The 263,967-nt window shown below is 56.3% G+C and overlaps 87 protein-coding genes across 87 annotated transcripts in view; 46 read left to right on the top strand and 41 right to left on the bottom strand.

The window, feature by feature from the left end:
- Window positions 1-373, top strand: part of LTHEOB_10793 (rRNA maturation protein) — a gene marked incomplete at both ends in the record, with an annotated part of 2,646 nt that extends 2,273 nt beyond the window's left edge. Inside the window, one exon of the mRNA XM_035507477.1 lies at window positions 1-373. This exon is cut by the window's left edge and continues 1,895 nt beyond it. Coding sequence (XP_035367148.1) covers window positions 1-373 — 373 coding nt within the window.
- Window positions 374-1,010: 637 nt separating this feature from the next.
- On the bottom strand, window positions 1,011-1,414 carry LTHEOB_10792 (uncharacterized protein; the record flags this gene model as incomplete). Its single annotated transcript, XM_035507476.1, has 3 exons — window positions 1,011-1,104; window positions 1,199-1,269; window positions 1,343-1,414. 3 exons carry the CDS (start codon window positions 1,412-1,414, stop codon window positions 1,011-1,013), a joined length of 237 nt encoding a protein of 78 aa, XP_035367147.1.
- A 452-nt stretch (window positions 1,415-1,866) lies between these two features.
- Window positions 1,867-3,014, bottom strand: LTHEOB_10791 (Nopp 140 functions as a transcriptional activator; the record flags this gene model as incomplete). The annotated part of the gene is made up of 3 exons (XM_035507475.1): window positions 1,867-1,907; window positions 2,122-2,554; window positions 2,685-3,014. 3 exons carry the CDS (start codon window positions 3,012-3,014, stop codon window positions 1,867-1,869), a joined length of 804 nt encoding a protein of 267 aa, XP_035367146.1.
- A 997-nt stretch (window positions 3,015-4,011) lies between these two features.
- LTHEOB_10790 (Phd finger and bah domain protein) lies at window positions 4,012-8,762 on the bottom strand (the record flags this gene model as incomplete). The annotated part of the gene is made up of 5 exons (XM_035507474.1): window positions 4,012-4,234; window positions 4,308-5,428; window positions 5,484-7,338; window positions 7,395-7,881; window positions 8,015-8,762. The coding sequence occupies 5 exons, from the start codon at window positions 8,760-8,762 to the stop codon at window positions 4,012-4,014; spliced, it is 4,434 nt and encodes a 1,477-aa protein (XP_035367145.1).
- A 2,605-nt stretch (window positions 8,763-11,367) lies between these two features.
- LTHEOB_10789 (Alpha beta hydrolase fold protein) lies at window positions 11,368-12,472 on the top strand (the record flags this gene model as incomplete). The annotated part of the gene is made up of 4 exons (XM_035507472.1): window positions 11,368-11,642; window positions 11,694-11,899; window positions 11,955-12,024; window positions 12,073-12,472. The coding sequence occupies 4 exons, from the start codon at window positions 11,368-11,370 to the stop codon at window positions 12,470-12,472; spliced, it is 951 nt and encodes a 316-aa protein (XP_035367144.1).
- A 413-nt stretch (window positions 12,473-12,885) lies between these two features.
- Window positions 12,886-15,030, top strand: LTHEOB_10788 (IQ motif EF-hand binding site; the record flags this gene model as incomplete). Its single annotated transcript, XM_035507471.1, has 5 exons — window positions 12,886-13,269; window positions 13,419-13,431; window positions 13,492-13,770; window positions 13,828-14,375; window positions 14,431-15,030. The coding sequence occupies 5 exons, from the start codon at window positions 12,886-12,888 to the stop codon at window positions 15,028-15,030; spliced, it is 1,824 nt and encodes a 607-aa protein (XP_035367143.1).
- Window positions 15,031-16,813: 1,783 nt separating this feature from the next.
- Window positions 16,814-21,833, top strand: LTHEOB_10787 (Lea domain protein; the record flags this gene model as incomplete). The annotated part of the gene is made up of 2 exons (XM_035507470.1): window positions 16,814-21,187; window positions 21,246-21,833. 2 exons carry the CDS (start codon window positions 16,814-16,816, stop codon window positions 21,831-21,833), a joined length of 4,962 nt encoding a protein of 1,653 aa, XP_035367142.1.
- Window positions 21,834-22,512: 679 nt separating this feature from the next.
- LTHEOB_10786 (Aldehyde dehydrogenase) lies at window positions 22,513-24,335 on the bottom strand (the record flags this gene model as incomplete). The annotated part of the gene is made up of 6 exons (XM_035507469.1): window positions 22,513-22,525; window positions 22,579-22,774; window positions 22,840-23,636; window positions 23,694-24,029; window positions 24,093-24,220; window positions 24,279-24,335. The coding sequence occupies 6 exons, from the start codon at window positions 24,333-24,335 to the stop codon at window positions 22,513-22,515; spliced, it is 1,527 nt and encodes a 508-aa protein (XP_035367141.1).
- Window positions 24,336-24,988: 653 nt separating this feature from the next.
- LTHEOB_10785 (Serine/threonine protein kinase) lies at window positions 24,989-27,458 on the bottom strand (the record flags this gene model as incomplete). The annotated part of the gene is made up of 3 exons (XM_035507468.1): window positions 24,989-25,154; window positions 25,203-25,629; window positions 25,682-27,458. 3 exons carry the CDS (start codon window positions 27,456-27,458, stop codon window positions 24,989-24,991), a joined length of 2,370 nt encoding a protein of 789 aa, XP_035367140.1.
- A 359-nt stretch (window positions 27,459-27,817) lies between these two features.
- On the bottom strand, window positions 27,818-28,375 carry LTHEOB_10784 (Aldehyde dehydrogenase; the record flags this gene model as incomplete). Its single annotated transcript, XM_035507467.1, has 1 exon — window positions 27,818-28,375. One exon carries the CDS (start codon window positions 28,373-28,375, stop codon window positions 27,818-27,820), a length of 558 nt encoding a protein of 185 aa, XP_035367139.1.
- Window positions 28,376-28,928: 553 nt separating this feature from the next.
- LTHEOB_10783 (Haloacid dehalogenase) lies at window positions 28,929-29,609 on the bottom strand (the record flags this gene model as incomplete). Its single annotated transcript, XM_035507466.1, has 1 exon — window positions 28,929-29,609. The coding sequence occupies one exon, from the start codon at window positions 29,607-29,609 to the stop codon at window positions 28,929-28,931; it is 681 nt and encodes a 226-aa protein (XP_035367138.1).
- An 885-nt stretch (window positions 29,610-30,494) lies between these two features.
- On the bottom strand, window positions 30,495-35,495 carry LTHEOB_10782 (Metallo-dependent phosphatase; the record flags this gene model as incomplete). The annotated part of the gene is made up of 4 exons (XM_035507465.1): window positions 30,495-31,561; window positions 31,913-32,492; window positions 32,543-32,788; window positions 32,838-35,495. The coding sequence occupies 4 exons, from the start codon at window positions 35,493-35,495 to the stop codon at window positions 30,495-30,497; spliced, it is 4,551 nt and encodes a 1,516-aa protein (XP_035367137.1).
- A 976-nt stretch (window positions 35,496-36,471) lies between these two features.
- LTHEOB_10781 (Pheromone processing endoprotease kex2) lies at window positions 36,472-38,979 on the top strand (the record flags this gene model as incomplete). The annotated part of the gene is made up of 1 exon (XM_035507464.1): window positions 36,472-38,979. The coding sequence occupies one exon, from the start codon at window positions 36,472-36,474 to the stop codon at window positions 38,977-38,979; it is 2,508 nt and encodes an 835-aa protein (XP_035367136.1).
- Window positions 38,980-41,290: 2,311 nt separating this feature from the next.
- LTHEOB_10780 (Ethyl tert-butyl ether degradation protein) lies at window positions 41,291-41,954 on the top strand (the record flags this gene model as incomplete). Its single annotated transcript, XM_035507463.1, has 2 exons — window positions 41,291-41,869; window positions 41,928-41,954. The coding sequence occupies 2 exons, from the start codon at window positions 41,291-41,293 to the stop codon at window positions 41,952-41,954; spliced, it is 606 nt and encodes a 201-aa protein (XP_035367135.1).
- Window positions 41,955-42,117: 163 nt separating this feature from the next.
- On the bottom strand, window positions 42,118-42,776 carry LTHEOB_10779 (Crotonase core; the record flags this gene model as incomplete). The annotated part of the gene is made up of 3 exons (XM_035507461.1): window positions 42,118-42,198; window positions 42,259-42,476; window positions 42,533-42,776. 3 exons carry the CDS (start codon window positions 42,774-42,776, stop codon window positions 42,118-42,120), a joined length of 543 nt encoding a protein of 180 aa, XP_035367134.1.
- A 1,491-nt stretch (window positions 42,777-44,267) lies between these two features.
- Window positions 44,268-45,994, top strand: LTHEOB_10778 (Aromatic amino acid aminotransferase 1; the record flags this gene model as incomplete). Its single annotated transcript, XM_035507460.1, has 3 exons — window positions 44,268-44,475; window positions 44,531-45,672; window positions 45,740-45,994. 3 exons carry the CDS (start codon window positions 44,268-44,270, stop codon window positions 45,992-45,994), a joined length of 1,605 nt encoding a protein of 534 aa, XP_035367133.1.
- A 263-nt stretch (window positions 45,995-46,257) lies between these two features.
- On the bottom strand, window positions 46,258-46,924 carry LTHEOB_10777 (Dad family protein; the record flags this gene model as incomplete). The annotated part of the gene is made up of 3 exons (XM_035507459.1): window positions 46,258-46,324; window positions 46,376-46,497; window positions 46,598-46,924. The coding sequence occupies 3 exons, from the start codon at window positions 46,922-46,924 to the stop codon at window positions 46,258-46,260; spliced, it is 516 nt and encodes a 171-aa protein (XP_035367132.1).
- A 410-nt stretch (window positions 46,925-47,334) lies between these two features.
- LTHEOB_10776 (uncharacterized protein) lies at window positions 47,335-47,783 on the top strand (the record flags this gene model as incomplete). The annotated part of the gene is made up of 3 exons (XM_035507458.1): window positions 47,335-47,337; window positions 47,398-47,514; window positions 47,586-47,783. The coding sequence occupies 3 exons, from the start codon at window positions 47,335-47,337 to the stop codon at window positions 47,781-47,783; spliced, it is 318 nt and encodes a 105-aa protein (XP_035367131.1).
- Window positions 47,784-52,005: 4,222 nt separating this feature from the next.
- On the bottom strand, window positions 52,006-53,114 carry LTHEOB_10775 (Mitotic check point protein; the record flags this gene model as incomplete). The annotated part of the gene is made up of 3 exons (XM_035507457.1): window positions 52,006-52,129; window positions 52,189-52,943; window positions 52,995-53,114. 3 exons carry the CDS (start codon window positions 53,112-53,114, stop codon window positions 52,006-52,008), a joined length of 999 nt encoding a protein of 332 aa, XP_035367130.1.
- A 1,579-nt stretch (window positions 53,115-54,693) lies between these two features.
- Window positions 54,694-57,361, top strand: LTHEOB_10774 (Sulfate permease; the record flags this gene model as incomplete). Its single annotated transcript, XM_035507456.1, has 4 exons — window positions 54,694-54,967; window positions 55,018-55,163; window positions 55,218-55,764; window positions 55,815-57,361. 4 exons carry the CDS (start codon window positions 54,694-54,696, stop codon window positions 57,359-57,361), a joined length of 2,514 nt encoding a protein of 837 aa, XP_035367129.1.
- Window positions 57,362-58,249: 888 nt separating this feature from the next.
- LTHEOB_10773 (Endoplasmic reticulum-Golgi intermediate compartment protein 3) lies at window positions 58,250-59,856 on the top strand (the record flags this gene model as incomplete). The annotated part of the gene is made up of 4 exons (XM_035507455.1): window positions 58,250-58,442; window positions 58,585-58,765; window positions 58,831-59,617; window positions 59,689-59,856. 4 exons carry the CDS (start codon window positions 58,250-58,252, stop codon window positions 59,854-59,856), a joined length of 1,329 nt encoding a protein of 442 aa, XP_035367128.1.
- A 2,417-nt stretch (window positions 59,857-62,273) lies between these two features.
- Window positions 62,274-64,697, bottom strand: LTHEOB_10772 (Nitrogen regulatory protein; the record flags this gene model as incomplete). The annotated part of the gene is made up of 3 exons (XM_035507454.1): window positions 62,274-63,022; window positions 63,081-64,264; window positions 64,354-64,697. The coding sequence occupies 3 exons, from the start codon at window positions 64,695-64,697 to the stop codon at window positions 62,274-62,276; spliced, it is 2,277 nt and encodes a 758-aa protein (XP_035367127.1).
- Window positions 64,698-68,808: 4,111 nt separating this feature from the next.
- On the top strand, window positions 68,809-71,691 carry LTHEOB_10771 (Periplasmic beta-glucosidase precursor; the record flags this gene model as incomplete). The annotated part of the gene is made up of 5 exons (XM_035507453.1): window positions 68,809-69,033; window positions 69,092-69,217; window positions 69,264-69,742; window positions 69,801-71,591; window positions 71,643-71,691. The coding sequence occupies 5 exons, from the start codon at window positions 68,809-68,811 to the stop codon at window positions 71,689-71,691; spliced, it is 2,670 nt and encodes an 889-aa protein (XP_035367126.1).
- Window positions 71,692-73,140: 1,449 nt separating this feature from the next.
- On the top strand, window positions 73,141-78,106 carry LTHEOB_10770 (Transcriptional repressor Sin3p; the record flags this gene model as incomplete). The annotated part of the gene is made up of 6 exons (XM_035507452.1): window positions 73,141-73,665; window positions 73,735-73,835; window positions 73,898-74,591; window positions 74,643-75,116; window positions 75,361-77,457; window positions 77,513-78,106. The coding sequence occupies 6 exons, from the start codon at window positions 73,141-73,143 to the stop codon at window positions 78,104-78,106; spliced, it is 4,485 nt and encodes a 1,494-aa protein (XP_035367125.1).
- Window positions 78,107-79,021: 915 nt separating this feature from the next.
- On the top strand, window positions 79,022-81,026 carry LTHEOB_10769 (DNA mismatch repair protein; the record flags this gene model as incomplete). The annotated part of the gene is made up of 2 exons (XM_035507450.1): window positions 79,022-80,620; window positions 80,913-81,026. The coding sequence occupies 2 exons, from the start codon at window positions 79,022-79,024 to the stop codon at window positions 81,024-81,026; spliced, it is 1,713 nt and encodes a 570-aa protein (XP_035367124.1).
- A 2,302-nt stretch (window positions 81,027-83,328) lies between these two features.
- On the bottom strand, window positions 83,329-83,772 carry LTHEOB_10768 (Beta/gamma crystallin; the record flags this gene model as incomplete). The annotated part of the gene is made up of 1 exon (XM_035507449.1): window positions 83,329-83,772. One exon carries the CDS (start codon window positions 83,770-83,772, stop codon window positions 83,329-83,331), a length of 444 nt encoding a protein of 147 aa, XP_035367123.1.
- Window positions 83,773-88,282: 4,510 nt separating this feature from the next.
- Window positions 88,283-88,924, bottom strand: LTHEOB_10767 (Cytoplasmic protein required for cell protein; the record flags this gene model as incomplete). Its single annotated transcript, XM_035507448.1, has 2 exons — window positions 88,283-88,650; window positions 88,699-88,924. 2 exons carry the CDS (start codon window positions 88,922-88,924, stop codon window positions 88,283-88,285), a joined length of 594 nt encoding a protein of 197 aa, XP_035367122.1.
- Window positions 88,925-91,801: 2,877 nt separating this feature from the next.
- Window positions 91,802-95,120, top strand: LTHEOB_10766 (Lipase regulator 1 protein; the record flags this gene model as incomplete). The annotated part of the gene is made up of 10 exons (XM_035507447.1): window positions 91,802-91,856; window positions 91,924-91,968; window positions 92,034-92,621; window positions 92,673-93,005; window positions 93,062-93,343; window positions 93,394-93,947; window positions 93,999-94,465; window positions 94,521-94,540; window positions 94,601-94,851; window positions 94,923-95,120. The coding sequence occupies 10 exons, from the start codon at window positions 91,802-91,804 to the stop codon at window positions 95,118-95,120; spliced, it is 2,793 nt and encodes a 930-aa protein (XP_035367121.1).
- A 1,828-nt stretch (window positions 95,121-96,948) lies between these two features.
- Window positions 96,949-98,163, top strand: LTHEOB_10765 (RNA-3phosphate cyclase; the record flags this gene model as incomplete). Its single annotated transcript, XM_035507446.1, has 1 exon — window positions 96,949-98,163. One exon carries the CDS (start codon window positions 96,949-96,951, stop codon window positions 98,161-98,163), a length of 1,215 nt encoding a protein of 404 aa, XP_035367120.1.
- A 1,078-nt stretch (window positions 98,164-99,241) lies between these two features.
- Window positions 99,242-101,266, top strand: LTHEOB_10764 (uncharacterized protein; the record flags this gene model as incomplete). The annotated part of the gene is made up of 3 exons (XM_035507445.1): window positions 99,242-99,440; window positions 99,498-99,656; window positions 99,792-101,266. The coding sequence occupies 3 exons, from the start codon at window positions 99,242-99,244 to the stop codon at window positions 101,264-101,266; spliced, it is 1,833 nt and encodes a 610-aa protein (XP_035367119.1).
- Window positions 101,267-102,105: 839 nt separating this feature from the next.
- Window positions 102,106-103,506, bottom strand: LTHEOB_10763 (uncharacterized protein; the record flags this gene model as incomplete). Its single annotated transcript, XM_035507444.1, has 2 exons — window positions 102,106-103,310; window positions 103,398-103,506. 2 exons carry the CDS (start codon window positions 103,504-103,506, stop codon window positions 102,106-102,108), a joined length of 1,314 nt encoding a protein of 437 aa, XP_035367118.1.
- Window positions 103,507-103,856: 350 nt separating this feature from the next.
- LTHEOB_10762 (Small nuclear ribonucleoprotein g) lies at window positions 103,857-104,402 on the top strand (the record flags this gene model as incomplete). Its single annotated transcript, XM_035507443.1, has 5 exons — window positions 103,857-103,886; window positions 103,966-104,037; window positions 104,102-104,176; window positions 104,237-104,269; window positions 104,361-104,402. 5 exons carry the CDS (start codon window positions 103,857-103,859, stop codon window positions 104,400-104,402), a joined length of 252 nt encoding a protein of 83 aa, XP_035367117.1.
- A 391-nt stretch (window positions 104,403-104,793) lies between these two features.
- LTHEOB_10761 (Aminoglycoside phosphotransferase) lies at window positions 104,794-106,136 on the bottom strand (the record flags this gene model as incomplete). The annotated part of the gene is made up of 3 exons (XM_035507442.1): window positions 104,794-105,511; window positions 105,639-105,940; window positions 106,038-106,136. The coding sequence occupies 3 exons, from the start codon at window positions 106,134-106,136 to the stop codon at window positions 104,794-104,796; spliced, it is 1,119 nt and encodes a 372-aa protein (XP_035367116.1).
- A 997-nt stretch (window positions 106,137-107,133) lies between these two features.
- On the bottom strand, window positions 107,134-108,324 carry LTHEOB_10760 (Chromatin spt2; the record flags this gene model as incomplete). Its single annotated transcript, XM_035507441.1, has 2 exons — window positions 107,134-108,267; window positions 108,319-108,324. 2 exons carry the CDS (start codon window positions 108,322-108,324, stop codon window positions 107,134-107,136), a joined length of 1,140 nt encoding a protein of 379 aa, XP_035367115.1.
- Window positions 108,325-108,919: 595 nt separating this feature from the next.
- Window positions 108,920-109,319, top strand: LTHEOB_10759 (60s acidic ribosomal protein p2; the record flags this gene model as incomplete). Its single annotated transcript, XM_035507439.1, has 2 exons — window positions 108,920-109,078; window positions 109,143-109,319. The coding sequence occupies 2 exons, from the start codon at window positions 108,920-108,922 to the stop codon at window positions 109,317-109,319; spliced, it is 336 nt and encodes a 111-aa protein (XP_035367114.1).
- Window positions 109,320-109,821: 502 nt separating this feature from the next.
- Window positions 109,822-110,609, top strand: LTHEOB_10758 (40s ribosomal protein s15; the record flags this gene model as incomplete). Its single annotated transcript, XM_035507438.1, has 5 exons — window positions 109,822-109,839; window positions 109,896-109,914; window positions 110,069-110,126; window positions 110,186-110,482; window positions 110,540-110,609. The coding sequence occupies 5 exons, from the start codon at window positions 109,822-109,824 to the stop codon at window positions 110,607-110,609; spliced, it is 462 nt and encodes a 153-aa protein (XP_035367113.1).
- Window positions 110,610-111,868: 1,259 nt separating this feature from the next.
- On the top strand, window positions 111,869-113,190 carry LTHEOB_10757 (uncharacterized protein; the record flags this gene model as incomplete). Its single annotated transcript, XM_035507437.1, has 2 exons — window positions 111,869-112,094; window positions 112,145-113,190. 2 exons carry the CDS (start codon window positions 111,869-111,871, stop codon window positions 113,188-113,190), a joined length of 1,272 nt encoding a protein of 423 aa, XP_035367112.1.
- Window positions 113,191-113,842: 652 nt separating this feature from the next.
- Window positions 113,843-115,208, top strand: LTHEOB_10756 (Cystathionine gamma-lyase; the record flags this gene model as incomplete). Its single annotated transcript, XM_035507436.1, has 3 exons — window positions 113,843-113,968; window positions 114,019-114,104; window positions 114,164-115,208. 3 exons carry the CDS (start codon window positions 113,843-113,845, stop codon window positions 115,206-115,208), a joined length of 1,257 nt encoding a protein of 418 aa, XP_035367111.1.
- A 1,766-nt stretch (window positions 115,209-116,974) lies between these two features.
- On the top strand, window positions 116,975-120,569 carry LTHEOB_10755 (uncharacterized protein; the record flags this gene model as incomplete). Its single annotated transcript, XM_035507435.1, has 5 exons — window positions 116,975-117,105; window positions 117,163-117,306; window positions 117,430-117,749; window positions 117,801-117,893; window positions 117,943-120,569. 5 exons carry the CDS (start codon window positions 116,975-116,977, stop codon window positions 120,567-120,569), a joined length of 3,315 nt encoding a protein of 1,104 aa, XP_035367110.1.
- Window positions 120,570-122,160: 1,591 nt separating this feature from the next.
- LTHEOB_10754 (Peptidase m35 deuterolysin) lies at window positions 122,161-123,466 on the top strand (the record flags this gene model as incomplete). Its single annotated transcript, XM_035507434.1, has 4 exons — window positions 122,161-122,362; window positions 122,432-122,870; window positions 122,923-123,329; window positions 123,381-123,466. 4 exons carry the CDS (start codon window positions 122,161-122,163, stop codon window positions 123,464-123,466), a joined length of 1,134 nt encoding a protein of 377 aa, XP_035367109.1.
- A 428-nt stretch (window positions 123,467-123,894) lies between these two features.
- On the bottom strand, window positions 123,895-124,704 carry LTHEOB_10753 (Nadh-ubiquinone oxidoreductase kda subunit; the record flags this gene model as incomplete). Its single annotated transcript, XM_035507433.1, has 3 exons — window positions 123,895-124,102; window positions 124,168-124,418; window positions 124,558-124,704. The coding sequence occupies 3 exons, from the start codon at window positions 124,702-124,704 to the stop codon at window positions 123,895-123,897; spliced, it is 606 nt and encodes a 201-aa protein (XP_035367108.1).
- A 498-nt stretch (window positions 124,705-125,202) lies between these two features.
- Window positions 125,203-127,701, bottom strand: LTHEOB_10752 (Cyclin-dependent kinase 12; the record flags this gene model as incomplete). The annotated part of the gene is made up of 1 exon (XM_035507432.1): window positions 125,203-127,701. The coding sequence occupies one exon, from the start codon at window positions 127,699-127,701 to the stop codon at window positions 125,203-125,205; it is 2,499 nt and encodes an 832-aa protein (XP_035367107.1).
- Window positions 127,702-129,200: 1,499 nt separating this feature from the next.
- LTHEOB_10751 (MFS multidrug transporter) lies at window positions 129,201-130,673 on the top strand (the record flags this gene model as incomplete). Its single annotated transcript, XM_035507431.1, has 1 exon — window positions 129,201-130,673. One exon carries the CDS (start codon window positions 129,201-129,203, stop codon window positions 130,671-130,673), a length of 1,473 nt encoding a protein of 490 aa, XP_035367106.1.
- Window positions 130,674-131,345: 672 nt separating this feature from the next.
- LTHEOB_10750 (Alpha beta hydrolase fold protein) lies at window positions 131,346-132,515 on the bottom strand (the record flags this gene model as incomplete). Its single annotated transcript, XM_035507430.1, has 2 exons — window positions 131,346-131,896; window positions 132,134-132,515. The coding sequence occupies 2 exons, from the start codon at window positions 132,513-132,515 to the stop codon at window positions 131,346-131,348; spliced, it is 933 nt and encodes a 310-aa protein (XP_035367105.1).
- Window positions 132,516-134,741: 2,226 nt separating this feature from the next.
- On the bottom strand, window positions 134,742-137,017 carry LTHEOB_10749 (HSP20-like chaperone protein; the record flags this gene model as incomplete). The annotated part of the gene is made up of 4 exons (XM_035507428.1): window positions 134,742-134,870; window positions 134,932-135,427; window positions 135,476-135,846; window positions 135,896-137,017. The coding sequence occupies 4 exons, from the start codon at window positions 137,015-137,017 to the stop codon at window positions 134,742-134,744; spliced, it is 2,118 nt and encodes a 705-aa protein (XP_035367104.1).
- A 637-nt stretch (window positions 137,018-137,654) lies between these two features.
- LTHEOB_10748 (Acetamidase) lies at window positions 137,655-140,071 on the bottom strand (the record flags this gene model as incomplete). Its single annotated transcript, XM_035507427.1, has 8 exons — window positions 137,655-138,188; window positions 138,243-138,602; window positions 138,655-138,849; window positions 139,121-139,289; window positions 139,337-139,432; window positions 139,480-139,491; window positions 139,720-139,838; window positions 139,970-140,071. The coding sequence occupies 8 exons, from the start codon at window positions 140,069-140,071 to the stop codon at window positions 137,655-137,657; spliced, it is 1,587 nt and encodes a 528-aa protein (XP_035367103.1).
- Window positions 140,072-140,575: 504 nt separating this feature from the next.
- On the top strand, window positions 140,576-142,800 carry LTHEOB_10747 (FAD binding domain containing protein; the record flags this gene model as incomplete). Its single annotated transcript, XM_035507426.1, has 6 exons — window positions 140,576-140,733; window positions 140,783-140,957; window positions 141,006-141,600; window positions 141,651-141,733; window positions 141,789-141,826; window positions 141,891-142,800. 6 exons carry the CDS (start codon window positions 140,576-140,578, stop codon window positions 142,798-142,800), a joined length of 1,959 nt encoding a protein of 652 aa, XP_035367102.1.
- A 3,256-nt stretch (window positions 142,801-146,056) lies between these two features.
- On the top strand, window positions 146,057-147,454 carry LTHEOB_10746 (F-box domain cyclin-containing protein; the record flags this gene model as incomplete). Its single annotated transcript, XM_035507425.1, has 1 exon — window positions 146,057-147,454. One exon carries the CDS (start codon window positions 146,057-146,059, stop codon window positions 147,452-147,454), a length of 1,398 nt encoding a protein of 465 aa, XP_035367101.1.
- Window positions 147,455-147,817: 363 nt separating this feature from the next.
- Window positions 147,818-149,594, bottom strand: LTHEOB_10745 (Hexose transporter protein; the record flags this gene model as incomplete). The annotated part of the gene is made up of 4 exons (XM_035507424.1): window positions 147,818-148,341; window positions 148,397-148,767; window positions 148,828-149,343; window positions 149,392-149,594. The coding sequence occupies 4 exons, from the start codon at window positions 149,592-149,594 to the stop codon at window positions 147,818-147,820; spliced, it is 1,614 nt and encodes a 537-aa protein (XP_035367100.1).
- Window positions 149,595-150,295: 701 nt separating this feature from the next.
- On the top strand, window positions 150,296-151,599 carry LTHEOB_10744 (Isopenicillin N synthase; the record flags this gene model as incomplete). Its single annotated transcript, XM_035507423.1, has 5 exons — window positions 150,296-150,533; window positions 150,584-150,701; window positions 150,751-151,120; window positions 151,177-151,213; window positions 151,271-151,599. The coding sequence occupies 5 exons, from the start codon at window positions 150,296-150,298 to the stop codon at window positions 151,597-151,599; spliced, it is 1,092 nt and encodes a 363-aa protein (XP_035367099.1).
- A 1,363-nt stretch (window positions 151,600-152,962) lies between these two features.
- On the bottom strand, window positions 152,963-156,520 carry LTHEOB_10743 (uncharacterized protein; the record flags this gene model as incomplete). The annotated part of the gene is made up of 6 exons (XM_035507422.1): window positions 152,963-154,244; window positions 154,292-154,572; window positions 154,627-155,273; window positions 155,346-155,462; window positions 155,605-156,117; window positions 156,289-156,520. 6 exons carry the CDS (start codon window positions 156,518-156,520, stop codon window positions 152,963-152,965), a joined length of 3,072 nt encoding a protein of 1,023 aa, XP_035367098.1.
- Window positions 156,521-158,491: 1,971 nt separating this feature from the next.
- LTHEOB_10742 (Xanthine dehydrogenase) lies at window positions 158,492-163,074 on the bottom strand (the record flags this gene model as incomplete). Its single annotated transcript, XM_035507421.1, has 2 exons — window positions 158,492-159,075; window positions 159,177-163,074. 2 exons carry the CDS (start codon window positions 163,072-163,074, stop codon window positions 158,492-158,494), a joined length of 4,482 nt encoding a protein of 1,493 aa, XP_035367097.1.
- A 603-nt stretch (window positions 163,075-163,677) lies between these two features.
- On the top strand, window positions 163,678-164,982 carry LTHEOB_10741 (NADH:flavin oxidoreductase NADH oxidase; the record flags this gene model as incomplete). Its single annotated transcript, XM_035507420.1, has 2 exons — window positions 163,678-163,920; window positions 163,981-164,982. The coding sequence occupies 2 exons, from the start codon at window positions 163,678-163,680 to the stop codon at window positions 164,980-164,982; spliced, it is 1,245 nt and encodes a 414-aa protein (XP_035367096.1).
- Window positions 164,983-165,600: 618 nt separating this feature from the next.
- Window positions 165,601-166,716, top strand: LTHEOB_10740 (Arp2 3 complex subunit protein; the record flags this gene model as incomplete). The annotated part of the gene is made up of 4 exons (XM_035507419.1): window positions 165,601-165,706; window positions 165,764-166,344; window positions 166,400-166,503; window positions 166,557-166,716. 4 exons carry the CDS (start codon window positions 165,601-165,603, stop codon window positions 166,714-166,716), a joined length of 951 nt encoding a protein of 316 aa, XP_035367095.1.
- A 627-nt stretch (window positions 166,717-167,343) lies between these two features.
- On the top strand, window positions 167,344-168,870 carry LTHEOB_10739 (FAD binding domain containing protein; the record flags this gene model as incomplete). Its single annotated transcript, XM_035507417.1, has 3 exons — window positions 167,344-167,406; window positions 167,475-168,117; window positions 168,176-168,870. The coding sequence occupies 3 exons, from the start codon at window positions 167,344-167,346 to the stop codon at window positions 168,868-168,870; spliced, it is 1,401 nt and encodes a 466-aa protein (XP_035367094.1).
- Window positions 168,871-170,802: 1,932 nt separating this feature from the next.
- LTHEOB_10738 (Beta-lactamase) lies at window positions 170,803-172,707 on the bottom strand (the record flags this gene model as incomplete). The annotated part of the gene is made up of 3 exons (XM_035507416.1): window positions 170,803-171,881; window positions 171,928-172,080; window positions 172,131-172,707. The coding sequence occupies 3 exons, from the start codon at window positions 172,705-172,707 to the stop codon at window positions 170,803-170,805; spliced, it is 1,809 nt and encodes a 602-aa protein (XP_035367093.1).
- A 1,178-nt stretch (window positions 172,708-173,885) lies between these two features.
- On the top strand, window positions 173,886-175,532 carry LTHEOB_10737 (uncharacterized protein; the record flags this gene model as incomplete). The annotated part of the gene is made up of 3 exons (XM_035507415.1): window positions 173,886-174,479; window positions 174,536-175,256; window positions 175,402-175,532. 3 exons carry the CDS (start codon window positions 173,886-173,888, stop codon window positions 175,530-175,532), a joined length of 1,446 nt encoding a protein of 481 aa, XP_035367092.1.
- A 67-nt stretch (window positions 175,533-175,599) lies between these two features.
- On the bottom strand, window positions 175,600-177,873 carry LTHEOB_10736 (uncharacterized protein; the record flags this gene model as incomplete). Its single annotated transcript, XM_035507414.1, has 6 exons — window positions 175,600-176,262; window positions 176,315-176,673; window positions 176,752-176,833; window positions 176,892-177,543; window positions 177,592-177,720; window positions 177,770-177,873. 6 exons carry the CDS (start codon window positions 177,871-177,873, stop codon window positions 175,600-175,602), a joined length of 1,989 nt encoding a protein of 662 aa, XP_035367091.1.
- A 416-nt stretch (window positions 177,874-178,289) lies between these two features.
- Window positions 178,290-179,147, bottom strand: LTHEOB_10735 (uncharacterized protein; the record flags this gene model as incomplete). The annotated part of the gene is made up of 1 exon (XM_035507413.1): window positions 178,290-179,147. The coding sequence occupies one exon, from the start codon at window positions 179,145-179,147 to the stop codon at window positions 178,290-178,292; it is 858 nt and encodes a 285-aa protein (XP_035367090.1).
- A 1,530-nt stretch (window positions 179,148-180,677) lies between these two features.
- Window positions 180,678-181,789, top strand: LTHEOB_10734 (Zinc-type alcohol dehydrogenase-like protein; the record flags this gene model as incomplete). The annotated part of the gene is made up of 2 exons (XM_035507412.1): window positions 180,678-181,194; window positions 181,260-181,789. 2 exons carry the CDS (start codon window positions 180,678-180,680, stop codon window positions 181,787-181,789), a joined length of 1,047 nt encoding a protein of 348 aa, XP_035367089.1.
- A 109-nt stretch (window positions 181,790-181,898) lies between these two features.
- Window positions 181,899-183,131, bottom strand: LTHEOB_10733 (Methyltransferase nsun3; the record flags this gene model as incomplete). Its single annotated transcript, XM_035507411.1, has 1 exon — window positions 181,899-183,131. One exon carries the CDS (start codon window positions 183,129-183,131, stop codon window positions 181,899-181,901), a length of 1,233 nt encoding a protein of 410 aa, XP_035367088.1.
- Window positions 183,132-183,594: 463 nt separating this feature from the next.
- Window positions 183,595-184,487, top strand: LTHEOB_10732 (Nuclease domain protein; the record flags this gene model as incomplete). The annotated part of the gene is made up of 2 exons (XM_035507410.1): window positions 183,595-183,890; window positions 183,944-184,487. 2 exons carry the CDS (start codon window positions 183,595-183,597, stop codon window positions 184,485-184,487), a joined length of 840 nt encoding a protein of 279 aa, XP_035367087.1.
- A 1,047-nt stretch (window positions 184,488-185,534) lies between these two features.
- On the top strand, window positions 185,535-189,515 carry LTHEOB_10731 (Carbamoyl-phosphate large subunit protein; the record flags this gene model as incomplete). Its single annotated transcript, XM_035507409.1, has 4 exons — window positions 185,535-185,871; window positions 185,925-187,606; window positions 187,963-189,342; window positions 189,408-189,515. 4 exons carry the CDS (start codon window positions 185,535-185,537, stop codon window positions 189,513-189,515), a joined length of 3,507 nt encoding a protein of 1,168 aa, XP_035367086.1.
- A 1,844-nt stretch (window positions 189,516-191,359) lies between these two features.
- Window positions 191,360-191,788, top strand: LTHEOB_10730 (Chitin deacetylase; the record flags this gene model as incomplete). Its single annotated transcript, XM_035507408.1, has 2 exons — window positions 191,360-191,529; window positions 191,602-191,788. The coding sequence occupies 2 exons, from the start codon at window positions 191,360-191,362 to the stop codon at window positions 191,786-191,788; spliced, it is 357 nt and encodes a 118-aa protein (XP_035367085.1).
- A 422-nt stretch (window positions 191,789-192,210) lies between these two features.
- Window positions 192,211-193,495, bottom strand: LTHEOB_10729 (Arp2 3 complex subunit protein; the record flags this gene model as incomplete). Its single annotated transcript, XM_035507406.1, has 6 exons — window positions 192,211-192,290; window positions 192,344-192,493; window positions 192,545-192,680; window positions 192,748-193,034; window positions 193,100-193,341; window positions 193,434-193,495. 6 exons carry the CDS (start codon window positions 193,493-193,495, stop codon window positions 192,211-192,213), a joined length of 957 nt encoding a protein of 318 aa, XP_035367084.1.
- A 203-nt stretch (window positions 193,496-193,698) lies between these two features.
- Window positions 193,699-196,646, top strand: LTHEOB_10728 (WD repeat containing protein; the record flags this gene model as incomplete). Its single annotated transcript, XM_035507405.1, has 2 exons — window positions 193,699-193,715; window positions 193,772-196,646. 2 exons carry the CDS (start codon window positions 193,699-193,701, stop codon window positions 196,644-196,646), a joined length of 2,892 nt encoding a protein of 963 aa, XP_035367083.1.
- A 1,279-nt stretch (window positions 196,647-197,925) lies between these two features.
- LTHEOB_10727 (Transcription elongation factor s-ii) lies at window positions 197,926-198,895 on the bottom strand (the record flags this gene model as incomplete). Its single annotated transcript, XM_035507404.1, has 2 exons — window positions 197,926-198,353; window positions 198,415-198,895. 2 exons carry the CDS (start codon window positions 198,893-198,895, stop codon window positions 197,926-197,928), a joined length of 909 nt encoding a protein of 302 aa, XP_035367082.1.
- Window positions 198,896-199,223: 328 nt separating this feature from the next.
- On the top strand, window positions 199,224-199,961 carry LTHEOB_10726 (4-domain-containing protein; the record flags this gene model as incomplete). The annotated part of the gene is made up of 3 exons (XM_035507403.1): window positions 199,224-199,361; window positions 199,420-199,632; window positions 199,758-199,961. 3 exons carry the CDS (start codon window positions 199,224-199,226, stop codon window positions 199,959-199,961), a joined length of 555 nt encoding a protein of 184 aa, XP_035367081.1.
- Window positions 199,962-206,311: 6,350 nt separating this feature from the next.
- On the bottom strand, window positions 206,312-207,501 carry LTHEOB_10725 (C2H2 conidiation transcription factor; the record flags this gene model as incomplete). The annotated part of the gene is made up of 2 exons (XM_035507402.1): window positions 206,312-206,427; window positions 206,487-207,501. 2 exons carry the CDS (start codon window positions 207,499-207,501, stop codon window positions 206,312-206,314), a joined length of 1,131 nt encoding a protein of 376 aa, XP_035367080.1.
- A 7,979-nt stretch (window positions 207,502-215,480) lies between these two features.
- On the bottom strand, window positions 215,481-220,103 carry LTHEOB_10724 (PAS domain-containing protein; the record flags this gene model as incomplete). Its single annotated transcript, XM_035507401.1, has 11 exons — window positions 215,481-215,549; window positions 215,735-216,545; window positions 216,596-216,659; window positions 216,720-216,966; window positions 217,013-217,710; window positions 217,763-218,309; window positions 218,363-218,485; window positions 218,531-218,980; window positions 219,078-219,188; window positions 219,278-219,583; window positions 219,639-220,103. The coding sequence occupies 11 exons, from the start codon at window positions 220,101-220,103 to the stop codon at window positions 215,481-215,483; spliced, it is 3,891 nt and encodes a 1,296-aa protein (XP_035367079.1).
- A 965-nt stretch (window positions 220,104-221,068) lies between these two features.
- LTHEOB_10723 (Protein transport protein) lies at window positions 221,069-221,640 on the top strand (the record flags this gene model as incomplete). The annotated part of the gene is made up of 4 exons (XM_035507400.1): window positions 221,069-221,102; window positions 221,154-221,213; window positions 221,319-221,426; window positions 221,585-221,640. The coding sequence occupies 4 exons, from the start codon at window positions 221,069-221,071 to the stop codon at window positions 221,638-221,640; spliced, it is 258 nt and encodes an 85-aa protein (XP_035367078.1).
- Window positions 221,641-224,052: 2,412 nt separating this feature from the next.
- LTHEOB_10722 (Peptidase C19 ubiquitin carboxyl-terminal hydrolase 2) lies at window positions 224,053-226,803 on the bottom strand (the record flags this gene model as incomplete). The annotated part of the gene is made up of 7 exons (XM_035507399.1): window positions 224,053-224,831; window positions 224,883-224,940; window positions 225,028-225,653; window positions 225,708-226,435; window positions 226,498-226,511; window positions 226,570-226,713; window positions 226,768-226,803. The coding sequence occupies 7 exons, from the start codon at window positions 226,801-226,803 to the stop codon at window positions 224,053-224,055; spliced, it is 2,385 nt and encodes a 794-aa protein (XP_035367077.1).
- Window positions 226,804-228,016: 1,213 nt separating this feature from the next.
- Window positions 228,017-231,470, bottom strand: LTHEOB_10721 (High mobility group HMG1/HMG2; the record flags this gene model as incomplete). Its single annotated transcript, XM_035507398.1, has 3 exons — window positions 228,017-229,120; window positions 229,179-229,508; window positions 229,827-231,470. 3 exons carry the CDS (start codon window positions 231,468-231,470, stop codon window positions 228,017-228,019), a joined length of 3,078 nt encoding a protein of 1,025 aa, XP_035367076.1.
- Window positions 231,471-232,963: 1,493 nt separating this feature from the next.
- Window positions 232,964-234,554, top strand: LTHEOB_10720 (Dynactin subunit 2 protein; the record flags this gene model as incomplete). Its single annotated transcript, XM_035507397.1, has 3 exons — window positions 232,964-233,002; window positions 233,064-233,123; window positions 233,184-234,554. 3 exons carry the CDS (start codon window positions 232,964-232,966, stop codon window positions 234,552-234,554), a joined length of 1,470 nt encoding a protein of 489 aa, XP_035367075.1.
- Window positions 234,555-234,985: 431 nt separating this feature from the next.
- On the bottom strand, window positions 234,986-236,582 carry LTHEOB_10719 (uncharacterized protein; the record flags this gene model as incomplete). The annotated part of the gene is made up of 3 exons (XM_035507395.1): window positions 234,986-235,195; window positions 235,257-236,230; window positions 236,282-236,582. The coding sequence occupies 3 exons, from the start codon at window positions 236,580-236,582 to the stop codon at window positions 234,986-234,988; spliced, it is 1,485 nt and encodes a 494-aa protein (XP_035367074.1).
- Window positions 236,583-236,767: 185 nt separating this feature from the next.
- LTHEOB_10718 (Cysteine synthase 2) lies at window positions 236,768-238,186 on the top strand (the record flags this gene model as incomplete). Its single annotated transcript, XM_035507394.1, has 3 exons — window positions 236,768-237,914; window positions 237,965-238,034; window positions 238,087-238,186. The coding sequence occupies 3 exons, from the start codon at window positions 236,768-236,770 to the stop codon at window positions 238,184-238,186; spliced, it is 1,317 nt and encodes a 438-aa protein (XP_035367073.1).
- Window positions 238,187-239,686: 1,500 nt separating this feature from the next.
- Window positions 239,687-241,007, bottom strand: LTHEOB_10717 (Pal1 cell morphology; the record flags this gene model as incomplete). The annotated part of the gene is made up of 3 exons (XM_035507393.1): window positions 239,687-240,010; window positions 240,061-240,921; window positions 240,978-241,007. The coding sequence occupies 3 exons, from the start codon at window positions 241,005-241,007 to the stop codon at window positions 239,687-239,689; spliced, it is 1,215 nt and encodes a 404-aa protein (XP_035367072.1).
- Window positions 241,008-241,309: 302 nt separating this feature from the next.
- LTHEOB_10716 (U6 snrna phosphodiesterase) lies at window positions 241,310-242,463 on the top strand (the record flags this gene model as incomplete). Its single annotated transcript, XM_035507392.1, has 2 exons — window positions 241,310-241,562; window positions 241,688-242,463. The coding sequence occupies 2 exons, from the start codon at window positions 241,310-241,312 to the stop codon at window positions 242,461-242,463; spliced, it is 1,029 nt and encodes a 342-aa protein (XP_035367071.1).
- A 1,013-nt stretch (window positions 242,464-243,476) lies between these two features.
- LTHEOB_10715 (3-oxo-5-alpha-steroid 4-dehydrogenase) lies at window positions 243,477-244,552 on the bottom strand (the record flags this gene model as incomplete). The annotated part of the gene is made up of 2 exons (XM_035507391.1): window positions 243,477-244,158; window positions 244,203-244,552. The coding sequence occupies 2 exons, from the start codon at window positions 244,550-244,552 to the stop codon at window positions 243,477-243,479; spliced, it is 1,032 nt and encodes a 343-aa protein (XP_035367070.1).
- A 606-nt stretch (window positions 244,553-245,158) lies between these two features.
- LTHEOB_10714 (uncharacterized protein) lies at window positions 245,159-246,225 on the top strand (the record flags this gene model as incomplete). Its single annotated transcript, XM_035507390.1, has 4 exons — window positions 245,159-245,212; window positions 245,268-245,365; window positions 245,420-245,597; window positions 245,653-246,225. 4 exons carry the CDS (start codon window positions 245,159-245,161, stop codon window positions 246,223-246,225), a joined length of 903 nt encoding a protein of 300 aa, XP_035367069.1.
- Window positions 246,226-247,136: 911 nt separating this feature from the next.
- Window positions 247,137-247,994, bottom strand: LTHEOB_10713 (uncharacterized protein; the record flags this gene model as incomplete). The annotated part of the gene is made up of 1 exon (XM_035507389.1): window positions 247,137-247,994. One exon carries the CDS (start codon window positions 247,992-247,994, stop codon window positions 247,137-247,139), a length of 858 nt encoding a protein of 285 aa, XP_035367068.1.
- Window positions 247,995-248,440: 446 nt separating this feature from the next.
- Window positions 248,441-250,178, bottom strand: LTHEOB_10712 (LETM1-like protein; the record flags this gene model as incomplete). The annotated part of the gene is made up of 3 exons (XM_035507388.1): window positions 248,441-249,208; window positions 249,262-249,540; window positions 249,594-250,178. The coding sequence occupies 3 exons, from the start codon at window positions 250,176-250,178 to the stop codon at window positions 248,441-248,443; spliced, it is 1,632 nt and encodes a 543-aa protein (XP_035367067.1).
- A 992-nt stretch (window positions 250,179-251,170) lies between these two features.
- LTHEOB_10711 (adenylate kinase) lies at window positions 251,171-252,029 on the top strand (the record flags this gene model as incomplete). The annotated part of the gene is made up of 2 exons (XM_035507387.1): window positions 251,171-251,333; window positions 251,392-252,029. 2 exons carry the CDS (start codon window positions 251,171-251,173, stop codon window positions 252,027-252,029), a joined length of 801 nt encoding a protein of 266 aa, XP_035367066.1.
- A 540-nt stretch (window positions 252,030-252,569) lies between these two features.
- Window positions 252,570-253,925, top strand: LTHEOB_10710 (Lipid binding protein; the record flags this gene model as incomplete). Its single annotated transcript, XM_035507386.1, has 2 exons — window positions 252,570-252,668; window positions 252,762-253,925. 2 exons carry the CDS (start codon window positions 252,570-252,572, stop codon window positions 253,923-253,925), a joined length of 1,263 nt encoding a protein of 420 aa, XP_035367065.1.
- A 440-nt stretch (window positions 253,926-254,365) lies between these two features.
- Window positions 254,366-257,739, top strand: LTHEOB_10709 (Alpha-mannosidase; the record flags this gene model as incomplete). Its single annotated transcript, XM_035507384.1, has 5 exons — window positions 254,366-254,523; window positions 254,577-255,279; window positions 255,421-255,575; window positions 255,678-256,347; window positions 256,396-257,739. The coding sequence occupies 5 exons, from the start codon at window positions 254,366-254,368 to the stop codon at window positions 257,737-257,739; spliced, it is 3,030 nt and encodes a 1,009-aa protein (XP_035367064.1).
- A 397-nt stretch (window positions 257,740-258,136) lies between these two features.
- LTHEOB_10708 (Nucleolar protein 12 protein) lies at window positions 258,137-259,923 on the bottom strand (the record flags this gene model as incomplete). Its single annotated transcript, XM_035507383.1, has 3 exons — window positions 258,137-258,604; window positions 258,651-259,748; window positions 259,804-259,923. The coding sequence occupies 3 exons, from the start codon at window positions 259,921-259,923 to the stop codon at window positions 258,137-258,139; spliced, it is 1,686 nt and encodes a 561-aa protein (XP_035367063.1).
- Window positions 259,924-260,363: 440 nt separating this feature from the next.
- LTHEOB_10707 (Sds3-like protein) lies at window positions 260,364-262,999 on the top strand (the record flags this gene model as incomplete). The annotated part of the gene is made up of 5 exons (XM_035507382.1): window positions 260,364-260,439; window positions 260,631-261,662; window positions 261,710-261,779; window positions 261,833-262,319; window positions 262,379-262,999. 5 exons carry the CDS (start codon window positions 260,364-260,366, stop codon window positions 262,997-262,999), a joined length of 2,286 nt encoding a protein of 761 aa, XP_035367062.1.
- Between the last annotated feature and the right edge of the window lie 968 nt (window positions 263,000-263,967).

Raw genomic sequence — 263,967 nt, 5'->3', positions numbered from 1 at the left:
CATCCTGCTGTCGAATGCGCGGCAGCGGCGGCGCCCGCAGGAGCTGCACCACTGGCGGCCGCTGCCAATCAAGACGAGTATCCCCAAGTTCGAGGAGGGTTTCAATCCGGACAAGCACTACGATCCGGATCAGGAGCGGCGCGAGGCAGCCAAGCTCAAGGCGGAGTACCGGCGCGAGAAGAAGGGAGCGATGCGCGAGTTGCGCAAGGACGCGAGCTTCATCGCACGCGAGAAGCTGCGCGAGAAGAAGGAGCGCGACGCCGCGTACGAGGCCAAGTACAAGCGCCTTGTGGCGGAGATCCAGGGCGAAGAGGGAAGGGAAAAGAACGCGTACGAGAGGGAGAAGAAGGCAAGGAAGGAGAGGAGGAGGTAGATGATGGGAACTTCACCTGGCGGTTTAGGGCCACTGGACCGGCGTTGCGGAAGGTATTGAAGATCAAAAGGAAAATTTCCAATGGTATTTTTGAAGAGCATAATGCTCTTGCTTTGCTTCTTGAACTGACGAGTCTTTTATGTATCCACGGCTGCCGTTTTGCACCATGTTTTCCCATAACGTGGTGTGAACGCATTATAATCTTGGATTCGGCGGCTTTTGTTGAACACGGTACCGATCAGAACACTGCCGTCCTGCACCCCGCTACATTTTCACCGTTCCATGCATTTGTGGCGTGAGGTGGTGCTCGCGTAAGGAATATATGTACAAGGGCTGCGAGATAGCGGGGTTGTGAAAGGCAAAAATACGGCAAATAACAGCGGCAGTTACAAGGATGGCTTAGTCAATTGAAAGTTCATGGGTAGCCAACCTCAGGTGGGAGCGTGGCTTCGGGATCATTGGTTGTTCCCCAAGGTTGAAAGTCGCCATCATGTTCACGTTGCGGAGACGGAACAGCAGTAACCACAATCCAGAGTTTCTCTACCTAATCGTATCCTCTTGAACTCGTATCACTTCAGCTCGCCGAGTAACAGCACTTGGCCAAGTTGACGGTTTTCACCTCCAGCTGGGCACTTGCTTACTTGCCGCCGCTAGGGGTGTAGGAAGAGTAACCCTTGCCGTTGTTGTAGTAGGTAGAGCCGTCGGAGTTGGAGTAGTAGTAGGATCCGTTGCTAGAAAGGAAACCACAATATCAGCTCAAGGTCAACAGGAAGGAAACAATTGCATTGTTCGTTGCCCAGGTATCCGCGCTGAAGTGTGACTTACGCGTTGGAGTAGTGGTACGAATTCTGGTTTGAAGCGGAGGAGCCGTAGTCGCGAGCGCAGTAATGGTTGCCCTGCAAGCACCGCGAAGTTAGCCAGACCTGCGGGGGTTGGATTTATTGCAGTGGTAGGATATGATTATCTCACCTGGCTGTTGGTGCCGCTGCTCTTGTAAGAGTAGCCGGAGCCGGAGCCGGAGTTGCTGTTGGAGGAAGGCATTTTGGGTTTTGGTGGTTGGGTGTAGTCAAGCCTTGGATTGCAACTGGAACGCGCAGAAGTTGATGTCGAAGAGGAAGAGGTGGTGCAGGAAGCTCTTTATATCTGGCGCGGAGGGGGACCCGATGAACTAGGTAAGAGCGACCACGCGTGAGCTTCCTCACAATGGTCAAGTGGGCCCTGGCTCACAAGGGCCGCCCCGTCCCAATGACTCGCGAAAAAATAGGCGTGGCTGGAACTTGCATGATTTGGAGCGTAAATCTCGATTGAGGATAATTGCGTATTTAGGAAAACGTGGGTCCAGCTCTGATGTAGCGATTCTATTAACATCGTGCATTTGTACCCATTGGACGCTTTTGGTAGTTCAATGCGTTTGAGGAAGACTGGAAGCCCCAAGCACGACGGAGCGGAAGCGCGACATGACTAGCACTACGCAAAATGGCTGGGTAACAAAGCTAGCGCAGAGCCTGGATGTCGTAGTATGTATGAGACGGCCCTGGGGTGATGTTTTCGGAATTTGGTATCTAAATGCCTGTGCCAGCACCGCATCGCTTCCATGGCCATGGAAAGCTCGGGTCCCACCTACAGATAGCTTCCTCCCGAAAACTTGCTTCCAAAATCTCCCGCTTTCCTGATCATTTCCTTCCTCTTCGTTCCATCAATTCTCATCCCGCTTGCCATGTCTTTTTGATAATCGAATGCTCTCTTACTTGGGTCATCATCCTCTTTCTCACCAACCTTCTCCCTATGCTTCTCATACAGGCTCTCCCCCTTCCGCTTTTCCTCGTGCCGTTTCAGCCGCTTCGCCGTCTCCTCATCTGTCTTTCTCCTCGCATCCCTATCATTCCCAGAACCATTCGCGTTGCCTTTGCCCATAACTTCATTCTCCAGCCTTTTCCTCTTCTGCTCTGGTGTCTCCGTCCAAGCACCTAAGTCTCCACCACCGCCATGATTCGGTGCCCTCGCACCTTTGCCCGTCTGGAACCCACGTGCGCGCAATTTCGTCGGGTCCATGCGCGCGGCAAGGTCGTCCTGCTTGGGCGGCACCATCATCCATTCGTCTCTCTGTGCCTTCTTCCCTTCCTGCTCAGGCTGTGGCCTTACAGCGCTCCACCCGTCGTCGTCATTCTTTGCTGAACTGACCTACTCTCAGTCAGAAAATTTGCTCAGAAATAAAATTAAAAAAAGCCAACTTCTCTTCCGCTCGTCTAACTCAGCAGCGTTTACGGGGCTTGCTCGAGAAATGCGGAACCAGACCATTACTAATACTCACCTTCGCAACATCTGCGGCCGTTGGCAATGCAGGCCCAAAATCATCATCATCGCTGCTACTGTCCTCATCGCTCTCCCCATATCCGCCATCATTGTTGCTACCACCCGGCGCGGATGCGGGCATCTCATCTAGCGGTGCCGGAGGCGGCGCAGGGCCGACGACGCGTCGTCGCTTTTCCGCAGCAGTGCTGTCAGGCGACAAAGTGGGACGGGGGCCGTCTTGTTGGTGCGGTCCTGGAGACGAGGAAGCAGAGGAGGAACGGTCGTCATCGTCGTCGTCGCGCTTGCGTTTCGCGAGGTGAGGTGGTAGTGACGGTCCGATGGACGGCATCGTGGAGACGAGAGAGTTTGTTGTACAGTTTGCGCGTGCGTGCGTGCTGGAGGGGGATCTTCGCGTGGACGGTGGTGTCGCGGTAGGTGTGGAGCTCGGTCGCGGAGCATGCGGGCGCTGACGTCCCGTCGATCCTTACGCAAAGTCGGCATTGCGAAACACCGACTACACCTCATTCTTCTCTTCTCTTAGATGCGCGACCGAGCGTTCATTCTACTGTTTGACTATGGTACAGGGTCTCTTCTTCTCATTCTGCTGCCCGCGAATCCAAACAATAATAAAAAGCAGAATGCGAAACAGAGAAACCGGCCGCGCTTAATGCTCTTCGAATTCCACTATTCGGTTGGTATCATGCCTTTCACAAAACTCCTCTCTCCAGTCCCAGGTTCTTCCCGCCGAATGAGCAAAAAACGAAATGAAACCTTTGCTTTATCATCATATCGACTAACCCTCCCAGTTGGTGCTACTCAAGATCCTCCAACCTTTTCGTTCATAGCATGATTCATCAAACCATCCTCCACTAGCAGTCGCGCGTTCCTACCACGAGCTGAACGAGCAAGAAATTTTTAATGCAACAAGTTACGAAGATTGGGGCTTGCACTAGCCCCACTCGCCCCGTTTGCCTGCGACGGCGGTGGCGGCGGCGGTGGAGGCGGCGGAGCCTGTGCCTGTGGTGGCAGAGTGGTTTCCCGAGGCGTTTCGGGCCTGGTGTGGAGCGGACCAGGGCTGTTGTGCGACGGGCCGTACAGAGCGAATGGACTCTCTGTCTGTCTGGGCGGCGGGATGTGACCAGGCGCCGGGGAGCCATACGGCGCTGTGTGAGGAGAGTGGATCCCATTGGGTATTCCTGAAAGCATCGGAGAATTCGTATGATGTAGCGGCGCGGGAGCTGTCGGAGGTGGGTAAGGAGAGCGTATTGCACCAGGCTGCCCCGGGGGGAGCACTGCCGCAGGCGCCGTGTAAGGCGGGTACCCGTTGGTCGGAGGATGATGCGGCGTCACTGCAGGGTGGTACGGATGATGGATTGGCGGACCGTGAGGAGGCGCACCAGGCTGTGGTGAATGAGCCACTCCGTTGCTGATTGGTGGGGGTGGTGGCGGGTGCGCTCCCCATGCAGGAAGAGGTGCGCTTGCATGCGGAGGAGGGCCCGCAATAGGCGGCCAGTGATGCATCGGCGGGGCTGGTGCTGGTGCGTATTGTCGAGGCGGAGATCTGACAGGCTGTGGTGGAGGTGTGGGAGATTTTTTGGCTGGCTTGAGAAGCTCCGGCTTGTTTTTCCTCCGCCAATGGCACTTGTTGCAGAGGTAAGTGCCTGCGCGAGGAATTGGGATGCCATCGGACGTCGTGACTTTCCCATTGGACAACGTCTCCTTGGCAAAGCCGGGCTGCTCAGGATGGATGATACCATTCGGAAACCTAGGCCCCTCGGATTGCGGAGCACCAACAGGTGTGCCCTCGATAGTATTGATTGGTTGATCCGGATTTGACCCAGGAACGACAGCTGTATCCTGCGAGTCCTCGGCCTTCCACCATTTAGGGGACACCTCGATGTCGCAGATCTCGCACTTACGTTCCTCTTTAACATCAGCAAACGAACCATTCGGCATCTCATCAGGTTCTTCTGTTTTTGGTAGACCGGCCGAGGAGTTCCTTGCTGATCTCGTGCCACCTTGCACCGTCGAGGTTCGACGGTTGATTGGCGTAGCCGCCGCTGGAGGCGCAATGCTTTTGGTGAACTGGTCCAGGAGATTGGCTTTCCGAGCGGTACCCGTCAATGTCTGATCGGCTTGCTTGTAATTCTGCACATAGAGTTGCAGTGCCGTCATCCCGTGTTCATCAACTGGTTCGTTGAGAGGATGTACTATGGTTTTGGGAGTGTGGTCCTTGCACCAGATTGCGGCGGCTAATGACCCGGTCTCTTGGCCAAGCGTGAAGGTCGGAACGGCGTCTCGTCGGGAACTCTTGACTGGCGTGACATCGAATCCGAAAATGTACCCTGCTGAATGAGCGCATCCTACATGGAAGGACGCATGGCATTGGTGGCAAGCCACACAAGCGCCCTTCGCGGTCTTGCATATCTTGCAGACCTGATCGTATTTTATCGTTGGGGTGCCTACGCCTTCCACCAGCTCATAGATCTTAGGGTTGGTGAATTTCAGTTCCGGCGTCCAGACCGCGCAGTGCAGATGCACCCAGTTGTTCTCTGCAGTCTTTTTCAGTGGTTCACGAGGAAGTTCCGGTCTTCCCTTGTCTCGCTGATGTTGCTGATACTCCTTTAGCTTTTGCATACGCAATTCCTTCTCAAGTCGCTCCTTCTCCCGCTCCTTGTCAGTCTTTTTCTTGTGGGAAACCTTCGGAGGCTCGATCAGTTCCTGTTCAGTCTCCTTAACAGGACAGAGGACGCATTCGTATGTCTGAGAACGAGTAGGTTAGTGCACCAGTCAATCGCAGGTTGGCTGAGCAACTTACGTAAGATACTGTCTCTTTCTTGTCATTCTTGCACTGATCGCAAACCCACTTTCCGGACCGCGACTCGGTCACCCCGTAACATTGACGATGGACAGTTAGCCTGCATTCCCTACACACAAGGCGTTGATCGCCCAAAGGCTCCATCTGCAGGCAGACGGCACAAGGGAGCTCCCGCATCTTTGGCATAACGGGCTGCGGCGGAGGGGTGGGAGGCTTCGGTGGAACCGCTGTAGTCTTCTTTTTGGTCGGAGGCTCCGCTGACGTATGTTGGCTGGAGTCCTTGTCAGCAGCACCCTTCTGCTTTTTCCGAGGAGGTTCTGTTATGGCATGGGCTTGAGGGTCGGCCGGCTCGATGCTCGGAATTGGCTCCGGAGGCGCATTTTGGGCGGCATTTAATTCGTCCATGAGCTCCTGATCGATCAACTTCCTCCATTTCTTTCCGCCTGCTGCAGACATCTTCTTGATGAGCTCCTCGGCGTCCTCATACTTGATAGCATATTTCCTCCAGAGGCGGGCGCATCGCTGGCAAAGGGCAGGGATTAGGTGCGATCCCTTATCTTTGCTGCGGCCATCGGCTGGGACAGTCTGCCCTGGCGCAACCCCGGGAGCTCTACGCCACTGTCGTGACATCTTCGTGGTGCAGAACTTGCACACAAAGATTTTCTTGCGAGCCTCGGCTTTTTCGACATCAAAGGCAGAGTCATCCACATCATCCGCAATGTCGTCGACAAGTTTCGACGTGGAGTCGGCGACCTTCTGATTCTTGCCCTTGCGACCATCGTAGTTCCCCCAAATTTCTTTTCCTTTAGGAGTCTTCTTCCACAAGTAATAGTAGCGGACGACATCGGCGTGGGACATGGTCCTGACGTGGAGGCGAACGTTACGGAGCTCGGAGCCATATTTTGCCACTGCTTCTTCGAAGCGCTTCTTCTCCTCCTTGTTCGGTTCGGGTTCCCTCAAGTCCTTTCGTCTGTTTATTTTTTTCAGTTGTTCGAGGGCGGCATCTGAGTTGTAATTGTTGGCGTAGAACAACTCAATGGCTTTGGTGAGAAAATTAGTGTTGTATTCTTGAACGCCGACGATCTTAGCAGCTTCCGTCCTGGCTTTCAACATGTAATCATCGATGAGTTTCTCGCGGTCAACGGGCGCATCGTCTTCGCCGCGCACGGACTCCGAAGGCATCTTGAAGAGTGTCTTGGCCGTGCACCTCGGGTCGTCGTTCGGAAAATCTTCGCCGCGCCGGACGTAACCCACTGGCTCATCTTGGACCCACTTCGGTCTCTTTGCCTTCTCCGCCCTATCTGCTTCTAGGTCCTCCTTTGAAAGTTTGGGGTCCTTCTTGTGAGCTGGACCCTTGTTGTAACGTTTTCTGATTTCTGCCGGCTTGACGAGTTCGACTGGCCTGCCATGCCACACATTGACGTTCGCTTGGTGCCTGGGGCCAAGACGGGAGCTTGCGCGGGGGTAAATGGCGCGGTCATCGTATTGCAGCGCGTCCTCCACGCGGCAATGGATTCCAAGATACCGCATGGGCCACATTTTTGCCAACGCGATCTCGGCTTGGGTTGCTGGATGGTCATCAACCGGGGCGTCAGACCCATTGGGGCTCGGGGCGGTTGTATTGATCAGCGCGCCAGGATCTTCTTCTTCCTCGTCGACCATTTCCTCTTCCTCTTGCGAAGCTGCCGCTTCACCAATGATCGGCGTTCGCCGCGCTTCCAATTTCCGTTCCTGCGCTCTGCCGCAAGGACCACAAGCCCAGGCAAAACCCCTCGATGGCTTCTTCAAAAGTGGTGGCCGAACGCAGTTCATGTGGTAAGTATTGTGGCAAACGGCGCATTCAACGGAATCGTTGCTGGGACTCGTTAGCAAACTCGGGCACGCTTTGCTTTTAAGATTGCCGAAACCTACTTTGCGCAATATTGCGAGCAGCGTTTGCAGGTCTTCACCGCGCTAGTCAACTCTTTGACACGACTCGTCTCTACAACGACAAACTTCCATCTCTCGTCTAATGCCCTCTTGACCTTCTCGGGAACATTGATGACCTGTGATACGGGAATAACCTCGTACCATCTGTGGATGAATCGATCGAAGACTTGATTGTACCAGAATGAATCCTTGGACCTCCGGAACTCGTCGAGATCGGAGATTTCGCTACGATGCCGAATGGTGCACTTGCCGCGGAGAGACGTGAGGGGGCAGATGTCTGAATGCATTGTCCCATAAACCAGACGGGTGTCGTTGTTATAGCGCAGCACATCGCGGGGCCGATAGAACCAGTTCACGCGTAAAGAATCGACAGGAGACGCGGGATTCTCGCTGTCCACATGAAGAAATTCCATGATCCGGCATAGGTAGTACGGCTCCCCAGGGGGCTCGCAAACGAGGTAGGCATGGTCTACCCGAGGAAAAAGAAAATCAAAATCAGCAAGTCCAAACCTTGAAAAGAAACCACATTTGCACCACCGAGAAGGACGGACTTTGCTCGGACAACAGGAGCTCAGTAGAGAGGATGGAGAGGAAGGGCTTACCATCAACTGCAAGTGCAGTGCCATCATCAGCTTCCAGCTTCCCACGTTTTAACCTTGAGCCGGATTTCTCGAAGGTCATCATGTTGGTCTCGCGGATCAGGTTGGACGCGATCGCGGTTTCTTTTCGCCTCGACGCAGCGGAAGTGGGAGCGGCCGAGGAAGCGGTATTAGCGGATGCGGCCGCATGCGCACCACCCGCCTTTCTTTTCTTGCCTTGAGTAGCAGTCCCGGCGTTTGCGTTTGGGTTCGCGGAAAAGGTCAGAGTCCCGGGGATTGAGGGGTCCTTGCTTGCAGCGGTTGCGGCAGGCGTCCCATTCGTCGTCGAAGCCGACTTCTTGGCGTTCGGTGCAGGGGATTGACCAGCATCCGTTCCGGCGGCCGGGCTGCGAGTGGTGCGCTCGGAGGAGGTTCCATTGCTGCCATTTGCAGCAGGTATTTCAAAATCCATCTCTATGTCCTCCGCGTAGTTGGGCCTCGCAGCACTCGGCCGGTTGCGCGAGCGAGTACCGTAGCCGCCCGCATTGGTTGGAGTCTCGTCCTTGACTGCCGTCTGCGCGGGTGCTGGCGCGGAGGCGGCTGAGGGCTGCGACTGCGCGGGTGGCAAGGCGCCGGACGGCGAAGCTGCTGGGGGAGTCGGCTGCGCGTCTCGCTCCGCAGCGTGCAGCGAATTGGCGGATTGCGGAGTGCTCTGATGCGCGGGCTCGGAGCTCTGGGCGACGCCATTACTGGTGGGCGTTACGTCCTGCATGGCGTCTATGGGCTGCGCGGGAGGACGCGCTGCCTCGTCGCTTGTCGCGCCTGGGTTTGGGGAGTTCACCGCGCCCACATCGACGACCATCGAGTGACACGTCGAGGATCACGGCGCGGCGACCGGGAATGCTGTGTCCACGACTGCGTGAGGGCCGGTGGGGAGGCGTTGGGGCGAATAATGGCCGATGGCGCGATATCAGGGCTGCATAGGTCTGGAGGCGGCTCACCACGAAGAAGGACACCGGTCTGCCGCCGCAAAACGCAAATACGGCAGCGGAAGGCGCGTGCAGTGGGTGGGCGCGGGCAAGAGCTGAGGCAGTGGTAGGAATTCCGCGCCGAGACAGGCTGTGCTGGGGTCAGGGAGGTATGGGCTGTCAAGCTTGCATATGGGGATGTGGGAGAGGGCGGAGTTGGTGAGTTCGAAGAGAGAGATGGCGGCCGGCAGTGGATGCACTTGAGAGGTATGACGGCCGGGGCCTTGCGCGCTGCCTCGCGCTAGGCTCTCAGGGCATGCCTAAGCTTCCTCGCTTGGGTCAACACCATCAAATCGACCCCGGGCCCTGTGGTTCCCGCAGCACCGCAACCTTACGCCGACCTCACCCCTCCGCCGCGGCCAGCACCGCCCGACCGCACCGCCCCAGGCGCGGACGCACTCTACGCTGAAGCTGGCTGCCGAGGGCCACGCCGCCGTGGGCAGTCAGGAGGATGTGGAGGGATGGGCTCGACCAATGAGACGGCAGCCATCCCCCTAGAGGCAGGGCGCGGCGACAGCAGGACGCCCAGTAGCGCCGACGACGCCAGATCTACGCTGCGTCGCCCCGTCTGCATCGATGGAGCCGGCTTTGTCTTCTTGCCCCCAGTCCGCGGGGCAGGCTCGCCCACCGCATTCCTCGCGCAGCCAGCTGCCAGGACGGTGCCTTTTGCCTCGCCGGGCATGCACCGCCCGGTACTGAAGAGCAGCGGCGTGGCTAGGAGCGTCAGCCGTGCCGGCCTGCCACGTATTCATCTGACCTTCGAGCAACCCTGCGGTCCAGCAACCCAGGCCGAGGCCGGGACCGGACCGGACCCTCGTGCTGGGGTGGGCGTCTGATGCGGACCTGATCCCGGGCGCTGGAAGAGTTTGCTTTCAACGTTGCCGACTCTGCAGAGGGCGACTGGTGAGAGCTTTCGTCGTCCGTTAGCGTGCCGCATGCGGCCTAGCGCAACCTGATCCCCGACCCTCTGCGCCGATGAAGAGCACATCCACCCATCCCGGATAAGCTCCTGCACCCACCACCTCCACCGCTGCTCGCCCGCTGCTCGCTGACTGCGCCGAGCGGAATTCCACTGGAGCGGCAGCAGTGGACTGTCTGATGGATTTTTGCGAGAAGGCTGTCTCGCGCTCATAAAGTCGCGCCGCGCTTCGCTTGTGTCATCTCGGCCGTGCCCCTTCGCTGGTACCAGGTCCCCATCGCATCCAATGACCCCCCGCCCGCGCCGAGACGGAAGCTCCCTAGCCAGGCATGCAAGTGTGGGTGCGGCCACTGCGCGCTTGAACTTCTATCAAGGAGCACCGCAGCATGTACGCAGTAAGTACTTGTGCCGCCAGCACACGGCGCATGGCCCTGCTGGATTGAAGACCTGGGACCAGCGCTTCGTGTCCAATCGGCTCTGGTGGCGGATGAGACGCGACAGTTTCACCCAGCATTTGCACACGGAGGAACTCAACGTGGAGATGCCCACCTGACAAAATGTGGTTGCGGTTTTATCTCTGCTGCAAAACGGCTCCTTTGGGGGCGATGCGTTTACATGTATGTACACGTGCATGGCCTTACTGTGCTGGCAGCGGCGTGGGCGTCTGCGAGGTAGGGGGCCCGATCGCCGAATTGGAGAAATCTTGTCGAGAAAGGGAAGAGCCAATCAAAGGCGCGCTGGACGACCTGACGTCTCGGTCTCCTGCTGCGACGAGAAATCGTACTCCGGCATTGTCTCACCCGCACCAGCGGAGCTTATCAGACTCACCCGAGGGACCATTTCAAGCAAGTCGGTGCTCTGCTCTGATAGACCCTGCAACAAAAATATATTCCTGCCATTGCATCGGCGGCTGAACGCCCCCCCAATTGAGCCGCTCGTGGTGTGCCTAGCGCTTGAACCAACGACTAGTGGAAATTGCAACCCTGGCCTGCACAAGAATGTTCACAGGGGGGTTTTGAGAAAAGCCTTGCGGATGAAAATCTCAGCTCTTCGAGTTTGGGCATCGCTTTTGGCGCTAATGGTCGGTTGCTTGTGTCGTGGCGCACGCTCTGGAACGAGACCCGGCCAACGCGACCGAACACGCCACGGCCCAGTCCAATCACCACCACACTCTCAAGCCCCGCTGTTGTTGCTTCCTGGGGCCGCCCCGGGGTTGTTACTTCAGTCATCAATCTTCTGCTTATCCTAGCAATTATTCAACACCCACATGGAGATCGAGGATAGTTCTAAGCAATTGATGTAAGCATGCTGCAAGTGGGCAGCGCAGATTCAAAAGCAGGAGCAGAGCAGCTTGCTTCTGAAGGCAGACATTTTCCGGAGACAACGGTTTTGTGTTTGGAACGAATGCATCGCATCTAACTCGAAACATCATGGCTCCATATCTTGACCCAGTCAATCAAGCGTTCGTCGATGCTGGTGCCAAGGCGGGGGCGCCCCCGCTTCAAGAGCTCCAATACGACGAGGCGAGAGCAGTACTCGAAGGATTGCAGCAACATGATCCGTCTCGAGACGTGCTCCGCGAGGAACTTGATGTGCCGGCTGGAGCCGGCGGGACTGTGAAGACTGTTCTCTTCAAGCCTGCGAATGCTGACGCAGCGGTTCCGCTTGCTTTCTATTTCCACGGCGGCGGATGGATCCTCGGCAGGTAGGCTTCCAAGCAGCGCTGCGCCCGTCTGCAGCAGCTAACCGAGAACAGCCCAGGTACTCACGACAGCCTGGTGAGCGACTTGGTCCGCGAGGCCGGGTGCGCTGTTGCTTTTCCATACTACACCCCGGCGCCCGAGGCTCAATACCCGCAGCAGTTCGATGAGGCTTATGCCGTAGTCGAATACTATGTCAAAAATGGTACCAAGCATGGCCTGAAAACTGACAAGATTGCCTTCGCTGGTGATAGCGCAGGGGGTTCGTAGAGCGAGATAACCCTTACGTTGATCACGCGAGCTCACAGCTGGAACAGGGCACATGGCCGTAGCTATGTCTACACTGTCGGCTCAACGGAATCTGCCTGCAACTGTCAGCTATCAGGTGTAAGTGCAATGTTGGAGTCCTTAGGATATTCCTGATGATGAGTATAGCCTTTTCTATCCTGTCGCGAATGTACTCAAAGAAAGCGACACATACGACACGTTCCATGACGGCCCGTATCTCAGCGCGCCTCTCCTGCGATGGATGAAGGACGCGTTCATACCCAAGAACGACGACAGGTTGAGCATTCTAGCATCTCCTGTTCTAATGGACAAGGAGCAAGCCGCCGCTCAGCCACCTACACTCATCATCACTGCGGCCGTCGACCCGCTGCTCAGAGAGGGCAAGGAGTTCGGGCATCTGCTCCAACAGGCTGGCGTAGACGTGGCGATTTTCGAGGCGGATGGCCAGGTCCATGATTTTGCGATGTTGGAGCCGGTCAGGAAGAGCGCAACGGCTGTTGCAAGTGTGGAGTTGGCGGCTTTGCGGATCAAGAAGGCGCTTTCATAGGGAAATTTCCTGCAGCGCTCAGTTGCGACCACGCGTCCGCCAAGCGAAATCCAAACACGCTATACTTGCCCAGAACTGCCTGATATGTCAAGCGGCTGCCGACTGCCGGCGCGCGCAGCTCCTGTGTGCTGGTTAAGCAGGTGTCGTGCACGATTGCGGCGCCGCCGTGTACGCAATCCTTCGCTGTTTCAGGCAAGCTGATTGCCCCTGCCCTCTGCCAAATCGCACCGTTGTGCAGCGAGCCAGGGCCGTGCAAGCCGACTTCCGGGCCACACGTGACCAACACGGTGCCTGGACAGGGCGTCAGCCGGGGCAGGCAGTGATCGCTTGTCGTCGAACCTGTTGTTGGGCACTACGCCGTTGGTTGTGACGGCTCTTCTGCCACTTTCTTATTGTCCGCGCTCGACCCGATCATGCCGCCGCTGGGCGACGCCTCAGGGCCTACCAGCCACGACGAAGAGAGGGCGGCATCAGGCGACGCAAGGCTGACAGCCCCAGACCCTGGAGCTGCCAAGCAAACGTGGGGCGATGACCGCATCGCCGCGCGCCAGTCCGCAGCGCATTCTTCGGCCGCTGGTCGCGGCGCCGCGCTCCAAGTCCCCTCCAAGGACGAGCTGGAAGCCATTGCTCGTCGTCAGGATGCGAAGCGCGAGGCCGTGCAGGCAGCAAAGTCGCAGGGCCAACGCGACGAAGAGGAGGCCGCCGCCGCCGCTCTGATCCAGCGCAACTACAGAGGTTACAAGCAGCGCCGCGAGCTCGCCGGCATGGGACTGGATGCGTCGACTCGCTGGGTTGAGGTATGTGAAACACTGTCGCTGAAGATCGCACCACTGCCCTCCTCTTCCACCTCTGCGCTAGCCATCTCGCCCCTCGCGCTCCGTCCTCTGCAGTGCGACCGTTTGAAGCAAACGTCGATCAGCTAACGGCGATCTGCGTTGCTCCACAGGCTTTTAAAGAGGGTCAGTAGTATCCAACACTACAACGTCTTTTCGCACGCTTCTGATGCTGAACTTGTGTAGCGCGATGGAGAAATGCAACACGACCCATCTCTCGCAATGAACGACTCTCGAGCGATCGGGACAAGCTTAGCCCTGCTGCGAGGTCTCGCGCCGCGTCGGACGCTGCGAAAGAGAACTGGCGTCGCATTGGCGAAGTAGCACGCCGTGCTGGTGGAGACGATTCGGATCATGGAGACTCGGACACGGACGAGGAGCAACTGTCCCCGGAGGAGCGTGAGCGCCGGCGTGCACGAAAGGCCGAGGCAAAGCGTGAGCGGGAAAGGACAGCGAAGGTGATGGGTAGGTCTGATGGCGGTACTGAAGGGTTTGCTGGCACGAGCTGACGTGCCTCTGAAGATCTGCAGTACTGGCTTGAAATGGTCGACCAGAAACACCGATACGGCTCCAACCTCCGCGCTTACCATACCGAATGGAAGAGATCTGGCACACATGAGAACTTCTTCTACTGGCTGGATTACGGACAAGGAAAACACTTCGAAGTACCAACATGCTCGAGAGAGCGATTGGAGAGGGAACAGGTGCGATACTTGAATAGGGAAGAAAGGCAGAATTATTTGGTAAAGATTGATAAAGAGGGGAGGCTATGCTGGGCAAAGAATGGTGAACGAATCACCACATCAACGCAGTTCAAGGACAGTGTCAACGGGATCGTACCCAACGACGACGGCACCCCAGCATACAACAGGAGCAGTGCATCCTCCAACAGCAGTTCATCGAGTGCAAGCTCAGTACTCTCATCGGGCTCAGTGGATCCAGAAGCAGAGCACTATGTGAACCATGATCTGGAGCAAGCAAAGGGAATGAAGAAGATCAAGCACGTGTCTGCGGCAGCAGTCCTCAACCATCTTCTGCGTAGGAGCGTTAAGCCCAACAGCTGGATTTTTGTCAGTCGAACTTCAGCCGTCATCACGTTCGATCGCTGACCCCGACTATTCACAGGTTGCCGACACTTCCTTCCGCCTTTACGTTGGCATCAAGCAGTCTGGAGCATTTCAACACAGCTCGTTTCTCCACGGCGCTCGTATTTCAGCTGCCGGCCTCATCAAAATCAAGGATGGGCAGCTACGTCGCCTCTCACCTCTTTCCGGTCACTATCGACCGCCCACTTCCAACTTCCGCGCCTTCGTCCACTCATTGCGGGATGCTGGGGTCGACATGAGCCGCGTATCCATATCCCGCAGTTACGCCATATTGGTCGGGCTCGAGGCGTACGTCAAGACGCGCCGGAAACTCAAGCACGGCGCTGAGCACGCAAGTAACGGGAAAGAGAGGGTACTCCATCCCGAGGAATTGGCTAAGCGGAAGGAGCAGGAGAAGGATAAGAGCAAGAGCGCGGAGAGAGAGCGGCAGATCTTGGCGGAAGCATCGGCCAAGGAGGAGGAGCGGAAGAGGAGTAATAGCCTACGGTTGAGGATTCTGAGGAAACTGGGGGTTGGAGGCGCGGCCAGTGCGCCCAAACGCGAGAGGGCAAAGAAGAGCCGAGGCGAGGCGAGCTCCAGGGACGTGGAAAGCGGTATCCCACCCGACGGAACGAGATAGCCGGGCGATGGGCGGCTATGATCTAATACTCGGCGTCGTCCGGACTCTGGTGATTTTTTTTCTTGTTCTTAGATATCCGGCTGCGTGAGCGTGGGGAAGGGCAGGGTAATGTTTCCACTTTTTAATCGTAATGCTACACGTGAGGTGGCTGGGATCCGCCGCTGTCACAACGCTGCATTTCACTGCTATACCTGTCTCCAATGGAGCGCTCAATGCAGGCCAAACTTGACCTACAATACCAAAGCCCGGATCTGTGCATGGCGAGGTCTCGAGGGCTTTATTGACGGGATGATTCGGATGCTTTCCTCTTTCATGTCCCGGTGAGGTGGCCACTGGTTAGGCTCAGACATTCCGATGCGGTGTATGTGCCGGATTGCCAGACTGCAGGTAGCTCGTCGAATGATACATGTCGTATGGGGCGGACCGCTGAGACACGGCAGCAGTGACCTAATCGCCTCGATACCCTTGAAAAATTGATGAGAGGGTCGTGTAGCACCGGCGGCGAATCGGCAGGGCTGGCACTGACGGAGAGTTTTTTTTTTATTTTTTTTGTTGTGCAGCTGCGGCGGCGAGATGCATGCGGGCGGGTCGCACTCGCGACGGAGGACGTTGGCGAAATCGCGGGCGCTAGCTAGATGTTGGAAATGATGGTGATGAGCTAGTTCGGCGGGTGCGAATCTGTGCCCAGTACGGATGGCGTCATAGAACCGGGGTCCGGGGACGTTTGCGGGATCGCCAATCCTCCTCGCCTTCAACGACAATCTCAACCCCCAAATCCGCCGTGCGCTGCACCAATTCGCAAAAGCACAGGCAGCTCGTCCAAAAGTGTTCACAGGGTCTACACGCCGTGAGCGGCTCGCACAGGCACCAGCGTTGATCGCCCGCCCGCACTGCGCGACCACTGGCGCGTCACGTCCGCCGCCATCCTGTTTGCTGCAGCTGCCGGGATTCACTTCCAGCACGACGCGCCACAATATGTCATCCGCACCGCCTTCCAAGATTTTTGGCCAGACCTCCGCCCAGTCGAGCAGCCCGGTGCCGTCTCCTACCGATCCGCCCCCCTGCTCCGCCGTTAAGACCTTCCCGCGCCCCGCTGCCCAGTGGCTACTCGCATGCTGATCTGCCAAATGAGGCCCACGATGGCTATCACTCCGGACCCCGTTCCACAGTCCGGCTGACGCTTGCGTCTCATCTAAGGCCTGAGATTTCGCTTCGAGAAGCCCGCCCGTCGCGATCGCCACCATGTCGCGCGGCATCGACCGTCGTAGCTGCATGCTCAGAAGCCAATCGTCGATGCCCATCCGCCCCATGTCACCTCTCCAGCCACAGGTGTCTTGGAGTCTGAGTCCATTGGACCCGGCTTCCTTACTGAAGCCGCAGAACTCTGACGCAATGCTGGAGACTGCGTTCCCCTCGCATCTCTCTGCGTAACGTGACGAAGCCACTGGCCGCTAGGAAAACAAGTTTCCCGCAGCAGTGCGCCCGCCAGACTTGAGGCGCGAGCTCCCCATCTAGGTAATGAGCTCCCTTCAAGAGCTACTCATCTCGACGTCATCACACATTCGTCCGCACTGGAGTGGCTCGAGACTCACCCATTTAACAATTCCAAGCCCGCTTCTGAGTACCCTTCTCTCTTCAATCCTCCCACACACTCGCACTATACCCCTGCGCATGCAGTTTTATGCCCCCAAGGTCTCCCCCGAATTATCAGTACTATTCCTTTCCTCCCACACCTACTAGAGTATCACCCACAAGTACCCGATCCCGAAATTCCCCCAACAGAATGCCTTCCCCCGCTGCCGGAAAGGGCGTTGATGCCCCTCGCACTCCCACCAAGCTCGGCCGCAAGCCTGCACCCCCCAAGCTTGGCGAGCAGGCGACAGAAAAGGCAACTGAGGCCACTTCTCAGAAGCTCCAGACGGAAAACCCGGACCTCCCACCCAGGCCGTCAGAGAGCGACATTTCGGAGAAGGTTGAAGGTGTAAAGAAGACTGCAGAAGATGCGCCGCAGCAGGCGAGCGGCGCCACAAGCGAGGTCGGCGAACAGGAACCGACTGGAAAGGTCTCCGAGGCTACGGGCGATCTGAAAGAGCAGGTACCCAAGCCTGTTGGCGACGATGATGATGACGACACTGCCCGCAGTGACGACGACAATGCCACTGAGAAGGCCGGCGACCTCGGCGAGGAGGCTGAAGACACCGCCGAGGACACGGCGGAATCGGCGCAGGAATCTACCGCCGACCTACAGGAGGGCGCCGAGCAGGTCCCTAAGAAGACTGGAAGCAATGTGCTCAGCGGCGCGAGGAACCTTGCCGGCCGTGCTTCCAGCCTTGCTAGCAAGTCATCCCAGGACCCGAGCAAGGCTGCTGGCGCCGTAAAGGACACCGCCGAAGACACTGTCGGTGATGTCCAGGACACGGCTAGCGGCGCTGCTGAAGATGTAGAGGAAACTGCACAGGGCGGTCCCGTTCAGCAGTCTCAGGAGACCGCCGAAGGTCTCGGCAAGGAGGCTGAAGGTTTTGTTGGTGGCGCCAAAGACACCGTCGAGGATACCGCTGGTCAAGTCAAGGACACCGCTGAGGACACTGTTGGCGACCTCAAGGACACTATTGAAGACGTCACCGGCCAGGAAATCCCCGATGTCGGCGATCTTTCAGTCCTGAAGGGCTTGGAAGTCCAGCCGGACGGTGGCATTGTCGACAGCGAAGGCAACCAGATCGGCAGGCTCGTCGAAGGTGATGCCGAAGACCTTGAAGGCTATGCCATCGGCGATAATGGCGAGATCCTCGATGATGACGGCGATTTAGTCGGCCGCTGCGAACTTCTGCCCGAGAAGATCGACGCTCAGAAGCGCAAGGCTCAGGAGGCCGCTGAAGGCGTCACTGGCAACCTACCCGACATTTCGATCCTCAAGGGTCTTACGGTTAACCAGGTTGGTGAGATCCTCAACGACGACGGTGACACTGTCGGCCAGATTGTCGAGGGCGATATTTCCCAGCTCAAGGGCCGTCAGGTCAACGAGAAGGGTGAGATCCTTGACGACGCCGGCAACGTCATTGGCCGCGCCAGGGTCCACCCTGATGCTGCCGGCCTCTACGACCAGGTCGGTGAAGCAGTTGGCGGAGTTGAAGATGTTGAAGGCGTTGAAGGCGTTGAAGGCGTTGGAGGCGTTGAGGGTGTCTCTGGTGCTGCTGATGAAGCCACCAGCAAGGTTGAGCAGCTTGGCAGCAAGGCTAGCGAGGCTGGCAAGGCCGTTTCCGCCGCTGCTAGCAAGGCCGACGGGGCTGGTTCAGCCATCGGGGGTGCCAAGTCTCATATCGAAAGCGAGGTTCCCGATCTCCCTGGCGTGGAGGCCCTCGAGGGCCGTCCGATTAACTCTGAAGGAGAAGTCGTCGATTCAGAGGGCAACGTCCTTGGCCAGGTCGCCGAAGGCGTCGATGTCAACAAGGTTAAGGGCCTCTCGGTCAATGAGAAGGGTGAGGTCGTCGATGAAGACGGAAACGTTCTCGGCACAGTCGAGCTTGCTGAGGGTGCTGCTGAGCACCTTCAGGAGCGGCTTCGTCCGCTTGCCCTCGACATCAGAATCTTGGAAGGCCTAAAGGTCAACAAGAAGGGCAAGGTCCTCAATGAGGAGGGTGATGAGATCGGTGAGCTCACCGAGGGCGACGTCAAGAAGGCCGCCGGTAAGACAATCAACGACAAGGGAGAGGTCCTCGATAAGGACGGCAAGGTCATCGGTAAGGTCGAGATTATCCCTGGCGACGCTGCAGAGGAGGCGACCAAGGAGCTGCGCGACCGCCTCGCTGATCTTGAGGGCCCGAAGGAGTACATTCCTGGTCTCGACATCTTGGACGGCTTGAAGGTCAACAAGAAGGGCCAAGTGCTCAACGAGGACGGCGACCCGGTTGGCGAGCTTGTTCAGGGCGAGCTCTCTGACTGCGCTGGCAAGAAGCTGAACGACAAGGGTGAGGTTCTCGACAAGGACGGCAACATCATCGGTCGCGTTCGTGTCCTGCCTCAACAGGTTGAGGAGGGCGAGGAGATCCCCGAGGGCGCTGAAATCGTGGGCGAAGATGTTCAAGAGGAGGCACCTGAGGGCACCGAAACTATTGTCGACGAAGTCGCCGAGGAGGACAATCTACCTCCTCTCTCTGTCCTCGATGGCCTCACTGTCAACAAGGCTGGTAAGATCATCAACTCCGACGGCGTCGTCGTCGGTGAACTGGTCGAGGGCGACGCGAAGAAGCTCTCCAAGCTTGGTGCCACTGCCGACTCTCAGGGTCAATTCTGGGACAACAAGGGCAACGTCATCGGCCGCGCCACGACCGTCCCTGTCGAGGAAGATCAAGAGGGCACTTTCGCTGGCCTCGAGGGCCTCATCGTTGTCAAGGATGGCAAGGTCGAGGATGAGAACGGCAATGTCGTCGGTGTCGTCGTTGAAGGCGACGCGAAGAAGCTGGTCGGCCGTGCTGTTGATGAAGATGGAGACATCATTGATAAGAGGGGCTCCGTGATTGGTCACGCTGAGCGTTATGAAGAGCCTGAGGAGCCCGAGGCTGAACCTATTGACCTCTCGGTCCTCATTGGCAAGACCCTCAACAAGCAGGGCAATGTCATTGGCGATGAGGGTGTTCCGATTGCTCGTCTTGTCGAAGGAAATGTGAAGGAGCTCGCAGGCAGGAAGATTGGTGAGGAGGGCCAGATCTGGAATGATGCAGGCAAGGTCATCGGCCGCGTTGAGCTCATTCCTGAGCACGAACGCGAGTCCAGGCCTGAAGGACCTTTCGCCGGCCTCGAGGACCTCCGTGTAGTCGCCGATGGTAACGTGGCTGACGAAGACGGTAACATCGTCGGCCGCATCGTCGACGGCAACCCCAAGCGTCTGATCGGTCTATCTGTCGATGAGGATGGAGATATTATCGACAAGTACGGCAACGTGAAGGGCCATGCCGAGCCCCTCGAGGAGGAGCCCGAGGAGGAGCCTGCCGACTTGTCCATCCTGGACAACAAGGTCCTGAACAAGCAGGGCTTCGTTGTCGATGAGAGCGGTATCCCTCTTGGTAAGCTTGTTGAGGGCAACATCTCTGAGCTTGCTGGCCGTCGCTGCGACGAGAACGGTCTGATCCACGGCGACACTGGCAAGGTCGTTGGCCGCTGCGAGCTCATTCCCGAGAACGAGCGCGTCGCCAAGCCCGAGGGACCTTTCGCTGGCCTCGAGGGTCTGCGCGTGGTTGCCGGCGGGAAGATCGAGGACGCCGATGGCAACGTCGTTGGCGAGCTCGTTGACGGTGACCCCAAGCGCCTGGTCGGCCTCTCGGTCGACGAGGATGGCGACATCATCGACAAATTCGGAAACGTCAAGGGCCACGCCGAGCCATGGCAAGAGGAGGAGGAGCAACCCGAGGATCTCTCTGCTCTTGCGAACTGCACTGTCAACAAGGCTGGCAATGTTGTCGACTCTGCTGGCGCCATTGTTGGCCGCGTTGCTGAGGGAGACCCCAAGCAAATGGTTGGTCGCAAGGTTGACGGCCAGGGCCAGATCTGGGACAATGCCGGCAACGTCATCGGACGCGCTGAGCTCGTGAAGGGCGTCGACACTACCGCCGAGGGACCATTCGCTGGCTTCGACAACATTACAGTTGCCAAGGAAGGTTACGTTGTGACGCCTGATGGCAGCATCGTTGGCCGCGTCGTTGAGGGGGATGTCCAGAAGCTCTTGGGCCACAAGGTCGACGAGGAGGGTGAGATCGTCGACAAGAATGGTAACCTGATTGGTAAGGCCGAACGTTGGGAGCCTGAAGAGAAGGAGCGCCGCATCAACCCCATGTCTGGCCGCCGTGTCAACAAGGAGGGTGAGGTCCGCGATGAGGATGGTAACGTTATGGGCCGCCTCACCGCTGGCGACCTTGGCCACTGCGTTGGTCTCGAGGTTGATGACAACGGATATGTCGTCGACAACGACGGCAACAAGGTCGGTGAGGTTACACTCTTGGAGAACATTGTAGAAGAGGAGGAGGAGGAGGAAGAAGGACCCACTGAGGAGGAGCTCGAGGAGATGCGCAAGCGCAAGGAGGATGCTGAGCTCGCGGACAAGATGGCAAACATCTGCCAGCAAACGCTCGAGCGCGTCCAGCCCGTGTGCAAGCAGATCACCGAGGTAAGTCATTCAAAACGCATATCCTCTCCGACACGCCGGATACTAATCATGCCAATAGTACATCGAAGCTGCCGACCGTACGCCACGCGAGGAGCTCGACGAAGAGGAGCTTGTCAACAACGTCAAGCCACTCATCGAGGAGGGTGGTCGCATCCTACAGGAGTGCAACGGCTCGCTGCGTGGTCTGGATCCCGATGGCCGTATCGCGGCGCAGGCCAAGGGTCGCGCTGGCACGCGCGAGGCAACTCCCGAGGAGTACCGCCTGGCGGACTGCCTGAAGGAGCTCACGACGACAGTCGTGACGACGATCGACAACGCGAAGAAGAAGATCGCCGACATGCCGCACGCCAAGAAGAAGCTCAACCCCCTGTGGGCGCTGCTCACCGAGCCGCTCTTCCAGATCATCGCCGCTGTCGGCCTGCTGCTGTCCGGCGTGCTTGGTCTCGTCGGTCGTCTGCTGAACGGCTTGGGTCTCGGCGGTCTCGTCAATGGTCTGCTCGGTGGCTTGGGCATCGACAAGCTCCTCAAGGGCCTCGGCCTCGGAAGCATCACCGAAGCTCTCGGCGGCAAGAAGGACAAGAAGAAGGCCGATGGCGCCAAGGGTCTGCCGCTCGTCGGCGGTCTGTTCGGTGGCGGCAGCAAGTAAATGTTGCTCGCTACAAAAGCGGGAAAATGGGTGACGATGTAATTGATTATGAGGAAGGAGAAAACTGCATGCCAGTCACTCTTCGGGGCCCGCCCCGGTGGCTGATGGAGAAAAGGATTGAAAGTTCTGTGGCTTCTGTGGGAGGAAGTTGCGGACTCCATCCTCTCGGCTCTTTCCGCCATTGGGAGCGATGCCTCTGTGTGTGCTGGGAAACTGTATTCTGACCTTGGGCATGACTTTTTGGAAAAGTTCACATGAGTTCATGAGTCCATGATTAGCATTCCTTTACGATTTTTCTTTTTTGTTTGGTTTCGATCAGCGTTTCTCTTTTCGCCCTTGTTTTTGAGAAGCATCTGATGTATTCCATCTTCTTTGATCTTCACTTTGATAGGTGGCGAGAGTTGTTTTACGTTTGTAAGGATGTGTGATAGTATAGCATAGTTTAGGATATGAGATATCTTATACATTTAAAATTGACTTGCTGCTTGTAGATAGTAAGACCTGATCGAGTTTAGACATGTAGGTCATCAAAAGTAATTGTTCACATACAGAGCAGGCTTCTCAGGGGTATCAGCATTCATTTCCTTCCATACGTACGTTCCATTAGATACGTATTGGGAATTCAAGTACTCGCAGTAGAAACTGTCACACCTCCTTTTTCCACTTTTTCCAACGTTCTTTAGACGCCCATGCTGTTGCTCACCGTCAGTAAAACAGTCTTTTCTTCGCTGAAATGACAACTTACTTGATGTGAATAGTCTTCATTTCCAAGTAGGCCAGTATACCCTGTTTTCCCAATTCTCTGCCGGATCCGCTCTGCTTAATGCCGCCGAAGGGAGTCATGTTGTTCGGCATGAAGGCTGTGTTGACGCCAACGGTGCCAGCTTCGATCAAACCAGATACGCGCAGGGCGCGAGAGATGGAGTTGGTGTATAGCGTCGCTGTTCAGCCTCAGGTCAGTATAATATATAAATAGAAAATAAGAGGGGGTGGGGTTAGAACACACCGGACAGGCCGTATGAAGTGTCGTTGGCCAAGGCGATGGCCTCCTCCTCGGTCTTGAAGGTCCTCACGGTGCTCACGGGGCCGAAGACCTCCTGCTTGTAGATCTCACTGTCGGGCTTGGGGTTCACGAAGATGGTGGGCTCGACGAACAGGCCCTTGTCGCCGACGCGGCCGCCTCCGGTCAGCAGCTTCCCGTTGTCGGCGTCGGCGGCGGCGGCCTTGGCGCGCTCGATGAAGCCCATGACGCGGTCGAACTGGGCGCGGTCGGCCATGGGGCCCAGGAACTGCAGCGGGTGGGCGCCCTCGAGCGTGGGGTCGCGCATGGCCTTGGCCGTGTGCTCGAAGACGGCCTTGAGGCGCTCGACGAAGGCGTCGGCGATCTCCTCCTGCACCAGGGTGCGGCTGGCGGCGACGCAGACCTGGCCGCTGTTGAGCAGGAAGTTGATGGAGCACTGCTGGACGGCGTTGTCCAGGTCGGCGTCGGCGAAGACGAGGGCCGGGCTCTTGCCGCCCAGCTCGAGCGTGACGCGCTTCATGTTGGAGCGGATGGCCGCCTCCTGGATCTTGCGGCCCGTGGCGACGGAGCCCGTGAAGCTGATTTTGGCGATGGCCGGGTGCGACGCCAGCAGCGCTCCCGTGCTGCCGCCGCCCGAGACCAGCTGCACCACGCCCGGCGGGAAGCCTGCTTCCTTGATCAGCGCACCGAGGGCGAGCACGCCGAGGGGCGCCTTCTCCGAGGGCTTGTAGATGACCGTGTTGCCAGCCGCAAGGGCGGGGGCGACTTTCCAGGCGAAGGTGCTGTTGTGAGGTCAGTTCTTCTGCATCTTTCCATTCTCTCTCATCTTCATAACTTACGTCTGCGCCGCATTCCACGCGCCTACACCCGCACACACGCCCAGGGGTTCATATTTCACAATCTTGTACGTGCCCGGCCCGCCATCGCCGTTCTCATCCTGCTCAGCAGGGAACGTCTCGCCCGCAATCTTATCGGCCCAGCCTGCGTAGTACCTGAACGTGTCGGCGGTCCACTGTGCCATCATCCCGGCCACCAGCGGCGGCTGGCCCATCGCCAGCGTCTCCAGTCTGCCCAGCTCCGCCGCATTCGCCTCTATCAAGTCCGCCAGCTTGTGCATCGCCGCCGCGCGTCGCTTGGCGGGGAAGCTGCTTCGCCAAGGACTGCCAGGTTTGAACCTATTTTCCCCTTTTGGTTAACGGCGGGGAAGTGTATGTAGGGTTGAGAAGAAGAAAACTCACGCTGCTTGGGCCCCGGCAACAGCGGCATCGATATCTGCGGGACCGGCCGCCTGGATAGCCGGGTGAAGGAGGGACTCGTCGGCCGGGTTGTAGAGAGGGAATGATTCCCCAGACTGGGCATCGACGTACTGGCCGAAATTGTTAGCAACCTTTTTCTTTTTTGAAAGACAGTCAGGGTTGCAATACTTCATTGTTAATGAAGAGCTGCGTCTTGAACGAGGATGAAGCTCCGTCAGTGGCCATTGTGATGGATAGCAGTTGCACAGTTGAGGAATTACTCAGGATTGGAGCTACAAAGAAGCGTCAGTGAGGGCAGAAATAGATATAGAGAGGAGACCCCGCTGCGGGGCATACAGGTGTATCCCTGGCTGTGTGAGCACTAAGCGCTTGTGGCAGGTGATCGTCTTGCAACACAGCGCCATGCCGTTATTATTGGTTTCTTCATGGTGCTGTAAGCAAGTAGCGCGGAGGAAACGGCGTTAGGGCAGCCTGCATTAGTGCATTTTCCCCTTCTGGAATTTTTTTCGGCAACTAGTCGCAGGATTTGTTATCGCTAAGAAAAAGTGGAGACAAGAGAGGGTCTTACTGGCTGCTGCCTGGTGACAGAAGACATGCAATTCGTGCAGCTGCTGGGTTGGTGATGCGGGGCATCGTCCAGGGGGTGCAAGCGCGAAGCCGGCTTTGATAGCCGCTTGCCGTTAGCCCTGACTAATCCCTCATCAGCTGGGCTTATGTTCACGTAACGGAGTGTATTTATGGAGAGATCATTGGGGAGTAGCAAGCAACCGCTCCAGAAACGATGGCGTCGAATGCACATTTGGTTAGATTTGTCGATCAAAAGTCTTAGCCCATGATGTTGAAATGGTGAAGATTCGATGAGATGCCCTTTACGCATGCTAATATCGGCACCAACCCATGTATCCGTCTTGTCCTATTTCGAATTGGTCGTGTATTGTTTCCTCTGCACCCCTTGAACCTTGTAAGCCCTGAATAAGCTTCTCCATATTCTCAATGAGAAACTCGATAACTGCATGGCTCAATCGGCTCTCCTTGTGGTTGCTTCTGTGGTTTGGAAGCGATAAGATCCATGGCTGAAATGTAGCAACAAACCCAACTTTGGGAAGGCTGTAGAGGCCGTTCCTCTTGGACGCCAAAGCTGCCAACTGCAAGACGCTGAGTAGGACCATCTTGCTCCAAGAAGGCAATTCCATGATCAGTGTGGCGTAGATATCCACTACCGAAGTTGCATCCGAACCGCTCAACGTCGACACTGCGAATGGGAATTTCGACGGTTGTCTATCGCGAAGAGGACCGCGAAACGCCTCATAAAAATCCGAAGGAATGATAGGTTCAGGCAGTTGCTCCATGTATAGGAGAAGGAGACCGCCAAACCAGTACGAGGTGCCACCTCCATGTGTCCTGTATTGCTTCCCGTACCCTTTGGCGTCATCGAACGTCTTCTGGAGGGTTTCAAGGTATGATGGCTTATCAGCTTCCAAGACCGGCCGCTCGTAGATGATTTTCTCCCATATCACATCTAACCATTCACTGTTAGCTACTTTTACTTTTGTTTGGCAGTGTTCGCGTACCATTCTCCTGCAACCGTTCAACGCATTTTGCTACGATTATAGGAACGCGTCCATGAAGGTAAGCTTTACCGAAACCATCGTAGAGGGCAATCTCGCTGTAGGCGTATGCTATGCTTTCCCGTACCGAAACGCCAAAAACACACGGAGGCTTGTCATCTGATACTCTGCTAGTCAAAGACTTGGCGGGCACTGTTGGTGACAGACTTGATTGGATTGCTGCAGCAGATGCAGCTCGTCTTTCCGGTGCCTGAGGGCGTGATGCCGCACTGAAATCCTCGGCGCGGGCGGGTGCATTCAAGTCTTCCGCACTTGCGCTTACGGCCGTTGTATCATTCGACGAAAAGCTGGCGAGCCGAAGGCCATCACGGGGATATGCTTTTCTATCGCTGAGTCTCTCTTCTTCGTCTGTAGGCGACTCTGCTATGGAAAAGACTGGAACAGAATCTGGCTGGGCATTGAGGCATGAATGTTCTGAAGGGTCCTCCTCGCAGAGGCTATCATGCGAGTCCGATGCGTATTCGTTCAGACAACAAAGACCACAATACTTCGTGGCGAACTCGTCTTCAGTGCGCGGAGTGGTCAGGAAGGAGAATATCTCGGAAGCTGTTGGTCTCGAAGTGCGTTCAAATGCCAACATTCTGCTTGTGATATCAACAGCTTTGTTGTCCATGGCCGAGCGCGAGATTTCGCGTATGAAAAGTGTGATTGCCTCTGGATTCCTGTGGAACGATGACTCTTCGGTACCATTCTCTTGGAAGAAAGCTTTCATCGATGGGATGTTGATACCGTTCAGTACAGAGACCATCTCCAGGAACACACAGCCCAAAGACCAGACATCAGAGGATGAGTTGCGGGAACTACCATCGGCCACTTCTGGGGCACAGTATTTATGCGTTTTGACGGTCAAACCGGAGGTGATGCTGTCGATGTCGCCGGAGTAGTTTTTAGACAAGCCGAAATCAGTGAAAAGGATATTCCCATTTTCTATCAGGATATTTTGTGGCTTGATGTCCCTGTGCCGTATTGAACAGCTGTGCAAGTATTCCAGTGCGGACGCAAGGCATCCCAGAAAACTCCTCAGCGCTTCTGATTCAGCGTGTTTGAGTCCAGCTCGACAGCTTTTGTCGAGAAGCTGAGCAAGGTTCATTTCGGCCACGGGAGACATGACAAGAGCCAGGTAATCGGGGTCTGTATAACTGCCCACGAACTCAACCATGTGCCGATGCCGCAAAGACTTGATGATTTCCATTTCAGAAATGAACTGCTTCAAGCCCTCCCTTGCGTCATTTCCGAAGGCGATGCGGCGACGAATCCGCTTGAGTGCATAATCCTTGAAGCCAATGTTGCTTCGAATCTGATGCACTTGACTGTATGCGCCAGAGCCGAGCTTTCCAAGGATTTTGAATGGAACCGGTTCCCCTTTGGCAAAATGACCATGTCGACCATTCTCCTTCTCCAGGTTCACCGATTTGGTAAGTACTGCAGGTTGTGCTTCTACAAAGGCGTTGCGGGTTGATGACGGAAGACTTGGCGGTAGAGATCTCGCTTGCACTGGAAAACAGAAATCTGTGAAGCCGAAATGGAGGAGGTCGTTCATCAAGTCAAGCCGCCCAATGATCCTTAGAACGATGTATGTTCTGGGCACCTTGCTCCAGCTTTCTTCTTCACCTTCCTCCAAGATGCTCGCGATCTGCTGAATTTCAAGGTCGGTGTATTTTCGCGGCAAGGCTGAGCTGGCCTCCGATGGCCGGAAGTAGAGCTCCAGACGACTGCCCATGATTTAAGCAATCCAGACGCTGCGAAGACGGCCAGCGTGAATAGTCTTTTTTTTTTTTTTTTGGAGAATTTGTCTGGGTTCAAGGCTGGAGAAAGAGAGAAGTGCGGTTGCGTCAGCCGTTTGAGCGCGTCGAAAGCGGGGTTTCAGCTGACTTGCGTCTCAGTGCAAGGCTGAGAAAGTACTGTGCCAAACACCAGGAAACAGCAAGGAGCAGCAACCCAAAATAGAATCAATTATGGAAAGATACATGTGCTCCGAACGCCGATAGCTGTTGCGGAAGGAAAGAAACGTCGCATGGATTAAATGCGTGTGTCATATGATGCATGCCAAGTCCAAGTTGAACAATATCCCAACCATGTTCAAAGCAACCCCATCATCGCACCCGCACCCACTCCGATCAGGCCGGCCCACCCCAATGCCGCCGTCGCCGCCGGCACCGCAGCGGCCGTACTGCTCGCCGCAGCCGACTCGGTCTGACTAGCGCTGGAGTCGGTGACAGCAGCCCTCTCCGTCGTCGTCAGCGCACGGGAAGTTGACGTCTGCATGGTCATGTGCGAGGTGGTGCCGTTGCGACTGGCAGACTCGGTCACAGTCGTCGCCGACGCTGTCTTGCCCGTGCCGGTCAGGATGACGATGCCGTCGGACGAGGCGGCGGCGGTGGGAATGAGAGTGACGCGGGTCGTGTGGCCGTTGACGACGGTGGTTAGGACGGTGGTGTCGTCGACGGGCGCGAGATCGGTCGCGGATGCGGTCGAGTGACCAGTCAAGGTCACGACATTGGGCGGAACAGCCGAGATGGAGCCACGAGCCGAGGAGGTAGTGGAGTCGTCACGGCGGTGGAGCAAATTATTGTTGTGGAGGTTGCGGGCGAACGAAACAGAGGCCAAAAGGGACAGAAGGCCCAAGCGAAGGTGCATGTTTTTTGTGGAGATTCGAGTTTGACGTTTTGGGTGGAAAGAAACAACGGACGCGACTTGGGGTGGGTATCTTTTTATTGCGGAAGGCGAGTGGCGAGGAACAAAAAACGAGCGACGATGCTGAAATGGGAGTGCGGCTGAGCGGCGTGGTGTTGAAGCGACGGCTGTGCGTTGCCGCTAAGAGAGCGCAAGGGGCGCAGCAGTGACGTATGCGTCGCGACGCGCAATGTAAAACACGCTGATCACGAGGAAAGAGGCAGAACGTTTCGCGTCGTCGCAGGCCGGCGGCTGTGGCTTTAATAAGCGTACCGTCGTTTTGCGCGGGGCGGACCCTGAATCTCGCTAACATGATGCTGCCTAATTTGGGACCAATGCCTCAGATTGATGGTGTTTGATCGCCTCAAACCGCTCGCCCGACCGTCCGCTTCCCGTCCATGACGTGACGTCCATCGTGATTTCGCCCTCATCACCACAAGCGGGACCTAGAGGAGATCTGCGTAGCGCCACTTTATTGGACCAGCTCCTACATCATTTCTATACACACTGTCTCCCGTCACAACCCAAGCATCCCCGCAAGCTGCTTGATATCGTCCACCTCGTAGTAATTATACTCCGGCGTCGACGGCTCGTGCCCTCTCTTCACAAACACCTTATGTTTGATCCCCATGCTCTCCGCCGTCATCAAGTCATACCGCAGGCTGCTCGACACGTGCAGCACGTCTTCCGGCTCGCACCCCAGCTCCCTAAACATGTATTCGAATCCCTGCATGCGTGGCTTGTAGCTCTGCGCCTGCTGCGCCGTGAACACCTTGTGAAACGGCGCCCCGAGCTTCTCCACGTTCCGCATGATCTGGTCGTCGGCCGCATTCGACAGGATCACCAGCTTGTACTTCTTCGCAAGCCGAGCCAACCCCTCGGGAACGTCCGGATGCGGGCCCCAGCTCGGAATTGCGTCGTAGAAGCGCTCCACCTCCTCGGCGTCGTATTTGACCTGCGTGCGCGCGCACGTGCGCGAGAGCGCGTTGACGATGACTTCGCGGTAGGGCTTGTAAGGTCCCAGCACTTCGTCGACGCGGTAGCCTGAGAAGAGCGAGACGAAGCGCTCCAGCTCCTCGCCTGAGAGCCGGTCCGAGTAGACTTCGCGCGCCATGCGTGACATGTTGAAGTCGATGAGTGTGCCGTAGCAGTCGAAGGTGATGTATTTGGGCTCGAAGTCGATGGTTTTGGCTGCCATGGTTCCCTTCTCTTTCTCTCTGGCGACGATTCAATTGAGGTAGCTTGCAACTCAGAATGCGATTTGGAGGTTGCTCAGTAAAAGAATCTGCTGGCTTCTGTGGTGGCAGTACTGGTTTTCCAAAGAGAGAGGAGAGTAGATGACGAACAATTGTAGGATGGCGACTCTCTTATATACCGCAAAGGAAGATGTGCACTTTGGTAATTCCTCGTAAGTCGCATCATTGTTGAAGATTTCTGGTGCATGCAGCGCGGTGTCCTGCGATCGGGTCGTTGGGTTCCTCGCCGTTCTCCGACACTCCCGGTCTCCGATAAGCAGCTGTGTGGAGTAAGAACTTACAAGGCACCAAGTCAAGAATAGAAGGATAGAGTCAAGAAGGAAGAGGCAACTTCAAGCCAAAATAACCCTGTTGTCGCTGCTATTGCCTCATTACCCTGCAATTAATAGCATTGAAGCCGAAAAGGAAAAAAAAAGTGTCGCGTCAACGCTCATTCTTCTTTTTGCTCAGCCACACCATGAAAATGCTTATGCCATGAAGAATAGTGCTGCGACTGAGAAGATTCCAAAGAATACTGATAACAGTGCTTAAGAAATTATCAATCAAACCATTCAAGCCCTGCATCATCATTACCGCGCGACCCTGCCCAACCCATTTTCCCACCAGTCGTCGTAACGGTCATCAGTCATGAATCCTTCATGCATAACATTAAAGCGGGAAAGAGTACGCAGTGCGCAGGTACACGCATTAGACTCATCACGCGAGGGGAGAGAAGAAAGCCAGAGGAAGTAAAAGAAGCAAAGGACGGGGAATCCAAGCAGCAAAAGGAAACACGACAGAAAAAGAAATAAAAAGGACGCAAAAGCCACGACCAACTCACCAAACCATTACCGCCAAACCATCCACTTCTTCTTCTTCTTCCCCGTCGCCGCGCCCTTTCCAGCCCCTTGGCCTTTGTCACCGTAACTTCTAAAACTACCCAACGAATCGTCCTCATCGCTCAGCTCATCGTCATCGTAGTACCTACTATCCCTCCTCACGCTTCCACGTCTACCACCGCCATCACGAGCACCGCTCATCTCCCTCGGAACGCTGGGCGGCGTGTGCATCTCTTGTGCAGCATACCGCCGATCTCCCGTTGCTGCGTCGACGGCGGTAGGAGGCAGCGGACCCTGCGGCTGGGGCGGCAGCGGCCGCCTGTTGCTAGCTATGGGCTCGCTACCGTACTGGACGACCGCGGGCGGTTGACGCTGCTGCTGACGCATGGAATTGGTGCGAGGTGGGCTATCGTACATGACGGGCGCGATGGTGCGTGGTTGCACTGGGTAATCCGCTTGTGGGTGAGTCGTCGTCGGCGTTGATGGCGCATACCGTCCACCACCCCGTGCTGGGTATTGGCTGCCGTCGGCGCCGTAGTTGTAGCCGTTACCGCCGCGAGCTGCGCGACCGTCTCGAGGAAGAGGATGTCCGCCTTCGCCGCCGCCACCGTTATAGCCTCCAACTTGGCTAAGCTCTTCGATCGCCGCTTCTTCGCTCGCTGTCGGCGACGGGCTGCGGCTATCGTAGTATTCGTCGTCCTCGAAGTCCTTCTTCTTCTTTCTGCGAATGCTGAAGAGATTCTTGAGGCCGCTGCCGCTGGGTCTTTTCTCGCTGATGACGTTCTCATCTGGTGGGCCGTCGTAGAAGAGTGCGGGCACAAGGAGGCGGTAAGGCGTAGTGATGCCAGCAGGGTCTTTCTGGCTGACCTCGAGGTTCAGGACGACATCTAGGCCACATTCAAGATTTATGGCACTTAGGTCTGGATTATCTGGATCGTCGTCATCAAAGGCTCCGCCTTTGCGAGCAGCCTTGATGCTAAGACCGGTTGGGCGACGGTGGAAGGGATTCGGGCGCGGAGGGTCAGCGATCGATGCCTGGCGTTGACCGTAAGACTCAGTGGAACGGTTGAATGTGCCTATGGTTGCGGCATGTTGCGGGGTGTGATATCCACTTGGGGTTTGTGAGTCTGAACTCTGGCGTCGTTGCCCGAACTCATCAGAGTTGGAAGCACGGTGTCCACCGTGAGAGTCTCGGTTGTAGAAAGAAACAGGCGGCCCTTTATCACGCTTTGAGAGTCGCCTGACCAGATTACCAGGCTTAAAGTCGCTACGAGTAAGGGATAGCGTGCGGGTCAGCTTAGGAGGCTGCATGCCCGGAGATGGTGTCCTTGTTGGAGGTGTGGGTGGAGGCGTGGTGCCAGGCTGATACTCGCGAATAGAGCACCAATTTCGACGAGGCAACAGATGATGGTTGTTACGTGGCTTACCGTCCACATCATGGGTGAACATAGGAATCATGTCCTCATCTGTATCTGCATCGAGATGATGAACTTTGTTGCGCTTGTTGAGGATGTCGCCCATCAGCTCTGGCGGAGGCGTGTTGACAATGGCTGAGGAGATGACGTTTGGCATATACCGATGGTCACGATCCTTTGGAATTCCTAGCTTCTTGTTGCTGTAGAACTGCCCAACTGCAGCCAGATGGACATCTCCACCAAGAATGGTAATGCGGACTGATTTATCAGCTGCAAGCTCTTGCAACTCTTGGATGAACCAGTTTCGCTCTGCCTTGTGGTGCTTCGCTGTCCAATGGTCGTCCAAGTCATCCAGGATTTCGACGCCTCCGTCGAACTTGTTGACGAAATTGCCAAGCATGCCGGTCCTTCCGAGGGCCTTGACAGGATCCATGATGCGCGAGGTGAGGACATTCTCCAGAAAGTTCAGCCTGGGATAGGCGATTGGCACTCCGAGCAGAACTATCAAGTGCTTTGTGTCGCCCTCGATGATCTCCTTGCGGCACCGGTCAAAGATACGGTAGTATGTCTCCGCGCTAAGGATCTCGTCCCTCTGCAAGTTTCGTCAGCAAGATATTCTTCGGGCTGATTGACTCCACTCACCATTCTCTCCGTCCGGCAATCTAATCCGACAAAGGCGACGTTCTTCCCGAGGAACATGAAGACGCTGCGGCTGAGTTGATCGATGTAGGGGCCAGGCGCAGCTCCCAGAAGCCAGGATGGCTCATCGATTTCGGTCTCATCAGGCAGGCTCTGGTGTTGGAAGAGCATGTAATATTTGAACGCCACAGCACCCAGGCCACAGAAGACGGCGTTCCTCATGAAGTGATGAGGATAAGAGCCATATCCCTGCAGAACATTAGCGAACGGAATGAGCGTGGACATAAACTTGTCTTACATCAATAATGTCATGATCATCCCACATGTTGATCATTGGAATCTGGGAGTTTGCCATGCCGAAGAAGCCCTGAGAAAACCACATCGCATATCGATTGAGGTAAAATTCTTCGAGCTCATTCTGCATGTCATCGGTGAACTCGGCCGAGTGCTTGTGCATTGCATTCTTTGTGCCCAACCAATCCCGAAAGTAGTTGGTCTGCCTCGTAGCAGCATCATTGTAAATCTGATCCCCACCGCCGATCATAACGTGGAAAGGGCGAGTTTGGTGATTGTTCAAGACGTCTCTCCAGAGAGGATCGGGGCCGCAGAACTCGTGTGGATTCACACTCAAGCTGAAACCGTTGCAGCTGTGGAACATGATGTTCATGGTTTCTCCTCGCGCAGGGACCCAGAAGCCAATGGCCGGCCCTTTGTTGATTCGGTAGGCTACACGAGCTTGGTCCTTGCCGAGTTCAATCTCCAGGTTGAAGCGCCAAAACGTGACACCCCGTTCAGCGTATAGTCGTACACCTTTGACCTCTCGGTACTTGTTACATTTCTCCCCGTCCTTCTTTTTGATGCGGGAGGTATGATTGGTTGCACTCTTGGATTCCTCATACAGCCCACTGTCGTCCTCTCGTCTAGAAAGATCGGCTTCTTCGTCCAGATCCTCTACCGGTTTGACGTATAAAGTCTTTCCTGTCCGAGACATTTTTATCTCGCCAGCGAGGGGATCCACGTATTCGGATGCGAGTTTCTGACCGGTCGATTCGTCAAGCTGTGCCGGCGGAGGCGGTAAAAGATCCTTCGGCTGGAGAAAGAGTCTCAACGTGGGGCGTCTTTCATAAGATGAATGCTGGTCGATGGTCACAATCATGACGCTTCCCCTCCATACCCACTTGTCGCTACGACCCATGCGGGGTTCGCGCCTCATTCCACAGTAGCGTAGTAGGGGACCGCACTTGATGTATAACGGAGGAGTGAAGTGAGTTTGACCGGCCGGTTCCTCATAGGCTCCATCAACTTGTGCCATACCAGGTCCGCTACTTCTACGGTGCTGAGAGTTACGTTTCTCCCACCATGGCATTTTTGAGTCAGCTTCTGTCTCTACACTGTCAATGTCCAAGTCTTCGGCTGTCAAGCTTGCAGCTTCAGCTGTCTTCCATTCATCCAAAGGCTGAGATGAGGTGTAGCGGCGCTCCTCGTGGTGATGACGATGGAACATGTTTGGTAAATGATGGGTATGACTCTGCTGAGCCACGGACGGAAGGTGAGCATCCTCTCTCTCGAACGCGATCTGGTCGTGTGCACGTTGTGCATTTACAGTCTGCGGGGGCACCTGGTACTTTGGTCCAGGACCAGGGTTGCGCACTGCTTCTGCCGGTAAGGGATCCGGAGGCTGATAACGCGTAGCAGCCCGGGTGCCCTGTGCATGCCCAGTCCGGCTGCTTTGAGGTTGCTTGTGCAAGTCCGGCATGACGGCTGCATCTCGGTTGCTTGTTTGTTGATACACCTCGGGCTGAGCACGTTTCTGAAGCTTCCTACTGTTGCTCCGGCCAACAGCTGGTTGGTCTTGACCTTGGTATCCACGATTGCCAGCTGCTGCGACGCCAATTCCAGCTCCTGCGGCAGCTCCTATAGCTCCTGCGGACATGGGAGCACCATTGCCCCGAGAGTGAGAGTCCTGACGCGCATGCGTCGTCTCCACCTTCACATTGCGGTCACGGTAGCTGGTCGAGCGAGTAACGTCCGGATCTACCTGAGACGTCCGCTTGGTCTGAGGATCGATGGGACCATCATATTGCGGAACACGGGCCCTGCGTTGAGAACCCTGCTCTTGCCGAGGGGCTTGCTGCCATGGTTGAGTGAACTCAACGTTGGCCTTTTCAGGCTGCCGGGAATCCACAAGACCACCGGTTGGCAAAGAAAAATTGCGCCTTCCACTGGCTGTTCTCTGGGGGCCCGGCTGCGCTGGGCCTGAGGCATGACGAGGTTGAGCAACTGCTGCAGGGGCATTCTGCTCGGGACCATGCCTGCTACCCCTCCTCTCCTGAGCAGCCGCCTCAGCTTCCAGGATTCTAGCGCGGCGTTCCTCCTTGCTAATGTCGTCCAGAGCGCCCTCCAGCTTCTGCAGCGGAGAACGATGTGACACGGACCCAGTCCTGCTCCGTTGTGCACCCGCAGTGCCAGATGAGCTCCTCCTTCGTTCAGAGTAGTCTGTAGTAGGAGAAATTGGAGTAGATGCTGCTGGGGTTGTGGGGGACGGCTGGTATTCCGTCGAATTAGGTGGCATCTGGAAAGGTTGCGGCTGCGCATTGGGCTGGGCGCTCCTCCTCACGGCAGCAGGTGCGGGCTCATAGCGTTTGTGACTTCGTGATCGTGCGGGAGCAGCGTAACTTCCCATGTACGGCTCTTTGTACGCGACGGGAGGGCCGCGGGACGCATCTTGAAGCGGCAGTGGTGGTTGGCCATTCCCCGCTGGCGGGTTTGACTGGCTCCTCCTGCGGCGCTGCGAGTTGGAGCCATTTTGTGGCTGGGCAGGGTAGTCTCTTGCGTATTCGATCTCCTCGGGATACGGCTCTGGGGGATGATTCGCAAGAGCGTAGCCGGGCTGGGGCTGCTTAGGATGGCGACGGTAGGAAGCAGTCTGCTGAGGGTTGTAGCTTGCAGGGGGCATTTGAGAGGACGGAGGGTGGCCGCTGTTGCGCCTGGACCGCGGATCCATTTCCTGCAACAAATATCAGTCGCAGGGCGGCGTCAGTTTGCGACCAGGGTTACGCACAGAGGCGCGGCAGGTTCAGGACCAAGGCGCGGGCGAAAAGACGTGCTGGCAGTGCTATCGAGAAGACATGGGCGCGTCGCGCAAAGCTGGAAAGTCAATGGGCGGACGGCGACAGCTGCAGACACAGAGCCAATGGGAGGTTGGGCGGCGACGGGTCTGGGGCAGCGGGGGCGCAGGCGTCTTGTACACTGCCAGCTGCGCGGCGCTGGGAATATGAATGCGGGTATCACAGGAAGAGCGGCGCCAGCGCAGACGAGGTTGAGCAGGAAAACGCACAATGATGTGGCTGGGAGAGCAGCCACTTGTTAGTGCTGCTGACTGACGCCTGCACACCACCACCACCCCAGGCGCACCCGCGCGCGCGGGAAGAGCGAGATGTGCGGCGGGCAGGTCCAACTAGCCACGCGGATCGCGGATCCCGCCGCCGGGCTCTGCGCGCGGTCCGTGCGCGGAGACTGTTGCCCTGGGCTGCCTGAAGGCGCCGACTGCCTAAGGCGGTAAGGCCGGCTGGGCGCAGCGCAAGCGGCTTTGATCTCCCTCGAGTCTGACCTTCTCCCTGGCGTCGTAATGCGCCGCCGCTCCAGGCCTCCGCAACCACCTGTCTTCTCGTCCGCCCGTCAACCTACCCGCCGACACATGTCCTGAGCGCGCGACCTCGCTCTCTCCCTCAGCCAGTCTGCGGCTTCAACCCACCGCCTGGCCCCCAACCACCCATTCGCCCTTCCGCCTGCGCCGTTAGGACACCTTGTTGCTTTGTACGCCTCTACCATCCTACGCCACACTCCAGCTAACCACCCCAGAATCTCCTTTCTGCGCTACATTCACTAGTCCTCCGCCCGCTTATACGTAATCCTCGCTCCCACCAGTCGCTATGCGCCGTTCCCTTCTCTGTTCGCTGCTGGCCGCCGCCTCTGCGCTCGCCGCTCAGGACCTCCGCTCGCGGAGCTATGATACCCACGACTTTTACGCCTTGCAATTAGACGCTTCCTCTTCTCCCTCCGAGGTAGCTGCGCTCCTCGGTCTCGAATATGACGGCCCGCTTGGTGAGCTGGACGACCACCACCTCTTCCGCGCTACCAAGCACGAAGACGACGTCGTTGCCGATGCAGTTAAGGAATTGAAGCGCCGTAAACGGAGGAGAGATATCCAATACGACCCCACGCCCCTAGATGGCATCCGCTTCCACCAGAAGCAGGTTGCGAGGAAACGGCTGATGAAGCGGGGCCCGGTTTCGCTCGATGTCGCAGCTAGAGCACGGGTGGCCCACCCTGAAGAGGAAGCTAGCTCTGAAGATGAAGTCGCTATTGCTGCTCGGAAGACCGTAATGGACAGTCTAGGGATCCAGGACCCCATCTTCACCGAACAGTGGCACTTATTCAATACTCTGGAGGTCGGCAACGACCTCAATGTCTCTGGACTTTGGCAAGAGGGTATCACCGGAAAGGGCTCGACTGTATGCATTGTCGATGACGGCCTTGATATGGACAGCGAGGACCTCAAGGACAACTATTTCCGCGATGGCTCATACGACTACAACGACCATGTCAAAGATCCCAAGCCAAGACTTTCCGACGACAGACACGGCACCAGGTGCGCCGGTGAAGTTGCGGCAGCTAAGAACAACGTGTGCGGAGTTGGTGTTGCCTGGAACTCGAGGATCTCCGGAGTGCGCATTCTCTCTGGGGGCATTACCGACGCCGACGAGGCGCTCGCCATGAACTACGCTTACCAGGATAACCAAATCTACTCATGCTCCTGGGGCCCTCCTGATGATGGAAAGTCGATGGATGCGCCGGGAATATTGATCCAAAAGGCCATGGTCAAAGGTGTTCAAAAGGGTCGAGGCGGCAAAGGTTCCATCTACGTTTTCGCTGCTGGAAACGGTGCTGCCAGTGATGACAACTGCAACTTCGACGGCTACACGAACAGCATCTACAGCGTCACGGTTGGTGCTATCGACAAGCTGAATGGCCATCCTTACTATTCGGAGAAGTGCTCTGCGCAGCTTGTTGTGACATACAGCAGCGGCATGAGTGATTCCATCCACACTACCGATGTGGGAACCGACACATGCAGCAAGACTCACGGAGGCACTTCGGCTGCTGGTCCCCTTGTTGCTGGCATCTACGCGCTGGCACTTGAAGCTCGACCCGAGTTGACCTGGCGCGACATTCAGTGGATCACTGTCAATACGGCCGTAAAGTTTGAGTCACAAAGCGACTGGCAGGAAACGCCTTATGGCAAGGAATTCAGTCACCAATTTGGCTTCGGCAAAGTCGATGCCTATACTCTCGTTCAGGCGGCTAAGACGTGGGATCTGGTCAAGCCACAGGCATGGTTTTTCTCTCCATGGATGCATGTGAAGCACGATATTCCCCAAGGCGAGAAGGGACTTGCCAGCACCTTCGAGGTTACCGAAGAAATGCTGAAGAAGGCCAACCTGGAGAGGCTTGAGCACATCACCGTCACAATGAATGTCGAACACACGAGACGCGGAGATCTCAGCGTCGAGCTTCGCAGCCCAAGCGGCGTCGTCAGCCATCTTTCGACTGCTCGCCGTCATGATAGCTTCATGGGAGGCTACGATGATTGGACCTTTATGTCTGTTGCGCACTGGGGTGAAAAGGGTGTCGGTAACTGGACCGTGGTCGTCAAGGATACCAATGTGAACGATCATAGTGGTACTTTTACCGACTGGAAGCTCCGGCTTTGGGGCGAGAGCATCGACGGCAGCAAACAAGGTCTCTTGCCCATGCCCGAGGAGAACGACGACGACGACCACGATGTCATCGTCACCGATCCGCATACCACCGAGATCACTGTTCCCCCAACGGCTGTTCCTACCGCCACTCCAAGCGATCTCCCCGACCGCCCGACCAAGCCCAAACCCACTTCAACCGACGCCGAAGTCACTCCGTCCAAGCCGGCCGCCACCGGAGACGTTCCCACGGCCACCGCCTCGGCGACTCCTGGCGACAACTTCCTCCCCTCGCCCTTCCCGACTTTTGGTGTCAGCAAGCACACCCAAGTCTGGATCTACGGCTCTCTCGGCCTCATTGCCGTCTTCTGCTGCAGCCTTAGCGCCTATCTCTGGTGGGCACGCCGCAAGCGTCTCCAGAACAACCCGCGCAGCGAGTACGAGTTCGAGCTTGTCGACGGCGCTGAGGATGACGATGGAGCTGCTGGCGCTCTTAATGGCCGCAAGGGTAAGAGGCGTGCGGGAGAGCTCTACGACGCGTTCGCGGGCGAAAGTGACGATGACTTGTTCAGCGAGAGCGAGGATGGGTACAGAGACCATCCCGACGATGATGAAGTGTATGATGAGAAGACAGGACTTACGTCCGGCGGAAGTGGAAGCGGCTCGAACGACGGACGGTAAAAGAAAAGCAATGGCGTTTACGCTGCTGTGTATGGGAGTAAGACATTTTTTGCGGCTACTTATGGGGTTTGAGGAGCTAAAGGGTGAGATGGCACCCCTTCATGTTTCCTTCGAGGTCCATGTCCTGGGTTTCGTGTAGATCCGTTCATGTGTGTCTTTTGAGCATTATTTGTATGCTATTTGGGTTTCTTTTTTCTTTTCTTCATAGCATCACTGGGTGGCGTACCATCCTGTTTCTCGTATCGTCCCAGCTAAGGGAGAGATAACCGGAACATACTTGCTTTTTTAGACGGAATTGGGATGGCGGAGCTTACTCTGTCTGACCATGAAAAGGGAATCGAAATCGAACATCGATCTGAGACTGAAGCCTATGTTTCGATTGGTTGCTGATCACCATGCCTATTCTACAGCCACGACCTCACCTCACAGGGAGGTCATGATTTGATTCTGACCTAGTAGAACTTGATTATGCGAACGTTTACACGGGATGAAATAAATCTACTACACGAACAGGATCAGATTCCCTAGCATGTACGTCGAACTAAATTCTCTCGAGCCTCGGTTACATTACAATCCTACATTCTTTTACCCCACCGTCATGCTCCTTATTCAAAGAATCCAAGGAATGACCTCCCGCAAGCAAAAAGGAACCAATCAATCTCACCAAAGCCCCACCATCACCGAACTCGGGCCGACGCACAACACGTCTCCAATTTCCTTTGTCCCACCACCAGCACAACTCAACAAGCCAACCCACGGCAAAACAAAAAGAAATCTTCGGACTCTTACGCGACACCTGTGAGATTCGAACTCACGCTCCCGAAGGAACTGGCTATACAGCTAGAGGCTTGATTTGTCTTTAGAACTCAGGGGTATGAAGCCTGAGGCTGCCGACGCCAATAGCAGGCCAGCGCGTTAACCACTCCGCCAAAGTGCCTTGACTCGAATCAAGGGGAGTCTTGTTGAATTATGTAAGCCCGAAAGAATTTGATGTTTATATTTTCATTTCAATCCAATGCGAAGTGAGGTGGACGGGCGGCGTTTAAAGATAGGTGGCGCGTTGCCACTGGGAAGGCATTCTTTCGTATATTGTAAGCGGATGGTGACATTTAGTACCGCCTTCCTTCGTCTAAGGCCGGACAGTATGGAATTTCGGGATCCATGTGTTCATCTGACTGCTGGCGAGAACTCTCTTGCACATGCACGACGATTTGGTTGGGAACTGATTGTGTTGAAGTACGAAGAGCCGCAGTATTAACTCAGAATAGAAGACATGTTTGTGCTTAGTCCCGCCTCTGAGTGTAGATAATCTCTGCTACTCGCGTACCCTTTGAGGGTCCATCTATTATTGTTTCAAACAGATTGTGAATTTTGAGGAGTCATAACATCACAAACACGAGTGTCTCGGTGGAGCTCTCTGTTTCAAAAGGGATGAGAATTTTCTTTCAGCTTTAATCAAGCTTGCGTGATAAGTCCAGAAGCGGTGGGCGTCGCAAAGGAAGTCTCAGAGGAAGCAACGTGTCAGCTCGGTTGTTCTTCATTTCGCCAGGATTTCCTGCTTCGTTTACTTCGAAACTACTCTGGTGGCATCTGGAATTCTACACGACGAGATAGGGCTCGAACTCTCCAGAACAGAAAAAGTGAGCTCATGTTTCTTAGACAGAGCGTGCCGGATTGCGTCAGCCGGGCCCGGAACAAGTATGCCTTTCATATACCAATCAATATTAGTGTGTACGTCTCGAGAGATATAGGGCTTCTCGACATTAAATGCGCTAGCCGTTTATAATTAGATTGAATTTCTAGACGATCCTCCTTTACATATGCTGGTGAGAATACGGGGTAGCTGACTCGCGAGACTTATGGCTACTACAACCAGCGCCCAACATAGAATTGGGAGATTGTTCTGGTTCATGATGTAGCCTGTGGCTTCGGGAAATTTGTATTTCTGATGACCCGATAGCTTTACTCTGTCCCATCTAGATCAGGAGTATCACCGTCGTGCAGGTGTTGTTGAACGTTTTGGATCCCCTTGTGGTGAACAACCACGATATTGTGCGACGTGCAACACATCAAGCAGTAACAAAGCACAAATCTCGGAGCAGCTTCCATCCCTGCACTAGGTTATTAAAATTAAAATGAAGGTAAGCCAGTTCCTTGTCCATACATTAACAGCAGTGGGGGCTAAAAGAACCTTGCCCGATTACATCACCCTTTTTCGGGCGGTTTGCGCCATCATGCTCAGCCGAAGCAACCTTGTTCGTTCCTTTCCAAACCCTCATTTTCCACGCTTGCTTAATCGAAAGTTGCGACTATGGCAAACCTCGTCGTTTTCTTGCTGATGGCTCTCAGCAGCTTCAGCAAAACAATCGCCTCCCCATCACCGGCGGAATACCCTCCCACGTGTGCCCAAATCTCGCCCGGCCCTATTCCGCTCCAGCAAATCCCTTCTTACTTCCCACCCCGGAAATTCATCGACATCGCTGCCACGGAAGCAATCAAGCGGAGCCTCGCCATCTACGCGCTCGCCGTCGACGGCAGAGACTGGGACGCACTCGACAACATCTTCGCGGCGGACGCAGTCGCGAACTACTCTGCGCCCCTTGGAATCCTGTCAGGACTCTCGACAATCAAGTCCACGCTATCCACCAGTCTCGTGCAATTTACCGGGACGCAGCACGCCCTCGGCACGCAGATTGTTGACGTTTGCGCCGCTGGCGCGGCAGTCTCACTCACGTACTACACTGCTACGCACTTTTTGAGCCCATCTCAGAATTCTACGACACTTGTGGATGACGGCCAAGTTGTATATGCTTATGGGCAGTATCAAGATACGTGGAAAAAGCAGGGAGATGGCTCATGGAAGATTGTGTATAGAAACTTGGTGTACATGGTGAGTGATCTCAAAGATTCCCAGCGAGCGCAGCCGAAAGTTACTGATGAAGACACAGGGCCCATTAGTCTCCGATGTATCTTAAAATGTTTGGATAGAAGTCTCGTATATAAGACTGTGTACAGTCGAGATACGCATTTGGTTTATTTGTGTTCTACCAACAAATCTAAATAATGCCATTACAGCCGTCTCTCCCGCATCTGCTTGAGAAAGATGGGGTCAAAGCGCATTTTCTCAGTTTCAGTGATTCAAAAAATCACAGGAAAGCCCATGAGGACCGCCACCATTCCGATCCCGGCAGTTGCAAGGGGGGCAGCCGCACCGGTGAACTGTGCATATCAGTATCTATTGCCATGCTCTGTCACTGTATCAAGACCTCTTACACGTACCTCAGAACTTGTCGCGCTCGATGTGCTCGAGATCGTTGAGCTCCGAGAAGTTGTAGTGCCCACAGCAGCAGTCGAGCTCGCACTGTTGCCAGAGAGTGTTCCGTCGACAGTACTCGACGCAGCTCCGGTCGCGGTTGCAGTCTCGCTGCCGGTGGCTGTGGTGACACCGGTCCAAGCCGTGGTGGTGAACGAGCAAGAATTGAGGAGACTCTTGACATCTATTCGGGCGCCAATCAGCAGGTGTAGATGAAAATGGGAGTTTCAAAGGGCTCACCGTTGTTGGAATCCCAGAAAGTAGCCACGCAGGCTTCGCAGCTGGGGATCCAATTCGGCGATTGCGGCTTGTCACAAACGCAGTTCAGGTACTCATCATTGGTGTTATGCGCGCAGCCCTGAGACAAGTTGATCGTGTAGGCGCAGGCTGGGCGGCAGATATTGGGAATGTCAGTCCACTCTACCGTCTGCGCCAGTGTGACGCCAGCGAGGATAGTGAACATAGACAGAATGGAGGCCTGCATGGTGATTCGGATGAAGGATGCAATGAAGGTGCAAAGCGTAGAAGGTGCACTTGAAACGAAGTCTGGCTGTTTGCTCTGAGGTGTCTGAAGATCGAGAGTGAATTGGTTGCTGCTGCTCTGGCCCGGACTACCACAATGCTTTTATAACCATTTCTCGAGGAAACTGTCTTCTGAGCTGCAGGTACTCTCCCCGACTCGCAGCCATGTACGTTCAAGCTGGGCTGAGACATCCTTGAGGCGCAGACGTTCCTATCAGTCCACCGCTGGCCTACGATGCGGTCCTTACTCTGCCCATCATGACTTGTTGTTCGTTGAAGCTTGGTATTTGCATCGGGATGTGGGGGAGTTTTGGGTTTGATGGTGACATGTAGTCTGGGCTCAGCCTTGCAGTGGCTGTGCATGAGCCATCGAGAGGGCCGGGAGACAGCTTCACGAGTCACCATGTCGGTATCGGATGCAGCAGGAAAACATGGCTAACAGTCGTCGGCCGGGCCGAATCACTAAAGGACTCGGTAACAAAAACCGAACGCTCATTCAGAGTAAGCGTGATACAAGCCAAAAGAATAGTCGTACTTCATGCTCTAAGGAATCCTATACTTAAAAAAAATTACCCAGCGAAGGGGCCACATAGCAGCAAAGTAGGGGTTTTAGGTCTCGAATCGAGCGGTATCTATATGCCCTGGTATGGTGGGAATAGTGTGACCAAGCTGAAAAGTCGAACGGATAACTTCAAGCACTACAGCTTGAGTAGAATCCCTATGGTCAAGTAGCCCCCACCTACGAGGAAGCGGGAAGTTTGGATCAAGCCGAAAGGCTAGCGTGGATTTTATCTGCAGTGGGCTGGTGGTCGTCATCGGCAAGCCGCCGTTCGCGATTTCTAAGCCATTGACGAATGAGAAGCGAGCGAGGGAGTTGCTTGTACGAGAGAAGAACTGGTGCGGGGCGTGTCCGAGCAAAGTCCGGCATAGGAGTCGTTTTCGAAGCATCGCCAGCATCTACCAAAGCAGCGGCCGGCGGATGCGGGGAAGCGGGGGGTAAGATCCAAGGCTGCGGCTCTCTTTGTTGGAGTCGTACATTGTCAGCTGGTTGGCGGCAAACGTCAGAGCCCCGCAGGACGAGGGAACGGCTTTGCACCCCTGCATTCTTGGTCGGCACGCCATGCCGCAATAGGAAAAACCGATGTCGGAGATCGGACAAAAGCCCTGGCTATCCGCCGATAAGCGCATATCTCCTCCACCGCCTGCCAAACCAGAAGCACCGACATGCGCGTGCGCGCGCCCTTCGACAAGCTGGCAAACACGGCTTCAATTGACTTTCTCTTACCAAATCTTTACCAAACTAGCAGACCCCATCTTCCATTCACTACCTCCACCCCCTCACCCTGAGCTCCCACACTTGCATTCCTACACAACAAACACTAAGAAAAAAAGTTCAGAGAGCTCCAAAGGCAGCTCATTCCCCGATATAAAACCTCACCGCTAGCATACGCTCATGTCTCCTCCGGCTGCCATCGACGAAGTCCCCTCCGCCGCACCTGCCACCAACGGCGGCGTGACCGATGGCCCCATGAAGCTCGAGGACATCTACTCCAGGCGCAAGAAGACGGACAAGTCGCAATGGGGCACCGCCGCCCCCTCCCGCAGCGAGAACTTCAAGGTCTACACGCACAGCCACAAGCCCAAGGCCAAGAGGTGGGATGGTAAGTCATTGTGCGAGAACTGACAAAGAGGGATACTGACCGAGACGCTTGCCAGGTAAATTCAGCACCGAGTCCCTTTCCCGTGTCTCGGCCCGCCTCAAGGGCGCCGCCGTCTACCTGGGTCGCCCAGGCATGATCTCGCTGGGCGGTGGCCTGCCCTCGTCCGAGTACTTCCCCTTCGACGACCTCAGCTTCAAGACGCCGGGTTCGGGCCACTTCGACGACGCCGACAGCAGCGCCTGGGACACTGTGACGTCGGGCAAGAATGACATGGCCGCGGGCAAGTCCAACTACGACATCGCCACCGCCTTCAACTACCACCAGGGCTCTGGCTCGGCCCAGCTGCTGCGCTGGATCACCGAGCACACCGAGATCGTTCACAACCCGCCCTACGCCGACTGGGCCGTCACCCAGACCGTTGGCAGCACCTCTGCCCTCGACATGTCGCTGCGCATGCTGACTCGCCCCGGCGACTACGTTGTCTCGGACGAGTACGCCTTCAGCAGCGCCATGGACACGGCCGCTCCGCTTGGCGTCAAGTTCGCCGGCGTCAAGATGGACGCTGAGGGTATGCTGGCTGCCGACCTCGACCAGGTCCTGTCCAACTGGGACCCCGCCACCCGCAACGGCGCCCGTAAGCCGCACGTCCTCTACCTCGTGCCCACCGGCCAGAACCCGACAGGCGCCACGCAGAGCGCCCAGCGCCGCCGCGAGGTCTACCAGGTCGCGCAGAAGCACGACCTCCTGATCCTCGAGGACGAGCCATACTACTTCCTGCAGATGGACCCGTACGTCTCCGGTGGCGACAAGCCTGAGCCGCCCAAGTCGCACGAGGAGTTCCTGGCTGCCGTTGTGCCTTCGCTGCTGAGCATGGATACGGACGGACGTGTCATCCGCATGGACTCCTTCTCCAAGGTCGTCGCACCGGGCAGCCGTGTCGGCTGGATCACCGCGTCGGAGCAGATCGTCGAACGGTACTCCAGGCATGCCGATGTGTCGACTCAAGGTCCTAGCGGCATGAGTCAGTTGATGCTGTTCAAGCTGCTGGAGGAGCACTGGGGTCACCCTGGCTACATCGATTGGCTGATCCACATCCGCAAGGAGTACACGGAGCGCCGCAACATAATCGTCGGGGCCTGCGAGAAGCACCTCCCTAGAGAAATCGTCAGCTGGAACCCGCCCATGGCCGGCATGTTCGTAAGTTTAACCCTCTCCTTGAAAGTGGCTTGGAATTTGGATGGCTGATACGAAGTTATTTGTGTAGCACTGGATGGAAGTCGACTGGCGTAAGCACCCGCACGCCTCGACGAAGAGCATCACTGAGCTCGAAGAGGAGATTTTCCTCAGTGCCGTCGACAAGGGCGCGCTCGTCATCCGTGGTAGCTGGTTCTACGCGGAGCCCGACGCCGCGCACGACAAGATGTTCTTCCGCGCCTCCTTCGCCGCCGCGCCGGCCGATAAGATCCAGGAGGCCATTCGCCGCTTCGGCGAGGCGCTCAGGGAGAGCTTCCAGCTGTAGAGAAGCAATGGGAGTGTTTTTCAAACTTGTAAGTTGAGGGGTTCGGTGTCCCCGGCCGATCAGAGCACGAAATTACGGGCCATGTTGCAATGATATTGGAATATTTCAAATTTGCGATGGCGTTGGTCTTTCAACATTTGCATATAGACCGGCGATATCCATAGGTCAAAATACAGAATTGTTTATTCTGAGATTTATACATTCGAACTGAGTACTTTTCGTGTTTTCGCTGGTGGCGTGAAAATGAGCATTGAGGGGGATATCTAGTTGATGAAGTTGACGCAGAAGAAATGCAGGATGAAGCTTCCGAAGACGTAGTCCGCAAATGCACTGTGTCCGAGTCAGCTCAATGTTTGGAGGGGCACGTAGTTGGCCACGTACCGCTCGTGAGAAAGGCTGCCAAAGTCGTTCTTGTTCTCCGGGTTGGTCTGGATGCGCAAGCTCGCCGTGAGAACAAACTGGCCGACGGTGGCGCTGAAGCCGGAAAGGAAGGCGTTGAAGGGCTGTGGGATAGCAACGGTCAGCTCCCGTCTCAACACAAGCTACTCCACTCCCAGCCTGGCTTTCACCGCCGAATGAAAAGAAGAGCAGGGTAAGACTGACAAAGTTACCGCCGATGACACAGTAGAGGAATTGCAGGGCGCCGACGGCGACGAGGAAGACCATAAAGACGTCGAGCAGCTTGGTGCGCTGGTCCGTCTTGTTGACGTAGTTCCTCCACACGCTGTTGACAATGGCCTGGGCATCGTTCGAGTTGACCTTTGACGACGAGCCGCTGCCGACGGCGCCGGACACGCTGGTCGCAGTGCTCGACTTGGTCGTGTGCGAGGCGGCGCTGGGGACAGAAGCGGCCGGGTCGGCGGCGGACGCGGGGGCGGCGGCGGGCGAAGTGGCGTTGTTGCCGCCTTGGTTGCGCTGGCGGGGAGGCATTGTGGATGGTGCTTGTTGCCGAGGCGGAGGGATTGGGCCGGATGAGAGAGTGTGGTGGTGGTTGTGCGCCGTCCGAATGAGGCCAGATGGATGTTCTGTCCACCATGCAACTTGCGGGAGCTCGGGCCACACCCACCCAAGGGACGCGCAACTGAGAGAGCTCGATGCTTACGTACGCCAATTGCTCCTGCCTTAGCTCCGACGCGCCGACACGAAAAGGAAAGTGCTCGGAGAAGCGCGTCATCGAGTCGCTCCGGACGGATCTTCACTGGCCTCCGTCCGAGGAGCTCTCTGTTCGCGAAGCTTACATACAAGCCCAGACGCTTCCGTAGCTTTCCCCGCGTTCCTGTCTTCCTCTTCCATTCACTCCGTGCACCCGCTCCACGACCAATTGACCAGTTCCAATCACGATGGTACTGTCGCGCACTCAGCCCTCGCATGCAGCCCACCACACAGCTGACCACCGGGAATAGGGCCTCGACACCGTCGCATTTATCCTCGGCGCCCTGACTGCCGGCGGCGGCATCACCGGCTACATCCGCACCAGCTCCGTCCCCTCCATCGCTGCAGGCGTCACCGTCGGCACACTCGTAAGCGATCCCAATCCAGAAACACCCTCGTTCTGCCCTTCGAGAGACTCACAAATGCGTCTTGTCCCTAGTACGGCCTCGGCGGCTACCGCATCTCGCAACGTCAGCCCTACGGCGTCGAGCTGGCGCTGCTGGCCAGCATCGTGCTGGCGGGTTCGTCTATTCCCCGTGCCATCAAGACGGGCAAGCCCCTGCCCATCGGCTTGAGCCTGCTCGCGACCTATGGCTTGTTGAACTTTGGCATGGCGTTCAAGAACAAGACGGCGTGAATGATCATGGATCTGGAGCGAACGGGGTGATAGCGCGGACATTGCAAGCCAGTAAATGAAACGGGATGCAGAATGCGCGAGAGGAAAGCACATGGTGCGGAGCCAGAGTGTGGAGCATATTTTCTTTTGAAAAAAAAAAAGATAAACGAGAAGCCTTTGGTTGTCCCAGCGGGGAAGAAATGAATGCTGGAGAGGCTATAAGACTCCTGACTGAATTAAACAAGCCAGGAGGGATGATTTCTTTCAACAGAAGATGCGGTGATGGTGGTATCTGATCCAATATATCCCCTTAAGCACCCCATGAGTTCGTTCAGCTACCATTTTATGTGCACCTGACAGCATGATAAAAGATAGTTTTGGTGCTTTACAATATTTTCCAGTCGACATTTTAAGATAAGCGCGCAGAAAGCCTTCCCCCCTTGACAACTTAATCCATCACAGTGCTTTTCTGGAAAAGTGCCGTATAAGTCCACTCTGCCCGGGGCCGTTGCCAACACACTCGAAACTATCGTAAGTTAGTTTACAAGCATACTCACCGTCCTTTACCTTTCATTACTAAAACAATATCGCATATGCCTCAGTTAAATGGCGACTGAGAAAAATCGGTGTTGCTAATTTGCGTTGGTGCCACGCCGCTGATGGAATGTAGTGTCCAAGAGAGATCATTCAACACTTTTATAGAGCGTCTAGACATATATTAGAGACTAGTGTACCTATAAGGTAAGGCTGAGTTAATAATACTCATTTTATTATGCGTAATTACTGTGTGAAGCTCTTCGTAACTCGATATATTTGGCGTAAGACGTTCTTCCATTGGTCTGAAGAATGTAACCAATAATGATTCAAGAGAAATGCAGTACGTAATCTTCACGTACTAAGTAGTGTCTTAATATCTTACGACAATTGTGAGTCCTGGACTTTGAGAACGATGCGGTAGCGGAGAGAGAAAAGGCCAAGTCAGTCAAGTGTTCAAAGGGCCCTGCTGATCGCTGCTCGGAACTTGATTCTGCTATGAAATCTTGATCATTGCTCAGTGGCGATTTCTTGAGATCCAGACCAAGAGTATAACGTAATTTTTGAACGTGCAGTGGGCAGTCTATTCGATGCGGCCGCATCTATGATCTGAGCAAAATCCCGCCTTGCATCACCAGCACATGAGCTAAATGGGACGCCTCGCCTGCTCTAGACCCCACGCCTCAAAGCTACTGGTACTGTAGCGCCCGCAATCGAGATCAGTCTCATCAGCTGCACCAGACACGGACCGGCTCCTTTCTTCCCCTCCTTCCCACGCAACCACAGATCATTGGTCCAAAGAAGTTGCCACAGCGTGCTTGGGCGCCATCACTCTCAGCAATCAGCGCCACCTAGGCACGATCTTTGCGAAGAATATCTCTTTGTTCATCGAATGCGGCTAAGCTTTCCAAGCCACCAAAAATCGGTATCCCGTGCTGGGGCAATTGACTTGGCATGGCTACACGCTACAAGTGCCCTACACCTGCAAGGATGCCCAGACCATGGAAGAGGCCGCTAACGCTCAACTAGTAAGCTTCGCGATGCTTGTTACCCTTTAGACTCCTTGTCACGACTATCCTAAGTGGCATGTTAGTAGCAGAGTGATTAAAGGAAGGCAAATGGGACGGGTCCACTCAAGCTGAACAGTGCAAACGAAAGGTAGCAATACGGTGACGGATATCTGAGGGAAAAGCCACAAGCGAGAGAGGAATATTGGGGAGACGCGCAGCTGGCGCGAGTCCAGAGCGGACTATTGATCGAGAGGAGGGTGTGGCGGGCGATGGCTTGGTGCTGTCGTGATAACGCTATCTAGCTCTGGACTCTTCTCGCTTTCTCTTGATTTCATTGCCCTTCTAGGCTTGTTTTCCGCTGCCCTAAGATGTCTCTAGAGGTTAAGTGCGGAGGCGTAGCACAAACGGTGCCGGCCGAAGCCATGGGCGGAAATGGGGGCGGAACATTCCATCCTACAGCTCCGCCGTGGCGAGCTACCGCATCAGGTGAGAGCGGAGGCGCCGAGCGGCGTCTTGCGTGCTCGGTGGCTTCAAGCTTGAGAGTAGACGACCACTTGGCAGACCAGGGGAGGGCTGTGAACAGCCGCCTCGTGATTCTCAACCTCGTCCAAACCACTCAAGCTCATCCGTAACACACTACCGCTGCTCAATAATTGCTCTTTCCTCATCCCCAGCATCTGTTGCGGGAGGATTCATCTCGCACAAGATGAATGGTTGAGGTATGTCACCATTCGAGGCGCAGATGTCGACATCAGCGCCCCTCGCGTCGCCGTAACGAAATTTTTCCGTGTCTACGAATGAAATCCTTTGGGCTGTGGTATTGTTGCTTGGACCGGTATTTGGTGTTTGTTCGTTCCATAATGATGGGAATACGAGTGTTATCAGTGCCCCGCATGAGACCGACCATATCATCGGGTCCGGCATTTCATGCTCAAGGGTTTCCACGAAACCGGGTCTGTGGACTGGGGGCAGCATATCGCATGGTCGGATCGCGCATGTCTCCGCTAGCGAGAAAAGACAGATGCAGCCAACTGTCTTGTATGAAGTATTTCTCCTCGTTGGTGAATCCATTTGCGAGTGCTGCTACGAGTGCGTTGATCACTACATTTTACCAGGGAAAAAGCAGAGAGAGAAAAGCCTACATGTGTCCGCTTGAGCATATGTACGCTAGGTTTTCCCTGAAGATGCATGCTCCTCGGAGCCTTTCCCCCATCCATCACTTGCGGCGTTGAGGAATGACATGGCTTCTGCAGAGAAATGATCATTACTTCTATGATCAAGATAACGAGCACCCTCGACAAGGTGCAAGACCATGGAATACTGCGCTATTTATTTCTTGATATGTTGCAATATATGGATTATCTTATCCAGCGATCTTCATCCAGTCATGCGCTCGAACTAAAGCTGCTCACTATGCTTCCATTTAGGATAAGGCGCTGGAAAGTATCAAGTGCGTACAGTGATACGGAAAGGTCTAAATAGAGCTGTCTTGTTGCCCTGAGAGATGACGTTTTAGCTCTATCCTGCTTGAACAGGCAGGAAAAAAAAAAAGGTGCTAGATGTCTTACCCCATCCGTACGTCATCAACATAAATGGGGATCGGTCCAGTGTCGGCAGAAATTGACTGTGGGTGTGTAAGCCCTTCCTTACACTGACGTCTGTTGTGTATACCCTCACTAATGCAATGTTGCACGAACCAATTCCTCCACACCACAATACCACTGATCGCATCTACCGCTTTGGCTTCCCGACGGAACCGTCACACCGTACTCACACGAGCCGTCCCGCGGCACTTCGCGCGCCGGGTCGTCCGTCTCCAGCCAAGCCCACGCCATTACATAACTCGGCGAGCAGTTTCCCTTCCCAGCGCATAACACGCGAAGGAAAAAAGATACAAGCTCCGTCAGAATCCGAAAGCGGGCCTCACACTCGGCCAGAAGGGAACCATTATCCGGATGATGTTGCCGTGAAGTGGAGTTAGAGCAGAAGAAAAAAAAATTGAAGCTTCTTCTGTGAACGACACAGGCCTAAGAGGTCATTCGAGCAACGCCGCATGAACGCGCATGACTGTTTCATTTGGGTTGGCCAAATAGCACGGATTGACCGGTCATCTAGCTCGCGATGAATGCTTCACAAACTCGCAGTCACCTTTTGCGGTTTCGGTGATCTCGAGTTGCCGGTACCGGTGCGCTGGTCCTGTGCACGCGCGCGTTACGAGAGATAGGCGATAGTGGGGCGCCTTGCATGGTCGACGACGGAGGCGCACATCACATGGAATGTGCATGAGAACGTATGTACGACTTGGTTACCAACGTTTGAAGATCAACTGTGGGTAGCATCAACATCCTAAACTCTTGCTGAAATAGGGATAAGCTTGAGATATTGATGTGAGATCAACAGAACACAGCTTCTAGGAGTATCCAAAACCCCATTCCATAGAAATACAAATGTCGTGACAGCCAAAACATGACTAACCGTGAGAACCGTCGGACCCAGAAATCGGTATCGAGGTCATCTACTTACCGCTTCATTTCTCCGAGACCGTGCTCTCTTTGTGAAAAAAAAAAAATCCATAACGCCAGAATGCATACTACAATGTTGCCCGTTTTCAGGTACAGCAGCGACGAAGCCTAACGCCAACCCACACTTCCTGATATTCGTGTCCCGTTATACATAATCGTTACTTGGTTTCGTGTAATTCATTTCGCGTGATCAATCATTTGTTGGTAGATATCCTCTGGGATGCGCTGTGCGTTGGCAACGACAAGGCCAATGATCGACTTGGCTTGCAGAGGAGGAAGAGAGCGTAGGATCTGATTCGGGCTGTCGAGAGCGTCAGCCGGAGCGATTGGACATGGGATCTCCACATATGACACACATACCTTGGGCTAGCCAGAATCTGGTCGCGAATCAAGACGAGTTGAGCAACGATGCACAGAATGTTCAAGTGGGGGCCGTAAGCGAAAAGAAAGTCCCATAGCAGCAAGACCTCAGGCAAAGGCGGCGTGCAGGCACACATGGTCAGGACGGAAGCGAAGGCATAAATCTCAGCCTTCAAGCCTTTCGACGCAAGATGTGCGAAAAGCTTGGGGTCGACAATCTCCAGCACGGTATCCACCAAAGCTAGGCCTTTATGCACACCCTCCATGGATCCGCGGACGTATCCGGGGCACTCGTTGGTGATGAACTTGTCGAAGGCGACAAAAGCCTCGGCCTCGCTGCGCGCAACGTAGAGGAATGGGGCGGCCAGGACGTTCATGCCTTGGACGTAGCCGACCTGCTCGGCGTGGTCGCCGTGCTGGGACTGCGAGCCCTCGGTGATGGTGGTGCCGGTCAGAGAGCTCCGAGTGAGGTCCGGGCTGCCAAAGTCAGATAGGGTAGGCGGCGACTGCCAGCCGTTCACACGGGCCTCATGCGCATCATGCAGCTTCCAAGCAACGGCATTCAGGACGCGGGTCAAGCTGTTCTCGGTGACGCGCCGGCGGAAGAGCGGGTCCGTGGCAAGAGTGCGGAAGGTGTCGTTGCGGATCTTGGTGTACGCCGGGGAGGCTCCTTGGCGCACGAGATCCAGATAGACGTCGGTGCGGATAGGCGCAGCGTTCAGGAAGGTCAGCCAGATGTATATGCGCAGCTCGGACTGGAGGTGTCAGCAGGCGACCGAGAGCGGCAGCGGGGCGGAGGGCGGTACCATGCCATCGCTGTTCGCTGGAATGCCGGTCATCAGAATGTGGTGGCGCAGATCGTCCAGGCCCGCAGCGAGATCGCCTCCCGGCGGGCCCTTGAGGAGGAACAGGTCGAGGTTGGTCATGGCTGCAGCTAGGGGATGCAGGGCGGCGGTGAGGAGGCGAATGGGCGTCGTAAGTCAGTCGTCGTCGCCGCTGTTGTTGCAAATTGCGATGGCTGGCGCCGTTGTCTGAGCGGCGGAGGCTGGCTTGGCGGCCGTTTGTTCCAGCAGCAGGAACACCAGCACGGGGATCGTCCGAAACGCGGCGGCGGGTGCGGGCAAAGCGCGACACGAGGATGATGTGCGGAGGAGTGTTTTCGCAACCACAGCAACTGCGCCGCTCCGGACGGGGGGCCCGACAATGCCGCTCCTTTGTTTGTCTGCGACACGCGTGGTGTCCTCTGCGCGCGGCAACCCTGCTGCCGCGTCGCTGCTGGCAGTCCCCAATTTGACCAGCTCCACAGAAAGGCGGGTGCTTTGGGTAGGTCTCCTGTCGATGGAGCGATCCCCGGCCAGCTCTTGGCCAACTGGGTCCCGCCGCGCGTAAAAGCGAGTTAGCGAGGGCGCGACGCCTCAGGCCAACGTCATCGACGCGCGACGGCCGAGCGCGGCGGGCGGCGGCGGTGCCAAGACAGCGCGGGCGGAACACGCCTGGGGGATGGCGGCAGCGGGCAGCGGGCAGCGGACGGCGGGCAGCGCAGCAGGCCAGACGGAGCTGGCTGCGCGGCAGGGCCACGGCAGCAGCAGACGTCAGCCTGCACGCTATTTGAATTTGCCGGCGCCGCGCCTGCGCTGGGACGCTAGGGCCCGCACTTTCGCAGGCGGCGCAAAACGACATCGGCATCCTCGAGCACGCAAGACACGCGGCCCGCGATTGGCCACACGCCCCAAAACTTGTCCACCACCGTCTCCGCCGCCATGCTCCCTAAGGCGACCACACGTCAGATTCCGCGCTCTCGTCCATGCACAGATCGAGGCTCCGGGGGCAACGACCGTGTCTGTTGCGGTTTGCCCCGGGGCCTCCGCCAGACTAATTTCCAACTTTAACTTAACTCCGATGTCGTGATGTTCCTTTTGAGCATGTGCTCTGCCTTTTACTCGCGTCCTCTCTGTGCTCCTGCCCTCCCGTCCACGCTCCTATCGCCTTTGCTCCAGGGTTCCGCCTGACTGGGTCAGCCCGACGCCTGCTCACCCTCTTGCCTATCACGGGATCCGCCCACGTTCTGGTGGCTGCCCGTCCGCTATCACGCAATTCTCAGCTCGTTGACGCACTCGCCCGACCAAGGCATCGGACTCGCCTCTGCTTTCGTCTAGATTGGCCTCTCCAAGCAACCGCCGCGCCTCAGCGCCCAGGCTCCAAGCCATCCACCGACTGGCGGCGTTCTAGCACCCGCTCCTCTGGGATTCCCCAAGTCAGTCCGTCGGCGAGGGCGTGCTCCGAGGAGATTTTTGCTCGCCGGGCTCCAAAAGCAATAAATTTTGGCCGTTGGCGAGACGCCTGCAGCTGCGCTCAGAGTCACTATAAACTGCCCGCCCGAGCCGCCGGTCCATCCGCTCGTGCTCTTCAGGGACTCTGCAGCCCCATCCTTGATCCCGGCCCGCGACCGGTCTTGTGTTTCCTTCCCAGAACTCTTGTTCACGGCCCAAGCTTTCCAAGCCAACCATGGCTTCTTCGAAGGTCACCACTGGCGTGGCCAAGGTCCTGGGCATCAAGCTCGATGAGCGGGAACACGCAGACAAGCTCACTCGCGGCGAGTCCGTGTTTTCCGTCTCTAGCGCTGACACGTATGTTGAGGAGGAGCCCACTGTGGCCGAATGGTTCAGAGACATCACTCCCTCGGGCGCTGATCTCTGGAACTATGTCAAGAGCCTCTTCCCCTTCCTGCATTGGATCGGAAACTACAATCTACAATGGCTTTACGGCGACCTGGTTGCCGGTAAGTACCTTGCATTGGCATCCTTGGCCTGCAGTCGCTGATCATTCCAGGTATCACTGTCGGCGCTGTCGTCGTCCCTCAGGGAATGGCCTACGCCAAGCTGGCCCAGCTGCCGGTTGAGTACGGCCTTTACTCCTCCTTCATGGGTGTTTTGATCTACTGGTTCTTCGCTACCTCCAAGGATATCACTATCGGAGTAAGTTCTGAACTTCAAAGAGCTGGCTCAAGAAACAGACTAATTGGTTCTTAGCCTGTCGCTGTCATGTCTACCGTCACTGGAAACGTCGTCCTCAGGGCTATTGAAAAATACCCACAGTACGAGGGCCATCAGGTTGCGTCTGCTCTCGCCATCATCTGTGGTGCCATTGTGTGTTTCTTGGGCCTCATCCGCCTTGGATGGCTCGTGGACTTTATCTCTCTCACGGCCATCTCTGCTTTCATGACCGGCTCCGCCCTCAATATCGCAGCTGGTCAGGTTCCCGGAATGATGGGCATCAGCGGCTTCTCGACTCGCGAGTCCACGTACAAGGTCATCATCAACACCCTGAAGCACCTTGGCCGCACCAACCTCGACGCGACCGTGGGCCTCACGGCATTGGTCATGCTGTATCTGATCAGGGGCGTGTGCACATATGCTGCGAAGAAATACCCGTCCAAGGCCAAGCTCTTTTTCTTCCTATCAACTCTTCGCACCGTCTTTGTAATCCTCCTGTACACCCTTATTGGTTTCCTGGTCAACCGCAACCACCGTGGAGTGAATGAGCGCAAGTTCAAACTTCTTGGCAGTGTTCCTAGAGGTAAGAAGCTAGCCTTACACCATCCGCTTCTAGATGCTTACAATGAGCAGGTTTTCAGCATGCTGCTGTCCCCGTTGTCAACAAAGACATCATCTCCTCGTTTGCCACCGACTTGCCTGCGTCCGTTATCGTCCTTCTCATCGAGCACATCTCTATCTCGAAGTCCTTCGGTCGCGTGAACAACTATACGATTGATCCCTCTCAGGAGATGGTCGCAATTGGCGTTAGCAACCTTCTCGGACCGTTCCTTGGTGGATACCCCGCAACCGGATCTTTCTCGAGAACTGCCATCAAGTCGAAGGCTGGCGTTAGGACTCCTTTCGCTGGTGTTATCACTGCCCTTGTCGTTCTTCTCGCGATTTATGCCTTGCCTGCAGTATTCTTCTACATTCCCAACGCCACTCTGTCGGGTGTTATCATCCACGCTGTGCTTGATCTTATCACCCCGCCGAACACGGTTTACCGCTTCTGGAGGATTTCTCCGCTCGAGGTTCCTATTTTCTTCGCTGGTGTTCTTGTGACGGTTTTCAGCACGATCGAGAACGGCATTTACACGACCATCTGCATTTCGGCAGCCCTTCTCCTTTTCCGCCTGTTCAAGGCGCGCGGTCGCTTCCTTGGCAAGGTCAAGGTCCGCTCTGTCGAGGGTGAGCATCTGTTGGGTGATGAGCCAAAGACGAAGAGCATCGACGACGCTCTGAAGCCGCGGACCAGCAGCAGAGACAACGAGGACTCGACCAGGGAGGTTTTCTTGCCCATCGACCATCATGACGGAACCAACCCTGATGTGAGCCTCCAAACACCGGCACCGGGCATCTTCATTTATAGGTTCTCTGAGGGATATAACTATCCCAATGCCAACCACTACCTCGACTACATGGTTGCAACTATCTTCAAGCAGACTCGGCGCACCAACCCACACGCCTATGGCAAGCTGGGTGACCGCCCGTGGAACGACCCTGGCCCACGCCGCGGCAAGGCGCTTGAGGTTGATGACCACAAGCCCACGTTGAAGGCTATCATTCTGGATTTCTCGTCGGTCAACAATGTCGATATCACGTCGGTGCAACACTTGATCGATGTGCGCAACCAGCTCGACCGCTACGCATCGCCCGAGACAGTCGAATGGCACTTTGCTTGCATCAACAACCGGTGGACCAAGCGCGCGCTCGCAGCTGCCGGGTTTGGTTACCCCACTCCTGATCTCCAGACGGGCGAGTCTTACGCTCGCTGGAAGCCCATCTTCTCGGTGGCGGAACTTGGTGGTGCCGACAGCGCAGCCAATGCGGCGGCGGCGGAAGAGGACGCTGAGTACAGGTCAACTCGTCATGCCGATGAAGAGAACGAGATTCAAAACGAGCGCGGCAGCTCGTCGGAGGAAGCGCGGGACAGCATCAACAAGACTGCCAGCCGGGTCCAATACAACGAGAAATCGAAACAAGTGCTGGTGCACGGCGTCAACAGGCCGCTTTTCCACGTCGATCTGACCAGCGCTCTGATCTCGGCGGTGCAGAACGTGGAGCGCCGGAGAATCTACAGCCAAAAGGGCTACGGTGCAACCGAGGGAAGCGATATTTCCAACGCCAAGGATGCTTGAGGGGTGGCGTGCAAGTTTTAATTCTTACTTTTGCATTCTATGTTTATACGACGTTTTATTCCCTGGAGGCTAGACTCAATTGGTGGGGCCAAGTCCTCGGCGAGGCGTTTCTTTGGCATGATGCGCAGATTTGGATAGAGTCCTAAAGGTTGAGAGACAAAAAAGGAGGTGCGAGCATACGATACCACGGTCGGAGAGAATTCATATGGATGTTTTTTTCGTGAAACATGGAGTCAGTGACGAAGCGTGACACTAAAATAGCAGCAGGCCGCGAATCACAGGCGCATGAAACGCAAGGTCGGCAGCGATCAAACGCGGCTGGGTCGGGACTAGCGTCAGGGCGCGCGGGCGCGAGAAGGGTCCAGTTCGGCGGGCGGAGACGCGGTGCGACTCGGTCGGTTGCGGCTGATTGCAGCAGCTCGTACGCAAGCTCCAGGTGGCCTTTACAATTTATCGCCGCTCAATTGCCGCGCAACGCTCTTGCTCCCCTCCTCCACCCTGTTGTGCATTGCTCTGGCGCTGCTTTTGCGCGCTTCTTCTTCGTTCCCCTCCCTCTTCACTTCCTGTTCGTGGCAGCGCAAGACGAGCCCCGGGGAAAGGCGCACTAGATCCCGCGCATATCACTCCGCCGACCACCACCATCCTCACTCCCACCCGCGCTAGACGACCGACTGGCCACCTGCTCGTCCTGTCTCCCTCCTTTGACACCCCTTCCACTTTCGCATACCTGCGACCGACCGGCCGAACCACCGCCAAACATCGCGCTCCCTACTCTGCCGCCGCACCTCCAGCCTTACTCTCCACACCAAGACCGTGCACCTTCTGCTTCGTAGAGACATCCAATCGTACTATTAACTAAGCGGAGAACCCGGCACCCCACCCGCAACAATGCCGGCCAAATCGCGCTTCATGCGGCTGGACGCCTTCACCAAAACCGTCGAGGATGCGCGCGTGCGCACAAGCACGGGCGGCATCGTCACCATCACTAGTATACTCATGATTCTGTGGCTGATCTGGGGCGAGTGGGCGGATTACCGGCGGGTCGTGGTCAAGCCGGAGCTGATTGTGGACAAGAGTCGAGGTGGGTGAATTACGCGCTTCTTTTTGCCCTGGGGCCTACCGATCTTTGGAGCAGGAAGACAGAAGAGCTGCGGTCGGAAAAGAGGCCTGCCGCAAGCCCCTACAGAGCGTGTTTTGCTAACTTGATCCCTTGCGCGTGCCAGGCGAGAAGATGGAGATTCATATGAACATCTCTTTTCCTCGGATACCCTGCGAGCTGCTCACGCTCGACGTAATGGACGTGTCTGGCGAGATCCAGACGGGTGTCATGCACGGCGTCAACAAGGTTCGCTTGACGCCTGAGACCGAGGGGAGCCGACCCATTGAAATCAGCGCATTGGATCTGTGAGTAATGCCCGGTTTCCCAGCGTAGCATACAAGATGGATTTGGTTGACATGGAAAATGACAGGCACGCCGATGAGGCTTCGCACATGGACCCCGACTACTGCGGTGAATGTTATGGTGCCCCTGCCCCCACAACGGCCAAGAAGCCCGGCTGCTGCAACACTTGCGATGAAGTCCGCGACGCCTACGCTGGCATTTCTTGGTCGTTCACTCGCGGCGACGGCGTGGAACAGTGTGAACGTGAACACTATGGCGAGAAGCTCGACGCCCAGAGGCGTGAGGGGTGCCGCATTGAAGGTGGAATCCGTGTGAACAAGGTCATTGGAAACTTCCACTTCGCGCCTGGCAAGTCCTTCAGCAACGGCAACATGCACGTTCACGATCTGGAGAACTACTTCAAGGATCAAGCCTCGCACTCCTTCTCGCACAGGATCCATAGCCTGCGCTTTGGCCCTCAGCTGCCCGACGACGTCATTGCTAAGCTCGAGGCATCCGGCCTGAGCGCCAGCAGCCTGTGGACCAACCACCACATTAACCCGCTTGACGATACGGCGCAGCACACTGATGAGAAGGCCTTCAACTACATGTATTTCGTCAAGGTCGTCAGCACCGCCTACCTGCCCCTCGGCTGGGAGAACAAGGGAACCTCTGCGCTTTCCGGCCTCATGCCTGACGCTGATGGCATCCCGCTTGGCTCTTATGGTATGGGCGCCGATGCGGGCAGCATCGAGACCCACCAGTACAGTGTAACCAGCCATAAGCGCAGCCTGGCGGGCGGCAACGACGAGAAGGAAGGCCACAAGGAGCGTCTGCATGCCCGTGGCGGCATTCCCGGTGTCTTCTTCTCTTATGTAAGTCCCCTGCTCTCTTTGTGAGCAAATTCGGAAGCAATAGCAGCTGCTAATGTGCTTGTTACGCACAGGACATCTCCCCCATGAAGGTCATCAACCGCGAATCTCGCTCCAAATCACTCTCCGGCTTCCTTGTTGGCGTGTGCGCAGTCATCGGTGGAACTCTCACCGTTGCCGCCGCCGTTGACCGCGCGCTCTACGAAGGCTCTGCCAAGCTGAAGAAACTGCACCAGGGTTAAGCTCCGTGGCCGACCCAGGACCAGAGAGAAGTGTAGAAAAAGTTCCCAGAGATGTTGGTCACTAGTTGTGTGCTTGTATTCCATGTTCAGGCGTTTCTATCGGGTTCATTCGAGCGGCGTTGAATGCTTTGCTTGCGGATTTTTTTTTCCCCTTTTTATCCACTAGTAAGGAGTCGATGAGAAGCTGTTGACTTATGTTGACGGCGAATCGTTGAGTAGTTGAAGGCGACAGCAAAGATGGTTGCGCCTAAGTTGTAGATATGCGCGACGAATGTCGGATTGTGTGGGGGATCAGAAGACTTGGTGAGTCCGTAGGAGAAAGATAAAAGAATAAAAACTCCATTTCGACATTTGCTCCGAGTCTCAGTCCTCTGGTGGATTGCTATTACTGTACCATCCAAACTGGTGTTGAGTTTCTATCCGATTTTCCAGAGCACCATGATGGCCTGTCCCTCTCAAATCACCTTACATTCCGCTTGTCTTCCTGATTCTCCCAAGCCTTTCATCAAATAGTTTCGTCCACTATTCCAACGCGTCATCACCCGTCTTTTCGCGCGAAGAGTGCGACGGAGGACAAGGGTAGCTGCTCTTCTTGTCACCGGCAAATAACCCTATCGTTACTACCCACTGCAACACATGGATTCATCCTTCCATTCAGCCTAACCGCCGTATATGATCAATGACGTGTGCACATGCACCCCCTCACGTAAAGAAAGCCATCTACCTTTCCTAATAGCGCAGCACTCTTTTGCTGAATCCCTCTTTCCTCTCCTCTTCGTTCTGCATGTTTCGTCAGGGATTTCCCTTCCAACCGGTTAAGTTTCCCTCTACATTTCCGAGTGACCCTCTTTCTTTTCTACTCACCACTCTAACCATTGGAGACATAGAAAATGCAGATCTGGTAGGTCAAGAAGAATGCTCGCTGTTACACGGGACAGCAGAGCCACTCAAATCACCACCATTTCTGGGCAAAAGCAGCAACCGCAGCAGAACGAATGGGAGAATAACGAAAGCAAAGCATCTTGATCCATGCTCTCCTTGCTATTGGTCGCACCCCGCTGCTTCCTCGCCCCGATCGCAATCAATTAGGCAGTTGGTATGCAGGTCGCTTCTCCCCAAACCTTCCTGATGCAGCAAAGCAAGAAGGGAAGAGTCTCACTAGTGACTAACCCAAACGCCCCGGATAGGGCAAAAGGAAATCGGAAGGACACGAGCTCTTGTCTGTGGCGCCAACGCGTGGCCAGCATCGCCGGGGCTTCCTCCGCCGTGCGTGCTCTGTCCGTTGCATGGCGTCTCGTGGGATACCTGCTGCTGTCCGGTACAGCACAGTAGCAACCCCTTGACGAGCCAAGGAGCACGTCTATAAGGCCAAACGCCCGCTCGTCCGTCACGCGCTCTCGCCATCCTCATCGCCGTTGTTCATTTTCCGCCCTTGCATCATCACGGTACTTACAGCGGTTTCGCACTATGCAGGTGTCGTCACATTCGCGTCAAATAACAGACTTGCCCGCACGAACGCTCTTTCATTCGCAACCACTCAGCACGATTACGTTGACGTAAGTAGAAGAAACCCACACTTTCCTACCGGGTTGCAGCGGGGGAAAGCGGGTGAACCCGCCTTGTGAAGGGGCCAGGTGACGTGATTTCAGCTCTGCTTGCCCCATTTTGCAACATTAAGTCGTGCTTGCTCGTTATTCCATTTGCTTTTCTCTGCTACCAGCCCTGAACTACTGGCACTGCGAACATCCACCTCCTCCAAGCTTGTTGAAATATTCTGCTTTCCCATTTCTACTACTACTACTTGCTGCTGCTGCTGCTACCACTACCAAAGAAGTTGCTACTGACGCTTGCTGCAGCCAACGACTGACTACGTCCAAACCTCGGACATCTTTGTCTCGTCGGACTTTGGCACCGATGACCGGAGCGACAACCCACCTGCAGGCGCCGTCATTCTCTTCTTTCTTACCCCTCTGGAGGGCAGGCTCCCCCGACTGAGGGGATATAAACAAGCCAACCCGGACACCAGCGCGGCACTGGTGGCCCGTTGCCGCCATACGACAGCGAAGCAGAACCCTTTGTCTGCTTTCCTCAACCAACGACAGGAAACAAACAGAAAAAGACCAAACAACCCAAATTGTCGATAGCAGCCCGTAGGCCGATCCATGCGCGGAACAATAAGCCCAAGAAAGACGAAGAACCAAGAGCAAAAACACATACCATCCCAAACATGTTACCTCATTAACCCAAGAGCCAATCATGAACGCGTTTCTAAAATCAGGCCGAAACAGTAGCTTCCCTCGCTAATCAAACTCAAGATGAGGCTGAAGTGCAACCAAAAAAAAAAAAGCATATACCCACCTGGAATACAAACCATCTAAGAGACAAAAGACTGACTGCGGTGAGGAGCAGATTCGTCATCATGCCGCACTAACCGGTGTCTTCAGGCCGCCCTTATCACTCCCCTCGCTCATGCGTTCATCGAAGTCACCATCGCCGATGCTGCCCTCGTACTCCTCGCCCATGTCGTCACCAGGGCCGTAGCCCTCAAACGAGACGGACGGCTCCGAACCATAGTGCTGACCACTGCCGCTATGGAGGAACTGCACAGAGAGGCCTTGCCGCAGAGCGCTGCCACCAGGTTTCATTGATGGAACGCCGCTATCGCTAACAACAAGTTGCTGCGGCTGTTGCTGTTGGGCCAATGATTGCTGCTGCTGTTGTTGCTGCTGCTGGGCGGCAATGGTTTCGGCAAGCGGCGGCTTCTCCTTCATGCCGCGTAACATCTCACGGCTGGCGTCGAGCATCTGCACAGCGTACTCCAACCAACGCGCACGCGTTGCACTGACGCTCAGCGTCCATCGGTACTCCCGCAAGCGCGTCTTGTAGAACTCGGCTTCCTCCCTGCCCGGCGCGGTGGCCCACAACAGGCTGCCAAACGTGCCGATCAGAGTGAAGTTGATCTTGGACGCAAAGTACCAGAAAGATTGGAGGTGAGCAGGCGTCAAACGGTTCACAAAGTCCATGGCGCTGATCAGGCGCGTCTTGGCTGCCGACCGGCAGATGAAGAGGAGGTATGGGTCTGATGTTTCTGGGTCGAGAGACTGTACGATCCGCCGGTGAAGCGTGATCTCAGTGGCAAAATAGGCCAGATGCAGGGCACCGGTGGCTGCAAGAACCTGGATCAATAGGGGCGACGTATTGAAAGGAAGGGAGGGTGGGCTTACCGGTGTTGGACGAGCGGCCGGAATTGTGACTGTCGATGCGCGTGCTTGCCGGCAGTCTTGCAAACCATTCTTTGAGCTTGATCTGCACCGGCTTGGCCCGATCGAGGATTAGCCGCGTCGAGTTCTTCCCGGCATTCTGGAAGTCTTGGATCGCAGTCTGGGTGTAGAATGTGTCCATGACTTCCGCCATGATGGCTGTCAGCGTAATCATTTGCGCAAAGACGTATGCGCCTCGCTCTTCATCGGCAGCCTCCTCCTCGCTACCTGCTCGGAGAACCTCGCCCGTCTGAGCGCCGTCCTCGTAGAAGTCCTCGTCACTAATCGGTTTCACCGCCCAGTCGGCATTGTAAATGTGCGATGGCCGGCCATGGATCAACGAGCTCCATTTATCCTGCATGTACAAGGCCCAGGCAATCCGCTTGCGCAGTCCCTTCTCCCACAATGGAATCGACCAGTTGGAGCAGTCGAGGTGCAGGCCAAGCTCTTGTGCAATGGCAACGAGCTGAGTCGTCAAACTCCAAGAGTCGGAGTCCGGTCTCTGCAGCAGCAGGAGGCCGGCCTGGATCGTCGAGAGCTTGGGCCGTTCCATGGCCTTAGGTAGCCAGTGGGAAGCAATTGCCTCCAGCTTGCTGACATCGGGCTTGGGCAGTGATGCCAATCTGGGCTCATACGACCACCATTGCAGGGCCAGCATGTAGATGCCCGCTAGGAGGGGTGGAGATATCTGGCGATCGGCATCGCGATGCCGTTGCATGAACAACGTTTTCTGTATGATGGGAAAGTTAGGGTGCACGGAACGGAAGTACACATCAATGAGCTGGGAGCCATGTGGTGCTACCACAGCCTCGACGGCATTGAGCGCCTCAATTTCGCTGTCAAAGTCTTGGGTGTTCTCGTCCGGCAGCATGATGAAATGTTCATTGTCATGGACCTTCCGCAGCACGCCCAGGTCGAAGGTGCTCTCGTTGCGCGTATCGAACTGGGTCAAGCCGATCAGGAGTGGGTCGAAGGGTGTGGTGGGCCCGATGTAGCGGCTGTGCTGGCGACGCTGCAGCCCGAGCGTCTCTTGGAGGGCCTGTCCGGTGGTATCGGCGAGATGGGGTGCTCGGCGGGAGAACTTGGTGGTGGGGGAGGGCTGTTGGAGCGGAACGGTGGTGCTCTGCGGCTGCTCACGCTCGACTGATCTGGACCACGGGTGTCAGCAGCGTGCTGCAGGACTAGGGCGGCGAGGCAGGGCTAGCGAGTGTCAGGATCACGGCGGTACGACACCTACCTCTTCTTGGCGCTTTCCTCCTTCTGGCCGTCGACGTTGATCTTCCTTTTCCGCGGCAGCGGGCTCTGCACGAAGGTGCACTCCTGCTTGTGGAACTCGCACAGGACGCACAGCAGCGCGCCTTCGTGGATGACGCAACGGCTCTTGCGGCGGCGGCAGGCGTCGCAGGGCCTCTCGCGGCGGGAGCGCTGGGCAGGCGTGAGCTGACCGGGCTGGGCGTTCGGCTTGTGAGAGAAGAGGTTCTCCTTGCCCGGCATGGGCTTGGCTGACTTGGGGCGGGCGGCAGCGAGAGGGACGAGGTCCGAACGAGGCATGATGGGCTGGGGAGCTATGGCGGTCGTCATATCGTGCGGCCAGTATCGGAGATAGCCCAGGGCAGCGTGGAGCCTGCGGGTATGCCGGTTAGTGCCCGCCGGTCGTCAGGGCGGCGGCGGCAGCGCACCAGTGAGAAGGGCCGCGGTGCGATTGCTGGAGGCCGTGTCTGATAACGGGCGATATGGGAGCGGCTCGGCAGCTGGGGAACGGCGGGCTTATCGCGCAGGCGTCTCAAGGGCCGTGAGAAAGGAAGATGAGGAAGTGGATGGTGCGTTCGGTCATTTGCCTGAGGCGCGCTTTCTGCTCGCGGCTGGGCAGCGGCTCTGCTGGGCGTGGTGACGAACGGCGGGCGGTGGAGCGCGGGCGCAGGTGTTGCTTATAGATAAAGTAGTGTCGATGGATAGAGGTAATGGGCGCGCAGTGTCAGCGATGCGGTCTGCGCCTGTGTCACCGAGGGCGTCCGCTTGGCGTGGGCTTGGTCATAGTTAGGGCAGTTTACGTACTGGATATTCGCTTGCTGCCCCAAACGAGCAGTCGCTGAAGCATTAACGAAGGCTTAATTCGATGAAACCTCGCGCCGCGCTGGGGTAGATCTGCTTTCTCTTATCAGTGCCCTCTGACTGGCCGACTTCGCCCGACTGCCAGCCCGTCCATCCCTGCGCCGCGTTTCCGTTACCACTCTTTTTACTCAACCACCAAGTTGACGTAAAGAAGATATCTCCGCAGAGGCGCGGCACAGCAGCACAGCGCCCGGCCTGCTGTCGCGTGCGCCCGCAGATGCCAGGCCTCTCCGCATTCTGCACCGGCCGGACCCTGGCGGGCCTGACGACAGAGGGTGCCCAAGTTGGGCCCCCGGCGCAGTCAATCTCACTCGCGATCTGCCTTACTCGCGACCCGAAGTCGCTCCGCACACGTGCCCGCCTGCCTCACGACGGACGCAGGCACTCTATCGCGGTGACGTCGCGGCGCCGGTCGCGGTCATGCTCTTGGGCGGGCTCTTGTTGGTCGCGCGCGCCCAGCCGGCCGCAACACCGAGCGCGAGCCAAACAGCGCCCGCCGTGCATCCTCCCACTCACACCATCCAGCCGCCATTATCTAATCGCAAACGCGGATCCGTCGCACCGCGTCCGCCGCGTCGTTGCACCGCGTCTTGGTGCAGCTGCGCCCCTGCGCCCTGCCCGCCCTCCGCGCATTCCATAAAGGCGGTCGCCCATCTTTCCAGAATTCCCGCCTCGTCAGACGACCTCGTTCTGATCGGCCTGTAGACGAGCCGATTCGCGCCTCCGGGTGAGAGATTTTCCTGATTGCCCAGATGCAACTCGTCTCCGCATTCGCTCCCCGCTTCGTCCAAATTTCTCGCATCATCGCATGTGTCCACGGAATGGATATCTCTTCTCCATGCACTCCCGACGCGGAAATGAAGGCGGTGGCGGGTGCGAGGGCGAATCAGGGTCCCGGGGCAATTAGGCCAGCCCTTTTCGCCTGTTCAGGTTAATTGGAGCTCGAAAGAACCACGGAATCCTCACTTTCTTACGTACAGTGAATCCCGACCCCCAGCGTGCTCTCAGGAGGACATGCGCAGCAGCGCCACGTCGAACGCGCCCGGACCACCCGTCCGTTGCAAAGTCTCCCGCGCCCTGCGACAGGAGCGCGAAAGCGGCCAAGAAACAATCTCCTGCCCAGGAGCGAGGCTAATTTCAGTGTTTACGTATCCAAAACGAGTGGTGACACCCCGTGTCGAGGATTGCTTGCGTCGAGTTATGCGCATCTTTCTCGGCATGCGGATAGCTACTTTTGGGACCGCGACCACTCTTGCTTTCGCCACCAACCCAACTCCCAAGACCACCTAACAGCTCGCATGACGCACATGCGGGCCTCGGCTGCTGCACACGCGTTTCCCTCCACGGGCCTGCCACAGGTCTACAGTCCAACGTCCCGCCGTGGTGCGAGCTCAGGCGTCTTGTTGCGGTGTGAGTCCATGGATTTCGCCTTACGAATGCCGACATCGGAAACCCTCCATCTCGTCTTTGACACGTCAACTTGATCCGGCTCACAAACGCCGCATTGCATTTCTTGGACGCGCTGGAGGTCGTCGAACATGATATGCACGTGAAATACCAGCCGCTTTGATTACCATTTGCAATCCTACGATTGGCGCTCGAGCCTCCACGGCCACGATAAGCTCAAAGCCCAAGACTTTGTTTCAACCACGTCAACCTACCAACGGCGACAAAGCGGCCTTTTTGTGGGATTTACCATCCATGCGCAGTCGACGTTGCCTGTAAAGTCCGAACAGCCACCGACGAGAAAAATGCCAAAGTTCATCCCCAGCAAGCCCGGAACTGCCGTTGCAACTTTAACATGTAAAGTTTCGTATTCTTCTATTGCCTGTCCCAGGAAGTCGGGTTTGTTCTGACTCTGCTCCGCACATTCCGAACGAACGTGGCGACTACGCTGTGGTCTTGCTGGCTCACATGGCGAGGAATAGTAGTGCACACAAGTGTGTTGATCGTCCGGTTGAAGGCCCGAAAACAGACCACACTTAATCTGACTCAGACGTTGGATGCCAGCCTGCGAATGCTGCTTGCCGTAACTCATATGTATCCAACATCTAGCACCACCCCATGTGGAATGGACATGCTGCTCACCGTCGCCTCTTCATGCAAACTGCTAAGCTGTAACGAGCTAGTTGCTGGTGCACTCGGCCTCTTTTTTCTGCAGGATCATGTCAGATGAGGTCTTGCACTACTGCCTGCGCTCAGAACAAGATGAATGCAGCTCTGGAGGGTCGTCGTATTCTTTTCAAGACATCTTGGTTTCCACGCAAAGACATTATTAAATACGTATCCGCGAAAACGTCCTGATTCGCCAGTGTCACGGCTCGCACGCTCTACAATCGTATATGCTTGCTGTAAGGCTGACGAGCTAGATCTTCATTCTATGCTGCAAGAGTGTAGTAGGTAACGTCAGCCCCGATCATTCACCAAAGAGATGCGTGCTTTTCTTACTTTAGGCTTTCCCCCGCGAACTGTAAGTGGACTGACTGAACTATGCATTGCCTGCGTGGCGGGAAAAAGGTCTGTGTTCGCCTCAAGCAGAATATGGAAAGAGGATATGCGCCTCCATCCCATGTGCCGCTGTTCCCGAATGGTCAGCTTTACCGAACCGGTAGCAGGAACCTCTAATGACAGATTCTGGCGAATTGACGTTCTGGAGCGCCAAATGTCACGTGTTTCAGCACCGCGACGAGCACCTTTCACAGTGCTATCATTCACGGGACTCGGGATGGACCAATGTATGCTTTCTGATGTCTGAGTTGCGAACCCACTGGCTCAGACGTTGGCGTGTGGCACAGGGAAGGAGCAGGCGACGGTCGTGCTTCACGTGGCGCCGGCTCTGAGGGCCGTCGAGCCAGCCTCATCTCCACGCGCACGACTCGACCGCTCGCTTCGTTCCACCAACAATTCGCTCCCTGGCACGCGGCTCCGTGAGCCTGCACAACGGCCATGCCTCATTGGCACTCTTAGCTCACTCGGGCCCGGACCACAGCCCTCCGCAGCAGTTGGCATCGGTCCGCTATCGCCGCGTTGTCTGAAGAAGCTTACGTGCAAATACCTTCTTACCACTCGATGCATTGAAATTCTGCGGCCACGTCTCGGCTAGCATACGGGAAAACCGCCATTAAGGAGTCTCCAGGTTAGCGGTGCAGCCGCAGTTACCAGCTTCTTTATTTGCCATCGAGCTTCATTTCGTGCGACTTCGCCCTCCGGTTTTGCATCTCGACCACTATATTAAGAAATCAAAGCTGCCTAAAGCCGCTTCTTTGAGGCAAAAGACCGGCTAATCGCCGGCCATGCTGCTCACCACGCCATAGTGCTCATCAATGAGATGCAGATACTTGGTCCAGGTACAATGCACGTCTTAACGCCTTTCGGCTTATGCTGTTTCGAGCAATTCCCGTGTGGTCCGCGCCTGGCCGCCTTCTGCATGCCATGGAATACTTAAAGAACACGACGGGCGTGACCGACGTTTCGAAAGCCACCCCGTGTCCTGCCCTCACGCTCTTTTCCCCAGCGCCCCTGCGTTTCCCCGTCGCATCCCTTGTTTTTGCCTTGTTGTGGTCTCGCCGCTTGTCACGCCATGGCCGATACCGTGGTCTTACCGCGTGCTGCGGAGCCAGCACTTGGCAGTGGCTCACCTGCGCTGAGGCTGGCGCCACAGGATTCCGCCGACATTACGTCTTCCCTTTCGCACAGCTCAGCCGAGCGTGGTTCGAGGTTTCCTGAACAGGCCTCGAGCCTTGGAGTCGATCAGCCAGATAGAGTGGCCCGAGAATTGGCGGCAAAGCTTCCGCTCAAAGAGCAGGTGAGTACACCTGCCCTGAAATGCTACATTAGTAGAACGCTAACCTCTGCACTTGTAGGTTTCCCTCTTGGCAGGGTCTGACTTTTGGCGCACTGTTGCTCTGCCTCACCGAGGAATTCCTTCAATCAAGACCACCGATGGACCCAACGGCGCTAGGGGACAGTGGTTCAAAAATGGCACTCCGGTTGGTGCATTTCTCTATTTTTGAGTCGACAGCTAACGAGCAGCAGGCTGCTCTGTTCCCTTGTGGCATTTCTCTTGCAGCTACCTGGAACACGGGTCTGCTGGAAGAGGTGGGCAAGCACCTCGGTGACGAGACCAAAGCCCGAGGCGCTGATGTCCTGCTAGCTCCCACAGTGTGCTTGCACAGATCGCCACTCGGAGGCCGTAACTTCGAATCGTTCTCCGAAGACCCTTTCCTGACAGGAAAGCTTGCCGCCGCCTACATCCGCGGTTTGCAAAGCAAGAAGGTCGCGGCAACCATTAAGCATTTCGTCGGCAATGAACAGGAGACCCTGCGCATGACGATTGATTCGATCATCGCTGAGAGGCCCCTGAGAGAACTTTATCTGAAGCCTTTCGAGATTGCCATCCGAGAGGCGTCGCCGTGGGCTTTGATGAGCTCGTACAATCTTGTCAACGGAGTGCATGCGGACATGTATCCACATACTCTGAAGAAAATCCTTCGCGATGAATGGAAATACGATGGGTGAGTAGGAAGCTACCTGGTGTAACGCGAAAATTGGGTCAGAGGCTGACTCCTATAGCATGGTCATGTCTGATTGGACGGGTACAAACTCGGTCGCGGAAGCCATCTCGGCGGGCTGTGCCCTGGAGATGCCAGGCCCAACCAAGTGGCGTGGCGAGAAAGCGGTGCGCGCGGTTGAGAAGGGAGAACTTGCCGCCGAAGATGTTGAGCGTGCTGCTGGGGACGTGCTCTACCTTATCCAGAGAACGAAAGGGCTCAACAATGACGCGCCAGAACCAGAAGAACGAGCGAACGACAATGCCGCCATCCGTCAGGTCATACGTCAGGCCGGGGCCGAGGGGTTGACGCTGCTGAAGAACGAGCGGAACACTCTGCCCATCAGATCTGCGAAAAAGATCGCAGTTATTGGACCAAATGCGAAGCGTGCCATTGCCGGAGGCGGCGGCAGTGCAAGCCTCAACCCTTACTACACGACAACGCCATTCGATGGACTTGCCGCTCATTTTGACGGAGAGCTAACTTATTCCCGCGGCTGTGACACGGCGAAATGGCTCCCGCTTGCCTCCCCATTCTGCACTACAGAGGATGGGAAGCAAGGAGTAACACTCGAGTACTATTACCATGATCGATTCGAGGGAGTTCCCGCGTCGGTGCAGCACAAGGCCAATACTGATCTTTTCCTGTGGGACTCTGCACCAAAGGCTGTTCTACCGGCATACTCATTCAAGGTCAAGACAACTCTGACGCCCAAGACATCGGGGAGCCACACTTTCAGTTTCTCCAGTGTTGGACCTGGTCGGCTCTTCTTGAATGGAGAGTTGTTCATCGACAACTGGGACTGGATAGAGGAGGGCGAAGCCATGTTCGAGGCGTCCGAGGATGTCCTGAAGTCTGTGTACTTGGAAGCAGACAAACCTGTCCAAATCCTTGTTGAGAGCAATAACGAAGTACGCCCGGCATCGAAGATTATCCCCGGTAAGCCAACACACGCCTATGGTGGTTGCCGCATTGGATACGAAGAGGAATCGGGGATCGATCTTCTTCAAGAAGCGGCAAATGCAGCAAAAGAAGCCGATGCTGCGGTTGTGTTCGTCGGCCTGGATGCAGAATGGGAGTCGGAAGGCTACGACCGTCAAACGATGGATCTGCCCAAGCACGGAAGCCAGGACCGTCTTGTTGAAGCGATACTCGCAGCAAACCCAAGTACGGTCGTGGTCAACCAGTCGGGCACGCCGGTCACCATGCCGTGGGCAGACAGAGCACCCGCGATTCTTCAGGCGTGGTACCAGGGACAGGAAGCCGGTAATGCCCTTGCAGACGTCCTCCTGGGTCGCGTGAGTCCTGGAGGCAAGCTCCCCACGACCTTCCCCAGAAGACTGTCGGACAACCCAGCATACCACAATTGGCCTGGCGAGAATGCCAAGGTTGTGTATGGTGAGGGTATCTTCATCGGATACCGGCACTACGAGCGGTGCGGGATTGAGCCGTTGTTCCCTTTCGGTCACGGATTGTCGTACACGACTTTCTCGTATGGCAATGCCACCATCAGCGACCGAACGCTTGAACAAGACGGATCCGTGAAGGTCACCATACCTGTGACGAACACTGGCAACTTTGCCGCGGCCGAGATTGTGCAGGGCTACATAAAGGACGTGAAGTCAAAACTGCCGCGCCCGGAGAAGGAGCTGCAGGCGTTCGGAAAGGCGTTCCTGCAGCCCGGCGAGACGAAGAACGTGGAGCTGGTGTTCGACAAGTACTCGGTTGGGTATTATGACACGTCATTGGAATCGTACATTGCCGAGGAAGGTCGCTTCGAGGTTCTCATCGGTTCCTCATCCGCAGACATTCGGTAAGAAGAACCACGAGTTCGCACAACAGCCAAACGCTAACCGGCTAATAGGTGTTCAACGTCATTCGATGTGCTTGAATCATTTACTTGGGTATTCTAAAGGAAAGAGGAAAGACACGATGTTCCGCAGTCGGTAGATCTTGAACTTTGGATGCCCGAAACCTAAGGCGAGAATGGGCACCGGCCGGAGCGCGACCGGTGTTTGAGTAGTCCCTGCACCCCGCTGGGTTTTTATTTTTATTTTCCCCCTCTTTCTGTAGAAACGGCCGTGTCAAATGTTCGTGCGAATCCGAAGTGCAAATTTTTCCTCGTTTGGTCGCCTGGCTACGGGCTTTTAGATAGGTCCAACTGGCCGCATGATGTCCGGCGCATGCGTCATAAGCTGCAGTGCGAGAGAGTTCAGCAGTCAGGGCACCTGTCTGCACGCGCCTCGCTTAAAGGCGGGTGTGCCCTTTCTGTGCAAGCGTGCGAAGGGGGAAAACGTAGGGCCGGCCGCCATCGGAGTTTCCTCGCCCGGCCGCGCGCTACTGAACCGGGGGAGGATGCGCGACTCTTTCGACAAGCTTGTCCATCACTCCAGTCCACCACAGTCCGCCCTCAGTAGTCAGAGCGCTGCCTTCTCGCGCATGTCTGCCGCGCGCCAGTGACCATTTTCTGGCAGTCTACTTTTCCGCTCCATCCCTCTCCTGCAGCAGCTCTGAGCGATTAGGTCGCCTGCCGCCAGCTGTTGTGCACAACATCTGGCTTGCCGAGCTCTGAGCCGCAACCTTCGCTATCGCCGCCCCGCAGCGCTCATCGAGCCCCAGATCAGGGAGCACATGTCCTTCGCGAGCTGATCCTCGGGGGATCCGTCGCATCGAGTCCCATTCTGCCGTCCGCATAGCCCGCTCGTCCGCGATCCAGGCCACGCCCGCCGCTGCGAGCTGTCGCCATGAATCCAGCAAATCGTGAGGGCTGGCCTCCGTCGCAAGGCCCGCAGGGCGGAGCTGCTTCGCAAAATAATGATCAGGCACAGGCGCAAGCCTCTCGCCCGATAGCTGGCTTTGGGTAAGTCTGTCTTGGGACCTGGCGCGCCCGCTGCGATCTAGCGGCGCGTGCTGTGGAGGCGTCTTCGCGGGGTCCAAGTTTCGCCCGGGCCTCCATGAAACTGCCGGATTGACGTGTTTGCTGGACGTGCGCGTGCTGATTCGTGTATGTATAGATCGAGTGCTGCTGGCTCCCAACAGCCCCCGCCCCAGCCGTCGGCCCAGGGTAATGGTCCTGTCCTTCCTCCACCAAGCGGTATGTGGGCTGTACACACAGAGGCAGACAAAATGCACAAGCGCATGAGCTGATTCGGATACCTGCAGCGCCGTTCTTCTCCCCGAATCAACCCTCTGGCCACAATTTGCCCGGGATTGCGGGGCTAAATCAATCTTCACAGGCCTCAGCTGCGCAGACCTCACAGAGAGGCGCCTCTTCAGGCCAAGAACCCACCGCTGGTCCTCAGGCGCATCAGACCGCAGCACATGGTGGCCCGGGGTATTCCCTGCCAGGGATCAACCAAGCAATGCAGTCGCAGCAGCTAGGACAAACACAACAAGGAAATAATGATCGTGATAGAGAAATGAGGGACGACAGGCATGCAGAAGATCTTGCTATGCAGGCCGAACAACGGGAGCGCGAGATGAGAGAACGGCAGCAGATTGAGCAGGCCCCGCATGAGAACCACGCCGGTGCAATACATCTGCACCAACCCGTGGCCGTTGGCCCACAGTCTCGCGTTATACATGGCCCGAACGGCATTTTGGGTAACTCCACGCAAATGGGTCCAAGTTCCATGTCGCAGCCGCCTGCCAGCATATTCACGTCTGGGCCAGGCCAGCAGCAGAGCGAGGGTGCCCGTTTGCAACAGCATCCTGCACAGGCCCCGCAGCAGCAGCAGCAGCAGCAGCAGCAACAACAACAACAGCCGCCGCCGCAACAGCAGCAGCAACAGCAACAGCAGCAGCAAGGTCTTATGGTCCCATTTGGGGGACCTCAGGGCATGCAGCAATCTTTGGCCATGGGCCAAGGACAGCAGCCTATACTTAACGTAAGCGACTATCCGTTCGAAAACGCGACAACCATGAGGCAAACGCCGGGTGTTAACGTTGACCTCTAGGATGCACTAAGTTACCTGGATCAGGTAAAAGTGCAGTTCCACGAACATCCCGATGTCTATAATAAATTCCTCGACATTATGAAAGATTTCAAGAGCGGAGCGTAAGTTGCTTCCTAGCTACGTCCAGTTAAAGTAGCAAAGTTTGCTCTAACCCCGATCCTAGTATTGATACCCCAGGAGTCATCGATCGAGTGTCATCGCTCTTCGCAGGGCATCCCAACCTCATCCAGGGGTTTAACACTTTCCTTCCACCCGGATACAAAATTGAGTGTGGAACCGGTGGAGATCCAAATGCGATTAGGGTCACGACACCGATGGGCACGACTGTGCAGTCTATGCCGGTGCCCCGTCCTTTGTCGAACCCCCGCAGTGTGCCTGTCAATGGCGATGGACCAGGCGCTTCTGAGAGACAGTTCTACGAAGCTGCTTCCCGCGGCCCCGGAGCTAATTGGCCACAACAGCAACAGCAGCAGCAACAACCGGGCGCTGGTCCTGAGGCTTCCTATAGCCCAAGTCGCCCGGTTGTCCAGCCGCATTTTGCGCCTCAGCCAGGCAACCAAGCGCCGATCTCTCCCGAAGCTCATGCTAGAGAGCAGCAAATGACAGCCGCCGCGCTCGCACATCAGCAAGAACAGAGGGGTGTGTCCCAACTCAGCAATGCCGTTTCAGCCGCCACTGGTGGTTTGTTGAACAGGCCTGATCTGATTTCTCCTCCAGGTGGAGCTCCGAACCAAATGCCCGCGCAAAGCATGAATGGTGTTAGCCACTTGGCCCAGCAAGGCGGCGCACAGGCCGGACTGGATAAGAGAGGCCCCGTGGAGTTTAACCACGCCATCAGCTACGTCAATAAGATCAAGGTAGGACCGTTTGTGGCAGTCAATCTAGGCACTCGCTAAATACTCCGGCAGAACCGCTTCGCGACCCAGCCCGACATCTACAAGCAGTTCCTAGAAATCTTGCAGACGTATCAGCGTGAGTCCAAGCCGATCCAGGATGTTTACGCACAGGTGACGCAGCTTTTCAACTCCGCACCCGATTTGCTCGAGGATTTCAAACAATTCCTTCCTGAATCTGCAGCTCAGCACAGGGCCGCCCAGGCCAGGCAGGCTGCTGAAGAACAGTACATGTTCAGCAACGTGCGCGGTGAGCCTGCGGGCACTCCCCAGATGCATCACACACCGAGGGCCGAGCAGGGCTCTGGTCGTCTTCCTCCGGTTGGAAACTTTGCGCCAACGCCTAGTGCTAGCCGTGACAACAAGAGAAAACGTGGTGAAAGACAGGGCACAGTCGCCAGCTCGACCGCGATGCCTACATCGATACCGGCCGAGGTGTCCGGAGCGGGCCAGAGGACTGGGTTTGCCCAGACTGGAAACATCGCGAAGGTGAGTGACAGCTCTTTCGACTCAACAAGCCATATCACGTGTCAACAAGTCACCCTCCTCTACCCACTTCCACATTTGCGTCTCAATTGCCGCTTATCTTGCTGCTTTCACACCTGACCTTAAGTTCTTTCCTTCGCCACTCCACATTGCCAGCCATGCCAACCGTACCACTGCATCCAATCGCGCTCCAATGATGAGCTACCTTCTCATTGCGAAACCTCGTCAGCTAACGAAAACCTTTCAGCGCGCGAAACAACAGCACGGTGCGAAATCATCTGCGATGCCCGACGCTACTCCGGTCTCACCCACACTTACTCCCGCCATTCCCGAGCCCATGGCGCCGACGACTTCGCTCTCAGCTAGCGCCGAGGAGTTGGCGTGGTTTGACCGCGTCAAAAAATACATTGGCAACAAGAACACTATGAACGAGTTCCTCAAACTTTGTAACTTGTTCTCAATGGACTTGATTGACAAGTCCCTACTTCTCCACCGCGTTCACCAATTCATTGGCGGCAATCCAGAGCTTATGGGCTGGTTCAGGAAATTCCTTGGGTACGACGGCAAGGATGAGGCCCTCGAGAACCAGCCTAAGCCGCCCAGTGGCCGTGTCGCTCTTTCCAACTGTCGCGGTCTTGGCCCCAGCTATCGTCAGCTGCCCCGCGCCGAGAAGATGCGCCGCTGCAGTGGTCGTGACGAGCTTTGCCACTCGGTTCTAAACGACGAGTGGGCCTCTCACCCGACATGGGCGTCCGAGGATAGCGGTTTCGTCGCCCACCGCAAAAACCAGTACGAGGAGGGCCTGCACCGCATCGAGGAGGAGCGCCACGACTACGACCACACGATCGAAGCCTGCATTCGCACCATTCAGCAACTTGAGCCCATCGCCCAGCAGCTCCTCAACGCTACTGCCGAGGAGAGGGTGCAGTTCACCCTCCCCAGCAACCTGGGCGGTCAGAGTGAAACGATCTACAAACGGGTCATCTACAAGATCTACAACCGTGAGCGCGGAAACCAGGTTATCGAGCAACTTTTCCAAACTCCCTACACGGTCATCCCGGTGCTGCTGAATCGGATGAAACAGAAGCTGGAGGAGTGGAAGGCAGCCCAGCGCGAGTGGGAAAAGGTCTGGCGCGAACAAACCCAGAGGATTTTCTGGAAGTCTCTCGACCACCAGAGCGCGAGCGCCAAGGCCGCAGACAAACGTCAGTTCCAGGCCAAGACACTGCAGAACGAAATCCAGGTCAAGTACGAGGAGCAGAAGCGTCAGCGAGACATGCAAGGTATCACTGTGCCCAAGCACCAGTTCGAGTACAGCTTCACCGATACCGAGGTCCTCTTGGATGCCTCTAAGCTTCTACTGCTGCATGCGGAGCACGGCAACTCTACAGACTCGCACAGGCTTTATGGATTCATCAAGGAATTCGTCCCGCTCTTCTTTGGCCTCAGTGCGTCGAAGTTTGAACGCGAGATCGGTTCGCCTCAGGCTGAGTCTACTGATGACGAGATGGGTGGCATGGATGACGGCTCTCGTAAGTCGCTCAAAGTCAACGGCAAGAAGGATGACCTTCGCCGCGGTGTTCTCGACCCCAGTCGCAGCGGAAGAGCGTCGCGTAAGGATGCGGACGAGAGCAATGCGTCGGGTAGCCGTGGAAGCACGCCCGAGGCGGGATCGGCGGCTGACGACGAAATGGCTGAGGAGGGAGACGTTACCACGTCGGTACCGAAGGACACTGCTTCGGACAGATGGCTCGAGCATCCTGCCGGCGGCAACAACCTTGACATCCAGGACATCGCGCCCGATGGTCCTTACAAGCGGGACATTTACAACATGTACTGCAACCTCCCGATCTACTGTTTCTTCCGCATGTTCGTCATCCTCTACGAGCGTCTCTCGCATCTCAAGCAGAACGAAGAGCATGTCCATCAGCTGGTTGCGCGGGCCCAGCACGCCAAGCCCGCTCTCGACCTCAATCTTATCGACAAGCGCCCCGAGGACTTTTTCCGCGACACGTCGCCAAAGGCAAATTACTACGAGCAGGTGCTCGAAATGTTCATGGACCAGATTCGGGGTGAGATTGAAATGCCGCAGATCGAGGAGACGCTCAGGCGCTACTACCTGCAGAGCGGCTGGCAGCTGTACTCTTTTGACAAGCTGCTGAGCTCGCTTGTTAGGTTTGCCTTCGCTCTTCTTAGCAGCGATGCTAAGGACAAGACGTGGGACATCTACCAGCTCTTCCGTAAGGATCGCCAGCAAGAGGAGACGACTCATGATGCAGAGCTCAACTACCGGAGGACGGTCGAGAAGTACTCCAAGGATGGCGACGTTTACAAGATCTCCTATGTAAGTTTTCTTGCCCGTGTGAACACGAGCTCAACCGGCCACTGACACATAGCAGGATCAGTCGCGTTCCATAACCCGCGTAATGATCTTCAAGAGGGAGGAGCCCACCTTCGACACCAGGCAGACCAGCCAGGAGCAGAACTGGCGCGCGTACCTTTCTTCGTTTACGCGCATCAGCACCACCGAAGGGGTGCCTGCCGAAAAGGTCAAGATACCTTTTCTGAAGCGTGACGCGCCCGCAGACGACGATGAGCAAGCCGAGACGTCGCAAGATGTCAAGAGCGAGGAGTCATTGACCATCCGCATTGCGCTCGAGAAGTTCACCATGGTATTCGAGCCTAACACCAGCGAGTACCTTCTCAAGAGCGACAGAGTGCGCAACGGTGGCAAGGACGGCATCGCCGAAGCGGAGCAGGAGCGCGAGAACCGTGCCAGCTTGGCCAAGGAGAAGGTCGTCATGAACAATGCGTGGATGAAGGATCTCAGCAAAGACGTTGTCGATGGCCGCAAGCAAAAATTCAGCCGCATGGTTGCCGAAGGTGCTAACGCGCGGGCACCTAGTGCCGCAGCTACTACGGCTTCGGCACCGAAGGAAGAGCAGGCGGTTGCGGCAAGCGGTGAGCAGGATACCGAAATGGAAGGTGCATGATGGGATATGTGGGGGTAATGGTCAATTTGGGCTTTGTTGGAGTGGAGTATAGTTACATGACCTGCATGCATGCATGGGAATTCGAATCATGAATAGGTTGCGGCTGGATGATGGATGGAACAAAGGGCGTGGTGGGCGTTAACGAGCGATCGAACTAACACACATGGCGCGATTGATGCCCCGGAACGACAACCGTTATTATTATTTCCTTCAGAGCTTCTCCTGTATCTCCGAGCTTTCAGGGCGGAATGGAAGGGATGGGGAACTTCTTTCTTTGTTTCTCCTGTATTATCTTTGGTCTATTTATTCTGCCTCATTTTGATGTTTAGGATTGTGGTTCCTGAACTGTCTATGATTCTGTTCTTCCTTGCTCAGTTGCTCCACTGATGATCGCCCGGTTTGGCTCCACGGTACCAGGCGAGGTGGCTTGGTATCTGAAGAATATATCGAGCCCGTTGGTGAAGATAGCAAAGCAATTTGATAAGGCTGCGCTGCATGGTTTAATTTCCGTATACCACAAATATTGTGGTAATAATCAAGTTGCAATTGCGAAATTGTTGAGAGTGCATGAGATAAAAGAATAATCTGGAAGTGCATGATGCTCCATGTCTTTATGTGTCTGGGCATGGCCGAAGTGAAGTGACCCGCCGCGCTTTCCTTTTTCCCTTGCCCATTACGTCATGCGTCGGTGTAGAAGCCTCACTTGCGCAGACGCGACAAAAATTTACAGTCGTGCATTCTTCTCCCTCACCTTGTGAGTGAGAGCCCGGTTTCAAATTTCTTTGAATGAGCGCGCTTTTTGCCCCCTTTCTCGTGGGTAGAGTGGCATTCTATACTACGCTCACTACAACCTCACATCCACCATACCACGCAAAATGAAGAGACATTGAGAGAAGAATTTGTTATTTATTCGAAATGTCTCTCAACTTTTCCATCAACGAAAGTGTTCTCCCCACGCCGTCATCATCCTCACCATCACCGCTCACTGACGCCACGACGTCGTCATCTTCTTCCTCGTGCATCCGATCGCTCGCACCGCAGACTGTCCGCGCTCTCAGCTCCTCGCTCACCATCGTCGATCCCGTCGCAGCAGTCAAGGAGCTCGTCGACAACGCGCTCGACGCGGGCGCTACCTCCATCGCCGTCGAAGTCTCGGCCAACGGCGCGCTCGACCACGTCACCGTCCGCGACAACGGCCGCTCCGTGCCGCCAACTGGCGACGACAGACAGCTGCTGGGCCGCCGCCACTGCACAAGCAAGCTGCGGGAGTATGGGGAGTTGCTGAGGGATGTCGGCGGTAGGAGCCTGGGGTTTAGGGGCGAGGCGTTGGCGAGCCTGGCTGAGGTGTGTCAAAGGGTGGAAGTTACGGTGAAGTGTGAAGGGGAGACGATGGGGGAGGTGTTGAGACTGGGGAGGGAGGGGCCAGAGGGTGTCGTGGAAGTAAGAAAGATTGGGTGTCCCGTTGGGACGACTGTTAGGGCGGAAGGGTTCTTCGATAGGTGGCCAGTCAGGAAGCAGGCGGCACTCAGGGAGGCGCAGAAGGGTAGCGGTGTGACCAAGAAAATAAGGGGCGTGTTACAAGCCTACGCGCTTGCGAGACCGGGGTGTAGGTTATCGTTGAAGGTGGTGAAGGAGACTACAAAGAAGGGAAAAGAAGAGAGGTGGACGTACGCACCGAAGCCAGGGCTGGGGCGGAATGACGGGGAGGAGAGTATTATGGACGCGGTATGGAAGATCATTGGGAAAGATGCGGCTGCGCAGTGCAATTACGTTGCTCGGAACATCAAAGGGTACGGCTTTGGCGCTGTCCTACCCAAAGTGGACGCGGAGAGCAAGAATATTTCCGGACTCGGCCAGTTCCTATCCGTCGATGCAAGACCCGTTTCGACAGCCCGTGGAACCCTCAAGTTGCTCTCAAAGGCCTTTAGAGATAAGCTAAAGAAGGCCAATCCCACCCTAGAGGATGTCAAGGAGCCTTTTCTGAGGATGGATATTGCATGCCCACCTGGTAGCTACGATCCAAACGTGGAGCCGTCGAAGAGCGATCTCCTATTCGATGATCCGGCCTCTTTGATTGCTGCTGTCAACGAACTTCTCGATGCTTTCTACTCCTCAACCAGCGCAGAAGGGAAGCCATCGGAGGAAACACCTGAGACACATAAATCAGAAACATCAGCACAAGCAAAGGTGAAGAAACCGGAGGATGCAATTACAACACCAGCTTCAGAGGTTCAGACTAGTGAATACGATACAGCGGTTGATGATGACCTCTTTGATCAATTGGTCGATATGCCGACCTCGGACATCGCTCACACTCCAGCTTCCCCGAACCTTCCTACCAGTCCTCCTCACAACCGTGCAGAGATGAGCAACTTTGAAGAACCGCAACGAAAACGACAGCGCACATGGAAATATAACATGTACGACTTCGATAACGATGATCTCATCATGGCGGACGCCGAGACACAGGAAGGTCCAGACGTGGATCTTACAAGCGAGGACACTGAAGAGGGCGTGAGCAGTGTCACTTTGTCAAACCCCTGGACAATGGCAAAGATGAATGCTAGAATCCGAAATCCGGGTATGGCAAACCATCCACACATAGCTCATACGCGGAAGCAAAGCCCGGAGCCTCAGCTTGGGCCATCGACAAGCACACCTACCGTACCGCGTGTCCAACTTGATAGAACACATCTTCCAACGCCACAAGCTTCATCTCCGGCTCACTGTCAAAATTCTGTTATTGTGCGGAGCGGCGGTCCTGGTGGACTGAATTTGACACGAAGCCAAGCTACTCCAAGCGCAGGCCGCTCCGTTTCCAAACCAAACAACAGTCATCTTCTATCTCCACACAGCTCCTTTCCACAAGTCGACGCTGAAGGCTTCGTTCCTGTATCTCCCCAGCCAACAGGTGGTGTAACTGGTAATCTGGCTAACACAGCTGCTTCGAATAAACCGCGTCGAGGAGCTCCTCGTAAGCAACAGTCTGGCCATGGAGGAATCAACAAGCCGTTCAAATCTCCAATCAATGCCGAGAGGGATAGCTGGTTCTCGAACTTGCCGTCAAAATACCCCAAAAGATCAACGGTATTCCTAAGGAATAAGAAGACGCCTACAACTAGCGGAGATGATGCGGCCAATGACTTTATGATGAGCGGTGCGGCAGACAGCTGTGGATTGTCCGATGGTCGCGATCGTGACATTCGGCATTGGACGGCATCAGGTACGAGACGAGAACGCATATCACCGTCTGATAATGAAGTAGGCGCCCTTGGCAGTGGTCTACCTGTCGGACACAACACTGAAGCCTCTGAAGAGGTTCGTCAAGTCGTCCGTCATAGGTCCCCAGCAAGCTTGGATGGAGTGGGCATGCGCAACTTTGAGCTCAGCGCAGCACCTATGTCGTCCCAACCTTCCTTAATGGGTGCCACAGCAGGTACACTTACACTTCAGAACCGACCGGCAGCCATTTCCCAGCAAAACGAAGCAGAAGAGCTGCCACAACAGGAAACAGCAGAAACTGTGATCGTCGGGCAGCCACTCCGACGCAGCTTGCGTCGCCGTCCAGCAGCGAAGTCAACTTCTACTACAGGACGGGCTCTTAATGTGGTTTCAGAACACACGCAACAGCCTCGTACTCAGCCTGAACAATCTGGGCAGCAGCAGCACACCCGTACCACTGGACTGGTTTCTCTGCGCCGACACTCCACTCGTCAGCAAGCTCGCCGTCGCACTACGTCCAACCTTCCACTTGAGAGCGTACCTGACGGCGCTCGGATGCAGAACATTTCGCTCGTCGTCTCCACCGCCGCAAGCATAGCGAAGGATGACAACGGCGGCGAAGTATCCGCGGTGCATCTAATCAAAAGGATCACCACAGCCTGTATGCTGCTCAGCCTAAAGGATGAAGCCATTTCATGGGGCGCAAGCGGAGAAATGCGCTCTCTGTTTGCTGTGTCCGGAGAAGAAGTGTCCTCTCCAACCGTTGTACAGAGCTGGGCTGATCGACTTGGGAGCTTACTCATGCAAGTCAAGCTTGTAGACGCGGAAGAAGATACGAGAGTGCGGGGGGATCTAAGCTTTGTGCTAATGCAAGCGGTGGAGAGACATAAGCATGAAGTTTTGGCGAAGATCGCATGAACGATTACTTGAGGTGTTCGCAATCGCATCTCATGTTGGTCTTTTTTTTTTCCTGTGGGAGAATTGCGGTCTATATTTCCCTGATGTTTTGCTGTTGCATGTAGATTGCTTTTGTAACATCTCGGCGCTACGGGGAGATGGCCAGGTATTTAAAACAGAGGGCCGGCTTTAGCGGTGTGGCGAATTTATGGCTGGATACTTATCGGAAGGCAAATTGTAAGGAGATGGCTTAGTTCTCAGTCTTAGCTATTCTATGGCTGCTTTGTTAGCTACCTAAAAGTTTATGAAGTTTAAAAGGCTACATATTATACGCTTTACAGAGCTTACGCAAGTCATACCGCAAAGTTGCCACCATAATCACCTCCTAGGCGAATAGAAGACAGTGTCAATTGAGGTGAATACAAAACTTGGACAGTAAAGAAAATAATGAGAAGGTCAAGATGGAAACCCAATGAAAAAGAAGAAACATTACCCTTGAAAGAGATGCTGCCCGTTAAACGCCCGAGGAATTTCTGCTAAATATCATCTGCCTCTGGAGTAGATAGATGCATGAGGCTTAAACTCGAGCAGTTTGAGAGCGCACTGTGAGTGGCATTATTGTTGCCCGTCTCTTGATTTTACATACCGGCATAGACGACTGCGATGACAGACCGGTAGTTGCAGGGAGACAAATGATGATATGTGAACGGAGCCACCTACAAACCTCTTATTAGCAAGTAAGGAGGTAAATTATGCTAAAGAGGTCCACTGAAAAGACCGCTTCATTCGTCAGTACCAGCGCTCCTGAAGTTCTGCGGCACGGAACGCGAAATTGGAACACACGTGTGAGAAAATAATTAAAGAGATTGAATAAAACCACCACCCATGATAAGAAAAAAGGCTGGTCCCCCTTCCCACGCGAAAACAAAAAAGAATAGGTGGAAAAATGTATGTGCCAGAGCCCTCCAACGCTCTAGCTTCTATTTTCCTTGCTCCTCGAAGAAAGTGATTTCGCTGTTGTGCCCCATTTCATTCTTAATGCCGAAGAGTAAGAAAAGAAGGGAAAACAAGGAAAAGGCCTTTCTCTCCTCCTGTTTCTTCTCTTAATATGCCTGGCTGAAGCAATCCATGCTGCTCATCTTGTCATTCCAGTTGATGGTCTTGAGGTCGGCGATGCTCCAGTTGGGGCCGACGGCCATGGCTCCACCGCGGCAGTCGCGATTGACGTGCATGCGGCAGTAGGTGTTGGGGTTGGGGTAGATGGAGGAGACACGGTCATTCCACCAGCGGTCCAAGTTGTAGCAGAGCGCGTGCCGGAAGCTCTGCTTGGCGCACTTGCCCTTGCCGTTGGCGTGCTCGCAGAACTTGACTACGTTGTAGGCCCAGTCGCGCTTGGTCAGGCCGTCGGTGGTGGCGTTGACGGTAGGTGTGAAGTTGAGGTCGAGGCTGGTTTCGATATCCGTGGCGTAGGCGCCGGGAGTCATGGTTGCTGGCAGGGCCATGCTGGTGGAGGCGAGGAAGAGAGTTGTGAGGGTTGCGAAGTGCATCTTTGCCGTTGTTTTTTCTTTGGTCGCTTTTTGCGTTTTTGGTCTGTTGGCTCGTCGATTCTAGGGAGTGGATGTGGTAAGTTTGGTTGATGTCTTGATTGAAAGGATTGCTTATGCGATCTGTGCAAAGGGAAGAAGCATCAAGAAAAGACAGCTCCAGTTATATACTTGCGTTAATCATGGCTTCTTGTCTCTATAGGCATGAAAGACGAAGCGCCTATTGATAGACTCCATTGTGCCTTTATTGAGGGCATCACCTATTGAGACCCATATTGGGATGCTTGGCGCCGGTGGCGCAGAGGCGAGGACGAGGTACAAGCAACTGCTTAAGTCAACCTGTACTCGTGGCTCCTTTGAGGAACCAGAAACCCGGATTATTTTGGCCTGGGCTAGGTTTTCCAATACTGCGGTCTGCGCTAGTATCCCTATTCACCTGCAGTTCTACGAAGTCGCAACGCTAGAGAAGAGGGATTAGAAGTAGCAGTACCAAAATTCGAGAAATAAAGGTTAAATATCGTCATTATACTACTCGATTACAACTACTCTATCTGATCACACTCCTGTGGAGAATTTTATTCGTGCAACAGCAGCTAGACACAACCTTTTCCACCAAAATGCTGTCCGTAACCAAGTTCTGGCCCAGACACTCCTTTTGTCTGTCGCCACCCTCGGTTTTCATTATGCCGAAGTCCTGGGTTTCTCGTCACACTGCAGTTTTAGTCACCAAAACCGTGGATGTGGTTTCAGGATGATATACGCGATTCTCACCAAGAACCTGCGGTGTGTTGAGAAATAGAAATGCATAACTGGCGCTTGGCATACGCATTCTGAGCGGTGTAAGGTACCAAAGCACGTTCACACACCCGGCGTTTCGGCGCCATGTAGATCTACTGCAGGCGGAAGCGGGGCACGGGGAGTGACATGATGCTCGCAGTATTTTGCGACGCATATTTTGAAAGTATAGAGCAGTACAATGAGTCGTATAGCATTCAAGCTTGATTTGACCGAAGTGGATGTCACTTCGCAAACCTATGCGGACGGAGAATTTACCCCACAGATTCACCGATTTCTCCAGCATGTGGGTACTTCAGGGTCTTGTTCTCCGCTACCTCGGACGAGCGGGAGCGGGGAAAAAGGTATAGTGTGTCTCGCATACAAGGGCCCATGCCAAGGACAAAAGAGCTACTCAGCGGCTAGAGCCTACCTCTAGATCTGGAAGTTCCTGAGAGCGCAAGTGTAGTGTTGCTGTGGGATCTGGCTAAATCCATTCCAGCCCACCGGACGTGCAAGAAGGAGCGGCCTGAGGTTCGCTAAAAGAAGGGACCGGCAAGGGTCAAATGGCATGTCGGGTCAGCATCACACCCTATTTTGCCGCCTCCTCTTTACGGAAACAGGTGTATATTGGAAGGCCCGCAGGGCTGACGCGGCGTGGCGTACTGCACCAAGACTACCATGAAGATTAGCGGCAGATAATCACCGGGCGCCATGACGGCAGAGGCGCAGTACATGACGGAACGATTGGTGCAATTGTGGGATGTAGGAGGGTGGGAGATGAGCAGACCTAGGGACGGCAAATGTGACAGTAATCATCTAGGCGGTTACAATAGGCGACGCATGAGCACCGAGGAATATCGTAACTGGCGCGGGATAGAGCGGGTCGAACCGAGCAGTAGGCTAGCCCCATTTGATACTATATGTCGAAAGTACTTGAAGCAGTTGCGTAAGATGTGTTATCAGAGAGAACGAATGGCCGTTTGAAAGATCAAATGGAAGGATCTCCATCCTTGGCCATCACTCGGGCACCGCTACACGCACCAAGAGGATTCAATGCTCGTCTTGGGGTCAACACCTCAGCCTCACCAGGCGTTCCGTGCTGATGGCCGGAGTGGTGTGCAGCGTGCGGCTGAAGTGTGGAGACTGAACCACCAAGGAAACAAGACCGTCACATGCTGACGGACGCCTTGCTTGTATGCCTGCCTGCTTGCACGTGTACTCGTCATGGCACCAAACTCAACAAGGCAGCCGGCTTGCTCGCGTGTTCGCCATATCGGAGATGCCGATTAGCTTTCTGCTCCAACTGTGGGGTTAAGTCAGGTTAACCGTTGGTGGGCAGGTTCCGCCGTGCCCTCCCGGCGCCAGTCCCGTCCTGCCCTGTCCTGATTTACGGCCGATTGCCCCAGCCTCCCGCGCGCGGGCGCGTCCGGGAGTGCACTGTGCGTGAGGTGAGCGTTTTCCGGAAATAATAAGCGGGTGATACCTCCGTGGATGGTGAAGGCAGGGCTGTTGTGCATATTGTCCAGATTGCGGATTGGGTTGCTGCACTTTCCCAGTAGCGCCTGTGCCAGCGAGCATCCAATCCCATCCCATCACGCAGACGTGCATTACATATTAACCTGCGGGTGACGCCCTCTAGGGCACGGAAGTTCGAGGCGAGCATAGAGAGCTCGCGTGGCAAGCGTAGAGAGGCGAGACTACTCTTGCGGCTCTTCGTACATTGCCGTGGCGTCAAGCAAAGCCCTTTGCTCCGGCGTGTGGCTGGAGGAAGGAAATTGCCGCTTCATGCAGGTTGCCTTTTGCCTTTGGCAAGCCTCGTCCTTCGGTGCGTACCGGTAAGCGAGTCCGTGACGTACGACCCCGGAATTTGGGGGTGGTTGTCGCACCTGTCGCGCCGGCTTGATTGCCACGGGTATGAATGCCCGTGCAGACGGGGCCACAACGTCCGGAATTGGTGCGCGGAGCAGGAACCGGCAGAGCCCGAGCCCGCCCTCGAGTGCCATACCCACTCGCCTGCAGTGGCTTCGCCCCTTTGTTACAACCGCAGAGCGAGACACGAGCGGTCTTCGGGCCGCAGCCAATACAATCCGTGCCGGTGGAGCAGCGTTGAGAAATGGGACGGGGAAGATCAAAGGGACGCCGATCAGATGATGTTCCGATTGCCCGTTCATCCTGCCGGTGCCGGGTAGGGCGGCTTTCGGAATTATCATCGGATAGGTAGCACCTGAGTTCAAAGCGCGCCGTGTTACTATTAGGGGATGCGCAGTCGGCCGACACACGACCAACATTCGTTCCTGCATGTACTGCGACTCTCTCCAGTAACGCTTCGGCTCTCGTTGCTCGTGATTGGCAGGGCTGCCTCCTGTCAACGTCCAGAGCGGCTACTTCCTTTGACATTTGCCGTCGCGGCCTTTTCGGGAAAGTCGGAAAAGCACGTCTTGGGGGCCAGACGCACCAGACGAAAAAATGCCGCGAATATCGTGATAGACGGCAGCTTTTTCTCACACCGCTCTGGCTCACACTTCTTGGTTTTCAGTATTGGATAGATGAGCGGCCATGCTTAGCGGTATGTCCCTATTGGCGTTCAGAACGACGGAGCGCGCTCCAGGTTCGCGGTCAGGCCAAAGGGCAGTTCTAGAGCAGGAACTAGACATGGTGTCGGACTGCGCCGCTGCGGGACGTTTGCGCATCGCCTCTCTTTTTGGCAAGGCGCCACAGGCTGCCATCTCAGTGCGTGCGTGGGGACGTGGGCGAAGGAGCAGCTTTACGTTGCATCGAGACCGCAGATCCTGCGTGCCTGTTTCAATGCTCTTACGGAAAGATAATAAGCGATCGTCCACTACCTCCTGGCCGGCTCGTCGCCCCCCCGCTATCGACAGCCGGGCTCCTCCGGGCTTCCGATTCTGCTGGATCTGCGCGCTTCTCGAGTGTATAGCAGCACGGTGGCCGAAGACAAACCCCTGGCGCCAGACTGGGGCGAGTGGCCAGACCCAACAGCGCGCCAACGGGCCCACCAGCAACCCTGCAGCTCTCATCGGTGGGGTGCTTGTGACCAGTTGGAGAAGCCCGTTGGCGGCAGGGTGTGGCGGTGGAGGAGTTGTGGACTGTGGGCTATGAGCAGCCGCGTGAGACCGGTTCTTGCCGCGGGCTGTTTGGTGATTCATGAGGGTGAATGAAGCGAGCGTGAAACAAGTCATGTTGGCAGGTTCCGGCGATTCGACGGTGAGCAGGGAGCGGGAGCGGCGCAGGTGGAGCTTGGGACCCGGGGGCAGCCTCTCGTGGGGATCGGTCAATGCGCAGGAGGGGTGCTTCTCGTGGAAGCCCGCACTGTCGCAGAGCCCTCTGCCCGGGTATCATTCTCCGGGCCACGGGCTCAGCTTTGGCCCCCGAACCCTAATTACTTGCAGATGATCTGCTCGCCATGGGTGTTTTCCCAAGACGGGCGTTCCTACCATCACGAGAGGATTAGCTCACGGTTTCTAACGAAATGCCTACGGCGCAGCGCCGAAGGCAACGCACTGCATAGTCGGAGATATGGCATGGATGGCCGTTTCGAAAAAAAAAAATCTGGAAGGGGCCCAACGCCATCCGATGGTAGACCTGACTTTTCGAGCGGAGCCTATAAAAGGCTATAGCAGCTGTTGCTATTTTCGTAGCGCAACACCGGCACGCCGTTTTTTTTTATGTCCCAATGCTGTCGTTATCATTCATGCCGAGCGTACATCACACTTGTTCGTTACTCGCACGTCGAGAGCATCTTGCGGATCACGCCCATGAGCGTCCCATTTTCCAGCGCAGCCGCCACCCGCTCCTTGTCGCCTAATTGCTTGTTCACAGCTTCATCCGTGCTATGGGTACCCTTCTTGATGCGGACATCGACGCGGAATCGCGGCGGCAGCGCTTGCTCCAGGCGCACGCGCACGCCCAAGCCGATGACAGTTGCCAGCGAGCAGTGCGTGATTGTGGGTGTGATCTCGACGAGCACTGTGCTGATCGGCGAGCGTGGCGACGACGGGGGTAGGATGCGGATGTCAGGCAGGTTTACGACGGCGAGCGAGCCCAGCGAAAGTGGGTGCTCGGGGTCGGAAATGGACGAGATCAGGTCTGCGTTGCGGTCAGCAAGCGGGGCGCAAGGCGAGCAATCGGGCTCACCATAGATTTCCTGCTCGTCAATGTCCTCGACCGACCCGTCGTCCGAGTCGTCCGAGGACTGCGGCGCGTCGAACGGGTCGTTTAAGTAGCTATACGGCGGGATGAGGTCGTCGAACAGGCCGACGCCAGCGCCCTCGCGCTTCTTCACCGACGACTCGCGGCGGCGCGAGGGCAGGTCGGAGGGGTTGAGGATAGTGGGGTTGGCGTTGTCCTTGTCGGGATCCATGTCGTCTGGCGTCTGACGCGGCGGGCGGGATGTGGACGATGCGGCGCCGGGTGTGGGGAGGCGTTACGATCGCAGAGGGAGCAGCAATTGCAGGATCCCGCAGCCGCGATGGCTTGTGTTCGCCGCATGCGTCACGGGCGGATCGGAGCCGGAATATCTGCCGCCGCCATCTTCGCCTGTGCCCGCGCTGTGCAGCTGCACTCTGCACCGCGTCTCGAGTCGGCGGCCCACTCGCAGCAGATCGCACATCGCAGCAGAGGCTCGCAGCAGAAATCCCCGAGGCCTCAGCAGCGCGCGGCTGGTTCCGCTGCTGCGCTTTCCCGGCCCCGGCTCCCGCGCTGGATCTGCCCGCTTGGCGTGCCCCTCGCCGCCGCCCTCACCACTCACGTCACCCGCGCAGCCGGCGGCCCCCCTTTGCAATCTCTGTCATGCATAGCGCGTGGTCAGAAGACGTTTGTTCGCATCAGCCCATGCGCGGACTAGTGCTTTGCCGCAGCGAGGGTTACTTCGTGGCTCCCCATATCGCCTGCCAGGCCCGCATGCAGCCTAGTGCCTGATGCGGGACGTTGGAGCGCACCAGCAGCCGGGCATCGCACTCCACGAGCTGTCAAGCAGCGGCGCCACTGCAGCGCCGTTGCTTGGGAAGTGATTGACTGCTGCAGGTGGAGCCAATACCGCGCCGCGCCAAGCCTGTCGCGCAGCGCTCTGGGCGCTGGCTACTGGCCGGGCGCGCCTCTGCCAAATTGCTGTCATGCTTTGGCTGCCCGCTGCTGGCGCCCCCGCAAAACAACGTGCCTCCCACGCGCTACCCAGCCCGGCGTGTTGCAGGCGGTAAGCGAGCAGCGCGCGAGTCGGGCAAGATCGTCGATGGGGGAGGATCCCCTGCCGGCCAGGCACGCGGCCTCCGCCGAGCCTGGCTGACCCGGGGTGTTGGGATGCATCTCTTGTTCTTCGAGCAGGCCCCGGGCTCATGGCGCCTTCACATGCGAATGGAAACACCATCAGGAGAAGACGGGCGAGGGCGCACCGGGAGCAGCCGATGCCTTTCGCGCCGCGCGCTGTCAGGCGTTGGGCTGCTGCAACTCGCGCGCGCGCCGCTTGCTCACTGCCGGGTCGCGCCTCGAGCGACGGCGCCGTGGATCTCGGGCCGGCAGTCTTCCAGAATGTCCACCAAAGCTTCTGGTGCCAGTTTCAGGCGTGTTTTGCGGTGACGCGCGCCTGCCAGCCAGCTGTCCCGCTGACGGCGTGAGAAGTCGTCGCAGCCGCCCGAGCCTGTGACGGCTTTTCCGACGGCGCGCACGCCAGTTACACGCCCGCATTGTCGGTCCCGCCAGGGTCGTGGCCGGGCTTGAGCAAACAATCATCTCAGCGAGATAGTGGCCTGCATGGTGCGGTTGCATGTCGCAGGATCCCACCGCCCAGGGTGCGGCCAATGCTGACGCTTTCCAAGCTCCCGGGAACCAGCCTGTTCAGGCAGTTTTATTGGCGTTCCTGCATCCGTGGCGCTGAAGGGCGATGATAGACGAGCCCGCGCTTCCATCCAGGCCCGCACATGCTGCGGTCAGCAGAGAGACGAAGCTATGAAACGGACGCCTCTGCACGCGCTGCTCTGCTGTTGCAAACCCGCGCAGGCGCGTACGGTACAACCCAAGGCAGAGACAGGGCTGAGCGGGCAGGGAGCGATGTCAGAGCTGTGTTCCAGCCGCAGCGGCGAGGATCTTGAGACGCGTGAGACAACGTGGGAGGCAGATCTTACAGCGCGTGCGTTAAACAGCACGGATAGACTGAGATTTTTTATTGACGTCGTAAGCTCTTTCGCTAGGGCTGGCCCTCGTGCAGTCCGCTCATCTCCCTCAGAACAGCACCCCTCGAGGCTGTCGAGGATTCGGCACCGGCGGTGGGGCCTCCTCGGCAAATCGAATGGCGGGCGTGGGTGGTGCTGGGCAGGCTAAAGCCTGACAGCCTGAGCGTGCCCCTGCAGCGCCGCGGTTGGGCGTCGCCGGCGGCCAGCAGCGCCCCTTCCCCCGCGCGAGGGGCAGCGCGGAGGCGCCCGCGCGCGCCCAGCAAGATTGTGTGAGAGACAGAGAGAGGGAGAGCTTGCGCAGAGAAACAGGGCGCCGGGCCCGCGGCTCGATGCTGCGGCGGTGGCAGGCGCGTGCGATGCCGGTGCGCCCGTGGCAGTACCAGCCCAGCAAGCATCCTTGTCCCGCTCGCGAGAAGCGTTGCGCATCCCTCGCGCCAGCTTGGCTGCCCGCGCGCCCGCTTGCCTGACTCTTGCGGCTTTCCAGCGCACCCTGGCACGGCTGTGTGGTGTCTGGCGGGTGCGGAGCTAGCTGGGCTATCTTACGTGCTCCTGGCCTGGCTTCCACGGTCCCAAGCGTCGACCGCCAGACCGTTCGTCAATCCCCACTCAGGAGTCTCTACGCCACTGTTACTTGTACGCGAGAGCACCTGCCCTGCGGACAGTCTCAACGTCCCTCCCAGACCGCGGCTCCACTCCTCATCTCAATGCGCCAGCACCGCGCCCGTTCTCGGCAATCGGAGTGCGCACCCGCTGCCGCCTACTTAGGACGTCCAACCACACCCAACCCGCGCGCAGCTCGCAGCAAACGTAGCTGACCGAGTGGCGGCTGATCTGATCCAACACCTACCTCGTCCGAACTCCCACTTGCTGACGCCCCCCACCCGCTGCCGATTGGCGCCCCGGCCTCGCATCGCCTGCTCCTCCCCGCTACAGCAATCCATCGCAAACTCACCGCGTCCCGTCCCGCGCCGCCAATAAGCTCCAGCGCGCGACGAGCTTCTTCCAACCTCCTCCGCCGCTGAGACATGGCGAGCGAGTCCACCGGACGGCCTCTCCTCCCCCAGACCGCACAAATGCAGAACTTTCCTTTTGCGCCGCAGACGCTGGCGCCGCGGGAGAACCAGAGAAGTATGCCGCACCGCATGCGCCGTGACGTGCGCCTGCTTTGCGACTGCGAGCTGACCCGCTCCGCCAGACTATGTTTTCGTCGACGAGCACAACCGCCACAAGCGCCTCAAAGGTAGAGACCCGCGCGCCGTCGCTCTGCCTGCATCCCGGACAGGGAAGCTAACTTTGCCGAATCAGTGATGCGCGCCTGCGAGGGATGCCGCCGCCGCAAGATCAAATGTGATGCCGCGACCACGAACGCTTGGCCCTGCGCTGCGTGCATCCGCCTGAAGCTTAACTGTGTCCCGCCGACTGTCAGTTACGAAAACAAGGACTCCTTTCCCACCGGCTCCCACACTTTCGAGATCGGCGACCGAAGCCACGACTATGACCCCTCGCAAAGTGTTACACATGTCCCCGCGCCGGGCGATTTTCAAAGACACCATTCAATTCAACATCCCCTAGGAACCGAGGTTGGCCCTCTCATGGGACACCCTCTGCAAGCAACGTATGCAGATGCGGCTCGCTTGTATCAAACTGCGCCCTACGGTGGAATGCCTCCAGCACCGCCTCAGAGCCAGGAAAGCGTTCACTATGGCAACATGCCACCAGCTCCTCTTTCCAATTCGGATCAGTTGAAGTACCACCCTCAACAAGTGTATCAACCGCAACCTGCGCCTGCAATGAGCTCTTCAAATGAAGGCGAGCCCATGTGGAGAAACAATCTCGATACATCTCAGCTTACCGAGGCTCTGGGCGAACTTAAAATTGACCACACAGCAATTGGTAAGCCAGACTCATCCAAACAATTAGACCTTGGCATACTAACTGCTCTAGCGCCGTACATCGCAAATCAGAAAAGATCTTTGGCAAATGCTCCACCAGTTGAAGAATATGAGATCCAGCTTCCTGATGACCACGCTCCGGACATGACGATTCGCATCCCCCCGGACATGATGCCGTCAGACCAACAGGCGCTCAACTACTTCGAGTACTTCTTCACCAACATCCACCCCTATGTCCCGGTCATCAACAAGTCGTACTTCAACCAGCAGTGGCATACCAATCGTTCATCCATTTCTCCCCTCATCCTGGAGGCTATCTTTGCATGCTCATCCCTGATGCTGGACGATCCCTCTCAAGGAAACAAGTGGTTGGCACTGCTTGCAAGTGCGTATGCCCCAACACGTTACATTTCAGTCACTGTGATTCTGACGTTGATTTAGAGCACGAGGAAAGCTTCAAGGACGTCCCTCGCCTCAGCACGATTCAAGCTTTGATTCTTGCTCTGAAGGCACGTGAAGCCGTACCCAAACGTGGTTATTTCTACAGGTCCTGGATGACAGTGGTGAACTGTGTTGCCATGGCTAAAGACCTTGATTTGGACACCCATTTTGAGCTGCACCAGATGGGCAAGCCCTGCGGCTCATCAGCACATGACTGTGTGACAAAGACAAGAGTCTGGCACATGCTGTTCCAGCTTGAGGTCATGGTCGGAGGCCCTCAAGGTATGCCGAAATGAACCCTTGCCTAGGTTTTGATATTGATTTTTGCCTAGGGCGTTCGGATTTTGGTGTCAAGGAAGATACTGTTGACTTTGACATTCCCCGGCCAATGTCAGGCCAGGAAGAGGCGGAGAATTCGATTTCCCGTCAGTTCACTTACATGTTGCGCATCGTAAGGAACATCCAACAAACGACAATCCTCCACAGGACCCTTCGCAAGAAGACGAAGAACTGGGCGGTCGAACCTTCGTTTGTCCAGATGAATGATGCTTATGCAGCATGGACCCGGGAGCTTCCCCGCGATCTGCAGATTGACTATCCTACAGACGGCACCCCGCCGTGGATCCCATCGCACTATGTTGCGAACCTGCACTGCTACCACTATCTCGGCATCATCATGCACCACAGACCGCAGTTGCACTTCCACTACGAGTCTTTTGACCCGATGTGGAAGCAACACATGCTGCTCTGCTATTCTGCCGCGAAGAACATGTGTAGGCTGCAGGAGGCTATCATCCGGGACTACTCTTTGCCCGGCCTTCTTTGCATGCAACGCGGAATCAGTTTCACCATCTACTCTGTCCTGACGTGCACTATGCTTCACCTGGTAAGGCAGCCTCTCAACTTGTCATAGATTTTGTTTCTAACTGTCAAAAAGGTTGCCATCACTTCCCCGGATCCGGAGCTTAACGGGGATGCCAGGGACTTCTTTGTGCGCCACATGAGGATCCTGGAGCAATGCATTCCAAACTGGCCCATGCCGGAGATGCAAGCACAAGTCAACAACCTGAGGGAGGCCTTTTCCGCGGATACCAGCAAGCCGTTTGAACTAAAGCCTTCCTTCCCCTTTGGCAGCCCTGCGATCCACAACAACCCCAGCCCCATCAGCGATGGCGGGTACCGTCATCGTGGCTCGGCGCAGGACCCTTCTTTGGAGCAACCAGGTCAAGTCAACTATACCCAGCATCCTATCACGCCGCCGATCTCCGCGAGCGACACGGACCCCAAGGCTGACTCTCCCGTAGTTCAGTCACTGGTTATGATGGCTGCGGGTCAGAGGCAACCCCAACAGTCCACCATGCAAAATCAAGAACCAGTGCAATGGAACCCAAATAGAATCTTTGAGTAAGTGGCTGCAACTTTGGTATTGGTGCAATAATATTGACTAGATGGTGCACAGCCAATGGAATGCAGCTTTCGGTACGCCCCCTCCAAGTACTACGTCTCAGTCCTCCCCTCCTCTAAGACCGCCCCCGCCAGGCACCTACGAGCTCCGGACGCCACAACAGGAGACCCAGCCTTCGGGATATTACCAGTCATCAAGCGTTTCGCCGCATACGCAACAAATCCCCAATGTGCCGGCGCAGCTCCCTCCACCAGTCTCGTACGCCACCCCTGCTCAGCCATACGTCACACCGAGCATGTGGCAGGATGTTGTTGCAAGCTCGTTTAGTGAAGGATCGCTGAAGCGGCGATGGGACTACGGGGGCCAAGGAATGATTGAAGGGCAAGTCCACAAGAGATCGAGATGAACAGTCTGCTGGACTGCTTCACCGCTTCGGCCGGTCCTCTGTGCCCCCAGGATCCCTTCCAGCTGCAGGATTGGTCACCCCACTTCGGACTGAACTTCGGCGTCACGCTGTCTACCAATGCACTTGCTAGTCTGTGCTGCCACTGCGGTTGGGAACTGTTTGCCGCACGGAGGCTCGAGACGGGCTACAAGGTCGCCGCAATCAGGCACCCTCCAAGCTGTATCTTCCAGAGTCAAATTCAGACTTAAAGTAAATGCCTTTGCGGTGTCTTATCAAACACCTGGGGAAGAGCGATTACACGGGCACCTCACGATCAAACGCCTGCAGCCTGGATGAAACGGATGAGATTGGGGATGTGAGCAGCTGGAGATTACGGATCGCGGTCACCGGACATGCACGGGTACGATCTGTGGTGCGCGACCTGCAAGCACACAGGCGCTAGCAGGTGTGGAGGGACAGCGCGGAAAGGTGTTGACGAACTGGATCCAGCCATGGGTTGTGGTTTCACAGCATGCGCGCTATTGGATCATTTGTCACAATGGTGCCGCCGCGGGACGACGTGACGTCGAGGCACGTGTCATTTGTATTGCTTTGGTTTTTTGGGGTCCGTTTCTCGCATTTCGGAGGCTTTAACACGGAAGGGCGGCGGTTTGAAAATGAGTAGCGGAAGTGGCTTTCCTTTCAGTTTCGGGTCGACACGCGTCATTTGTTTCAGTGGCGCATTAAAAAATGGGTTTGACAAAGGGCTGGATTGGGCCGGCTGCATTTGCATTCGTCCTGCATCTGCATCATCTTGCATGGTTTTGCATTTCGCGCGCGTTTCTTTGAAGTTTACTGCATCCTGGCCACGTGTAGGTCACGGCAAAGACCCTGCCGCCAACAGGCATGTCGCATGCAATGCTGTGGCAATGTTGCGTAGGGTCGCATGGCTAAGAGGAGAGGTTTTTCTTGGTTGCCTATTATACCCCTTCGAGCAATAGAGTCGAGTGCACTTGTCGGGAGCTTCCCGTTACCGTGCCGGCGAGGTCCGTATCCTGTGACACTCTGCCTTGGTCTGATTGGGGGCTGCCATGTTCCTGAGCATAACGTCATAGGCGTGGGAGGCTCGATATTGGGATCTTCCCATCCGCGCCTCCTGGACACTAAGATTCCAGCTACGGGTAGTCGAGACTTGGTGTCGGGCAGCTATACAGAGCGAAGGGCAACGAGTTCCTGGGGGTGGTCGGGAGCTTTGACGGCGCTGTTCGTTTGCTTGCGTAAAGCGCATTATTTTTTTTTTTAGGCAGGCCGGGGAATCGCCAGACGCCAAGGCGCTTGAAGCGCAGGGGCCTTCTTTTTACGACTCGAGGGGCGACGCATTGACTAATGCTTAGAAATGCCTATTTAATGTTTAGTATACATATAATCTGCCTGCCCATTGCGATTTCCCAACGCTATTGCTCCTTCTCGCGAAAGCAGAGTGAATAGAGTTTGTGAAGGGGCGGGCTTGCGCCACTCTTCGCCAGTAGTTGCTCTTTAGCTTGCACGTATCGGGTGGGCGATAGTGGGTAAGGGCTGGGTAAGAGGTTTACGTTTCGCGTGCCTGGCGGCCGGTTTGAGGCGGGTGGGATTACAATCGCATATGCTTCAGATGGCGTTTAGCTCTGGGGCTGATCGCTCTGCTCGCTGGACCGACCGCCATTGCCGGTGAAGCTTAACCGCGCTCCCTGCACATTGGCTGAGGACCGACACTCAATTGCCAAATGAAGGACCATCTCGCGAGCCGCGTGCCCGCCGTAACGTCTGTTACAGTATATGCTCTGGCGTAGGCGTCTGTCGCCTCAATATTGTTGTCTATCACTTGTCGTCGAGGCCGGCGTGGGTAATGGCGGCAGCTCCCGTCTGACAATCGCTGGCCCGAGGTTCAACCCTGACCTGCAGCCTACCCGGCGACAAAGCAGGGTCCTGCCTGCCGACCCGATGTGGCAGGCGGTCGGCCGCCCTCCGCCCGGCAGAAAAAGTTAAGCTGTGTGAACATTTTGAACAGCTGCGCAACAGCACACCCACCCTCTTCCGCTCCCTTCCCCGCGCTGCGCCATGGCCGAAGCCACAAACGCACCGAGGCTCACCTTCACCGGCCACCGTTACCTCGTCCAGCGCCTCATCCTCGCCACCCTCACTGGCCGCCCCGTGCGCATTTCGCAGATCCGCAGCAAGGACGTCAACCCAGGCCTGCGCCCGCACGAGGTCTCGTTCATCCGGCTGCTCGATGCCGTCACCAATGGCTCGACGATCGAGTTCTCGTACACGGGCACGACGCTGGTCTACCGGCCGGGCCTGATCGCCGGCAGCGCCCCGGGCTACGGCGCCAATATCCACGGTGTGCTCAAGCACGAGGTTCCTCGGGAGTGTGTGCGGGGCATCAGCTACTTCCTGATCCCACTGTGCATGCTGGCGCCGTTCGCCAAGAATAAGGTCAACGTCATGTTTACAGGACCGGGGGTTATCACGAGCGCGACGCCCGCGACGGGGGACGTGTCGGTCGACACGGTGCGAACGGCGGTGCTGCCGTTGTACGCGCAGTTCGGCATCCAGGCTGATATCGAGCTGCGAGTGCTGCGCCGGTCAAATCCGGGCCCCGGGGGTCGCGGCGGTGGCGGCGAGGTCCAGCTGGTGTTCGGCCACCAGGTGCGCCTGCCGAAGACGGTGCACCTGCTCAACCCCGGCCGCGTCAAGAAGATACGCGGCGTAGCATACACGACGGGCACGTCGGGCGCGAACAACGCGCGCATGATTGAGAAGGCGCGTGGCGTGCTCAACCCATTCGTGGCCGATACGTATATTTTCTCAGATGTCTCAAGCGCGCCGCTGGTGCCCTGGCCGACCAAGGAAAACCCGGATAACAAGAGGAAGATTGGCGTTGGATTCGGTATCAGTCTGGTGGCGGAGAGCTCGACGGGGATGCTGTACTCGGCGGACGTGGCTTCACCGCCGCAGGGAGGCGTGCCGGCAGAAGACATCGGCGCGCAGTGCGCCTACCAGCTGCTCGAGGCTATCGAGAGGGGCGGTTGTGTCTCGACCATCGCGGCGCCGACGATGCTAACCCTGATGGCTATGGGTTCAGAGGATGTGGGGCGCCTGCAGATGGGAAGAGATGTCGTTGGAAGCGAGGACGTCATTCAGCTCAGTAGAGATCTGCGAGCATTCGGTGCTAGTGGATGGGGACTGAGGGACGCAGGAAACGAGGAGGGAGATATTGTGGTCAGCATCGTGGGTAGAGGAGTGGGCAATGTTGGAAGAAAGATTGCCTAATTCTTTGTTTGTATGCGTGGATTGCATGGGATAATGGCGTTTTTGGGCAGCTGGCGAGTAGAATGTTTGGAGTTTGAGGGTTAAAAAAAGGGAAGCCGAACTGCGGCTGGAAAGGGAAATGCATATACCCATGTTCTGGAATCATATGTGTGTCAATTCGTGATGAGAAAGGGCGGCAGCGCTAGAGGAGTGAATGGACTTCGCCATGTAAAAATCTCAGCTTTCTGTGAGAAGCAAATACTAAACACTCGTATCACATACAAAGTGCCCAAACCCAACCCGCCCGGACCAAATACAACTCTTGAACAGTGCAAGATTTCCGTGTTTGAAACAATTTTTTCCACCTTCATAAGTAACCTAGAAGTCTACCTACTACAGTAGAAGTGTGAATAAGCTGAGATTTAATTCTTGTTGAAGTTTGATGGCGTGTCGAATAGCGTCAAAAAGTTGCATTGGTCCGGGTGGGTTAGGTTTGGATCTTTTGTACCTAATATGGGTCGGGTTTGGGTCTTTTGTACATGATATAGGTCGGATTTGGGGTTTGCCCCGCAATTGATGCAGCAAAGTGATTATGCTCAGGAATCGGCGTGCCTTAACACGATCCGCAGTCATGGGACAGCGCGTGTCGCGTCAGCCTCCGCTTGGCGCGCGCGCGCGTCGGGTACGTGCTTACCCGAAACACCAGGACTTGAGACTCGACACCTGCATTTGCCAAGAGAGTTGTCCTCACCATCACCATCTGGACAGCCATTTTGCATAACCGTCGAAGCAGGATCGCTGGATCGACAATCGCGCTCGACTTGGATCTATTTGACAGCCCGGCCTCCAATATGCTCCCGTGAGGGTACCACCTGATCAACCGCGGTTTTGATTCGAATTTGACCCACCTTGGCGACCTTCTCCCGCATGCTCGCAACGGCTTGGAGGCTCTCCCTTTTGTCTTGCGCCGCTGCCCACGATGCCTCCACTCAGTCGTAACGCCGGGCATCTGCTGAGCAAGGTCGGTGGGCGGCCTTTTTCAGCCAACCAGAGCGCAGCTACAAAGTTAGCGGCACCTTCCTCACCGTCTTCGGTGCCCATGGCTGCGCCGCTACGGGAGGAAACGGGCATTTGTGCCGAGCCGGAAAGCCCCAGCGCTAGTGAGAAAGGCTCCGACGACGGCAGGTCCTCATCCGTGTCCCCTCCAATATCACCGTTCCAGTTGCCGAAGGGCAAAAAAGGGCTCAAAGCTCAGCGCTTCCCCGGCGGCCGAGGAGAAATGGCGACTTCCGCCATTGGTAAGAGAGCGCGAGGAGGCGACACTGTAGCACCAGCCGCTAGCACACAAGATTCAGGAGTCGGCTTAGTTAAAACTGAGGACATGGACATGTTCAATGATATGGGCGCACCACGGCAAAAGAGGCAGAAAATAACTTACGGGGCTTCGAGGAGGACCGCAGAGACTGTTGGTGGTGGTGAGAGTGGTAAGGCGAAGAAGACGGTGGGGTATGGAGGTAAATCTGGAGCTAAGAGCGCACACTCGACGCCGGCGAAGAACATTCACGCGCTTGGGAAGAATTCAGCAGCCAGTACAGGGCGCGCGGCAGCGAAGACGGACAAAAAAGGTACGCCATTTCCCAACGTTTCAGATCGCACCACGACTTCGTCCTCCGAGCGGCTTCCTGGGGAGGGTGCTGGTGGTGAGAACGAGGAGCGAAGGGCTGGAAAAAGGTTAAAGACGCTTGAGCCAATCGCAATGTCTCCGACGTCGCCACGGCTGCAATCGAAGGCAACGTACGTGGAAACTACCGAGACAAGATCTCCAAGGGGAAATCCCAAAGTCAAGTTTCGAGGTGGAATTGAGCCTGCGGTAGCAAAGGGAAAGGAGAACAGTGTGATACTCAAGACGTTACTCCCTATCCACCCTCCTCCACAGCCTAGGACCCTGCCGAAGGTCATGAAGTTGGCTCCATTACAAGCCCCACACTCGCCGAAAGTCTGCACACGAGGGAGTTCGTTATCAACAGAGTCTCAGTATTGCGAAGTAATTGATCTGACAACCTCTTCCAAAGCCATTACATTGAGCAACAGTAAATCAGATACGCTCAGTCAGGATGGGCCAGATACGCCTACAAAAAGAAGAACCCTCAAAGCTCTTCCATCCATCGACAGCGGCATCTCCGCGACTCTGGATTCTAAGGCCACTGTCCCTCAAAGATCGTCAAGACGCAACAAAAGTCAAGCCGAGCGCGCAGAAAATGTTAAAGAGGGGGATGGTGTCCGCAACGGAAACATCAAAGTCAGCAGCCCACTCGGCTTTGATGACCTCGATGATGATGATGATGATGACGACGACGATAACGATGGGTGCAATCCAAAAGGAAATTATGAGACCCCGGCGAAGTGCCCCATCTGCCAGGCGCCGGTGGACAGGATCTTACTCGAAGAATGGCAGGGCAGCGGATCGTACATGCGCATCCGTAAGCAGATGGCCTTCTGCGAGGCACACCGGCGCGCCACCGCATGCGAGGAGTACGCTGCGCGAGAATACCCGGAGATCGACTTCGATGCGCTGGTGGGTGTACCATTATCTTCGCCTAATGAAAACAGTAACGGCAACGGGAGTGGCAGTGGCGGACGCATTGAGCGCTTCCGGGACGAGTTAGTTGCGATCGTGCGCAAGGAGCGGCCGTCGGCGTTCAGGGACGTGGCAGATGCCGCAGCGGCGAAGGGAGAGGGCAGGAACCTGAAGACGACATCGGAAAATGACAAGGCGTTGGCCGGCATGAGCGTGGGCTACTACGGCCCGCGGGGCAGGCGCCTGATGGAAGAGTGGGTCACCAACGAGCTAGCGGGCGAGATCAGGCTGCAGGCGGGTCGGGACCGCCTCATCGGATTCAAGACGGTCAGCGGGTTCATCCAGGAAGTACTCGTACCTGAGTTGGCGATGCGGTTGGTGGCAGAAGATTTGGATGTTGGAGAGGCAAGGGCAAGAGAGGTGTTGAGGGAAAGTGGAGAGATTGGAGAGTTGGTTAATGGGGTGGACGAGGGAGAATATGAGGGGGAGAAAGGGGCTGATGAGGCAAGTGGGTGCATGAAGGATGAGGATGGCGGAGATTACTGATGTTCAAGTGCCTTTGGCTTCCCGAGCATTTCATCGCTTAGACGGCCCCTTGAGGGCCATTCTGAGCTATATCATTGTCTGGATGACCGAACTTCCAGCGTTTTGGTGGCTGCGTGGGAGCCGGAATGTGCATTTGCAGGCGCTGTGCACTAGAGGAGTTTCTGTAGTAGCTGCGGCAAACAATAAAAAGGATTGATCAATGACAGACACAACTGGATACCATATGAAACTAAGCTAGGGCTACGGAGACGCAGTGACACGACAGGGGTTTGCGTCAAACAAGGCATAGACCATGTTCGGTCTGGCTAGGGAGGAAAGGGAGCTCGATGAGCAGCTTCCATCATTTCGTAAACATGAAGACCCGGCATCTATCGAAGAGCCGTCCACTCGTGCATATGCCATACCCTACATTTCTCTATGCGAAGTAATAGTAACAAGCTGCACCTGTCATCATTGCGGTACTTATTGGTTTGATTGTGCCTCGTAGGTCCTAGGTTTGCACAACTGTGCTTGTTTCGAGCATCCTATCCCAGTGGTATAGAAGGGCACTATGCAAATCCTACTTTTCAATAAACATAGATCAAGGAAGCCATGAAATTCTAGAACCTGCTGTCGCGAAGATTCTGTCGAGATCCCACACAATGAAGATAGATGTGGAGCTTTTGTTCAAATGCCAGGGCGCACATAGCGAAGGCCCATCTCTGATGCCATCATCCGACATTGACTTAGCTTTTTAGCTATGTGGTCTCGTGGGCCTTAAACTCAAAACACTTTGGTTGTTTGGTCGCCTGATGAATTGGTTTTGGCATGATAGTTCTCGGCATGCACTCTCCACTGTCTCACGCAGCATCCTCGTCACTTCCAACAGGAGCCGGTGTACCTCCAAGACTATCCAAGCCCCTCTCACTTGCCGCCGCGCTATCAACTCCGTTCACTGGCGTTGCCGCTCCACCAGCTCCGCCAGCTTCGATTCTCAGCTTCTCGTATTTCTCTCCCGCAATCTTCAGCTGGCTTTGTATCCAGGACTCCTGAGAGGCAATGTCCGCTTTTTCTCTCGCCAGTTCCCCCATCCTCCTAACCTTTGCCGCTTTGAGCTCCTCCTGTTCCTTCAACGAGGCCCGTAGACGCGCTAGTACCCCTCCCAGCTCCGGTATCGATGAAATCTTTGGTGGTGTCCGAGGGCGCTGCGGATCGTCTGCGTTCTTGTCTCGTGATCCGTACGTGCCAGCCTTCGTTTGCGCAGCTTCATAGACAGCATTGCGCTCAGCCTCCGAATCGTCGGACCCGTCGTCTCCAGAACCACCACCCTCAGCATCTGCAATCATGCTAGCCATCTCTTCACGGCGCTTACGTGCGGCCTCTCGTTCTGCCTTGCGGCCAAGCGAAATGCGACCATCTTCCACAAAGTCGTCGAAGCCTTCTGCCACATCCTCATCCTCGTGCACCAAACGGCCTTCAGGGTATTTCTCCTTGAAAGAGGTCCGGATAGCAACGTCACGCGGCCGATCAAGGTCATCGCTGTCGTACGCATTGTCGTCATCATATACGGTCCTGTCTCTATCGTCGTCGCCATCCAGCGACATATACCCCTGCTCCTGAGCTAACCGTCGTCTGCGTTCTTTCTTCTCCTGGATTTCCGCGTCAGTAGGGATGGCGGAGGATGACTTCAAGCTCGTCAGCGGCCCGAACTTGGCAGCAACGTCCACCTCCTTCCCCTCTGGTTCATCCTCCTCATCCGCGCTGGGCTTTGGCGTGGACGGCTGCGAGTCGCGCAGCTCCGCTAGCGCTTCCTTGGTGTAGGAAGGTCGTTCATCTGCGACCTCTCTCCGTGCAGGCAATTGGCCTGACGACAACGAGGCGCGGAAACCTTTGCGCTCGGCGTTCTTCTCCGCCGCTATTCTGCTAAGATTGGACTTCTTGGGCGTGAAGACGGCACCGCTGTCGTCATCACCTTCGGTACCACTTTCACCAGGGCCGAACGATAGGCGGAGAGAGGACCGTTTCTTGGTCTTCGAGGTAGTTGGTCGCTTTACTATGGGTTCTGCTATGTTTGGATTAGCTATCTGTCAGGTGCACGCGCGTCAGAACAGGAGGCCTTTGACGTGGTAGGAGGCAAGATGGATATACTGACCTGGTGTTTGGGGGCCTGCATCGGTGCCAGAGCTGGTGGCGCCAGCGTCCTCGTCCTCGTCCTGGCCGATCTTGCGCGGGACGCGCCGCCCGCCGAAGGATTTCCTCATAGTTCTTCTCCTTGTGTTTTTTTTGTTATTATACGTCCGTGGTCGCCAAGGTATGTCGGATCTGCTTCATGAATTTGCTTGGGCGCGGGGCCGGATGCGGTGCACAAATGATGTAGTGGTGTTGAAAAAGCGGCGGCCTGCAGCTCCAGAGAGGCAGCGTCGCGGCGGCGGGCGGTGAGCGAGCGGGCCGGCAGAATTGAGTCTTGGCGCGCGTCGGCGCGAACTTGAGCTCACTGCCGTCGCATTTCCAGCACCACCTGCCCTCCGACAACAACGCGCTCGCCATCTTCGTTCACAGCTCCCGAAGCCACACAGACCACGACTACCAATTTTACGCGCAATCATCCAAAATGCCGCAGGCTCAGCCGGAACTGAAGAAGGTACCCTTTCTACCACCTTCATGATAGCTCCGACCCCGGGAAGATTAGTTGCATCCGCTGACAGAACGTCCTTCTCCAGTATTTGGACAAGCGTCTCTTTGTGCAGCTTAACGGCTCTCGCAAGGTCATCGGCGTTCTCCGTGGTTACGATGTATGTTAGCTTCTTCGACTGAGCCCTGCCTCGTGCGCAACTCTAGGCTGACGCCCATGCTTAGGTCTTCTTGAACATTGTGCTCGACGAGGCTGTCGAGGAGAAGGCTGGTGGCGAGAAGGTCCGCATTGGCATGTGTGTAAGTGGTTCGGCCAACCCAAAGCCGCTATGGGCAAGAAAGCTGATCAAAGTCTTGCAGGTCATTCGCGGTAACTCAGTCGTCATGCTCGAGGTACGACTTTCCGTCCCACGCGAGATCTCCCTTCGATTGCGCTTCAACCCCCGCGTGCCGGCAGAGCAAATACTGACGTGTAAATTCACAGGCCCTCGAGCGCATTGGCGGCGATGAGCGCCCTGGCAGGTAAATTGGTGCAGACCTGGGGCATGGTCGACAGCACTTCCTTTCTCGTTTCACGGATACCACTTGGTCAATCAATGATGCACGGAGCTACTGGAGTCGGGGACGGCCTTAGCTAGTGTACACAAATCGGCAGGAGGACGGCATCCACGGTATGCTCCATCCAGAAAGATTTCTTAATGAGGAAACACTTCCGTTGACAAGTCCAAGTGCTTCTCTTTTCTCGAAGGCGTTAATCGGACAACATGGGGCAAATGGATAGCAAATGCTGCTCAGAGTTCAGCAGCTGGCCTTCAAAAAAGCAAACGGAATCTTGACTACAATCGAGTTCACAGTTGGTTTTCATCGTGCATTGAAGTTTCGAAAATTTCTCCTATGAGCCTCACGGCAGTACATTCCTATAACTTCGATTTACCTTTTCCTTGCCCGATTTCCTGTACCAAACGCCAAGCCAACTCGCCCATCGGCTTCATGCCATCTCCATAATCCTTTGCTTTTAGCGAACTCGCCTGGCGTCTTGCATATCTGGCTGCAATACCTTGCAGAATCACAGCACCGCGATACAGATTGAACGCTTCTCCCCACAAAATATCGGGTGCCGGATTCCACCCCGCCGTCTCGGCATACAGGCGCACGAGCTCGTCGTGGGCGGGAAGGCCGGGCGTGGCGCCAGGCTGAAAGGACTGAGTACCCTTACCGCCAGCGCCAATGCTGACGCCACTGGCGGCGGTGACGTAAGGGCTGAGGAGGTTAGCTAGGTCAGAGAGCGGGTGGCCGATGGTGGACATTTCCCAGTCGAGGATTCCGATGACGCGCGGCTCGGTCTTGTGGAAGACGACGTTGTCAATCTTGTAGTCGCCGTGGACGAAGCTGCTGCGGTCGCGCGGCTGGCTGGCCGGGTTGCTGAAGAAGGCGACCATGTCGTCGTAGTGCGGGATCTTGCCGACGGGCACCCCGCTATCGACGTCCTTGGTTTGCGCTTGCGCTTCGGAGATGGTGGCGAAGGTTGCAAGCTGCCGGTTGAAGAAGCCTGTGGGTTTGCCGAAATTGGACATGGAGATGGACGCGGGCGAGACGCGGTGGAATTTGGCCAGCGTGCGGATGGCGTCGTGCCACCTGTGCGAGCGAGCGTAGTGGTTAGCTGTCTGCTCCATGACGGTCTCAAAGATAGGGGGTTCTGCCAGATAAAAGAGCTCCCTATCTTTGTTTTCCCCGTTTATGACGGAGAACAGGCAAAACGTACATTTCGGTCCTATCCTCGACGCTCACGCCGGGCAGGCTGGGGTCCTCGAAGATGCGGCCGTCGAGGAACTCCATGATGTAGAAGGCGGTGCCGATGATGCCGTCATCCTCGCACAGGCAGTAGGCCCGCGGCACAGGCACGTCGGTATGGCGCGACAGCGCGGCAAGGATGCGATACTCGCGGTCGACCTTGTGCGCCGTCTTGGACAGCAACTGGCCCGGCGGCTTCTTGCGCAGCACGAACCGCGCGCCCGTTGGCACCGAGGTAAGCAAGTAGGTCGGGTTGGACTGGCCGTAGCCAAACTGTGAAAGCAGCGCTTAGCATCGGTGATGTTTCTGGAAGGTAGCATCGTCAAGGGGCATGTGTTGTTGAGAGGGCCGGGGTGGGAGACTGCAGTACCTGTTTGACGTCAATCGGAGTCTTGATCTCCGGCACGTTTGCATCAATGTACCTCGACAACGAGGCGACGTCGATGGGCTGGCGAACCTCGCCCGCCATTATTTCTTCGCTGTGTTTTCAGGAGTGTGAAGGTCTCTGCGTTTTTCAGCCCCCGGATGTGCACACCGACTTCATATTCTGGGGGGAGAGCCCGTGATATAGAATAGCCGCGGAAGCTCTCTAGCAGCGAGGGTGGAGCGGAGTCGGGCGGGAGCTTGGATCGCCTCTGATCTTGCCGAGGCATGCTTTGCGGGGGGGCTTCCTCGGAGGCATTGCCCTGGCTACTCCGCAACGCAGCCCTACCGAGCAAGGGGGGCCGACAACGTCAAGCGACATTAGATGCTGGCGTTCTGCATGTCGCGTTGATCAACAGCAAGCCACACCGGCGCCTTGCTTCAGGGTATCGCATCAAAGTTTGCCAGGAGCTGCTGGTAGGCTCCGAACATGCACCTCGTTCGTCGATAGACATGGGACACCTCAGTCTCAACCATCTAAATTTCGTGCATAGGTGTATGCTGACGTTGAATTCAGACCATCGTGGCTGGGGAATGCGATCAGGTCAATCAAGAAACTCCCTACACTCTACCTCGCATGTAGAAGTCAGTGCATGCAGCCCAGCGACAAATCATGGCCAGTTCTGAAGCAGAAGATTAGAAATACGCTAATTGGCTGGATAGTAAGAGTACATTACCAAAAAGAGAAGCCAAAATCTTAGGAAATGTGGAGAACACAATGAATTTCACTAGTAGATAAACATGTCGAAACGGTGTATAGTAGAGGCGCACGATGCGCAATTAGTCTTGTATCAATTACCGTAAGACAGTGGCTGAAGCTATCTTCTACAAGTGCTAAGGATGATGGAGAATGTACGGGCCCCTCTGAAACCCGGAAGCCTTTCGTGAATCGTGCCGCGACAAGTGATGACGAACGCCACGCTATAACCAGCAATAATCTACCCAATGCCCGATGCAATGCTCAAAACCGGAAGAAAAAGCCGAGGCGGACTCCATGTCCACCTACCGGCTGGAGTCGAAGTAGAATAAGCCTTTGTTGCAGCCTAGTAAGCCCTTTTCTTCTTCGCTTGGGAATTCATCCTCTCCAGCATCCTCTTGCGCTCGAGCTTTCTGCGCTTGAGCTCCTCTTCCTCGCGCAACGCCTCTTCGTCCTCCTTTCGGGCAACACGTAAGCTCATCTGCTCCTCGCGGTCTACATCGAAGATGCCTGCTTCCATGTCTGAAGAGCCCTCAGAGTCGTAGTCCTCTTCATCGTCCTCGTCCTCACCGTAGTATCGGTAGCGCTTCTCCGCAGGCCGGGGACCAAGGGAACCACTTCTGCTCCTGTCGCCCCTGTCGAGTCCAGGCTTGCGTGCTGCTGCTGCGCTGGCACCTCTGTTCATGGTTCCCTGGTAGGCCGGTTCCTTTGGAGCTGAACGCATGGTGCCTTGGTAGCCGAGGTCCGGCGCCTTCTTCTTTTCCTTTGCAGGCTCGCCGGCCTTTGCATCAACGCTCTTAGCAGCCCCTTTCAGCCCCTGCTTGAGTGCAAGCTTGGGGTCCTTCGCCGCGGCGGCTGCCTGCTTGTTTTTCTCTTCAAGTGCAAGTCTCTCCTTCTTGGTCAACTTCTCAACCGGCTTGTGCTTGATTGCACCGACCGGGGGCTGTGCCTGTTGTGCCGCCTTTGCTCTTGCCAAGATCTCTTGATATGATCCCTTCTTCGGTGCCGGCCCCGGTGGGGCTTGTACTGCTGCGACTGCAGGCGATGGTTTGACGACGGGCTTCGCGGCAGGCTTTGCGGTGGTGGTCGAGGAGCCCGACTTTGCGACCGACGCATACGTGGTGGGCTTGCGAGCGATACTAGCGGAGCCGGATGGTTGAGCGGTGCCGCGATAGGGCATCGAGCTCGACGTTGCCGGAGTGGCGGGCTTTACGACTGGAGAGGCGGTGCCAGTGCGGGACACAGGATTCGAACGGGACGGGTCTGTATCCCTACGCGCGGCCTTTGCAGGTATGGACGCTGGCTCGCCTTCTGCCTTGCGCTTGGGCACCGTTGTTGATGACACGCCGTTGCTCGAGCCACCGACACGTGGAGTTTGCGTCGGTTTTGCGGCGGGGGCTTGCGAGGGGGCGGCTCGTCCAGACTGCGACTGCGACTGGCTTGCGCCGCCACCGATGGAGGAGAGAACGCTGTTGAGGAACTGCGGGCCAAGTGAGCAGCGGTGGCGATACACGGGAGCGGACTGGCTTACGCTCATTGTGGAAAAGGCCCAGCCGTTTGTTCAGAAGATCACCGATAGTTGCTAGTATGGCCGGCGCTCATGCTGCGGGCATGAGAAGGATGGGGAGCGCGCGGGCGGGCGGATATCGGCGGGAGGGGGAAACGGCCAGCGGTCGGAAGTGGAGGGAGGGAGGAGGAAGACGGAGAGAGTGAGGACGGCAAAGCGCAGGACATGACGCTCTTTAAGGCGCGGGCATCGGCGCCGGAATATCCAAGCGCACCTGCACCCGCCTGAGCCCCAGCGCACGCTGCCGCTACCCGGCGACGGCGCGTTTGCCTGGAACCCACCGCCGCGCTAGCAATCGCATCGGGACTAGTGCCTCGCACACCGAGCATCGCTATTCTGACACTCAGCGCGGCCGCACTCTGCTTCTTCTCCTACACCCAACGACAACCTCCAAGGACTCGACGTTTCAGTCTCCGCCAGCGCGGCTAAACCGATTGATTCGCTTGTTCTTCCACAAACTCCTCCACAAGTACGTTCTTTCCTGCGCTGCAGAGCCGTCGTCTGCGCGCTGCACTTTTCGCTCATTCGCTTTGGCGATCACTGACATTCTGCAGCAACCACAAAAATGAAGCACCTCGCTGCCTACCTCCTCCTCGGCCTCGGTGGCAACACCAGCCCCTCCGCTGCCGACGTCAAGGCCGTCCTCGAGTCTGTCGGTGTTGAGGCTGACTCCGACCGCCTCGACAAGCTCATTGCCGAGCTTGAGGGCAAGGACATCCAGGAGGTACGGCTGCCCACAGGCTCCTCACGGGGTTTTCTCGAAGAACAATTGCTGACTCCATTAACAGCTGATTGCCAGCGGTGCCGAGAAGCTTGCTTCCGTCCCCTCTGCCGGCGCTGGTGGTGCCGCTGCCGGTGGTGCCGCTGCCGGTGGCGCCGCCGCCGCCGCCGAGGAGAAGGCCGAGGAGAAGGAGGAGGAGAAGGAGGAGTCCGACGAGGATATGGGCTTCGGTCTTTTCGACTAAGTGCATCACGGTCAAGACAAGGTCATTTCTGCGCAGGATGGGTTATGATTGCTCAGGATCCGGCAACGAAGGGCTCACGTGTATGGCTTGGGAATTTGGAGGGATTCGTGCTGGCTAAAAATGGGCGTCTACCGGACGAGGAGCATGTGCAGCGAAAATGCTGTGTGATATCCAAAAAATACAAAAGGCCGTGTAACCTCCAATTGTTATTCTAATTTGCACGTGAAATGTCCACATCGGCATGTCGAGGCCGCATGAATCAGTCCCAGCCTTGTGAATCTATCCATGCTAAATATGACGAGTCTCTGCGCTGCTACGAGCGCATGCCCTATCGATAGCAGTGAAAACGCTCGGGGAGCTGTTCGGGGCCGGTCTTGGCGCTCGCTTAGGCGCTCCCACCAGAATTTGGGCGAACTTGGCCGCCGTCGACACCACTTCAACCGCGACAACACCTTTTGCGACCCCTTCGAAGTCCTCAACCCGCACTTCGACAACCGCAAAAATGGCTGACCAGGAATACGTGAGTGCCCTGCTGCCGCCGATATCCCTTTGAGTGCCTCGCTGACCTGTCAACAGAACGCTGAGGAGGCTGCCGGTACGACCTGAAAACCCTTCGCACACTCGCCCAACCGCCCGCAACCCATCGCGATCGCTGCACTGGCATGCACACCTGCTCAGTCCATCGAAACCCGATTGGGTCTTACCCACGCTGGAACGGGGACTTTGGCTGACAATACGGTGATGTGCAGAGCTCAAGAGAAAGAGAGCCTTCCGCAAGTTTTCCTACCGTGGTATCGACCTTGACCAGTATGTACACAACGGTGGCGGTGGAGAGTGGGGGTGAGCTGTGCTAATACCGATTCTAGGCTCCTCGACCTCTCGTCCGAGCAGCTCCGTGATGTCGTCCACGCCCGTGCCCGTCGCAGGTTCAACCGCGGTCTCAAGCGCAAGCCCATGGGCCTGATCAAGAAACTCCGCAAGGCCAAGCAGGAGGCCAAGCCCAACGAGAAGCCCGACCTCGTCAAGACCCACCTCCGTGACATGATTGTCGTCCCCGAGATGATCGGCAGCGTCATCGGCATCTACTCCGGCAAGGAGTTCAACCAGGTCGAGATCAAGCCTGAGATGGTTGGCCACTACCTGGCTGAGTTCTCCATCTCCTAGTACGTTGCACCGGATTTTCCTGCCGCAGTCAAACGCGATTCTAACATCTGCCACAGCAAGCCCGTCAAGCACGGTAGGCCCGGTATTGGTGCCACCCACTCCTCGCGTTTCATTCCCCTCAAGTAAATGCTTGTTCTGGGTTCGGGTTGCATGGTCTGGGGCATATGGAAACTACGGATTTCATGAAGGATACATGAGCCAATCAAAAGTTTCCTTGATCGGATCTGGCTATGATGTGATAACCTGGTGCTGCCAGCCACCACCAAAAAAGAGTTCTTCAAATTAACATTGGCGCTCTTGAGACCTCTTGCTGTGAACATATTATCCTATGGCTCCATGAAAACATCTGTCGAAGTCCTGGTGAACTGAGAAATTCAAACGACAAATTTTCTGATATTTTCGTCCTTTGGTCGACAGCTACCAAATGATCATTTTCTTTTCAAACTGCCTATCCAGCAATATTTCTCGATGCTCATCCCAACCCAACGGCTTCCATATCCACTCCCGGTGGCTGTGGGCCACGAGATGAAGCAACCTAAGCGCCTTGTTTTACGCACTAGTATTACAGCAAACGCAGCTCTGGAATCCAACCCCTGCCAGAAGCAATATCGCTCAATTTAGAGACGGACGACTATGTGCGTGCTGGCCACGCCCTCATTCTCGCATGGATGCAGTGGTATTGACTCTAAAAATAGACCTTACCGCCCTACTCATCAGTCTTGATCATTTGACTTGATTGGTGGGGCGGGCCGAGAAACGTGTTTCGAGGCTGAGCACATGGCTACGACTAAGCTTTCAAAGAGCCCAGTGGCAGGCACTCGGGCCGCAGTTAGTCATGAAGGGAACACCTTTGTCGTACATGCTGCTATGTGTTGCGACAAGAGAGGATCAACAATAATACGCTTTCTTCTTTGTCCAATCAAAACATCACCGCTGCTCGTGCATGACAGCTGCAGCGGAATGGAGTAGATCGGAGGGACTGGCAGAAAGCATTCTCCCATAGATGTGCTTGTGTGTACGGGGCCAAAAGTACACAACCTCAATTCTCGTGGGTAGGTTGGGAGCAATCTCCCGTGCGGGAATCTGATCCTAATCATGCACGCCACAAAACAAACAGCGCCACTTCGGCCCCCAAGAATACCACCAGCTTACCCTAACACAGCAAGACACGGACCTTTAAGTGCTTATGGTGGCTTTTCCTTCCGACCCATGTGGCATGCGGCACTGACAGAGTTTGAGGGCTGGCCGTTGGTGCATCCTCGTTGCAGCAAGGATACTGGAGCATAAGATGCAAACGGTCCCCATCATGTCGTGTTTATTCTTCGCCTGACTGAACGAGTATCTTGACTGCACTTCAGTTTCAAAGCTCCTTTTTGAGTCTCAAAATGGCGTGGACCCCAGGTACGCCTTACACCGTGGTCACGTCGAGCGAGGGCGGCCATCTCTCGCCGAAGCCTCTTGTCAGACACCGGCGGAATTGGTGCTTCGCGTTCTCGAAGCATGTCTTCATCCTCGCTGGGGCATTATTCGCGTGCCTTGCTCCTACGGTCGGCTTCCTAGTGGCTTTGAAGCATTTCAGCAACCGTGTCGACGTTGAGAATGAAATAGACCGTGAGTACACACAAAGGGTTTGCAAAAGTGTAGGCTCTGACATTACCTAGCCAACAAAGCAATCTGTCGGCCAACTCGGGAGGTTCCTGCGGATATCAACAAGTTTTCCTCCGTCACTTTCTCCACCGGCACTCTTAGCTGGGCAGAAGCGAAGGCGGTCGAAGTGCTTTGGAACTTTATCATCGGCAAGAGCATCCAAGCCACCCTCGTGCTGAGCTCCTATTGGGTCTTCATGGGTGCTCTCCTGCGCAACGCCGAACGGACACCGATACCCTATAACGTCTACTCATCGCTGGCTTTCCAGCACGGATCGCCCACGTCGTTGTGGCACATACTCAAGAACTTCGGGAAACTGCGAGGTGCCAGGCTGAAGGCCACACTTCTGTGGCTGGTCTTCTCCATCGTGTTCATCCTGGCGTCTCCGGGCATTCTGGACCTCATGGCGGGATACATCTCGAAGAAGCAGGCCCTCGTCAAGCTGCCCAGTGGTGTCCTCGTGCGCTGGAGCAACGCAACGTACGTCACGAACGGCCAGACATTTCACGTCTCGGACCCGTGGTTCTACAAGAACATCCCGGATGCAGATGGCACGTTCCACCTCTTCGACAGCACGTACAAGGCCAGCGACCTATTCACACCCGGCGGACCCAATCCAGTCCCACACTTCGGCACCGCGAAGCAGCAGCAAGCAGGAGGGCCGTTCGAGTGCGTGCCTACCTACGACAACACGTACGAGTGGGGGCTGGCTCCGGGGATCCTGCTCATCTGGATCCCGCTCATGCTGATCTGGACGGCGGGCATGTACCTGGTGTGGTTCGACACGCATCGCAACAGCAAGCTGTGGCGGCGCGGGCGAAGGCTCGGCATGTGGCGAGCGGTGCTGGATCTGGCAGAGGCGATTCGCGAGGACCTGGGCCCTGATCTTGCGGGCTATTCGAACGAGGAGTTGGACAAAGCCATCGACGAGAAGGGGTCGAGCTGGATGTACTATGCATCGGGGCCGGCGACTGGGCGGCCCGTCAGCCACATTGGGCTGACGTCCAGAGCAGGCGGGAAGCTCGCCATGAGCGACGACGCCGGACAGCTGTATGGGTAGAGGACAGGTGGTCCATGGGCGGCGGTCGCCGTCTGGCGAGCCTTGTAGGGAATAGGAAGGTGTTGGCAGTCGACACGGGCGGGCAAGCCGTTACCTAATCCAAGAGAATTTTCGCGGCAACATCGGCGACAAACTTTTCTCGCGTCTCACGAGAGGCGGGGCAGCTGAGAAATTCGGTGTGAGGTTGAGGGTGCGGTGACTCGGCGGGCCGCTTATTGACGGCTGAGAGGCGTTCAGGAGGGAGGAGAAGTGCTTGCGCAGGAACGCGTGCATGGGCGATGATGCAATGCAGCAGTCGCGTCCAACAATCTGGGGAAGCGCGCCGCGCCTTCCGAAGCGATAGCTGCTGACAGACGCAGCGCCGACGCCGTTCGACGCACTTCCCGTGAATTATTAACACGCTGCTCTCGGCCGCCGGCTCCAAGCGCAGCACGAGACCCTGCGAGCTGCCACCTACTTTTAGGGCGATTGCGCCATCTCCACCAAGCAGCCGTGCGCCATCTCAGTCCATTCCATTGTCTGACTCTGACATAACTAAACTGCTCGAGCGCCGCGCCCTTAAAAGACGACTGCAGCGCCCGCCCCAGCCGTTCCTTCGCTCTTTGCTGTCCTGTTGAAAGGTCCCATTCCGCGCTTGCACCAGACCGCCGTCATGACGCACACCGAGCACCCTATCGATACGCCGCCCCGCGCGCCCTCTCCCGTGCACCAGTTCGGCACCTTGGCCGTTCACGCAGGCTCTCCTCACGACCCCGTCACCGGCGCTGTTATTGCTCCTGTAAGCAGTCCCAGCCCCAAGCCCCGCGCAGCCCCGCTCACAGCGCTTAGATTTCCCTCTCCACTACCTTCGCCCAGACGTCTGTCGGCAAGCCCGTTGGCGAGTATGAGTATACCAGGAGCTCCAACCCGAACAGGTATGCTTCTGCTCCGCTCGCGCCCCGTGTACGCGTTGTGCTGACGGCGACCGCCACAGGGACAACTTCGAGAAGGCCATCGCCGCCCTTGAGCACGCCCGCTACGCTCTTGCATTCTCCTCAGGCTCAACCACCACCGCTATCATCCTGCAGTCCCTTGCCGCCGGCTCGCATGTCGTCTCTGTGTCTGACGTCTATGGCGGAACTCATCGCTACTTCACCAAGGTCGCCGCCGCGCACGGCGTCCACGTCACATTCTCTCCCTCGATTGAGCTGGATATCGAAGATCTGATCCGCCCCAACGAGACAAAACTGATCTGGATTGAGTCGCCCAGCAACCCCACGCTGAGCCTGGTCGATATCCGTGCTGTTGCTACCGTTGCGCACAGGCACGGGATCATGGTTGTTGTGGACAACACCTTCCTCTCTCCCTACGTCCAGAACCCCTTGGACCACGGCGCCGATATCGTTGTGCACAGTGTGACCAAGTACATCAACGGCCATTCTGACGTGCTGATGGGCGCCTGCGCTTTCAACTCGGACACGTTGTACGAGCGTCTTTCTTTCCTGCAAAATGCCATCGGCGGTGTCCCCAGTGCCTTCGACTGCTGGCTTGCCCACCGTGGTCTTAAGACGCTGCACCTGCGTGCCAGGGAGGCCACAACCAACGCGACCCAGATCGCCAATGCTCTCCTTACCTCACCGCATGTCATCGCTGTCAACTACCCCGGCCTCCCTTCGCACCCCCAGCACCACATCACTGCTAAGCAGCACCGTAACGGCATGGGCGGAGGCATGCTTTCTTTCCGCATCCAGGGAGGCAAGGAGGCTGCTGAGCGCTTCTGTCAGGCCACCAAGATCTTCACGCTTGCCGAATCTCTGGGAGGTGTCGAGTCGTTGGTTGAAGTCCCCGGGAGCATGACGCACGCAGGTATCCCCAAGGAGCAACGTGAAGCCGCCGGCGTCTTTGACAATCTTGTCAGAGTCAGCTGCGGTATTGAGGATGGAGAGGACCTCAAGAGAGATGTGCTGCAGGCGCTGGAGAAGGCTGCTGTTGGCGGAAAACTGAATAAAGGCAACGGCGTCTCCAACGGTTCTGCTTGAAGCGTCTGTATTAACGACCTAAATGACACCGGAACCTTTCAGCTACTAATAGAGTTCATCCTACTTTCACAGGGCCGTTCGGAGTTTTGGGCAGGTATATATTGGCCAGATTTCACGTCATCTTTCGGAAAAGGCGAGACCAGTCTTGATAGAGCAGATGGTTATTGATAGATGAAATGATCAACTACTTTGCCATTTAAGATATTTTTCATGAGACAGTCTATTCCCATCGCTTCTACTTCTCTCACATACGCAATGGAGGCCTTCAAGAAAGGTGGATCTCGTTGCGAAAGTATATCTTACAGGGGAAGCAACGAACATTATCGTGCTAACTTTTTGGCGCAGGTAATATAAATGCAGCAGAATCTATGCAATATCTCAGCCTCTCCAAGTCTTACATAGTGGTGGTTTGTCTCAGACGCAGAAATGTACGCTAACCAAGCCTCTTGCTGGGCGCTCGCAGGGAGACGAGGTCTACATTCCATGCCTCGTTACGCCGCCCAACCTCATTTTCCCATTCGTGAAACAATACTTACGAACAAGGGCTTAAAAGCGCTTACGCATCGCAAGGATGGCTTCTTTCTGCTCTTTTTATCTAATTTTTCCAGGCTTAACGCTGACACGTCTCTACGCGTAGTGTTCCTCTATTGTCTGCTTCGGCCGCCATTACCTACGTTCCTCCCAAGCCCTCTCTAATCTATTCTTCTGTCTAACCTGTAAAGTCCGTCTCATCGCGTCCACAGCACAGAACAGGGACAGCCTGATACATTAAACAATCAACTCGGTTTGCACAGGATATAGAAAGAGAAGGCAGACGGAATCCAAAGAAGGAAGAAAGAAAAGGATAAGTTCTGATGGATCGTGGATTTCCCCACGATGACCACGAATTTAATGCGGAGAATGAAGAGGGCGAGAATGACGACACTTTCCTTCTGCTCTTCCGTTTCGGTACCGAGTGGACGGACTGGGGAACCCTGCAGCACGAGGCTGCTCTCGGCTGTACAGTAGGGTGGCAAGAATGGCTCGTGGCATTTTCAGCGACGTGGGAGTCGCCGTTTTTGGTCTTCGATTGTGGGAGGGCGGGCGAGTTCGTAGGGGGCGTGCTTGGGGTGGAGGAGCTGTGGGATGGGCTGGGGGGATGGGATGGTGATGGGGAAATGGGTAGCTTTGGTTGTTGGCTGGAAAGTGACGTGGGAGAGAGACCAGGGTGGGATGGCAGTGTGGATGAGAATCCCAATTACAGTACTTCAAGTGGGATATGGGAGGTGACACACGCATCAAAGAAGAGTGAGTCTTCGCTGGGCTGTCATACTCAAAGGATCACAGGCTCCTGTCCGGAACACGACAAAAGCAGTATCTCGACCGCCTGGGGTCAGAGCTGCTATTCTTCCAAAGGCAGAGTCAGATGTCTTTGGACAATGGTCTGCATGGCATTCATTGTCTTTTGGGCATGGATAGTCGAAGGGACGTAAATGAGATTCAACTGCCCAAATAAGTAACGGCAAGACCCTTCAGGTGCTCCTTCCTTGAAGAGCAGTCGCATCATCTGGCCAGCGTCAACTCCGCCGACACACGCTCCGCCAGCCACCGCTCTCACATGGTTACTGGAACATCTTATGCTCAACTCATCTTCTTAGGTCCAGTCATTTCGCATTTATTATCCTACAAGCGTCGTGCACCTCGCCTTCGGCGCCTGCCCACACTCTACAATAGCAACTCTGCGCGCAGCCTAAGAACCACTCTCTTTCAAGCGTTTGCTGTTGGCTATGCCACGCAAGAAAGGCAAAGGCAAATCCAAGGCCTCCGCCTCGAAGAAGCACGAGGCGACAGAAGGCAACGATTCGGCCGCTCAAACCCCAGAGCATACGACACCTGGACCTTCTACCGGCGGTTTACCGTAAGTAACATGTCAAGTCCTCCCCGCAAAACATACAGAGCTGACACGTTGGTCAAGGGCGCCGTCCCCGAAGCCTGGGCCGCACGCAGGAGATGACTCTAGTCATGCAGCCCCAGAGAACGACGCCAGTAGCGACAGGAGCACCATCACCGCGGACGATAGCACCGTCTTCGTGGACGAACAAGGAAACGAGATCAAGCGGTATGTCACCGTCACAGACGATATAGATGGACAGTTGCTGGCAATTGTGCTGCCAAACAACGAGCTTCGCATAGTTATTGATGTCGATGACGAGCATCCGGGCGATACGATTTTTCGAACTAGAAAGGCAGAAGCATACGAGGACATCACGGTGGATGAGCAGCCTCCTTTCAGAATGGGCATCGTGGGCCGAGGCCCTGATGAATACGCTCATGCAGAGGATTATGCAATTGGGGTGTTACAATGTTTTGCCGATGCCCCCAACCCCCCAAAGACCCGCAACACGTCCGGCGCAAATGCCGCCCAATGGGACCAGCACATTACGCACCTTACCGCGGCCATCACTGTAATTAACGCTGAAGACTCCGAAACGGGCCACGTCTTCAGCCGCGGCTTGGCTGGACCCAATGTGGATGAGATCATAGAGAAGATACTCGCCAAGTGTAAGAGCCTTGAAACACAGCTAATTGCTACTCTTGCTAACATGCGGCCAGCAAAAATCTGGCGCCCGGACACCGTGATATACAACTCAGCTCTGAATGAAGGCGCAGATAATGTGAGCATCGAGAGACTGGTTGCCGCCATCGGTATAGTCACTGGCCTTGGTCGGCCATAGTACATGCTGACAGTTAGTAGACAAGTTCATTTCCAACACTGTTTCGGAGCCTGTTGATTTCGATAATCATATCCTTGACGACTCCGAGGCAGCATTTGCCGATATAGCAACCATGGAGTTTTGCGAGTGCTGCCCCAAGTCTTCTCGCTCCCAAGAAAATAATGACAAAGGCGCCTCCGACCACGAGACAGCTGTCGCTGTTCCCATCACATCCACAAAGGTCTCAGAAGTTGAGATCCCTCACCAGAGTCATCACTGGGTCAAGTGGGTTCAATCGTACAGGACCCCCCGTGAGCCTCCTTTTAAAGTCCAAGGTATCAGCGAGATGAGTTTCGCTGAGGAAGGTGAGAACCCAAATGCCCTAGAAGATGAAGTACAGGAGGAAAATAAGGAGGCGGTGAAGAAAAAGAAGAAGAAGAAGTCTAAGAAAAAGAAGAAAGCGGTCGAGAAAGGAACGGAAGGCTCTATTCCTCCTCCTCCCGAGCCTTCCAGGGAAGAGTCCGAGAAGGTGTCAGAAGATCACACTCCTCCTACGATTGAACCACCGCTAGAAGAGTCCGATAAAGGGGCGGAAATTCTCACTCCTCCTACGACCGAGCCACCGCTGAAAGAGTCCGAGAAGGTGTCAGAAGATCACTCTCCTCCTGCAACTGAGCCACCGCTAGAAGAGTTTGAGAAGGTGACGGAAATTTTCACTCCTCCTGCAACCGAGCTACCAGCAGAACAGTCCGAGAAGGGGACAAAAGCTTCCACTCCTCCTCCGACTGAGCCTCCGACAGACGTTTTTGAGAAGCAAGACGGAGGCTCGGACTCGTTGCAACCACCGGAAGAGCAGATCACCGATTTCAAGGTGCCAGCCGGATCTAATGACGCAGCAAATACGGACGATCAGCCCCAATGGTTGGCCCAGAACAAAAAGCGAGGTAAAAGGAACAAGCGCGGTGGCAAATATCCAACTCCTACTGGGAATTCTTCGCCGCAGTGGCGTGGAGGTTCTCGCAAGCGTTTTCGCGGTAAAAAGTCGAAGCTAGCCCAGGAAGTGGAGCAACTCAAACAGAGCAATGGGGAGGGCACAGTCAGTCCTCCGGCACCCATTGAGCCACCCGGAAGTGGAGAAAGTACACTTCCTCCTTCATTGGGAGTACAATATGACACAATCTGGCCTTCATTGGAGTCGAGTTCTACATTTGCCTCTTCCCAAAGCAAGCCTACAAGCCTCCCGGACAGCGGATTCGCGAGCGACAATGCAAAGTTGGAGAAGGCGGCACACCAGAAGGAGCCTGAAAAAACCATACCCGAACCATCAGGGGCCGACAAGAAACTCGATGTTGAACACCAGGATGCCAATACTACGGTGATTGACAGCGGCAGCCTCGAGAATCAGGATACTAAAAATATCAATGGAGCAGATGGAATTTCTGTTCAAGAAGAGGAGAACACCTCTAAAGAGAAAGTTAGCCTAAGGGTCATGAAAGCACGGGACGTTCGCAGCATATCCGGCTACAATCCCAAGGCTGGAGGCTTGAGAAGGGTCTACTACTTCTCGAAGGATGCAAGGGACCTTTCGAAAGAGAAGCCACCAGCTATGACGGAGCCTGCACGCAAGTGCAAGATTAATTTCTTGGCCACCGACGATACAGATTCTAGTCTCTGCGCATATAACCCAAGCACGGTACCACTTGCTATCACCATATATACCCCTGTGGACATTCCCCCGGTCCCTCCGACTGGTGGCTCGGACGAAGCGCAAGCGAGCTTAAACAGAGACATTTCCGGAAAGCTTCAGCCGTGGATGACAGAACATGAAAGTCTGAAGGTCCGAGTTAAGCACTTGGAAACAATGACCTCCAATCTCATGAATAACAATACGACGTTGAGTTACAACACTAGTACGTTACCGCAAAAGCTTCAGGCCACCGATGCTTCTTTCACGCCCTCGTACACGGCTACCAGCGCTCCTTTACCCGCGAACACGGCTCCCGACACTTCTTTTATACCTCAATACACGGCTCCCAATACGCCTTCCATGCCCCAGTACACGGCTACTGGGGCTCCTTTGCCCGCGGACGCAGCTTCCAATGTTCCTTTCATGAATCAGTACACAGATCCCAATGCTTCTTCCATGAACCAGTACCCAGCTGCCGGCGCTCCTTTCATGAACCAGTACCCCGCTACCGGCGCTCCTTTCATGAGCCAGTACACAGATCCCAATGCTCCTTTCATAAACCAGTACCCAGCTGCCGGCGCTCCTTTCATGAACCAGTACCCCGCTACCGGTACTCCTTTCATACCCGCGAACACAGCTACCGGCTCCTATCATACCGGCGGACAGGGCTACCAGCATTCCCATCACACCCACGGACACGGCAACTGGCTCCCACCACACCCGCATACACAGCCACCGGCTCCTATCACATCCGCGGACACGGCTACCAACTCTGCTACCATACCCAAAGACACCACTTCCGACGCTGCTACAATACCCAAAGACATCGCTTCCGACTCTGCTACCATACCCGAGGACTCTGCTATCATACCCGAGGACTCTGCTGCCATACCCGAGGACGTCGCTTGCGACTCTGCTACTAGACCCAGGAACACGGCTTCGACTCAGGCACAAACACTTCGAAAGACTAAAAGTTTCTGACAAGCTCAGAAAGTAGAGAGTACAGTGAAGGGTGGTATTCGGATGTTAAGTATTGGGTACCGGCCTATTCTTCGACTTTCTTTTTTGAACCTGAGTTGCATTGGTGCACGGATGATTTGACACTTTCTCTAGACGTTGACTGGAGGATGGGGTTTAATAGGACAACTACAAAACTCGACCGTTTCTTGTCGAGTGAAGTAAAAAAGATGCGATACGCTGCCTTGTTCCAGTTATTTGCTCACTCTCGGTTGGCAGTTGCTGCACAAATCCGGCCGTAAATGTAGGGTTCAAAAATGATACAGAAGTCAGTTCATGTTGTGTCATGAGACTGCCGATCTTTGGGACTTTGCTAGCATCGAGTCAGTATTGCGCCAACCCGAGACGGGAGAAGCGTCTTCGGGCACCAATGCAGGCGCCCGCAATCTTATTCAACCTTGCTTCCCGCGGAGGCGCACGAGTCGGCGAGTGGCGTTCGGGAGAGTGCTTACCAGACGGGGGACGCGCATCGGTTTGGGTAGCCATGCAGCAGAGAGATTATGCCGACGTGCACCAACAAATGCCAGGCTGTCATATCCCATTTGCAGCAAACCAATTGACCGAAGTCAATTGAGTCGCACACGTGGGGTGTATGTAACACGCAAACCACACACATTAAATTCGTGTTTCCACTCCTAGATTCTTCAACCTTTGGAGCTTTGCCGTTCAGTCCGAGTCATCCTTCGCAACACCACATCCCGCTGCAAACAAGAAGCACGCAGGCCCACCTCCTGACTATCTCTAACTGTCGACTTGCGAGCGCAAACAACAACAACAACAAGCGCAACTTCTCATTCTTCCATCCCCCGACAAACGAGCACAAACGCCCCCGAACAAGAGAGGGGAAAATGTGCACCGAAACTCTCTGTCTCTACAGATGCGGCCACCTCCGGGGCGGCAGCGCCGCCCGCCGTCATATCGAGCCGTGCGGCCGCGTTAATGTCGATGCAGACACACGCGCGTTTGAGCACTGTCCTCGCTTTCGCATCATGGAGCGCCGACATACCGCACACGCTTGCCCGGAGTGTCGCGGGACGAAGGTTGATGGCCTTGCTGCAAGGCTACAGCAGAACGCTGCGGAAAGGGCGAGAGAGATGATGGCAGCAAGAAGCGGCGCCGGTGCGCGTACGACTGCGGGCGCGGCCGCGAGGTATGGTGGCGCCGAGGAGAGGAGGACTTATGACGGGAGGGTTGGTGATGGTGCGGAAAGGCGGTCGAGATGATACGTCTCTTTAGCTGTAGTTGAACGGATCTCTTTGTCTTGACAGAATCACGTGCATGGGTGCATTATAGAAGGAAGGAGCCACCGGTCATGTAAGTGAGAGTTGCGTGCAGCGGGCAGCAGATGGGAGCCTGATCTGTGCCTTCTCTTTCTGCTCCATCGTAGTTTCCCTTTTTGAAAGCCCGGGTGAAAGCCTTTATGAACTCCTCCAGTTGTCACTCAACTTTTGCATCCAACTTTCCTCACTCTTTGCTCCACCACCAGCTTCGCAAGCAACCGCTCACCTTCAACCTGCCCAACTACAGCCAATCGCTTTCACTCACAGCCGCCACAATGAGGTTCCTATCCAACCTCTGCCTTCTTGCGTTTGCAGCTCTAGCTGTGTGCGCCTCGCTCGATGCTGAGCTCACCTCGGTGGGTGGATCTGCCATGGAGGTCAAGTTGACCAACACGGGCTCTTGCGCCGTCAACCTGTTCAACAAAGGCACCCTTCTTGGTGACGTCCCCACCCAGAAGATTGTTATGACTTCCGACGGTGAGTTATCGACTTGGCTCCATTGTAGGACGGCCTACCGGTAAAGAGCACGCTAATGACACCAGAAAGGCATTCTGCTTCCTTTCGAGGGCGTTCGGTTCGCCGCTCCCCGCCCTGGAAATTACAGCGCCGACTACTTCTCTCACCTTCCCGTTGGCGAGTCGCTTACCGTCCGCTTCGACGCCGCTGAGGAGTATGACCTCGGCGCTGGTGGCAACTTCACAGCGGTTGCACTTGGCTTCATTCCCTACGCCGAGGGTTACTCAACGCTCCTCAACGGCAGTACCGTAGCCTACCACAGCAACGACGTTCAGGTTGAGCTTCAACAGGCTCTAGCCAACTCGACCAAGACAGCTCGGAGTAGGTTCATCTCGGGAGTCGATGTCAAGGACAGTTGCGAAGGAGATCTCCTCACCCGAGTAGAGGCTGCTATCATCGGCGATGGTGGCTGTACAGAACAGGCAGACAAAGCCGCTGACGATGCCGGCTCCGACGAGGCGAGCGACTTGTGAGTCAAAAGGCAGACCCTTGGTCTCAATGAAAGTGCTGATTAGTTGTAGGTTCAAGCAGTTCTTCAACACCGAGGACCAAGTCTTCAAGGACAGGGTTTCTGAGCGCCTCCGTGCGATTGCTGACGAATGCGAAACCATCGAACAAGGCCCGGTCAAGTTCCACTGTGAGGACGTCCTTGGTTTCTGCAAGATCGACAACGGCGAATGGTCTGCTGCCTACGCCTTCGATGCATACCATATCGTATGCCTGTGTGACGTAGCTTTCGATTTACCGTCGCTCACCCAGACATGCCACGATCTCGATCTGACTGGGGTCATGATCCATGAGCTCTCACACTTGTCCCGCGTATTCAGCCCGGACACCCACGACTACGCAACCGAATGGCCTAATGCAGCCAACTTGCCAGCGGACATGGCAACCGAGAACGCGGACACGTACCGACTCTACGCTCAAGGTATGCCTCCGTTACCAAACCCAGATATGCATTAACCACTAACATCACCAGCCGTCTATCTCGGATGTCCTGTCGAGGATGAGGCGGCCAACGACAATGAGGAGAGCACGACCAACGACAACGACAAATCAAAGTGAGCGCTTAGCATGCAATTCTCGCTGAGACGGGGTCTATGGCCTTTTCAGTCATACGGTATGACCCTGCCTCCTTCTTTCGGATCCGTTACTGCACTGCCATACTTATGAGACTTCCAGTTGATGATGTCCTGATATGAGGTTCTGCACAGAAGCCTTTCCTGGGAGGAGCCTGACTGGGTAAGGGAGCAATGTTTATCAAATGCATATCCCGCGGGGAGCTGCCCGGCTTACAGCCATGAGAGGAAAATAGGGAGTGATAGCTACAATCAACTTTGTGGAAGATTGACGTGTTTCTCTCACTCTTGAACAAGGTGGTGATAACTCTTGTAGTTGGATGTGAAAAGATGAATTCAAAGGGAGAATCAATAGTGGAAGCCTAGACAACTCTCGAACAGCACTTGATGGTATTTCTACAAAAGATTCTCTCTCTAAGCAGGCGAGGGCGGGACAATGGCAGGAGCCTTGCCGCTGCCCAGCTTGGAGGGGGGCTGCTCAGCCTTGAGAGTGCCGTTCTTGAGGGCCTCGAGCTTCTTGGCATTCTCCTCGTAGTTGACCTTCTCATAGTGCTCGATGACCTTGGAGAGGTCAGCCTGCGATCCGGCGGGAACGTTGTACGGCGAGCCGCAGTTGAAAGCCCTGTTTGTGCTGTCAGCATAATTGCCCTTTTGCCTCAACCGACAACGCTTTCTACAGGGACGTACTCAGGGAAGGTCAAGTCGACGTGGCGACGGGGGGTGGAGTTGAGGAAGAGGTGGCGGTCGAAAGCGGCCTGCTCGATCATGTCGGTGTGCAGCTTGTTGCGCTCAGCCCAGGTTTGGCGGTAGTCCGAGTACATGTCGACCATGCGGGTGAAGTAGGGCTTGCGGCCGTCGGCGGGGTCGTTGGGCGTGCCGGTCCATTGGTAGAGCAGGAAGCCGGCGGGAATCAAGCCCACGGCGAAGTAGAAGCCGGTCTGTCGCAATTGGTTATTTCATGTGTTCCCGCGGCGATTGGAGGCAGGGCATGCGAGGCTATGTGCGGGGAGGGTGTGTGCGGAGAGAAGAATGTCGGAGCGGTGCCGGTGCGGACGGTGGTGTGTATGATGGGCGTACGCTGAAGTGCTCCTCCTTCGGACCGTGGTGGGCGTCGGCGGCGTGGTGGTGGTGGGCGTCGTGCGAGGCGGCGCGGCGCGATTGGCGGGCGACGGCGGCGCGCGAGGCCTGGGCGGCCCTCGCTGCGCTTCTGCGGGCGGCGAACATGGTCGATTGGAGGCGCGTTGATGGTGGAAGGACCGCGCGTGGATGCGATGATGTTGGAAGCTTTACCTGTGCTGCCATTCGCCGAGAACCCCCGACCGCCCGCTCCAACTCGATTCGCTCAGCCCTGTCAAGGTCACGTGCAGCTCTCCAAGCTTGGTCCGCCCCATCTTTCCAACCCCACCACCGACGACTTCCGTTAACAGCCATCCATAAAGACGCTTTTCAACCCGCGCACGCGATTTCTGAGCACGTAACTGGTCTGGGGGCGACGCTCATGAATACGACTACCGACCATCGTCTCATGCAAACACTAGCCTTCTGCTCCTTGGTTTCACGCTGACCTCTCCAGCGTTGATCCGCACATGATATCCAACTCAACAAGAAGGATGAGTATTTCGGCATGAGTATGATAAAGGCTACAGGATTCGTTGCTGCCGCAATCCCAAAGGCGCACCAGGAGCTTGATATGGACATCCGCAGCGAAAAATGACCACTCGCTCACAGCCACCCTTCCCCACCTTTGTCCGCATTTCCACTCCCGGTCCTACCATATACCGGCTTGATCCCCGGCCCTGCCACAGCTCCCGCTGCAACCCTCACGTATCCCTGCACCACCTGTTGCGGATCTGCCTGGCCCAGCACACGGATCGACTTCTTCATCTCCTGCTTCTGGCGCTCGCGCTTGTGGCTGCGGTGCGCCTCGACGGCCTTCTTGTACAATGATAGGTGATGTTGCTGCTGCTGCGACGCCGAGCTGAGTCTCCAACCTGCGACGCTGCGACCCCCGCCACCACCACCACCACCAGCATCACGTGCATCGGCACCACCCTTCGCCTTGTCGAGCGAAGCAAGCGAAGTGGAAGAAGAGGAAGGGAGAGGAGCTGATCTCATCGCCGGCGCCACCGCTGCGGCTGCTAGGCTGCGGACTTGCGGCATGGCGACTGCGCCGCCACTGCTGCCGCGCCTACCCGCACCCTCACGGCTTCTCTTCGCTCCAGACAACAGCGACGGCGATGGCAGCGGCCCGGGCGCAGAGGTGCCGTGAAGCTTCTTTTCGTGCACGAACGGCAGTCTGCTGCTGTCGCCACCGCTGTGGCTGTTGCTGCTGCCTTCCCCTTTGCCCAGCCCGAGCGCGTGGAGCAGGCCGGTGCGGGAACCGGAGGATTTCCGGCGGCGATGAGCTTGCTGTTGCGGCAGCGGGGCTGAGGCTGGGGGACCTGAGGACATTTTGCGCGGGTACGTTGGCCGCGAGGCTGGAGCGGATGCGAAGAGCTCGGTGTGGGTGAGGCCGCGGCCAAGAGGAGAAGGAGTGGGCGGCTTGTTGGTGATGGAGGGAGGTAGTGGTGTCGCGGACGGTGAAGAGCGTGGCTGGGATTTTTGGGAAGAGTAGGAGCTTGTTGAGGGACTGCTAGAGGTGGCGCGAAGAACTTGGGCCGATGCTGCCCCAGGAGTGGGAATCGGTGCGCTCACATTGAGGCGGTGAAGGCGCTCCGTAGAGGGGCGTGTTGATGAAGAATCGTTGGTTGACAAAGACGAGGTGAGCGTGAGTGCAAGCGGAGGTGTGTTTTCTGCAGGCCCGCCTTTCCCCTTCTTCCCTCTCTTCCCTTTCTTTTTCGGCTTCCCACTCTTCGGCCCCAGCTTCGTACGTCCCACGGTGTACACGCCTGACTGGGGGCGTGCGGCAGCTACGGGGAACGCTCGACTCCGTGGCCGGACCTTTGGTGATGGCGGCACCGGCGATCGCGCCCGCGCGACGACGGCTCGTTTCCCGAAACTTACGTGATCCGCCGGCGGGGAGATGGGTATCTCGCCGCTCCGGGAGCTCATGGAGCTGGTGTTCCGGTAATGTTTCGACGGTAGGATCATGTTGAGCGTGCCGGCCGCAAGGGCTGGGAGTTTCTCGCGGATGCTGGACCTTCGCCGGTCGGATCGCCGCGGGGATAGGGAATCGGGTGGCTGATCGTAGTGGTCTTCCGGAAACGGACTGCTCCTGTCGACAACGTCATAGCGGTCTGAGGAACCTTTCCTCGGAGCGAGGGGCAGCGGTATCAGATCGTCGTCGTTGTATCCTCTGCTCGGTTTCGGATCCGGCAACGCCCTGGGGCTCTCATCGCCAGCGAAGATGTCTGACGAAGGGGAAACGAGCTCGCGGTACTGTTCGACGAGGGCTACGTGGTAGTCTTGCGAAAGTCTGTCTTTGCGGATGCGCCTTGTCTCGACGACATCTTCCCACTCGTCGTACACGCCCGGAGCGGCGCTACGAGGCACTAATCTTCGAGGCGAGGTAGACGCTGTTGGCTGTTGATAAAGCAAGGAATCGCCCGTCCATGGCGAGAGTGGGGTGTTCAAGTCGAAAGGAGATATAATCAAGGACGATTCGCAGGCGGCCGTTGCCGGAATTACCACGCGCGTTACTGGTGCGGAAGGAGGTGGAGTAGGAGTCTTGGGCGGCATCGAAAGATGTTTCCGCTTCGCAGGGCCTATGGCGGCTGGTATGGGCGGGAGTGGAGATTGCGGTGGCTTGCTAGAGGCTGGGCTTGGCGGAAAGTCGATGTGGTTCTCGTATTCAAAAGCAGGCGTCCTCGACTCCGGGCTTGGCTGTGGCGAAGGGTCGGGAATGATCAGTTCAAACCTCCTTGGCTGCAGAAGCGGGGGTCGCTGCGCTTCAGGCTTGGACAAGGCCGGGTTGCTGGCCGTGTATGTGGCGGGTTGAAGGAAGAAATCCTTGGGCGGCTTGAGGGCTCGCTCGCCGTCCATTTTGTCTTCGCGTGGCCATGGTTCCGACGTCTTCTTCAGACAGTCTTCCGAGCGGCTTGGATTGTCAGACAGCGACAAGGCGAGCGATGGTATTGGCGGCAATGGTTTGCGTTGCGGAGGCGCGGTTTTCATGAAGTCACGGAAGGAAATTGGTACACTCTGCTCCATGCCGCCAAGTGCGGGCGTCTCATTTCCGAAGACAGGCGCAGTGGGAGGGACATGTGCCTTGGCGTAGGGCATGCCTGGTTCGAGCGCTATGGGACGTGTAGCGGAAAGATGTTTCAACAAATGAAACTGTGGGAGAGCAGGCGCTCTGCGGGAGCGGCCTTGACAACAAAGAGCAGCACCGGACCACGTGCGGAATGGGCGAGCATTCCGGATAGGGGTCTTGGCGAAGGACTGACAAAGACAGGCGGAAGGGTAAGTAACACTGCTTGTCGAAACACCTCATATTGTTGTTGCTCTTCCGAAACAGACATTTCAAATAATGCTCAGTAGCGTTGTCTGAGCCTTGAAACAGCAGAAGGGCAATGTGACGTTTGTTTGCTCTCTGGCAGTGTTGGCATCTAACCAATCACTAGGGTACAAATTTTTGGTGGTAGTTGGACCCTAGGTAATCTCTTATACCATGGTTGTAGGAAAGCTAACTAGTTTGCGTAGTAGTACTTGGGGGTTCCAGAAATAAATATGGGTCCTACTTGGCCTAGTGAATTGCACCTTGGGCGGCGGAATGATATATTTCCGTGTGGATTGTTTATAGTATCTTTTTGCGAGGATCAGAAGACCGTGGTCGTTGCAGCAAGCTTTCTGAGAGGACGGGGATCTGAGTTGGTCCGAGTGCAGTTGTCGGGGAAGCGAGCACGTGACGTGGGCTTGGGTCGGGCCAATGTCGAGCCGGCTCCTGCAGAATCCTTCCGGCACTTTTTCAGCAGCCGGGCTAACGTCTCGCCGCCACGCCAGGCTACAGCTTAAGCGCGGCCGCGTGGAAGGATCGCCTGGGGCCACGATGAGGCTGAAATCTAGCCCTCTTACTCACTGATTGAGAGCGCCAACGTTACGGCCCCAAGAATTTTCGGCAACTCCGTCCATGTGGGTCAGGAGATCTCCGCTTCGCGCATCTGTTACTAGATCTGTTGCTGGCACGGCGACAATGATGGGCCGACTTGGATTTGGACGAACAGCGGATGAAGTTCAACAATGGATGACGTTTTTATAAAGCGTGCCGCAATGCTTCATTTTTGCGTCTACCAAAACAGTCTTCACTGTTCGTGGCCCCTGTGGATAAAAATTTGTATCTCCCCTTTCGATACTTACGTGGCGAGCTGTCAACAGCCAGCCCTCTCTCAGCCATTCATTTCAGCCCTTCGCCCGTGCGCCTACAACCGGTCCGACGCCGCGCTGTGTACATACAAAAGAGACCTGGTACCTTGGTACTTTGAGTACTGCATTCTCAGTTCCTCGCGTCCTACCGAAAATGTCGCTGCCTCAATCGGAGGCGACTTCGATAAAGTCGGGGATTCTGTCCAAAGCCCCACCGACGCCATTGGGAGATGAGCCGAGTTCAGAGCCTCGTCAAACAACTGCATTCAATCCCACGTGGCGATTCTATGTAGCCTTCAGCTCACTCTCGGTCATCACTTTGATGGCTGCTCTCGACGCAACTAGCATCTCGGTTGCCCTCTCGGTCAGTACTCTTCTCATGACTTGCACCAGCAGCCACTGACCATGACTCGCAGATCATGGCGAAGGTCCTCCATGGTTCTGCCATCGAAGCATTCTGGGCCGGCACGTCTTTCCTCCTGACTTCGACGGTTTTCCAGCCGGTGATGGGGTCCTTCAGCGATGTCTTCGGCCGCAAGCCCATGATATTGCTCTCGCTGGCTCTCTTCGGTGCCGGGGCCATCGTGGCTGCCGTCGCGAATGACTTCACTGTCATCCTGATCGGGCGCAGCATACAGGGCATCGGCGGCGGCGGCATCATCGTGCTGACGGAGATCGTGGTGACGGACCTGGTCCCGATGCGCGAGCGCGGCAAGTGGTTCAGCTTAATCAGCAGCATGTGGGCCCTAGGCACCGTCTTCGGGCCACTTCTCGGCGGCGGTTTCGCTGAGAAGGTGTCGTGGCGGTGGATCTTCTGGATCAACCTGCCGTTCATCGGCATCGGCGTGCCCATGGTCATCTTCTTCCTGAAGCTGCACTTCCAGACCAGCTCGCTCGTGCAGAAGCTCGTGCGCATCGACTGGATCGGCGTTTTTGTCTTTGTGGCAGCCACGACCGGGCTGCTGATCCCCATCACGTGGGGCGGGGTGCAGTACGCGTGGGACTCGTGGCGGACGCTGGTGCCGCTCATCGTGTGCGGCGTCGCGCTGATCTGCTTCATCGTCTACGAGGACCGCTATGCCGCCAATCCGCTCATCTTGACGCGCGTCTTCAAGAACCGCACGGCGGCGTCGACGTTCGCGCAGACGGTGCTGCACGGGCTGGTGCTGTGGTCGGAGCTGTACTACGCCCCGCTCTACTACGAGGCCGTCAAGGGCTACTCGCCCGTCCTGGCCGGCGTCGCCCTCTTCCCGCAGACCTTCACCGTCGCCCCGGCTGCCATGCTCGTCGGCTTCGCCATCGCCCACACCGGCCGCTACCGCTGGGCTCTGTGGAGCGGCTGGTTCATGACCACGCTGGGCCTGGGCCTGCTCATCTACCTCGACGTCGACACCAAGGTGCCCGCCTGGGTCTTCCTCAACCTCGTCCCCGGCATCGGCACCGGCATCCTGTTCCCGTCCATGGGCCTGGCCGTGCAGGCCGCGTCGAGCGCCCAGGACCAGGCCGCCGCCGTCACCATGTTCGCCTTCCTGCGCGCCCTGGGCCAGACGCTCGGCGTCGCCATCGGCGGCGTCGTCTTCCAGAACCAGATCCGCGAGAAGCTGCTGACCTTCCCGGCCCTCGCCCCCAACGCCGCCGCCCTGTCCAAGGACGCCAGCAGCCTCGTCGAGATCATCAAGAGCATGCCCGACGACAGCCTCCAGAAGGCCCAGCTCAAGGTCGCCTACGTCTACGGCCTGAGGCGCGTGTGGATCGTCATGTGCGCCCTCGCCGCCGTGGCTGGCGTCATCAGTCTTTTCGTTGAGGGCTTGCCGCTTGATCAGGCCTTGGCCACGGACCAGGGGTTCAAGGAAGAGGAGAAGGAGAAGGACGAGGAGGAACGCCGAGGTTAAGACTAATCACTAATGACATAGATGGCGGGGTTCTGGAGTTAAAAGTTCGTTATTCACTTCACTGCATCCATAGACTTGGCTCGCCCGGGAAGCTTTTGTATTATCTAAACGTTAATAATATCGTGTCTCGACTCAGAAGTTTCGAACTGACCTTGATACCGCCTCATAATTTCTTAATTTGACCCAAGTAAACGTGGGACACAGACAAAAGCACGCCTAACGACGCTATGTCTCGGACCTGCTGCGAAGTAAAGAAAATAACAGCTGCTGAAGAAGAAGAAAACAATGTTCGTACAACCTCTCTTCTTTCCCTCAGGCGAAGATCCCGAAAAAAGGAGCACAGTATTCCCTGTGTGTATCATACAAGAACGCCCACTGCTCCCTGCATCTACTAACTGCACAGCTCGTAAGAACATTCAACAAAATACCAGAGGGGAGCTGAGTATGCTATGCCCTTTCCAGATGCCCCCTTTTCCAATGTCGACAATAAAACATTAACAAAACATAGCGGTACCAGCATATACTTGCCCTTCACCTGTCTCTTACATTCCGAAGCAAAAAAGAAGGATTCCATCTCATCGTCATCTTCCCCGTAACCCATGCTTCCATGCTCGCTCTCCGCTCGAAACGGGTAAAAGCCGAAAGTTGAAGAGAAAGAGAAAAAAAAAGTCTTTAATGCGTCAGGCCCACCTGCGCCTGGGCCTGCTGCTCCGCCTCTTCCCTCAGACGCATCTTCACGGCCTCGTGCGTCTGCATGGCCGCCTCCATCTCGACGTAGCCCTCGCTCCCGACCTCGGGCGCAACATGAATCTCGCCGCCCATCCTGCCGGCTTCCCTCCTGCTGAACTTCCCGTCCATCCCCAAGACCTGCTCGGTCAGCCACACCCTCCCCTTGACCAAAAAGTGCACGATAACAAAAATAATGGCCATGCCGATCAGGATTCCGAAGCAGTAGCCCGTGACGGACCCGGAGCCGTTGGACTGGATGTCTAGGAACGAGTAGACGTAGAAGTGCTGCGTGTAGTACGTGATGTACGCGAGGGCGAGGTAGAGGGCGAGCAGCAACACCAGCGGAGCCATGTGCCACCACGGGCTGGGCGCCGTGCGCGGCAGCAGCACTTCGAGTAGCGCGAACCCGGAGTTCATTGCGTGTGCCGAGACGTTGTAGTATGAAGTGAAAGGGGTGACGAACGAATTGCCGGACAGGATGGCCCAGTAGACGACTGGTGAAAATTTGGGGTCAGCCATGTCTTTTTTTGTTTCTCTTCTTTTTCGAAGGCTGCTTTTTTCAACGAGTAATTATTCGCATCAAGCTCTCTCTTTCCCTATTTCTTTCTCCTTTTCCTTATCTTTTGTCTGAGATAGAGTTGGAAAAGCAAAGAAGGCTTATATCCACCTTTCCCAGACCAACTCATGAAATAAAATCATTGAAAGATTGAAATAAGATAAAAGTCACTCACTCGTCACAATAAAGGGGAAATTAGTTACAGTGCTGTAATAGATAGCGTGCAGCACCTGCAGGGCCGGGGGCCATCTGGCCAAAAGTGGGCGGCCGGTCAACCAGTAGGTGCCAGTGTGGAGGGCGGCAAAGGCGAAGTAGAAGGCCAGGCCCCAGTATGTCAAATTGGTGAAGTAGGAAAACGACTGGCCGACGCCGCCGAGGTGGTGGGTGCCGCGCCAGCCCAGGTTGAAGAAGGCGGTGGTGAAGGCGTAGACGGACAGCAGCGCGCGGAGGGCGAACAGCGCGCCCGGCGGCAGCAGCCATGATGTCGCGAAGCGATGCGACGGGTCGAAGGGCGTGTCGACGACCGAGACGAATTGGAGTCGCTTGACGAAGGACATTGTGCAGGCTGCTTGGCTCGGCTCGCGCAGGAGTGTTTGGTGCGTGATCCGGGAAGATAAGGAAAGGCCGGTGGAATTGGGGTCCAATGATCCCACGGTAGCGCCGTTGCAGACCCTTCTCTTCGAAATGCGCGCGCGAACAGCTTCTGGTGGCCGGCAAGGGGCACGCAGAGAGGGAAGGAAAAGAAAAGGGCCAGGCCAGACCAGGCGGGCTCAGGACACACGGCGCGCATATAAGCTGACGCAGATTCATGGTTCTAGGAATGGGCCAAATTGATGGGCGGACAGGGCTGCCTGATGGGGGTGATGTGCCGCTCGCTGGCCTTAGCCGCAAGCTGAAACGGGCACGAGATTCGTCGACATGTTTTTTTCTCGCGTCGCCCGTGCGCCGTCCGTCTCAACGATCGCTTCCCGACTGGCGATGCAGCGCCGGACAAGCTCAGCGTGCAGCGGGCGGATCGGGAGCTGAGGCCCAAAGGAGGCATCACGAGCGGCGCGCTGCAAGGGCGGGCTCGCCAACAAGGGCGCCACGAGCTGAGCGCTCCGACGACTCGTGGTCCCTGACTGATGACTGCCGCTTCCCGCCGCGCCCGTGCACAACTCCACTCCTGAGCACCACACCACCCACCACTGCCGAACGGCAAAAAGATATACGACGGCCGAGGTTTGAACTCGGGACCTTCAGTGAACAGGGGACTGTTAGACTGACGTGATAAACCAACTACACCACCATCGCTTAGCGCATCTGAATGCGGCTGTTGCAGACCCCGGAATCTTGTTGTGCATTTAACTCTACAACTCCCGGTTCTAGACCATCTTTGCGTGGCTCTAAGTCGGCAGATAGACGTTTAAGCAAGGCATGGATGGCTAGGCTACATGATCAATCGCTTCCCCCGCCCTTCTTTCGATTTTTCCCCCCCGAAAACCTCCAAATCTGCCCACGAGACAGAAGACCATCCAAGCAAGGCACACAGCCATCACCTATTGCGCGTCCCCTTGCACTCGCCGCGTCGGGTCATACGAGACACAATAATTAAAAGAACCTCATGTCGCTCTCACGTCGGCTAAAACATGAGTCAAAAAACCCTCGTATTGGCTGCGTCCGTGGGCCATGCCACTTCGCACAATACGGCTTCCTGCTGCATAATCGCGCCCGCGACAGATCGTCGCCTCCGCATGAACCGCCGTGTTTGAAGCTTGTGTACCATAATTGACCTCCATCTATAATACATTGATTACCAAAACCGGCAACAAAGGAGAGACAGACTGTTCAATCGATAGCGTGCGGCTGAAAACTTGTGTATTGGCATGCGGCACCGGTATTCTATTTGCACCACCTTCAGCGACATCGTGTACGTGGCACAATAGAAGGCAAAATATTTGCCCAACGAGCGGGCATTGTGTGTTTTTTTTTTTTTTTCTACGTTGCCAGTTGAAGCGTATCTCGATGTGTTCGTACCGTTTTTGTTTTTTTTTTTAAAAAAAAGAAACTCCACATCTCCGTCCGTATGTTTACTTTAACTACCATCATAGGAAGGATATAGTATAGTGCTCGAACATTCTCTCTTCAAGCCATGTGAGTAGCGGGAATCCCCGCTAAAACTCACGCAGGAATGTAGGACTAGCACGAAAACAGCATAAAGAAAAGAAACAAGTGGCGCAGTACAATGAAATCGCGCCACCATACAACCTTTCTCCAACTGGGTTAGGAGTCTGCATGTTTAGCTTTGCCATGAAACATGTGCATGGCAAACGGCCATTTGGCCGATGGTGATGCAGGGAGACCGTTTGTGCTCGAAAGCGGGAGCTGACTCCGGCGTGTAACCCTGTCTGCAGGAACACCCACCTTTACAACCCATGACAGTACCAACCTGTCGGTGCTGTATGCAAGGTGCACCAAGCCCGTACCTCTGTGCCGGGCGGTTTGGCCGCTGCGAGGACGGATACCTGCATACGTACATCACGTCACCTTCGCAGATCATAGTATACATGAACTACCCATGAATTTGCACCGGGCAGAAGGAACTATACCTCCAAATCGATGCCTATCTGACGAAACACCTCGCATCTCATGAACTTCAACTGCCCGAGATCCCATACCCATCGAGCCAGAATCGCGCCCAAATCAGAAAGTAATGTAATGCCCGGAGGTTGCACCACGGTGGTTGACAGACCGATTGATATCCCCTAAGCAAATACAGCACCAAGATCGTGAAGCCAGGATTATCAGACCTGCGGCTCCTGATAGTTGATGTAGAAGTTCATGAGGTCTTCGTCCGTGACGTTGTCAAGGCTGAGCCCCTCGGAGTTGCACAGCTGACGGAGCGCGCCAAGGCGATGGCTCTTCCGAAAAGCCTAGAGAGCGTTAGCAATTCCTATTCTGTCGCTCAAGTATAAGCGTCACATTGGCACGTACATCTTGCGGCGTCCTACGCTCGAAGAGGAAGCCGTAGTGCTTGCACTTCCTTTCAATCGCCGCGAAGTACCTCTGATACTGGGCCCTCTCACCCTCCCAAGTCTCCTCACGGTACCTGGGGTCTTTGATGCTCTCCTCGGCAACGACTGTGGTCACCAGCTTGGGGACCTTTGCCAAGACGTGCTTGAACATGTACTCCTCCTGGCTAAGGCGCTTAGCGTAAACGATCTTCTTGTTGCTCGGCATCCCGGCTGTAGCCTCGTGGTACTCCATGTGCCAGTGCTTGACGTTCTCAGAAGAGATGATGAGGTTAAGTTCTTTAAGCTTTCCAACCTTAGCCAACTTGTTGATGCACGCCTCGAATGATCCTCTGATCCTATCTTTGTGCGGCCTGGCAGCCTCGAGACCAAATGATTTGGCCGCCTTGAAGACCCAGGTGGAACGCAGCTTATCCAGAGTCCGACCATGGAACCAGATCGGAACGTGAACATCCAGCCTGCGAAGTTGATGCATGTTGAAGTGGCCAATCGAATGAAGGAAGCACTCAAGGGCGACGAAGCCGTGAATATCGCGGAAGGCAAATGTGTTCCTCCTGTAAAGCGCGATGCACGTCTCCTCGCTGACTTGCCTCGATACGTACAGCAAAGCCGGCGCTTTGCATCTGCCCATATCATTTCCGATGTAGTAACGGGAGCAGGACTCGGACTTGGCCGTATTGACCGCAGCCCGCATTCTCAAATCGGAGGTCTTATTCTTCTTGTAAGCTCCCTCTTCGATCATGTTGGCATACAAGCCTTCATATCTCGGTCGTAATTCGGGACAGAAATAAATTCGTTCTCCGGTCGTGACGGCAAGCTCGAAGATATCCAGGCGAATATCTTGGGGGAGTTGCATCAATCGAGAATTCTTGACGTTCTGTTCATATATCAAATCAAGCTTGAAACAAAGTGGATCATAGACTTACGCAGAGCTCAATGGTCCTGTCGACCAACCTTTTCCATGCCTCAAAGCTCAAGGGTCGAAGATTGAAAGGAAGCTTGCGGCCAGCTCGAGTAATCAGAGGACGAACGCCACCCAAGTTTCTGGCCCAATCAAGGGTTTCAGTGCGGTCGTGCTGGGCCAGATGCTTTCGAAACTCTCCTCCAGATTCCGTCTCATGATCCTCATCATCCTGCATCTCGATTCGGTCGGATGTCTGTTCATTGACAACGGTAATGTCTTCTACATCAGAGCTATCGTCATCGCTCCATTTTTCCACGGAAGATTGCTCAGGCAGTTCCTGGTTGGCTCCCTCTGCGTTGTTGTTTTCGCCTCCACGACAGCCTTCTTTGCCGGTGTTGTCATTGGCCGCGGGGCCGCTTCCATGATCCAAGTCCTTGTCCTGCGGTGCAGAATCATCGTGATGTGCGTGGTCACCTCCAGAATCGCGTCCATTCGCACCACCACTACCAGGAGGGGAAGGAGGATCCTCATCGTCCGAGTCACTGTCGTCACTGAATTTGCCGATGTCATTGTCCGAAGCATCCTCGTCCTCTTCGTCGCTGTCCTCCTCATCGCCCTGCAGACTGGAAACTTCAGTAAGCTTCTCTGCACCCAACTGACGCTCAGTGTGGGTGACGAAGTGCTCCGACACGGAAAGCGAAGAGAGCGCGGCGTCAGCGAGAGCCTGGAGCTCCTGGCGCTCCATGTTCGCAATTTGTTCCTCCAAAGGATCGGGCTCGCCATCCTGCGCATCTTTGTTAACCCAGCGCTCGAAGTCCTGCTTGATGTAGGCTGGGACTTCGGCGTCAGAGAGCAGAGCCGGCCACCAGTAGTCGGGCTCAGCCTTGAACAGCTTGAGTTCGAGCTGGCGATCAGTGTGCTTGACTTCGGTCTCGTCCGGATAAATGTCGTCGTGCAGATTCAGCTCAAGGTGATAATCAGTATTCTTCAGGTCCGAGCGAGCGTCGAGGGCAACCTTGCGTTCTTGCAAGTCGAGATTGAGGCGGTTTGCCGGAACATCGTGGATTGCGATGGTCAAGATCACATAGTTGTTGTCAGGCGAGTAGCACGACCTCTGAGCCCAGAGGACGTCGGGCGCCGTCATGTTGTAGCTGTGCGACCTGACGCGGTCAGCGGACGCGTTGCGTTGAGTGTGACGTCAGTGAGGCAAAAGTAGGAGGAATGAAGCGCTGTCCGCCTAAGAAGGAAACGAAGAAGCCGTCTGATCAGGTACGCGCAAGGCGAATGGAGCGCGCTCGCCAAGATGGAGCGCAGTGGTTGTGGGTGAGCTGGGTTGGGTTGACGGACGCGGCGAAGGAAGGCGCATATAGTAGTTCCTGCAGGGCAAGCAACTGGAGCCGCACGTGCGCTCCGGGGTGGTTAGATGTTCCGGGGTGCGAATGCCTACCTACAGCACATGCTTAAACTGAAGAAACTGAGACTCATATCTACGTCCAGATATCTGCTTCAACTGCTTACATAAGAAAATCGAAGAGCTACTCCTGGAGCACAAAGAGTCTAGATATTCTACAGCCCACGGTAACGATGTTAATTCTTCCAGGCTGCTGTGTGGGGGTTCTATGCCAGGCAGCGCTGTTTGTGGGGCGGAAAGCGGCTCTTTTCGTCTACTACTGACCCAGGAATCCACCGACATATCGACGGGTATTCTGAATATCATTTAGCACCATAATTGCTAGAGAAGTAGGAAAGGATTGCTTGATCGTCTATTGCCTCTAGCAGCATCACTTTCTTTGAAGAATAGATTCTACCACCTTGGCCGCTCCGAGAACCTTCTCCTCCTCAAGTTTGCGGCCAACGATCTGCAAGCCAACGGGCATGCCGTCCATAGATTCTGGGTCATAGAGGCTCCAGTTCCACTTGTCCAGCTCGTTTCTCGGTTGATAACTCGTGTCTGCCTTTGCATCCATGTTCTTGTCTACAGCGCCGCCTGGCAGCACAACGGCACTGTAGTCAAGGAAGTTCCAGACCTTAGTATAGCCCACCCATCGGCATCCACGGTGAGGTACCGCCGAGTGGGGCATCACCGGGGTGAGCAGGACGTCAACCTTGCGGCCCGAAGGCGAGCGCACCGCGTTCCACTTGTCAAGATAGCGCTTCTGCTGTTCATGCTTCAGTTTGTTCAGCTGCCAGTATTCATAGACCGAAATTGGTTTGCCTCGGTTCACGAGGGCTTCGACGTGCGGAATGAACGGTTCACCGCCTGCGAGTACTTCTCGGCGAATATCTTCACCGCCATCGGCCGTGTAGAATTGATCCTGAATCAGGCGTTGGCACCTATGTTTCACCAGACGAGACGAAGGGGGACCTACCATGATCTCAATGCATTCTTGGTGGCCACTGTAGTCCCAAGGGATCACCTCATGGCCGGCCTCTTCTAACTTACGGGCCGTTTCTCTCACGACACGTTCAATAGGAGGATGGACTCTGACCACGCCATCATCTACGAGCAGGCCTATAACGAGCGGTCGAGACTGGATCTCTGCTTCGATATCAGCCCGCCAAGGTAAAGGGACGACCTTTGGATCATATTGCCAAGGGGCGGCATCCACGACCGCCTTTGTAACGAATCGCAGCGAACACAATGACCTTGCTAACGGGCCGATGACGGACGGAACATGCTCCTGTCCATCGGTTGAAACGGTGACATTCTGGTACGGCAGCCGACCGCTCTGGTTCACGTCAGCTACGTGGCACCAGGATATAGGTAGGAAAGCCACGCACGCTGGGTTTCAGGCCATATAGGCCGAGCATGTGGCTCGGGATGCGAATGGAGCCCCCAATGTCGGTCCCCCACCCAATGATGGAGCCGTGCTCGGCGAGAAGCGCGCTCTCGCCGCCGGTGGAGCCGCCGGGCGTGAATGCGGGATTGCGAGGATTGGTCGTGAGCCCCCAGAGCGGGTTTTCGGTTTCACACCACTGCCGGCGCATTTGTCAGTCAGGACGCTATAGCACCCTCATCTAAGAGACAGCCAATGAATCGGCGGCCCTCCCCCTGGGGCGCAGCAGAAGATCGACGGGATAAGACGGGCGATATATAGTGGGCAGTATAGGGCGATCATTGGAAGGGAAGTTCCGGATCCAAAAAAGGAAACAGTGAAGTGTTGAGCGGCGCGCACGCGAGCAAAGTGAACAGTACGTTTCGCGTTTATTATCAATACGGAGGGCGGTCAACGGCGTGCCGACTTACCATTATGGACTGGGGGAGATTTGTTTTGGCAATTATGATCGCCCCCAATTCTCTCAGGAGAGCGACGACGACAGCATCCTCGGAAGCGGGGCGGAAGGCTTTGGCGACATAGCCGATGGTGCTGTCGTATCCCTTGACGTCGAACTGGTCCTTGAGCGTAACAGGCAGCCTAGTCGCCGTTAGATGATGCGGAGGAGGCCAAGCAAATGAGCCTACCCGTGAAGGGGACCGATCGGCTTGCCGGTCGCCGCAAGATGCCGGTCAAGCTCCTTGGCGTGGGCGAGGGCGTCGTCGAAAAGCACCTCCGTAAGGCTGAAACAGAGCGGTTAGCACGCAGCGCGATCCGGGAGCGGGATTACGTGCCAATTGGTCTAGGGCGAGGCGTGTTAGCCGGAGGGCGGCGGGAAGGTGCGGTGGCGCACTCCGCCTCGCGTAAATTTTGGTGAACGTACCTTGCCATGTGCCGCGATGGCTCTGCGAGTGATTGCCCGGCGTCAGAGATCTCCAATAAAAATAACCAAGGACAAGATCGAGGCGGGCGCGGACGGGATCTGAATCAGGACGACGGCCCCGTACGCGACCCAGCGCTCGGCCCTTACCTGTGCGTGTACGCGACGACGACGTCTACGGCGCTCACCGCACGTGTGGAGATGCTGGAAAGAAGCTCCTCGACGCGGTCGATGTCCGGAATTGACTCCGTGGCATGCCGTTCGGCGGCCTAGAAGCACGTGTCAGGCGGAAAGGGAGGGCACGGGGACGGCCGGGAGCGGAAAAAAGCAAGAATAATGCTCAAACACGGGTGAAGAGAATGGCCGAAGGGGGAGGGCGTTGCGGGGGCCAATGACCTACCGGAAGGGGTGGATACTCGGCGAGGAAAGAGTCAATGGCGGCGCGCTGCAGCGCGCGCTTGCGCTCGGCTTGGACGAGCCACGGCGGTGCGGTGCTCCCCATCAGGTCGGTGCTGGGGATCGCTGGCAGTCGCTGGGCCATCTTCATATACGGCCACGTGCAGTCGCGATGCGGCAGCGGCAGCCGTTGCGCCGGCGGCCGCTTATCGCATCGCAAGCCCCAAGGATGGGTTGGGCGCTGGGCTCCCCCGTAGCCGCAGAGGAAAGTGGGGGAGGTCATTCCCGAGCGATCCACCCCTGGCGCCCGAGCGCCGCCACGCACATCCACCGACGCAACGCCCTCAGCCATACTTGCCGCTGGCTGCGCGCAGCGAGAAAATTATTCTGCAGCTGGTCAGGCCACCTGTAGCCGCCTTCGCTCCCGGAACCCGCCCCTGCTCCTGCAGTCCCGGCCCGCTGGCTCTTCTCCGCAATGCCTCGCCTGAGACTCAAAGAAGATGGAGCCGCCCTCCACCACTTTTCCCACTCTTCGAACCCGACATAATTGGCGATGCCTCCGCAGCTATGGAATCTGATCAAGCGCAGCAAACACCCAAGGTTCCACAGAATGTCCCCCAGCAAGATCCCGGATGAAGAGCTCAGAGAAGGCAGCGTCGATGTCCTAACCGCCGATGTCCCCAACCTAAATGGTAACCATGGCCTCCGCGGTCCCTCCACCAGCGATGTGCTGGTTGTCGGCGCCGGCCCAGCCGGCTTGATGCTTGCGTGCGTCCAATTCTCCCCTCGCAGATGCCAGTGCTAAACTCCCGTCCAGCGACAACCTTGCCCGTTTCGGCATCAAGGTCGACATCATCGACAACAGGCCGAACCGCACTTTGACTGGCAGGGCCGACGGCCTCCAGCCCAAGTCGATCGAAACCCTGCGCCAGATGCGCCTTTCTGATTCACTGCTGCGCAAGGGCGTCAAAGTTTTTGACATCTGCTTCTGGGTATGCTGACAACATGCCCCTCTCTGCAGAATGCTGACTCGGCAGCAGAGGTCTGCCGTGAACGAGGAAATGCGGAGGGCTGGACGGGAGGTGCATTATCCGCGCGAAACAGTTGACCTGCTGGACCCCTACATCCTCCTTGTTCACCAGGGCATGATCGAGCAGCTGTTCATCGACGACATGGAAGAGCGGGGAGTTGCTGTCCGGAGAAACACGGCCTTCATGGACTTTTCCTACACCGGCAAAACCGCCCCCATCGAGGTTACCTGCATGGTTGGAGTTCAGCAGCAGAAGAGCAAGGTGACCACCAGCTACGTTATCGGGTGTGATGGCGCCCACTCGCAGGTGCGCAAGTCGATCCCTGGAGCGCAGCCGGTGGGAGCTTCATCCGATGCTATTTGGGGAGTCTTGGACGGGCAGATCGAGACCAACTTCCCAGACTTGTGGTCCAAGGCCGTCATCTACTCCGAAGAGGCCGGCTCGGTCCTGATCATCCCCCGCGAACGGAACCTGACGAGGCTCTACATCGAGCTCAAGCCCGAGTCCAGAGGAAGCGCGTCCAGGGACGAGCTTACGCAGGAGTTCGTCATGCATAGGGCGCAGGAGATCATGCACCCGTTCCACCTAAAGTGGAAGACGGTTGGTATGTTATTGCACTTTCGCGGAAAAATTACGCCGCTGACCTTTTTTCAGAGTGGTTTGGAAGATACCAAGTCGGACAGAGAGTTGCAACCAGATTCACCGACGATAGGGGTCGCGTGTACATCTGTGGAGACGTGAGTATCTGAGCCTGACTCGCTGTCGATCGCCCATCCTGACTCAAATGCACAGGCCAGCCACACGCATTCTCCGAAGGCCGCACAGGGCATGTGAGTGTTTGACCCGAAAGAGCAAACCCCCAGGCAATACTAATTTGCTTTTGCTTTTTTCCAGGAACACTTCGATGCACGATGGATGGAATCTTGCATGGAAGCTCAACCTGGCCGTGCGTAAGCTTGCGAAGCCCGAGCTGATGGTGACGTATGAGGACGAGCGGCGCAAGATCGCGCAGGACTTGATCAACTTCGACTACGAGCACGCCAACGCATTCGCCGCGGGAAACTCGGATGCCCTAGCGCGGAACTTTATGCAAAACGTCAGGTTTATTTCCGGCGTGGGGGTTGAGTACGGCCCCAACGTGCTCAATGTGCCGACCAAGCACATGGGCAACGGCGACCTGCGGCCAGGCTGCCTGCCGACGCCGGCCAAGGTGACGCGTTACGTGGACGCAAACCCGGTCGACATCCAGTTGGACATTCCGACGCTGGGCCAGTTCCGCGTCTACCTGTTTTGCAACGATCCTTTGGCGAGCCGGGGTTTCATGGACACCGTGTGCAAACAGGCCAACAATGCAGGCCAGTCATTCATGGGCCGCATGAGCGCCGCCGCAAACGCGTCCTACACGCTGCAGCCACCCGTCGCCGCACCTCACGACGAGTTTGTCTGCCCCGAACGCTACACCACCGTCTCCTGCCTCTTCACCTGGGCCCTCGTCGTCTCTGGCGCACTCAAATCATCCTTCGAGATCCAGGACTTGCCGCACGCCTTGCGGGACTCTGCTTGGACCGTTTACCTCGACGATATCCCCCATATGGATACGCGCGGCCGCAGCTGCACTGACAAGTGGCTCGGTGGCCTACAGGGTGCGGAGACCGCCGTCGTCATCGTTCGCCCCGATGGCTACATTGGCACTCTGCGCATCTGGCCCGAGGGTAGCAAAGAGTGTGGCCAGGAGGCAATGAAGTGGATGGATGATTACTTTGATGGCTTCTTGTCGGATGATGTCGGGGCGCCAAATTACTAGGTCCGGATGGTTCTTTTACGGTATGGAAACGGGGTAGAAAACGCTATGGGTAGAGGGTCTTTTTCTTTTTCTTCCTTCTTCCTTCGTCCTAAGCATTTCATTGTCAAGACCTAAGTTAACGACTATGGACGTAACTGAAACACGGTTCGGTTCGTAGACACGGTGGGCGTTGCGCTGCATTTTCTATGTTGCGCACGGAAAAGGTAGGGTGGGCGGGGCCTAGTATGAGCTAGGATAGAATCCGTAATGTGCACCATTATAAGGCATGATGTGGAAATTATCGCGAAAGTGATTGCATTCAGGCTATTCAGTGGCCTTTTCTTGGCCTGGCTGGTGTTTGCTTAGCATTTGCTGAGAATTTGGTTGCTTATGCGAGGCTTCAAGAGCTTAGTCTTTTCAGGTCCTCTGTCGTACAACAGCTGCATAGACCAGGCTGCTTGGAAAATTCTTAATTTGAGAGGCAAGGGGCTTGCTGAATAGGTGTTGCCGCCAGAGCTTGCAGAGCAGTTATCTTCAAAGCGTTGTTGTAGTTGCGAACGTCATCAACCCGGAAGTACTTTAAGCTGTTCTCCCTCAAAAATGAGAATCCTTATAGAAGCTTGTCTCCCAGAAGTACATCACCAAGATACTGCTTTTATACAATCATGGGCTTGTATGAGATTTATGTTCTCTCATAGGTGCCTTAAATCTCTAGGTATCACTACGAAGTATTGTCCGTTCAAGTGCTGCTGGTTTGTTTAAAGGGCTTTTATTCTGCTTTAAAATGGTAGAGTTAAGCGCCATATAACGGGATAGGGCTGTAATCAGATAGCTTTTCGACAAAGTCAAGCTGTAGACAGGGTACATTAGAGTTCTTGCTTCTCAAAAAATTTATCAAATGGAATATAACGATAAGGTGCCAGTTAAGTATTACGCAACTTCTAAAAACAATCAGTTCCTACTATTCCAGTTCAATAGAAGCAAACGAGCTCCTAACTTTTTTGTTAAATATCACCCCACGAAGCTGCGGAGGCAAATACCACCCAGGATGAGCGGCCCAAAACACTCTAAAACACACTATGGAAACTCTTGGCATGAGACCCAAGGATCGGGGTAAAAAGGTAGGGGAGCTCACAGAATATGACAATGTCATCACAAACAATCGCCCACGCAAGGGCCACGGCATACAAAGCCTCTCTCGTGTAGATACCAAAGACAACCGCGATGATACCCAAGATAGACCGTACCTGCCGCATCAGTCAGTTGATACTCATCACCGTTTCGGTTTTTAACAGCCAATTTCTGCAGGAAAGAAAAGAAGTAAAGAAGCCGCCGACTCACCGTCAAACCACCCGCAGCAACCACCAAAGCATCAAACAACCTCCCACTCGGCCGCATTCCTCCATCTTCCTCTTCCTCCTCGTAAACACCCCACTCCTCACGCGCCAACCTCCGATACTCCCATGCGACGAAGGCGAGATAAGCGCAGAATGGGAGCTGCAGGAACGGCGTGAAGACCGAGGCCCGTGGCGCCCAATAGGTTGCGACAACAGCGATGAGCACGTGCGGGACGAATAGGTAATAACCCACACGGCGGTCGCGCAAGACCTTGCGGCGCTCCTCGTTGGCAGTGGAGAGGGAGGTCGAGGCTGCATTCGGGAGGACGGACCAGGTGAGGCGTATGAGAGTGGCAAAGAGGGCTTGAGCGAGGAGAGAGGCGCCAATGCTGTTTTCCAGATTTTTAAAGTGAGTGGTCTCGCTCTGATTGTATTGTCTCCGATGAAGATGAAGAGAGACCGGGCATGGAAGGAGAAAGGTTGCTCACTCAATGAAGGAGATGTCTGGATATTTGGCCCGGTCTCTGGCCCAGGCGTCCATCTCCACCTGTATGCTCTGAAGATAGAACAATCCCCAGGCAATCAGCGGCCCGGCGACAACGACGCCCCAGAGATACCACGTACGCCGTCGGATCAGCTGAACCAGGGACCAAAACGAGCCGAAGAATAGGATGAGGCTCGGTAGCAGGCCAAGGAACAACAAAAACATGTACATTAGCGGCGATCCATATCTTTTTACCGCTTTGGGCCAGGGATTGTAAAAGCCACGGGTGTGTAACATGGCTGCTGAACAAGAAGGCTGTTTTTTCCTTCGTTGAGAGGAAGGAGGGAAGTAAAGTACGGATGCTCCCGCGACGAGGCGGGATGCGGGAGATGAGGCTGTTTTAAGCGCGTATTCTGGGCCGCGCGAGATGTATTTTTAGCCAGGTACTAGCTCCAAATGGATCTGTGGGGGCCGCAACATCACGCCAGTTGTGGTGACAGGACAAATTTACTTAAGCGAAAGGAATGCTCGAATATCAAGAATTGAATGATAGATTCGGGTTGGGCAGTGGTGGCTTTTCAAGAAGTGATATGGGACATTAAATGTTTTAGTGAAGTGTAGGGAGTTATCGAACTACTAATAGAATATAGTCCTTATGGCACGATGTCCTCCGACATTTTCGACCATTCTCATTTTGTCTGTATGATCTTGCTTTAATAGTCGAGGATTAGAGCTTCGGATAGTCGGCTGATGGGGTAAAAATATAACATATGATGGACATTGAAGTGGTTGAGCGTGAAATAAAAGCTCATATAAGAAGTGAGCAAAATTAAGATGCTCCGCGGAGCCTGACCGAATATATACGAAAGAGAGCGACGATTACAGAGAGGTGAATTAGATGTCTTAGATTGATTTGAACCAGTCAACGGTTAGCTTGAGTGAACGAGGCTGTGGTATATCGCCTCGAGGTGAGGCATCAAGGCATCAATGGTCATGTTCAGTGGTGGAAACATAGTCAGGACGCGAAATAAGTGAATGATGAAGGGGCTCGCAGCGATTCTGGAGGCCGAGGGAGGTTGAGAAAAGGCGTGTTTCACATGTGTACAGAATAGGAAGGCAGCACATCCCTGTCGTACATCCGGTAGGCATGCCGGATCGCAGACGGGCCGCAAACGGGGAGAAGTCCTGATCACGTGGAGAGGCACGTGGAGATCTGTGCCCCGGCGCTGCCTTTTTTAAAGGCGGTTCTCGTCTCCTTATCGTGGACACGCTGCTGGAGAAACAAGTCGGTGTCGCATAATTATTGCGCGCAAAGCTTAGCCGCCGTTGCCTGCTTTTTCGTTCCAGACCACTCGACCCCGGATCTTCAGGGTCCGGAAGCGCATCCGATCCCCAGATTCCCAACCACGACGGAGAGCCGGACTTTCCAGCCAGTCAGCAGCGCGACATCCCGGTCATGGCCTCGCCCAGCCTTCCCGCGCTGCCCACCGAGCTGATCCAGGAGATCGCTCGGTACCTGGATTCGCCAGGCCAGCTGTCGCTGCGCCTCGCGTGCCGGCAGCTGCACGCCAAGACGCACCACACTTTCCTCGACGCCCACTTCTCGCGCCGCCGCCATCTCTTCACCGAGCACAGCCTGAAGGGGCTCGTTGCGCTCGCCCAGCATGCCGACCTGGGTCCTGCGGTGCGCCGGCTGGACCTCAGCCTGCTGCCGTTCGAGCAGCAGCGCGACCGCAACGCCATGCACAACCCGACCAGCCCCTTCCACGTGCCCTGCCCCTTCCGCCGCGCCGCCCTGACCGTCTTCCTCAACGCCCAGGCCCGCTGCCGCCGCCAGAACCTCGACGTCGAGCTGCTGACCGAGGCCCTGCTGCGCCTGCCGAACCTGCGCGCCCTGCGCGTGCGCAACGAGCCGCGCGGCTGCTGGGGCTTCCAGCGCCTGGGCCGCGAGCTCGGCTGGCCCGCATACATTGCGTGCGGCAGCCGCGGCCAGCAGCACGGCGCTCCGCTCTTGCCGGGCACCTACGCCTTCGAGACGGCCCTCGTGGCCATCGCGGCCGCTGGTGCCGGCGCCGCGGCCATCGATGAGATCGAGGTTGAGGGCGGGCTGCCGCCGAGCGCGCTCGTGCTGTCGGACTTGAGCATGGCAGAGCAGCTGCGCGCGCCCCTGGCCAACTTGCGCGTTCTGACGCTCTTCGTGAATCTCCCGCTGCGGACCGTCGTCATCGGGGACCAGGAGGCCGGAGGAGGAGCTGGCGGGGGCGATGCAGTGGCAACGGACGCGCTGCAATCCAACCCCCACTTCCTCTCGCTCCTCCCGAACCTCGAAGTGCTGCGGCTGGGCGCCGCCAGGGGCCGCACGAGCAACCTGGACTGCTTCCTCGCTGAAGTGTTCTTGGACGTTGCGCCGCGGAAGCTCAAGGGCCTGCACCTGCTCCACCTCGACTGCCGCCGCGATGTGCTCGTCCCCATCTTGCGCCGCTGCGAGACGCTCGAGTACCTCGTGCTCGAGGACGGCGCGGTGCGTGATTCCTGCTGGCGCACGGCGATGCGGTACGCGGCGGAAGCGCGACATCCGAGCTTGGCCGGCGTGCTGTGCAAGCGCTTCGAGGTGCTGCCAGACGACGAAGAGGACGAGGACGTAGCCGAGGGAATGAGTCTGGACGGCGCGCGCGACGGTGACGGCGACGACGGGGAGAGGTCACCGTTCTTGGAGTACGGCGATACTCCGGGCCCGGCGAGGCATCTGGTCGTGGACAGGGAGGATAAGTGGCCCGGGCAACAGTTGCCCTGGCGGTTGTTTATGACACTGGAGTTTTGGGAGAAGGATAGGGTGCTTTTCCAGATTCAGTGAGGCGATCTGTTTGAGATATCCTGTGTATTTCCTTTTTTCCGCCGGCACGCATGTTAAGACGTAAAGATAAGATGACCTGTATTAGACTATAGCTTTGCTGATGTTAGATGTTTAGATATACGAGAATGCAGACATACAATAGGGCAATAGATTTCTCTTCCAAGATAATGCATTGGTCATCGTTTATCGGTACTAGCAATCCAACCTTCCCATTGCGGTTGGCTTGGACGCTGCAACACTTAGCGTACCGATCTCACGTCCCGTCTATCAACGGGCGAAATCCGTACATTTGAAATGTTACGATCCAGCCTTACTAAGAATACACCGTCACCTCCACCCATTCCGATCCCCGACATACCCACTTCAGACAGCTGCATGACCGTGCGTCTCAAACGGCAAGCCAAAGCACACAACGCCCACAGCAACCCACAGCGCGGCACTGACATAAATGGGCACGGTCGAGAAGCCGACGTTGGCGCTCACCAAGCTGGCGACTAGGCCGCCGAACCTCAGCAGGGTGGCGGCGGTGCCGGTGCCGGTGCCCCTCAGCGGGCCGGGGAAGCTCTCGGGGGTGAAGGCGTACATGACGGCGTACTCGAAGTTGCCCAGGATGCCTGTCACGCACTGGAAGGCCAGGTCCTGCGTCTCGGTGCGGGCCGCCGTGTAGGCGAAGAGGAAGACGCCCGTCAGGATGGCCGAGAGCCCCATCATCCACCGCCGCCCGAACCGCGGCGTCTCGACGAGGAAGCCGGCGCTGATGGGGCCGAGGATGCCGACCGACGAGACGATGCAGTAGTTGCGGTACGTTTTGGATAGCGACGTCGCGGCGCTGAATTTGGTTTCGAGGTAGGAGGGGAGGAAGCCGAAGTAGAGGGGGTAGGCGATGCCTGTGGGCTTGTCAGTCTCTGGGGAGAAGAGGGAAGAGATGAATGCGGAACGTACCGATGGTCAGCCAGATCAACCAGGTCAGGGTCGTGTGCAGGGCGAACTTGCGGGTTGCGAACAGGTTCTTGTAGTTGACGCCCTTGTAGTCCTTGAGATTCTCCCGGATGATCTCGCGGCGCGACAAGCCCTTCTTCGCGTCCTCGTCCGTTGTCGCTATCCCAAGCGTCACGTCGATGTCGTGGAGCATAGCCAGCGTCAATGTCTCAGGCTTGCCGTTGTAACGCGCGATGTAGTTGACTGCCTCGACCGCTTCGGCATCGCGCCCCTTGGACAGCAGGTACCGCGGGCTTTCCGGCATCTTGAAGACGAAAATGCGAATAATGCCAAAGGCCATGGCAAGGGCGCCGAGCGTGATCATGGTGTAGCGCCTGTTTTTCGATTTCCATCAGTTCTGGAATAGATAAGGGGAAGGGTGGAGCAACACATACCAGCCCATGTTGTCGCTCCTAGAGCACGTGGTATAGTCGGATCCAGACGGACACGAGTAGTTGGCCAGGAAGACCCATCCGATCAGCGAGACGATGACCTGGCCGAAGTTCCACCACGCCGACAGGGCCGTCAGCAACCACTGATGGCTGCCAGGCACGAACTCGAGGAAAATCATCGAGTCAACAGGAACGTTGCCGCCCGCGGCAGTACCGATGACGGCCCACATGGCAGAGAAGGCGATGAAGTTCTGGGATCCGGCCACGGCACAGCCGAAAATGCCGCCAATCATGATGGTGGCGTTGAAGGCGGGCTTGCGCCCGATGAAGTCGGCCGAGATGCCCCAAAAGGAGGCACCCAGGATCAGGCCGACGTAGTAAGCGACGCTGCTATAGGACCGCTTGCTGATGTCGCTGAACTCCATGGCCATGGCTGGCTGCACAGTCGAAATGCCTTGCGACCAGAAGTTGTCTGCGATCCATCCGAAGCCGGTGACGACGAAGAGAAGCCATTGGTACCTGCAATTTGTGAGCATGCTGATGGACTCGGACGATGCTGCTACTCACTTCCCCATCCCTATTTCCGTCAGGTGCTTGCTGACGAGCTCAGACTTCAGCCTGTACGAGTCGCTCAAGCAATTGCCGTAGAAGTCGCGGACAGCAGGGTCATCGATGTCCTGCACCTTGCCCTCGCCGTAGGACGCGGTTTGAGTGAGGGCGTTGGATGTCGGCTCGTGGCCTTTCTCCTCTTTGATGTCGTCGGACGACATTGCGGTCGGGCTGGGTGGAAGTGGGAAGTGAAGGACGGAGAAATGCAGGAGTCCTCGACTTCAGTCGCCTGGGAGCACAGGTCGGCGGGATATGTATAACGGTTCAGTATGACACGCCTCCCCATGCTCACCCAGCCAAGTCTTGGAGATGGCCAACAGCAGCCGTTCTGAGGCGCGCTACAGGCATGTTGCCCAAAACGGTTAGCCTGGTACTACTTGCTCGAGATGCAGCCAATGCCATGACGGGCTGCATTCAGCACATCCGACATTTCCGCAGCAGCTCGCCCATGAAGAAGACGTCAATCCTTTCCAGCGGGTACTCACCCGTCTGATACGCGCTTTGCACAATAATTCAGTTGACGGTGATACTGGCAGCGCTTATCGGGGCGGGCGATAGCCGATTGTGGTTCCCTGGTCGAGATGCCGTCGCTCGGCTTATCAAGAATGGGGGCGTCCTCCCACTCTTCGCTAGCGTGCGGGGAAGTAGAGCGGAGTGGTCGTGCCGCCGTGACTAAGCGACAGTGGAGCTAGAGTGGTGCGACATCCCCGCCGAGGACCCTGGTTGCTCGCTTCCCAAAGTGGAATTCGGAGCCTGAAATTCTGATATATCATTTCGACTTCACACTACCGTCTCTACACCCGTCATCATTATTTAGCTTCCCGAAAAGGCAATCCACCACTCCATTAGCACTACCATCGCCATGGCGGGTGAGCCAAACACATCTCGCAGCCCTCCGCTTCTTGATTTCGCTTCCTTCTACGACTCGGACCCAGCAAAGAAACAAGCCTTTGTCAGCCAAGTGCGCGATTGCTGCTTGCACAATGGCTTCTTCCAAATCACAAATCACACTGTTCCCCTTGAGCTCCAGGAGCGCATGATGGCATGGAACAAGAAGTTCTTTGACCTGCCGCTGGAAGAGAAGAAGAAAGTGGGAAAAGGTGGGAAAAAGAATGTACGGAGAGGAACCTGTTGCTGATCAATTCCCCAGAACTCAACACTTGGAATCGAGGCTATGAGCTGCTACGCTCGCAAATCCTGGAAGAAGGCACGCTTCCCGAACTCAAAGAAGGCTTCTACGTTGGCGATGAGATCCCCGTCACACACCCGTGAGTGTCCGCTTCGCCCGGGGAAGAAGTCGGCTAACCACTGCCTCAGATACTTTGTTAACAAAAAGCTCAACTCGGGACCAAACCAGTGGCCCTCGCCCGAAACTTTCCCAGGCGTTGACGACTTCAGAAGCACGTGTATGGACTATTATTATGCTGTTGTAGCGCTGGCAAAGGACATTCTGAAAGTCATTGCGCTATGTCTCGATCTCTCCGAGGACCACTTCCGCGAATTTGCGACCGATGCCGTGGCGACGATGCGACTGCTCCACTACCCGCCAACCGAGAAGGGTGATGGCGCCGAGAAGCTGCAAAGAGGCATTGGTGCGCACACGGATTTTGGCGCCGTGACGCTGCTGCTGCAGGATGAGGTGGACGGCCTGCAAGTTTGGGACAAAGAAGTGGAGCAGTGGTTTGATGTGCGTGAACCCCCCTGCACCATTCCCTCTATGTCGATGCTGATTTTATTCCACAGGTCATGCCCGTAAAGGGCGCCTTTGTTGTAAACCTTGGTACGTCCTTCATCCCTTCAAGGGAAAAATATATCACTGACTTCTTCCTCGTTGTAGGAAACCTCATGATGCGCTGGACCAACGACAAGTACATTTCCAACACGCACCGCGTCATCAACAAGTCGGGTAAGGAGCGGTACAGCATCCCCGTCTTCTTCAGCGGCAACCCGGACTACGTCATCGAGTGCCTGCCAAACTGCCGCCAGAGCGAGTCCGAGGCGCCCAAGTATCCGCCAATCACCGTCGAGGAGGCCGTGAGCGGCAGCTACCGGGAGAGCTACGGCCGCGCCGAGAAGTGGAAGGAGGAGATGCGCAAGAAAGAGGAAGAGGAGAAGAGGGCAAAGGCTGCCAGCTTGACGAGCGCCCCGGCCGTGGCTGTGGCTTGAGGCTTTCCTTGTTTTCTTCTTCTTTAACATTCTTGCGGCTGGGTCGAGACTTTGCGCCTCCGTCTTAATTGTATGCAGTTTCGAAAATACGAAGCATATGCGTTCGGTGCTCAATGCATCAGCAAGGGACCCTTGTTCAGTGATAACAGATTGGTACATTGTAAGCTGGCCCACGTAGACTGAAAGCGATGGTGAACAGGATACAGAGGGCTGCAGAGATGTAGCATCCCTCCAATCGGTTTTGCTGCTCTACGAAACTGTGCTGTTGGGGTGCCTGTTCAATGTATATCCATGCATAAGTCGGAGTGTTGGATGGCCGACTGCGGCTAATGCCATGTCGTCGTTGTTCCGTACTTGGCTTAGGTGCGCAGCCACAACGACCAGGCCTCGCACGAGCCGCACCATCTCTCCACCATGATGGAGAGCAAGCAAGGAACGACAGCAAGGTTCATCGCCCCCAAGCGTGCAACTTCGAACGTAGCAATAATCATAACAATAGAGATATTATAACCATTAAGACGGGCGGCATCGACGAAAACCGGTCCTAAAATAAGAGCCTCATCACAGGTGTGCAGAAATAGAAGGGCGATCACACACGGACGGAAGAATCGCCCGCAGTGTCGATGACGTTCTCGAAGCGCGCGCCGCCCTTTTTCATTTATTTAGATTGCGGCCCTCATTGCTGTAATTAAGATGGCGCGCGTATATTTCCGCTTACGGCTGCCCTCGCCAAAACACCTCTCACCAACAACAACTACAAACCTGTGTGCCAAAGGAGCGCGCGTCAATTTTCTCCCGCTCGCCTGGCTCGTCACTCGACGTCTGTGGCTTTGTTTTTCCCCGTCTCATGTACTACCACCCATCTTTTCTTTCCGTTACCGCGCCGCCCTTGCATTGAATGCTTTCCAACCGACGCAGCGACCATTAGATTGCAATGCAATGCATGCACCTCCGTTCGCTTTCGCTTTCAACCACGTCCCTGCCCCGCCCCCAATTCCACCATCCCCACTCCCCCAAAAAAACAATAACGCGAAGAGAGGCTCACAATCTATTATATGATCACCCGCTTCCTTCCTTTCCAGACGCCCCCAGGAGCCGCATGCCTGTCAACCTCGAACGTAGTAATATAACGCTTTGTCGAGCGTGGTTGGCGTTAATTATCCAAACACCAACATTGCTGCACATATCCTCTCCACCACTAATCTTGCCCTGAACGATTCGCTTAGGTAGCGAGCAGTACATCATTCGCTTCGTGAACATTTCACATGACATTCGTACATTCGTATCGACGCAGAAGGTATCCCCAGTTCAAACACCACCACCACCACCACTACTAGACAAAAGGAGGCAAAACAAATCAATCCTAAGCCAACCCATCCGCACCCCCGATCATCCGCCACGGCACCAGCCCCTTCAGCACCATCATCCCATCATGCACGACCGCCCACCTCACCTTGCTCAGGTGCCTCGCCACCACCGCCGTCAACCCGCTAGTCCGCCGGCGCACGACGGCCGGCCGCAGTGCCTTGGCGACGGCTTCGAGATGGCGCTCGGCGCTGTCGTCCTCCCTCCTCCTCGACGCGGCCGCCGACGGGGATGCCGGTGATGAAGCGGCAGCAGCGGAAGACGAGGATGACGACGGCACAGAAGTCATGCATCCCACCAACGCGTCCAGCTCCGCCCCGGCATCCCACACCATCTCGTCCTCGTTCTCGTCCGACGGCACGTCCACGTCCTCGAGCTCGGCGTCCGGATCCATCGCATCCGCCTCGATGTGCCGCTGCTGAGCGTCGACGGCGCCCGTTGCTGCTGCCGTCGCCGGTGGAGGTTGCGGCCGCGCGTGCCACCACGCCCAGCACGTCAACGTCGCGAGGTACAGGCACCACGGGTAGTGGAACAGGCCGCCCGCGTCGAACGCGTTCAGCCGCTCGACGCCCTCGCGGATCAGCAGCGCCGCGTGGCGCGCAGCCCTGGCCGCCCGCAGCCGCTCCAGCTCGTCGGGCGCGCTCGCCCACCGCTTGACCACCCGCTGCGAGCGCACGTAGTCGGCACGCCCCACCGGCCGGCCCAGGATGTGCCGCGCCCCCGCGTAGATCTGCAGGTCGAGGAACTCGGCGTTCAGCAGCACGTGCGCCGCGTGGTACACGGCCGCGTTGGCCGTCGACCAGGTGACGAACTCCTGCCGGAGAGGGTTGGTCGCGTTGTCCGGGAGCGTGCAGAAGAGGTCGAGGTAGTTGGTGCAGTACGCGTCGAAGTCGGCCTTCCATGTGTTGTACGACGTCGACATGCGCGTCTTCCAGTCGCCGATTGGGTGCTTGCCGACGAGTCCGAGCGACGTCTGGTCCCTGCGCTTCATATCCCACGAGATGGACATGAGGCCATGAAGAAGCAGGAGTCGAGAGAGAGCATTCAGATTCCGTGGAATAGGCGGGGCACCAGGCGTCAGGTAGGCCTTGACCAAGGACAAAAAGAGCGGGGGGCTCTTTTGCTTCTTACGGAGACGTTGCCAGAGCTCTGCAGAGTCGGCCTCCCAAAGCTGCTGATTGCAGGGTAGGTTGGAGCGAAGTTCAAACGCTGACATGCAGAGAGACTGACAAAACAAAACAGCGTGTTGTACGTCCCAAAGAAAGCAAAGGTAAGCGAGTCTAAGAAGTATCAGTCATATGATCTGTGAAAGTTTGGAATAGCTTACCGTTTCTTCTGCTCTGCTTCTGCCCACTTCCTCCAATCATTGTCAAGATCACCCGAGCAATCTTCCGTGAACAGTGTGCGGATTGTCTGGCAGTCACTCCTTCGGATGAGATTGATGAGTAACCCATGGAAGAGGTGTGCCATGTCGTGCTGTTTCTGGCCAGCGCGGCTTTTTCCAAAGCACTCCACCAGCAGAATCGTCTGCAGGACCCACAGATCCGGCTTCGCATTGAACCCGGCATGAGCAAAAATCTGGGGTCGGAGGACGTCATGGATGCAGACCTGGTCATGTGAGCAACACGCGATTTGCACAGGTACAATTAGCTTGCAACTTACTGCCATCTGATGGGCGTCCTTTTCGCAGTATGTTGCTCCAAGTAGCAAAACAGACACGAGTAGCAACGTCTCGACATGAGAAGCGTCAAACGTTGGCTGGTGAATCAGGGGGTAAGCCGTGTTGAAGCGTGTAAAGTACAGATCACAGTAGGTCTGTAGAGAGGAGAGAGACAATAAAGGGTGGCTCCGGGAGATGTAAAGCCCATCAGGCGTGATTGGTCTGGCCGCCTCAATCACGTCCAACACTTGAGCACGGGCCACTTCATCGATAACGGGAAGACTGGCGGAGCGGTTCATCGAGGACATGGGCCGTTCGAAATCAATGCCGAAATGCGCTTGGCGCGCTGCAAGGGAATCGCGGGCAGCTTTGGCGCTTTCTTCGTTGGGCATGCTCAGGGGAGTGGGGGCGTTTATTATGTGCGAGCGTCCGATTGCGGCACTGCCCACAGCATGGTGCTTTTCTGCAAATTCGAGACTGGGAAGGGAGATGGTGGTGGAGTCTGGCAGGCTCATGTCGGGAAGCACTGAGGAGTTGGACTGGGGGTGGGAAAGGGTAGCTGAAGGCGCGGTGGGGGCCGCAATCGAAGGTTCATCCGTGGAGAGAGGAGCAAGCTCACTAACAGCTGGCGTATGCTCTGTGGGTACGCCTGTAGGGAAAGTATGAGTGGATGGCCGATGATCAGGAGCAGCTTGGTCTACGTGCGTTGCTGTGAACGTACCAGACAGGATGTCTGGGGTCGAGGCCGAGAACTGCTGCGCTGCTGTTGCCCCGAGATCGACGTCAAATAGCCAGTTATAGTTGTTCATGGTCGTGAAGGGCATGTTGAACGAGCTGGCTGGGAGGCGGTCAGCCATGGTGACCATCAGGCATAGCGTGAGCACCAGAAACAGGCTTGAGCAATTCCGTTCATTATTCAATTAAGACGCTGGCTTTCCCCACATAGTCCGGCTCCCAATAGAAGTGGAACGGAGACATACCAGTGTCAGGATTGAAGATGTCGTCGTAAGGCACATCGTCCGACAGATTCCTTAGACTTGACGCCTGCAAGCCGCCTGCATTCGACCAGAAGCGATCCGTCTCTTGCGCCAGCGGTTCCAGCTCCGGATAGGGTTGGGGCTCAGGGCCGGGACTGAGCTCGAGCGGCGGAAAGACCCAAGTTTCGACCGTCGGGTCTGTAGTAGCGTCGCACGCGTCTGACGATCTCCTCCCGTAGCCGTCCGACTGTGAGGAGTGCGTGCTGGAGATGGGGGGCGAGATGGGGGCGTCGCCGCCGAGGGCGCGGACGGCGTCTTCGATAGAGTCCGTGGTGGAAGTGGACAGTGACCGCTGGTGCTGGTCACCCGAAGAGCCCTTCTTCTTGCCTAGGTTGGGCCGCTTGGTGACGATGTTGCCGTCGTGGTCCTTCCACATGCGCTTCCTGGTGTTGAGGACGCCGGCCCCCTCGGCGCCGGCCTCCTCGTCCTTCTGCCTGTGGCGCTGCATGTGTCGCTCTGCGGATCCATGTCAGCGCTCGAGCAATGGGTGGGGGAGGTAGGTGGGATAGGGCTGGACCCCAGCAACGTGGGAGCCCGAAATAGCTGGCAACCCCATTCTTCAGAAAGCTTGTGGAGTAGCTAGCGCTTAAGAGAAGGGCCGCGGGCGGCACTCCCGCACGCACTTACCAAGCAGGTCTTTGCGCTTGAAGTGGGCACGGCAGCGCTCGCAGGTGCTCTCGCCGGCCGTGTGGTTCAGCAGATGGCGCTGCAGGTGCTCGGAGCGCGTGAACGCGCGGCCGCAGCCGTCAAAGGCACAGGCAAACTTCTTGGCCGCGGGGTCGCTGGCGGCGGCGGAGGTGCTGCTCTTCCGCCGCGCGTGCGTGCGCTGGGCGGCAGTGGAGGGCGAGGTGTTGCGCATGGCGAGGGGAGGTCAATTGGTAGAGTGGTGGTTAGTGACGCGCAGCTGCAGAAGCTCTGAGCCGGGTGTTGCTATGGCGGAGGAAGCTGTCGAGGCGTGCGGGCGGCCATGGCGGTATGGACTACTTGACATGTCCGCTTATCGCGTGGATCCGACGTCGCATCTCACTAGACCCTGGAGTGAGCCGCAGGGAGCCACTCGCCGTTGCATGGACTCCGCAGTATAGCGGTCGGATCGTCGAGAAGTTGCCGACAAGACTGGCGCCGCGCTACGCGATGACTAACCGCGTCCGGGCCAAAGATGGGGCGAGGCGGCCACGGTGGGGGTTGCTCATTCCATTACCAACCTCCTGCCAGCAACATATCAGACCCAGCTGCCGTGTCGCAGAGCACAGGTGCCCGCAACGCTTGCCTCGCCGCGTATCACTGGCTATCGCCGGCGCGCACAGCCAATCGGACGCCCCAGCGGACTCTCCGACACGCGGGCGTTCCCGGGCCCGCTGGTGTTGCTCTGGCGCAGGCGCGTCGACCTGCCCCTCCTACCGCTCGCTGCGCCCGCACGCGCTCCCGCTGAGGCGCGCCGCGATAGGCCGGCGGATAAGCTCGCTCCGCCTAACAAGGCAAGTCCTGGGGCCTTCCGGCAAACGCTGTGTTTCGCCGAGGCCCTACATCCGCCCTTCAAATGCCGCCATCCGTTGATTGACGCGCACGTTGCCATTGTGCCTTTGGCGTGCGGGATTGCGAAGGCGGGGTAACGACTCGCGCATATCTCAACGTAACAGCCGGAGTTATCCCTAACCGGAAGTCGTTTCCAATCACCTCCCAGCGCCGATTGCGCCCCATTTCCGCCCAGCCGCTCCGGATACCTTGACCACTTTCCAAGCCATACGTGCCGCAAAGGCAACAATCTTCGCAGATTGTCCGAAATTGCCGACCCGCAGGACCCTGAGCTACCCTATCTTCGGGTCACTTTCTCCCTTGGGCATTGGCACGCGGCTCTGCACCTTATCACTAACCTCTGAGAACCATGCAACCAACCCCCAATGGAGACAGACAATCACCTCTCCAGAGACGAGTCGACCCTGCGTCTCTGCAGAATTCGTTACGTGCAAACTCCAAGTCCATCGGTCACGGCCTGCTAATGTAGTAATGACGGTCTGTACTCGCTAATTCCACTACCAGACCCGCCATGAACTGGTATATTGCGCCTATAGCGAAGCATCTCTTTTCTTACTACGACCGCTCGAAGGGATCGGTATCTTGGCTTTGTTGGCCACGCCTGAGTTCCTCTTTGGCTTTGGAAGAGAGAGAAAAAAAAAGAGCACTGTCGCCATCGGAAAACAGTGTGCCATACTACAACTACCTTTGCTCATGTGGTTCCGCTCTCCGGTGGGAAAGAGGTCGAGAATTCTTCTTCATTTCGTGCATCCAATAGGTTTGACGCTCTGCCTATGATGCAATGAGTCAGTGTCGCGCCAACCACCAGCAGCGGCTCCACCACCACACCACCGCCAACAGCAGTAAGTCTGAATGCAATCCGGACAAAAACCCGAATTTCATTTTTAGAATGAAAAGGGGTGGGAAAAACAAGAATTTGGCCAAGAGAGTCTATTTTTCTTTCCAATTGTCTTACGTCTTCGTAATGCTTGACAGAGAGCTTTGACGCGGAATTCCAACACGCGAGTGTCGTGATGATTGCGACATCAAATGGCGAGCGGGTCCTGGAGACTAAAATACCTAGCTACCCACAACACCAAGGGAAACGCAATTCTGGCCTCTGATGTCGATTCAAATCAAGATTTCGTAATTGCCAAAACTAAGACCAAAGAACGCCGCACCGCGTTTCCCTCGTTCGCCAGAATTTTCACCTGCCGTCTCGACTCGTATCATCGTAGCACGTCCATCGACATGTCTGCTCCTAAAACCTTCCACGCGGCGGATAAGTAAAGAAGAAAGAAGGTATCGAGGCACTTCAAGCAACCGTCACAAAGAACGGCGTCTCTCCCTCCTTCTTCACCACCGCCGTCTTCTTCACAATCGAATCGCCGACCGCCAATCGCAACTTCTCCGCCGTCGCGGGGCTCTCCAAGCAAAATCTCTCTCCTCTGCCACCTTTCATTTTGTCCACCAACCCATTATCCCTCCTCGCCGCCTTCACCGCCTCTCTGAGCGCAAAGAACACCGTTGAGCCCAAGAAAAGCGGCGGCTCCCCAATCCCCTTACTACTCTGCACACTCCTCAAATGCTTCCATGTCAGTGGTTTGCCCTCGCCATCGACCCTCAGCATGGCCGCGTTGAAGACCTGCGGGATGTCCGAGAAGCCCGGGATCTTGTACGTGCCGGGGCCGCGGGTGGCGAGCTGGCCCTCTCGGGAGGTCCAGAGGGACTCCTCAATGGTGAAGAGACCGACGCCCTGTACGAAGGCGCCTTCGATCTGACCATAGTCGATGCCCGGGTTGATGCTTTGGCCGACGTCCATAAGGATGTCGGAACGAAGGGTAGTGTGATCGCCGGTGAGCAAGTCGAGTTCGACTTCCGAGCAGGCGACGCCTTGGGCTAAATTTTCGCAGGTGCGTTAGTATTTCGCTTTCCCATGGTATTCTTTCACCCTTGTTGAGATGGGAGAGGTAAGTCTACGAGAAGGAGGGAAAACTCACTGAAGTAGTAGTACATGTCCTTCACCTTCTTCACGTCGTACTCCCCCCACACGTATCCGATCCTAGGCATCTTCCAGAAGCCGTTGGCGGCCAAGTTGACGCGATCGATGTACGCCGCGTGCGCGATCGTCTTGAACTCCGCATCCTTGCCGTACTTGTCCCAGTAAGGCTTCAGCCGCTCGTTCAGCTGGTCGCACGCATTCTTGACAGCCATGCCATTGAGGTCGCTGCCACTTGATGCGGCTGTGGGCGACGCGTTGGCGATTTGGTAGCTTTGCGAGTCCGGGTTGAAGATGGCGTCGAGCGGCACGCCCAGTTCCTGCGCCGCCACCTGGCACATCTTCGTGTACAGGCCCTGGCCCATCTCCGTCCCGCCATGATGCAGCAGCACGCTGCCGTCGGCGTATATTTTAACGTACGCACCGGCCTGGTTGAGGTGCAGTGCTGTGGCGAAGCTCAGGCCAAACTTGGACGGGATCATGCTGATGCCCCGCTTCTTCCACTTATGCGTCCGGTTGAACTCACGGATGGCCGCCTTCCTAGCCTCGAAGTCCGCAGACTTCTTGAGCTGGTCGAGCATCGTCGGGATGTGCCAATCCACATCTATCTGCTGCAGGAAGGGCGTCCTGTCGCCAATCTGGTACAGGTTCTTAACGCGCAGGTCGTCGATGTCGAACCCAGTTTCTTCAGCGATGGCGTACATGATCTGCTCGGCGATGTACATGGCCTGCGGGCCGCCAAATCCGCGGAAGGCCGTGTTGCTGTGGATGTTGGTGCGGCACACGTGCCCTCGGATCCAAGCGTCGGGTATGTTGTAACAGTTCTCGATGTGTGTGCAGCAACGATCCATAACGGCGCCGGACATGTCCTGGGAGTATCCGGCATTGTCATAGACGTCAGCGTCGAAGGCCAGGAGCTTGCCGTCTCTTGACGTGCCAACCTTCCAGCGTGCCTGGATCGGATGTCTTTGCCCGGTCGTCATCATGTCTTCGTCGCGGTTGAGCATTATTCGTACAGGGCGGCCTTCTTTTCTCGCAGCAATGGCGCACAAACAGGCGATGGGTACGCTGCGGGATTCTTTTCCTCCAAACGCGCCTCCCATCCGCTTGACCCGAGCGTTGATCCTGTTGCTGGGAACGCCGAGTACCTGGCTGACGAATTCCTGCGTCTCGGTAGTGTTCTGGGTAGAGGTCCATACTTCCATGGAGCCATCTTCCTTGTGAGGAATAGCCAGAGCAGCATTGGTCTCCAGGTAGAAGTGCTCCTGCCCGCCCACTCTAGTAACACCGGTGAAGATTCGGTCGCATTTTGAAAACGCCTCATCCATCCTCCCCTCGATGGCAAGTCCCTTCTTCAGCTGCTTGCCGTGAGCGAAGTAGCTTTTAGCCTCGATGGCCTCGTCGATCGTAAGAATTGCCGGGAGGTCTTCATATACAATCTTGACGGCCCTCGCAGCCGCCTGGGCCTGCAGTGCTGTCTCTGCATAGACCATTCCGATGGTATGGCCATGAGAAAGAACTTCGCCGTCAGCGAAAAAGGTTTCGTCTTTCTTTACAGAGCCCCAGATATTGGCTTCTTTTGGAATACTGGTTTTGTCGATGTAACCCACCACTCCCGGCAGCGACAGCGCAGGTGTCCAGTCGACCTCGACTAACTTCGCGTGGGCTCTCGAAGACATCACCATTCCGCCAAACAGTTCTCTGTCTTGGCGCTCGATATCGTCAACATATTGGGCTTCGCCGGTGCACTGCTTCAAGGCTGAGAGATGCGGGATCTGCTTTCCAACGACTCGTTGCTCGTGCGGGTTGTAGTTGTCACGGGTACCAGATGATAATTCCCGGTGAATCTCTTGGATGAGGTCCTGGTCGACTTCTCCAAGACCCAACTCTGCGGCGACCTCGTGCCAGAAACGGAAGAAGAGCGACACGGCAAGAGCTCTGCGGTAATGCGCCATTCCTCCAGGGACGCTGTACGGGAGATTGAAATCTGCAGCCAAGGCATCCATTCCGGTCTCCAAAGTCGCCGATTCGAACCAAGTCTTCCCGAGTAATGCTTTCCTTGCGTTCTTTGCCTCAATCGTGGTAGGAGCCATGCCGCCGTAAGCAAGACAGATGTCTGTGACGACACCTGTGTCATCCAAGCGGACACGGTATGCGGAGGTGACAATGGCAATGTCATCGTCTTTTCTCTTTGCTTGTTTGTATGCTTTTGTAATCTCGCGCGCCCCGACTGCAGGCAGTGGAATGCGAACGTGAGTAATCACTGCGTCTGGAGGGAGAGTGGTGGTTCGGTAAGCGAGGAAGAACTTGGACATTGGAAGCGCAACGGGACCGCCATTTTTACTGCGGACCATGACGTGCGCACCAGCAGCAAGCAAAACGGGATTCCCATCTGAAATTGGCGATGCTGTGGCGATGTTTCCGGCTAGAGAGGCAACATTTCGAATCTGACGGCCGGCGAAGTATCGCAGCTGCTTGCGGAGAGCTTCCACGACCAAGCCGCGTTGACCGAGCTTGTCGTACACCGTTTTACAGACATGCTCCAACTCGCTGAGCGGCGTATTAGCTCCCAAGTTGATCTCAGTCATGGCATCCCACTCCGCCTCTGACTTCGGCAGCTTCGTCTCCTGGAGCTCCTCAATGTCTGACACGTAGACAGACACAGCAAAATCGGAACCCTTGAACCGAACCTCGACTTGGACCTCGCTGGCACCTCCGACAAGCTTAGCCGAAGGGTAGGCGTTCTTGAGCTCAATCAATTGCTCAAGAGTGGTAGGTCGGAACCAAATCTTCCTGTCATTTCCAAAGCACAACGGTCGCTTTTCGTGCTTCCAGAGAGCCGGCGGGAAGATGAGTTCGGTATCTGGTTGGTAAGGCTTGAAGGTGAATCGTGGAACACCCTTTCGGGATTCGGCCAAGGGTGCAGGAAGCTCTGTCTCGACCTTCGTTCCCTCTGGGCCATGCTCCCTGGATTTCAAGGGTTTCGCGTAGGCCGTGCCGCTCGCCAACAAGTCCGTCCCAGGCTGATCCGTGACCTTGGCAGTTGGGAGAGGTGCGTCCGGCTCAGTCAATGCTGAAGAAGCCGAGGTTGATTTCTCGCTGTCGGAGTCATTGCTGCTGCTTGACGATGGACTCTTATCCCTGCAGCAACCACCTGGTCTTCCGCACGAGCCCTTCGCTGAGGATCCGCAACCAGCTTTCGGGGACGCATCTGTAAGATCAATCTCAATGTCGTTGGATTTCGAGGACGCCTTCTCCGGAGCCAATCTGCCCTTCAGGTCCTCCGTAACGAACGTCTTGGCTGCCTGTAGGATTGGCTTGTAGCCTGTGCATCGACAGAGATTCCCGTCGAGATGTCCTTCTCTTTCGATGGTGTCCTCGGTCAGATCGAACTGTTTGGTTTCAGGATTATAAGCATTCCGCACTACGGCGTAGAGAGACATGACGATTCCCGGCGTGCAGAAGCCGCACTGCGAGCCATGTAGCTTCGCGATACGCTCCTGCAAAGGGTGGGGTTTGTCGACAGTGCCGAGGCCTTCGATGGTGATCAGGTGCTTTCCGTCAACACCGACAAGTGGAAACAGGCACGCGTTGACAGCGAGATACTCGATCTTCTTAGTCCTGGGGGAAACTTTGGGCGAACTGAGGACAACGGTACAGGCTCCACAGCCGCCCTCACCGCAGCCGAGCTTTGTGCCTTTGAGATCATGCTGGGCGCGGATGAAGTCGAGTAAAGTCCAATGAGGGTCTGGGCTGTCAAGTTCGACCTTGTTCCCATTGAGGTAGAATTTGAGGGTTGGGGTCGTGTATGTGGATTGGATCAGCGGCGTCAATGCCTCGGCAGCAGAGAGAGAAACAGCCGCATGCCGGGCCGCCTGAGGAGGCTTTGGCAACGCCATTGCACACTACGCCTCTCCAACTACGATGGTAGAGATGACGCTCTTATCAGCACTCGACATTCAAGAAATGGGGGAGCAGGGGACAAAAACTCACTTGACAGCTGCAACGGGACTCGATTGAGGCGGCAACGACGTGGAGCGGGCTTGACACAGAAATTGGCAATGCTGTGTTACCCCTCTCGCGATGCAGAGGATTGATGAGGTCGGGAGGAGGTGCGCGTGGCGGCGAGTCTGGTCTCTTACCTCCTCTTTCCGACGTTAACCTTGTGCAACGGGAGCGGATCAGCCGCAGCCGGACATCCCCAGACGCGACCATTCATCGTTTAGCATTATCGCTCAAGCGCTTACTGGTCGCTAAATCGCCAACCTCCCACTTTTCGCTCCCACTCTCTACCTACCCCAATTCCCACTCCTCAACCACCGTGCACCGTGCAGATCGCACCCAGGCGCCTGCGTAGTATTCGTATGCCCGTAAACTCTGTTACAAGAGCGAGTCAAAATGGCACAACTACTTCTGCTTTCCTCTCGTACTTTCGTTCTCCTGCTCTGCTTCTTCGACCCTGCGTAACCTATTCCGCCATTTGATCTGCAAGCAACTCAAAAATGCCCGCACCTATCACAGCCCCAGCCTTTGCGCCACTGAAGGACACGGCTCTGTTCAAGCCACTCCAGCTGGGCAAGCTTTCTTTGAGCCACCGCATGGTGCTGGCTCCCCTGACGCGCATGCGCGCGCAAAAGGAGAGCGATGGCGTTTTTGTGCCGCACGAGTTGAACGTCGAGTATTACAAGCAGCGTGCCAGCAAAGGTGGTCTGCTCCTGACTGAAGCCACCGATATCTGCCACTACGTGAGGATTACCGGCCCTCCACTTGTGCAGGCTTATCTGACTTGACTTCTCAATTTGCAGGCTGGCGGTTACCCCGGAGTACCCGGCGTCTTCACAGCCTCGCAGCTGGCCGGCTGGAAGAAGGTGACGGACGCAGTGCACGCGAAGGGTGGCTACATCTTCTGCCAACTCTGGCATACCGGACGCGCCTCGCCACCCTCGTTCCGCGCCGGTGCGCAACCCCCTAGCAGCAGCGACATTCCCATCTCCGGCAACGCGCTCGACGGTACTGCCTACGCCGACAACCCGCCGCGGCCGCTCACCGTCGACGAGATCCACGCGCTGACGGCTGAGTGGGCGGCGGCGGCGAAGCGTGCGGTTGAAGAGGCGGGCTTTGACGGCGTCGAAATTCACGGAGCGAACGGCTACTTGCTGGACCAGTTCCTGCACGACAACGTCAACCGACGCACCGACGCCTATGGTGGCAGTGTCGAGAACCGGTGCCGCTTCCCGCTCGAGGTTATCGCAGCCGTCGCGGCGGCCATTGGCGGCGAGCGCACGGGAATCCGCCTGTCGCCGTACAACTACTTCCAGGACACCAAGGACAGCAACCCTAACGCGCACTGGGCCTACCTCTGCAACAAGATCGCGCAGCTGCCGGAGAAGCCGGCGTACGTGCACATGGTCGAGCCGCGCTTCGACGAGGTGCTGGACGAGCAGGGCAAGCTGGACGCGCTGGCGGCCTACACGGCGCATGAAGAGAACGGGGTCGAGGCGGAGGCGACGGCGCCTGCGAAGAAGGTGCCCAACAGCCTCGTGCCGTTCCGTCGCATCCTGGCCAAGGGCGGGGTCCGCTTCCTGACGGCGGGTGGCTTCAACCGCGAGAATGCGGCGCCTGTGGTCGAGGCCGACGACGCTGACTGCGTTATCTTCGGTCGGTGGTTCATCGCCAATCCCGATCTGCCGCGCAGGTTGGAGGAGGGGCTGCCGCTGAACCAGTACGATCGCAGCACCTTTTACGGCGCGGATCCGCCCAAGAAGGGCTACGTGGATTATCCGTTCTTTGAGGAGGCGTCGGCATAGACGGGGGTAGCATGTGTGGATTTGGCTGCAGGCGACGAAAGAGTTGCCGCGCCGGCCCCGTTCGGTTAGAGATACATATCAATAGAGCATCATATGAAGACCAGTCAGGTATTTCGAAGTCAAGACGTACCCATTTCGTGTGATTCGAGAATCGTCTGGATGATGCAATCCTCACGTCTCGCTGCTTGAGACCTGCTGCTGCTATCATCAAGTCTTGGCAGGTGGGGCAGGCCGGCGATAGCAAGCGATGCGGGGCAAGAACGGGGATGCACGTCATCAGGGGTCAAGGGTGAATGCTGCGGGAGCTATGGCCACTGCCACTCTTCCTGCTTCCCCCCACTGTTGATAAAGCTGCCTGCCTTTTTCGTATCGGAATTCCGCCGTGCCACGATGGGGGCTTGTCAGCTGTCAGCAACTGAGTGCGGGTCAGCAACCTGCATGACGGTGCGATCCTGTTGGCCAATGCGTCTCTCAATCTACCCCGCTACGAATTGCTTGTGACCGGAGATTTTCTTGAACACTAATGTCAGCGTCAGCATTCTCGCCTTCTTTTCTCTTCAACTTTCGTTCCACTATCAGACTCCATTGAACCCTCTTTGACTCGTGAAAACTCCAACCATGGGCAAGAAGCGCGTGCTCGTTAGCTACGGCGTCGACATCGATGCAGTCGCCGGCTGGCTTGGTTCGTACGGCGGCGAGGACTCGACGAGCGACATCAGTCGCGGTAAGCAGCGGCGCATCCCTTTCGTAGTCTGTCATTCTGACGCCTCCCTTTTTCTAGGCATGTTCGCCGGCACGATCGGCATTCGGCGACTGCTCAAGCTCTTCGACAAGTACAAGATCAAGGCGACGTGGTTTATCCCGGGCCATTCACTTGAGACGTTTCCCGAAGAGTGCGCGGCGGTGCGCGATGCGGGCCACGAGATCGGCCTGCACGGCTACACGCACGAGAACCCCAAGGACATGACGTTCGAACAGCAGCGCGACGTGCTCGACAAGACGTGGCGCATGCTGACCGACTTCTGCGGCGGCAAGCCACCGCGCGGCAGCGTCGCACCGTGGTGGGAGGTCAGCCGCGAGGGCACCGAGTTGCTGCTGAGCTACGGCGTTGAGTACGACCACAGCATGAGCCACAGTGATTACCAGTGCTACTGGCTGCGCACCGAGGACTCGTGGACCAAGATCGACTACTCCAAGAAGGCCGAAGAGTGGATGAAACCATTGGTGCGTGGCAAGGAGACCGGACTCGTCGAGATCCCTGGTAGCTGGTATATCGATGATCTGCCACCCATGATGTTCATCAAGGGCGCACCGAACAGCCACGGTTGGGTCAGCCCGAAGGTGGTGGAGGAGCTGTGGATGGTGAGTAGCCTGCCAAGCATACTGAATAGGATTGCGTCTAATCTGGGGCCATCAGGATCACTTCGACTATTTCTACCGCGAGTACGATGAATTCGTCTTCCCAATGACGATCCATCCTGATGTCAGCGGCCGGCCGCACGTCCTTCTCATGCATGAAAGGTAAGACTGCCCGAACAACAGCAAGCATTTCTTCGGTTCTGACGATGCGACAGGATCATCGAGCATATCAATAAGCACGAAGGCGTGGAGTGGGTGACGATGGAGCAGATGTGCGATGATTTCAAGAGCAAGAACACGCCAGCTCCAGGTGCGATGATGCCAGCGCCAATTGAGGAGGTGATGAAAAAGTACGAAGCAAAGAAAGCAGCATAAGGCTCAAGATCTCATCTAATGAAGTATGTTACTACGGAAGCGGATTTGGTTCAGATGTTCTGATCCAGATGTCGTCATATGCAGCTCTCGGAGATCATTCTATAGCAATACCCAGCGTTTGTCATGCAAAATCAAATGTGCACTGAAATCAAAAATGAATGAGACTTGAAATTGGACCCAATCTGTAAGGTCACGACTTTGCCTTTTCCCCCGCGCCACGTCGAGTGTGCTGGGCGACGCGACTACCCAAGGTGGTGGCCGCATCCGACGGCCGATCGTCCCATCCATCTTACCCCACTCCTGCACTCTTGCGCAACCATGCTTCCCGAACCGCGCCACTCCTACGCCGCTGCAACCCGGCTAATGATACGAGGAAGCTGTGTGCACCCTTTGCATGTGCGGGCACGAAGCTTATTCCCGCAGTGCCACCACTGTTGCTTGCATCCACCCTTCAACCCGCAAGCATGCCATGTCAAGGCCGCGGAAGCTGCCTAAAGCATCCATTTCAGCTCGATAGTCCCTTGAACTTCAAGTGATACAACAAACTTTCTCCAGGCATTGTCCTTTGAACCGCTCCCCTCCTCCACGCTCTCGGTCATTACCGCGTGTTTTCTCTCTCTTCTCACCATGGCTCCCGGTCCGCCAACCGTTCAAGAGCCAATCGAGCGCGACGCCTCGTCTAAGCTCAAGGTAAGCTTTAACATCCGCTGCTTTTGCTTTGCCTGATCACGCCCCCCCTCCTAACACCAAACCCACAGATCATCGTCGTCGGCGCGGGCCTCGGCGGCCTGGGTGCGGCCATCGCCCTCCTGCTCGCCGGGCACACTGTGGTCGTGCTCGAGAGCGCCTCTCAGATCGGCGAGGTGGGCGCGGGCATCCAATGCCTGCCCAACTCGTCGCGCATCCTGACGGCGTGGGGCCTCGCGCCAGCGCTGTCCCGCCACTGCACCCAGCCACGCCGCTGCAACATGATCGGCTGGAAGGGCAACAAGCTCGCGTCCATGGACTTCCACGAGTACGAGGCCGGCCTTGGGACGCCGTTTTGGGACTTCCATCGCGCGAACCTGCACGCGTGTCTGTTGGAGAGGGCGGTCGAGTTGGGCGCCGAGTTGAGGGTGAATGCGCGCGTGGTGGATGTCGTGGTGGGTGGGGATGGGGAGGTGGCGACGTGCGTGTTGCAGGGAGGTGAGCGGTTGGAGGCGGATTTGGTGGTGGGCGCGGACGGTATCAACAGCAGGTGCCGTGAGATTTTGCTCGGTAGGGAGGATCCCCCGGTGCAGACGGGAGATCTAGCCTACCGCTTGCTGCTGAGCACCAAGGAGATGATGAAGGACCCAGAGTTGAGGGGCTTCGTGGAGGATCCGCAAGTGAATTATTGGATGGGGCCGGATGCGCATGCTGGTGAGTCTTCCAAATCACTTCTCTGTGTGGATAGAAGAATTCTGACGTATTGTAACAGTCAACTACGTTCTGAGAGGTGGTGAGCTCTTCAACATGGTGCTGCTTGTACCGGATGACATGCCGGCTGGGGCGACGACGCTGGAAGGAAATGTCGAAGAGATGCGCGCCCTGTACAAGGACTGGGACCCGCGCATTCCGAAACTGCTAGCCCTTTGCGAGAGCGTTTACAAGTGGCGACTGTGCATCCGTCCTACGCTCGAGCCCAGCTGGTCCGATCCGTCCGGCGCTTTCGTTCTCCTGGGTGATGCCGTTCATGCCACACTACCTTACTTGGCCAGTGGCGCCGGCATGAGCCTGGAGGATGCAAGCGTGCTTGGTCTGTGTCTATCGAAGATCAAGAACAAGAGCAAGGAGGAGAAGATGAGAGCGCTAAAAGTGTACGAGAAGTGCAGGAAGGACCGCACTGAGAGGGTTGTGCAGCGAGGAAACGTGCAGCAACACCTCTACCATATCCATGACGGAGAGGAGCAAAGAGAAAGAGATAGGCTTTTTGCAGCCTGGGACGAGTTTGAGGGAATGAAGAGAAGAGGGGAGAATCCGGATCCCAAGGCGTTAGGTCTCGTACAGGGTAGCGACCCATTTCCGTGGAGGTTCAGCGGAGTGGGCGATTGGTTATTGACATACGACTGCGTGAGTGATGTGGAGGCGCATTGGGGGAGGGATGAAGAAGTCGTACAGAGGGCGAATCTGTGAAAAGGTAGATAGAATTAGCCCTTAATCTGACCCAAAATGCCAAGTGTGGTTTACTTCGAAATACTGCTTTCCAATGACGCCTTCCTTGTTGATGATCTTCGGCCACCCCGGGGCATAAGGTCTATTTATTGTTTCTTTCTTTTCCCATCCTTCACATACCCTCGTCATCTCTACAACCTTCTCTCGTAGAGCGAACCACATTCTTCGTACACCCCCGCCGTCTGAGCTCAGTTTCAACTTACCAGATCATCCCACTCATCACATCTTTGCTTCGGCCCTGCGATCACGTACGCAGCAAATTCTCACCCAGCCTCAGGACTCTCCTCACTTTTCCCACGATGCCTGCTCCAGGCGTATCCGGCTTTGCAAATATGCTGAGCGAGCTCGAGCATGCGGTGGTGCAAAAGTTTCTTAACCCGGAAGAAGACCTCTCGGAGTTGGAGTGGTACGCCCTCCAGTGCATCATATCACGGCGCACGCAAGACGATAGCCTTCCCCCCATCGAAATGCTCAAGGCAGCCAAAAATCATTCGAAGCTATCTCCACTCGGTGGCCTGGACATGCCGGCTTGGTTCGAATGGCTTGCGGCTCATCCGCCCAAAAGATCCACTATCTCACCTTCAGAGACGTCAAATGTCGCAAACCAAAATGCCTTACAGCCGGCGGAACAGTACATTGAAACACTTGAGATATCTCCTTTGGTGAGACTTACTCTTTTGTGACTTGAGACCAAGAACTGACGAATTCCGTAGCTCATGCTAAAGAGAGAGAGATCTGAGACGCCCACCTCATCAACAGCCAACACAACCACCGGCAGAAGGTTGGGTTTTTCAACCAGTGCAAATCTCAAAAGGAAGGGAGAGTCGCCTGCGGCAGGACCGAGCAAGGCGGCGCGGCTGGATTCCCAACCTCCAGGGCCAGTTGAAGTCTCACCCCCAAAAGCAGGACCAGCAGAAGCCTCATCTCCGAAGGCAGGACCAGGAAACGATAAGCCTAAGCCTAAGCCCAGTGGAACTACCACCACAAAGCCTAAAAAGGCCACGGCACCTTCGAAGTCGGGAGCTAAGGGGGCGAAACAACAGAAGCCTACCACGAAGTCTTAAGCGTCCTAGACAGCTGCCCCATCATATGCCGCTACACCGGGCGCCTTCAACGTCTACAATTGCAAGCTTACCCTCGATTTCCTGGGGTTGCCTTAGAAAGTGGCAACTCACAAATTTTGCCGATAGCTTATGAAGAAGTCCAGGAAATCATTCGCAACAAGATTGGAGTGGCTCCAGACATTGAAGTAGTGAAGAGGTGTCGACCTGGCACTGACAAAACTCTTGGTCCGCTCGACATGATGGACTGGACTCTGTGGAGGTATGGCATCTGCTTGGACAAGCACATAATACGGTTGAAGGAGAGGGGGATGGAGTGAGAGGGTAGGAACTGGGGGTAGGGACTCTTGAGGGTACTTCTGTCCCTTGACGACCCCTATTGATCGGTTTTTCATTTCTATATTGAGCGTGGTACCTATTGACTCAAACAGGAGGCTTCAGCGGACAGTGAAGCATAAAATGGGGGCAGAGACGTAGTCGCTGGACTTCAGCTATCTTGATATAAAACTACTATGATATAGCTGGCTTGCACTTCAGAGGTCCTCGTCTTGGTGCTCACTCTTGCATCAGTGCGAAGCTTTCGAGAGGTTACCGAAGTGTTCTCAAAAGTCATTCAATCAAAGCTTCACTCATTACATAGTAACATTTTCAATGGAGCAAAACTTCTGATTGTCTATTCATTTCTGGGTTAGCAATAATAAGAGTCAATAATACATCTTTCTAATCGGAAAGTCAAAACACCCCATCTATACCCGACGACACTTCCCCCCAGCTGATAATAAGCCATTATAACGCGTGATCACTCATGACCCAACCAAAAAAAAAAAAAAACCTACACTCGCTCATACCTCATCCTCCAAGCCCGAAATTCGACCCATTCAGCCCTGCCCGTCTCTTCGTCGACCCCGATCACCACATCGTCCAGCATCCTATCAGCAATTTGCACAGAGTCCGCGGTGAACCACGTGATGCAGGCACTCTCCATGGGCCCGCCTAGGGTGGAGCTGGGCAGCGACTCGAACAGCGCTCGGAAGGCGACCTTGTTGCGGGTGCGCTGCCGCGCCGGGTACAAGCGGACGCTCAGGCTGCGGCCGTCGGCGGGCTTTGCCCTCGGCACGGGCGCGTCCTTCAGCACGTCGACGCCGTTGCTGGTCCACTGGACGACGCCGACGCCCGGGCGGTCCGGCTGCAGGGCCAGCGTGAGGGTGCTATTCCCGTCAGGAGCGACGAAGGTGCCGGCATAGTTGGCAGCGGCCTCCTCACGCGCGGCAGCCTCGAAGGCCGGGCCGTAGATGCGGCTGACGACGTCGCCGACGTAGTAGACGGGCACGGCCGGCGACGGGCTGGCGCCCAGCACGACGAAGCCCCACTGGCGGTCCGGGTCGAGGGCGATGAAGCTCTGGTACCGGCCGAGCGCGCCGCTCTTGGCGTAGATGTCGATGCGCGTCGTCGTGGTGTCGTTGGCCGTCAGCGGGATGCGGAACGACGAGATTTCCCAGGGCGCGCCGATGGCGGCGTTGTCGTCGGACGTGCGCGAGTGCGGCTTGAGCCATCGCCGCGTCTGGGCCGGGGAGAGGAGCGACGACTTGAGGATCGAGCGGCCGATGGCGGTAAGGTCGGAGAGACTGGAGTAGAAGCCGCCGGCCGGATCCTCGTCGCCAAGGCTGATGCCCCATTGGGCCGAGAGCTTGTTGCCAGGGATGACTGCGTGGGTTTCATCCTCTGGGGCGGTGATGGAGGTGGAATTGAGTTGAAGTGAATCAATCAGGTTGCGCTGGAAGGTTTCATGGAAAGCCTCGCCAGTGATGTTTTCGATGACGTGGCCGAGAAGACGGAAGCCTGCATTGGAGTAGACAGGAGACTCGAACGCGGGAAAGTAGGGGCCCAGCTTGTTCAGTCCATGAAAAAACTCTGGATTTGCTCAGTCAATGGTTTTGTGGCTATATGGGGCACATACCCTCGCGCGTGCAAAGAGTGAGCTCGGTCGCTCCCTGGACTGGAAGGGCACAAGGCGCAATGTCATCGGGCTGGATGGCTGATGAGTTCACTCCCAGGAGCGACTTTAGGAGAGGCACTTCTGTGAAGTTTGTCGCGTGGTCCGGCCAAGCATCTAGAACGAGGTCAGCAGGCGCCGAGGCCGCCTTGGATGGGGAATCTTACAGTCTCGCGCTATGCCGGCCATCTGAGAAGCGAGGGCACCGACAGTAATGTCCTCCCATCTGACCTTGCCCAACTCATCCTCATCATCATCGTCGGTGGAATCAGAAAGCTCGGGGATAAATTTCGTGATTGGCTGGTTCCAGTCAACGTCGCCGCGTTCAACCAGCAGCGTGTAGACTGTCAACAGCTTGGAGATGCTGCCAATTCTGTAAACAGTGTCGCTGTCGACCTTGCCTTCGGCTGTGGCGTTCTCCTGGCCAGGCACGGCATAGTGATAGTCGAACAGAGTGGCATCGGCAGAGAAAACACCGATGGAGAAGAAAGTGTCGTTTATAGTGATGTTGAGCGGAAGAACGGCCCCGGACGTCAGCGCCGCGTCAAGTTGGCTCGTTAGGCTTGCGTGGGCGGCGCTGAGGGCAGCGCTGGACTCGGGGTTGGTTGGCGGCGGGAACAGCTGGCCGGCGAGAGGGCAGTTTTGGGTGGTGGCTCCGGCCACGAATTGATCAGGGGCTGGGGGCCAAGCTGCGCTGACAATAGTACCGTAACCGGCTAGCGCGAAAAGACTGATTGGATGCATTGCTGCTGGATGTACCCGGCGAGATGGATGGTCTGCTTCAATGCGGCAGCAGCTGCTTATAAGACAATCTTACGGCCAAAGACTGTTGCAACTGGTGAACTCCGCCTCGTATGTACATGCATAGCAAACGGTCGCCTAGCGGTGTAACTGTAAGCGGAAGGATCGCTGCGCCATTGCGCGACCTTGGCAGCTCCGCCATGGTGCAGTGGCTTGGACTGTGGTGTCTGGCCTAGAACACGTGTAATTTTTACGAGGACCAGAGTGCAAAGCTTCCTTCAGCGGCGGCTGTAGGGCGGTGAGGTCGAGGGCATTGTTGGTGGCGTCATGGATCCGTACTGAAGGGGCTTAGTCAAACCCAAGAAGCTGCTCCCCGCACGCCTAAGCCCCATATCCAGATCCCGAAGGATCAAATGGCTACCAGAACCCACCAAGGAAATCATTCGCAAGCTCGAGTATGCCTCGCGCAATGGCTTCCAAGAGGGTAGGGGAGATTCTGTGGTTCAAATTGCCGCACGCATTAATTTACTTACGAAGTCGTGGCCCGCTCACACCATTGGTCGAATTAGATCATGCAATCAATCTTTTAGAGCACCACTCACGCTTTTTATGCACCTGTCGTTTTTCCCTGCGTGAGCGAAGCGGATCGTCACCGTTTGCGCCTAATTTTTAGGCATTTGCGAACGCAGTGTATGCTAGAGACTGTATGATATAAGGACTGTGTAACCATCATGCTTCTCTTCGCTCCCTTTGGTTCAGGGAGGGAGGGGTTGATGGTCTTCTGACCTCACGCACATCGTCAGAAACCCGGGCTGGGTCCTCTTCTTCGACGACTCTTCTTTTCTTTCCCAATCACTTCCTCATGTCCTCCCTTGCTTTCCAGAAAATGGCGCAAAAGACGTACATTCTTTGCTCCTGGTTAATGGGCCAGGGACCCTTCGGTGTATTGTGCCCATTTCGCCGCGGCATCGGGTACGCAACGCCGAAGTACCAGAGTCACGTCTTCCAAGGAAGAAAGAAGTGGATCCTGCGCCCACAAACATCCAAGGTACGAATGATGTGAGTCAAAAGTCGAAAAAGGCTCAGCATACATAATAAGAGCGAGAGCCTCAAGCATAAGAAATGGCAAGCTTCACGGGATCTATTCCGTTAATCACTTGGCTCTTCCTGCCTAAAACGACATGGCGTCGAACAACCCACGCAAGGCCGAAGAGGCAGCGTCATCATCGCCGCCGTCCATAGTGTCTCCCGCCGAGCCTGCTGAAGAGTACGAAGAAGAATCCAAAACCAGCACCCCACCCATTGCCGCCACCGCCGCACCATCACCACCACAGCCGTCGGAACTCGAATCTGCCCTCCGCAAGCTCGAGTCCAACACCAACCACAACTATTCCTATCCGCTCTGGCGCAAATGCCTCATCGTCTTCGTGACCTCGTGGGTGACGCTGGCCGCCACCTTCAGCTCGACCTCGCTCTTCTCGGCCGCCAACGAGGTGGCCAGCACCTTTGACGTGAGCACCGCCGACATCAACGTCGCCAACGCCGGCGTGCTCCTGGCCATGGGCTTCTCGACCTTCATCTGGGGCCCCATCGGGACCATCGTCGGGCGCAAGGTCTCGTACAACATGTGCATCGTCATGCTTTTCTTCTTCACCATCGGCACCGCCTTGGCGCCCAACTTCCAGACCTTTGTCGCCATGCGCGTGCTGTCCGGTCTGTCTGGCACCTACTTCCATGTCTCCGGCCAGGTCATCCTGGCCGAGTATTTCCCTCCTGTAAGCAAAAGTGACCTCCAGTACTACTTAAAAATCCGCTGACAACACCCCCTCAGGTCCAACGCGGCACAGCAACCGGCTTCTTCCTCGCGGGCACCGTCCTCGGCCCGCCCCTGGGCCCCCTCGTCGCAGGCATCATGGTGACGTACAAGTCCTGGCGCACCATCCTCTGGCTGCAAGCCGCCATGTGCGGCTCCGGGCTGATCCTCTCGCTCGCCGGCATCCCGTACAGCGCCACGCTCGACGCCCCGGGCTACGGCACCATGACGGTCGCGCAGATGCTCCGGGCCTTCGACCCTTCCAACGTGCTCTCGCTCTTCGCCCACCCAAACATCCTCTTCACCGACGTCGCCTGCGGCCTGCTGAGCTGGTCGCAGTACAGCCTGCTCTCGGCCCCGCGCCACATCATCGTCACCCGCTTCGGCCTGACGTCGCCGCTCGTCGCCGGCCTCTTCTACCTCTCGCCCGCCGCCGGCTTCCTGACCGGCACCATGATCGGCGGCCGCTTCTCCGACCACACGGTGCGCAAATGGATACGGCGGCGCGACGGCGTGCGCGTGCCGCAGGACCGTCTCAACGCCGGCATGGTCTCCTTCTTCTTCGTCGTGCCCGCTGCCAGCTTGATCTACGGTTGGTGCCTGCAGTTCGAAAAAGGCGGCTTGCCGTTGCCCATTGTCTTGGCTTTCTTCACCGCTGCCGGTTTGTTGGCGGCCTTTGCCAGCTTGAACACGTATTGCGCGGAAGTCATGCCGAGGCGGCGCATGAACGTGATCGCGAGTAAGTATTGCATTCAGTACTCCTTCTCGGCTGCGGCCAGCGGGACGAGCGTGCCCATGATTGATGCAGTCGGAGTTGGGTGGACGAACACAATTAGTAAGGACGTATTCTTTTCCATCAGGAGTGCTTGCTGACGAGTATACAGGTGCGGCCTTTGTGCTCACGGGTGGCCTTCTCACGCTTGTGACGGCCAAATATGGACTGCAAATGCAGAATTGGATGGAGAAACGACTGTGGAAGAAAACAAACGTACAGTCAGAAGTAGCTGGCTCGTGAGCGGACGCAGACATAATCCATGATTCTGTCCCCCTTAAAGGTGGGGGAGAGCCGACATTGTACCCCTTCAAGGACCGCCTCCCATCCAATCCTCACCTCGCAATTCGGGCCAATACAAGCTCTGCAGCCCTCCATCGTATATCGATGTATCGATAAACCTCAAGTCGATATCCGGCTGGGACAGGAACTCTTGCAACGACGGCTCTGCCAGCGCCATTCCCGCCGTCACCATTGAGCCCGGCGTATACTGGACTTCCTCGCCTTGGACTACACCGGCGGCTGCAGAGGATTGTGGCGCAGATGGGTTGACAGCATACGTTTCAGTACCGCGCGCCTCCTGCATGATCCGTCGCATAGCATCAATATGCCGGCAGAACTCCTTGGCTGCGAAGTTGCCGTTTTGCTCCAGCTGGCCAAGGAACTGCGCCGCCGTTTCGAAGTGATCCCCGTCGCTTTGTGCATCTTTGCTGTTCAGGAAACTCGAGATGGCTAGGATCGTAGCGGCCGAGAAAAGATACTGCGTGTCGAAGTAGCCGAAGGTGGCGAAGGCGCCGTCGATCCAAGATTCGGTGAGCAGACGATAGGAATGCCGCGCGCAGCGGATGCAGGCCTCTGCGAGAGCGAGGGCTGTTTCGGGGATTGGCGTTGGTGAGCTTGCCGGCGTCCGTAAAGATTCTCGATATGTGCGGAAAACGTGCAGGAGAATGGGTCGCGTTGCAAGAACGACAAACTTGGCGAATTAGATAACAGAGTAGACATAGACTTCCGGCAACGGGGCTTACCTGGTTGAAAGATAGGTGTAAGTATATAATGGGCTTTGACTTTGCTTGTAAAGACTCCTCCGTGTCGAGCTGCAGATGGCTCGGCAGCTCTTCGACCCAACTCCTCAAGTTTCGCAACGCCTGCTGGACCCTTTGGGAGAAGGCTCCGTGCTGCCCTTTTCTCTTGTATATCGAGGCAATGATATGCGTGGCCAGTCTGGCTAAGCGTATGCTTGCAATGATGTAATCCGGGTCGCCGAAATCCCTGGCCTGAGGACCTGTCAGTCCCTCACTGGATGGCAGGTCGACTTCAATGTCATCATCCAGGATAGACGCAGGTTGGCCGAGCTTCGAGGCCCACATTCGATCACAGATGTATGCTGTCCACCAAATACGATGACGGTGCTCTCGCGCACCTCTATCACTCAGCTGGTGTTCTGGCACACTTAAATGCAAACCCATGACAATGCTCAGACGCACTGCAGAGCTTGCCAAGTAGTATGCAGCATGGCGCCTGTTGACGGTCAGAGAATAGAACGACTGAAGCCAAAGAAGGTCAGCTGAAATAGGCACGGAGAAGCATTGGTACAGATCTTACAAGCAGAAGCAGTATCTCGATCGAATCGATCCTTGGGCGTTCGCCTACTACGCGTAGCATCCTGCTCGCACGGGCGAAGTAAACCAGGCCTGGGAAAAAGCCTTGGGCAGAGACGGTGCGAGTGGAGAAGACCTCTCCCAAGGCAAACATGGCCCAAAGCTTGCATTTGAAAAGCTCGTCGCAGCCTGTAGGATTGCGAATTGCCATTTCGAGGCCGTCAAGGAGAGCACTCTTGCGAACGGCATGGAAGCGTTGGCAGATGGTGTTGAGAGAAACCTTGACCAGGAAGCGAGCGCGCGGGGCAGTGGGCCACTGGCAGTCGATGTCGGTCAGAGCCATCAGCTCCTCATCAGTCACGTAGTGGGTTCTTGGAATGTGCCTGTGTGGCGTGTCGGAGAGGGCCTGGCGGAAGCGTGTTGCAAAGGCGGCGTCGGCTGCCTCGCCAATGTGGATGGGCATCTCGGACGTATTCATGGGAAAGAACCAGGCGCGGTCCTCGAGCAAAGGGTTGCGCACAGTCTCGTCGTTCTCAGAGGCATCGGCAGACTGTTCATTCTCGGGGGCAGTGGTTGGGTTGGGGGTGGGAAGGGTAGTGGAGGAGTGGCTTGACTCGCGCAGGCGCTCGTTCTCCTCCAGCAGCTCCTCGATGTAACTGGCGAGGGTTAAGACTGAGACGGCGAGACGTCCACGATGTGCTCACTTCTGGCTCACTCGCACTTGGCGGTCGCGGGCGGGGTAGACGCAATCATCAGGGCATTCGAGCTGTCTGCAGTTGGTGCACGGTTTGCCGCCCGAGCACTTGACCTTGCGTGCATGGCAGCGGCGGCATCTGCAGCAATCAGTCGGCTGGAGGCGTAGCAGATTGGGAAAGCACTCACGCGACTGGCTTCGTCCTCGGCTTGTTTGCCAGAATGCCGGCTCTGTACTTGTGCGACGCAGAGCCCGCTCGGAGCGCTTGTCGTCTGTCGCCGGCGTCGGACATGGTCACCGGCGCAGTGTCACTTAACCGGAGGGTCGCAGGGCGTGGTCAGAGATGTGGGAACGATGTGGTTCCTTCCGCCTGAAGAGCTTCGGCCTGGAGAATCGTCGGCGCCGCTGTCGGCGTCCTTTTCCTTTCCCCGACGCTGCGCTAGACCGAACATGGCATCTAAGGTCATGTCATCTGCGCATCAGTTCATTGCCTCCGTAATTGTTTCTCCTACAAAGCTCTCACATGTCTCGCTTCCTACCGCATTTACGCCTCCGAACAAGGATGAGTCACTATCAAACTTGATCCAGTATCTCATTAGTTCTCGTCGCTCGGAACAAGAAAAAAAATAAATCTACAAATTCGATTCACAAGGCCGATGCCATAATCCGATTTCTTCGGGTCTATATCACAATCCAAGCAAACAGCCCTCAAACCCCCGTCGCCTCCCAGAAGGCTCCCAATCTCTTCCACATCTCAACCGGATTGCTGTACATTGGAAAATGCCCACAAAGCGGCACCTCAGCCAACTCCACCTGCCCTGTTTTCTCCAGTTTTGGTAGGTACGTCAACCCCTTGTTGCGCTCGCCATACATGAACATCTTCGGGCAGCACAGACCCAGAAACCAGCCCATCAGGTCTTCGTCGTCCGAAAAACGAACCATGGACTCGAAGATACCGCGCACGGCGCCGGCCCGCACCTTTTGTGGCACACCGGCCGCATGAAGTGCGGACGAGAAAGCGGGAGATCGCCGCCCGCGCTCGACGAAGAGGGATAGAAAAGTCGCCGCGTCGGCGTGGTCGTGCGTGACGATTTGACGCGAGAGAAAGCAGTCTTCGGGCGCGAGGTTGCCTTCGATAGAGCAGAAAGAGAGGACCGAGACGTTTGTCGAGGAGGCCTGCGAGGCAAGAACGAGGCCGGTGAGCCCGCCCATCGAGTGACCGACCAGGTGGAAGCGTGGTATGCTGAAGTGCTGGAGGACGGCCACCGCAGTTTGGACGAGGAAAGGAATGTTGATCGCAGAGAGGTCGGAGCAGTACGTCGACCCGCAGCCGGGCGCGTCATAGGCGATGAATGGCCGGTCGACAAAGGAGGGGTGGTATGCAAGGTCGACGTAGTCTTCTTTCGTAGAACCGAAGCCGTGGAGGAAGAGGATAGGTGCGAGACGCGTGCTGGTAGAACGCCGGACAGTAGAGAGTTGGACTTTAACGCCGTCGATGACGAGATCCAGCTTTTCGTAGATGAGCTCCGAGTCGTCGGCCACGCTGACCGTTTCAGACACTGCCATTTTCGGTTGTGAGGAAAGACGACTTGTATTTCCACGTTGACGTAGGTATGAAAAATGCAACAAAGGGGCACGTGGTTGTCGTATATCTGAAGCGAAAGCTGTGAAGACTACGGCATATAAGGAAACATAAATGCTGTCGTAGGATTGGTAAGCCACGACTAGCAGCCGCGCTTGTTTGCTCCCTTCTCGGCGTCTTTGTGTGTTCGCCGATGGCGTTAGTCATCCAAATCCAGATATACCAGTCAAAGAACTTAATCAACTAGACTTTCATCTTTGAGTCTTCCGTGAGTTTCCGTCAAAAGTAGTGACAACACCGCTGACCCGAACCAAGCCATTGACAGAGGGTCTTCGACGTAGCTTCCGTCGTAGCTAATCTTCAACTGTTCCGTGTATCTTCCAACAAGCAACCATTGTCACCTCTGTTTGGCTCTTCGCTATCAAGCTGATACTACCAGGCGATACATCTTTGGACAAGATATCTCACGGAGGAGAGGTAGCCAACTACACAAGCAGCCTAGAGCAATGTTTCCTCTTCACATCCCTTAACCTCGATGTATACACTTGAATTATGAGTGTCCCAACATCTGATGATTAGAGCGGCTTCTGCATGAAAGCAATCGTTCATGATAATCGTTCTGAGACCACAAGTTAAGAGTTCTGAGCATTTTAATTACTTCGAGATGCACTTGGCAATCATTTAAGAAACTATACTTGTTTCACAGTTGTTAATAGCTCAACATAAAGATCTCGGGGTTCCACACATACAACTGTCGGGTCGCAGGAAACTGTGAGATGAAACGATTAAATCCATCATGCTTGAAGCCCGGGGGTGCAGTAGATGATAGATAAGCCGCCGTCCGTGATGATCACATGCACCGATATCAACGTCCACTAGCATGAGATACGCAATGACCTCCGTTGATGCACTAAATGTATGTAGATTCATCAGCATTGCTAGACGCTAAAGTCACTACTGATGAACAATCAATAAAGCAAAGAATACTAATCACAATTTTTTTTTTTATAAAAAAAAAGGCAACAGAGCACTTTGTTGGAGACTTTGCTCGTCAGTTGGAGAACTAGGGGTTGCTTTGTAAGACATTTGGAGAAGGAAATCGGCGCTAAACGTTGTGATTGGCTCGAAAATTGGAGGTATCCTCTCCACCCTAATTCTTTCAAACCTCTTGGTCTTTCGTTAGGAAAGACGTGGCAACCACTAGGGCTCTGATACTTTCCCTAGGCTATGCCGTTTAGAAGGTAGTTCCGAGCTAGCATAAGCATACTGACGTAGCCACCAGCTCGTAGTGTAGATTCCCCTTTCACGAGCTCCGTATGAGACTCAGCGCATCAACACCGGATTTTGTAATGATAGATTAGCAATCACAGAATCCGTCTGGTTCTTGGTAAGATAGAATTTTGTCTGATGCTGAAGTATAAAGCCTACCTCTATCCAACGATAGATTGCAACAGATCGTCACTGCGTTTAACCCACAAGCCACTGAGCATCAATACTCCCTCAACCACCTCGAGATGCCTTCACAGCAAGTTTTCCGCTTAACCGGCAACCGCGAGTCCTACCACGAGCTCCAAACCTTCCAGGAGGACATCCCCACCATCAGTAACCGCGAAGTCCTAATCCGCGTTCGCGCCGTCGCGCTCAACTACCGTGACCTCGCCATCTCCAAGTCCACATACCCCTTCCCGGTCAAGGAAAAGGTCGTCCCGTGCTCGGATGCGGTGGGCGAGGTTGTCGAGGTTGGCAGCGCCGTCTCCAGGAATATCGCCAAAGGCGACACCATCGTGGGCACCTTCGATCCGACCAACCTCTATGGCCCCCAGCGCGACTGGAACAACGGCCAGGGTGGTCCCGTCGATGGAGTGCTGAGGCAGTACATCGTCCTCCCCGCTGAAGCGGTGGTCAAGGTACCAAAGGACTCCTCGCTGAGCCACGCTCAATGGGCGAGTTTAGTGTGCACAGGCGTCACGGCGTGGAACTCGCTGTACGGTAACATTCCCCTGAAGCCTGGTCAGACAGTTTTGTTCCAAGGTGAGTCGTCTCCACTCATATTGTCTTCTTTTGAGAAGAAGGGATGTTGCTGACCCCGAGATTAGGCACAGGTGGCGTTTCCATCACAGGCCTCATTCTCGCCAAAGCCGCGGGCGCCACGACAATCATCACCTCCTCCTCGGACGAGAAGCTCAAGTATGTGCAGGCCAAATACGGCGCCGACCACGTCATCAACTACAAGAAGACGCCCAACTGGGCCGTCGAGGCGCAGCGCATCACTGGCGGACACGGCGTCGACTTCATCCTCGAGAACGGGGGCGCCGGCACCATCAAGCAGAGCATCGAAGCCATCGCCATGGGTGGCATCATCTCCGTCATTGGCTTTCTGGCCAGCATCCCGCAGTCCGAGATGCCAGACGTCGCTCTGCTGGCTCTGGGTAAGAGTGCGGTCGTGAGAGGAATCATTATCGGTTCTACGCAGATGCTGGAGGATGTGGTCAGGTTCGTGGGTGCGAGGCGCCTTAATGTTCCGGTGGAGAAGACGTTCGGTTTTACGAGAGATGAGGTTGTGAAGGCGTACGAATACTTGGAGAGCGGCCAGCACATCGGCAAGGTGTGCATCAATGTCGACTGAGCTGTAGATACATCATCTCTTTGAAGTGTACACTACTCGTTATTGGTCTTAAAATCTTTTTCTTTTAGTCTCCGATTCGCCATGTGGTGTCGGCAGCAGGCCGTCCCTCTTAAGGTTTCCGTGCCACCTTCGTGATGACGCAGAAAAATAGCGGGCCCCACTGGCCACCACCAGGGTGATCGGGGACGGCAATCCTGCCATACTTCGTCTCCTCCGTCAGCCTCTCTAATGAATCATCCACTTCAGCCTCCTCTTCCCCCTTCTTTCGCAAGCTTCCCAGCTCGAATCTCACATCCCACGACAACCCGAATTTTTTCCTCTCCTTCTCTACCGCCGCTAGCATCTTTTCCACGACCCCATCGTTCTCGCCCGTCTCAATAGAGCACGTCGAATACACGACCCTCCCGCCCACCTTCACCGCCCGCAACGCTGTCATTAGTAGCTCCGCCTGCAGCTTCGCTAGCGCCTTGCTCGACCCCTTACGCCACCGTGCCATGTCATCCGAAATCCGACCTCCGGCAGCAGCTTTGACGTGCGCGTGGATGATATGACGCTCCGAAGAGCACGGTGCGTCCAGCAGCACGCGGTCGTAGCCGCCCACACCGCACGGCAGTTTCGCCACGGTGCGCGCCCCATCGGCGCCGTCCAGACGCAGCACTCGTACTGCGCCGCTGTCGAAGAGTGAGCTTGGGATGTAGGCACGCAGGTTTGCGGCAAGGCGCTTGTTGCGGCCTGCGTCGATTTCGTTGGAGTGGAGGCAGCCGGTGGGTTGGGTCGGCGTTGAGGAGGAGGCACCAGTGGCGTGCAGGTGCGGGAAGATCATTTGGGCCAGCGCTACAGACTTGCCGCCAGGAGCGGCACAGAGGTCGAGGACGCGGTCATTGGGCTGGACGGAGAGCATGTGTGCGCCAAGGGCAGAGGCGGCGTCCATGTTCCAGTGCGACAAGAGGTCCTTCCCGCCGTTTGATGGGGTGGGAATGGGCTGCGGGGGAGGGAAGAGGAAGACTGCGTCCTGCTTCTTGCCGTCTTCTTCTACAACCGGGGTAACGTGTTCGAAAAGCAATATCCGCGGTGTTGTTGTTGCATTTTCTGCCGAGTCTGATGGCACCTTTGGAAGCTGGATTGTCTGTGTTTCTTGTTCCGAAATCGTGGCGAGAACCTTGTCGAATTCGGAACGGGGAACATAGTGATTCACCAGGGCAGCGTAACGAGTAGGCTTGGCAAGGGCTGGATAAAGTGAGCCATGCCATCTCTCATTTCCCCAGTTTGCGGGAGAGGCATAGTTAGAGTGGAAAGCAGCCAGTGTTGCATCCAACTGTTTGCGCTCGGCCTTGGTCGGCATGGCTACGGCCCAGCTGAGCCTGACGTTGAGGTATTTCTTCTTGCTCTTCTGAAGTCGCAGCTCTGTGGTGATGTCGAGTCTGCAAATGGCTCTCGCAAATCAGACAGGCGCGAAGAGCTCGATTCCCACTAACCCTAGAGAGGCAATTTAGCCGAATACAGTCTTTGGTCGAGTCTTCCATGAGCATTTCAAGGGTATCGCGTGTGAGCAGGAGAAGTATTGGTTGAAGGTTGCGAGGAGACACAGCGCCTTGAACCAGCAGGGATCGCGACGTCGTAACGCCAATTCACATGATCTGGCGTAGCAGAGACAGCGAGAGTGGAGAGCGAATGAGGGGTTGAGAATTGATAGCAAGCCACGGAGTTAGCGTCAGCCACCGCCTTCGGCTACAGATAACCTTAGCTGGCAGCCCTGGCTCCGCTCTGTTTATCAACGCCCACCTCTTCTCCCATACCGCGCAACCATGCGCTGGCCTGGATCGGGCTCGTCCGACGATTCCAGGCGCCCTGTCTCAAAATGGAACGAGAACCTCAATGCCATTGATTGGCAGCACTACACTGAGCCGCGCCAAGTCATTCCGACCCTCTTACTGACTGCGACAACCCTCTTCTTCGTCCGCGTCTACAAGTCCTACCTGCGCCGCATACCGAGTGTGAACCACATAAAACCCGCCTTCTTCCGCGAGCGCAGCCTCTTTGGCACTGTGACAAGGGTCGGCGATGCAGACAACTTCCATCTCTTCCATACCCCGGGCGGAAGGTTAGCTGGCTGGGGTTGGCTCCCAGGCAGGAAAATACCCGCGAGCGGCAAAGAATTGATGTCGAAGACTGTATGAAGCCCAGTCTCGCTTTCGACGGCTCTGACGTGAAAAACCAGATCCACATCCGCATCGCTGGCATCGACGCCCCCGAAATGGCGCACTTTGGACGCCCTGCTCAACCCTACTCTCAAGAGGCGTACGACTGGCTCAAGAACTATATACTTAATCGACGCGTGCGTGCATACATCTATCGCCGCGATCAGTATGACCGCGTAGTGGCATCCGTCTTCGTTCGTCACGGGCTTTTTAGCAGAGACGTCGGGCTGGAGATGTTAAAGTCTGGTCTGGCTACTGTATACGAGGCCAAGACAGGTTCAGAATTCGGGGATCTCGAGCAAAAGTACAGAGATGCCGAAGCAAAGGCAAAGGAAGGGGGGGTCGGGATGTGGACGCAGCCTTCGGTGCTGGGACGCTTCTTCAGCAAGCCGAAGGAGAAGCTGGAGAGCCCGCGCGAGTACAAAGACAGGATGAAAGCGGAGGAGGCGAAGCAGGCGCAGCTGAAAGAGGCCAAAGGGAAGCGTCAGGGCAGGAAGTAGATAGCGGCATTGTGCGCCTAGTGCCCGAGAGCGCAGCTCACGATGACAATGTGAATATGATAAAATGATCTCCGGCGGCCTCGCGACGGAGGGGCGTAATCGGAATTTGTGGACACCCGGCTACGCACACACCAACGATGCTAGAGATCTGCCGGTGCGCAATTGCACAGCACGGAGCAGCAGCAGCAGCAGCAGCAACAGCAGCAGCGGCGACACCCCACAGTCGGGTTGTGAGAGGGTCGATGATTATTCGTCTTCCTGACGGGCCCTGCGCCGCATGCCATCATTGGACCCACGGGCCGTGACGAGCAAAAGTCTGCGGGAGGGGCTCAGGGCTCGATAGCGCGTCCGATGTTCGGGCAGCCAAAATTATTTCCCACTTGGCCCGCACCGACACCATCGCAGGCGTAATCGCTAGCTATTTCTTGACTCATCTGTTCGCAAACACTCTCCTCCTCTTCTTCTTTCTCTCCCACCCACACAGAGCCAACAACGACCACATCTCCGCGAATGCGTGCTGCTGTGACCATCTTCACTTCTCAGGTACGTGCCACCTGACGCGCTAGCAGCAGAAGCACCGAGTCCGCGCAGCCTGACGCCCTACGCGCGCGCGGACTGGCCGCCGGCATGTGCAAAAATGTGTTGGGGCATTCAAGCTGACTCTTCTTGCTGCAGGACTACATCTCTGGTGCGCACCGCCCGCTGCCGCCCGCTGCCATTGCCGTGATGACTGACCGCGCTGCAGACCACCTGTGGAAGGCCTCGATCAACTAAAGCGTCTTCCACACTGCCCAACCCGTGTTTCCCAAGCCATTGACTCTGCCGACCGAGTGTGCGCGCCAATTTCGATAACGTCACCGCCGAGCAGAGGCGTGCCTGACCCCGGCCGCCCTTATCACTTATCGCCAGGTCCCGCGCTTTAGTTTTTGCTTCCCGCGTGCCGGCCATCCCCCAAGCTCTTTCCGCACACACGTCCACCACCATCTCTGAGCTGAGGCTTGAAGAGCCTTGACTGGCCTCATCATCCTCGCCCCAATTCCTGGTCCAATGGCTTTGTCCGGTCGGCTGGCGCGTCGTGCGCCCAACCTCCTTCGCCAATGCCGCGTGGGAACTTCTCCCGTCTCTGCTCGCTGCTTCACCGCAAGCGCTGCGCAGCCCCTCCTCTCGCTGAGGAAGGGTCAGACGCCTAGGGTTGAGACCCAGCAGCTTCGCGCCTTCTCCAGGCTTGCCGCCCTCCGCTCCACCGCCGAGGCTCCCAACGCCCAGGCCTACCTGAACAGCGGTGCCATTGCTGGCGCTAGGGACCTCGTGGACGTCAAGAAGGTGCTGGTTATTGGCAGTGGTGGTCTCAGTATTGGTCAAGCCGGAGAATTCGATTACTCTGGTAAGTTGTCCTTTGTCCGCCACGGGCCAATGCCTAACATGCTCCCTCCACAGGCTCCCAGGCCCTGAAGGCCCTGAAGGAGGCCGGCGTGAAGTCGGTCCTCATTAACCCCAACATTGCTACCATCCAGACCTCCCATGTGCTCGCAGACGAGATCTACTACCTCCCCGTTACTCCCGAATATGTGACGTACGTCATCGAGAAGGAGAGGCCCGACGGCATCTTCCTCAGCTTCGGTGGCCAGACTGCTCTGAACTTGGGTGTCAAGTTGAACAAGATGGGCGTCCTGGAGCGCTACAACGTCAAGGTGCTTGGTACCAGCATCAAGACTCTGGAGACCAGTGAGGACCGTGACCTTTTTGCCAAGGCTCTCGGTGAGATCAACATTCCCATTGCCGAGTCAATCGCCGTCGGCACCATCGACGAGGCTTTGGATGCTGCGGAAAAGGTCGGATACCCCATCATTGTCCGTGCTGCCTACGCTCTGGGTGGCCTGGGCTCTGGTTTTGCCAACAACAAGGAGGAGCTCAGGAACTTGGCTGCCAGGTCCTTGACCCTGTCTCCCCAGATCCTGGTCGAGAAGTCGCTCAAGGGCTGGAAGGAGGCCGAGTATGAGGTCGTCCGTGATGCCAGCGACAACTGCATCACTGTCTGCAACATGGAGAACTTCGATCCCCTTGGTGTCCACACTGGCGACAGCATCGTCGTTTCCCCCAGTCAGACTTTCAGCGACGAGGAGTACCACATGCTCCGCTCCGCTTCCATCAAGATCGTCCGTCACCTCGGCGTTGTTGGCGAGTGTAACGTGCAGTACGCTCTGCAGCCTGATGGCCTCGACTACAGGGTCATTGAGGTTAACGCTCGTCTCTCTCGTTCTTCTGCTCTCGCCTCGAAGGCCACTGGCTACCCTCTGGCCTACACCGCTGCTAAGATTGGTCTTGGCCACACCCTGCCTGAGCTCCCCAACGCTGTTACCAAGACTACTACCGCCAACTTCGAGCCTTCGCTGGACTACATTGTCACCAAGATGCCCCGTTGGGATTTGAGCAAGTTCCAGAACGTCAAGCGTGACATTGGAAGCTCTATGAAGTCTGTTGGTGAGGTCATGGCTATCGGTAGGACCTTCGAGGAGTCCTTCCAGAAGGCTTGTCGTCAGGTTGACCCCAAGTTTCTGGGTTTCCAGGGCGACAAGTTCGAGGACCTTGACGATGCTCTCGCCAACCCCACGGATAGGAGATGGCTCGCCGTCGGACAGGCCATGTTCCACGAGGGCTACAGCGTTGACAAGATTCACGAGCTGAGCAAGATTGACAAATGGTTCTTGTACAAGCTGCAGAACATTGTTGACTGCACCAATGAGCTCAAGGAGATTGGCAACCTCTCCGGTTTGAAGAAGGAGCTTGTCCAGAAGTCCAAGAAGCTTGGTTTCTCTGACAAGCAGATTGCTCTTGCTGTCAACAGCACCGAGGACGAGGTTCGCGCACTCAGGAAGAGCTTCGGAATCACTCCCTTCGTCAAGAAGATTGATACCCTTGCTGCCGAGTTCCCTGCTGACACCAACTACCTGTACACCACCTACAACGCCTCGACCCACGACGTCACCTTTGATGACCATGGTGTTGTCGTCCTTGGTAGCGGTGTCTACCGTATTGGCAGCTCCGTCGAGTTCGATTGGTCCGCTTGCATGGCTACTCAGTCCCTGAGCAAGCTGGGTAAGAAGACAGTCATGATCAACGTGAGTATATTTTGTTCTTTTTTTTTTTTTGCTGGGTCAACTGTTTTCTTTTCTGCTGGGTCGACGGACTCGATTGTTGTAATTTTTCTTTTTTTTTTTGCTGGCGAGCGTACCTTGCAAGTTTACTTGGACCTCGCCGCCATGAGAAATCGCAACGTCACATCGACAACGTTGCAGCCCAGTCAAGCCCTGAGCTTGACTAGGCCATTATTGAGTCCCTCGATTTGCATGGACGCTGTCCTCTACGCCTCTTACCGTTTGCTACTTCGCTCTCGCCAACTTTCTTTTGTCTCAGCAGTCAACCCAGCTTTCCTTCAACTCTTCTTTCAAGGAACTATCATGCTAACACGAAACAGTACAACCCGGAGACTATGTCCACTGATTACGATATCGCCGACCGACTGTACTTCGAAGAGCTCAGCTACGAGCGCGTCATGGACATTTACGACCTGGAAGCCGCGAGCGGCGTTGTGGTCTCCACGGGAGGTCAGCTCGCGCAGAACATTGCGCTCAAGCTGCAGGAGGTTGGCAAGGCCAATGTTCTCGGCACCGACCCCAACGACATCGACAAGGCGGAGGACAGGCACAAGTTCTCGCAGATCCTGGACTCCATTGGAGTCGACCAACCCAAGTGGAAGGAGCTTACTTCGTTCGAGGAGGCCAAGCAGTTCGCCCAGAACGTCGGCTACCCCGTCCTCGTCCGCCCTAGCTATGTCCTGTCTGGTGCTGCCATGACTGTCATTCGCACTGAAGGCGAGCTGGAAGAAAAGCTCACTGCCGCCAGCAACGTCTCTCCTGACCACCCCGTCGTCATTACGCAATACATCGAGGGCGCCCAGGAGATCGACGTTGATGCGGTCGCCAGCAACGGCTCTGTTCTCGTCCACGCTGTCAGTGAGCACGTCGAGAATGCTGGTGTTCACTCTGGCGACGCTACTCTGGTTCTTCCCCCTGTCAGCCTCGAGAAGTCGATTCTTGACCGCTGCAAGGAGATCGCGGACAAGGTGGCCAAGGCCTGGAACATCACCGGTCCCTTCAACATGCAGATCATCAAGGCCGATGATCCCGAAGGCGGCGAGGCTTCGCTCAAGGTCATTGAGTGCAACCTCCGCGCTTCTCGTTCGTTCCCCTTCGTCAGCAAGGTCCTCGGTACCAACTTCATTGATGTCGCGAGCAAGGCTCTCCTTGCCACCGACGTTCCTGAGCCGGTTGACCTCATGGCTGAGAAGCGTGACTACGTCGCTACCAAGGTGCCTCAGTTCTCGTGGACCCGTCTTGCCGGCGCTGATCCCTACCTCGGCGTCGAGATGGCCAGTACCGGCGAAATGGCTTGCTTCGGCAAGGACTTGGTTGAGGCATACTGGACTTCCGTTCAGTCTATGATGAACTTCCGCGTGCCCGAGCCTGGCGAGGGCCTCCTCTTTGGTGGTGACATTACCAAGCCTGAGCTCACCCAGATTGTTGACTACCTTGCCCCGCTGGGCTACAAGCTGTACGCCGCCAACAACGAGGTCAAGAACCACCTCGAGCAGACTTCCAAAGCCGATGGCGTCTCGGTTGAGGTCATTGAGTTCCCCAAGGAGGACAAGCGTGCCCTCCGTGAGGTCTTCGAGAAGTACGACATCCGCGGTGTCTTCAATCTGGCCAAGACCAGGGCCAGCAGCCTGGTTGACGAGGACTACGTCATGCGTAGAAATGCAGTCGACTTTGGTGTCCCGCTTTTCATGGAGCCCAAGGTGAGTGAAATCAAGCTAAAGTATTGCCCTTCGATCTAAACCTAAAGCTAACTTCAACTCCACAGACCGCCCAGCTGTTTGCTCAGTGCTGCAGTGAGAAGCTTCCCCGCCAGGAGGGTATCCCGAACGAAGTCAAGAAGTGGAGCGAGTTCATCGGTGGCAAGCTTTTGTAGGCTGGCTAAAGAGTCTTTCCTTTCTCTTCACACGTTTCACGAAGTGGACCAGAAAAGTTTCAGCGGTTCTTCTTCAATGTTACATTTGTATTATTGCGTTATGCGGGCGTACGGCTTAGCGTATGTCTGAATTCTCTAGGCTTGAGATGGGTAGGGTGGAAAGTGTAGATATGGACCGGAAAGGACGGTAAGACGATTTTGAAATCTCTCCAGATTCCTTGACGTAGGACAATGAATTTTTGTGTTAAAATATGGATCTAATGCTTGGTTGGTCATGTGGTAATCTGAGCTACACAGTTTGATGGGCAAGGGCTGAAAGCTAACGTGAATTTATTTTTTGGTCAAGTCATGGGTAGTTGAAGCTATCGTCCGGATGTATATGTAGAATATTTAATTCGACATTCTCGTCCGGACGATAGCTTCAACTACCCATGTGTTGTTTTACGTTTCTTTCTCCCCCCCCTTTTTTTTTTGAGAAAAAAAGGCAAGGCGTAGTCACCCGAGATTCGAGGATCTTGCTATTCATCGCGCTGGCCTTCGAGCGCAATACCCCCTTAGTAGATAAACGCATGCAAGCCTTCGGCTGCGATACACCTCTTTAATCTTTGTCCAGACGATCACTGCGACAATTAGTGAGTCACTAGAGAGATTCCTGATCTGTCTGATAAGTTGCGGCCACCAACGACATGCACGAATATTCTGCTGCCTGACTGCTGCTACCAGCCACTCGACAGAAAGGGATAGACGAAATTTGATGAGGCACAGGATGACGTTACATCCAAGGTTTAGGTAGCCACCTTCTTACGTGGATGAGGAGAACCAACCTCCCAGAGCTTGCGAAATCAGGTTGCCTAGTGAAGGAAGTCCGTGCATGGGCGGGACGGGACGGCGGCCCACCCGGTCGATTCCTGGGGCTTTTATTGGCTCGACCATACAGGCGAATACACCTTGCAAAGCACTGCCACCACCATTTATCTTGAGAAGAACAATGGCGGAGATTGCGTTTGGGGTAAGTGGGTCTATCGGAGCATTATTCCGGCTTTTTGGTGCCGCGAAATGCTTTTGTTCTTGCGCGTGATGTGTAGATTCTTATTCACGTTTGCAGGCGAATGGAAGGGCATCTCATGTCACCTATTTCAGACTTGCGAACTTCACACACTCAGGTTCTAAAAAGTCAAGTCCATATAACAGCTTCGTCTTGTGGATAAGGAAAAGGTATTTTTAGGAAGCACGTCTCGTGTCGTGTTGTGCATACGTCAAATTGTTGTTGCCTTGCGCCTCCCTCGCTCACGAGGGAACGTCGTTGCGCATCGCGGCAATAAAGAAAGGGTGTGCTGACACACCCGGCGCCACGTCAGGCCGGGGGAAGACTTGAAGAGTAAGGTGGTGTCTGCGGGCCGCATTTTACGGGCTTTGGTTGGTCTGGGTTAATGACTCTGCGATGATAAGTGTCTTTAGGCGTGCGATCCTGGCAAAAGGAGGGTGCTTATAAGGACTTACGCTTTGTTGTGACAACGAGCCTACGGGACATCAAAATATCACAAGAGTTTCCGCCTGCCGGCCTTGAATCACTCATCCTATCACTCTTGCCATTTCCTCATTTGTTCTCACTCTCAACCTCGATCGCCACACGACACACCCATCCAACACGCTCAAGTATCAAGCCCGCATCTGCTCAAGCCCGTGGCGTTGCTGCAGACCAAATTGTTGCCAATCCACACATACACACATAGCCCACTCCACCTCAACCGCCCACCCTGGCGTTCTCGAACTTCTCTTACGGCCTCTCGCTCTCCTCCAAGCCCTTAGACCATCACGACCATCAGAACGAGCGCGACTCCTCCATGGCTTCTCAGAACACGTCAGCCCGCAGCGCCTCTTCAGGCCAACCCAGCAAGGCCAAAGAGGCCTCGGACACCTTCCTCCCTGGACGACACTCCACCGACACCGTCTCCACATTGCCCGAGTACACTGAGAAGAGCGACGACAACAATGGAGGCAGCAACGCGGAGAGGTAACAAAACACCCCCGATTGCCTCAACTGTACGCGCGCTTTGCCACTGATTACTGACTAAACGCATATTAGTTCCACTACGAGCTCTAAAAAGTCGAAGTTGAGCTCCACTTTCGACCGTGTGAAGGCCAAGATGGGCGGGGAGCCAGACGATCCTGAACGAGCGGAGAAGAAGGCAAGAAGGCGAGAGGAATACGAGAAGCTAGGATTGGGAGATAGGACCAAGTATGGTGTTGGGGGCATGGGATGGAGTGGTTAAGGCGGGGGTGGTTGATCTTGATATCTCCTCTCCTCGATCTTCTCGGTTTTCCCTTGATATATTTCTTCTCCACTTCTTTCGTGCTTATTTTCTCGACAACAGCGTACCGGGAAGAGTTGGAGTCAGTCAGGATTCAGTCCTCTCAATCATTAAGAGCGGGAACGTTTGATTTTCGGTGCCACATATGGAGGGCTGAGAGAACATTTGGAGTTTGCATCTATTGTCGTCCGCTTCCTGCATCTCAACTCGTACTACACAATGAACACCTATTATTTGGTCCAGCTCTACTTCTTTTTGGGGAAGCGTTGTGGAGTCATTTGGATCATAGCGCACAGGCGCTTTGGCCAGCTTGGTTGTTGGTGCAGCGCTTCGGGCCGCTGAGTGATATCTCGTAGTCCCTCGGTTTTGGGTAATGGCGTCTTCTAGAAGTTGACCTTGAAGGTACGGCCGCTAGCAGTCTTCCTCTCCTTCTCCTCCGTCTCAGGCCTGGCTCTGCGCAGAACTGTGGATAGTTAGCAGATGCCAGAGTATTGAAAAGTCCAATCCTGAGCATACCCTGGAGGAAGTCGGCGGTGCGTCTCCGCATTCTCGAGTGAATGTAGGCCTTGGACGCCTTGATGTGGTAGTGGAAGTAGTCACGGAAGGTCTGGATGTGAGAAATGACCTCGTAGCGACGCTGAGGGGTCAAGTGCCTTGGGAAAAGGACTAGAATAATTTAGCATGTATCATGGGGAGTATCGAACGATGACATCATACCGAAGGTGATGTAGCCAACCTCGCCCTTCTGAACCTGAGCGACCTCGGGCTGGCCCTGAAGCTCAAGCGGAGGGTCGTTCCTGAACAGGACCTGGGGAGCGTTCTGGATAGCCCGCCTTCTCGCGTCGACGAATTCCTAGTCACATAGCTTCAGCCACACCCATGTTCCCGAAAAAAATCAAAGACGGCTCAGCTTTGCATACCTGGAGGAAAACCTTGCCGAAGATGCGGTCCGTCTCTTCTCTGAAAACGGTGCTGAAAATGACGGTAACTCTGTCGTGGCTCGCCTTGATGTAGATGGCCTCCTCCTCGCGATAGTGGATAGCGCGGACCTCGCCGCCCTCGCGGATGCCTTGCGGGGCGGATTCGGAGGTGTACTTGGCAGCCTCCTCCTGCAGGGCGGCAAACTCGTCGAAGGCCTGCTCGAAGGGAGCGGCCATGGCATTGCGCTTCAGCAGCGAAATGCGGCGGACCAGGTCATCGCGGGCCTCTGTTCAGGCAGCAATCAGCGACAAGCACTCTCCCAATTGACGCGTCCAGCAGTGTTCATTGTACCTTGCTCGGCGGGCAGGTCCTCGAGGTCAACCTGGATGGAGAAGTCGTAGCCAGACTCCGGGGCGACAATGTACGGGCCGTACTCGCGCTCCAGCACCTCCTGTGCTCCGTACTTGACCAGCTCCTGGAAGCAGCGGACGGCGATGGAGATGACAATCTTGGTCTTGGCCTCGGGGGTGGAGATGTGGAACGTCACGCCGTCGAAGTCGGAGACGATCTGGTCGATGGAGACGGGGGCTTGGCTGCGGGCCGTCAGTATGCGAGCTACCTAGCTGCTACGGCGCGGGGGTGCGCCGGGGGGTCGGGGCGACGGGAACGGCGAGGGCTGGCGTACCCGGAGAAGCGGTCATTGAGCAGCGACTCGATGAGAACATTCTGGTAGTCGAGGAGCAACATGGTGGGTGGCCTGGCGGGGGAGGCGTTCGGTGGTGGAGGGATGCGAGCTCCGGGGGGTGAGGTCGTTGGCGGTGGTGGAGCAGTCGGGCGGGCGTGGTCCGCCCTACGAGTGCCAAGAACGTGGGGCCTGATCGCCGCGTCCAAAAAGTCGTCGCCCGCCAAAAAAGTTGCGACGCCGTGCCGACCACGACGAAATCCCCACCATGGTCAAGTCCTACGTGTAAGTTGCTCCCGAGCCCCGCACGCCCGTCGCCGGCGCTCGGCTGACCCGACTAGCAAGTATGAGCACTCGCAGACCTTCGGCGTCGTGAATTCGGCGACCTCGAACGTCGTCTGGGCGCCTGAGTCCACCGCAGCCCGCAACACCGGTGCCGGCCATGCGTACACCGCCGCGAACGAGGAGCTGCTCTGCTGGGACTTGAAGAAGGGCGAGCTGCTCAGCTCCTGGCGCGACAGCTCCTGCTCCGCCGAAGTCACCCAAATTGCCCAGAGCAAGACCGACCCCGACGTTTTTGCCGTTGGCCATGCAGACGGCAGCATTCGCGTGTGGGACTCGCGCTCCTCGTCCCTAATCATCAGTTTCAACGGCCACAAGTCTGCCATCACCACCTTGACCTTCGACGACTCCGGCGTGCGCTTGGCCAGTGGGTCCAAGGACACGGATATCATCGTGTGGGATCTGGTCGCTGAAGTCGGCTTGTTCAAGCTGCGCGGTCACAAGGACCAAATCACGGGGTTGAGGTTCCTGCATGTCGGCACTGGTGCTGCTGACGAGGACGAGGAGGTGCCTGATCTCGCTGACGACGGACCGGTATTCCTCCTGTCAACTAGCAAGGATGCCCTGATCAAAATCTGGGACGTCAATTCGCAACACTGTATTGAGACACACGTCGCTCAGACCAATGGCGAATGCTGGTCTATGGGCCTCTCCCCTGATGGCAATGGCTGCATCACGGCTGGCAATGACGGAGAAATCAAGGTGTGGACGATTGACCGGGAAGGGTTGCGCACCCTTGCGAGACAAGTCGGAGAAACTGCAGACGCCGATTTCCTTTCGGAGAGGGGCACGTTGTACCGTGCGGGTAAGGACAGAACAATCGGCATCAGCTTTCATCCCAAGATGGACTACATCGCGATACACGGTTCGGAGAAGGCGGTGGAGTTGTGGCGCATCCGCTCGGACGATGAGGTGCAAAAGAGCCTGGCCAGGAAGAAGAGAAGGAGAAAGGAGAAGCTCAGGGAGCTGAAGGACAAGGGCGCCGACGTGGACATGGCCGATGTCGACGACGAGGATATCGCGACGGCGGGCGTGGGAGACATTTTCGTCCCGTATGTTATTGTCCGTACAGGAGGCAAGGTCAGGGCTGTCGACTGGGCGCGGGGGACGGCGAAAGCGCTGCAGCTGATTGTGTCCACCACAAATAATCTGCTGGAGGATTACAGCGTACCAACGAAGGAACGCACCAAGAAGGCCTCCAAGGACGAACCCCCGGAGTACTCTCGATCTTACTCCGTTGAACTCCCAGGACACAGGGCTGATGTGCGCTCTCTCGCTCTGAGCTCGGATGACCGCATGCTGGCTTCCGCGTCGAATGGCAGTCTCAAGATCTGGAACATTCGGACAAAGCAGTGCTTGCGCACGCTGGAGTGCGGCTACGCGCTGTGCTGCGCCTTCTTGCCAGGAGATAAGATTGTCGTGGTAGGCACCAAGACTGGAGAGATTGAGCTTTTCGATATCGCATCATCACAGCTCGTTGATACTGTGCAGGCGCACGAGGGCGCAATATGGAGCTTGGATCTACATCCCGATGGCAAGTCCGTCGTGAGCGGTAGTGCGGACAAGACAGCAAAGTTCTGGAATTTTGAGATTGTGCAGGAGGAGATTCCAGGAACAAAGCGAACGACGCCGAAACTTAAGCTGGCGCACGCCCGGACACTGAAGGTCAACGACGACATTCTGAGCTTGCGCTTCTCTCCGGATTCCCGCCTGCTCGCCGTGGCCACTCTTGACAATACCGTCAAGGTTTTCTTCGTCGATTCTCTCAAACTTTTCCTCAATCTTTACGGACATAAGCTTCCCGTGCTGAGTATGTCCATTTCGTCTGATAGCAAGCTCATTGCCACTTGCAGTGCGGACAAGAACGTACGCCTTTGGGGCCTCGACTTCGGAGACTGCCATAAAGCCTTCTTTGCGCATACCGACAGCATTATGCAGGTCTCATTCATTCCTCATCCGGTCTCAAAGGACGAGAACCACCATTTCTTCAGCGCTAGCAAGGATCGGACACTTAAGACCTGGGATGGGGATAAGTTCGAGCAGATCCAAAAGCTGGAAGGTCACCACGGCGAAATTTGGGCCATGGTCGTAAGCCGGACAGGCGACTTCGTCGTGACCGCCTCGCACGACAAAAGCATGCGCATTTGGAACCAAAGCGACGAGCCCATTTTCCTGGAAGAAGAGCGTGAGCGCGAGCTTGAGGAACTGTACGAGTCCACCCTTGCCGCCAACCTCGACGGCGATGGCGACAATGACGACAAGGATGCCGAAGTCGGCGCCGCCACCAAACAGACCATCGCTACCCTCACGGCCGGTGAACGCATCATGGAGGCACTTGAGCTCGGCCTCGCCGACCTGGAAGTCGTCGCCGCCTGGCGTGCCCAGAAGGCCGCGAACCCAACCGCCAACATGGCCCCGCCTCAGCGTGACCCTCTCTTCATGGCGCTTGGTGGCATATCGGCTGAGCGTCACGTCCTGAACACGGTCGCAAAGATCCCCGCTTCGCAGTTACACGACGCTCTCCTGGTTTTGCCATTCAGCACCGTGCCTGGATTGTTCACGTTCATCCGAATCTGGGTCCAGCGCCAGTGGAGCGTGCCGCTTGTGTGCCGTGTGTTGTTTTTCATGCTGAGGACGCATCAGCGGCAGATAGTCGCCAGCAAGGAGCTGAAAACTACCTTGGAAGGCATGAGGGAGGATTTGAGAAATACGCTTGGTGGCCTGAAGGATATGATGGGCTTTAATGCCGCGGCGTTGAAGTTTGTCGGTGCGAGGGCGGAGAGCGGGAAGGTTGTTAGGGTCGAGGATGTAGAGGAAGTGGTGGAAAGGGGGGCGAAGGGGAAGAAGAAGAGAGCCTTTGTTGATGTGGCATAGTGTGGAGGTTGTTGTCGCATTATTATGGTACATTTGGGTGTGGACGATTTAGAAGGGATCAAAAAATGATGGCGTATATCGAGGGATTATTGTCGGCGAATATATAATGCATTCTGGTCGACTGGTGTTTGGCAACTCGGTCTGCCTCCATGGCCCAAACTATGCTGTAACTACCAAAGCTACGCTGCGTGCTCTTGGTCATGGCGATATCATTACCCTGACTTTGACTGTGTATGATTCGTGTCGAGAGGCCTCCAGGAGAATGCAGTGTGACAAAACCATCACTGACGAAACCTACTCTACAACAATGATAGATAAGTCACAGGCTAGAAAAAAGTCAGTCATCGAGCAACCCGTCTAGCTATCTTATGTCATCTTTAGTGTTCCAACACGGGGGAACGACTTAGTGATGAAGATGCTCTAACAGTGACATCTCCGCTTCTTTAGAAGACAACTGCAGAAAGGGATAGAGACTGCACGTCGAGGTTAAAGGATGCCGTGAGTATGGATTAGGATACTGTGAGTTGCAGAATATTTGGACCCCTATGCCACTCGGTACTCTTTTTAAGCCAGTAGTTGCTTGGAACATTCAGACATAGATATGAGTTTACGATTTACACAAACGTATTCGGATGTACTTATGCTATGAACTGCTTTCTATAACAGCTACATGTCAATCTTCAGATGTTCTGCTTAGAGGCTGCTGGACAGTACGGCCGCGTTCAAGTACGAACAACTAGTTAAGAATGGTACAGTGAAAATTCGCGTGCTTACGGACTTGAACCATATTTTCTACGCCACTGGATCAGTCATTTGGACTGTACGTGCGCTAAAAAAAACGCGCAGCTCAACAGAGACCCACAGGCAAGATGGAACTGCTACTTTATTTCTCAATTTTTTCCAATTCAAGACCAACTTCTCTGCAGCCTATGTGGCTGCAGTTTGAAGTCTGCCGAAATTGCTTGCTTATTGTCTAAGTAGTTCGTAAGATCGAATAGAAAGGGCAGGCGTGGCGGTTTAAGCGCCCCAACAATGGCAGTGCCAAAAGCACAAATCGTTTCCCGCAGGATTGATTGCCGCGAAACCTCGCCGAACGCTAATCCCCCGAAACTCCATCTTCTACTGAACTCCGCATCCACCATTCGCTGCCCTATGCTTCAAGAAGGGACCCCGGCATGTGGTATCTCCGGAAGTATCGTACATATAAATTGATCCGCAGACGGCCGCGGTATGAAAAACAAAGATGATGGGGCGGCGTCCATCCAGGTCTTGGTCCATCTCAGGAGAACTTCCAGCGGTTACCGCAAACCGTGCACTCGCAGAACGTTGTCATAGGTTCATCAGCAGAGCGGGTTTGGGCTTGGCTGTAGCTGACCTTCTTCTGGCCGCACTTGCCGCACGTCAAACTGGTACTGATGCTTCTCTCTGCCTGGGCGACCATTGCCTTGTTCATGTTTTCCTTTTCCAGACGCTCTGCCTCAGCGCGACGCTCGGCAGACATAAGTTCCTCGCTTGACATGACGACAAACTTGGCCGGGGGGATCTCGCCGGATAGCACCCGCTTGCGTAGCCCGGGATTAGACTTGTTCTTGAGGTTCTGGAACAGCGAGCGCATCCGTTCCTTATAGGCGGCCGAGGTTTCCGGTTGATACTTGTTATACGCGGCGAGTTCGACGTCCCGGGCCACGGTCAGAACGGACTTGGGGGCTGCATGCATCGGTTAGTGAATTTTATCCCACAGCCATACAAGTATGGTAGTGGGACATACCATCCTCGACGTTCAATGCCAACGCGTTGTACATCATCTTCAGGCAGTTGTCGCGGGTAGCGTTGCCGGTAAGCCTCCAATCCACGCCATCGGTGTCGACGCTGCGCTTGTCGAGCGGGACATTGTGCTTCGGCTTGGGCTTCGCAACCGGAGCAGGCGAGGCTGCAGCCTGGGAGGCGGGCGATTGCGTTCCGTTCTGCTGCTTTGGAGTGGAGGAGCGATCGGCGCCAGCTTTCTTCACGTCGGCGCGCCACTTGGAGACGAGCTCGCTGGCCTTCTTGGCGACGTTGGGGTCCTTGCTGGTCTTGAGCTTGTTGACGATGATGCCAATCTTTGTGGAGCGCAGCAGGTCCTCGGTGGCCTGGACACCGGTGCGCAGATCATCGAGAAGCTTGATGAGCGACGAGCCGGGCTCGCCCGCGGCCTGGGCCTTGGTGATGGCGCGGCCGTGGGACTCGACCTCCTTGGCGTCCATGGGCATGATGGGCAGAGGCTCGGGCAGCGCTGGTGCGAGCAGGCGCGCGGAGTGGTGTCAGGCGAGTGGCGTGGTGATGCTGCGGACAATGGGCGCGTGTCGAGCTTTCTTGTCGTAAGGTTGAACGTTCACGGCTGCTTCCGCCGCGCTGGCTGATCCGCGGGGCAAGCGCGCGCTAGTGCCTCACCGCCTTCGCCGCGTCGCCTGCAGCTTCGCGACGCACCTTCAACCCCAACGTCAAGCTATTGCAAGCTTCCAGTTTGCGGCGCTGTCGCCCTGCACCACCACCGTAATCTGCCCGGCCCCTATCGATTGTTATTTGCCGCCGCGCAACATGACGGAAAACGCGCCGCCTGCCGATGCGCAGCCCAATGCGAACTCTGAGGCCACGCGCGGCATGCCTTATTATGAGAAGCTACGACGCGACCTGCGCGAAGCCCTGGCGAAGAAGCGCGTCCTCGATGCTACACTTGTAACTCAACACGCCTCCGTGGCATATGGAAGCGCGCGTTGGCTGACGGTTGGCGCAGAACACCATCGAAGAGAATATATACCGTGCCGAGACGAGCTACCTCGAGGAGACGAGTGCTGGCAACATAGTAAAAGGCTTTGACAATTACATCAAGGGATCGACCGCCTCTACGTCTGGCGGTGCTGGCGCTGGTAGTGCCGCGCGCCGGAAGGCTGCCATCAACGAGCAAGACCGCATATTCAGTCGAAGCTCACAGAGCTTTCTCATGAATGTACGCTGTCTTTTAGTCCATTGCCCCACCATTCTCCCGCGGCTATCTGATGCTAGTCTTTTGCACGAGGTGTTGTGCTGATGCAAGCGAGAAGGACCGCAATGACTAACACGGCTGCTTGTCAGGACTCGCCCGGTCCGACATCCGCGCAAACAACGCCCTCGCATGCTCCCACGCCAGCGTCGTCTTTCCCCGGTGCCAGCAACCATCCGACTCCCGGTAGCACTACGAGCAAAGCGACCAACAAGAAGCGCCCATCGGCCAAGGATGACGAGGACACCGATGGGAAGCCAAACAAGAGAGGAAAGATCACGTACGGGAGGGATTAGGCCCTCGACACGACTGTACAATATGGGTTGGCGTTTCGGACATGGCAAACGCGGCGTTTGGGAGGACAACTGAGACCATCATCTGCGAGTACGATACCCCGGAAGAGGCAGAGAATCAAAAGATCGTGCCTGCGAATCGAAGATGATTCGTGAGGACTCGGACCATAATGATATCATACATCGCATTGCCTGGAGTCCTGAGGAACGGAAGCGACATGACATGTGAAAGAATGGAGTGACGTCCCGAGGGTCCACGACCCGAGCCAGCCGAAAGGTAATTGCGTTGTCAAACCCGGCTCACGACTCCAGATAGACATGCAATGACAACATGAAAGGGGCCACGATGCCAGCGTTGTGGATGCGAGAAAGCTGCTCTGGGCGCAGCGTGCGCGAGGCCGTGATGGTTCACTCATCAGGGGAGCCACAATGATGTAGAAGCACAGCAACGAGTGGGTCACCACATGATCCCGTGTACCTGGTCTGTCCACAACGCGAGATAGGCTCGACTCATTTCGCCGGGGTGGCTGGGACCCTGAGGGCTGGTGGCAGCCAGCAGCAGCAGTCAGCACGAGCGGTGATGATCCTTTCCAATCTAGCACGTCTTCTCCGAGAGAAGCCGCACGCACGCACACGCCCACACACCCACCCTTTGTCTACCCTTCCGCACGGCGGATGGACCGGGATGGGCGGACGAGAGCCCACACAGCTTCGCAAGAGCCAAGTTTTTTGGCCGCTGCAAAGGCCATTTCCCTTTGCACCATCCTTGTCCGCACCAATCGAGCAAGTGACCCGCCTTTCATATCGGTCGTACCTGGCGATCACCTCGTGGCTCTGCTGGGACCAGAGCTGCGCGTTTTCAACACCCCTAATCCATGTCTACGCTGCCCTGAAGGCAAATGGGGCAGGGCACTTTGGCCATCTGGGCCGCCAAGCAGCACGAGCATGAACAAAAGGCGCAGATCCATCTGGGGAGCCTCAATCACACAATAGCTCGCCTCCGTGTCCGACGCGCTTTCGGATGCGCGACGGCGCGCCGGTGCGGCGGCTGTCTGGGGTCCTTCTCCCCGAGTGAAGGCCGCATGATGGCTAAAAGGCAAGCTGCAAATCCTTGCTGTCGAAGGAATGGGCGCGAGGTGGGATGCGGCAGCTCGGGAAGGACAAGCGCCAGGCCAAAAGATCCAAAACGAAGGAAGCTCAGCCGCAGGGGAGTCCTGATTCTGCACGACCCGCTGGCGTCCAACGGCGGCCAAAGCGTCCCCTCTTCTCCAAAGGGGACGGCCATCCACGTGAAAAGAGGTGCTTTCGTGCCCCAGTCAGCATCCCTGCTGCCCCCAGCTACTTTTTTTTCGATTGTGGGCAAATGAGGCAAAAGTAAACTGGCAAATTGCACAGCTTGTTGGTTGCCCCGAGCGCGGGCCCCATCCCCACGGCACAGCATGGCACCACAGCGATGGCAAGCACACCACCATCTCATGATTCCAGCGGGGGACTCCAGGGGAGGATTGGGAAAAGCACGGGGAAGCATCACCAGAGGCGCGAGCGATGACTTCTGCCCATAGCTGGTTCCTGGTCCGTACACCCAACCAGAATGGCGGGTTCGCGGGAGCCCCAACGACAGCCGGAGGAGTGTCGCGGAAAAAAAAAAAGCCTATTCTCCAGTGTTATCCGCAGCCGTTCGACCATTCCGGCGGTGCACCGTGAAACTGCCGGACTGGTGCCTTCATCACGGATGGGGGGGGGGGGACATTTGCTGAGCTAGGTAACGTCTCCCCTCTTCCTCTGAGCCGTAGTGTCCTCGGTCCGAGCAATGGGCGAGTGGAGGCGTGGCAAAGGAAAGTGGTGGTGGAGCACGTGCGGTGGTCGACTTCACTACTTTCATCCCGTAGCGCGCCTCCCGACAGCGACAGAAGCGCGCGCAAAATGCCTCGTCCGGACAGGGCGCTTCAGAGTTCGTGTTTCAGGCACTGGGGCTGCTTGCGCGTAAGCATCGCCACCGCAACGACTAATACACGATTTGTAAAATGCGCATGTCTCGCCTGAATGGCAGCCAACCAACAACGAGTGGAGGGCGGGGAGGGGCCATTGGCAAGCCCCAGAGATGCACCGACAACAGTCCCGAAGGCTGCCGGCTTCGCTGTCTGGTGCTAGGGCCCCAAGAAAAGGTCACTTGCATTATGTGGAGGCTGTCTTCTTTCTGGCACAGCGACGCTAGCAGCGTTAGCCTCAACCGCTCAACCTTCCTCCAAAAAAGTCCTGTGTACGTACCGCATGGTGCGCACCAATCCCGGGCAGCCCGCTGGCCAACCAAGCCACCACAAGTCAGCGCCGCCGCCGTCGTCGTCGCCGCCGCGGCGCTGACCGGGAAGTCGAAGGGAGAACGCCAGCCGACGCTGCCCATGACAATGACAGGGCTGGCGGCCGCCAAAAAGCCAAAGGCTAAACTGTGCCCAGTTTAGCGTCCAGCAAGCCCGCCATCCCGCCAGCCCGCCCGCCCCAAACAGCACAGCGGAAGCAACACGCTCTCTCTAACCCTCCGAGCGAACGCCCGATGTAACCCCATTGCCGGCCCGGGGGCTACGAAAAGAAAGGCGCCGCACCCATCCCGCCAGCCCGCTCCGCGCGCCGGCGTTCAGAGAGGCGAGATGGTAGGAAAGCAAAAATAAAAACCCAATCGGATGGCTTGCACGAAAAAAATCCAGGCTGAGGGGTTAAGCCGACAAAGAGGCCGAAGTGCGAAGAGGAGCCACATAACGAGCGGGACCTTGACAGTAGTGCGGCGCCGCGGGAGCGGAAACAACAGTAAAAGAAAAGAGGCGTGAAAACTGAGTGGACGGGGGAAAAGTGATCAATCTCATGGAGGTTACACGAACCCTGCTTCATGCAGCAGCAGCCCATCATCAATCCCCGGCCCCGCGCGCTGCCAAGAGCCATCTCCCAACCAGCGCGTCCGCCACCATCAAACCCAACGCCGCGCTCCCCCCTACCGCCATCTGACCCGACGACGGGAATAGCTGCAGCGGAGCCCACCCCCTGGAGAGCGCATTCTTCGTCGGTCCTGATTTTGCCTAAAGTCACGGCATTTCCTGCCGCTGATTGGCCGCTGGCCTGCGATACGGTGCTAAAACAGACCTGCTGACCCTTTCCCCCCATCCCCGCCCCCTGCCCTTGTTTGCAGAAGCTTCACCCAAGCACCAACAAACTCACCTCCCCGACTGAGTATCCCTTCCCCGCCCCTCCTTCCCGCTGCATAACGTACGCCAGCGTGCAGCGGCGGTGTGCACCCCTCTTGCACCTGCTTTTCTGCTGCAGCAAGACCATGCGCTTTTCGCATCGCGGCACCAGAATTCCGCATCTCTCGCGCCTCTTCCCGAGGCTCCGGCAAAAGCCCAAAGTCACACACCCTTCACGGTTGCACGCTAACGCAGCCATCCCTGCGGGCAGTATGCAAGAGCAGTAGTCACGCACTACACACTCTGATCAAATGAGGCAGTGGACACGTCGGCCTCCCGTCATGCTTGAGCCGCGCAAGAAGCAGGGGGTGTTAGAGGCAGAGTAGGCGCGCTAGCAGATGGAGGCAAAAAGCAACAGTAGCAGCAGCCTCGAATCAAAAAATCCCCAGAAGGCGCACGTGCCACCAACAGCCGCCCGCACTTGCAGCAGCAGCAACAGGTGCTTGCATGTGCTCATCCTTGCAACCTTTTTAGCTACCCAGGCTAGCTGACTAGCACCATGTAGGTCGTCTGCAGCCCTCCGACATAAGGAAGCGCGTCACGGGGAGAAGCCATGTTTGGGCGCGCAGAACAGAACGAAGACGTCAGCAGCAGCGGGATGGGACGACAACCTGATGACGGAAGCGGCGGGCAGCAGAGCCAGCGGCCGGGCAGTTTTTCACGGGAAAAGCAAAGCAAGAAGAAACCTGGAAGGCTAAGCAAGCGACCAGCGCCGCCCATCTGTCTAGCGGCGAACGGCTGATATTCAGGGTCCTCTGCGCGGTGTCTTGCCGGTTGGCTGACGGTCAGGTATGACGAATGGGTGGCTGGGTGCAGGACGCATGGTAGGACGTGGCGGGCAACCGTGGACCAAAGTATCCGGTTCGCTTTGAGCGTTTGCTGTCATGTTGGTAAGCGGTTGTGTTTAGTTCACTCCGTCTTGTACCTGCTTGGTTATTGGACGTGAGTGGTGAAGGGTTTGGGTTCATGGAAGGAAGAGTGAAGAGGGTGGGAGGGATGCCCTAGCTCCGCCCGCAGATGCGCTTACGCCAGCCGAGCTGTGCCAAGCTACGCCGCCGACGCCATTGCGCATGGACGCTGAAGGCAAAGGGAAAATGTCCAAGTCCTGTGTCACCTTGCCTCGAACGTCCCTTCGCAACGGCGAGAAAGAAAAAAAAAAAAAAGAGGGCGGCTAGTTGCAGGCGTCGACGGCTTCCGAGAGGCGAATATTTCCAGCAGCAGTCAAAAAAAAAAAAGGGCCGGTTGGATGATGACGGCCGTCAAGGCTCATGCAATTTCCCTGATTATTTTCGTGAAGACGGAGCGATTGAGCGATTATGACGAATGGTGCCTCTGCTCGTCTTCCCGCGAATCGTGGGTTGGCTGCTTGATCTCTTCGTGTTTGGTCCAAGCCGGCACGCGGCTGGCAATGTGGATGAAACTTGAGCCGGCCGGCGCATACGGGATCCCGAGACTGCGGTGGACGTAGAGTTGAAACCTCGTGTTGCAATGAAGAGTTCGTATATTCCGGTCGATGTTAGTGTGGGTAATGCGCGCGCGGGCAGCGGCGGGAGGGAATTGCGAGCGGAACGGCGGGCGGCCGGGGGGGCTGTGCTGGTGTGTGTGCGGTGACGGTACCTGATAGGCACGGAGCGGAAGGCACAGGGTGGCCAAGATTCCCAGCTGGCCGGGAGCAATGGTAGGAGCGCACGCAGCAGCCAGCACGCAGGTGGGCCGCCCGTTGCGCGACTCCTCCCCGTCGCGGACGATGCAGCTCAGCCGGCCCGCCAGTTGCAAGGCCCTCTGCAGTTGAAACACTTCGGCTACGGTGAGGGAGGGGCAGAGAGCAAGAGGCTGAGCTAGTCGACGAGCAAGGAGGGTCCGATGTTAGGGGACAACTTAGGAGGAGTTGCTCGAAAGAGCAAGTGCAAGCCCGTCAGGCACCCAGAAACCGGTCAGAAGAAAGTGGAGTTGACGTGCTTGTCCGCCGCGCTTGGTCGCAAATGCAAGTGATTGTGATGATTGATTAGTCGATTGACGCCGGGGCGCCATCGTGGCGCCAGCCGTTGATGTCTTTGCGCTTCAGCGGCGCCGCGCCCGCTCCGCGCATGTCTGGCTGCTGTGGCCGGAGGGGATCGGAGAGCGCACCGGCGCCCGCGGCTGGCAGGCGAGCGGCGCCGACGAGGCGAGGGGGGAAGGGGTGCATTCGCGCTGGACGCCTGAAGGCAAGTAGGGAAATTGTCAGATTAAGCCCGAAACGACTGGCTAGCGCAGACGGACCATGGTGAGAGAAGAAGGGGTTCAAGAGTATCCTTCGGTATTATTCGTTGAGCGAGCGTCGTGAGCCTACAGGCGGCGGGCACTCTATCGCCACGCCACAGCTCCATGCTTACGCCCCAGTAGCTGTAACTAGTATCCTCCCAGTAGCCCGTCCATACAAACACCACCCAGCCCATCCGGTTCCGTATGCCAACCGGTGCTTTCCTATATCGTACAAGGGACGCGCACCATAACCCTGAGAGAGATCCATCCTAATGTACGGCTCCAGCAGCGTCCAGGCTGACATGAAAGCGAGCGACCGCCGTGTGAGAACAAGGCGTGCAAGTCCATCGCCGGTAGAAAGAGACAAAGGAAAACCAACAGCAAGCGAGCCGACGGCAATATTAATACAGTGGTGAAATAAGGAAACCCCCGCGTGTGTATGTGGAAAGCCCAGAGGAAATGGCCGCTGCAGTGAAACAATCATGTGAACGCCTTTCTACAATCCCAACAGATAACGCCGGCCTGCTTTCCTATGCTCCCGGGTCCTCGTACACGTGAGAATTGCCGTAGAGTCAAGGCAATGGAAAAAAAGAACCACAGGAAATGTGAAACCATACACCATGGGGTATAAAAAGTAGCGACCGTCTAGAAGATGAACGGTGTCTCTCCTGGATGTAGAGAAATAGATGAAAATGGAGAAAGCCGCACAAGAAAAACGCGGAAGCGGGATATCTCGAGAGGAAAAGACACAACCGCAGTGACTTTTGGAGAAGAAGAAAAAAGGTATCAGACAGCCCGGTGGAGAGCTTGGTGCTCGACTGAACGCCGTGTCGCGAAAACCCGATCATCCTAAAAGGCGCGCGCAAATGTGGAGGGGAATCAGTTCTCCTCGGGAGACGGCTGGTCGCGCTCGCCCTTGTGGACCTTCCTGTGTCTCCTCAGGTTCGAGACGACGGAGAAGTGGCGGCCGCAGCCCTCAACCTCGCAAGCGAATGCTACAATACACGTCAGTCGCAAGTAAATTAAAACGAGAGGAATTCCGGGCATGACTCACGCTTCTCGCCCGTGTGACTGTACATGTGGGTCTGCAGGGAGCTTGGGCGCGTGAATCGCTTATCGCAAACTTTGCACTTGTGCTTCTTCTGCGAACTCGACGACACCTTGGAGCTGAATTGACCCATCATCGACTGCGGCGCCGGGGGCAGGTTGGTGCCGACGAGTGCGGAGGGTCTGGGAAGGGTCCTCGAGGACATGTCGCCGACGGACTCGGACGCAGAGCTGTAGTCGGTGACGGAGGAGTCGGCAACGGAGCTGACGGAGCCGTTGTAGTACGAGGGATAGGTGCTGGCGGATGAGATGGAGGAGTGGGCAGAGTGGGTGGCGGGGAAGCCATACGAGTCGGTCGAAGTGCGCGGGTTCTGGTTGCCGTAGATATTCCTAGGAGTGATGTCCTGGCTCATGGCGACCATACCCCGGCTCGCGTCAAGCGCGTCGCTAAAGCTGTTGCGCTGCTGCTGCTCTGCGTTCATTCTGCTGGAAAAGTCAGCCAGGGAGCTCTGGCGTTGACGGTGGTAGTCGGAGGGTACTGACGGCTGAGAGGGCCGGCGGGAGAGATCCTGCTGGTAGCTGTATGCGGGGGCGGCAGCCCTGTTGGCGTAGTCCATCGAGTACTGGGGCGCCGACGTGGGCGCGTACGAGGGAGCAGTGGGAGAGGCAGCGGAAGCGGCGTAGGGCGCTCCGTACGGCCTTGAGGTGTTCATGAGATCTTGCGACATGCCAAGTGAGTTTTGCGGTTCGTACATTCCAGCTGAGAGACTAGTACCTGCTCCGAGAGAGGGTGCGCTGACGGGGACGCTGGAGTAGGACAGGGAGACAGTGGTGGGCCGGACAGGCGCGGCGGTGGTGGTCGCCATGGCGGGCGTGGAGCCGAGAGTGGTGGGATAGAGCTGCGGCGGTGCCGTCGGGCCAGACACCCACGGGTTGGTGAACTGAGGGCCGGGGAAGCGCATCGTGTCAAAGCCCAGGCCGTTCACCTGGTGCTGTTGCCGGTTGTCGACTGCCATGGCCATGGTCGAGGAAGTAAGGGTGCTCAGATATGTATTGCGGCGCAGAGAGACAGGAGGGAATGGGAGAGAGCAAAAGAGTGCTGTGTAGCAGGGTGAAACACAGCTCCAGTAAGGTTTGCGAAACGTGGAGGAAGACGATCACCTCGCACGACGATACGCGGGATCAGCGGAGCTTTTGAAGGTGTCGACGGTGGGCAGGAACCCCGGCTTGGGCAGACTGCCGTTGGGGGCAATGATATGCTGTTCGGAGTGCCGATCTTGGGGCCACGCTGGACGGACCCAACCGCTTCGACGGGTAAGCTCAGGGCTCGCGGTATGACGACGTCGAGAGGGTGGCTGTTTCAGGTGTGCCCTGAGTGTGGGGAATGCGTGGCGGACAGCGCGCGAGGAGGAGCGTAACAAAGGAAGCAATGATGCGAAGGGGGGGCGACTGTTGCGGCGAGTGATGATCGAGTACTTAACAGCTTGGGAGCTGGGTTTGATTTGGGGGCTCGCGCGCGGCAGGAGGAGTGCAGATCGGGGGAGCAGAGGGGCTCTGGGAGGCGGGCCGTTTGGCAGATAATAAGTTTGGCAGCGCAGCGGTGCGATGGCCGTGGGAGCTGTTGTTACGTCGTCGCTGATGACATCGTAGGGACCGCGCACAAGCGAGCGGACAAGAAAAATGGCTTGAAGCCACCGCAGTCGGCGCCTGCGGGGTCCCTGCAACGCGCGCCGGGCAGGCCAAGCGCTGCGCGCCCGACATCCCTGCCCGCTGAAGTGTGGGGGAGACAAAGCCCGCGACTCAGGCCGCGCTAGAGCAGCAATTAGCACCGCAGCGCCGCCCCGGCCGCCAGCTGCCCCGCGCGCTCACGCGCCCAATGGCGGCGTGCGCGGTGGGCCGCGCTGCTCGAACGGCGGATAGGGCGTGAGGCCGGGGATACGCTTCGGGCTAGCGCTATCTGTGCCCTCCTGAAAAGAGACAGCAGCGGCCGCAAACAGTGCGTGCGGCTACGCCTCTAGCAGCGCACGGGCGCGCCTGTTAAATCTCCGGCCCAGCGGCGAGGCAGCGCGGTGGGTGCTCGCATTCCTCTTGCTCTGCTCCCTCCTCTGCCCAATGCCGACGGGCACCGTTGGAGCCTGGTGCCCCTGATGCTCCCGCAGCGCATGGCGTGGGTTTGGCCTGCCCGGCCGCGTTTGATCGCCTGGCGGCACGGCCGCCGCAGCAGTCACGAGCTGGTGGCCCGCGCAGCAGCTTTAATCTCAATCTCAGCGGCGGCAGGGGGCGCGTCCGAGCGAGGAATGCGGGACGGCCAATGGGGCCCGCGCGAAACGCAGGACGGCGGCGAGCTGCCCGGGATGCCTCATTTCCTGCTGGGAGACGTGCCTGGCGCTCGCGGGCCTGGCGGTGTGCGTCGCGCGGCCGCGGCCAATCATGCAGCCTCGCGCGCGCGCTGCTCGAGCCGTGGTTGCGCGGGTGGCAGCGAGCCCTCTGGTGGTGACGACGCCCTCCAAGCTGCAGTAGCGCCGAGCAGCGTCCCTACTCCACACGCCCAGTGACGCCTGCTGGCCGGCGAGCCCTTGCCTGGCCCCGGGGGCGCTCGAGGGCCCCTCCCTCACCTGCGTCGCCATGTTCGTCATAACCTCACCCTCGTGCGCGCGCGCTGGGCCAACGGCGATAAGTGGTGGCTCGGTGGCTGCTCTGCCGGGCGTGCTGCGCTGTCCGCTGCGCGATGACGCCAGGCCCGCCGCCCTGGGCCGCAGGCGTCTCACGTCCACGCCTCCGCGCAGGCTGACTCTGGCGCGCGCTGAGGCAAGCACGGCCGGTTCGGCCAGCCGTATGCTTGAGGAAAGCGGCCTTACGTCACTGCCACGCTGAGACAGATGACATCCATCATTTTGCATTACAATAATGTCCCCTCTGCTGGCCGTCTCCACCCGCTGCACCCTGCGCCCACGTTTCAACCAAGCCCCCCAGCCGCGCCGGCCTGGCTGGCTGTCTCGCGGAATGGCGTCTTAGAGTTATTCGCTAGCTGCGCTGCGCCGTGGCTCCGCCCACGCCTCGCAATTCGCGGGCGACAGCAGCGCCGTCGATCGGCCCTCAGGCGCCGCCATCCCTGTGGACCCTGCAGGCGGACGCTCAGGGCTCGCGCTCCATGCAAGTGCGCCCACTCGACGCGGAGCCGGTGAGGCTGCCCCCGGCGTCGTCGCTGCACGCGTGCACGCTGCCCGCCGCCCGCTGCCCGTCGGCCTGCGCAGCATCGTGGCCGGGCACCAACGCGGCGGCGACGACGACGACAACGACGAATGCGACGGCGGCGGCGGCGGCGCGCAAGGCTGGCGGCGATCCGGCAGCAGCGCGGCCGAGTCATGGCCTGGCGGCCAGCGCATGGCAAATTCGCGCTGCACTGGCGTGACGGCAAACCCAGTCCCGTTGGCCACCGGCGAGTCAGGCACGCATCCACCGCGCCTTGACGCCCTTCCCACCGCCATCCGCAGGCAGGTCAAGCGGCAAAAGTGGGGACGCCGACGAGCTCAAACGGCCCTGACACTCGGCCAGCGGATGGCTTGGGTGGGCTTCCTGCCTGGCGCCGGCCCACGACAGCTCTAGCAGCGCAACCAGCGCAGCCTTCCCCGCCAGCCAGCGCGCTGCCAAACTGCTAGCGCGCCGCCGCCCGCTCCACCGAGTACCGTGTGCTCACCGCGCCGCTCCCGCGCGCTGGCGGACTTGTGGGCTTCGCAGCGCAGCCTGCTCGGTTATCGAGCGCCCACGCATTGCATTGAGGGCATGAGCGGTGCGCGCAGCCCTGCGGGATCATCTCCCGCACGCTGCCCGATGCGGCAGGAAGGCCCTCCTTTTCTGGCAGCAGCAGTTGGCGTGGTTCGCGCGTGATTGCTGCCAGCCGGCCCGTTTTGCTGCTCACGACTCGCAGAAACCGGCAACCGGGGTGCGCGCACAGGAGCCGCGCCAGCAGCGCGGCTCCCCAGCAGCTCAACTTAAGCTTTATCAGATTCTCTTACTCGATTGGACTACCTTCACGTGGCGCCCGCAGCCCAGCGCCCGCCGCCCACAGCCCCAGAGCGTGAAACAGCACGCTACGCCCAAAGCCTGTCGGAGATAGTCATTTCCACCCAGCTCCGGCCCTACCACCCCCAGCCCGCCGCCCGGGCCACCCGCCGCCTTGTCCTGGAATTGCTGCTAGCCTCCCAGGATCCAAGTCCTCCAAATCTCTTGCGGGCTTGCGACACAACACCACAGCGCTGCATGTCATGGCGCCTGCCCCTGGCGGAGCTCCTTCCGCTCTCGTCGGCGCAGCGGGAGCCAAGGGGTTGGACGCCTGGGGAGCTCCAACGCTCCGCATCGCCATCACACGAATCCACTGGCGAAAAATCCCTCGACAATATTCTTCCAAGGTGGGGGCATGTCTTGCTTCCTTCATCCCCTGCGAAGCAATCCAGATGCGGGGAGCAGGCAGCATCAGAACCGCCTCACCGGTGAGCCCCAATACAATACTGGTGCTTGGTGCAGCAGTGGGGCTCTCTCTCAATAGGTGCTCGGACGCGTGCTCACCGAATACACGATTTGAATTTGATCCCGGTCGTGCATGCCACCGTATCCCTATTCTGCTCCCCGCGACCTCTGCTGCGATGCCATGCCAAGCTTCTGATTGAGGCGGCTAGGCAGGGGTACACATTCCCACTTGGGCAATCCCTCTATCTTATCTAGGAACCGGGCGGTGCGTTCGTATTTGCTTTTCCCACGCTCATTACTCCTTTGGCACACTAGCGACCAAAGCGACCTCTCGTCTCTCTGCATTCCCGCAGCACCGGATCCTGGTAATCAGCCGTGCGCGCGAGGCGCTGCGTCGCTAGTCTGATGACCTCCACGATCTGCTCCAGGTTGTTGCGCCTCTTTGTTGCGCTCCCGATGATTGACCGTTTAGGGGGGCGCGAGAGCTTTCATTGTGGCTTGAACGCCCAGCTGTCTTTTCGGGAAGCATCTGCACCTGTTGATCGTGTGCGTAATGGGAGACCCTTGAGCGACGGTACTTGCTGCACATCCGCAGGCGATCGAGGGCAAAAGGAGAAACAATCGACAGATACGCGCCGTTGCCGAGAAGGTAAACGGCACCTCTATTCCAACCTCCGGCTTGCCACACTGCCGTGGCTTGCTGGTTCGGGCTGCCGCCGTTGAGCCTATTTGCTGGACTTCGACGTCAAACCAAGGTTTCGGAAGAAAGTATTGCTCTACAAGGGTGTTGCCCGCCGAGCAGACGCCCCTGCGGGCACCTCGCAACACAAGCGATTATTTGGAATGCCAGCAAGGGAAAAAGAGCTTGTTGCGCGGGTGGCGATTGCGGCAGGGGCATAAGATTCCCGCGTTATTGTTTCATCTTCCCTTGACGAGATGATGAGCATGCAGCATCAACCACCTCCAGTTGACGCGTCGCCCTCCCCTCCTACTCCGACCCAAGAGCACCAGATGCTCAGCCCAGATCTTAGCCGAGTGGAGCCCGCTGAGCTAAGGCAAGCCACCACTGGGCACTAAGACCCGGGGTTTTAATTTTTTGATTACTTTCCGCTCTGTTGCTGGGCTCTACTTCCCCGTACACCGGTCTATACCCCATGTGCGATAGCCTCCAGGCCGTCTAATAGGAGAGTGGAGAGGCTCATCAATTCCCCCAGGTACTAGCATCAAGCGAAGCCTGTCACATTTTTCTCTCGGGGATCTTGCATTGACTCGTGCCGCTTTCTGGCGTCTTCGGCGGGGCAAGCCCCCTTCCCCCTCAGGCTTCGAGATCCAGATCCTTCCGCTGAAGAGAGAAGCAAAAGAAAAGAGGAGAACAGGCAGGGATGCCGAGTCCCAGCCAGCACCTTAGCGGTAGCCAAGCGAGCGGAAAACTAATTGCGCCATTGAGGGATGAAGGGCACGGATGTTGCACTTTCCTCCCACTTCCGTGTTTCATGGTGCTGACGATCGCAAGCAATTCGCCATCATAGGCCCGTTACGGTCATGCGGGCCTTCTTAATTTTTCTTTCCTTGCTGCCATGGATTTTGAGGCAGCAACATTGCTACGCGAGGTTGCTGGGTACACGACACATCATCAGCTGCGCCACTTCAGACTTTGTCGGACTGGGTTTTGCGTGATTGTGATGAGCGGATATCCTCATGCATTTGCCATGGCATGCATCGTTTTCATCTCTCGATCTTGCCCCATTTTTCCATCACCAGCATGAGACTTCACAAGTTCGGGAATGGGAGATGATGGTAGGAAGTGGAGCTATGCCTCTTTCAAAGTGCCGCTTGATTGTCGAGAACTTACCTCTCCGGTTGGATCAGTACTAGCAAGCACATTTCAAGGCAGAAAGCAACAATGTCAGGGAACACCTGGCTATCATATGTCAAGCACCACCATGCCGAAGATGATCCACGAGTTTGTGTGAACTTCACCTCATCCGGTATTTTGGCTCAAAAGCATGCGGAAATGATATCAAAACGGTCAAGAATATCGAAGTTTAGCTTCCTGTAATATACGCAGGCTCCGTTTCAGGCTTGCTTTCGAAGGGCTGGAAACAACACGAGTGATGCACCTCTCTCCATTAGATACTCATCTTCACCCAATAACCCACATTTCGATGAAAAGCAACTTCATCCATTTAGGATAAGAGCGATGTACAGGTAGAACGATAAAAAAGCGAGTGAAGTTGTCGCTGTCCAAGTCCTGCTCCTTAGATTCTAGGTAGTTAGTAAACATGCAACTCAATAAAACTGCTACGTTTCCCGGTCCGCCGCGCTGGTTTCTTCAAGTGTTCAGTGGGCTTTTCCCATCATCAATGCGGTTTTGACATCCTTCAAGCCACGAACCTCGATCGCAAGCCACGCAGAATTTTAGCCCTTCATGTTCAACAAAAAACACTGCACTTTTCTTCATAATTAAGATTTTCAACCAATGAACTCAAGTTACAAATCATATCAGACGTGTCCTCCGACTATTCACATAATTTGAATATATATCTACCTTCGAGGAAAATTTTAAAGGGTAAAGCGTTTACAATTCATCTTTATCTATGACTCTTCTCCCCATAGCCGCAGGCTCTCAGACATGGTTCCACTTCCATTCCAGTTAAAAATTGCTTGATGGTATCAAATTCCAGCACAGATGGTGCCGCACAGCGGGATTAACAGGCGATTAACATCTGCTTACCATCCTACTAATTTAATACCAACCACTCCGAGATTACATCTGCGACCATCTGTGCATACCGGCCTCACATAAGTATGCTTCTTACTCATCACTCTTTAGGGTTGTTATTTTACATAACATCATCATGCTAGAAAGCTGCTAATTATTCGAGCTTGCGAAAGACTGCTGTCAAGAGAAGACACTCGACGAGATTCCTTCCAGCAGCGGCTTGTTGAAAGATATAAATACGTTGACAGCAAAGCCCCGCAACAAACCTCTTTCACTAAAAGTCCTAAATCTTTGTCAGCTATCCGTCTTACGCAAGCCCTATAGTTGCTGTTGTTCTTCGCAAAGAAAAGGAAATCAAGTCCATGTAATAGTTTTTCAACCGCCCCCACGGCCATAACACTATCTTTTAGAGCCTCTGATCGAATACATGTTGAAAGTAGCTATTACATAGTCGCCCCTTAGAAGCGAGACTGTAGCTTGCGTTGCAGTTTTCCCAAGATTTCAGTAGCACACAGAAGCATCATATATCAAACCAGAGCAAGTAGATAAGCTTTAGGAAAGTCAGGCCTCACCGATCTGCATAAATCCCAGCGAATAGCTTCATTTACAGCAAACAGCTTACCCGCTGCCAGGGCAAGCAAACCTAGTTTGTCGATACATACAGTTTAAATATCCCGCTCTTTCATGCCACACACTACCTAGCACCAACACACGAAATGCTGCAGAATGCTGAAGCAAAAAAACCCCTCTAGTTGATGCGTGATAGCGCCACAAATTGTTTCAAACTCCAGTCGATGCTCACTCTCATAGGCGAAGAAAACCGAGATGCTGCTACGAAACGAAAAGAAACCATTCTAGAAATAAAAACATGGGCGTAAGGGAAGCATAGCACCCCATCCGCGCTGAGAGTCTTCTTACGATGCGAGAGAAAGGGGGAGGATGACTAATCCGAAAAGGCGATGCAATTTTGTACAAAATTTGCGGCAACCCAACAAGACAGGGAAACCAGAGAAATACGACCCAGTTCCAGGATGGCGAGGCTTCACAAGCTCTTGAGTGCTGCTGTTGAGAGACCACATGACGGCAACCTACGAAGGGCAGATGCGTTGGCACCAACAAGGCACACAGACTAGACAAGAGAAACAGTCCGGAAGAAAAGATCCACGGAACCAGAAAAAAAAAAGGATGACTGTTGAGGACGAGAAAGAAGAAAATGGCAGAAGCGGACACAACACAATCGTATCTGACCGAGATCAGTCTTGGGCCGAGTAGACACGTTATCTCCAAGGCTCTCGAGTGCAATGAAAGAGACAAGAAATATCTCGTAAGCTTTGGGGCATGGAGAAAACAGGAGTGCTGAGAGGAAATGAAGGTAGTTGGTAGTCTTCGTTGTTTTTGGCCGTTAGTTTTCTTGCCTGTTTTCATGACGATAACGAAAAGACCGGTGCGAAGCAAGACGCCTGTGGTGCTAAATCGGACAGAAAATGAGGAAAGTAGTACCTCCGCAGCCGTCGATGGTCCACTCCAGCCAGTGTCCAATAAAATGTCCCTTCCAACACAAACCCCCCACTCATAACCAGAATGTAGAATACATGAGACTGAAGCAAAGTTTTATACAAGGTATCCGGAAACAATACGCACGATGAGTGACAATAAACGCAGGATAAAAGAAATGAGAAAGGATGCGAAAATGCAACATCAAGCCAACGCGCTATGCGGAAATGCTGAGGAAAACAAAAACAAAAACAAAACCAACCCTTGATGATCCGCAGAGATCATTTCCTGACTGCTGTGTTTGGCTCTTCAATAAGATCAGGCGGTTCTGAGCCACCCACTTGAACGCTCAAGTTCTTCGCGGTTACCGTCTTCGCGCTTGAGCTCCTGTGCAGCGTCCCCTTAGCACCTCTTGCCAAGCTACTCACACCATCCATGCCTTTGCTTCTCCCTGCTTCTTCATCTCCACTCTTTCTGCAACCTCCGACTGCACCTCCATCTGCATATCCTAAGCAACCACCATCTGTATCGACAGATCTGCGTCTTCGAAGCCCATCTTCTTGCTCCTCAACTAGTTTCTCCATATTCTCTCTTGTCAGAGCGTGGCTTGCTTCACCTCTTCTTTGTGGAGTTTGTTCTGTCGCTTTCGGTGTGTCTTGAGGTCTCCTATGGGGATCATTCGTTGATGACAGCAGCTTCGCATCACGCAGATCAGCGGCCTTCTCTTCCTGCTGCGCTCTGCGGACGGCACGTTCGCCCTCACTCTCGTCAGTCCTATGCATGGCACTTGATTCCCGATAAGATATCCGATCCAGTGCGGGCGTCAGCGAATTGCGTTTGTCGCCGTCGTTTTCGCTAAATTCCGTCGATTCCGTGCGTGGTGTTGGCGGATTGGATGAGGCCTTTTTCGACGATGCTGTGTGATCTTTTGAATCATCCCCGGACTCTTGTATAGTTTCCGGCACAGTGCTGTTTCGCCCTTGTGCAGGATCCGTCTCCTGCTTGCGTCTCCCATGAACTGCCCACTTGACCAACATCTTCTCAAGCAACTTGCCCCTCACTGGTTTTGACAGATAGTCGTCCATTCCGGCCTTTTGACACTTCTCCTTGTCTCCTTGAATAGCGGATGCTGTCATCGCGACGATAGGAATGTTGCGAATGCTTGGCGTGTCCTTGAAGGGGGATTCAGTCCGAATCGTATGAGTAGCCTTGTAGCCATCCATAATCGGCATTTGAACGTCCATGAGGATTATGTCCGGACGATCACGTTTACCATCCTTGGCTTCGACTAGATAGTCCAGCGCCTCCTTGCCGTTCCACACCGCATCTACTGCAAAACCTTGTTTTCTGATCGTTTTCAGGGCGATTTGCTGGTTGACTTGGCTTCGCCGACTGTCAGTTCTCGTGCTAGGTATGGGATCAGAGGGGCGTACTTGTCTTCAACAACCAGAACGTGGACATTTTTCCGTTCCGTTTCTGGAAGCGCGAAGAGGTGGTCTGGTAGTGCATGGTGAAAGTTTCCATTTCCAGGAAGTGAGACTATTGATTGGGCTCTACCGTGCCGAAGTGGAGACTTTCCACTGTTGGGCGCAACTGGCGTCAGAGGAGGCGTTCCATAATCCTCAGAGCTGCCGCATGAGACAGAAATATCTGACTGAAGACGATCGGGGATCGATGCTAGGTCAATAAGAGGAGAACCTTCATCTTGGTACTGTGCCTTATTGAATGGAATCCAGAATGAGGCTCTGGTTCCTTGGCCAAGAGTAGACTCGAGCTCAATATTGCCGTGCATCAAGTCGACGAGCTAATTGTGTCAGTACGTCACTATGATAGGGCTTCGGGGTGCCTACATTCTTGCTGATGGCCAGACCAAGCCCCGTCCCGCCGAAACGGCGAGCTGTAGACGAGTCGGCCTGGCTGAAGGGCTTAAAAAGTCTTCGTCTGACTTCCTCCTCAATGCCAATGCCAGTATCTTCCACGACAAAGCGGACGTTGATCGTCTCATCATTCTCACTATTGATGGATACCGACAGGCTGACATGTCCTTCGGATGTGAACTTGATGGAGTTAGTGAGTAGATTTGTTAGAATCTGGCGCAGTCGACCTGGGTCTCCCATAACTTTGAGATCTCGCTCAATCTCGGGCGGGATGTTGCTCTCGTAGCTGATGTTCTTTCGAAGAGCAGCAAACGCCATCATCTTGTTGACATCTCTGAGGACTACCAGAAGACTGAATTGAACCTCTTCAACATCCAGTCGCCCCGATTCGACTTTAGAAAGATCAAGGATGTCGTTGATGACCGTGAGCAGTCCATTGGCCGACCTCTGAATGTTTTCGGCGCAATCTCTTTGTTCTTGGTCCAGTGTTGTGTCAAGTAACAGCTCGCTCATTCCAATCACTCCCGCAATCGGTGTGCGGATTTCATGAGACATATTGGCGAGGAACTGGCTTTTCATCCTGCTTGCTTCTTTGGCAGCAACGGCGTTGGCGACGAGTTTAGAATTCTCCTCTTCTCGCGCTTCCAGTTCCTCCCGACGCTTGCGAAGCTCTGCACCGATATTAGTGAACACACTCATTACAACAGAAGGAGGACAACAGACCCGTGATATCCATGCTCACACCATAGACGCCATCAATGTATGAATCCATCTCGATGCCTGCCTGGCGGGATGTCACCATCAACGGCGCGACACGCGTCCTATACCAGCGGTTATTTCCGTCAAATTGCATCTCAACAACTTCCGCCGTGTCTTCGCCGTCGATGATTCTGTCAACCGAAGCTTTGAGCTCAGATATCGTCTTTCGGCCAGCTTCGTCGCGGCTGAAAAGGTCATAAAGATCTGTCCCGATTTTTTCTCTGGTAACATGTGAGAATGAATCGCTGAGGAGGCTGCCTTCAAGAAGGACGATTTTCCTATCGCGATTTACAGCCCATAGAGTGACGCGAGCATGCTCAAGAACACGCAGAAGCTGTGCTCGCATTTGTTTCGCGGTCTCTCGGAGTTCGACTAGCTCGTGGATGTCTGTGCAGGTGCCGAACCACTTGACGATTTTCCCATTGTCGTCGCGGAAAGGCACAGCGCGGCCCAACATCCATCTCCATTTGCCATCGTAGCGTCTGCACCGATACTCGGTGTTATATTCCTCCTGAAAGTTGTCAGCTTCGCTACCTTTCAGGATTGGAGACTACTATCACGTACACCTGTTTGCAGAGAATGCTGCCAGCGGTTGCTCGTCTCGGGCATGTCCTCCTCATGGAAAGGCAGTTTCCAGCCCTTACCTAGAGATTCTTCTTCCGTGAGACCAGTATAGTCGTACCACCTCTTCGAAAACCAGTCGTGATCTCCGTTAGGCTTGGTTGTCCACACCATAATCGGAATCAGGTTAGTGATATACTCGAACTGTTTCTCGTTCTCCTCGATTTGCTCGGCAATTTTCTTTGTGTACTCGGTAACATCTTTGAAGACGACGATGGCTCCAAGGAATTCTCCGGAGCAGTCGTCTCGGATTGGCTCCCCCACGATCTCATAGACCTTTCTCTCGCCCGTGTCCGCGATGACCATCCCTACCCGGCGTTGGGTAACAGGCTGCTTGGTGCGGCAAATTTGCACAATGGGAAATTCATCGACTTCGAGTTGCCTCTTGAAATCCTCTGTGTAGGCCCTGAACGACTCCAAGAACTCCCTCTGGTCCATTGGTGCGTCTGCACCTTCATTGGGTAAAAACCTTAGCATTGCCTTGTTGGGAATCCCGAAATTCTCATCTTTCCACATGGCATAAGCCGGCATAGCAATCGAATCAAGAATGGCATCCTTCATCTGCGACGCCTTAAGGAACAGCGAAGGTGCCGAAGTGTCTCCACTTCGAGACGGAGGTCCATGAGGGGGGAAAAGCGGAGGATGTGTGCTGGGCGACGCGACAGCCGAGCCTGGGTTGGAACTTTGATGCGATCGTCTTCCTGAAGAGGAGCTCGAGCCAGATCCTGGAGATTTTCTGAATCCAGCAGATGTCCGAACTACGGTGCGGCTTGAAGGCGTGGGTTTAGCGCTGCTCGGGCCTGGTCTCGCGCTTGTGAAGGTAAGGGTGAAATATTGCACGTCCTCTATGTTCCAGACGGAAATGATCATGGTGGCCTGGATGGCATCACTCTCCGGTCGCGGCTTCAGCCTCCGGCCGTCCTTGGGTGGGGAAGGACGTGGAGTGCCGTTTTTGCGCAGTGAGATGATAATGTCAACCGATACATCGTGCACTGTCGTACGAGCCAAATTGGATTTGCTCAGCTTTGGTAGAGAGGGCTTAGAGGACAGCGAGTTCGGCTTGGGCGTCGATGTTGGCGTACTTTGATCGGATTCACTCCCCATTTCGGCAGAACCCCCCTCGGCTTCACCTTGCGCTTGCTTCCAGACCGAATCGAGGAAATCCTGGCGAGATTAGCCCAGACGTACATACATGGCGGATGCAGTGCCACCGCCTTACCTCCCAGCTAATCCAGATCGGGGAGCCGTCCTGCAGCATGTCGATGCCAAGCTCCGACACAGTCTGGCCGTGCAACTTGTCGGTGACAGTCTGCACAGCATCCCTGTCCTTCTCATCACTTGCGCAGCGGTCTACCTCCAGCAGGCGGCCCATGGCCTCATTAGCCAGCACGACCGTCTTTAGTGATGACAGCACAAGGAGCGGCACGGGCAGGTACTGCAGGGTAGCGAGAGCCATGGCAGTGGTGGTGGGCGTGGGCGGCAGCATAATGGACAGCGGCTCGCTGCGGGCAGAGCCCGGCGAGGGCGGGCTTCTGTCATGGAGGTCGAAGTAGCTGGTCGGCTCGGACAGGTCGCTGGCAGGTAGAGACATGGGCGTCTTCTGCGTCGCAGATTGGGCGTCGGCGGCATGGCGGACGTGGTGGCCGCTGGCAGCCAGGTCCAACGTCGGCGCGGACCTGCGCATGATAAAATCGAGGCGCTTGGGATGCTCCGCCGTGGTGCAGCACGGACGGGCGGACGCTCAGAGGACGTGTGTGGCGGTCAGAGCGGGCGCGCGCAGGATCGAGAATTCGGCGGATGGCACATGGGCTTCGATTGGAGATGGAAGAGGTGGGCGTTGAAAGAGACGGAACTGTGGTTGCGCCTGGGCGGAGGCGTGGAGGACGCTAGGGAGACGGGCGATGGTCTAGAATTCTGTGCGCAGTGGTAGTCGAATCGGGGTGCGAGTCGGCGTCGATGACGGCAGATTGGGGATTGCTGGGCCGGGACTTGAATGCAAAAGGCAGCGCGGCGGGCAGGCTGTGCTTTGGGGGCGTGCGCAGTCTGGGATTGCGCGGGCAGCGAGCGCAGCATTGGATCAGCCCGCGGATGAAGAGAGCAGCGGTTCGCACTGGGGCGACTCGGGGCATGCACAATGACGTAGACTTCAGGGCGCAGGAGTCACCTCCGAGCCGCTTGCAGCCACCGTTGGGCGCGCGCGCGCGCGCTCGAGGAAATGCCGGCGGCTCTGCTGTGCGAGGCCCAGCCGCGCACTGCCGGCGACGCAGGGCGGTGGCAGGCGCCCTTGCTGGGGCTGCAGCGCTGCGCTGGAGGCGAAAATCAAAGGGCTCGCAGGCGAGGATCGGCAGCCAGGGACCAGCAGCGAGAACGGGGCGGCGGTGCGCACTGGCGCTGACTCGCCAACGCACCCCTGCCGCTGCCGCCGCGCTTGCGTGGAGGAGAACCGACACAACGGCCTAGCCGCGTCCACCACCTCCGCCAGCTGCCCGACACGCACCCGCCCACCTCGACCGCCAGCCCTGCCGACCTGCCTACGTGCTGACGCAAAGCGCCGCCGCCTATTGGGTGCCCAGCCTACCGCTCCCGCCCTCGCTGCAGCGGCCACTTGGCACCACCTTGCACACTGCCCACCTCATCACCATCACCACCATGCTGTTCTTCGGCCTCGGCGGCCTCTTCTACGGTGCGCCCCCGTCCCCGCCGCCAGCTCTCCGCCCGTGCTGACCGCTGGCAGTGTCCGTCCTGCTCGTCAACGCCATCGCCGTGCTCTCCGAGGACCGCTTCCTCGCCCGCAGTAAGCTCCTGCCCTGACCTCTGCAACGCCTAACGTCTCGCCTCCATACGCGGATCCGTCTCTCATACACCCTCTCGTTCGCTGACGCCTTGGCTTTGATCACAGTCGGCTGGGGCCAATCTGCTGAGCCGGGATTTGGCGGTGTTCAAGACACGCAGAGTGTAAAGGCGAAGCTGATAAACCTCATCGCATCGGTGCGGACATTGATGAGAAGTAAGTAAATACACTGCTCCCCGTTGCGTGGTCCAGGAGATTTGGCGCACAGGTGCAACATCGGCTCTCTTGCTGTATGACGGGGCATAACCAATCGCATGGAGATGGGCTCCTTCCGCACGTATATGAGACGCTGGCGCTGACGTGTAAATGTACAGTACCGCTCATCGGCATCAACACCATGGTCATTCTCTACGAGCTCATACTAGGATGAGCATTCCACCGGTGATGGTTATCGCACAGACGACCGACGAGTCGCTGCCGTGTGTTTTATGGGCATAATAGTTTATGGAGTCTCGGAGCATCATGACGCATGGAAGGGGAGGATCGGTTTTGATACATACTATAAAAAGGCGGCACAATAACCAACCAAGACGACGACGCAGCGGATGATCTGCAGACCAACCATTAGAGGTTTGTGGAGCATTTCGCAACCAATCAATGGATCGGCATCTTTTCTTAATCTCCAACAGCAAATCAGACCACAGCCGCGCGTTCCCATCCAGTCACCGCTGCGCTTGTGCCGATGCGATGCAGAACGATGCGCAGTGGGAAAAAAGGTTGGAGACCCCCGTTCGGACCGTGCCGAAGAAACGAGCAGTCAAATCAGGGCGGACGATCGGGGGCCAGCGTTCGCATTAATCTGCCAACCACATGCCAAGTCGAGACGCACGCGCACCCCTCATGCCCGCCTCTCGCTCCCATCACAATCTCGCAACCGACCGAAAACGCCCCCCAAAACAGCGCATGAGCCGAACCTACGATCGACATCATGTTCTATTTTGAAGGGTCCAGATTGAACTACCGCTCTTCTTTCAGCCATCGTAGGATTGCCACAACGGCACCGTTCACAGGATCATGTTGATCGCATAAGTAGAACCGGCCACTGCCCAATAAGGCCCCCCAAAAACAGAACCAGCTAAACGAAATATCCTTGCGACCGTGCGATCTGAAAGCTTATCCCTAGCCAACCGTTCCGCGGGCACTCTGCAAACATGCAAACGGCTTTCTCGCTGCCCAGCGCTACCTCAACAACCCCTCATCCCCACCACCTACGTATCCTTACCAGGGCAGCAGCGCAAAGCCATCACCGGCCGTTCGGCGGTGACACGGGCCCCTCTCTCTTCAAAGCTATTAACAGCACGCATCCCTCAAAAAAAAAAAAAAAAGCTTCGATGACGACAAAATCGTACCTTTTTTTCACCTAATCCGAACAGCGCACACGCAGTTCCATCTAGCTAAATTACGGGGGTTATGCTTGCAACCCTGCCAACTGAAACCCCTGCCCCAGAAAGAAACCGCGGCTGCTCGCCTCGTTACAGATATGCGTATTCGTCGCCTCACTTCTAATGCCTTCGACGAAATAGCTGAAAGAAAAATAAAAGGTACATAGAAAGAGGATAGGCACACAGAAAAATGTGGCCGACCGTTGAGTACCGCCGAAAAGGGCGCCACCTCTCAAAGTCATTCCCCCCATATTTATGTAGTCATTATCGTACCATGTTTTCCCCCCCTTCCCTTAACCTCGGCATGACCGCTCCCTAACCCCCGAACGCGAGCCGTGTAGGAAGGAAAACATGGCACCTTCGCCCCGCAAAATGCAAGAACCGGGACGGTGAGCTTCCGTCAACCCTGTAAGGTAACACGCATAATTAATAATTAAGAAAAAGTGGGAAAGGGGGTAATCTCTGATGGTATGCAGGGTGGTTTCCTAGGAAGTTCTTGAAATAAACTGGTCTAGCAGCATAGACCAGGAGATAGTTACGACATACTGGGGTAGTGCGACAAGCATATTGATCCTGTCTGTTTGCATCTTATTTCCACGGTTTTATTTCCTCTGCTGTCAGTGAACTGTGCAGCTTTGAGACAACAAGTATGGCACTAAAGCCAATCGATCCTATCGTTTGATCAAACGTAACACGAAGGATGAATCGAATCCCTCCTAGTGTACAGGATATAGTGTCAATTCAAGAGGAAGAAAGGATCCCCAAATGGCCGAGAAGCCCCAACTTGCCCTTCTCAGACCACAGAAGTATGCAAAACGAAACACAAATTAAAGAAGCGACAAAAGCATGGTCGCAAGTCGAAATTCGAGCCTGGATATGTAGAAAATGACACGGAATAGTTGAGGCGATTGAACCACAACCATGCGAAGAGAGAAGAATGGCGAAGAAGTGAACCCATCCCATCCAGAGAATAAGTCTCTCCTACTGGAAAAAAAGAGAGAACCAGGCGAACCCAAGCCACTCCATGGTATTTATGCAAACAAGAAAGCACCCCCTTTTGCATCCTGTTACCTCCAATCATCATCGCTTTCCAAGGAGGCCCCATTTTTGCTTTTGGTGGAAGTTGTTCTCTGGCCGTCTATGTCAAAACCCGCTCCGAAATGCGATCAGATAGGAGCCACCTCCCTTATCTACCATGCAACTCCTCCTGCACATGGGTACGGCTTTCCTGCAGCAGACCACAGCAGCAGCCGCAGTAGTTATATAGGCAGCCATCCCTACACGATATAGAGACCAGATCAGTGTAGATGTCTAGTCAAAAAAGAAAACAAGAAATACAGCCTCCCTGCCCACTGCAAGAGAAGACCAGGAAAGTGCACGATCAACAACAGCATTAAGCCTTACCCAAATCCCAACATGCTACTCTTCTTCTTTCCCAGACCGAATTTGGGATATCCCCTCTTCTCCTTCTTGACCTCCTTGGCGGATTTCTCGGGGGGGATTGATGGCAATTCCTTTTCGCCGACGTCGCTGCTCTCGGCATTCCTATCAGGCGTTTCCGGATTCCATTTCGGGCTCGCAAAGGTGGGAGCAACAGGCGTCTCCTGCTTGGGAGTGTGTGGTTCGTTATTCTGGTATTGCGGCGGAAGTGTAGGCGTCGGGGGCGCCTCTTCGAAGCTGAAGTCCTTGCCCGAGCCGGAGAAGAATTTGGGCTTGTGGCGAAGGCTGATGCTGGAATTGCGGAAACGGTTGAGACCGCCACTGATGCTCTTGCTGCCGTGGATGTGGCGGCCATGGTGGCCGTTTTCTTTAGGGACCTTGCCCGCTGGGGGCTCGCTGCCTGTCGAAGATGGAGCAGTGGTACTGGCCGTATTGGGAGGAGCATGTTCCGATTCGTCTTTATGCACCCCGCCATTGGTAACATTGGGCGGGTCGGGAGAAGAGCTTGGCTGCGCGGAACTACTTCGACGATTTTTCGCTTCCTCTTTAGCTGTGGCCCTGCTTAGGGCCATGACCTGGCGCATTTCATCCTCCTGCTTCTTGTAGAAATCCTGGCGTTTCGCTCGTGCTTCCTTCAATCTCGATTCTTCCTCTTTACGCTGCGCCTTCGCCAGTTTTTCCGCCTCCTTTTCTTGAGCCTTGATCGATGCTCTGCGCTCTTTCTCCTCCCGAACCCTATCTTTGTCACGATGATTTAGCCTGCTCCATTTCGTCTTAAGTGTCGGCTGACCACCAAACGTGGCGGCATGTTCTAGCGGTGGCTGCGAGGCGGGTCGTATGGGCGGGGACTGTGATAACGGTGGCGCTGTTGAGGTGTGATCAAGATTACTCTCCTCCAAAACCGGCGCCACGGGCGTGAACACATGGCCATTCACAAGCGCATCCTCCGTTTTAATCGGCGTCGACACCGACTCCAGTGGCACGGACACTGTGTCACCAACAGGACTTATTGCTTCCGATTCCTGCTCTTTCTTCATCGCCTCCTCAGTAGTCTCCTGGTAGAAGAGCACATAGGCGCAAGCCAGCACGTTTTCGCCCCCAAAAAAGTTCCGCACGTATGACTTGTCCACAGGCTCCACCATTTCGTCATCGAATAACAGCCAGCCGCGGTCCTCTGTCTTGATGATCGAGACGTAATGGCCATGGTACGCTCCACCTCCGATGTGAACGACAACAGCATACAGTTCGTATAATCGATCCGGGTCCTCAGCATCGTCGGTAGTGTTGAAAAGGCGAAGGTAATAGGGATAGACGACTCTATGAAACAACTTTTGTAACCGTTGCATGTCCTCTGTATACTTGAACCTTTTCAGATGCAACGCCAATATCCGTGGTAATCTTTTGACTTTCATACGCTTTTCCGCTTCTTGTAGGCCGCCGCAGTTGTCGCAGTGGAACTTGTTGCGCTCGCACAACATTTCTTCTTCCGAGAATCGCTTCAAGCACGACGTCACCGAGGAATTCTGCTCCAAATCGACCGAAAGGTCCAGGAAGGCTTCGTCTCGCTGAGACACGTTCTCACATGTCAGGCATCTTGTTTCCGACGTGAGCGTACCTTCGAAGAGGGAATGGACCCATCCCACATTGCTTGTGGCACCGTTCTTGACGGCATTGCTCAACACAGGAGACATGGCCACTGCTAGTCCGGAGTCAGACTCTCCGCTATGTTCAGCTGACTCCTGCTCGATTTGCTGCTGCTGTTGCTGCCGAGAGAACTGCTCAACGTTTTCGACGACTTCGTTGAGAAGCAGATTTAAGAACTCGTGGGCATCCTGGTGCATGGCAGACCGAAACATTTCGTTCTCGCGACGAAGTATCTCCAAGAACTTTTGCGGGCTCACAACACCAACCCGTGACCTGTGCGCGATGATGGCCTCGAAGATGTCCTTCAATGACGTAAACAGCGACTCGGGCATCCCATACGCCTTGGAGTTTTCGTAATCCATGTTTAGCACGGGACCCGCGGCCATGGCCTGCTTCTTCTTGTATTCCGGCGAGTCCTTGTTCTCCTCGGGCTTGGTGCCCGGCGGGACGCCCGGCACCCCTGGGCCGGCCCCTGATTTCTTAGGGGATGCCAGCTGCGCGCTCGACGGCTGCCTCGTTGGAGACAGCGGATTCTGCTGTCCATTGGCTCCGGCGTTCGAGAGGTCGGTGTTGATGCGCGGCAAACCGTTGGTGGTGCGGTCGGCGAGGGAGTCTTGCGGCGAGCGGATGGGGAAGTTGATGACCTGTTCCCGAAAGGGGGTGGAGTAGTAAAGACATTGTATTATGGAGTTGCAGTAGCTGCCGAGACACGGTGAGCGCGCGTTAGTTGGGGGATGTGCGGGTGGCGGCGGGCGTCATACCAAGTGCTGCCGAACTGTGACGGCGAATTAGCGCATGAGACATGGAGGGCGGCGGAGGCGCAATTGGCTTACATTCTCGAATCCGAAGAACTTGTCGCTGCCATCGGCACGGATGGGACTCGTGTCGGCGGCGAGCAGCTTCTCGAGCGGCGTGGGCTGCGGCGCGTTGGGGTCCTTCTTCGTCGGCGCAACAGCCGTCGACGGGCTCGCGGGTGGCTGTGACGCAGTCAGTGAAACGCAGCGACAGGGCTCGGGCGGAGGAGCGCTCACCGCATTGGAGCGCAGCCTGCCAAAGAACGAGCTCATGGCGGCGCTGGATGGTGCTGGCGCGGTGGTGCGCTGCGCTCGCTGCTCGGGGCAGCAGGTTCCGTCTCGGGAGCGGCGAGGAAGTATATGCGGCGGCCGGGCTGGGCGAGGACGGGGTCAGGCGTCGGCAGCATGGGCGGGGCAAACGAGAGACGCGTGGAGATACGCAGGCAGCGCACGGCGAGAGAGCGCGGGAGGGCGAGGAGGGGCCTGGGGCAGTAGTGTGTCATGGACGTCGACGCCCGCTCTGCGGCACAGCGCGCTTTTGCCGGCCGCGAGCCAACGTAAGAAGGAACGCCTCACTGCGCGCATCGGCAACGCAGCTGGCCCCAGCCACGGCATCTTCCTGCGAGTGAAGCTTCCATGGGCATTCTCCGCGAACCGCCCAAACGGGTAGCCTGCCCGGTGGGGACAAGATCCTCGCGCACAGTCGCCGCGCTGCATCGAGCCAGTGCAACGTGCCGGTTGTCGCCCGTCACCACGCGCCGGCTGCAGGGCAGACTCGCTCTCGCATTTCGCGGTGGAGCGCCCAGCGCTGCAATGTAACGGCCTGCGGCGCGCCGCTGCTTGACGTCGCCGCGCCGCTGCAGCCTAAATTCGTCTGTTCCCCACGCTGCGCCGGCGCCCAGCCAGCGTTTGAACGGCGCGTTGAGAGCCTCCGGGGCGCGCCTGGCCCGCCAATCCCTGCATGCCCCGGCCGTGTGACGAGCGAATCTCAGGCCGCCTCCGCCCCCTCTCGCGCTCCGCGGCCGCCAAAGCGGGGGTTAATCCGAGCGACGCTGATCGATGGGATTCCGCCGCCCCGGGAAGCCTAATGGGAACCACGCCCGCCTCGACGTTTGTTTTTCGCACGTTGCGCGACCCACGGTCCTGGGTTCCCGGCTGGGGGTGCGCAATGCTGATGAATGACGTGAGGCGACCCCAGGCACCACCGGCGTCGCGACTGTCCGGCTGCGGTGCCTGGCCAGCCTGCGGCCTGCGCCGCCGATTAATTACGAGACGCCGTGCAACTCTTCACGATCGCGGGCCCACGCTTCGGTTGCGCGTCTGACAATTTGACCTGCTAGATACATCATCGAGTGATGTCTGCAGCTTATGCGAATGCTGACCCACCGCCAACGCCTGACATGCAATCCACCTAGCGATAACGTGCGCCTGACCCACCCATCCCGCATGCTGTGATGCTACTCCTTAGGAATACAGAAAACAGACGTCACGACACGACCCGTCGCTCCCTCCGTGTGCTGCCCGTCTCGATCGCCGTTTTGCCGCTGAAAGACTCGCCTTGCGCGAGGTTCCTGGCCATGAACTCCGTCCGAATCCGGGCCGCCCCCTTCTCCCAAACGGCTGCCTTCTCCTTGTACTCTGCCGCGGCTGTGGCGCTAGCTTCCTTGAGCTTGTTGGCCTCGTCGAGGTACGGCTGTTGCACCTCGTTCGGTGCGTTGCGCCACTTCGCACCGAGGACCGTGCGGATGTGGTCCTTCGACGCCTTTGCGTTCGCATCCCCCGTGGCCGCCCTGCGTTGCTCGTCGCACTCCGCCTTGACGCTGTGCCAGTGGTCCCTGGTGTACAGCAGATATGGATTGTTGCCTGTTCTCTCCGGCTTGTGTGGCCGTTCCCCGACTTGCTCGAGGATCGCTGCCGTGATCAAAACCTCCAAGTCCTCGTTCCTGGCCTGTCTCACGTTTCGTGACTCGACTGAGTCCATCTCCTCACGGCCACGCTTCGTGCCGGCGCCGGCGCCTAGTGTGGGGGTGCCTTGCTTCGCCTTTGGTGCAACCAGCGGGTGCTGCACTTCGATTGGCCCGAGCATCGAATCAACCACCTCTGATGCTGCGCGGAGACCGGACAGATATGCGCCGTGCACAGTTGCCGGGTGAGTGCCACAGGTCGCTTCGCCTGCAAAGTGTAGAGAACCTATTGGTCGTGCCATGGCATCATAGTCGCCTGGCTGTGCGGTCGGCCCCATGAAAGAATAGCTGCCACCGGCGAACGGATCTTTCTTCCACCGCGTTACAATATACTCTGTTGGAAGCGGGACAATTGCTGGCGCGAACATTTTGGATAGGCGCTCTGTGACCTCGCGGACCAAGACGTGATCATCTGTTACTTCAGTATCGTGCGCGGCATTACCGGCCATAAGCGCAACGAGCGTCGGGCGCCCGGTCGTCTTAATGCAATTCCAGAAAAGCCAAAACCGGCCTCTGCGGGATTCGTAATCCTTCTGCTCCATACTGTCTCGGAGCTCGGCCTCGTTGAGAGTGCCGAAGATATCGCGATCGGGTTCCCAGAACGGCGTGTCGTAAACTAATGCGACCTAAGGAGTATACATTAGTATAGTCATGCACCAACGTTCGGATGAGGCTTGAAACTACCTTGTTCAGTAATCCAAAGCCTAGCCGCTGAATCGGCGCCGTCTTCCACTCTGGCAAAGGAGGACTGAAACTGATTACTCCTCGCTTCAGGACTCCGAGAGGGATTGTGACCACGACCTCATCAGCTTCGATTATATCGCCGTTATCGCATTCCACGACATGACGCGCATTCTCTTGGCGTATGGATTTCACCGGGCTGTTAAAACGGACGTCGAGCTTGGTAGGGCTCTGCCAGAGTCCTCGAGGAAGCTGTTGATATCCGCCAATAATGTGCGAGTGGGGCCCCTCAAATTCATTCCCAATGTCCTGATCCCAGCCTCCGAGGCTCAACTGATTGACGTGAGCAGCATTGGAATATTCCATATTTGCATGGTGCCAGTTGAAAAGCCGTACATGTTTTGGACTCATTTGAACCATACTCTGATACTGCCTCATGGCTTCATCCATCGTTGCGCCTAATGTTGGATGCTCGGGAACCTGAGTCACAGAATCGAGCTTCAAGTTGCCAGTGATCGAAGTGTCGGGTTTTAATTGCCAACCCATGTTTCTTGCTGCTTCTGCAGCTGACACGTTAGTCCCAGAGCCAGGAGCAAGTGTGTACGCTCGCCCAGCTGATTTTTCGACGCCCATCAAAGCGTTTGGATTTACCGTCTTCTTGATTTTGTTGGAGTTCAGGCTTGGCACTGTTTGAGAGGCACCGGCATCCTCAAGCGACGAGATGAGATCGCCAGAATCATTTGAAGGATCGCGGCCTAATTGGATGAGACGTCGGTCCCCTTCGACGGTTTGCGGCGGTGGAGCCTTGTTCCTAAACTGGCTGACTCGCTCCAGAATGTCATTGTAAAGCTTCTCAACAAGTATGTCTCCCTCTTGGTCGACCACAGCCCCATCGGTGTCGTAGATGATGGTGTCGTCTTTGAGGGTGTGGTATCGAAGTGCGAGCTGTCCGCGGATGATGCAGTTCAGAGGATTTCCATGCTCGAAGCCAGTGATAATCTGCGCACCCATCTCGACAGTGTTCCGGAGTCCTGGAGGAAGCGTGCTCTTGCTCTGGTTCTTCAATGGATGCGAATATACACGACCGCCGATCCTCTTGCGCCCCTCGAGCACAACCACGCGGGGCGGTCTTTCTCCATTGTTCGTCCACTGTTCCCCGAGCTGCGCAATCAAGCCTTCCAGGTGCCGCGCACAACCCAACCCTGCCATTCCGGCTCCAGCGACGACTATCGTCCTGCGCTTACCACCTCTGGCCTTGGCTCTCGATATGGGTCCGGCAGTGCTTTGAAGCTCGATACAGCCATAGTTGATGTACCCGTTACGCACGAGCCACTTGTACGCCACTTGCGACATGTCGAAATACCGAGCGTCTCTTGCGCACCCTGCTGCCTCCGCCTTCGTTACGGCGACCAGGGGATTCCTCGTCCAAAGCCGAAGAATGGCGTTTCGGATATTAAGGTAGACGGTGACTTGAGGGTGCGTGATGTGATCCCTGAGAAGCTCGTATTCGCCAGGATGTAAGGCGAATGGATTGAGCCTCGACGACTGGGCTGCTAAAATGCACTGCCGCGCAAACTCCAATACTGGTATGTGCGCGGGTATCGAAGATTTGGCCCTGAATGCAGGTAAGTTTTTTCCAATCGGTGGGTAGCCAGATGGACGTGTGGTGAGGCCGGGGGATTCCTGTTTTATAGACATGTTGGAGGAGCGGGGCGTGTCCTTGGTGTTCTTCTGAACGCGGCCAGACAGTGTATTGTGATGCTTGGGCTCGTCGTCAAGGCCAGTCGCACTTGCCGGAATCGCGACATTAATCTCGGGCGTCCCCTGGTGCAAAGGCGTGTGGTGATTCATCTCAAACTCATCAGAAATCATCTTCGACATACCGTTGGAGTCGTCGACGTGCATTGCGGAGTCTGCAGCAGAGGGGACTACAGCATCGCCGGGGGTGGTGTCATCGTCCACCGATACATGATGCTGGTCCACGGTGCCGTCAAGGGCCGGGCGAGCGTCGTCGCCGTCGCCTTTCAGACTCATGTGACTGCCGCCGGGCTCTGAAAAATCATTGTTGTCGCCCGGCTGCACGGACGACGGGCCTGATTCATCGTAACGGTCGTACAGAGGGCCATGGTCGAAGGCGGAAAAGCTGACATCGTCGATATGCTCATCCTTCAGCGCAAAGTCCAGCTCGGATTCCTTGGCGGCCAGGTGGTCTTCCAGCAGATCATGGGAGGTGTTGAGCAGATACGAGTGCGCATCGGCGGCATCGCTCTCCGTGGCGGTTTCGGTGGAGAACATGTTCCTCAAGGCGCGGTAGGAGCTTGTGATGTGCGAGAAGCGAGAGGCGCTGGGAATGAATCGATTGGCGCTAAAGAAGGACATGAGCAGGATCGCGGCAACTTGAAACGGGCGGCGGCCTCTCGGGAGCGATTCATTCTCTGCAAGAGGGGCGGCGCTCCTGCGAGTGATGTTCTGGCGGCGCCGTTCTGTCCTGCGCTCGCTCGTACTTTTCGGGGCTTACCCAAGCGAACCACCGGACACTTAATTCGACCTCACCCCAAACCCCTCGCCCGCCCGCTCGCTCCAGCTTGAACATGCTGCGTCGCCCGCCGCCGTGTCTCGGTGCGACACCTTTGCGGCGCCTGCGCGCTTGCCCCGGCCCGCGCAGCCATGTTTCCGCGAGTGCGAGCCCAATCTCACCCACCTGCGGCCCGCCGCCCATCTCCACCCTACGCCCGCGCACCACCGCCTCACCGCCAAGCATATCATCGCTGTGCCCACAAGGTGCACTGGCGCCGTCACCTGTCTCATCACGCGGTCGCCCGAGCTGCGCGGTCTTCTTCCCGTTCAGACATCCCCCCCAACGCTTCACCGTTGACTCGATCAATGCTTCCTATCTGCAGCTTGCGGTTTGACTATGACGATGAGGCTTCATGCGTGCTTACCAACAACGCAGAACCACAAAGCATCCGATGAGATCCCCTATCGATCCTCGCCGTCTGCTGCGCAGCAGTGGCCTCAGCCCATGCAGCGCTTGTACACAAGATATGTCGTCAGCGTACTGCCCTTGCCCCAAGACGCCTCGCGTGACGATGGGTCCGTTCTGATCAGTTGTGGATGATATACCACGTCGCTTCTATCAAGCACAAGATGGCAATTTAATAAGCTGTCGCAGAGCTTGGTATAGTCGGGTACGGCTGAGCGTACAGCTCTATTCTGAGGCATATCACGAAGACAATAATCGGCCTTTCTCCCAGTAGCAGATTTAGCGTTCGGCGTCTCGCCTTGCAGCCAAGTGTTGTTTTTGCATGCAGACTTCTGCCATGGCCATACTACCGAAAAGAGGCATGGCTAAAGAAAAAGGCTAGGGTGGATGCCTGTCCATTGGTTGGTTCAATGCACAAATGGGGTAGGGTCTTAATACGAAAGGCTTGTGATAGGCCCTGCGAATTAGACATCATTACCACTCCGCTCAGTTCTCAGCTGTAGAGCCAATGTTGAAATTCGCCGGACGGTGTAGACAAGTTACATCACCACGCCCACTGCTTTCGGGTATATATCTGCGGAGGCTTCTGAACCTCGTGTTGGCCGCAGAAACTGTTCCAACGAGTTTTGACAGGCCGTACGCTCCTGCGGTGCTCGCTGCGAAAGTGCTTGGGCCGCACGGGCCATTGTACCGGGAGTCCCCAGGCGCGCCGCCGGGCTCAAACAACACGGCTCCCGTGCCGACCACCACGAGCTCCGCGTCACGCCCACCGCAAAGCCCACCAACGCAGGCCCTGCGCTCCACCATGGCCCAAAACCGCAAGTACGAGAACTTGCCCGACCTCGTATGCCACCTTCCTGGCCATTGCTTCATCTCAAATAAAAACTAACAATCCTTCTCTCCAGGACCGCGATGCACCAGACATCTACGAGACGCCCGAGCTAACGGAGGACACCACGTTGCCGGTACGCACCTTCTACACACCTTTAGTCCATGGCTATCGGATCTAACGTACCAACTGGCAGAGCTCCACCGCCCGCTCCCCCTCGCAAGCATCCTCCTACGACGAATCCGACGATGGGCTTTCCAACATTGACCGCCGCCATCTCGAGCCCGGCGACGCGCGCGCAATCTTCCAGCCCGCCCGCGTCGACGCCAAGGGGGTTGACTTCTCGGATCGGATACGCCGGCAACGTCGTTCGTATCGCACGGCGTCGAGGCGGCACCGGCGGGGTAGCCGCGGCAGCGACGACGAGTACGGCGATTTCAGCGACGAGGACGATGAGACGCTGGAGCGGAAGCTGGCGAGGCTAAGGCGGGAGGTTGAGGAAGTGAAGCAAGAGGTCGAGCTGCGAGAGCAGATGAAGAAAGAAGGCAGCGGGGTGACTGAAGGAGAAGAGGCCGAAGAGGGTGGGGAACAACCGGCCGCCACCGCTGGAGAGGAAGAAGATGAGGAGGATCCGGCGGAGGGCATTGCTAAGCTGAGCGAGATGCTGGATGCCGTATACGTGCAGCGCCAGGGCGGCGTCAAGGGTGCGGAGGCACAGTTTACGCGCACGCTGAAACGGTTCGCACGGCCGGCAGCGGATGCAACAACCACGATACCGCAGACGACAACCGGAATCACGGTCACGGCGGCATCAGAACAGGCCGCGCAAGCCCTGTCGCGTGCAGCCGACTTCGACGCCCGCCTTTCGCAGCTAGAGAAGGCGCTCGGCCTCAATGCCAACAACATGCCTGACATCGCCACGCACCCGCCCAAGAGCATCCTGCACAATCTCGACACGCTAGAGCGCCAACTTCAGACCATCTCTGAGGTTTCAACATCCTCCCTTGATGCCGCCAGCCGTCGCGTGCAGAAACTCACACAGGAGGCAGAGCGCCTTGACGAGCTTCGCCGGTCGGCGCGTGCCTCACAGGACGGCGTCTCATCCCCCGTCAGCGCGACGGGTTCGCGGCAGCGCAGCGACACTATCTCTGCGAGTGCCGTCGCAGCAGCTGCCGGTGTAGCCGCCGGTGCGGGAGGAGCGGCGGACGCTGGCCCACCACCCGAGATGATGGGCGCCTACATCGAGGACCCGGAGCGTGTAGCTAAGATCAACGCCCTATACGGCACACTCACGACCATCGAGAGTCTGTCACCGACGCTCCCGCTCGTGCTCGAGCGCCTGCGCACCCTGCGCCTTATCCACACCAGCGCCGGCACCGCCGCAGCCACCCTTGACGAGCTCGAGAAGCGTCAGGGTGAGCAAGCCGAGGAGATTCGCCAGTGGAGCGAGGCACTTACCAAGGTCGAGGAGAACCTCAAGCAAGGCGAGGGCACCCTACAGGACAACATCAAGACCGTTGGCGACTGGGTTAGGGATCTGGAGGCGAGGATCGCAAAGTTTGCCTGAAGGTGAAAAGGGGGAAAGCGGCTCCGTTGGTTGGGGTCTCTTCTCGTTTTGGATGTGAATTCGAAGTCATTCAAGGGGGGACAGCGTCTCCTATACTGTCGGTAGTCTAGGCTTCCTGGAGGGCTCGAGACTTCAGCTGCTTTCCCATGTGTAAACGATACCCACATATTGATCGGAACGACCGAGGAGTGGATGTGAGTTGGTGTGCCATCTTTCTGCTGAGGAATTCACGAATATACGCAGTACGAGAAGTCTTTTCATACTCTTTTTTTTTTTTCAGAGACAAAAACACTTGTGGAGAGCTCACTGGGGGCCTCTCGCTTTTGCAGTGCTTCATTATCATCATTGAAAGGTTATGATCAAACATTTGGCACATTGGGTGCATTGATCTTTGAGCTATGACGTCCCTCTCCGATTGTACAGCAAGAGAACTATACCGTCGTCATCACGCTGGCATTCTTGTACCAGCTCAGCAACGGATTTTCGCCGCTCCGCACCTGCGTATCCTCCACAAACGCCCACCTCTTCAAGAAATCCTCATGCGTCATAACCCGCGTCAGCTTACCGGTGATGGCGCGATATACATCTTCCATAACGCCAAAATCGGTGGGGAAAAGAATATCAAAGTAGCCTTGTTGTACCTGCAAGCGAGCATTATGTCAGACGTCGAGTATTCGGAAGTGATGGGGTTTGGTGACTTACCAGTGGTGTGCTCACAGGCACCATTTTCCGCTGGTACCTCGTTTGAACGACGGGCGCGTTGATGCCCTTGACAGTGTCGGGCAAGCTGTGGAAATCGCTGGTGACAAGCTTGTGTGCAGGGAAAAATTTGTGGAGGATGTCGAAAAACTGCATCAACCGCGTAGGAATAAACTCCGGGACCGTCAGGTTTGGCGCGAAGGGGAGTCTTGCGCGGGCGTTCCGGAGCCAGCGTGGTTGTTGCAATGGATGCCTGTATGGTTTAGTCACTGCGGCGTCTCGTACGCGAAGGAAGCGTGCGACGACGGGATCGATATCGCGGGTGTAGAATTCGTAGAAATCGCCGTTGTTGTCGATCAGGACGTTGCCTTGGAGCGCGGCTTCAGTGAATGGATCGTAGCGGAGGCAGTCATGAGCAAAGTTGTCGAAGACCTCAAGAGCAAGGAAGAAGCAGGGCGAGGAAACATAGGTGTTCCAGTCAAAGATGGAGCGGTTGATGACCTCAACCTTGTCTAGATGGCCACGGGCGGAGGCCGAACGCTTCAAATGGTGGACCTGCAAGGAGGCGAGGGAGGAAGAAATTTCGATGACACGGAACTTGGTGCGCTCGTAGACCTCGGGATATGCGTCGCGGATGTAGTCCAGAATGTTGATCATCAGGGTCCCGTTTCCGGCGCCCATCTCGTATATAAGCAGATCGTGGTAGGGATACTGCGACAGCTTGTAATTGGTGACGAGATATCTCGCAATGGACTCGCCGTAGTATGGACGGAACAGCTCGGTCGGAGTATGCCACAGCTGGCGGGTTTCGTCGTATTGCTTCTGGTCCAATTCATCTTCGAATTGCGTGTACCTCTCGCTCAGGATGCGGTAGAACTCGGGCTCGTCTTTGAGATTGCTGAAGATGAAGGGCTCGCCCGGATGGAAAATGACGACCTGTTTCGAAAAGTAGCCGTAGTGGGGGTTGTACAGGCTGTCTGCAAGGCCAATTAGCGCTGTGACGGTGGGCAATGCACGTTGGACGGTACCTTCGATGAAGTCTCGCATGAGCATCTTCACCCGCCGCGGCCTTTCCCTCCGGGACCGCAACGAGTCTGCGGTAACGGTTGGGTAGCGCTTGAACTCATCGCCGCGCTCTGCAGGGAGGATGTCTGTCCGCTGCTGCCATCTGCTCCCTGGGCCGGCGTTGACCTGGCCAGCGTCCTCTCTGCTGGACGCCAGGCCGCGACGCTGGGTGCGTGCGAGCGAGGCGGCGGGCGCACGCAGGCATTGGCTCGCGCGGTGCGAGAACAGTTGGCGGAACAGCTGGGCGACGACGGGCGAGTCCATGGCTGGCGGGGGAGGGGACAAGGTCGAGGGCGACAAGCGGCCGCGTGCTGTCCAGCTCCGCGTCAAACGCGCGTGGCTAGTGCCGCCACGACCCACCAGCCACACGCTGCACGTCACTCCGAAACCGCTGCGGTCCGGATCCTGCGCAAACGAACTCGCACGGTAATGTGCATGTCGGCAAGAGCATGGACAGCCAGAACCACCGGGTCCACTGGTGGATTGGCGGCGCCTTCGTCGCCGGCGTCCTCCTGACACTGGGCTACAAAGATGTTTATCCCGACCTCGAGCGCCGCTACAGAGCTGCAAAGGAGCAGCAGAAGCCACGGCTCAGGCGCCTGGATCACAGGGCTTCCCTCTGGTCTCTCCGTACGGCCCACCAGGTCGAGCTCAAAGACAATACCATAAATCTTGACCCGTCCGACCCCATCGAAGACATCGCAGAGGGCATTGAAGGCTGCATCGGCAACACCCCGCTCATCAAGATCAAGTCCTTGTCTGAGGCTACTGGCTGCGAGATCCTGGCAAAGGCCGAGTTCCTCAATGGCGCCGGCAACAGCCCCAAGGACCGCGTCGCGCTAAGCATCATCAACATGGCCGAAGACGAGGGCCTCTTGACCCCAAACTCGGGAGACATGGTTTACGAAGGCACCGTCGGAAGCACTGGCATCTCGCTCGCAGCAATCTGCCGCGCACGGGGTTATCTCGCTCACATCTGCATGCCCGACGACGTTGCGCTGGAGAAGTCGGACCTCCTGCTGAGGCTGGGAGCCGAGGTGGAGCGTGTCCGTCCGGCTCCCATCGTCGACCAGAACCAGTTCGTCAACAAGGCTCGCGCGAGGGCTCTTGAGCACACCAACAACCCGAACAAGCCCGGCAGAGGTATCTTCGCCGACCAATTCGAGACAGATGCCAACTGGCGCGCCCACTATGAAGGCACTGGCCCGGAGATCTATGAGCAAACTGGCCGGAAGCTCGATGCCTTCGTCACCGGTGCTGGCACTGGTGGAACTATCTCCGGCGTGGCGCTTTTCCTGAAGCCCCGCCTCCCCAAGTTAAAGGTCGTGCTGGCAGATCCGCAAGGCAGTGGCCTCTTCAACAGGGTCAAATACGGCGTCATGTTTGACCCTAAAGAGAGAGAAGGCACTAGGAGAAGGCATCAAGTCGACACCATCGTTGAGGGCGTTGGCATTAACCGCGTGACACACAACTTCGAAGCGGGCCGAGCACTGGTCGACGACGCCATCCGGGTTACAGATGAGCAGGCCATGGCCATGGCTAGATGGTTGGTGGAGAAGGATGGAATCTTCATCGGAAGCAGCAGCGCGGTCAATTGTACGTCTTCCCCTCAACACTATCTTTGTACAAAACTTACAGGCTATTAGGCGTGGCCGTGACAAAGCTCGCTTTACAAATGGGCCCCGGCCACAGACTGTGCACCCTTTTGTGCGACAGGTATGATCTGAGCGGTTTTTCATCAGGAACTATTGCGCTAACAACTGGGCAGCGGTACGAGACATCTAAGCAAGTTCTGGGCCAAGGCGGGTGCGGTCGGCAACGAGGAGGGACTGAGCATTCAGAGCGTATTGAATGCAGTTCCTAAATGATCTCTGTGAATACAAGGGGATAAACGCGTCTGTCGCTACCTCCAGATAGGTCTTCCCGATGAATCTCAGACTCACTGTAGAAATCAATTGTGCAGACAGCTTCTTAGTTGATCTCAGACAGCAGATGAATGAGTGTTCGAGAAACTCTACAATTACCAGTTTTCTGGCGAAATGATATCATGAATTCCGCTCTGATAAGGTTCCAAGTCCTAGTTCAGTCCGCTTCATCTCACTCCAGCCCCATTCCGTTTGCGAAATATCCAGGCCAATCGCCACAGGCAAAGAGAGATGCACGCGGGCCCCTCAATGTGAATCTCCCGCCCGAAGAACATGTTGTGCTACACTTCTTGCAGGAGTTTGGGAGGAGCTTGCGGACGGTAGCCTCAAACATACGAGCGCGGACTTCAACTACGTCATACAGCTATCATTCAACAACGTCGACAGTCGTCTCGCATTCCAGCAACCCTTCTGATGAATTCTCATTTTATGTTGGGACTCCCCTTTTCTCGATGCCTCACTCAACTACTGAGACTTGGGGCACAGAAGGCTTAGGACACTTCGGCCTTTTACCTTTAACACTTCCGATTTTTCCCTTGACCCACGACTGGTGAGCCTTCGCTAATATTTATTTGCCTTCGATGTGGATTGTTTGAATCAGCGCCCAGCAGCTTCGACGACTATCCGTGTCAACGATAGCAACCTGAAATCGACAACCTAAGCCACAACTCAAGGTGGTGACATCAGCACCATCTCACTTCCCCAAGCCTTTCAATTCTAGTATTTCCGAAACAAGCAACAATCTAGTAGACAACAGCGCGTCTCGGTGTATTAGGACTGGGATCGTCATTCACTTAAGGTGTGTAGACTTTAAAATCGGAAAAGGATGGGAACGTGGGCAGACAACAACTACTACTGTCTAAATATCTTCTAATTCAGTGCATTTCAGTTTGTAATAGTTTCCGTGACCTTAAAAAGATCACAGCCCGTCGATGTGATAAACCGTGTATTCCTCTTCTCTACGATATCTCACAGCCTATGTTCTGCGCTGCGTTAACAGGAGGTTAACCTCGTAGTCGCTAGCAAATATAGATGCACAAGATGAAAAATAGTGCGGTGTGTTATTAAGCAGTCGAGAACTTTTTAACCAGCAATTCCTTGCCTCAAGCTTTGGTGCCAATGAATTTTCTTGCTGATTACGATCCCCATAAAGCGTCCTGATGTCTCGTCTGGCATCAAGTCTTGTCGGACACACCGTGACACACTCAACATGAAATCAAGCCGGAAACCAACTTTCCATAGCACAGCAATGCCTGTATTCCAATTTATATCCCGCGGCGATCTTTCTAGTCCGTGATTACCCGCTGTCTAATATACCGTCGTCATGAGTAGTCGTGATGTATTGATACAAATTCCCGTGGCTTTCTTGGCCATACGCTTTCTTAGCCATATCCTACAAAACAAACAAGAGTGACAAAACCGGAAAATAGTTTTGTGATGAGCTTAGTCAGCTCTCTCCTTGTGCTTCCGACGGATGCTTCCGAGTCTCTTCTTCAAACCGTCGGTCATTTTGTGGCCAGTAGAGCGGCTGCGAGACACGCCGCTGTCGGGAGTCAACCAGTCGTTGAAGCGTTGCTCGCCTACATAACCGGTGCCATCGGGATCGGGGTAGGGGCCATTGTACTGAGGACCGACATCTGACTTGTTGCGAGGACGTGAGGTCATTTCAATGCCGTCGGCCTTTCCGCTGATCTTGTGTCTTTTCATAGCTTCGTCGATGGAGTAACTAGGCTCGCCTTTGCCCTTGATGTCATTGGGGTGATAGGTCTGTGAAATGTCAATGAGAGTGGTTGGGTTACAGCAAGTAATGGACTTACAATACCAGGCCAGCGCCTGTAGTTACCACCATTGAAGATCATCATGTCATCTCCCTCCTCATAGTCGTACCTTCGACCAAAACGATCGGTCATGCCAGGCGGAACGACAGCAACGCCATCGAGCGGATGGTGTCTCTCCACGGCATTCTTCACATTCTCTTCAGGCGTTGCCTTGATTGCCTCAGCGTTGGAGTCCTGCAAGGCAGCAAGCGGGCTGGTATCCCAGGAAGTGTTGCGTGCCAACAGTGCAGCGTCGTACGGGCCCTCGTGGTGGTACTTGCCGTTGATGGAGTCCAAACGATCGATCGTGTCCGGTCCCGGGAGGTGACGTTTGTTGAGATGGGGGGAGCGGCGGGCGAGCTTCTCCTCGCGCTTCAACTGGTCTAGTGGATGGACAGACTTGTCACCAGGGTAACGTTCCCGCAGCGAGCTGCTGCGACGGGGCCTACCTTGAACCTCTGCCTTTCTAGGCGAAGAGCTTGGGTGGCTTCCGTGGCTGCCGCTGCGGCGGGACCGTGGTGACGAGTTGTACGACGCAAACGCCTCCTCACGGTGCTGGAAACTCGAGCGACGTGGGCTGGCAGACGATGGGGGCGTGGGGTAACCACTGCCGCTGATGCGGTGGCTGGAGGCGCGGCTTCCGTCCTTGGAGCCGACCGAAGACTTGCGGAAGGGGTTGGTAGAGGCGCCAGTGGATTGCCGGCTCTGCAGAGAAGCTCCCTTGGGCGGTGAGTAGGGCGGAGGCGGCGGCAGGCTGGTGCTAGACGGTTGCGGGCCAAAAGTTGAGCGGAAATGGGTTCCTGGGCCGGTCTCGTCGCTGGGATCAGGCGCAATCAGAGGGTCGATGAGGTACTGCTGAGCCTAAGCGAGAGTGAGTAGTGCTGTTGTCACGCGGGATTTCGGCTGCGGGAGCTTACGGCTTTGGCGTCCGCTTTGTTTGGTTCCATTTTGGCGGGTATTGAGCTCGTAATTAAGGAATTGTTTGCAGAGACGAGCGAAAAGCAGAGGGGCGGAGAGTGGAGAGAGAGGGGAGGAGAAGCTGCGGGCTTGCGGTGCATTTGACTGCTGATTTGTTCGACAGCAGCAGGCACCGCCCAGAAGGGTACGCGTACTGCGGCAAGGCCCTGCGTCATTGGGGTGACGTCGCTAAGTGTCGATCGCCGCCCGACTCCGGCAGCACCGTTCCGCCGCGGCTCAAGACCCTCTGTCCCTCCCAACGTCCATCATTGCGCGGTCCAGACTCGACGCCATGCCGCTTGTCGCCTACTCCGATTCCGAGTCGGAGGCTGAGCAGGATGCTCTGCCGCCCGCCAAACGACCCAAGCGCTCCGCCAACTGCCGCAGCCCTCCGGAATCCCTGCCGCCGCTGCCCCAGGCCTTCCTCGACCTCTATGCAACCAACGCCCGGCAGAGCACACACGACGATCCCGCCCTGCACGGCGGCCGGAAGCGCGCCATCCCGCACATGGACGGCCATTGGCCTTCGCACGTCTACCTAGAGTGTAAGTTACGCCCGTTGCACGCCAAGAACATCGCCATGACATCAGGCCACTATCTTTGGCTATTTTTGCAGCCCGGCCAATCTCGTATCAATGATATCTCCCCGGCTAACTGAAGGCGCCTCGAGGGCACCCAAATGCTGCAGAATCTCGTACGCTCCAGTCGCTTCTCTCCGCCGTGGAACGAGCCCTCGCGCTCTACTTCCACACCTCTGCGAGCAATGACGCGACGGGCGTTCCCCAGCTGCAAACCGTGCACAGCTCGCTCCTGACGCCCCTGTCCACGCCCGCACCGCTGCACGTGTCACTTTCGCGGACTCTGCCGCTGCCGACGGACTCACGCGCCCCGTTTCTGGATGCACTGGCTACGAATCTCCGCCGCAGCAGCACCCGCCCCTTCGATGCACGCTTCGACGGCTTGAAATGGGTGCCTAACTTCGACCGTTCGCGCTGGTTTTTGGTGCTAGGCATGCGCCGCCCGCCGAACGATGAATTGAACCGTCTGCTACTGGCGGCTAACCAGGCCGCAAAGAGGTTCGGCTATCCAGAGCTTTATGCTGAGGACCAGCAGCATGGGGAGGGCGTGGATATGACCGGTGGCTGGGGAGCTCCTACTGCCACTGAGGACCACAAAGCAGACGAAGAAGACGCGAAAGGCTTTGTTAACAAAAAGGATGATCGTTCCAATACCTTCCACGTCAGTCTCGCGTGGAGCCTTGAGCCGCCTCCTGCTGAGCTCCGAGAGCTGTCAGGAGTGGAAGAGATATCCTACCTGATGAAGCAAGATGTTTCGCAGATGAGCGTCAGATTCGACGTCGTCAAAGTGAAAGTCGGTAATGCCATCCACGCATTCGATATCGCCCCCAAGCGCAAAGAGGAGAAGGGCATCTTAGGTCTGGCTTAAACCCTGGCCGGGGAGTTCTTACCAACGTTTGCAAGTAAGGTTTCAGATATACACTCCCCAGTATTGCCGACGCCGCTACCACCACAAGAATGGAATCAAGGACTAGGGAAAAAATCTCAAATTTGTCAAAAAGTGATTTCCCGGCTTATCCGCCGATCTGCAGATGGCCCCTCCCACCTCCGCCAACCGAGAAGCCCACTTTTCCTGGCCCCGCCCCATACGTCACTCCCTTTCCGGGGTTGGAGAAGGATTGGCGATAATGATGAAAAAAGTCTTGTAGAACAGGATATATTTATTTATCATCTTGCTCGCATGCGCTGCTCTTTGATTTCTTAAATTGTATTCCACTAATTAACAGAGTGTTTTCCGCAGCTACTATAATGTATGCGGGCGAAGTCATGTGGATCATTGTCTTGCAGCTCTCATTTTTGCGTAGCGCTATGGGTCACAATGAGTCTGAGTGGGATATTTGGATCACTGTCATGTCTCTCAGAAGGGCCTTCTGTCTGACATTCGCTACGAGAGTGAGGCCACTGGAATCTTACAACAACGTCGTAAACAACTTGGATCTGCACCTGAAAAAAATGTGCCATAAGTCGAATAAGATTGTAGATATGAGTACCTATGATTAAGTGGACAAAGTTTGTCGCCTGGACGTTGTTCGACTTTTCCTCAAATAGGGTGGTCAAGAGTCGTCTGTTCTCTTGCCTTACCCTCTCCAGGTAGACTTCATTCATACATCAAAATGGCTGGCGCGAATCCAGAGCAATATATTATTATCCTGCGAACCTCGGATGAGTTGTATTAAATATTCTGGGGTGGACGGGGAAATTCGCCTTGATAAAACGCTGACCTTTTGGATTCAAGTCGCTACATAAAGCAGACATACTTTGAGGAGTATTAAAAGAATAGAAAGAGATTATTGGAAACTACCATGGTGATCAGTTCAACTCATACTTGCATAAATGTAACAATCAAATAACTCTCTCAGACCCAAAGTAGAGCCGGGTAGTTCAATTCCCATGCAATGCCTCTTCATCACTCCTCCTGGTGGTCCTTCCCTCATCGACCTCATCGACGTCCGACTCCTGACCGCCGCCCGGATTTTTGACATCCGAGTGCTTAGCTGGGTCGAAGACGTATATGGGGAATTCCAAGAAAACGGTACGCTTCAGAAATGTCGGCATCCTCTCATACAGGGTCGGGGGGAAGGGAAGCAGGATGCTAGTGCGGTTCAAATAGCGCGAGTACTCGTCCCAACGATGGCCTTTCTCATAATGCTTCTTCGCACCCGGGCGCTCCTGAAGCGTCAATCCGGAGACGAACATCAACAAGGTAGTCAAAAAGACGGGCCCGAGGATTGAGGCATAGAGAGCACGGCGGGCACCGCCGTGTACATAACCGTAGGCGGCGGGAGCAACGGCAATGGTGAAGATGGAGAACTGGATGGTGATTTCGCCGAAGTAGTTGGGATGTCGGGTCCAGCGGAAGAAGCCGACGTCGCAGATGGGCTCACGGCCGTGACGTGCTTTAAAGCGGTACTTTTGAACGTCTGAGATTGATTCGATGGTGAAGCCGATGGCAAACATAATCACGCCAGCAATGTCGCAAGCTGTACCGAAATCGGGCTGGGGGAAGCGCGTGACGTTGGGCGAATTGAGAAGAGTGACGGGCAGGGAGACGGACCAGACCCAGCTGAGAGATGTTAGTGATGTCTGCGAGGCTTGAGGATGACTTACAGCATCTGGAAAATCCAGAAGCCCAAGAAGGGGAAAAATTTGTCGCGCTTATCGTCGAAGCGGTCGTCTTTGCCGGTCTTCAGGATGCGGAACAGCAGGAAGGCGGAAAGGCGAGCTCCCCAGGCCATGATGAAGACGGAGCAGACGATCTGGCGAGCATGGTCACGGTCTTGGCTAAAGGCGAGGGTGATGATGGCGAGAAGGACAAAGTTGGAGCCGCCGGCGAAGTCGGTCAACTTGTCGAACTTGAGAGAGTAGGCTATGGAAAAGAAAAAGAGCTGGTAGGCGACGGTGATGAGGAAAGTAATGGCGAGATAGTAGTCGTCCAAGACGTGGACGGCGGCGGCCATGGTGGTGTTTTTGTTCGTGCGTTTCAGGGCTCGGGAAGCCGGTTTATATGCAGGGCTCAGCATGCAGCGACATGACGCTGTCAAAGAGACGAAAGAAGAAGTTAGATTCTGGCTGGGCATCGGGATCGCGGTCCGTGCGGATCGACGTCATGGGCCTCGACTCTTCACCTGCAGCATGGAAGGCACGCCAGAGTAGCCGCGCTGGTGACCGAGACCATGGTAGTCGCGAAGCCGCTGCATGCGCCCAGCCAGGGCCAGCGGCGGTGCTGAGACGCGTGCTGCTCTCGCATCGAGGTCCTCGACACGCAGCGTCGCAGCGATGAGACCGGCTCCTCGCTACAACCCCGGTCAGGCTCCCGCGACTGACGCCCAGGCCACTGCTTAGCATCCTGAGACCAACATGCTGCTGTGGTGGGGCTGTCCATGTCTACATGTTGCTGGCCTCCCTCTTGTTCCGTTTGCACTCCTCCTTTCCTCACGCCTTCGTTTCCGCCCTTTTGCTCAACGCCGCTCATTGCCCTCGATGCACTCGTGATTCTTTTCATTCTCTTCTGCCAGCTGGTCTGCTGTCGCTCGCTCAAGGGCTGGTCCCCTTTTTAATACACCATGAGGCGCTTGACCCAGGTCGTGGCGGCCCTTGCCGCTTTCGCCATGACATCTGTACGCATCTCCAGCCTCCGCGTCCAGCGCCCAGTCTGCTGACCGAAAGCAACAGGTTTCAGCACAACTTGGTCCGCTCGAAGCCGGCCCTCTGCGCAAGAAGCCGAGCTATGCTGTCGAGCTGCTTAGACGACACGGCGATAATGCAACAGTGTAAGCCTCAAACCACCACTCGCGCGAGAACGACACTGCTGATCCCGCCAACAGTCCTGCTGTCACTTCCCAGGCCCAGGAAGACGAGCCGACCTTCACCCTCACCCTCAACCAGACGGCAACCGAGACTATGTATGTCACCATGATGGCCACCGAGACCCAGACCGAGGTCCAAATAGAAACCCTGACCGAGACTGTCACCGAAACCATGAAGGAGCAGCTCACCACCACCGTGACTACCTCCCCACGCCCTCCGAAATATAAACGAAGCTAATCGCCCCATCTAGGTCACCGTTGCCGCAACCTTCGAGAAGACCGTTACAGTGGCTGCCACCTTCGAGAAAACCATCACCGTCTCCGCTTCGAACGACTGCCAGACACCTCCCGCAACCACCTCTGCTACTGCCGCAGCCTCCTCCTCTGCCGCTGCCGCAAGCACTTCCTCTGCCGCTGACACAACCACTTCCTCTGCCGCTGCCGCAAGCACTTCCTCCGCCGCTGCCGCAAGCACCACCCCGCTCTCCTTCGCCCTCGGCTCCTCCAACGGGCCTCCGCCGCCATCTGGCCCTCCGAACAGCAGCGCTAGCCCCAGCACCAGCACCAGCACCAGCAGCACAATCGCAGCCACCACCTCGCTCGCCATCACGAGCAGCACAGCCGCAACATCGACCGTCAGTTCTGGCAGCAGCGCACAAGCTCTGGCCGACAACCTGCCCACGCCTGCGGCCGCCCAGGGCGCAGGCGGAAACGACCCCTTCGACATCTCCACCGTGTCGTTACAGCAAACGGTAACAGTCGGGCTGGGTAAGAGGGGTGGAGCGAGGGGCACGCCGTCGGTGGAGAGGAGGTGGATTGGCTGATCGATTGTTTTCTTTCTTTCCCTTCTGGGGTACGGATAATGTAGGGACGCAGGTGGTTTTGTTTTTATCACGCAGCGAGCGAGCGAGTACTTCTACTTTGTTTTTGTCATTGAAGCGAGAATGGGTTAACAAGATTGAATTCAGTAAGAGCGTGCAAGCGCGCATCTGTACCCCTCCAAACCCCTCTGGCTGGGGGGTATTGCTTTTTTTTTTCTTCCACTGCAGTACATAAAACTAAAGATCAAAGCAACGATATCTGACGCTTGCTTTTGCCGGCTCTGAAACCTTGTGAAGATAGGAAGACACAGGCAGCAGATACTACACTTCTGAGTAGAGTCCATGACCCCAGTTCAATAGATGAGCCGAAACGAGAGCCGAGCAGCTGGTGCGGCATTTGGCGTTCATGCTCCTGAGTGATATTATCCTTTATTGAATCATAACTATTACGACTATAGTCTTATATCAAGGAGTTATTGTCACACTGGCCGGGAGGGCACGGTTGCCTCGCCTATCTGGGAGCAGTATGGTTCAATATTACCCTCAAAAAATCCTGTCGTAGCGCATTGCATCACCGTTTCGAGACATTACATACACACTAATAGAGGAGAAAACGGATGATTTGAGCCTTTATCCGCTTTAGTTGCTGGCGCAATTGCACATGTGTTGGGTCGGCGCCAGACAGCGGGTGAGCCCAACACCACAAATGCATCACCGGTTACAGGATTTGGATCTTGACAAACTTATATGAAATTGCTACTGATGATTCGTCTCTTCCCCGGAATCCTGCGTAGCATAAGAATTGCTAACCAAAAAAAAAAGAAAAAAAAAGGGCCCAGAAAGATGAAGTGGTAGCCACTGCGGGCCGTCATCACTTGTATTTCTGACCATCTATCTTAATCGTTTGGCCATATTCAGTCCATCTCGACATCGCCATCCAAGTCCCTCGACTTCACCCTCCTGAGAAAACCCCTGTCAAACTCCTCCACCTCATCCATGAGAGGACCGCGCCACTTCTCATACCTCAGGTCACCAATGAGCTCGATCTGCGGGGCAGGGTCGAAGCGGAGGACCTTACGATCCTTGTTGACTTGGAGGCGAGCCGACCAAATCTCGATGGGGTCTTCGATGAGGTCCACGAAGCTGTCGTCCGGTTCGAAGTGCGAGCTGCGGGTCGGGCGGAGGATCGACTTCATGTAGGAGTACTCGTGTACCTTGGCAGTTGACGAGAAGGCGACACACTTCTTCCGAGCAGGGGTGGCAGGCGATGGCGGGCGGCGGCCAGGAACCTTCAGGATTCCGCATCCGGTCATGAACGGCGGCAGAGCGGGGGGCGGTGGATCGCACATGGGCTTGGCTGGCGGCGATAGAGGCTCGGTACGCGTGCAGTACCGGGTGACGGGAAGGGGGACCAATTCCACGCGAGCCGGGCAAGACGCGAACAGGCGGGTGTTGACCTCGTCCATCACAGACCTGAAGAAGGACGCACCGGCATCAGCCACGAGAGGGAGGAAGAAGCTCACCAGTAATAGGCCAAAGGCCATGCAGACGAGGAAGAAGGAGGCGTGGGAGGGAGAGGAGAACGAGGGAGGACGGCGGGTGATGTGAGGAAGGTAGGTGCTCGAGGCGACAGCCAGAAGCAGGGGAAGGAACATGGTGAAAGGCGGCGCGAGGCAGCAGGGAGAAAGCGGAGATGTGGGCGTGGTGAGCGTATGCGTGTTCGAGAACGGGAGCGTAAGCTGCGGCTTCGAGAGCATAGGCAAGGTGACCATCTGGTACAAAGAGAGAAAAGGCGGAGAGGAGGGAAGATGCGCGGTGTTTATATAGGCAGTGACTACCTTGGTTGCTGTGGTGATGCAGTTACTGAGGTGAAGTGAGTGTGCACGGGAACAGGCCGTAGATTCTGGAAGGCGCCACGACCGCTGCATGAGGGCAGGCAGTCTGTAGTACTAGCAAAATTCTTATACATATTAATGCCAAATGCCTGTGGCCCATGGCCAGCGCGGGGCCTTGCAGTGAGCATGGTGTTGCGGCTCTGCGCCCAGCGGCCCGCAACGACGCCGGCTACCCCACACAAGGCGACATCCCTTTTGCGTAGCGTGCAGGGAAATTCGCGACTCCATGCCTGGGTTGCCACCATACAGGAACGAATCGAAGGCCTTCTACAATTGAGCAGAGCTAAAGTCTATAATGTCTAATATACAAGGAGAAAGGCAAATTAAGCCCTCTCAGCTTCCTGCTCAGCTTTCTTGGCTTCGACCTTCTGCTTTTCCGCAACAGACTCATCAGCCTTCGCTTGAACCTTCTGCTTTTCCTCGGCCTCGGCCTCGGCCTCCTCCTTCTCATCAATGTCCTTGTCATCCTTCGGTGCCGACGAGGCAGTGGCCGGAGAGCTGCTGCCCGACTGCTCATTCTCCTCCTCGATGAGCTCTTGCTGCTCTTTGAGGACCTCAAGGCGCTGCTTGTTGGTCGCAGCACCCTCGGCCGTGTGCACCTCGAGTTCAATCTCGTGGAAGAGCTCCTCGGGAATGCTGGAAAGGACGGCCTTGAGAGCATCGATCTGAGTCTCCATCTCCGTCTCCTTGCCCTGCCCGTACATGAAAGCGTTACTCAAGACGAGAAGCGTCGAGGGCACGCCGTACTTGAGACGGAGATCCAACCACATCTGGAGGTCTTCCCGAAGGCGAGCCGGGCTAACGCCGTGAGTCCGGAGGCCACGGCTGCCGCAAGCAGTCTGGAGCTCGGGAACAGAGAGAGAATCGACGCCCTCGATGAAGATCATCTTGTCGTCACGCTTGATCTGGCGCATACGGTGGCGGATCTGGTAGCGAAGAATGTTGTCGGTACCGAAAGTGTTAAGACCGAGGTATTTGCAGATTCCAACAAGCTGAGGGCGCGAGAGGTTGTCCAGCGTCAGGTCATCCTTGAAGATCTTGCAGACCTTGATGACATCGGCCTGGGTAGGATCCTCACCAGTGCTGCGAATCTGCTTTCAATGTAAGCGTGTGCCCTCTAAACGCAACCGCCGACCACACTCACCTTGCGGAAGAAATCGGTAAACTCTTCGCGCTGAGCATTGGCAGCGCTGACTGGTAGGCCGCCTTCTTGCAGCGTATGACGGAGGAAGTCGCTGACCTCCTTCCGGGTCGCGCGCAAACTGGTAATCTTGTTGTCTCTGGCTTTCTGCCCCTCGTATGTGCTGGGAAGCATGTTGGGAAACAGCTTCAGCGCGACCGGCAGGAGAAGCTCAGCGAATGGAACAAGAACAAAAACAGAAAAGGGGACGAGGCGGCCAAGGTCCTGGACAGTACGACGGAGCTGCGCCAAAGTTAGCTGATGCACGCCTCCGAAGCCCCGCGATCAAAGCATACCTGTCTGTTTTCGCGGCGGGTCAGCTCGTAGCCCGCCGCCATTTTCAAGGCCAGCTTGGAGCTAATCTTGACCTCGGTCGCGAGCAGCTTGGTGCCATCCCAGTAATGATTGGCCTCTTTCTTGACCTTTTGCCACAGGGTGAGATTCTTGTGCTCCTCGGCCTTCTTGGCAAGCTTCTTCTCCTCCGTCTTGTCGGCTGCGGCCTTCTCCGCAGCAAGCTCGGTCAAGCTTTGTGCCTCGGCGGCACCAGTCTTGGGGTGCGCCGTGGGGCCGTCCTTGGGGATTTCGACTTTGATGGAGTCCTTGTCGACGTGCGACTTCAATGCGGATTTGTCCGACTGCGACTTCTGCGCGTCTTCCTTGGGAAGGGGCTTCTTCGCCTCCTCGGCGTTGAAGCCGGGCGGCGGGAAGTTACCACCCGACTGGGAGGATGTGGATGTGTCTGTGGCATAGCCATGTCTGGGGATGAGGATGGCGATTGCTGAGATCTCGCGGGGGAGCGATCTGGGGATTCTGCGCGGAGTCCTGGCGGCACCTCTCAGGAGGATTGGCGTCACCCTGGAGGCGGAGCGGTTGAAAGACATGCTGAGCACAGCTCAGGCGGGAAGAGAGCGACAGACGGCGGCAAGAAAAACAGTCGGTCAAGGAGAGGCGATGGCTGTTGGAGATGGAGACGGGCAATGCGACGTGGAGGAGGATGCTTCAACGTTTGCAGTCGTCAGCGGCAGCTAAGCAGCAAATTCCGGCCGCCAGCGACGATCGGCGGCAGGGGGAGCGGGGCTTGGCGGCTTCGTCACGCTTCTGGAACCCGCACGCCGCACCGAACACTGCCCCGAGCGCGACGCGGCCGAATCGGGCTGCGCGCCAGAGGCTCCGCGCCAGCGTGGCCCCAGGGTCCGCCGCTGCTGGCCGCCGACACGTGCAGCCGCCGGGCGATGTCGGAGTTGCGCGACACACCGGTGAGCCCGTCGGAGCGACTGCGCTCGATGCGCTGGCTCTTTGTACCTGCCTGATAAATGCAGCCGTCTGGCCGGCCGCTGCCCCGGCGATCCTCTCCTCGTCTGCTTGTTGCTTTGTGGTCTGCTTGCAAAGCATCCACCCCGGTTGGCCAGCTGCACGTGAGCAGCCAGAGCACGTGCCCGGCTTCGTCCGGGCGAGTCGTGGGCAATGCTGGCTGCACGTTTCCGCCCGCTTTGGTTCTTCACATGCGATTGGTGTACTCCATCACAGAAGAAGAGCAGGGCGCCGTTGCGCCGTGATGGCTGTCATCAATCGCAGGGCGGCGATTCGAGGATGCATGACTCGCCGGGAGCCGTCGGCTGAGCTCAACGCTTTCCCCACCCCAAAAGTCCGCCGCTGACGGCCTGTTGCGCGATTGCTCTAGCTTCCTTGCCGTTCGTGCGCCCAGCTGCTCCGTCCTTCTCGTCTATTTCATTTCCCGTTACTGCCTCGGACGCTATGGTGTTCTGACCCGTTTTCGCGTGCTCTCTTTGCTGAAGGCTGCTTTTCGCAACACGGTCACCCGCCGCGCGTTCTGTTGTTCCACCACCGCCACACCCACACCACGTCTCTCGCGATGATTCGGGACTTGTCGAGAGCAGCGCGCGTCATTCTCGTCGGCGCCCCCGGCGTGGGCAAAGGCACGCAATCAGAGCGCCTTATGAAGCGCTTTCCCCAGCTAAACTCCATCAGTTCCGGCGACCTTCTGCGCAACAATGTGCGTAACCGCACGCCGCTGGGTAGGTCGTTCATACCTGAAGCTGCCACGGACGCTCTCTGATGTCAGTCGCGTCCCAGGAATCCAGGCCGAGATGAAGATGAAGACGGGCGCACTGGTTCCTGACACGATGATGGTGCGCCTGATAATCAACGAGCTCAACACCCGCGGTTGGCTTATCCCGGACACCGTAAGACCGTACCAGGTCAACTTCGCCGCGCCCGATGCCGAAATCCCGCTTGAGAGCGTGGACGATGTCTTCATTCCCTCGCCGTTCAACACGTCCAGATTCAGCTACTCGGACTGTCCGACGGCATCTTTCATCCTCGACGGGTTCCCGCGCACCGCCCCTCAAGCGAAGCAGATCGACGACATAATCCCTATCAACCTGGTCGTCAACCTCAAAACGCCAGTGGAGGTAATTCTCGACCGTATCTGCAACCGATGGGTCCATGAGCCCTCCGGTCGGGTCTACAACACCACATTCAATCCGCCCAAGGTGCCCGGTCAGGACGATATTACTGGCGAGCAATTGACCAGGCGCGCAGACGATAGCCCTGAGGTCTGGCTTGCGCGACTCAAGAAGTTCGAGGAGACCAGTGCTCCCCTTCTAGAGCATTACGATAGAAAGGGCGTTCTTTGGGAAGTACAGGGCAACTCCAGCGATGAAATCAGCCCCAAGCTGTTCAAGGAGTTTGAAAAGAAATTTGGGTTGTAGGCGCAAGAAGACACAAAGCCTAGACGAATTGTTCAGAGGCAAATGTAACATATGGAAGCTTGGAGTTCTTGGCGTTGGGGTTCCTGCCGCCGTCACGTCGCGCTGGCTTTGCTCATAGCATCGGTCGTTTCCGAATTCCTTGGGCTTGTGTAGAGATTCACTTTTCCCAACAACAAACCCTCATAAACATCATACGAGAGTGACTAATCGGCTATTCTAATTAACGCGGCCCGATTGCGCCAGCTCGATAAACGGAGCGGCACGAAAAAAAAAAGTCATGCGTGTGAAATGCAAGAGCCAGGCATCGCTGGGCTGGGACGTGAGAATCGACATTGCTATGCCGACGTGCCGGGGTCGATGTTTGGCGGGCTCTGGCGGGCGCAGCCCATCACCTTCGTCATCGCCCAAGCACGGACACCAACCTCACAACACGCCCGCCCGCCCTGGATCTGCAGCTGTCCAGCTCCAGAGCCCAACGCCCCCACTGCAACACCTGCTTCTCGTCCATCCTCTAGATATACTTCCCCCGTCGATCTCGCCATGGCGGACACGGACTTCAGCGAAGGCATGCTCGAGTGCACTGTGGATAAACCGCAGAAAGAGAATGACGGCACCAAAGATGCCTACATATCGTATCTTGTTGCGACCAGGGTATAGCGCCCCGTTTGATCGTTGTGGAGCTTGCACGGCATAGGCGGCGACTGAAGACAATGCTTGCTGACTGGACCACAGAGCGACTTCCAGTCCTTCCAGCGGCCCGAGTTCAGCGTGCGGCGACGCTTCACAGACTTTGTCTTCCTCTGGAAAACGCTGAGCAAAGAGTACCCGCAATGCGCCGTACCGCCGCTACCCGACAAGCACAAAATGGAATACGTGAGGGGGGACCGCTTTGGTCCGGACTTTACGCAACGGCGGGCGAGCTCGCTGCGTCGCTTTCTCAAGCGCCTTACGCAGCATCCGGTGCTCCGCCGCTCTGCCATCTTCCTGCTGTTCCTTGAGAGCAGTGATTGGAACCAGACAATGCGCTCGCGGCCCCAGCGCAGCATGAGCGGGACCAGCGGAGACCAAGGCTCAGGCGGCGTGTTCGACAGCTTCACGGACACGCTCATGGGTGCATTCAGCAAGGTGCACAAGCCAGACAAGCGCTTCGTGGACGTGCGCGAGCGGGCAGACAAGCTCGACGAGGATTTGGGACTGGTGGAGAAGGTGGTGGCGCGGGTGGCTAGGCGACAGGGCGATCTCTCAACCGACTACGCCGACCTGGCAGCGCAATGCCAGAAGTTGGTCGCGCTGGAACCTGGAGTCGAGCAATCGCTCACCAGCTTTGCGACTAGCGTCGAGACAACAAGCCAAGGCCTGCGCGGCCTGCACAACCACACCGAACATGACTACCTGGGTTCTCTCCGCGACATGGATGCCTACATCGACGCAGTGAAGCTGCTGCTTAAAACACGCGAAAACAAACAGCTCGACTTCGAGAGCCTGACCGACTACCTGACCAAGGCGGCGGCGGATCGTGACACGCTGGCCAGCGCGTCAAGCACAGCCGCGCTCGGTGCGTCTGGATTCCTGCGTGCCAAAGTGGAAGACATCCGCGGTGTAGATCATGAGCAGAGCCGGCGTGACCGCGTGCGCAAGCTTGAGCTGCAAATAGAGCGTCTGACGCGCGAAGTGGAAGATGCAAAGAGGACATCTGAAGCCTTTGACGAGCAGACGGTCAAGGAGGTCCAGGATTTTGAGCGGATCAAGGCGCTCGAGTTCAAGGACACGCTGGGAGACTTGGCAGACGCCCATATCGACTTCTTCGCCAACACGGCCGAGACGTGGGAAGTGTTCCTCGAGCAAATGGAGCGGGAGCAGAGGGATCAGGCTGAAGCGCAGGCTACTGCCGCTTGAAGCGGAGCTAGCTCGGAGTGGAATGGCGTTGGACTGCAAGGGTTCTTTTCTCAATGGATAATACGTTTAGACAGGCTCTCAGCGTCAAGCCGCGCAGCATTGACGAAAGTAATTGAATGGAAGCATATGCGTTGCACCATACACGACCATGCACCAAGGGGGGGAGGGTCACGAGGCTCTTCCGCAGGTACCGGTCCAGATGATTTGGGGAGACATTGCACAAGTTGGAAGCATGTTCTATGGCATGACGTGCACGGGGCCGGACCGAGCAAGGCAGAGGCTCGCATTGTGCGTCTGGTGATCCCCTGAGATGGTTGCCCCGGGTTGGCTGAGCGGGGTTGCGCGCCCAAGCTCCCGGGCTAGTGCGACACGACTGGCATACCTAAGCTACCCCCCGAGCTCCTGCTCTCTCCAACGCTCTCAAGAAGTATCGCTCAACCATGGGCGGCGAAACACAGCTCCCCTCCAGAATGGCACCCTCCAAGGAGTACCCCAAGCTCGCGGCTGGCCCTGTGGGCAAGCAGATCCATAAGATCTACCTTGATCGCTTGCGCCAATTCACCTCTGGCGGCCAGTACGAGTCCAAGGGACTTTTGCCGTGAGCCCCCAATCCATTCCATTTGATGAATGTGTATGCTCACGCCACGACAGTAAGATCACCGAGGCCCGCGCTTCTGGCAGCGACCATGTCAAGCTGTTCGTCTACTCGCCTCCCGACCTCACCCGCCCGACCTTCAAGGAAGCCACCAGGCACGACTTCCGCCCCGCTGGGGTTGGCGAGTGGTTTGGCCCCAGCTGGTCCACCCATTGGTTCCGCATCCACCTGACCGTTCCCGACGAGCTCCGCCACAAGAACCACCTCGAGTTCCATTGGGATGCCAACAATGAGGGCCTCATCTGGACCGAGGACGGCCACCCAGTGCATGGTCTGACCGGTGGTGGCGAGCGTACCGAGTGGATATTGCCCAAAAGCTACAGGGACGGCAAGGAGCATGTCTTCTACATTGAGATGGCCTGCAACGGCATGTTCGGCAATGCTCCTGGTGGTGACTCCATCCAGCCGCCCGATCCGAACAAGTACTTCCAGCTGCACAAGGCCGAAATTGTCGCCATCAACCTGGACGCCCGCGCTCTGTACATTGACTTTTGGATCATCGGAGACTGCGCAAGGGAGTTCCCCGGAGACTCCTGGGAGTCCCACGAGGCGCTGCAGGTATGCAATTCGATCATGGACACCTTCATCGCCGGCCATGGCAGCCACGAAAGTATCAGAGAATGTCGCAAGATAGCGACGAAGTATCTGGGAGACAAGGTGGATTCGCCCGCTGTGTATGATGGTCCTCAAGAGGCCATTGTAAGTGGCATCGGTCATTGCCACATTGATACCTGCTGGCTCTGGCCGTGGGCAGAGACCAAGCGCAAGGTTGCTCGTTCATGGTCAAACCAGTGTGATTTGATGGACCGCTACCCTGAACTACGTTTCTGCTGTTCTCAGGCTCAGCAGTACAAATGGCTTGAAGAGCTTTACCCTTCCGTCTATGACCGCGTCAAGCAGAAGGTCAAGGAGGGGAGGTTCCAGCCCATCGGTGGCAGCTGGGTGGAACACGATACGAATATGCCTAGTGGAGAGTCGCTAGTGCGCCAGTTCGTGTACGGCCAGCGTTTCTTTGAGAGCCATTTTGGCCAGAGATGCAAAACTTTCTGGCTGCCTGATACCTTTGGCTACTCCACACAGCTCCCTCAGCTATGCAGACTGGCAGGCATGAGCAGGTTTTTCACTCAGAAGCTCAGCTGGAATAACATCAACAACTTCCCTCACACTACCTTCAACTGGGTATCGCTGGATGGTAGCCAAGTCATCTGTCACATGACTCCAGCGGAGACCTACACGGCAGAGGCCCATTTCGGAGACGTCAAGCGGAGTGTCACTCAGCACAAGTCTTTGGACCAAGATGCAACTTCTCTCCTCGTCTTCGGCAAGGGTGATGGTGGTGGCGGTCCAACCTGGCAGCACATCGAAAAGTTGAGGCGTTGCCGCGGTGTCAGCGACAACATCGGCCTTCTCCCCCGGGTCAAAATGGGTGATTCGGTGGATGACTTCTTCACGAGGCTTGAGAAGAAGGCCGAAGACGGTACTGACTTCGTAACCTGGTATGGTGAGTTATACTTTGAGCTGCACCGTGGCACCTACACAACCCAGGCCAACAACAAGCGCAATAACCGCAAATCGGAATTGCTTCTGCACGACATTGAGTACTTGGCAACTCTCGCGAGTATTAAGGACGTTGTAGGGAGTGGAGGGCAGAAGTACGAATACCCCAAGGAGGCCATCGATGATATGTGGGAGGCAACTTTGCTTTGCCAGTTCCATGATTGTTTGCCTGGCAGTTCCATTGAAATGTGTTATGATGATTCGGATGAGGTAAGTCCGCGCACAAGCATGTTGATACAAATACTGACATGAATCTAGCTTTACGAGAAGGTATTCCAAACTGGCGACAAACTCCTGTCGGATCTTTTGACCACACTTGGCTTTGATGGCGATGACGGCGACGAGGCCGGTGCCAACAGCACCATGGTTGCTCTGAACACACTCCCTTGGAGTCGAAGCGAGATTGCTAAACTCCCAGACTCATCGTATGGTCTGGTCGAAGGCGGCACTGGCATCCTTCACATCAAGCCTGTCTCGGCTGAGTCGGCTGTCTCTATCGAAGAGATCAGGAAAGATGTTTACCAGCTTGCCAACAGCCAATACAAAGTCGAGATTGACCAGGGTGTCATTACTTCGCTCTTCGACCGTCAGGCAAAGCGCGAGATCATTCCGCATGGCAAGAAGGCAAACCAGCTGGTTATTTTCGACGACAAGCCGCTCTACTGGCAGGCTTGGGATGTTGAGGTTTACCATCTTGAATCACGTCAGGAGCTCAAGCCAAGCAAATGGTCCATCGCTGAGAGCGGGCCTCACCGCGTCAGCGTGGACATTGAGACAAGGATCAGCGACAAGAGTTGGGTCAAGACGACTCTCAGTCTCTCGGCCGCGGTAAACAACCAGCCCTCATACATTGAGATGGAGAGCGAGGTCGAGTGGCATGAGTCGATGAAGTTCTTGAAGGTTGAGTTCCCAGTTGACATTGTCAACCAAGAAGCGTCGTATGAGACGCAATTCGGAATTGTCCGCCGGCCGACTCACTACAACACCACCTGGGACATGGCCAAATTCGAAGTATGCTGCCACAAGTGGGCCGATCTGTCCGAGGCCAGCTATGGTGTCTCCATTCTGAACGACTCCAAGTACGGCTTCGCCACTTGCGGCAACCTCATGCGCCTGTCTCTCCTCCGTGCGCCGAAGGCGCCGGACGCACATGCAGATATGGGATCGCACCGCATTCGCTACGCCATTTTGCCCCACTCCGGCCCTGTCAGTGCAACGACCATCAGGACCGCGTTCAACTTCAACCATCCCCTCAAGTACAAGCGGCACCCACGGCTGGATTCAATATCGGACTTACTCTCAACGTTCAAGATCAGGGGCTCCGATGCCCTCGTTCTGGACACTGTCAAGCGTGGTGAGGACGATAATGACGTCTCGCGCGGCGAGCTGCCGAAGCGGAAGGGTAGGAGTGTCATCTTGCGCGTGTACGACTCGCTTGGTGGGAGGGCGAGAGGCAGGATCGAGTGGGGCAAGGTTCCGGTCAAGAAGGTGTTCAAGACGAACCTGCTTGAGGATGATGGAGAGGAATTGGTCGTGGACAAGGGCGGCGTGGAGATCGAGTTGAGGCCATTTGAGGTGGCGACGTTTAGGCTGCAGTTGTAGGCAGTGGCATGGCTTTTACAGTGCTGTAGATAGCCAGAAGTCGAATGAAATCTCTTTGGTCTATGTTTTGCTAATGCCTAGCCCAGGGGTGGGCGCGTTGGATGCTCCTGTGAATGGAATCATCCATGGGGATGACAGGCCCCCCTCAAGGGCCCGAGACATCTACAATCAGACAGTCTGTCGCAAGTGCAGCCCCTCAGGCGGCAATAGGGCCAAAGATTGTGGCTTCCATTTGCAACGTTCTGCAACCAACTGCGAGCCCGATGCCCCCATTGACCCGATGCTTGTCGATGCCCGTAGAAAGATAGAATGCCTCGTTCGCCATACCACGCTCGATGGAAGTTCTTTTCCCGCTCCACTATGCCAACCCCCGATTAATGCACTATATGAGTGCTGCTCAGGCCTTCTTTCCTCCGGAAGCCTTCCAAGCCGCACCTCTCCTGCTACTTCTCGACGTTGGCTTCCCACCCTTCTTGCTCTTCTTCCCACCAAGCTTGAGACCACTCTTGCCCTGCTTCTCACTTGCACGATGGCCCTCAAATACGAATTGCTCGGGGGTTTTGAACCCATTGGCAGGCCTGTCCTCCTTCTTGGGGCCCTTATTTCCCCCAAATTTGCCACCCAATCTAACCTTGGCAGCACCTGCCTTGCCAAGGAGTTTGGCGGCACGGCCCTGCATGGATCTCTCCTCAGCAGAGATTTTAGGATTGTACACGCCCTTGTTAGAGACAGGACGAGTCGATGATGCGGAGTTAGTCTTGTTGCGCTTGATGCCTTTCGCACGCACAACCCGGAGCTTGCGTGGGAGCATAGGCGGGAACCTTTTATCGTTGTACAGCAGAGCTGCTTCCACAGCGTTCTCGTCCTACTGGCTGTCAGTCAAAGTCGATAGTTCGTATGAAGATGCTCACGGTAAATTGCACGTATGCAAACCCCTTTCCGACTCTAGTCTTCGGGTCACGAATGACCCTGACGCTCTCGACGGTGCCAGCTTTGGCGAAAGTTCTCCACAGACCCTCTTCCACGTCACCTGGTTCTTTCTTCTTTCTGATCTCCTTCCCCAGCTTCTTCGCCTCAGCCTCCTGGATCATGCTCTCGTCGTCGACGAAACTGAGGTTCCCGACAAAGACACAGCGGCGATGGTCGGACTTGGCCGGGTGAGCGACCTCATCGACGCGCAAGTGACGATCTAACACGACGGTGCCATTCAAGCGCCTTGCGGCTTCCCGCGCAGCCTGCTGGGTGGAGTAAACGACATAGGCATTTGTACTGTGTGCCGTCTCCTCCATGACCTCCTTGGTGGCGTACGCAGCCTTCTTAGGAATGAACGTCGAGAACGGGGTGGAGCGGAAGCGTATCGACTCGAACTTGTGTGCAGGGGTATGCTCAGGAAGTGCAGACAGGAAAGAGGACATGTGCTGTATCAATGCCTTCTTCGCTGACTTGTCAGAGATGGCTTTGGTGGAAACATTTCCGAGGAACACAGTGCGCGAGGCCTTCTCCAGCTCGGCGTCTCCTTCGGGCTGCGCGATCTGAGTCTCGTGCTGGGGTATCTCGAAGTCGGATTCGGCATCCGAGTCCGAACCGGCCTCTTCGGACTCGTCTGAGACTTCAGCAGCCTCGCCGTCCTCCTTCTTCTGGCGTTTGGTGCCCCTCTCAGCCTTTCTCTTGGCCTCTTCCCTGGCCTCCTCCTTTTCAAGCTTGCGCATGTATGCCTCCTCAAGCTCGTCCTCGTCGCCCTTGCGCTTGCGCTTGCGCTGTGACTTCTCGCCCAAGCTCTCGTGGACGGGGATTTCAGCATCATCGTCAGAAGTGGCGTCGTCCGCAGAGCGCATGACCGTGTCGCCGTCTTCATCCTCATCATCATGCTCGGGAAGCTCCTCATCAATGCTGGAGAGATCCTCGTCATCTTCTTCCACCGCGTCTTCGTCGCTGGCTTCGGCTTCGGGTGCAGTTTTCGGCGGAGCCTGAAGATAGGCCTCCCTGGGGCGTGGCTTCGCGGGACCGACCTGAGCACAGGATGAGAACGTAGCTACGCGGGCGTGTGGAGATTTTGGAGCTTACGCTGGTTGCGAAGAGCGAGGCCAAGGTTGGGTCGAGGGCTTTTTTGTCAGCAGTCAGCTTCAATGCCGCATCGGAGGCGGCAGAGGCGGCAGCAGCCTTCTTGCTCTTGTCCTTGGCCATGAGTGGGTTTGGCTCGCAAAGCAAATAATCGTTGCGCGAGAAAGAAACGCGGACTGGGATCGGCGTTTCGACATTTTCTATCGCCGACGCGAACGCTAGCGGGCTTTCGGGCGGGCGTGCCCTGGACGGCTCCAGTGCAGAGCTGCGAGACGAGAGATCACCCGCCAAAACACTCCTCCCCACGCCCACCAGCCCAGAGCTTCTGGTGCCCACCCGCCCAGCCTGCCCTCCACCTCGCTCTGCTCCCGTTCCCCGCGCGGCCGCTCCATCTCGACCCTGGAGCTCAGCTCTCCGCACCCTCACGCCCGCACCGCTCCCGCGCGGCCGATCGTGCACTTCACCCGCAATCGTCCAATTTCGCCCGCCAGCCCCCCGAGCGCCCTTCAGAGGCCTCGCCCCGCTCTCCACATTGTCTGGCGGGCCGCTGAGACCGGCGCACCATGAGCGCGCTGCACCGGAGCAGTAGGAGTAGGTCCAAGACCGCCCCAGAGACCGGCGCACCAACCACCACCACTGGTAAGTCGCTCTCTGCCGCCCACGCCGACCGCCTCTCTCCGAGGCATCGTGATCGGGCCGTGCCAGTTGTGTGGTAACTCTCCGGTGCCGAGATGGCCTCTGTCCCGCGTATGCCTGCCGTCGCGACCGCCCACCACGTCATTGAGCTCTGGAGGTCAAGCAAAACCGCTCACACATCGTCTTACCGCTAGATACGGGCCACTCGACGCCCACACACGTTCCTGCGAAAGCTCCTACACCCGAGCCTCTCGAGTCGCCGGAACCCGCCTCTCCTCCCCTCCCGCGCAACGTGCCCCACCCCTCCACCGCCCAGGACACACACACCGGCACCGCCCCGGTCGAAGCTCTGGCAACAATGTCTGCCGCAGCCAACGGCACGAACGACCATGACCTCGTACACAATGGCGGTATCGCCGATGTCGGCGACGAGGGCTCGAGCAGCCTCAGCGAACCTGAGGAGAGCATCGAGGACCGCGACGAGGCCGCGCTAAGAGACGTCGCATCACCGATCGCCGACGAGAACGACTCCGAGGCAGAAACGGAGCGCATTGAAAATACTCCGCGCAAGCCCACGCGCACGGCCACCGACGTCACGAATGGCTCGGAAGGTCGGAGCCCAAGCAAGCTGGCGAGGGTCATAACAGCCGAGCCGGAGAACCTTAGCCAGAGTCCTGCTCTCCCTACACGGCAACGCAAGGCAAACTCGGATGCCGACGACCTGAGCGACGACGACGACGAGCTTCCTGCCGAAGATAAGCACAATGTCGACGCCGATGCTGAGGGCTCAGCCACACCCGAAGGCAGCGACCGCAAGCGCAAGCGATCAAGTAGTGCATTGTCGTCCATTGCAGACGATCTAGACAATGACCAGCCTGCACGGAAGCGTCCTAGCCCCGTACGGCCGGTCGAGCTGAATGGCGACCCCATGGAAGTGGACGGCGAGGGTGAAGAGCCCGTCGCCGACGAAGGGGAAGACCACCCATCCAAAGATATCGAGGAGCCGTTAGTTGAGGAAGAAGATAACGAAGAGGCCGCGCAAGAAGCGGCAAACGATGCTTCTGCTGGCCCGAAGAAGTCCAAAGGAAAGAAAGGGCAACGGAAGGGCAAGAAGGGAAAGTCCCACGACAACGAAGAACATGCCGCGACTCCCCAAGAAGCCGAGGATGAAGAGGCGCCCGAAGCTGAACTCGAGGCCGAGGACTCGGCATTGATCGAGGAAGAGCGTGAGTAGCCAGACAAACATCAGCAAGCATTACTAATGATTTGCCAGGTGGTCGGAAACACAACGCTCTTGAGGAGCTCAATAAGATCGAAAAGCAATTTCTCGCTTTCCAGAAGAAGTAAGCCCTCCAGACATGCATTACCTGAATTATACACTGACCCGAGCGTTAAGGCGGCTGGAGGAACAGCTCGAACGGCTCTCGGTCGAACTTGACCAGTTGAAACGACCTGATTCAACTCATCATGAGTATCTCCTCATGCTGCAAGCCGTCGACAAGCGCCGCGACGAGAAAACTCGGCAGGAGAGCGTTCGCTTAGGATTGAAGAAGGATATACTCAGGAAACAGTTCGTGGCTATGCGCAACTCGATACATGGCCAATACATGCACGATGTCGCCGAGCTTCGCATGGACACTCTGTCTGAGTGCAATAAGCGGATAACACAGCTGCAAAGAGAGCGACGCTATTGGGGATCAAACGAGCGGGACTACAGCGTCAAATTTACCCAAAAACGCTCCCAGCAAGTCCAGCAACAAACGGCCTACAACTTGGAGGTGTCTATCCTGTCTGGCGTCGCGAAACACGTTGGCTTCCCTGCAGCACCCGACCTCGGTGCTGCCCGTGCCCCGGAAATGGACCACGATCTGGTTGCCATGGGAGTGAGTGTCGTCATGACAGTTTAAGGTCCGATCGATCAGTAGCTGAACTTCTACTGCAGATACCGATTCGCCCAGCTCCACAAGCAGCCCGCCCAACGGGACCCGCTGAATCATCGCGTGCTGACAGAGCTGCCGCAGAAGAGCAGTTTTTCGAGCAGAATGCCTGGGCAAACCCTCAGCACCCCGCGCACAACCACAATCATTACCAGATTACGAGTTCCCAGCAACGCGTCATCAGTAACCCATTTGCAACTCCAGCTGCTCAAAGAGACCGAATCGATCTGCAAGCGCCAAATGGCTCGGCATCAACAATAGACATGCAGTCGAATCCTCCCTCCGGAACAGCAGGCCAAAATTCCACGGCGCAACGTGATGCATATGAGTCACCAATCGTTCAGATGAAGCAAGCTGTGAACCGCAACCCAGGGAACCATCCTCCGGTCGACACACCCGTTCGCCCGGGCTCTCACCCATCTCGCGAGGCAAACCCGGGAGACTCACACCGTGCTCGCGACATCTACGACAATCCAGCTCTGATGTCACATCTGGGCATTCCCGGCGCGCAGTCAGCCGCCGAAAGCCATTCCACCAGTGCTATCAAGGATGAGGATGCAGGCGAACAGCTCCAGCGAGCAGCAATAACGCAGCGAACAGGAGTGGTGGGTGGTCTATTTCGCTGAGCGAGGCCTCCTCACTCTTCAATCCTTTCCTTCCTTTCTTCTCATTCGCTGCCAACTGTAACATTTATGCGTGGGGCATGGCATCAGCGTCTGGCGTTTTCTTTTTCATCCTCTCTTCTAGCGGGTTGGAATTTTGTGTTTGTGTGAATGAAGCATGAATGCAGGTGGGCGGGCGGTACATACTCTCCCGATGGTTTCTTTCTCTATCTCCCTCTCTTAGGGAAGGAACGGGGATATAATGGTGTGGCGGGGGCGTTATGGGAAAGGTTTGGAATCTACAACCCTCTCTCCCCTCGGGGACGCGGAGGGGTATTCTGGAGGCTACTAGTTCTTTTCTCTCTTCGACGAAAATCAGAGCTGTTGAGATGTGATACAAGTACACAGGCCTCCGTTGTTCCATTCTTTTTTACGCTTACGCTTTGCGCTGCGGGGTTTGCGCTTGAACTCTAGCCAGTGAGGCATTCTTCAGGTCCGTGTATGTGATCGATGCGTTTCTTTTAGGTTACGCTCTGCTCTTGAAAATGAGTACTTATAACTTTCCTTACGGCTACTATTAGAATGATGGCAATTATGATTGTATTTAGCTATCTAGTAAACCTTTATCTCCTCCCCTGCAGCTTTCTACTACTACTCTCCGGGCCACTTTCCTTAAATTTAGCGCGTTCCTAATTTAGAAATTTAGCAACTAGTATTACTCGCTACGGACGAATAGTATTAATTAAGTTGCTCGACTAATAGATAAGCTTCGACATACCTTCTCGTCCGTCGCGATTTCCCAGCACGCCTGCCAGTATATCTACTGGTCTTATAAGAGATGTACGTAAGTAGAAAAGAACAGATTATCAATACTTTAATTTATAAATCTATCTCCCTGAGTCGGCGTCATCCGCCGGCACGTCCACTGGTACATCCACCGGCACGTCCACTGGTACATCCACCGGCACGTCCACTGGTACATCCACCGGCAC

This window comes from Lasiodiplodia theobromae (assembly GCF_012971845.1).
Source record: "Lasiodiplodia theobromae strain AM2As chromosome Unknown scaffold_41, whole genome shotgun sequence".
Taxonomy (NCBI): domain Eukaryota; kingdom Fungi; phylum Ascomycota; class Dothideomycetes; order Botryosphaeriales; family Botryosphaeriaceae; genus Lasiodiplodia; species Lasiodiplodia theobromae.
Note: the sequence above shows the minus strand (reverse complement) of the source record. Positions and strands in the feature narration are given on the sequence as shown.